General features: G+C 47.4%; 1 long non-coding RNA gene across 3 annotated transcripts; it reads left to right on the top strand.

Moving 5' to 3' along the window:
- The first annotated feature begins 67,487 nt into the window (after window positions 1-67,487).
- LOC147115201 (uncharacterized) lies at window positions 67,488-230,364 on the top strand. 3 transcript variants are annotated; one of them, XR_015079090.1, is made up of 4 exons: window positions 67,488-67,786; window positions 69,907-69,948; window positions 135,543-135,604; window positions 228,261-230,364. It is a non-coding gene; the product is annotated as an uncharacterized LOC147115201 (long non-coding RNA). The 3 variants fall into 3 exon arrangements; XR_015079089.1 differs by lacking the exon at window positions 228,261-230,364 and adding an exon at window positions 173,843-173,988; XR_015079091.1 differs by lacking the exon at window positions 228,261-230,364 and adding an exon at window positions 146,647-146,905.
- The last annotated feature ends 33,341 nt before the right edge of the window (window positions 230,365-263,705 follow it).

Below are 263,705 nucleotides of genomic sequence, written 5' to 3'. Positions count from 1 at the left end.
TCAGTTTGGTCATATTTTTGACCTGCTTCTTACTATCAGAGGGTGTGTGTGCAGGCCACAAGTGATGGCAAGTGGAGATGCATGAAATTTGGGGGCTTATGATTCCAGTTTATAACCCACACCCCCACCCCTCCTCTCTCCTGAAACTACTGAAAGCTGTTGGGGTACCGTTCCATGGTGCCAGGTTAGTGCTCCATCCATGCCATTATTTGCCAGTCAATGAGTTTCGGCAGGCACTGGACTGTTAAGGGCATCACCATCTGAGAGAGTATGGTGGTGGTCTCACAGACAAGCCCGAATCTGTCCTCACCCTACGTTCACATACTGTATATTCATTTTTCAGCATGGGAACTCTGGTAGATTTTCCCTCTTCCTAGCCTGGGGAAACTGCAAGATTTTGGGAACCCATGCACAGTACTCCAGCAAGAGTCAGTACCATCAGGAGAGAGAAATTAATAAAATAAATTTTGTGGAGAACTGTATTTCTGGACCTTTGCTGAGTTTGTGCTGTGCAAGCATTTCCACATTGTAGAAAAATCTGGATTATCATTACAATGTCACAATTAGCAGATGGGAATGCCATTTCATCCTGTGCGCTATATTCCAACGTTTTTGGTGTTGTTGACTGAGGGTGGGATATTGAGCTTCCTGCTCTTCTTCAAATAATGCCATGGACGTTCTATATCCATCTGAGCAGGCAGACAGGGCTGTGGCTTAACATCGCATCTGATTTTAAAAAAAATTAATTCATGGGATGTGGGCGTCGCTGGCAAGGCCAGCATTTATTGCCCATCCCTAATTGCCCTTGAGAAGGTGGTGTTCAGCCACCTTCTTGAACCGTTGCAGTCCGTGTGGTGAAGGTACTCCCACAGTGCTGTTAGGTAGGGAGTTCCAGGATTTTGACCCAGTGATGATGAAGGATCGGCGATATACTTCTAAGTTAGGATGGTGTGTGACTTGGAGGGGAACTTGGAGGTGGTGGTGTTCCCATGCGCCTGCTGCCCTTGTCCTTCTAGGTGGTAGAGGTCGCGGGTTTGGGAGGTGCTGCCGAAGAAGCCTTGGCGAGTTGCTGCAGTGCATCTTGTAGATGGTACACACTGCAGCCACAGTGCGCCGGTGGTGGAGGGAGTGAATGTTTAAGGTGGTGGATGGGGTGCCAATCAAGCGGGCTGCTTTGTCCTGGATGGTGTTGAGCTTCTTGAGTGTTGTTGGAGCGGCACTCATCCAGGCAAGTGGAGAGTATTCCATCACACTCCGGACTTGTGCCTTGTAGATGGTGGAAAGGCTTTGGGTTAAGCAACAACTCCAGCAATACAATAAAAAGGAAAAACCGGGCCCTCGGTGTGGGACAGGTCCTTTTCCTCTTGCGATTGTTGGGCGCACCATACTTAGCTTGAAATGTTTGTTTTATTTTCATTTCTGCTGCATTTGTAGCCTTTTTTCCCCTCTTTATTTCTCATGCTTTTGCTGTACATGGACCTGGCCTGTGTGTTTTCACTCCCCCCTCGCTATATGCATTCAATGAGGGTGAAATCCGATTTTTGCGGGAGTACAAAGCAGGCGATTGTGAACCGGCAGCCTGTTCCACACCCTGCCTGATTTTCACTTCCAGTGATTTCAATAGAAATAAACAATCGGGTGGAGCGTAAAACGAGTTGCTGATTCGCGATCGCCCGTTCTGCACTACTGTCAAAGTCAAATATTACCCCCTATATACAAAAGCAAAATACTGCAGATGCTGGAAATCTGAAATAAAAACAGAAAATGCTGGAAATACTCAGCAGGCCAGGCAGCATCTGTGGAGAGAGAAACTGAGTTAACATAAGAAATAAGAGCAGAAGTCGGCCATTAGGCCCTTCGAGCCTGCTCCACTAACGTTTTAGGTCGATTATTTCACTCAGGATCTTTTATACCACTCAACTGCTTGCTATTTAGCAGTTTGCAGAGCATTGGACACATTAACATCCTCTTTGTGATTGGTGTATCCGTTGGTTCGCTTCCCCTCACTCCCCGCTTTTTCTCTTGATTTTTCTAACCTTACTAAAATGCCTGTTTATCTGTTACAAAGGGTGCACGCCTAAAACGCCCTATCCTGTCCTCTCTCTTGTGTGCCTCCAGCATTTTCTATTTCATCTCCACCAATACAGGACACCATCAATACTGCGCTGAAGTATGAGCCTAAATGATATGCTCCAATCTGTAGGGTGGCGTGAACCCGTAGAACCATACAAGTGCCCAGCACAGAAAGAGGTCATTCGGCACATTGTGTCGGCGCCGGCTCTTTGCTGGGCCGATCCAAAACTAATCCCACTGTCCTGCTCTCCCCATAGCCCAGTATCAGCCTCCGCTTCAAATATTTATCCCATTTTCCTTTAATAGATAAAATAGTGCCAGCTTCAACCAGACCCTGTGGCAAAGCATTCCACAGTGCAGCCGTCCTCTGCACATAAAAACCCACAACATTCTAACTCGGAGGCAAGTGTATTACCAACTGAGCCAAGTTGGCAGTTAATACGATAGCAAAATACTGCGGATGCTGGAAATCCGAAATAAGTACATTAATACATCTGTATCAGTTACTGCCAACAATAACTAAAACTGAACAAAATGGGTAAGTTTATGACAGTCAATGCATTTCTCAGTCTCTGCATTTGGTTGTTCTATCGGGGAATTGCAAAAAGCCAGTATTTTTTTTAACCGAATGAATCAAGTTAAGAGGTAATAATTAATTTGATCTGCCTTTTATAGTAAATTGATCATCAACTGTAATGTCTGTATTTCCAAGATCATCTAGCAGATAGACACACCCAGCCCCAATCTCCCTCTTTGTGGCCCATGGAATATAGTCAACCTGGAAAATTATATGGTAGCAGCATTTCTGTCCACAACTTACAATAAGCTCCAGAATTACAATAATATAATCAAATACTTCCTTTTGATGAGGCTTGCTGGAATCTGATTGATTCCAATGTAATATTATAAAACGGAACTGATGTATGCCAAATTTCATTTTGTGCAAGAACATATGTGTAATCAGATTTTGTTCTATTAGGAGCTTCATCGTGAACATTGCGAGGAACAAAGAATAGTGTCAAATATTAATAAAAAGTATCTTTTGCTCACCATGTTATCTTGCAAAAATTCAAATACACAGTTTCCTTTTTCCAGGCCTTTTTAAAAGTCTAATTTTGAACATTAGATAAATTAACGTGCATTGTCTTCTGGCTGAATTGCTATTATTATTCCACAGACATATTTTCTTTAAATTTAATTTCAGTAATCCGTTTGATGATATCTTGCTTGTAAATCAGAGTTGGCATCTTCAGATTATTGGTCAGAGGGAATTTTTTTTCCTTTCCAATTCTGTGATCCTTATTCCACCTGAATGGCCCCCTTCTGTGCTGTATGATTCTATGATTCTTGCTTAAAAATGGTAGATCTCCTCGGGGCCTCGGTCTAAAGTGGGAGTAAAGGGGGTGGAAAGAGGCCTGGCAGAGCTGGAGAATCGGACAGGATCTGGAAATGCTGAGGTTTCATCCTGAAGAAGCAATGTTGCCACTTCCCACTGGGGATAGATGTAGAAAGGAGGTGGGCTGGTGGGATGGCCTCCACAGCTGGAATTCCTGTGGCTTGCACCTCCTTTGCCCCCGGCAATCAGGACATTGCAAAAAAAATTGACGTTCAGGTCCAGGGAAGAATACAAGTGGGGTCCCCCAGGGTCTCTAGACAAGGGAAGACCCCAATATTGAGCTGATGGGCCTTCAATAACCACAAAACTAGAAGTTACAGACTTAAACAAGTTGGCTTTTAATCACTAAGATCAGAGCTAACATCTCAACATGCCGACTGGTTCACAGGAATGAGTCATACAGATCCTGGGATCTTTATGTAAGAGAAGTCAGGGGCGGAGCCAAGAGCCAAGACCTGGAACCTCCCAGGTTAGTCGGGAAAGAGGAAGTGAAATTATACACAGTGGGGGAGGGTAATATACATGAGTGCAAAACGAATACAGGATCAAGACAAACAGACACGGTGGCATAGTGGTTAGCACTGTTGCCTCACAGCACCAGGGACCCGGGTTCGAATCCGGCCTCGGGCGACTGTCTGTGTGGAGTTTGCACATTCTCCCCATGTTTGCGTGGGTTTCCTCCGGGTGCTCCGGTTTCCTCCCACAGTCCAAAGATGTGCGGGTTAGGTTGATTGGCTATGATAAATTGACCCTTAGTGTTAGGGGGATTAATTATGTGGGGTTACGGGGATAGGGTGGGATATGTGTTGGTGTAGGGGTTACGGGGATCGGGTGGGATATGTGTCGGTGCAGGCTCGATGGGCCGAGATGGCCTTTATCTGCACTGTGGGGTTTCTGTGATTTCTGTGATTACATTCACCCCTTCTATACATTTAGTCCATCGGGGTGATGTTTCTTAAAAGTTGGTATAAGTGAGTCTGTCAGGAGGTTTTGCAGTTCTCAGTGGTTGGCGCAAAGCCGGTTGGGGTGCCTCTAGGGGAGTGGATTCTGGTTCCTCCGCTGTCCGGGCCTCCGCAGTGTCTTCCAGGTTATCTGCAGTGTCCTCCAGGTTAAAGTTGGGTATTGATACCTCTGGGCGCCCTGTCTCTTTGTAGTGTAGGTCTTCATCGGGTAGTCTCCCATCGTTCTCTCCGCTCCCCGAGGGAGCGAGGTCTTTTATGGAAACAGTGTCCTCTCGCCCGTCAGACTATTCAATATAGGCGTACTGAGGGTTTGCATGGAGGAGCTGTACCTTTTCCACAAGGGGGTCCGTTTTATGGCCTCTCACATGCTTCCGCAATAGTACTGTCCCCGGAGACGTCAGCCACGCGGGTAGAGATATGCCCGAGGTGGATTTCTGGGGGAAAACGAACATCTTTTCGTGAGGGGTAGCGTTAGTGGCAGTACATAACAGAGACCTTATGGAGTGGAGCACGTCTGGGAGGACTTCCTGCCAGTGGGAGGTCGGAAGGCCTTTTGACTTTAAGGCTAACGTGACAGCCTTCCAAACAGTAGCATTCTCCCTTTCCACTTGCCCATTACCCCGAGGGTTGTAGCTGGTGGTTCTGCTAGTGGCTATCCCCTTCGAGAGCAAGAACTGGTGCAGCTCGTCACTCATGAATGACGTCCCCCTATCGCTGTGTATGTAGTTCGGCATGCCAAACATGCAGAATAGATTACAGAGACACTTGATGACCGTGGCACTGGTCATGTCTGGGCAGGGAATGGCGAAGGGGAAGCGGGAATATTCATCAATGATATTGAGGAAGTATACGTTACGGTCGGCAGAGGGAAGGGGTCCCTTGAAGTCCAGACTTAGGCGCTCAAATGGCCGTGTGGCTTTGATAAGGTGTGCACGGTCAGGCCTGTAGAAACGAGGCTTGTATTCCGCACAGATGCGGCAGGCTCTGGTCATTGCCCTGACCTCCTCGATGGAGTGGGGCAGATTGCGGGACTTTATAAAATGGTATAGTCGGGTGACCCCTGGGTGACAGAGGTCGTTGTGGAGACCCTGTAATTTGTCCGTATGAATGCTGGCATACATTCCCCGCGATAGGGCGTCTGGGGGTTCATTAAGGGCTCCCGGCCTGTACATAATATCATAGTCGAACGTGGATAGTTCGATCCTCCACCTGAGTATTTTGTCATTCTTGATTTCCCCCCTTTGTTTGTTATTAAACATGAAAGCCACCGACCGCTGGTCAGTGAGCAGGGTGAAACATTTGCCGACTAGGTAGTGTCTCCAGTGCCGCACTGCCTCCACTATAGCCTGTGCCTCCTTCTCGACGGAAGAGTGCCTGATTTCAGGTCCCTGAAGGGTTCGGGAGAAGAAGGCCACAGGTCTCCCAGCCTGACTGAGGGTCGCAGCTAAGGCAAAGTCTGACGCATCGCTTTTGACTTGAAAGGGAATGCATTTGTCCACTGCACACACTGCAGCCCTTTCAATGTCCTGTTTAATACTGGTGAAAGCCTCCCGAGCTTCCGCTGATAGTGGGAAGGACGTCGATTTAATGAGGGGTCGGGCCTTATCAGAGTAATTGGGCACCCATTGGGCATAATACGAAAAAAATCCCAGGCACCTTTTTAAAGCTTTGGGATTGTGTGGCAGGGGCAGTTCCTTTAGGGGGCGTAATCGGTCAGGGTCCGGTCCAATTACCCCATCTTCCACCACACAGCCGAGGATACAGAGACGGGTTGTGTTGAAGACACATTTGTCTTCGTTGTAGGTTAGATTCAGCTTTAGGGCAGTTTTTAAAAATCTCGCAAGATTTAGATCGTGGTCTTGCTGGTTGTGCCCGCAGATAGTGACATTGTCCAGATAGGGGTAGGTAGCTTGTAGTTTATTCTCGTCAACCATGCGGTCCATCTCACGTTGGAAGACCGAGACCCCATTTGTTACCCCGAAGGGCACTCTGAGAAAATGGTAGAGGCGCCCGTTCGCCTCGAAGGCGGTGTATGGGCGGTCCTCCGTTCTAATGGGGAGCTGGTGATACGCGGATTTGAGGTCGATAGTCGCAAAGACTCGGTATTGCGCAATCTGGTTGACCATTTCTGATATGCGGGGTAAAGGGTAGGCGTCCAGCTGGGTATAAATATTAACAGTCTGGCTGTAGTCAATTACCATCCGTTTCTTTGCTATTTTTAACTATGACTACTTGGGCACACCACGGGCTGGTACTGCATTCAATAATGCCTTCCCGCAGGAGTCTGTCCACTTCCGCCTTGATAAAGTGTCTGTCTTCCAGACTGTACCGTCTACTTTTGGTCGCTATGGGCCTACAGTTCGGAGCGAGATTAGCGAATAAAGAGGGCGGGCTGATTTTTAAGGTTGATAGGCCACAGACTGTGAGTGGCGGCTGGGACCCGCCATATGCTAGCGTGACACTTTCGTGGTGGCACTGGAAGTCCAGGCCCAAGATTACATTAACACAGAGTTCTGGCATCACGAGGAGTTTAAAATCCTTGTAGTCCGTGCCTTTTACAGTCAGTGTTACCACACAGTAGCCCAAAATGTCCGAAGTGTGGGGCTTAGCAGCCATAGCAATTCTGCTCCGTGTAGGGGTTACCGTTAATGAGTGCTGCCGTACGAGGCTAGGGTGGATAAAACTCTCGGTACTCCCACAGTCAATTAAACATTTCATTAAATTCCCGTTTACCTGTATGTCCATCATGGATTTTGTCAACGGGTGTGGCCTGGATTGATCCACCGTGATCGAAGCCACTGTTGGGCCCTGGGTGGCCGTTGAGTCGGGAAAAGATGGCGGATCCCAAGATGGCGGCCCGCACGGCACGCACGAGGCAGTGACAGAGTTGGAAATCGGATTCCCCCTGCAGACTTTGCTAAAATGCCCCTTTTTCTTACATTTGAAGCATGTAGCGTCCTTCGCTGGGCATCGTTGTCTGAGGTGCTTGGCCTGGCCACAGAAATAGCATTTCGGGCCTCGAGACATTGCCGCTGTAGTAGGACTCCTGGGTGAACTTCTGTGTGGGGACTCCGGCGGTGTAGAGCTGGTCTGAGACCTGGATGGGGAAGATGGCTGATTCCAAGATGGCGGCCCCCTCGGCGCGCACGAGGCGGTGAGGGCCGCATGGCCGGAAGAATAAGAGTCAGAGTTTTTCTGGGCCACGTCCAGCGATCGCACAGTGGCCACTGCCTTTTTTAAGTCCAGGACCTCCTTCTCCAGCAGTCTCTGCCGGATATAATTCGATTTGAGGCCCGTGATGAAGGAATCGCGGACCAATTCGTCAGAGTACGCGTTGGCCATCACAGCCTTGCAGTTACAGTCCCGGACCAGGTCCTTTAGGCCCTGTAAGAAATCGTCCATTGATTCCTCTGGTCGCTGCCTGCATGTAGCCAGCAGATGTCTGGCGTACACTTCGTTTACCGGCCTCTGGTATTGGGCCTTCAGGATAGTGATGGCCTCCATGTAAGAGGTGGCGTCCCGGATGAACGAATAAATCCGATGACTTACACGAGTAGTCAGTAGACTCAGTTTATCTACCTCGCTAGCGGATGAGGCCCCCGCAAAGAGTTCGAAGCATTTGAGCCAGTGTCCAAATTGATTTGATGCTTCAGCAGAATGTGGATCCAAGTCCAGACGCTCTGGTTTTAGGAGTCGATCCATCCTAGTATTCTTTAGTGATTAAAATTGATGGGCCTTCAATAACCACAAAACTAGAAGTTATAGACTTAAACAAGTTGGCTTTTAATCACTAAGATCAGAGCCAACATCTCAACACACCGACTGGTTCACAGGAATGAGTCATACAGATCCTGGGATCTTTATGCAAGAGAAGTCAGGGGCGGAGCCAAGAGCCAAGACCTGGAACCTCCCAGGTTAGTCGGGAAAGAGAAAGTGAAACTATACACAGTGGGGGAGGGTAATATACATGAGTGCAAAACGAATACAGGATCAAGACAAACAGATTTCATTACATGAGCCGTAACAAATTTTGACATTGTCCCTCTTATAAACAGAATTTGCCTACATTACAACAGTGACCACACTTCCAAATACTTCATTGGTTGTGTAGCTCTTTTGGGATGACCCAAGGGCATGAAAGTTCTTTCTTTCCTTCCCTCCGTCGGACAGGCAGGGTGCTGATCTGACTTTCTGTCAGCCATTCAAGGTGGACAAATCTGTTGCACCTCCACAAGCATGGAATGCCTGCCCCAAAATTTAAAGTGACACCATCCCTGGGATTTGGAATGCCGTCAATGGCTTCTCCAGGAGGCTGATGGAAGTCCCACCCTATCGTGGGACTATCTACCAGTGGCGGAGGGGGGCTTTAGGAAATTCAGCACGTGTCACCAAGCTATTTGATCATGGATGTGGGGGCGGTGGGGGGGGGGTTAAATCATCACAATTTAGCCTAATCCTATCTTCATGCAATATCCGCACATTTGCACTTTCCAGCAGGAGTTAGTAGATTACAATACGGAATGGGAATTGTTGGCCGATTTTCCTTTTCTTGTTGTAAAGGCAGGAATGCGGAGGCTAGTTGTAGTGCGGCCCTGGCTGAGGTCAGCTAACTTGAACCTGGGACCTTCTTGGTCTTGAGTGGCTCTCTACCACAGTATTCGGTTTATAACCCACTAAGCCATCGTGCAACCCAGTGGAGGAAGCCTCATTTGATTGCATTTTTCATTTTATCTAATAAGAAGGTCATTAGAGATGGATATCGAGACTACAAAAGGCAGACAGTGTGAAAACGTTTTAATGTCGTGCCAGTTCTAGTATTACTGCCACAATATCATTAAGCAGTGGGCAGAGGCCATTGCTTGATATGTCGTATTGTTGCCAACTTCAACATTCCAGACAGATATCTAAAATTCCTATCTGAGGTGGAAGTACCACAGCAGGTACTTTAACAGTAAGGGGGTCATTATGTAGAGTAATAGGACAATATTACATGGTGCAGCAAAATTAATATCTAATCATTATGATTATATTTTTACATTTCATTTACTTATGATCAAAGAGTCACTCTGCGTTTCATGTGCCAACATATTTTGGTTTGTCCTTAATAAATCCTTTTACTGTCCTGATTCAGAAAACAGTCTTCCAGCACTGATTATGGGATATTCAGTTAATAAATATGTTAATACACTACATGAATTGGCCATTATATTTAATTAGACAACTATAGAAAAATAACCAACAGTGGTCGTGGATGTATTCACCCAAAAATCTTTAGTAAGGTATTAGTAGAAGCTTTAAGCATTTGGTCCCCAAATCGTGCACTGTCACTGCTTGAGGAGAAGTCCAGTTTGCCTATAGTTTGAAAATGGTTCAATTGGAACTTGGAGCAGTAAAAAGCAAAATACTTGTCCCTTTCAGTTTCAATTCAAAAATAAAAATAAATTGACGTTTTAAATCTCTATAAAATAAAGGGTATAATTCCTCAGTTAAACAATCTTTACCAATCTAGTGACCCTTCCCCTCCATTATATCCTTAATCCTAATTATAATATTGGAAAACAACCCTTCTCCTGCACACATGATTCAGGCCGCACTGAAAATCGCATCAGCCACAACGGAAGTGCTAGTGGTCAGAATGGAAGGTTAATATTCCATCAGCAAGACTCCAATGGGCAAGTTCTCAAAAGGTAAACAACATTAAACTCTACATGTTAGTTTAATGTTTTGGGAGTGTGTTTAAAAATTGCTTGGGAGTATGTTGAAACCTCTGACTTATTTTGGGGGATTTGGAACAAGTGGAAGTTCACTCCCTTAGTTAACGAGAGAGGTCCGACCACATATTTATATGCGAACCATCTATATTTCACTCAGATACACAGGGCTGGATTTTCATTGAGGAGGTGGGTAGGAGGCGGGACTACAACTTTTGGGGTTGTAGACCTGCCTCCATCGAGTTCTAGCCAACCCATGCGATTCAGACTTGATTGACCTTGTTGAGCCCGCCCAGCGGGCCAATTAAGGGCCACCCGGCAACAGGTGACGTCACAGATTGAAATTTCATCTGTCAAGACCTGTTGACAGATGAAATATCAGCGTTTCACAGCTGTTTGAAGCTGTCAAACACTGACAATCTGTACTCTAAGTTAATTCCTTCCTCTCGGGATGATTTAGAGATCTCCCCGGAACAGAAAGTAGAGGCTGCAGATTTTGACAGCTGGCGGCCATTCTGCTTTCTGTGCCGGTGAGATGAGGGACTCCCAAGACCTGAAGGAATGAAGACTGTAAAGGTTAGTAGAACTTCTTTAAACACTTTACACAGACCAAACATGCTTACCTCTGCACTCATGCACCCATCACTCACCTGAACACCGGACATCTCGACCCCTCCAAGCCCTTCATCCCAACGGCCCGCCTCACTAACTTGGCGTGGTTTGGAGCCATCGGGAATCTCACATTTCAACAATGAAAATAGGGCTTAGGCTAAAAACTGCCTGTTAACTACCTGTTAACAGGCAGTTAATTGGCACTAATTCCCTTCCCGCCTCGGGGAGGCGGGTCCCAGTGCAGGGCGGGTCCCCACCTCCTTTGAAACTGGCATGGAGGCAGGTTGGGGGCGCGATGGAGTCGGGACCCCAGATTTTGGGATTTTAAACCCCCACACGCCTCCAATCCCGACTCCACGGCCCAATGAAAATCTTGCCCACAGTGTCCAAAATTCCAGGATCCCTGCTCTACCACTGGAAATACGGAGCGTGTTTCCCGGCTGCCTGTTGAAGGATATTAACCCTGTCCTAAATCCCGTGTATAGGGTGCAATCAACCACCACCTAGACCGAAGGGCGTGTTGATGCGGGATGGAGGACACAAGCACAGCCACAAGATTGGTAAATGAAATACAGCAGTTAGCTGTGTGTTATTTTGAGAAAACGGGGAAAAAGGTTCACGTCTGTCAAAATCCAAAAACATACGACGTTCAAAAAACAAAATGAAACAAAACCATCACCCGCGCTGGGTGGTTAGGAAGGCAGTCCTTAAATCAGTTTTCTCCAAAAAAACAATAAGCCAGGGTTACTTTACCACTGGATCGTTCTCAGCTGGTCCAGGGATCACATCAGGCTCTCAGAACTAAACAATATTCCACCCGGGTTCAACAGCAGACCTCTCTGTGGCAGCTGCAAGCTGGCTTTCAACAGCAGTCTTGGCCTTGTCCTGGCTTTCTCCTCAGGTACTGGCCCTGCCCTGCCCTGCCCTGCCCTGTCCTGTCCTGCCCTGTCCTGGCCCTCTTCTCAGGCACTGGCCCTGAAGGGATGCACTAGTTTGCCTTTTGAGCTCCTGAGCTAATGGGTAGTGTTGTGTATGTACCTTTAAGGGAATAACTGGTCTCAGACTGCAGTACCGGCAGTGACCACCCCTGTATAAAAGGCCCTAGCAGGCTTCTGTAGTTTCAGTTTCCAGGTTGTCTCCATTCAGTAAAGACTTGTTATAATCAACTCCTGCAGTCCGTGTCTCAATTATACACGGACATAATAGGTAGATTTGCCTCAGGTGTGTTGGAGGTGGGTGTGGACTTCACCTGAATTGGCGTGAGAGGGGGACTTTGTCTCCATCTGGTGGCCACATACCATCCATCCACCACAAACTGCCCCCATAGCTCACAAGGGTCATTTTAATAATCGGTGCAGGCAGTCTGTAAACAGACCCACACGCCCTGATGTGTACAAGAAAATCATTAGATTCACCAGAATTATACCAGGGCTAAAAGGGTTAAATTATGAGGCGAGGTTGCATAGACTAGGCTTGTATTCCCTCGAATATAGAAGATTAAGGGGTGATCTAATTGAAGTGTTTAAGATGATTGAACAATTTGATTGGGTAGATAGAGAGAAACAATTTTCTCGGGGGGTGGAGGGGGGTGGGGGGAGTCCAGAATAAAAGGGCATAACCTTAAAATTAGAGCTAGGCCACTCAGGGGTGATGTCAGGAAGCACTTCTTCACACAAAGGGTAGTGGCATCTGGAACTCTCTCCCCAAAAAGCTGTTGAGGCTAGGGGTCAATTGAAAATTTCAATACTGAAATTACTAGATCTTTGTTAGGTAAGGGTATTAAGGGTTATGGAACCAAGGCAGGTAGATGGAGTTAAGATACAGATCAGCCATGATGTAACTGAATGGTGGAACAGGCTCGTGGGGCTAAATGGCCTATCCTGTTCCTATGTTCCTGTGCTCCTCCTATGTCCTGAGAGTGGCACTCTGCTGCTCTGATTGGCAGAGGCAGAGGCCCTTAATAGGCTGAAGAGGTAAAATACAAATTTGTAATGTTTCTCAGGGGAAACCATGGTCTGCTTTGTAAAGCAATTGACCCCCTCTAGGATTAATTTCCTATGCTCCTACAGTTATTTTAGGAGCTTTGGAGGATTCAGTATACAACATACACCTGCTCTCAGTCAGCACAGCTTCAAAAGGGCCGAAGGAAGAAGTCAAAGGTGAAATTCCTGGGGTAGCCCAGGAACACCTCATTCAAGGCTGGTTGCAGAGAAAGGAAGTGGTGGAACAAAGACTCCACTCTCCCCCCCCCCCCCCCGCCACCGTGCTTCCCCCCCCGCCCCCCCACTCAAAATTGGAATTTGGGATATATCACAGCGGCTGTGGATTCCGACCCAAATTCCAGGAATTTCAGTCTCGCTTTGTTTATGGGTCCAATTTTCCTGCTCTTCCTCAGGGTGGGCAGTTCTGTTGGCAAAAATACCTTCCCAATTATTAAAATGAACTTGTATGCTAGATTTGGGATGGGGTCAACGTTTGCAAAGAAAGGTCAGTGCTGCTCCCAGCTTCAACCCCCCGCCCCCACCCCCCCACCCCCACCACCCCCAACCACTGCTCACACCCCCACCTGATACTCCTGCTGTTCTGGAGGCGGGACTTTGCTGTACTCTGTAAGTGGGAATTCTGATTGATTTTGAAAAGTCAACAATTCCCACTCATAGAGTGCAAGAACAGCAATGAGTAGCGGGGGGGGGGGGGGGGGGCGGGGGTGGTGGTGAGGAGGAGAGGGGAAATATAAGTGCCACTGTTCATTGGGAGGGGAGAGGGGAATGGCAACATGAACTGAAGAAAGGGAGAGTGCCAGTGTGAAGTAGGGGAGAGGGGCATGGGCGATAGTGTGAATTATGAGGAAGAGAAGGAGGAGGGGGAGGGAATAGAGAGAGAGGAGTACCTGCGTGAATTGAGAGAAAGGAGAATGTCAGAGTAATCTGCAGAAGGATAAGAGTGTTCGTATGAATGGAGTAGCAGGATGAAGTAGAAGACACAAAAAGCATACCAAAAATAGTGGGAAACCAAGGGGCTAATGAGAGCGAGGAACTTAAAGTAATTAAGATCAGTAGAGAAAAAGTACTTGAGAAACTAATGGGACTAAAAGCCGACAAATCCCCTGAACCTGATGGCCTACATTCTAAAAGAGGTGGCTGCAGAGTTAATAGATGCATTGGTTGTGATCTTCCAAAATTCCCTAGATTCTAGAATGGATTGGAACTTGGAAGGTAGCAAATGTAACCCCGCTATTCAAAAAAGGAAGGAAGAGATAGAACAGGGAACTATAGAGCAGTTAGCCTGACATCAGGCGTCGGGAAAATGCTGGAATCCATTGTTAAGGAAGTGGTATCAGGACACTTAGAAAATCATAATATGATTAGGCAGAGTCAACATGGTTTTATGAAAGGGGAATTGTGTTTAACAAATTTATTAGAGTTTTTTGAGGATGTAACTAACAGGGTGGATAAAGGGGAACCAGTAGATGTAAAATATTTAGATTTCCAAAAGGCATTTGATAAGGTGCCACGTAAAAGGTTGTTACGCAAGATAAGGGCTCATGGAGTTGGGGGTAATATAGTAGCATGGATAGAGGGTTGGTTACTGGACAGAAAACAGAGAGTAGGGGTAAATGGGTCATTTTCAGATTGGCAGGCTGTAACTAGTGGGGTGTCACAAGGATCAGTGCTTGGGCATCAGCTATTTACAATTTATATTAATGACTTAGATGAAGGGACTGAGTGTAATGCATCTGTTTGCTTATGATACAAAGCTAGGTGGGAAAGTAAGCTGTGAGGAGGACATAAAGAGCCTGCAAAGGGATATAGACAGGGCAATAAGGTGGCAGATGGAGTATGTGGTTAGCACTGTTGCCTCACAGCGCCAGGGACCCGGGTTCAAATCCGGCCTCGGGTGACTGTCTCTGTGGAGTTTGCACATTCTCCCCGTGTTTGCGTGGGTTTCCTCCGGGTGCTCCGGTTTCCTCCCACAGTCCAAAGATGTGCAGGTTAGGTTGATTGGCCATGATTAAAAATTGGCCCTTAGTGTTAGGGGGGATTAAATACGTGGGGTTACGGGGTTACGGGGATAGGGCTTGGGTGGGATGGCTGTCGGTGTAGGGACCGGGTGCTAGGGTTTGGATGATCAGCCATGATCTCGTTGAATGGCGGAGCAGGCTCGAAGGGCCGAATGGCCTACTCCTGCTCTATGTTTCTATAATGTTGGGAAATGTGAGGTTATTCGCTTTGGTAGGAAGAATAGAAAAACAGAATATTTTTTTAATGGTGAGAAACTATTAAATATAGATGTTCAGAGAGATTTAGATGCCCTCGTACAGGAAACGCAGAGTTAGCAAGCAGGTACAGCAAGCAATTAGGAAGGCAAATGGCATGTTGGCCCTTATTGCAAGGGGATTGGAGTACAAGAGTAAGGAAGTCTTGCTACAATTGTACAGGGATTTGGTGCGACTACTCCTGGAGTACTGGGCACAGTTTTGGTCTCCTTATCTAAGGAAGATTATACTTGCCTTAGATTTGGTGCAACAAAGGTTCACTAGATTGATTCCTGGGATGAGAGGGCTGTCCTATGAGGAGAGATTGAGTAGATTGGGCCTCTACTCTCTGGAGTTTAGAAGAATGAGAGGTGATCTCATTGAAACATACAAGATTCTGAAGGGGATTGACAGGGTAGATGCTGAGAGGTTGCTCCCTTGGCTGGAGAGTCTAGAACCAGGGGTCACAGTCTCAGGATAAGGGGTCGTCCATTTAAGACTGAAATGAGGAGGAATTTCTTCACTCAGAGGGTTCTGATTCTTGAGTATATTCAAGGCTGAGATCGATAGATTTTTGGACTCTAAGGGAATCAAGGGATACAGGGATTGGGTGAGGAAGTGGAGTTGAGGTCGAAGATCAGCCATGATCTTATTGAATGGCGGAGCAGGCTCGAGGGGCCGAATGGCCTACTCCTGCTCCTAATTCTTATGTTCTTATGAAGAAAGAGTGACAAAGTGAACTGGGAGGAAGAGGGAGAGCAGTACCACCATTACTTGAGGGAAGATGAAGAATGGTGCTCCTGTGAACTAAGGTAGGGGGAGAAGAGTATTATTGTGTCATTGTGATAGCTGGATAAACAACCTTTAATCTGATTTAGCAACAGTGAATACCAACACATATCCACAATAGCTCACAATTTCTCTGCAAGAAATATGAGTAAATCTCCAGTTTTTGCCATAATCTTACTTCATACAAGTGATAGAATGTTGGGATTAAGTTATAACAAGCTTGTGGCCCACTGCCCGCTCATCGTAACAACATATTAGGGCCTACATTTAGAGCAGTTTTTGATTTGCTGGCTTTTTGAGGCTGTGTCTGCCTTTTGAAGTTGTTGGTAGCTTTTGCTAGTTTTCTAAGCTGACAAACATGCATAAAGAGTTGGGGGGAGAGAAAACAACAACAATGTGCATTTATATAGCACCCTTGATGTCAGAAATCATCCCAAGGCGCTTCACAAGAGCGTAATCAGGTAAAAATTGACTCAGAACCAAAGAAGGAGCTGTTAGAATGGGCGATCAAAAGCTTGGTCAAAGGGGCAGGTGTTAAAGGGGGTCTTAAAGCAGGAGAGAGCAGTTGACAGGCAGTCAGGTTTAAGGAGGGAATTGCAGAGCTTAGGGCCTAGATAGCTGAAGGCATGGCCACCAATGGCGGGGCAAAGGGAGTGGGGGTGCACTAGAGGCCAGGATTTGAGGAATGCAGAGTTCTCAGAGGGGTGTAGGGCTGGAGGAGATTACGGCGATAGAGAGTGGCCAGGCTAGGGAAAGATTCGAATATGATGATCAGAATTTTAAAATGAAGGTGTGGATGACCTGGATCCAATGTAGGTCAGCACGCACAGGGGTGATGGGTGAGCAGGACTTGGTGCGAGCTAGGGGAGTTAGAGAAAGAACTTTCATTTATATAGCGCCTTTCAGAACCTCAGGATGTCCCAAATTGCTTTACAGCCAATGAAGTACTTTTGAAGTGTAGTTACTGTTGTAATGAAGGAAACGCAGCAGCCAATTTGCTCACAGCAAGCTCCCACAAACAGCAATGTGATAATGACCAGATAATCCGTTTTAGTGATGTTGATTTGGGGATAAATATTGGCCAAGACACCAGAGAAAACTCCACTGCTCTTCTTCAAAAAAGTGCCATGGGATTATTTACACCTGAGTGGGTTGATGGTGCCTTGGTTTAACATCTCATTCAAAAGACAGCACCTCTGACAGTGCAGCACTAGCAGAGTTTTAGATGAGCTTAAGTTTATGGAAGGAGAAAGATGGGAGGCTGGTAAAGGAGAGCTTTGGAATTGTCGAGTCTGGAGGTAACAAAAGCACGGATGAGGCAGGAACGGAGACGGATGATGTTGTGGAGGTGGAAATAGCTGGTCTTTGTGATGGAGAGGATTTGGGGCCAGAAACTCAGCTCAGGGTCAAGTAAAACGCCGAGGATACGATCAGTCTGATTCAAGCTGAGACAATGACCAGGGAGGGGGTGGACTCTGTGGTGAGGGAATGAACTTGTGGCTGGGGCCAAAGGCAATGGCTTCGGTCTTCCCAATGCTAATTGGAGAAAACGGTGTTTCAGGACTAGCTGTACACAGAGGCAGTGGAGGGGTTGAGAGACGTGGTGGCGAGGTAGAGCTGGGTGTTGTCAGCGTACATGTGGAACCCGACGTCCTGTCTTCGGATGATGTCGCTGAGGGGCAGCATTTAGATGAGAAATAGGAGGAGGCCAATGATAGTTCCTTGGGGGACTCCAGGGGTAACTGTACAGGGATGGGAAGAGAAGCCATTGCAGTAGATTCCCTGGCTACGACTGAATAAGTAAGAGTGAAACCAGGAGAGGGCAGTCCCATTCAGTTGTACAATAGAGGAGAATTGTTGGAGGAGGATGATGTGATCAACCGTGTCAAAGCTGCAGAAAGTTCGAGAAGGATGAGGAGGGATAGTTGCGGGAAAGGTAGGCATGGATTTGGGAGGTGACAACACATTTAAGGAGTTTGAAGAGGAAAAGGAGTTCAATCGAAGCAGTTCAAGGATTTGAAACGGGGAGATGAGGGGGAAATAATGCAGATGAAAATTATTTGGGAGGAACATGCCCTACTCTCCACTGTGGTCAGTAACATCCTTTGGGACTCTGAGCTTTCTCCACTTATAAGAATGGCCATTCCGATTTTCTGCCAGAAATGATGACAATATCTGAAGGTATCCACCCAAATACGGGTGGATGTATTAAATTTATTATTAGATAGCGCCATGATATCAAGTGTCGGATGTCTCGACATTTGTGCCACAGGCCCACCCAATGCTGTGAACCCAAGGGGCATCCAGCGTTGCTAGGCGTAGCTAGCAGGCAGAAGGAACTTTAAAGGGCGACTGAAGCGAAACTTTGAAGTGCTGCAACTTTCTTGGTTTACAATCATTCTGAGTCATTTTTGTTTTGTTATCTCCCTCAATGATCCTGCTTCCCTACTGTGGCCAGTGTGCCTTGGCTCTGGCTGGCTACTGATGAGGGAGAAAGTTGCCCGAATGGTGTCTATCAAATCACTGAAGTCCTGAGAGATGCTTGCCTGTATTCAAGCCCCAGTCGCTTGGAGCCTGGAAGAGACAATTTTCTCACCCAAGGCATCTGCGGCAGGAGTCACCGCTTTCAGCCAAAAGATACAACTGTCCTTAGTTCTTCTGGTCATGGAGGCAGGGAGGGAAAACCTCTGCTACAGATCATTCTGGAGTTGCTCCAGGGTTGACTGTAGTGCTGTACAGACATCCATCATAGTGCCTACAACTGACCCACCATTTGCAGCACACTCTAGGACATCATCTCAGTTATCGTACACATAGTTGATGCTCTGCAAGTATTGCTCTTTTTAAAAGCAGGACCCCCGGATCTAGTTTTGAGGCTCATTGGTCAAGGGCAGCTGTCTCCTGACCTTTTAGACAACAGCGTCAGTTGCCTCATCTTCCATTTCTCAGCTCCTCCCGCCCACTCATATTCTGTGCGTGACCCTGTGAAGCCCTCTCAGACTCACCAACTGCTCCCCTCCCCCACCCCAGGTGGATGTCTCTGGGCTGGTGTTTGGGAGGGAGAGGGCGATTGGTGACAAGGCCTGAAGCAGAGGGGCCTGAATCCTTCTCTTCTTGTTATTTGGCATACCTGGGAGGATTCAAAAAGAGAGATAAGCATGTGTAGATAAGTTGCACATGGGCCATTCCACTTTCAGTACAGGATATAACATGAGGGGTTAATAATGTTTTCTGATGATAGATTGTGTGTGTGCCACAAGAGCTGAAGAGACATGTGCAGATGACCAGCCTGCATTTCCCACCTCCCCTCCTACTTCTGTGTCTCCAGCTCTTTGTCTTGTATGCCTGCCCTACATTACCAGGCCTTCCTTCTTGTATGAGATGAGAGCCTGGAGTTGAGGGGGTGGGGGAGTGGTCACTACCTGTGGCTGCCCTGCTGTTTCCCCAGCTGGCGCGTCTAGAACTAGGGGGTCACAGTCTCAGGATAAGGGGTCGGCCATTTAGAACTGAGATGAGGAGAAATTTCTTCACTCAGAGGTTTGTGAATCATTGGAATTCTCTACCCCAGAAGGCTGTGGATGCTCAGTCATTGAGTATGTTCAAGACAGAGATCAACAGATTTTTGGATACTCAGGGAATCAAGGGATATGGAGATAGGGCGGGAAAGTGGAGTTGATGTCGAAGATCAGCCATGACTTTATTGAATGGCAGAGCAGACTCGAGGGGATGTATGGCCTACTCCTGCTCCTATTTCTTATGCTTTTATGGTTATGGGCCACTTTCTCCTTTAAGAAAAAGTCCCTCTGTTTTGTCATCAAATGAAATGCAACCCAGGTGTGAGTATGCATTCCTTAATGGGAATGATAACAGGTGCAGTGAATGAGCAGCTATATGTCATATGAGGCTTTCACTGAGTCCTTTCATCTTAGGCACACTTGCATGGGAAGGAAAGTGAATGGTAATGTAGTATTTTTTTAAAATTCATTCTCTTGGATGTTGGTGTTGCTGGCAAGGCTGGCATTTATTGACCATCCCTAGTTGCCCTTGAGAAGGTGGTGGTGGGCTGCCTTCTTGAACCACTGCAGTCCGTGTGATCAAATATTTGTAATCAGCACAATGCTTGAACTGGAGATTTAATATAACTGCTACATGTTCTGGATGCTGAAGTACGAGATGAGTTATATGCAATGTACAGTGCACCAATCTGCTTTGACCTTGTGTAAGGTGCTAACAAGGTCTTGGGCATCATAGGGGAAAGGTGCAGGATGGGTAAGAGAACTCCATGATTCATTTGCTTCAGTCCTCCGAAAGCCAGCTCTGGAGTTATGCGCAGATACAACTGAGCATGCTCGACTTGCCACTGAAATAAGCGAGGAGCAGAACTTCCTCCATTTGCTCAGTTCGGTGAAGACCAATGTTTCCCCCAAGGCTGTGTCGACGTGTCCGGAGGCCCTGCGCAGGCTGCTCACCAGCCGTTGGTAAAGAGATCGCGCAGCAAATTTAAAGGGACCACGCGTGGAAAAAAAAAATTAGAGGGTACATTGGTGAGGATGATCCCCCCCCCCCCTATACTTTGAAAGCTTGTTCCTAGCACCATGACTGCATGTGAGTATATCTGGATATCCTTCACCCTTTCTGTTATTTCACTGTTGAGCCCCTGTGCCCATTTTTAATGTGACTATACCCAAAGGACCTCATTTTAGTCCAGTTTTGCCATGTATGACAAGTTAATAAAATCCGATAAGATTCTGAAATTGCCCTATAAAATCTAATCACATTCTAGAATGCACAACACATCCTATAAAAGCTACCTGCTGGGATCCGATGGGAATCATTTTGAAAAACCTATAAGAACATTTTGGCTGCTGTGGAAATTTTGAATGCAATAATCGCAGAATATTTCAGCAAAGCCCCATTCATTTAGTATGTTATATTCTTGTCATGCTTTTGTAAAAAATGAAATGAGATGCATGCATTCAGCCCAGATCATATTGCAGTTTAAACTTGGAAAGGGGAAGTTGGAAATGGATATCAAAAAGCTGAAGTGGTTTTGCCTCGTAATAAATTTCAGCGTACACTTTCCCTTTGCACCAATGTACAATGATTTTACTCTGGAGAAGACATGTTTTAAGCAATGTTTGAACTGGAGATTTAATATAACTGCACATAGTTCCTCCTTGTACTTAAGACGGTCATCATGTTTAAAATCGCAGTTATTCCAAAGCTGCTGCTTGCAATAAATTGTGGAAGGCAACCTGGGAAGGTCTAATATCCTGTGAATCATTAATGTGAATCAGTATATTCTCAAAGGCAAAATAAACCTTTCATTTTCTGCAGACTGCATTTTGTAGAGTAATGGAAGGAAGGAAGGAAGGCAAAGTAGCAATCAATTGAGATGTATCTATTATTGAAGATGCCGACACTGATCATTATGTATAGGGATGCAGTAAACTGTCCTGGGACACAGTTACATTCCTTTGATTGAAGTAACTGTGGCCAAAATTGAAGTAACTGTGGCCAAAGCATGATAGGAGCTGGGCATGCATCTTCTTTCCGGATACATTTTCTTTCTACATAAACTGGTTACTTACAGATGCTATTAAGTTTATCATAGTTATTATTATATCAGTAACTTAATGGGCTGGAGCGAGGCGTCTCCTGGCGTACGCTGTTAGACTATTTTTCTGCACATTTCAGCTCAAAACATTTTTGTGCGAGGACAACAGGGCATCTGGAACTTCAGTGAACAATGGGACCAACAGTGGATCTCCTTAACCAATGAGATTTAAGGATTAAGAAAGAAACAGAGGAATGTCTGAGAAGGAGGGTGAATGGAGTGGGTGAATTGGAGTCAAATCAGGTACAGCAAGAGAGGGAAAGAAAGATTAGATTAAGAGAGAAAAAGAAACAAAGAAAAGTAAGAAAAAAAATTGACATTTAAAAAATCTCCTAAGAACAATTCAGTACCTGAAGAAATGAATCCCCACAGTTTAAATTGTTCCCATTCTAGGGCAGAGACGTTGATTGGCAGTTGTTAACAATGATTACATTGTTAAAAGGGTACTTGTGCTATTAATTACCAGACGATGTTCTGCGGCGAGTTTAACGGGTAATTAACGAGCAAATCCAGCAAGTTCTTAAATATAACAGGAAGGCTAAGGGCGAGATGCCGTGTGTGTGAAGTAAACGACGGAGCGGCGTAAATCGACCAGCAAGTTCTGGAGATTTGCTACTCCCGGCGTATCTCTTCACCCCCTGAGTTTGCTGGCCGATTTCAATTCAATTCAATTCAATTTTATTTGTCATGTGTACTGCACAATGAAATGTTGATTTTTATGAGTCCTCCCAACATTGGAATAAATATGGCATAGCAATGATAAAATACGAATAGAAATACAATAGTAATAAATAAAACAACAGTAATAAATAATAATTTATTCGTTCATGAGTCTTATGGCCTGGGGGTAGAAGCTGTTTCGAAACCTGCTGGTATGAGACCGTATGCTTCGGTATCTCTTACCGGACGGGGGCAGGGATTTGCACATTAATAACTGTGTGTGTCGTTAACACGCCGTTATTTTTCCAGTAAGATCCGGCCATTATCTTTCTTTGGGCCGCCCCAATGTTTCAGCAAGTTTATCCAATGTTAGAAAAGCCATGCAAACCAGGAAGGTAACAGATTTGACCTCCTAAGTCTGTGTTGAGTGAGCTGATCTCAGCCAGTACGACGGTAGCTGGCCATCGTGTCCCTGGGTTAGAGAAGGTAGGTAGCTGGGCTGGGAGTTCCTGATTTCTTCTTTCCATTGTAAAGAAAATCAGAGAGTGTAAAATGGACTGCTGATTCACTATCGCCTATTTTACACTATCGTCCAAGTCAAATTTCAAAACCCTTTCCCCAGATTGGTCAACTATTGCAATGCAGTGATGTGATTTTATGTAAACGGTTACAATGCACTCCTGAGGTGGCTCCGTGAGTAAATGCACCATCTGGTGCGATGCTGTACTGAACAGGGAGGTTCTGGGGCATTGCAATAATTTCAGTATCTCTGGCCTAGGGAGGGGTAAGATCCACCCTATCCTGCTACCGATTGCTCACAAGTGACTCGGCTAACAAGCGTACAGATGTGGCTTTGGGGGCGAGAACAGGAGCGGGCCCAGTTGTTGAGCCTTCCACAGTTCAATAGTCTGCCAGCACTCAATGGGTCGGCTCACGCATGAAGAATGGGAAGAGTGCTGCAGATTTGTTGGCACCTGTGGAACCACAGCTCCGGAAGGGAGTCAGTTCTTTCAAATAACAGGGGAGCACTGTGTCATGTTTGGAATTATGATAAAATAAAGCACACTCTGAATCTGCAATAAAATTAACGTGGGTGTTAGTTAGACATGTGCATGCTTGCGTGGTTTAGACTGGGCACTGCAAATGAGTATGCGATGATGTTAATGGAAATCATGGGAACAGGGCGGTAGGGCGTCTTTTTAAATAATCCACCCATGTTCTTGCCAACAAGAAAAAATAATTTAATAGTGTAGGGCTTTTACTGGAGGTTGGGGAGGAGGAGAGGAATTAGATAAAACATTTTGTTATCTCACTTGCTGGTTGTCCCCAACGACTGTATAACTTTCAATTGTTTTCTGTACTCCCATGGGCGACTTCTGAAATGCAGTAATTGCCATACCATAGGATACTGGGGACATATTATACATGTGGCTTAATGGTAGACCTCTACATAGAAACATAGAAGATAGGAGCAGGAGTAGGCCATTCGGCCCCTCGAGCCTGCACCGCCATTCAATGAGATCGTCCAAACTCAGTACCCTGTCCCTGCCTTCTCCCCATATCCCTTGATCCCTTTAGCCTTAAGAAATATATCTAGCTTCTTCTTTAATATATTTAATGAATTGGCCTCAACTGCCTTCTGTGGTAGAGAATTCCACAGGTTCACCACTCTCTGGGTGAAAAAATTCCTCCTCATCTCTGTCCTAAATGGCTTACCCCTTATCCTTAGACTGTGACCCCTGGTTCTGGACTCCCCCGCCATCGGGAACATCCTTCCTGCATCTAGTCTGTCTAGTCCTGTTAGAATTTTATAAGTTTCAATGAGATCCCCTCTCATTCTTCTAAACTCCAGTGAATATAAGCCCAATCGACCCAATCTCTCCTCATACGTCATTCCTGCCATCCCAGGTATCAGTCTGGTGAATCTCCGCTGCACTCCCTCCATGGCAAGAACATCCTTCCTCAGATAAGGTGACCAAAACTGCACACAATACTCAAGGTGTGGTCTCACCAAGGCCCTGTACAACTGCAGCAAGACATCCTTGTTCCTGTACTCTCACCCTCTCGCTACGAAGGCCAACATACCATTTGCCATCTTAACCACCTGCTGCACCTGCATGCTTACCTTCAGCGACTGGTGCACAAGGACACCTAGGTCTCATTGCACTTTCCCTTCTCCCAATCTATTGCCGTTCAGATAATAATCTGCCTTCCTGTTTTTGCCACCAAAGTGGATAACCTTGCATTTATCCACATTGGGCAGATGCATGGCAGATGCAGTATAATCACCCAACCTGTCCAAATCATACTGGAGTTTCTCGGCATCCTCCTCACAGCACACACGCCCACCCAGCTTTGTGTCATCTGCAAACTTGGAGATATTACATCTAGTTTCCTCGTCTAGATCATTAATATATATTGTGAATAGTTGGGGTCCTGGACCGATCCCTGCGGTACCCCACTAGTCACTGCCTGCCACTCGGAAAAAGACCCGTTTATTCCAACTCTTTGCTTCCTGTCTGCCAACCAGTTCTCTATCCAAGTCAGTACTTGGCCCCCAATCCCATGTGCCTTAACTTTACACGCTAATCTCTTATGCGGGACCTTATCGAAAGCCTTCTGAAAGTCCAAATACACCACACCCACTGGTTCTCCCTTATCTATTTACCAGTTACATCCTCAAAAAATTCCATTAGATTAGTCAAGCACGATTTACCTTTTGTAAATCCATGTTGACTTTGTCCGATCCTGTCACTGTTTTCCAGGTGCTCTGATGTCAGGCTTACCAGTCTATAATTCCCCGTTTTCTCTCTACCACCTTTTTTGAACAGTGGGGTAACATTAGCTACCCTCCAATCCATGGGAACTGTTCCAGAGTCTATAGGATTTTGGAAGATGACCAGCAATGCATCTACTATGTCTAGGGCCACTTCCTTAAGTATCCTAGGATGTAGATTATCAGGCCCTGGGGATTTATCGGCCTTCAATCCCGTCAATTTCCCTAACACCATTTCTCTACAAATACTGATTTTATTTAGTTCCTCCATCTCATTAGACCCTATGTTCCTCAACACCTCTGGGAGGTTATTTGTGTCCTCCTTTGTGAAGACAGAACCAAAGTTTGTATTTAATTGGTCTGCCATTTCTTTGTTCCCCATTATAAATTCTAATATAATTGGGAGGCTGAAATACCATACCTTTGTAGGAGTATTCCAGTGTAATGCACATTTTGAAATAGTTGGGAGTTCTTGCTTGATGGTGATGGAGCAGGAGCACCTCTGAGGAAATTCTGGCCCTTTTTTTCTATAAAATGACCCTATCTTAATCTGAATTGTCCCTGACATTGACATTTTTTCTCTCCCCTTGGCGATAGCGGAGCTAAAAAGGTTAAATTATGAGGACAGGTTGCATAGTCGAGGCTTGTATTCTTTTTGAGTATAGAAGATTAAGGGGTGTTTGTTTAAGATGATTAAATTAATTGATAGGGTAGATGGAGAGAAAGTATTTCCTCTAGTGGGAAAGTCCAGAACAAGGGGCATAACCTTAAAATTAGAGCTAGGCCGTTCAGGGGTGTTGTCAAGAAGCACTTCTTCACACAAAGGGTAGTGGAAATCTGGAACTCTCCCCCCAAAAGCTGTTGAGGCTCGGGGGTCAATTGAAAATGGTTCGAAGTTGTTTCATTTTCAGAGCCTTAGCATTTCCTTGCGTTCAATTCACTTAAGTTGAGGATTAGCTACATAAAGCAGTAAGAAATTGTGAAGGGTGTAGAGGAAGCTATTGTGAAGGGTGTAGAGGAAGCTAGAGTTTCCTTGCACATTTGTGATGTGAAGGATTGGAGTTTGCCTCAAAGAGCCACTTGGAAGGTCGCTTTTCTGGCTTCTGGTTACTGTGTTGGAAATGGTCGTGTTTTTCATGTACAGGAAACTTTCTGGTATCCGGCACTGACGGGACCGAGCTGGTGCCGGTCGATCAACACTGCCGGAGAAACGAGCGCTAATGTTAAAACATACGGAGCTCAGAGCTCCGTCTGAAGCAACAAACCCTGTTGCTTAGCAACAGCTTCAAAACAGTCGGTGCAGCTTGCAGGCGTCTCTGTAGCTAAGCAACAGCTTCAGCTAGACGCTTGCAGAGCCCCAAATGGAGAAAAAAAGCAACTAAAAGTAAAAAAAGTTATCTGAACCGACTCCTGAATTTTGCCGGTGGATAGAGCATTCCGGATATTTAACCTCCGTTTAAACGAAAGTTTCCTGTATTTCCAATGGTTTACAGTCAGAACTAAACAGTGAGTTTGTGCAGACAGTATATAAACCAGGCCTTGATTGACACAATTGTATGCTAATTGACTGTCTAAATACGTATAGGCCTGATTTTCTGCTTGTAACCTCAAAGGTAATCCATTGAAATGAGCGGGCTACCATCTACATTATGATGGGAAAGCCTTAGGCCATTAAGTTGTGTGATCCAGCAGGCATGATATCATTCAATTGAATGTACTTCTGACTCCAGTCCCAACTAGCTTTTTCATGACACTCACTTAAAATCAAATAAATTGATGCTAATGGATAATCCTGGCTTTTCTAGGCCTAAGACCCAATTTTGGATTAGGTCCAGGGAAACGCCTTGAGAGAGAGAGGGAGAGAGTGCAGTGCCTTTGTGTGTTGGCATTAACTGGGCGGTGTTTTCTTTTCCCATGTTCCTAAAATGACTCCTGGTGATTTTTAAATGGGCGTTGCCCCTGAGTTAATTTTTGCTTGTCCAGCGGTAATTTCTTCCAAAGTTATGCTGATGGAGCAGGAGCAGCTCTGAGGAAATTCTGGCCTTTTTTTCTATAAAATGACCCTATCTTAATCTGAATTGTCCCTGACATTGACTTTTTTTTCCCTCCCCTTGGCAATAGCAGAGCTAAAAGGGTTAAATTATGAGGACAGGTTGCATCGATGAGGCTTGTATTCTTTTTGAGTATAGAAGATTAAGGGGTGTTTGTTTAAGAGGATTAAATTAATTGATAGGGTGGATGGAGAGAAAGTATTTCCTCTAGTGGGAAAGTCCAGAACAAGGGGCATAACCTTAAAATTAGAGCTAGGCCGTTCAGGGGTGTTGTCAAGAAAGCACTTCTTCACACAAAGGGTAGTGGAAATCTGGAGCTCTCCCCCCAAAAGCTGTTGAGGCTAGGGGTCAATTGAAAATGGCAAAACTGCTAGGTATTTTTAGGCAAGGGTATTAAGGGTTACAGAAGCAAGGCAGGTAGATGGAGTTAAAATACAGATCAGCCATGATCTAATTGAATAGTGGAACAGGCTCGAGGGGCTGAATGGCCTACCCCTGTTCCAAGAGTGGACATTCTGTGCGCTCATATTGTTATGAACTGTATGTTACCGTCCAAATCTGTTGGGCCCTGCTTCCCATGTCAATTATGAAAACTGAAAATGACTTATAAGCTCTTGAAAGAATCAATAACAAATGTCTGGTTTAACATGCTGGCTAAAAATGATTCTCAAACAGGAATTGCCATTAGAGGAATGGACAGGTTGGATTCAATACTTGTGATATGTCAAGTATACTTAGCCTTCAGACTTGAGATCAATCGGTGTAATTCAGGGAGTTATGAAAACTGCCCAAGGAGTACATTACTTATTAACCACAGCAGGAGCAATACAAATTTGGAGCAAAATATCGATGAGTAGATTAGAATATATGTGGGAGGAAGTCATGCTTGAAACATACAGTGCTCTGTTCAGAGTACCATGTCCAGTTTCTGTCACTGAGATAGGAGAAATATACAAGCCTTCGCTAACGACCATGAGGCTAATCGCTAGCATCCAAAGAATGGAGAATGTGGGCTATTCAGTCTTGAAAGGAGGCAACTGAGAGGGCATCTCATAGATTTATATAAGATAGTAAATGGTTAATCTGGAGCTGTGGCAGAACCACTGTGACTCTGGCTAACTGTATATAATTCTCTTTAACGATGTTCTAACACCAGCCTAGACCTGTACCATTGTGTTAGGCATTACTGTGTTTTGTATATAGAGTTTGCATGTACGGGGCGTGGCCCCTTTAAGAGCGCGGGAAAACGCAGGCAAACGCGATGGCGTCACGTCGCAAACCACGGGACTGCCCAGTCAGTCCTTGTGGCATCTCCTTTCAGTAAAGACCTGTTTGATTGTTCTCTTGTGTCGATCTCCGTTATTCGTAGGAATTCGTTAATTCCTGCATTGGTGACCCCGTTTTTGTGAACGTTTTCCCAAAAGAAGAGCACAACATGGAAGCAAACGCCATTTCGCTAAAGCTACCGCAGTTCTGGGAGCAGCAAGCGCCCTCGTGGTTTATTCAGGTCGAGGCCCAGTTCGCCCTGAGGAACATCGATGCGGATCAGACCAAGTATCTTTACGTGGTCTCCGCACTCGACAGCTCTACCGCCTCTCGGATCGTCAGCCTCCTCGGAAACCCCCCAACAGAGCGCAAGTATGAAACCCTCAAAGCACGGTTACTGCGGGTTTTCGGGCTCACAAAATCGGAGCGCGCCCATCGATTACTCGCTATGCCCGGGCTCGGGGACTCCAAGCCTTCAGAGTTGATGAGCCAAATGCTCACACTCCTGGGCTCAGAACGGGAATGTTTCCTATTCCGCGAGATTTTCCTCAGCCAACTGCCTGAACAGGTACAAGCTGCCCTGGCCAGATCTGAAACTGAAGACTGCGCAACACTCGCTGCGGAGGCTGACAAAATTTTCACTGTAACTCGGTAGTACTGCACCGCCACGAGGCACCCATCCCCCGCAGACACCGCCCCAGCTCGTCCGCCTGCTGGGCTGTGTTTCTACCACGCGCAGTTTGGCGCGAAAGCGAAGCGTTGCCGCCCTCCCTGCAGTTTTCCCCCAAAAAAACAACGACTGACACTGCGACCACCGAGGAACGGGTCTAATAGGCACCCCGCGGCCGCGATGGCGATCGGCAACGTGGGAAAATTGCTGTTCATCACTGATACACTCTCCGGTTGTCGTTTTCTGTGCGACACCGGAGCGCAGTGCAGCATTTTACCCGCGTCCGCCCTCGGTGTGCAGACGGGGAATCACGACCCCGCCCTTGAAGCGGCCAATGGCGGAACATCGGACCTTCGGCAGATGGCGAGTGGAGTTGTGCCTCGGGGGGCAACGTTTTCACTGGGAGTTTGTTACAGCCAAAGTTTCCCAGCCCCTCCTCGGCGCGGATTTCCTGTGCGCCAACAGCCTCCTGGTCGACGTTAGGAACCGGCGGCTGATCAACGCAGCAACTTTTACTTCTCTTCCATGTTACCGCAGTAACACTACGTCACACACCGTCTCCTGTGCGTTCCCGACTTCTGATGAGTTCGCTCGCCTGCTCAGCGAATTCCCCAACCTGACAAGGCCCACGTTCTCCTCCACAGCCATGAAACATGGTGTGGAACACCACATCACCACCAACGGCCCCCCGGTCTACGTGCAGGCCCGGCGCCTAGAACCTGGCAAGCTGGCGGTCACAAAGGCGGAGTTCGCAACCATGGAACGGTTAGGGATTATTTGCCGGTCGAATAGTCCCTGGTCTTCACCCCTCCATATCGTCCCGAAGCCTGGCAGCGGATGGCGGCCATGCGGCGACTATCGACGACTAAACGACGCCACCACTCCTGATCGGTACCCGATTCCCCATATCCAGGGTTTCTCTGCCCATTTGGCAGGGAACACTGTGTTCTCAAAAGTCGACCTCGTCCGGTGCTACCACCAGGCCCCAGTTCATCCACAAGGCGTCCAGAAGACCGCAGTCATCACCCCATTCGGCCTCTTCGAGTTTTTACGGATGCCGTTTGGGTTAAAGAACGCAGCCCAGGCTTTCCAACGCCTGATGGACTCCGTGCTGCGGGACCTCAAGTTCCTCTTCGTCTACCTGGACGATATTCTAATTGCCAGTCCTACTAAGGAAGAACATACCTGTCACCTACGCACCCTTTTTCGACGCCTCAGCCAACCACGGCCTGATTATCAACCCGGCCAAGTGTCAGTTTGGCCTGCACCAAATTGACTTCCTGGGGCATCGCATCACCTCAGAGGGAGCGGTTCCTTTACCTTCGAAGGTAGAGGCGGTGACATCCTTTCCACGCCCGCAGAACGTAAAGGCCCTGCAGGAATTCCTAGGCATGGTAAACTTTTACCACCGTTTCGTGCCTAAGGCGGCACTACTCATGCAGCCCCTGTACGAGGCCCTCAAGGGCAAGACTGGCAAGAGCCCGGTAGACTGGACAGATGACATGGCCCAAGCGTTCGCCGACACCAAAAGCGCCTTAGCCAACATGACTATGCTGGCGCACCTGCTGCCAGGCGCCATCATCGCCCTCACCACCGACGCGTCGGACTACGCAGTCGGTGCCGTGCAACAGCAGTGGGTGAACGGGACATGGCAGCCGTTGGCATTCTTCAGCCGTCAACTGCGGCAGAACGAGAGAGCATACAGCACGTTCGACCGGGAGTTGCTTGCCCTTTTTCTGGCCATCCGCCATTTTCGGTTCCTTCTGGAAGGACGTCCGTTCACCACTTTTGTGGACCATAAGCCGCTGACCTTTGCAATGTCCAAGACCACCGAACCGTGGTCAGCCCGACAGCAGCGTCAACTGACCTACATATCCGAAATCACCACGGATATTCGGCACGTGGCCGGTAAGGACAACCTGGTGGCAGACTGCCTCTCCCGCGCGATCATCAATACGGTTCATTTGGGCTTTGACTACGCCCTCATGGCAGCGGACCAAGCCTCAGACCCGGAAGTCCAAGCTTACCGAATGGCCATCACTGGCCTCCAGTTGGCCGACGTCAAGTTCCATTCAGCAGGTACCACGCTGTTGTGTGACGTCTCCGTACAGGATCCTCGCCCTGTCGTGCCGGTCGTCTGGCGCCGCAAAGTGTTCGACGCCATACATGGGTTGTCACACCCTGGAATGAAGGCCTCTCAGAAACTGATGTCAGCGAAATTTGTATGGCATGGCGTGCATAAAGATGTCAGCGACTGGGCCAACACCTGCGTGGTCTGCCAAAAGGCCAAGGCACAGCGCCACATCAAAGCTCCGTTGGCCGCCTTCACAGTTCCGGAGCGACGTTTTGACCACGTCAACGTGGACCTGGTAAGACCACTCCCACCCTCCCATGGTTTTTCACACATCCTGACCATGGTTGACCGCACCACCAGATGGCCAGAGGCGGCCCCCCTGTCATCCACTACTTCGGCGGACGTGGCCAGGGCGTTCATTTCCTCCTGGATCGCACGTTTCAGAGTACCCGCCGATATTTCGTCAGACAGGGGACCGCAGTTTTCCTCCGAACTCTGGAATGCAGTGGCCCAAGGACTCTGTCAAATTACACCGCACCACAGCCTACCACCCACAGGCGAATGGCCTCTGCGAATGCTTCCACCGGTCAATGAAAGCCGCCCTGAGGGCCAGCCTCCAGGATGCTGGATGGGCAGACAAGCTACTGTGGGTCCTGTTGGGCCTTCGCACGGCCCCCAAAGAAGACCTTCGCTCTTCATCAGCGGAGCTGGTGTATGGTCAGCCGCTGCGGGTCCCAGGGGACTTCCTACCAACATCGACGGAGCAATGGTCTGCGTCTGCCCAGCTTGCTAGTCACCAAGAGGCTGCCAGATGTTTCGCACCGGTGCCCACTTCGCACCACGGGCCGCAGAGGTCACACGTTTCCACGGAGCTTCACAAGGCTGAATATGTTTTTATTCGCCATGATGCACATAGGGATCTGCTCAAGGCCCCGTATACCGGTCCCTTCCGCGTGTTGGAAGCAGGGGACAAAACCTTCATGGTAGATGTCGGTGGTAAACCGGACCACATTTCGGTCGACCGCTTAAAGCCAGTACATTTGGACCTCGACCGCCCCGTCGAGACAGCACAACCGCCGAGACGGGGATGGCCACCCGTCGTCATTACGGCAGACCAAGTGCGACCGCCCGCCAGACCACCAGCCGCCCAGCAGCCTCTGCCTCGAGAGTACAGGAGTCGTTCTGACAGGCTTGTCAGACCCCCTCACCGTTTGACTTTGTCCGTTAGAGCGAATTCTGCGGGGGTGCATGTGGCAGAACCACTGACTCTGGCTAACTGTATATAATTCTCTTTAACGATGTTCTAACACCAGCCTAAACCTGTACCATTGTGTTAGGCATTGCTGTGTTTTGTGTATAGAGTTTGCATGTACGGGGCGTGGCCCCTTTAAGAGCGCGGGCAAACGCGATGACGTCACGTCGCAAACCACGGGACTGCCCAGTCAGTCCTCGTGGCTTCTCCTTTCAGTAAAGACCTGTTTGATTGTTCTCTTGTGTCGATCTCCGTTATTCGTAGGAATTTGTTAATTCCTACAGAGCACTACTTCAAGTCAAACTGACAGTGGAACAACTAGTGAAAGTTCTTCTTTATGCAAACAGCGTTCAATGTTTGGAATAGACCCATGGGTAGAGATGGAGGCAGAAGCCTTCTAAAATACCTTTGAATCATTACCACATGGTCGATAACACTGCGTTAGTCCAGCAGCAGAGACCCAGTTTTTCCTGATCTGCAGCCAGTACTAGGAGCTTTAAGTTCTCCGTTTCCTATCTTCACACTCTTCCCTTGGAGAATAGTGTAGTGAAAGGATTTGCAGGCTGATTAAACAGTCTGACGGCTATTGGGTGGTCTTCAGAAGCACCCTTATCGCAGCATGCCATCTTTAAATAAAGACTTGCATTTATCCAGCACCTACTCATGGCCTTAGGGCACCCCAAAACAATTTACAGCCAATTAGGTATTTTTTGAAGTGTAGTCACTGTGTTAATGTAGGAAACGCTGCAGCCAATTTGCACACAGCAAGTTCCCACAAACAGCAATGTGATAATGACCAGATCATGGGGGGGTGGGGGGGGAGAAATTGGTGATCGCCAGCAACGCAGTTGGTGTCACCGCCAACTGCCGTTAACGGCCGCCCGAAATGACCGCAGCGCTAACCGACCTAAATTGGCGTGGGGGGCATGGAGGTAGGTGGCGCAGCGCAAACTTTAGGTGGAATGCCATCCTGGTGGCATTGCACGAGGGATCCGGGACCAATTTGTAGTCCTGGTGTGGCGTTGCTACTTCCCTGAGCATCTGTGTGCGAGGCTGTGAGGCTCGCAATGCATTGTGGGCAGTGAGGAGCTCTGGAAATTTAAAGGGGCCATGCACATTGAAGCAAGACAAAATAAAATGCACTGATTCAAAACATTTTTCAGCCCTTTCTGTCTTTTTACAAATATTCAATATTTAAAAGAAGTTCCAAATGTGATTATTCAGCTCTTAAAGCTGAATTACCTTCCTCAATTGAACAAATGGGAAAACTGCCTCAACACTAACACAAATGGCTCAGCAAGCTAGGGAAGGGGCACCGAGGGTCTCGCACGTAGCACTCCAGCTTTGTGCAGGGGGTCAACACTGCAAGAGCGGCCCTCTTCCCACAGGGGCCAGGAGGCCCTCCAGAAGGAACGATGTGGGAGTACATCACCGAGGCAGTCACCGCCAGCAATGTCTCCCCCACCACCTGGCCCCAGTGCCCAAAAAGGCTTCATGACCTCCGACCACTGGTCAAGATCAGTGAATGCATCTTCAAAAGCCGTCGCCTACCAACTGCACCACTTACCTCACACACTGCTCAATGCACAACCCCCAATCACTCACCTACCAACAATCTGTACCAATGCCGAGGCACATCTCCTATTCCTAGCCTCACCTCACCCCCTTGGAGGAGATGGTGCAGGCCATTCTTGGCAGGGGCATGGTTGAGTCCATGGTCGGCGGCAGGGCTGAAAGGATACAAGATGCGGGTATCCTCGTACGTTATCCCCCTTCTGGCATGCACCTCTAGGCTTCCCGCTCTCCCGTCAGCACAACTCCACCCTTGTGTCTTCCTCATTTCGCACACCCAAGAAATGCAGCCTGCCCAGCCAGTGGGTCAACAAGAAGAGGCAGCCTGCCCAGCCAGTGGGATTGCAGGTGGATGCTCCCGGCCACAAAGGGGCTGTCTGTGATGCATCCTTCCATCTGCTTCTCCTCTTCGGCTTCCTCCTCTTCTGCGTCTTCCTCTTCCCTCTGCAAGCAGGTGCTGTAAATGGGCAATGACAGCATAAGATGCTGCAACTACCAACTCTCGTGAACTCCACGGATGTAGAGTGACCTGCTGAGTATTCACAGCATGTTCTGTCTTCTCCAAGGCATTCACTTACCATCCGAGCCCTTGTAAGCATCCAGCAGCACTCCCAAAATACTTACAAAAAACTTTTCACATAAATTGCAGCAAGCAAAAAAACCAAGGCCAAACCCTTCCATTCAAACTTAACTGATTGGTGTGTGTGTCCCTTTTACAGCTGCAGATCTTGCCCCTGTCAGCCTGCTGCTTAGGACCCAGCGCTGAATTGAGCGCTAGGGTCGAAGTTCGCGTAGGTGACGTTAAGTCAATGTTGCACGCCGACCGACGTCACCATGCTGCCATTTTTTACAGGGCGTTACCGGCGGTGGAAATTGGTCCATGAATATGGCGGTCGCCGTGGGACCACCTTCAGCGGTCGCCATTTTTTCGAGCATCGCTGCCGCTAACAGGTGGCAGTAAGTATATGAATTTCTCACCCCATCTGTTTTGAGAGAAATTGCCGCAGTATATCATGGCCGGAGGTGCTGGCTGAAAAAATGTTTCTAGTTTTTTTTTAAATTCCCACTTTGACTGAGGCGATTGATTTTTTTTTTCTGTGATCAATTGGCGAGTGAAAGTAGCCATTGAAATTTTAACCTCCCCTCCCCCAGCCCATAGAAATATACTGGCGTTCCTTGCACCTAACATTGCTAGGTAGCAAATGATTCCCTATCGGTATACAACTGCCCTTATTTGGGTGCACCTTTATATGCCCGATGTCTCCTCCCTATGGAAAATCCTGGAAGTGGCGTGAGGTTAACTACTCGGGAAAATTGGCCCCACAGAGTGCTGAGTGTTGAGAGCTGATGCAACAATGAATGGGAATCTATATTTTGTAAAATATATATGATGTGAGCCACCCTGCTCATTTCTGGCAAGGGAAGGGGCAGAGGCTTTTTACCTTGACATTTCGTTGGTTGAAGTTGACCTTTCGTGTTTTAGGAATTTGTCTGGCATACCATCAATTTTAGACTTCACTTTTTGAGGAATAATTAGCGGTGCCGAGTTTTGTCCTGCCTACTGCCCCGCTTTTCAGCGTGGAAGGGGGCGGCCGGCATGTGACTTACTGCTGTCCTCTCGCCCGAGGCCCACTCGATTCGGTTTTCAAGTGGGCCTTGCAATACGCAGCCAGCCCTGCCAACTGAAACAGGTGGGAGCCTCGTTAACATATTTAAAATAAAAGCAGGTGCACGGGAAGACCATCCTGACTTGGGCATGTTTCACCGTTCCTTCATCGTCGCTGGGTCAAAGTCCTGGAACTCGCTAGCTAACTGCGCTGTGGGAGCACCTTCACCACGCGGTCCGCAGCGTTTCAAGAAGGCGGCCCACCACCACCAAGGGAGACTAGGGATGGACGATAAATGCCAGCCATGCCCACATCCCGAGAATGCGAATCAAAAAATTGGGGTCCTGCACCATATGTAATTGGATCTCGCACTGGGCAGAATGCCTGCTTTGTACAGAGCATACGCTTCATGCTTTGAGCACTGAGCGGCCTAAACAATGGTCTGTAAAGAGACCGCTGGAGGCCGCTCCAGAAACATTGCTGGTAAGTTTGATTTTTAAATGACTCTTGTGGGGCCATGCACCCGCCCCATCCCCAGAATCGATTGCCCTCTGACCCTCAAGATTCTGCTGGCTGGGCTCCTGTGCACAAGCCCTTTTGGTGAGCTGACCCCTCAGCGCTCACTTAGTGACGGCAGCTCACCAATTTTATTTTAATGAGGGCCCACCAGGGAAACGGTTTTGAGCGCCCCCCCCCCCCCCCGGGCGAGCTTTGTCCACCCGATCATTGCCGAGAAAGAAAATCGGCCCCTTCGCGCTTCATGGGCCACACCCTAATATTGCACCCAATTTATAGTCCACACAATTTATAGTCCACACAAGGAATCCGACAGGGAGTTGGTCAATAATAGCAGCAGCAATTGTTTGCATAACGTACCAGGAGAAGACAAAGCAAACTTGTCTAAAGCTTCCTCTTGTCATTTCCCCCCCACCCCCACATTCCAGCAAAGGCCGCCATTATTACTTCTCCGGTTATCAGATACAAACTGCAGGTTTAAGCGTACGTCACATGCGTGCTGCATGTATCAGCTTTGAGAGAGTTTTCTTCAGCGGAGGTGTTTAATTCCATACAGTGATCCAGCCAAATAGTGTCATGACATTGAGCTGGGCGTCTGGCAGCTAAAATGTGTCGATGTGTTCAGAAAATAAACTTGAACCAACTGGTGGCTGTTCCACAACGACAGGCCAGGCAATGAGAGTGGATGCGGTAAATCACCGCGAGGACCAGGAATTCATTGCTTTTTATCTGTCTACCATCACCAGTCTGTGTAATGAAGTTTGTACAGCTATGATGAAGTAGCCCCTCTACAGTCTGTTTCCCCCCCCCCGCAACCACTGGACTTAATTTCCTCCCAGCAGTATAGAATGACATTGTGACATTTTCAGCAAGATCTCGGGCATTTTCTGCAGATTAAGAGCCTGAAATTTGCCTCCTTTTCCTCCCCCAGCTTTCTTTGAGTTTCTGCACATGAAATTCCACCTCGCAAATTGAGCCATCGCACAGCCTGTACCTGTTGTTTAAAAAAAAAAGTTAGAATCTCCTCCTTCTCCTGTCGGGTGTTTTCCATTATTTATAATGGCCATCCCTGAAGAGCACTGCAATGTCACTGCAGCCCTCCTGTATTTGCATTATTTCCAGACAATGATGGCACCTAAAGGGGGGCACTGATTCATTTCAGGGCACTTAGCCAGTGAATTTTATTTAATTCCGCTCCAGACAAAGCCGTATTAAAAATTCAAGGTGCTAACGTTCTGTCACCTTGCCTATTATTCATCTGCCACAAACCGTCAGCAATAGTAAAATTAGCATTGTCTGGAAATGTCATTTTACTCTGTACATTCAGTACCTTTTCCTTTGGTCTTCAATTAACTTTCATCGTGGTTTCAGCTTATTTTGTTATGTGCTGAGTGTAGCTCTGATCGATTGGACTGTCTCCTTTTTTAAAATTTAAATGTTTCCCTACATTACAACAGTGAGAGTGCCCTTCAAAAGTCTGAACGTAAGAACAGGAGCAGGCCATTCAGCCCCTCGAGCCTGTTCCACCATTCTATTGGATCATGGCTGATCTATACCACAACCTCCATTTTATCTGCTTTTTCTCCATATTCTTAGATTTTTATTAGATATGGGTATCAATCAGTCTCCGTCTTGAAACTTTCAATTGAACTCGTGCACCCGCAGCCTTTTAGGGGTGGGTGTTCCAGATTTCAACTACCCTTTGTGTGGAAAAAGTGTTTTCACTCCTAACTGGCCTAGCTCTAATTTTAAGATTATGTTGATTTTCCCACCAGTGGAAATAGCTTCTCTGTATCTACCCTATATAATCCTTTTTATCATTTTAAACACCACGATCAGATCAACCCTCAATCTTCTATACTCAACAACACTCAAGAAGCTCGACGCCATCCAGGACAAAGCAGCCCGCTTGATTGGCACCCCATCCTTCTTCTTAAACATTCACTCCCTCCACCACCGGCGCACCGTGGCTGCAGTGTGTACCATCTACAAGATGCACTGCAATAACTCGCCAAGGCTTCTTCGGCAGCACCTCCCAAACCCGCGACCTCTACCACCTAGAAGGACAAGGGCAGCAGGCGCGTGGGAACACGACCACCTCCAAGTTCCCCTCCAAGTCACACATCATCCTGACTTGGAGGTATATCGCCGATCCTTCATCGTCACTGGGTCAAAATCCTGGAACTCCCTCCCTAACAGCACTGTGGGAGTACCTTCACCACACAGACTGCAGCGGTTCAAGAAGACGGCTCACCACCACCTTCTGGAGGGCAATTAGGGATGGGCAATAAATGCTGGCCTTGCCAGCGACGCCCGCATCCCATAAACAAATTTTTAAAACTCAACAACAACAATAGCACCTTTACCATAGTAAAACGTCCCAAGGCACTTCACAGGAGCGATATCAGACAAAATTTGACACCGAGCCACATAAGGAAATATTAGGGCAGAGGTAGGTTTTAAGGAGCGACTTAAAGGAGGCAAGAGAGACTGAGTGGTTAGGGAGGGAATTCCAAAAGTTGGGGCCTAGGCAGATGCGCAAGTGGCCAAAATTGGAGGAACGCTCTCGGAGGGCACGATATAGGAAGGGGTGAGACCATGGACTGATTTGAATGCAAGAAAGATCATTTTAAAATCAAGGCATTGCCAGAGCGGGAGCCAATGTAGGTCAGCGAGCACAGGGGTGATGGGTGAATTGAAATACTGTTGTTTGCCAGGCTAAATATGGATTATTTACTTTTCACATGAAGCCGTAATAAAATATTAATGAGAAATAATAAGCTTTGCTAGCAATCTCCTTAAGGTTTTGATTTTAGCAGTTCTCTATCATTAAAATAAAGTTTTGAGTGACTGTTGTAGTAACAAGAACAACAGCAGGTGATGTAATGATACAATACCAGTAACATTGGGTTGGATTTTCATTGAAGAGTCGGGTAGGAGGCGGGACTACAATTTTTGGGGTTGTAGTCCCGCCTCCATCGAGTTCTAGTCAACCCACGCGATTTTCACTTGATTGACCTTGTTGAGCCCGCCCAGTGGGCTCAGCAGGCCAATTAAGGGCCACCCGGCAACAGGTGATGTCACAGATTGACATTTCATCTGTCAAGACCTTTTGACAGATGAAATATCAGCGTTTCACAGCTGTTTGAAGCTGTCAAACACTGACAATCTGTACTCTAAGTAAATTCCTTCCTCTCAGGATGATTTAGAGATCTCCCCAGAACAGAAAGCTGAATGCTGCAGTTTTTGACAGCTCGCAGCCTTTCTGCTTTCTGTGCCGGTGAGATGAGGGACTCCCGAGACCTGAAGGAAGGAAGGCTGTAAAGGTAAGTAAAGGTATGTAAAACTTCTTAACACTTTACACACACCAAACACACTTACCTTTGCACTCATGCACTCATCACTCACCTGAACACCGGATCTCTCGACCCCTCCAAGCCCTTCATCCTGACGGCCCGCCTCGCTAACTTGGCGTGGTTTGGAGCCGTTGGGAATCCCACATTTCAACAATGAAAATAGGGATTAGGCTAAAAACTGCCTGTTAACTACCTGTTAACAGGCAGTTAATTGGCATTAATTCCCTTCCCGCCTCGGGGAGGCGGGTCCCAGTGCGGGGCGGGTACCCGCTGTCTTTGAAACTGACATGGAGGCGGGATGGGGTCGGGACCCCTTATTTTGGGATTTTAAACCCCCACATGCCTCCAATCCCGACTCCACGGCCCAATGAAAATCCTGCCCAATTTGTGTGTACTCTGTACTGATGTGGATCAGATGATTCAGTGAAAATTGATGTTAGATTTGGAGTCTGTTCACTATAGGGGAGATTTTATGACTGGGCGGAAAATCCTATGGGGTGAGGGGGGCTGTGACCACCCCATAGCTAAGCACCACGGGAATGGTAGCATAGTAATCCAGAGGCCTGGACTAGTAATCCATGAGTTCATGAGTTCAAATCCCAGCGCGGCAGCTGTGGAATTTAAATTCAGTTAATTAAATAAATCTGGAATAAAAAGTTAGAATCAGTAATGGTGACCACGGAACCACCGGATTGTCGTAAAAACCCATCTGGTTCACTAATGTCCTTTAGGGAAGGAAATCTGCCGTCCTTGCACGGTCTGACCTATATGTGACTCCAGACCCTTAACTGCCCTCTGAAATGGCCAAGCAAGCCACTCAGTTGTTCAAGGTCCATTAGGAATGGGCGGGAAATGCCAGCGATGCCCACATCCCGTGAACAAATAAAAAAAATAGACATGCAAAAAGCTGCCCTTGTATATTAAAGCTTAAAGACATTTATTAATAAACTGATACTGCTTCACTTCAAGTACCACGTGCTGGTGACCAGGTTTGATACTCGGAGTATGAGGCATTGAGTTGGAAAATGAAGATGAGCACAGTCAACAAGACAAAATAAAATCAAATGTATGAAAAAACCCTAAGAGGTGGCTAGCAGAGCTTATTCTTTTTCATTAATATTTTATTATGGTTTCATGTGAAAAGTACATAATCCATCCTTAGTGGCAAACAATAGTACACTTGCAATGCAAAGGGATATAATATTTATCTGGTTAGTACCAGCCTCAGTCTGACTACAGGTTAATGCATGTAACTCACTAAGTATAACTTCTTTCTTTCTCCTTTGTTCATTTAACACCGCGCTGGCCTGATTCTGTATTCACCAGTGGGACTGAGCCACAACATCAACTTGCATTTATATAGCGCCATTAACATAGTAAAACGTCCCAAGGCGCTTCACAGGAGCGTTATCACACAAAGTTTGACACCGAGCCACATAAAGAGATATTAGGACAGGTGATCAAAAGCTTGGTCAAAGAGGTGGGTTTTAAGGAGCATCTTAAAGGAGGAGAGAGACTGAGAGGTTTAGGGAGGGAATTCCAGAGCTTAGGGCCCAGGCAGCTGAAGGCACGGCCGCCAATGGTGGAGCGAAGAAAATAGAGGACGCGCAAGAGGCCAGAATTGCAGGAGCGCAGCGATCTCAAAGGGTTGGAGGGCTGGAGGAGGTTACAGAGACAGTGAGAGGCAAGGTCCTGGAGGCATATAAAAACAAGGATGAGAATTTTAAAATCAAGGCATTGCCAGACCAGGGGCCAATGTGGGTCAACGAGCACAAGGGTGATGTGTGAACAGGACCTGGTGAGAGTTAGGGCAACCGAGTTTTAGTTGAGTTGAAGTTTATGGAAGGTACAAGGTGGGAGGCCGGCCAGGAGAGTATTGGAATAGTCAAGTCTAGACGTAATGGATGAGGGTTTCAGCAGCAGATGGACTGCGGCTGGGCGGTGACGGGTGATGTTACAGAGGTGGTAATAGGCGGTCTTGATGATGGAGAGGATATAGGATCAGAAGATCAGATCCGCATCAAATAGGATGCCAAGGTAGCGAATTGTCTGATTCTGCCTCAGACAGGGGCCAGGGAGAGGGATGGAGTTTGTGGCGGGGACCGAAGACAATGGCTTCGGTCTTCTCAATATTCAATTGGAGGAAATTTCTGCTGTCTGAGAAGCAGGGACAGTGGAGGGGGCGAGAGAGATGGTGGTGAGGCAGAGCTGAGTGTCATCAGCGACAAATAGGCCGAAATTTTCTAGATTGGTGGCGGGTTAGGTGGGAAAGTTGTTATTTTTGACAGCGGGTTGGGAACCCGCTGTCATCCCGCCCCCAAGCTCATCTGTCATCGCGGAGCTGACCTGACCAGCAGTGGCGGACGACCCAATTGAAATCATTATCAGGTAGTTTACACACACTTAAGAGCCTTTTTCCCCCTACATTTTAAATTTCCCTACATGGCCACGGAATTCACGCAGCTCGGGAACTACTTCTGTCAACCTGAGGCAGGAGTTCCATTGCCATTGCTCCAGCTGATTACTTGACAGCATCAAATGTACAGTAAAAGCTCCCACCTGACAGATGATCACTTTCCCCAGGCAGAAGCTGTTGCTCAGTCCATTTCCAGCACAGATTTCGCAGGCTGCAAGTCTTTCCAGCAAAGTCTCCATCCAGTCTCACCTCATTGGAAGAACGCTCTCACCATTGACGGAATGCTTCTGTTATCTGTACTTCACCTGCCATCTATTCCATCAACATGGGTGCCATTTATACTGTCTCACCTCGGTCCTCAGAATCCGACCACGATGAGCCGCAACACCAGGCACACCAGCAGCACCAACAACAACACCGGCCTTCTCTCACCTGGTGCTGCACAGGTCAGAGGGCATCAGCACCCGAGCACGTTGCTGCTCGGGAGGCTAGGGATGGCCTCATCATGGCCAGATTTAGTTAACTTTACGCTGTACACCCATATGGCTGCCACATGATGTGCCAGGTTGGCACCACCCCACACCAACGCCATAAAGCATCCCTACAATGACCAAGCCATTCCTTTCACACTCATCGCCATTGCGGGCGGTACCGTTATATCTCGCCATTCTCTGCAACTCACTAAGCCACTTCCAAAGGTGCACACAAATCTGTCCAAGTGTTGAAAATAAAGTTTTTTGTTTGACACCACATTAACAGAAACTTTACATAAACATTGGATAAAACACCCAAGTGGCTACCCTTGTGTGTTGTTAGTTGGTATGATTGCCGTAGGATGAGGGTGAGTGTGAGGGGTGGCTAGTGAGATGGGGAAGTGATAATGTAGATAGAGAGGGGGATGGGTGGAGGTGCAAGGTATGTTGGTGTGAGTAAGGATGTGCAGGAGTCGGGTAGGGAAGGCAGAGTGATGGGGATGTGATGAGAGGCACAGCAGGATGAAGTTGAGTGTGGCTTTGTACTAACGTTTCCTGATCTAATGAGATCATTGAAATGTTTGCGGCACTGCACCCAGGTCCTCCTGACCACATGCCTGCTTTGTTCTTCTCTGCAATCTGCAGCCAGGCTGTTTTGGTCTCCTGGGGAGGTCTCTTCCACCCATCAGAAGGGAAGAGGATCTCTGTGAGTGCTATGTGCTGTGACTCCCTCCATGAGCATATGGAGGGAGTCATCGGAGAACCTGGGTGCAGCCCTCTGCCTCTGTGCAGTCATTGTCAGTGTTTGCAGCACTTCAATGCTGCAGTACACTGACAGCACTATGTTAGATTAAACTTCAAATCTAATGTGGCCACGGTCCCTTTAAATATCCCAGCTGAAAACAAGTCATAAATGACATCACCAGACCTGCTCCATCTAATTGGGCCGGGTAACACGCTGGGTGGGCTTAATAGGCCCCATTAAGGTAAGTTCATTTTCAACAGCGGGATGGAGCCAGCAGTGGGGTGGCGACCCACCGCGGACACCGCCCGCACCAAACCCGCCCAGGTAGGCAAAATTCCAGCCATAGAGTCTAACATCATGTTTTTGGATGATGTCGTCAAGGGGCAACATAGAGATGAGAAATAAGAGGGGGCAAAGGATAGATCCTTGGGGGATTCCAGGGGTAACTGTGCAGGCGAGGGAAGATGAGCCCTTGCAGGTGATGCTCTTGCTCCGACTGGATAGATAAGAATGGGACCAGGCGAGGGCAGTCCCACCCAGCTGCACCATGGAGGAGTGACGTTGGAGGAGGGTGGTGTCAACGGCTGCAGACAGGTCAAGAAGGATGAGGAGGGATAGCAGTGTAATTAGAATAAGTAATTTATGCCATTCTGCAGATAATTGCCGTTTCGATGCTTTGTGGCCGGTTATGAAAATGTTTTTTTTTTTTGTTTAGAATTTCTTCCCCTGCGCCCAACAAAAGCTTCCCCTCTCTGCTCTCCTTCTACAGATGCCGACTCATGCTGGAGTATGGCATATGAGCCTGGCATCCTCCAGCACATCATCCATGTGGGCACCTTTCGTTTGTTAGCCCAATTAATGAACACCAGCAAGCTATTCAATCATCAGGCACCCACTTTTCAGCCCAATCCTTTGCTTGCCACCCTCAACAAGTGTACGTTCCAGCAGAGATTACATGAAAGCAAGAAGCCCTGGCTGTTCTCTTCCCCCCTCAAGGGAATACTGCTGATGAAGTATTTCTTGGATTAACATTACTGTTAAATTAGAAATTAATACCAGTCTTCCACCCCTCAACAGAAATATAATTTGGTAGATTAAACAATCTCAGCCCAATTATTTAAACTCCAGTTACTTTTTAAATATTTTTGCAGAATAAAACAAAAATATGAAGTATTTATAACAACTGAGAAAACTAAAGGACCCCATTGAGTTTTTTGAGCAATATTTAACGATCGTTCTGATAAACCTGAAGGATACTAATGTGAACTTTACAAAGTTAAATATAACGTTCTGACCCTCTCTCCTGAATTTAATATTTGATGTGAAAATTTATGCAATTAAGTGGTCGCTGGGGTCTAAAAATTTGATGACTTCACGTTGAGAAAATATCCTTAGACCGTCAGTTCCACAAAATGTAGAATTTATTTATGACCAGCTAATTCACTGATCAGTGACTTCGCTAGAATTTCACCAGCAATTCCGATCTAGCCGAGTTGTCTCTCCAGATCAAAACCCAACTTTGAGGCGATGTTGTTTGAACTGTTTTGGTACTCCCCATTTTAATTATTTGCCAATCCTTTTTGTGTTTACCAGAGCCACGTGCTGTTTTACAATTTCGAAAGTGAATGGGTGGCCTTCTTTTGGGCCCCTGCTGTGCTGCCCTTCAGTCTGTTGCCATGGTTATGCTGTAGTTCAGAGGTCAAATCAGACCCAGAATCAGAGAATTATTGTAACACCGGGGCGGGTGGGGCAGATGCATCTCCTAAATGCCAAAGGCAGTCACTTGCCATGTCATTTTGGGCCCTAGAACTCGAGCCATGAACTTGCTCCTTGCTTACCCTTATTCTGCTCCATGTTCAGTTTAGGACAGGGCCAAAAAGTGACCACTGTTGTGGGCCTGATTTATGGACTCTTGAATGGATGCTGTGTGATTCTTTGGATTCACACAGACACTGATTCAGACAAATGCTAATACAATAACTTCTTCCACCACCTCCCACCCATTGGAAACTGTTTCCATGTAAACTTTTTTTTAAAGTAGCACATTATTTGTTCATGGGTGCGCAATTTTTAAAATTATAAATGTTCAGTGTAGTGCTATCTCAATGTGAACATCCAATATAATGGGCAACACCAATGATTCACCTGTGTGCGCTCCAGTAATGAGTGTGGGTTATAGCTATAAGTGAAATAATAAAGACAGTTATCCAAAGGCTGCAATATGGGAGTTACCCCAGGTACTAATGTGACTAGTTCAGATTTCCAGCATCCGCAGTATTTTGCTTTTGCACTAGTGTAAATAGTCTTCTGACACCAGCACATCTCGTTGCAGTATATGTAACATGAGATAAACAGAGGTAGGCCGGAATTTTGTTTACCTGTGCGGGCGGTCAACGTGGCGGGTCGGGACCCCATTCCTCATTTCATGCCGCCTCTCAGAGCGACTTTCCCTTAATGGTGCCAATTATGGCAGCCCTGCACATTACCTGGCCCTATTAAATGGTGCGGGTCTGTTGACGTCATCGATCATTCGTTTCCAGCCGAGATATTTAAAGGCACCTTGGCCACATTGCATTTAAAGGTTCATCTAGGAGTGTGCAGGCACTGTACTAGAGCATTTGGGTCTTGCTAAGCTTTGAAAACATGACTGCAGAGCCTCCAGCCTCTGAGGACGCACCGTCACCAGACAGAAGCGCACCCAGCACCAGCGCAGATACGCACACCTCGGTGAGTCCTACGCGAGATAGAGTAGTGTTGTCACCTGGTGTCTCACAAGTTACAAGTGAGCAAGAGCAGATGGTGGAGACAGGGACAGCAGTGGAGACTCCTCGCTGGAGAGCGCAGGGTGTTCCCAGCTCTGCTCAGCTGCATGCAGACGTTGAGCCTCGGGGGCCATACAGAAAGAGGGTGATCCTGGAGGTGCAGCAAGAAGTGCAGGAGGCTTTGACAGGTTTTACGAACGTGATGTCTGCATATGTGCAGAGAATGGAGGAGTCCATCTCCAACGTGAGCACCACCGTGTCACAGGCGATGGTGATTGTAGACTCTTCCATGGAAGGATGGCCACCTGCATGAAGCAGCTAATGAGCCACTCACACGAGCATATGGTATCGATGGAGAATAGATGGCAGAGGCTCATAGACACCCTCTCTAGGAGGGATTTCAACATAGACAGTGGGATAGCCCCACTGCTGTGCAGCAAGGTGCGGGTGGCTCATGAAAGGGATGATGGTGAGAGGGGACATGGAAGTGGGGGCTCCTCTCCAAGCGCTCGCACTTCTCACCCATTGCCTCCCCCTCAGTCAGAGTCCCAGATGCCTCCTGGGATCGCGAGGGCCAAGTCTGTCCCTGCACAGTCGCAGGAGGAGCAGACTTTGGCGGGGCCAGAGGACGTCTGCCAAATGTGTCTATGCAGTCGCAACAGGGAAGTGAGCAGGCTGCCTCTACCTCTGCTGAAGCCATAGGGGTTGCACCACGCAGAAGAGAAAGATGACACACAAGTAGATGCACAAGGGTAAGCACTTGGGTGTTTTAATAACTGTTTGTGTTAAGCTTCCGTTACTCTTATGTTACAGATAAAACTATTTTCACCACTTTCCAATGGCCAATTTTGTCTGCAGCTTAGTGAGTTGAAGTGAATGGTGAAACATAACCTTACCTCCAGCAATGGTGGTCAGTGCGAAAGGAATGGCTTGGTCATTGTAGGGATGTTTTATGGTGTTGCTGTGGGGTGGTGGGAACCTGGCACAGCATGTGGCAGCCATATGGGTGTAATGCCTGATGTTAAGTAAATCTGGCCATGTTGAGCCCATCCCTGGTCTCCCAGGCAGCAACATGCTTGGGTGCTGGTGGGATCTGGACCGCAGTTCCTCCTGCTCCTCCTCCTCCTCTGAAGAGGCTGTGCGCTCAGAGCCTTGCTCCTCATGCAGCGCTAATCTTTGTTGCGCTAATCCTCGCTGCTGCGCTATGTTTAGCGTGCAGCAGACAACGATGATTCTGGAGACTCTGGCTGGTGCATACTGAAGGGCTCTTCCAGGTCTGTCAAGGCATCTGAAGCGCATTTTCAGCATGCCTATTGTCTGCTATATGACACATCTGGTGGAGATGTGGCTTTCATTATATCTCTCCTCGGCCTCAGTACTTTGCCTTCTCAAGGGTGTCATGAGCCACGTCTTCAGTGGATAGCCCCTGACTCCAAGCAGCCAGCTGGAAAGTCTGTTTGGAGGAGTGAAGAGCTGAGGGAGGGTGGACTGGCACAGGATGAAAGAGTCATGGCAGCTGCCAGGGAATTTGGCGCACACATGCAAGATGATCTTCCTATGGTTGCAGATGAGCTGCACACTGAGGGAGTGGAAGCCCTTGTGGTTCACAAACACTCCTGGGTTATGATGGGGTGCCCTGATGGGCACGTGTATGCAGTTGATGGCGCCCTGCACGCATGGGAAGGCAGCCAGAGTGGCAAGGCCAAGTGCCCGCTGAGTAACACTGGTGTCCTCAGTGGCAAAGTTGATATAATTGGCTGACTTGTCAAACAGGGCATTGGTGACCTGTGTGATGCATCTGTGGGCGGCTGGCTGCAAGATGGCACAATTTTCAGCTGCAGATTCCTGGACGGAGCCTGAGGCAAAGACGTTGAGGGCATTGGTGACTTTGACAGCCACTGGTAAGGTGTGTCCACCCAGTCCTCTGGCCTGCAGGTCTTGCTCCAGCAATCTGCAAATGTCTGCGATGACCTGGCGCGCTAGCCGGAGCCTCCTTTGCACTGCTGCTCAGCCATGTTGAGGAAGCTCAGACTCTGCCTGTATACCATGTATTAGGGGTATCGCCTCCAGTGCGGTGCAGCCCTGCGCTGATGCCCTCTTATCTGTGGAGCATCAGGTCGCTGAGGAGAAGGTTGGCGGTGGTGGTGCTGCTGCTGGTGTGCCTGGAGCTGCCGGTGTTGGGGGCTCATCGTGGTCTGATTCTGAGGACCAAGGTGAGACAGTATAAGTGGCACCCATGCTGATGTAACAGATGGCAGGTCAAGTAGAGATGAGAGAAGCAATCTGTCAATGGTGTGATAAGTTGTAGCAATGAGGTGACAGTAGTTTCTGAATTTTCTGGAAACACTTCCAACCTCTAGAAGCCTAAATCTTTGCTGACAATGCACTCTGATAATTGCCGTTTCGATGCTTTGTGTTCCCCCCACCCCACGCTACTATCTCAGCTGCAGCCTCCCTATGTGCTCCTTGGTTGAGGCCTCCTCCAGAGCGTCCCCCGCCCGACACGGAGCCAAGCCTGTCAATCAGGCTGGCTTCCGGGCAGGGAACCTGCTGGAAACAAAAAAAAATATTTCATGCTGTGCAGTCAAAGCTCCACAGCACGCGGGGTTTCCCGAACGCAAGTCCACGCACCACCCGCCACCCTTGCCACCCTGCCGTCGCTCAGAAATCCCACCCCAGACAAGATCGGGCCCCTTGAGTCACCTACATTTTAGCAACTGCATCTTTGATTCAACATAGCTGGAATAGACTAATCGTATTTTGAAATGGAGTTATAATGTACCACATGAGCAGATAGCTTGACTGTGTTAAAGTCTGTGTATTGATCAATGACTAGACCAAGGCTATTTAACAAAAGATAAATTCCTGGTTCATTTTGTGACTAATAGAGCATTATACATGAACTATGACAGTGTCCTATTCTGGTATAAAGTTATCGGAGTATGTAATTAGAGCACATTATTCAAGAGATTATTATTACTAAACATTTAGGGCCTGAAAAATGACATGAGCAGCCATGAATGCCAGTCATGACCTCTAGCACCAAAGTTTGCAGGGTCACGAAGACTACCAACTTGCATTGGCACAGCATCTTTAACAGAGACAAAACATCCCAAGCTGCTTCACAGAGGCACATGGAAATAAATGAATGCCAAGCCAAAGGAGGAGATATTGGGAAGGGTGACCAAAAGCTTCATCATAGGTGGCTTTTAAGGATGGTCTTAAAGAAGGTAAAGGGATTAAAGAGGGAATTTCAGACCATGATTCAGGCCTGGACCACCAGGTGGTCCCCATTTCCACCATTCAGTGTGTAGGTATGCCTGGTCTCGCTCAGTATACCCGCTGCCAATGATCCACTTGTCGTTTGGTATGGCGGGGGCATGGAAACTCCTGGGCTGGGAGTGCCCAGACCTCCCCTACCTCCTCCTTCTATGCAAATGACCTAGTGTAGGGCAGGTCCTGACTTCATTTGCTGCCTGTCTGCACTCGCTCGCTGCAGTTTTCCTTTTATTCGTTCCTGGGACGTGGGCGTCGCTGGCAAGGCCAGCATTTTTTGCAAATCCCTACTTACCCTTGAGAAGGTGGTGGTGAGCTGCCACCTTGAACCGCTGCAGTCCCTGTGGTGAAGGTACTCCCACAGTGCTGTTAGGGAGGGAGTTCCAGGATTTTGACCCAGTGGCGATGAAAGAACGCCGATATTTCCAAGTCAAGATGGTGTGTGACTTGGATGGGAACGTGTTCCCATGCACCTGCTGCCCTTGTCCTTCTAGGTGGTAGAGGTCATGGGTTTGGGAGGTGCTGTCGAAGAAGCTTTGGCGAGTTGCTGCAGTGTATCTTGTAGATGGTACACACTGCAGCCACGGTGCACCGGTGGTGCAAGGAGTGAATGTTTAAGGTGGTGGATGGGGTGCCAATCAAGTGGGCTGCTTTGTCCTGGATGATGTCAAGCTTCTTAAGCGTTGTTGGAGCGGCACTCATCCAGGCAAGTGGAGAGTATTCCATCACACTCCTGACTTATGTCTTGTAGATGGTAGAAAGGCTTTGGAGAGTCAGGAGGTGAGACACTTGCCGCAGAATACCTAGCCTCTGACCTGCTCTTGTTGCCACAGTGGCTGGTCCAGTTAAATTCCTGGTCAATGGTAACCCCCAGGGTGTTGATGGTGGGGGATTCGGCGATGGTAATCCTGTTGAATGTCAAGGGGCGGTGGTTAGACTCTCTCTTGTTGGAGACAGTCATTGCCTGGCACTTGTGTGGCGCGAATGTTACTTGGCACTTTATCAGCCCAAGCCTGAATATCGTCCAGGTCTTGATGCATGCTGACATGGACTGCTTCATTATCTGAGGAGTTGTGAATGGCACTGAACACTGTGCAATCATCATTGAACATCCCCACTTCTGACCTTATGATGGAGGGAACATCATTGATGAAGCAGCTGAAGATGGTTGGGCCTAGAACACTGTCCCGAGAAACTCCTGCAGCAATGTCCTGGGGCTGTGATGATTGCCTTTCAACCACCTTCCTTTGTGTTAGGTATGACTCCAGCCAGTGGAGAGTTTTCTCCCTGATTCCCATTTTACTAGGGCTCCTTGATGCCACACTCAAAAGCTGCCTTGATGTCTAGGGCAGTCACTCTCACCTCACCTCTGGAATTCAGCTCTTTTGTCCATGTTTGGACCAAGGCTGTAATGAGGTCAGGAGCTGAGTTGTCTTAGTGGAACCCAAACTGGGCATCAGTGAGCAGGCTATTGGTGAGTAAGTGCTGCTTGATAGCACTGTCACTGTCACTGTCAATGACACCTTTACTGATGATTGAGAGTAGACTGATGGGGCGGTAATTGACCGGATTGGATTTGTTCTGCTTTTTGTGGACAGGACATACCTGGGCAGTTTTCCACATTGTCGGATAGATGCCAGTGTTGTAGCTGTACTGGAACAGCTTGGCTAGAGGCGCGGCTAGTTCTGGAGCACAAGTCTTCAGCACGACAGCCGGGATGTTGTCGGGGCCCATAGCCTTTGCTGTATCCAGTGTGCTCAGCCATTTCTTGATATCACGTGGAGTGAATCGAATTGGCTGAAGACTGGCTTCTGTTATGGTGGGGACCTCAAGAGGAGGCCGATATGGATCATCCACTCGGCACTTGATGGCTGCACTCATGTAAACCCAGGTAAGGACAGCAGATTAGTGAACCAAAGGGGTTTTTATAACAATCCGGTAGTTTCATGGTCACCATTATTGATCCTAGCTTTTATTCCAGATTTATTTAATTAACTGAATTTAAATTCCCCAGCTGCCATGGTGGGATTGAACTTACTTACTCTGGATTACTAGTCCAGTAACATAACCACGATGCTACCGTTCCCTTTACAGCAGGTGATGGATTTCCATCCCTTTGAGTTGAGCCATCCAGCCCAGTCTGTGCTGAATTAGTTGGAGTGGCAGGTCAGACATGATAATTGGCCTCAGCACTCTGGATTAGGAAGTGGAATATTGGCTTGGGTTTCCTTCCTGATTTGCTATTCTGCAATCCCTCCTGGAAGTACCTGTGTGCAGACTAGATTAATGTTGGCTGTGCTAATCAAATAGCCTGCAAACATTCAGTGTCAAGGCTCAGCCATGAAAACCCACCAGTCGGGTGAAGTACTGCTACTCATTTAAAATTAACCCACCAAGGAATCAAGGCCTTCTCGAGTGGGGGAGAAAATTTGTCAAAGGCAAATGAGCAATGGTACAATCCAGGTTCTCGTGTGAGGGATTGTGGAAATAACCTTGTCCGTTGTGAGGCTGAGTCCCATCCAAGTGACAGGTCAGTGAAGGCTGGATATCTCATCGCAGAACATTTCCCCAAAGAATTGGTCATTCTCCATGTGCAGCGAGGAAAAATTATTTAACAAATCACCTTAGCTTGTGACAAGAGAGGCAGAGAGAGCCAGTGAACAAACCACCCCTCGGCTACCAGATGGAGGGGCAGTAAGCTGAAGGAAGAAGAATTGATATAACACCTTTCACAACCTCAGGACGTCTCAAAGCACTTTCCAGCCAATGAAGCACTTTTGAAGTGTAGTCACTGTTGTAATGTAGAAAACACGGCAGCCAATTTGCACACAGCAAGCTCCCACAAACAGCAATGCGATAATGATCAGATAATCTGTTTTTTTTAGTGATGTTGAGGGATAAATAATTGGTCAGTACACTGGGGCTAGCTCCCCTGCTCGTCTTCGAAATAGTGCCATGGGATCTTTTACGTCCACCTGAGAGCAGACGAGGCCTCGGTTTAACGTCTCATCCGTAAGACGCCACCTCTGACAGTGCAGCACTCCCTCAGTACTGCACTAGAGTGTCAGCCTTGATTTTTGTGCTCAAGTCTCTGGAATGGGACTTGAACCAGCATCCTTCTTTCTCTCTCTTTATCACTGTTCCCTTTTGTGTCTCTGTCTCACCCCTATCTACCTTGGGTGGAGTACATCTAGTTAATTCTGCAGTTTGCCAGCCCAAGATCAAATCAAAATCAAATCAAATCAACTTTTATTGTCATTGTTAGTGCACAAGTGCAGTACAACGAAATGTAGGCTTGCGGCTCCCGAGAGTGTACATTTAGATTAAGACATTTAAACATTCAACATACATTTGGCTTGTAATACATTAACATGAACATAACCATAATAAAGTGCATTGGCAGATGTGCAGGCTTTAGAGTTTATTTGTGGAGTTCAGTAGGATGACAGCCCTGGGAAAGAAGCTGTTCCTAAATCTGGTCGTACGGGTGCGAATGCATCTGTAGCGTCTCCCAGATGGCAGGAGGGCGAACAGACTGTGGCTGGGGTGGGTAGGGTCTTTGATGATGGACCGTGACCTCCGTAAACAGCGTTTCTGGTATATGTGCTCTATGGTCGGTAGCCGGGTGCCGATAATGCGTTGGGCAGTTTTGACTACCCGCTGCAGGGCTTTCCGGCCTATTTTATTTCTTCATGCCACTACTCTTATTCATCAGATGACTAAATGTACCTGATCTTCCACACCCACCCCACTATCCCAACTGCTTCAATCTCAGGACGTCCCAAAGCCCTTTACAGAAAATGAAGCACTTTTTGAAGTGTAGTTACTGCTGTAATGTTGGAAACGCGGCAGCCAATTTGCACACAAGTTCCCACGAACAGCAATGTGATAATAATCCGATAATCTTTTTTTTAGTGATGTTGAGGGATAAATAATTGGTCAGTACACTGGGGAGAACTCCCCTACTCTGCTTCAAAATAGTGCCGTGGGATCTTTTACAACTACCTGAGAGCAGACAGGACCTTGGTTTAACGTGTCAACGTTTCTTCCAATGAATAAAGCAGTTCGCACAACCCCCGCCCCCCCCCTGTCGTTAGTGGTTGTCACGGGAGTCTTTTTTTGTTGGAGGTCTGCTTGCTTCTTTCGTGGCTCAAACCCCAATAAGAGCCACTTTTAAACTACTTTTATATTGGCGTCACGTGGTGGTTTGCGTTGCTGGATGCTGAAGTGTGAGTCTCGTACAAGAGTGTGTCAGTTGACTGAAGATGGATGAGTTTAGTAAAAGGTTAAGGATGCTATGTAACTTTGTGTGGAGAGTAACACCAGGTGGATTCTCCGCTCAGGTCTGAGTTAAAATTACAGTCCGGTCCCAATGATGTCATCAGGCCACAACATGCATATGTAAAGAAGGACCCTGCTGGCTCCGGACACATGTCAGAATTGCAGGTGTTCGGACAAGTAAGATCCAGGGCGATTTTTTAACTCCCCACTCACCAGGTTTCTGCTGAGCGAGTAGGGTTAAAATCGCCCCAATATTTTAAAATTCGGGGGGAGGAGTTGAGGAAGAAATGGTTCCTTGAGAGTGAGGAAAAAACAGTCCAATTCAAATGGGTTAAAAAAGAAAGATTTGCACTTTGCTCAGTTTCTTGCTGGCAGAGTAATTACCAACTGCAATTTTAACGAGTGGGCGGGTTCGGGTCGGATGCTGTTTTTCTTCCCACCCTGAAGCATGGGTCGCGGTCGGCCAGCAGTAAGTGTAAATGTGCCAGGGTCCGGGCGGTCATATCTCTTTATCCTTGTACGAGACTCACACTTCAGCATCCAGCTACGCAAACCGCCACGTGACTTCAATATAAAAGTAGTTTAAAAGTGGCACTAAATGGGGTTTGAGCCACGAAAGTAGCAAGCGGACTTCCAACAAAAGAAGACTTCTGTGACAACCACTAACGGGGTTGGGGAGTGAGGTGAACTGCTTTATTCATTGGAAGAAACAGTATCTTTACAAAAAGGAGCCTCCTGCAGAATCATATGTGGGTCATTAGCAGAAAACAGAAGTCAGAGCACCAGATATACATCCCATAACAAAGGAAAGCTATCAGCTGGACAAAGATTAACACCTTGTCCTCTCAATGCAAGGATTTGGGATGCATGCATATGCGCATCAAGAGCAGCACAGAATATAGGATATGTCCGCATTCGGTGATCAGCCTGTCACCACAATGTCTGATCAAGTCGGAGACGGTAAACCAAAATGCCCGGAAGCAGTCACACATTGACAATAAAATGTTAGTGTAAAACAGACAGACAGAGGGGGGTCCTCTTAAGAGACGCAGCAATTTATCACTGAGACCATTAAGTTTAAAGATTACAGAACATTAATATTGATTTATAAACTTTCATGTGACATTGACTTTCTACCACTGCTGCTTCTACACTATATGGGGGTGAAATTAGTCAATGCCAGTCATCAACTCGCCCGGTTTTTATTTTTCCTTTTGAAGAGAGAATCAGGCGCAGTGTAAACGGCCACAACTAGTTATTAATCTCCTGGCCACTGCTGCGAGCATCCCAGGAGAACAATCCTCGGAGCATTCAAAGAAATTGATTCTCTTTCACTTTCTTTGAACAACGTTATTGTAAAAAATATATATAATGGAGATTGGAAAATGATGTTTGACTGGACAGGGGGGTTGGGGGGTGGGAGGTCATGTGATGAGACCTCCAGGGATAAGCCTAACCAGAGCTGGCAAGCCTACACTGCACTCCATAGTGTGAATAAGCCCACCCCCCGCTGTCGTAACTCAATGGTCGGCAATCTCTTGATTTTAAAATTCTCATCCTTGTTTTCAAATGGCTCCATGTCCTCGCCCCTCCCTATCTCTGTAATCTCCTCCAGCCCTACAACCCTCCGAGATTTCAGCGTTCCTCCAATTCGGGCCTCTTGCGCATCTCCAATTTCATCGCTCCACCATTGGCGGCCGTGCCTTCAGCTGCCTAGATCTGGATTTCCCTCCCTAAACCTCTCCGCCTCTCTTTCCTCCTTTTAAGACACTCCTTAAAACCTACCTCTTTGACCAAACTTTTGGTCACCTGTCTTAATATCTCCTTATGGCAAATTTTGTTTGATAACACTCCTGTGAAGTGCCTTGGGATGTTTTACTATGTTAAAGATGCTATATAAATACAAGTTGTTGTTGTTGTATTGTGGACACAAAAACATGTGGTTTTGAGGTTCTGACATTAGGATAGGGGAGCTGTTTTAGAAATGTAAATGAAGGCAGCCAGCACATGTATGTATGTATGTATGTCACTGCTGTAGCCTTAACAACAGAATCGCCAAATAAAAAGGTGCCTAAAATGTGGCAAGTATTTACAGAATGTTTCTTCTTTGATTTATGACACAGAATTTGTTTTAACATCCACTGCATGGATATATGGCATCCATGAATGGTTTTTGAAGTAAATGTTCCTCTTACTACTCTTCTCAAGCTGATGAATTGCAACTGAGGTACAGCTCCAGCAATACTGGCATTCCTCCAGTAACTTGCATGCGTAGAACCAAAACATTGCATTTATATAGCGCCTGTCACAACCACCAGATGTCCCAAAGTGCTTTACAGCCAATGAAGTGTAGTCACTGTTGTAATGTAGGAAACGCGGCAGCTAATTTGCGCACAGCAAGCTCCCACAAACAACAATGTGATAATGACCAGATAATCTGTTTTAGTGATGTTGATTGAGGGATAAATATTGGCCAGGACACCGGGGATAACTCCCCTGCTCCTCTTCAAAATAGTGCCATGGGATCCTGAGAGAGCGGACGGGGCCTCGGTTTAACGTCTCATCTGTAAGACTGCACCTCGGACAGTGTAGCACTCCCTCAGCACTGCACTGTCAGCCTGGATTATTGTGCTCCAGTCTCTGGCGTGGGACGTGAACCCACAACCTTGTGACTCAGAGGCAAAGGTGCTACCCACTGAGCCACAGCTGACACAAAGTCAAGTACAGCCCTGTGTTGGGGGGTGCAAGCCAGATATGAGACGGCAAAGTTGGCTGAGAGATTCAGTAGCCATGCTTTTAGGCATGCATTAATTTGGAATGGAGACTATAGGACCGATTTTAACCCTGCCTAGCGTAAACTGGCTGGGCAGTTAATATGGCCACAGCTGCTTACTGTCTCCGATCCCACTGCCTTCCTGCACATTTGCAAGTTTAACCTGCAAGAATTTTTTTTTTTTTTGCTTTTTTTTCAGCCAAGTGGGTCATCAGCTGGAAAAGTCAGCAGGGTCTTTCTTTAAATATGGAGATCAGGCTCCGATGATGTCATTGGGCCTGACTGCAATTTTAACCAGAGGTGTGAACGGGGAAGCCGTTGTGACTTCCCCAGCAGGCCAACCTAGCGGCAAGTGAATCTGCGACCAGAAGAAGCCCAGACAGGGGTTTCCTTGTAGGCCAAGAGGAACCGGAAACCTTGGGCCTCTTGTATACCATGCTTCATTCACCCTCCCCACCCCACCACACCACACCCCCATTTATTTGACTTTTACTTTGGGTCCCCGGTGGTGGCCTCCTGCTACCCAAAATCCTGCTCCCACCAGCCAGCTAGTACTTTCCACCGGGTTTGAGTGGGCAACTGACGGGACCCATGCAGATCCAGTCCAGGAGTTAAAATCTCCTGGGCCTCATACTGCGGAGGACCGGATGGTTTCCCGTCCGCCTCGGCATGACTCCCGCCGGCAGTTAAAGTCGGGGATTGTAGGTCTGTTTAATGGCTGGATTCACAAACTGGCTTGAGGTTCGTACCCAGTGTCTGAGGTGGATTGGATCTCGGGTCAACTTGGAATCAAGATCCATTCACTGAATTCAAGATGTGGAGTGTCCCAAATAGACTTTACATTCAGCAATATTACCTTGCAAATCCAAGGTTTGTTTGGAACACTAAACAGTGTTCCTGTCTCAGTTTTGTAAAAGATTGTTTCTAGTGGTCTGACCTTGATATAATGGGTCTGCTCTGTTGCCAGTGCACTGAAGGTGTGCAGCATTGTTGGCGGTGCCATCTTTTGGATGAGATATTAAACCGAAGCCCCTTCTGTCCGTTCAGAGGGATATAAAAGATCCCATAGTTATTTTCAAAGACGAGCAAGGGATTTCTCTGTGTCCTGTCCAACATTTATCCATCAATCAATACCACCAAAAATAGATTAACCTGACATTTTATCTTATTTCTGTTTGTAGGACTTTGCTGCCTGCAAATTGACTACTGCAGTTGCTTACACAATAACAGTCACTTCATTTAAACATAATGAATTAGCTATGATGGGTGTTTGAATGCCCTGAGGACTTGGAATTGCAAGTCTTTTTCAAACTCCTTTATCCTTTTATTTTAATGGAGGCATTAACCCAAAAGGATTAAACCTGCAAGAATAAGTGATACGAGGCTAGGAAGGACCTCTATTGCGAAGCACCTGTACCTTGTTTTATTTGCCTGTCGAACTACCTTCCCCTTTAATGCCCTCTTTATACTACAGCAAGAGCATTTGTGATTTTGGAATATCTGTGCAGCCTTATACGTCACACACGCTGCCAAGTCCACCCTACAGTATAAACAAGGCAGGTTCTGCTCATATTAACGGCATTGATTCAGAAATCTAAAAGTCATATGATGCAATTATTTCTCTGTGTTCATCGCGAGTCCTATTCAACCATTATTTCTACCTCTGCCACTGACAGATTGTTTCCTGTTTCCCCTCGCTGTTGCTTCAAAGCCTTCAGCACCGAAAGTCTGGGAGAAAATTAGTGAAAAACTCAAGACAGCAACAAACCCTAACATTGCTTTTCACCAGGTCGATTTAAGAACAAAACAACTGCGGTTCCTCGCCCTGATTGCTTTCCAGTGACATCTGCTGGAAGTGCACATTTGGGGACGTTCGATGAAGGCTGGTTGGGCGTGGCTGCGATGTCCTTCACGGTCAAATAGCTCCCCACCGCTTACTGCCTAGACTGTAGAGTGGTCACTTGAGCAAGGTATAAAGGGCTGCTGGGGCCTATGGAGGTGTACGCCAGAATTATTAAGTGTCTTCAGGGGAGCAAGTGAGAAGGAAAACTGCAGCTAGATCGCAAATGCTGTGAGGTCGAACAATAGCAGTTAATCTGACTGGGTAGAGAGCTGCAAGCGCAATGGCTTCCTCTTTGTTTAGTGAGCCCTAAGGAGAAAGAGTCTGAATAAAAGGACACAACCAGATCTTAAATGTTTAACTGCAGTTTTCATCAGTTCTGGAATACGACAGAAGCAGCCAGTTGCTATCTGGGCCTGTCCAGAATAGTATATGATTGTTCACTTAAAAGTTACTGAGGAACAGGCCCAGTCAAAGCAAAATGAATTGACCAAGTACTCTTCCAAGTAATTTCCCAGTTCAGTCCTCCTGCTGATCAGTTGACGATCAATCAGTAGGTATTCGCATCAGTACAATGAGAGTCAAGAGCACCCTGCAAATCTGCATTGTCTAGACTGGGTCACTGGCCCAATACAAACACTTTTTGATCAACTCAACTATTTGGGATGAGTGCTTTTAGTCATTCATTTTGAAAGATGCTTAACCTATGAATGAAAGGTGGACCTCTTATTTACTTATGAAAGCTGCTTTTAGACTGGGTTTAGTGAGGTGCTAGGGCTACTCGCTAACAAAGCACGGGTTGTATCCAGCCAGTGGCAACCCCAAAGTAAACTTGTTGGTCTCCGCAAGACCAGCGACTAGAGGACTCACACGAGGGGGAGAGGAGTGGTGTTTGAGGGGAAATTGGTCTTCTCAACCACTACCTTTACAAAAGCCAGCAAATATATTTTGGAAAATCCTGCTTTTGCCAGGCCCTCCCAGCATCAGCTTTAATGGATCCGGCAAGATTATTTTCAGGTTGCCACTGGCTTAATAAGGGCTCGTGGCTCTAGCTACACACAATTTAACAACAGCTAAAGGAACCAAATTCCCGCACCTGTTGCCCTTTGGAATCCAGTTGGGAACTTTCAGCATTGGAAGTAATTTGCATGTTGCCCAGTTAGCAGCCCAATGTACAAATAGTCCTTTTCTTGTCCCTTGCTGGAGTTGGTGAACCAAGTACTGTACAGACCAAGAATCAGACTTGGAATTCGTCAGGTTCTTAGTTTAATAATATACCAGACAAGATTAACTCAGAGTTATGAGAGGAATGAAACCTAATAGCGTTACATTGAGTTATTAGATTACAAATTACTGTCAGTGATGTTCTACAAATGTTTAATAGGTTCCTATCAAATTTCAGTCTCTGCTATTTTAATGGAGATGTAAATTCATTTAAAATTAACAGGCTAATTATTGCTAAGTGGCAAAGGTGGAGAGAGGAAAATGATGAGTTTATAAGCTTCCATTAAATAACAACACTCTCCGAAATCTCCAGCTGTTTCCTGCTTCGGCTGAAAATCTGGTCGCTATGTTGAGGGACCCGGGACCCCCCCCCACCCCTAGAACCAGTGCAATTGGAGGATACTCACATTCGAGAGTTGGGGGCATGGTCAGTTTTGTGGGCGGAGATTTGTTCGGACGGAGGGTTTGATGGACTGACTTATAAGATTGAGGAGACTTGGGCGTATTGTGGTTATGTGCGTAACTCACTTTTATGCCCAAAATTCCACAATCTTTTAAACCACGTTATTGGTTTGTGCCCAGATTATGTGTGTACCTGGCTGCAAATGGGAAGGAAAGTCCAGGCCCCTATTCTTTGCCTATCCTTTTAGTATTTTCATTGTGACTCTCTTTCTTTCTAACTTCATAAACCCTTCTTCCTATTTTGTTGGGTTTTTTTCAATTTTAAAATCATTGACTTTCCTTTTCCATCGGTGAGTCAATGGTCCTCTGATCAATTTTCAGTCAATTAAATGGCAAAATTCTGAAGACTCACCGAGGCCATCTAGCAGATCAGGGTCAGTGACTAAATCTGAAAGAGGATTTTCTGTTGAAAGTGCTCCTCAGTGGCTCTGATGCTGGATGACAGTTGGCTGAGTAAACCTTTCTACAGCACTCGAAGGGTTAAACTTGTGTGGTTTAAAAACACATTTTGTGGCCACTTCCTGTGGCAACCTTGGTCATCTAAGTCTGGTAATTGCTTTTGGATTCTGTGGCACTGCAACTGCTGACCGGGAACCATTCCTTTTTTAGATTTGAAATATCCAAGCAGACCGCTGGAGTTAAACAAAAAAAACAACTAGCATCTGAGGGAGAAAGAAAGGCTAGCTCACTGGGAGTGTCCCTTCATCCGATTTTTCACACGTCGACTGCCAAGTTTCAGGGTATAGATATCTGCCGCCACGTGTGGTATGTTCAGTTACAGACAAATTTCAATCTTGAAATTGTCAAAATAAAATTCTGCAATCTTAAAACAGACTATTGGGCTGATATCACGTTATATGATTATTAGTAACAAGCATACGTTTATATAAAATATAAATATAAAACAAGCAATACGTTTATATAAAATTCCCTTTGTTTGCTCTTTTTATCAAAGGCATTCAACTTTAATTATTCTGTTAACATATCATTACTAATTTTGTATAGAGTGATTTCACCCCATTTTTGTGAGTCAGATTGTTTTATTAATTGGAGAAGCTGAGATAAAAGGTCAGAGCCCATACTGCATGATGCAGCCAAGGTTGAAAAGAGTAGGAGAGAAAGTAATAAAGACTTGCATTTATATAGCGCCTTTCACGACCACCAGACATCTCCAAAGTGCTTTACAGCCAATGAAGTGCTATTTGAAGTGGAGTCACTGTTGTAATGTGGGAACCGCGGCAGCCAATTTGCGCACAGCAAGCTCCCACAAACAGCAATGTGATAATGACCAGATAATCTGTTTTTATTATGTTGGTTGAGGGATAAGTATTGGCCAGGACACTGGGGAGAACTCTCCTGCTCTTCTTCGAAATAGTGCCAAGGGATCTTTTACGCCCACCTGAGAGGCCTTGGTTTAATGTCTCATCCAAAAGACGGCACCTCCGACAGTGCAGCACTCCCTCAGCACTGCACTGGCGTGTCAGCCTAGCTTTATGGGCTCAAGTCCCTGGAGTGGGACCTGGAACCCACAACCTTCTGACTCGGAGGCAAGTGTGCTACCCACTGAGCCACAGCTGACGACAAAAATATCAGCAAAACAAATTAACTGGTGATTTATCTTATTGCTGGTTGTAGGACCTTGCTGTGTGTAAACTGGTTTGCCTTCAAAACAACAGTGTCTACACTTCAGCCTTTAATGTAGTACACCTCCTAAGGTACAATATACGTATAATGCATTCAATCCAAGTAAAACCAAGAATAAGTGAAGCAAAGCTTTGGTCCTACAGTATGTAGAAGGAATGAAATTTTGAGAGAAGTAAAGAGTTCCACAGTTTGGAGGTTCACACAGTCTTCTGGATATAAGAAATCTTCCTGAGTTTCAACATTTTCTTCTGTTGAGAATGTTTTGTATTCCCTACCTGTCTCAATAATGAATAGATTGCTTTAGTGAAAGTTTAGTCAAGCATTCTTTTGATTCGACAATATCAAGTATCCATCAACATTCTGTCCGTCAAATCCACTGAAGCTCATCCTAACAGCTTCCTTGATATAGATCTCTTCCTGGGACTGAGAGATCTTGATGACTGTAAAATTGCACAGTACACATTCTATAATGAAGTTTGTTTGCAGTATCAGTCTGAAATTTCCTTGCAATAACTCTCCAATTCCAGCACATTTGCAAACTGCTGGGCTACATTTTTGGTAAACAGGCAGCACAAGAGCTCCCTCAATGACTCAGCTGGTAGCTAAGTCAGCGAGTAGCTAAGCCACAAAGCCCACATCGACCCTAGTCCCAACTCTTGCTGAGTTGGCTGGTCTCGGCGAAGCTCAGCAGTAGAAGTGGTGCAATTTGCTTCAGTGTCTGCGTTACGGAGGGGGTAAGATCATCCAGGGTTCAAGTTCCTGAGCACAAACCAGTGGGCCTGCTAGAAATGTGGGTGTCAGATGAGGATAGCCGTGATGCTCCCAATATTCTAATATTCTTATAAAGAGCAGGGGTGTTTTTTCCCGATGTCCTGGCCAATATTTATCCCTCAACCAACACCTAAAAACAGATTATCTGGTCATTATTGCATTGCTGTTTGTGGGAGCTTGCTGTGTGCAAATTGTCTGCCACATTTCCTGCATTACAACAGTGACGACACTTCTAAAATCTATTTAATTGGCTGTAAAGTGCTTTGGGATGTTCTGAGGTTGTGAAAGGCACTCTATAAATGCAAGCCATTCTTTTGGCTGTTTAGGCTCGTACATGAAGAGTGGGCAGTTGAGCAAAGTAGCAGAGGGCGGCTGGTGTCTATGGACCTGTTCCACAGTGAGGAGCCGACACCTTCAAATGTTTTTTTTTATTCGCTTATGGGATGTGGGCGTCGCTAGTTGCCCTTGAGAAGATTGTGGTGAGCCGCCTTCTTGAACCGCTACAGTCCGTGTGGTGAAGGTACTTCCACAGTGCTGTTGGGTAGGAAGTTCCAGGATTTTAACCCAGTGAAGATGAAGGATCGGCGATATACTTGGAAAGGAAAGGAAAGGAAGGGGGTGGAAAAAAATAAAAGAATGCAATAAGGGCGGCTTTCACTGAGGCGTAGCCCGAGTGGTAATCTGGGTGAAGAGATCACCTGCCTGTTGTAGGACATGGCCGACTTTTGTTCCAAATAGGCTGGTTCTACAACGGAGGGATAACCCGCTCTGCCAGATCACCGCCCAGGTGGCAAAGTTGAAAATTGCGGGCTTCGGTACTGAGATTTTCTCCGCTGCTGATGATATAATAATAATTGAAACCTTTCCTAACTAACGTCAGCATATCATAAAACATAGCAGAAAACATGGATTTCCATTTTTTTTAAAAAGATAAGAATTTTGGTGTCTGATTACATTTTAGAAATGTTCTGATTGAAACCCGATGAATATTTGTTTGTGGAGGTCTATATTTTGTGTCATTTTCCACCGGGTAGATTTTACTATTTCGCACTCCCAGCACGCAGAGCCTTGTGTGGCGAGAGAGCATATTGATTGGCCGGCCCACGATTTTACCATCAATGAATTGTGGGCCCATGAATGGGGTGTGCGCCCGAATTCCAAATGTCTTTTAAGGAACAGTTCCATGCATAATGACGTGAAATGTTGCAAGTGAGAATCATATTGAATGCCAGCGATGAAGGTGGGAAATGTTGGCCAATTACTAAATTCACATACTGTACTTGATTACTTAGAAAACCTTTTTTTGGGGTTCAAATATTTAGGAATAAGTGACCCAGATTTATGACCCTGCAGTAAGGTCTGAGTGACAGGACAGATGTGAAAGTATCTTCTGTTCCTGTCTTTTTTTGAATAAAAGAAAGAACTTAGAAGAATTTCAAGGAGTTAATTTTAATAAAAGTATAGCAGGATCAGAGGGCTAGAGTTCTAAATTTCTTCTCGAACCCAATTTCTCTCCCCTGAAGACGTCGGCTTATTCTGGAGTACAACTCCACTGGCATCTGTACCCTTTGGTGTCTTGCCCAAGGGCGCCATTCGTCAGCCAGGTAGTGAATGCCAGCAGACTATTGAGCCACAGAGGCCATCACATCTAAGCCTGATGTTGTGCATCCAATGTCGCTTATTGATTTCTGCCTCCCCTTAGCCTTGGGTCACCGATCTGTATGGTTCGGTACCACCGCACGCTGCGTCAAGGGAACTCGTGTATTGTTTTAAACCAGAAGATTGTGTGACTATTCAAAGAGCTAGGGAAAGAAAGGTACTGCAAGTATCCATCTATTACTTGCCGCCTTCCACTCATTTGAAGTTTCTACCTTTGCATGGCTGATTGCCCCAGGAAGGGATGAGCAGAAGTGTCTTGCCGCTTGGCAGTTCGAGGGTTGAAGACCTCGGGGTAGAGTGTCCATTAGTTTTACGCCAGTAATATCCGTGCAATCCGGGCAGAATCAGCGCAAGAGATTGGGGAATTTTAAACCCAAGTGAGTTACGCCCAAAGCCACCTGCGTTCGTGTTTGCCACGATCTTTACCGCTGGTTCAAAATTCAATTCGCCTGAACCGGGCCGCGCCCACAAAACTGGCCATGCCCCCCACGTAGAAATTGTGCAATTGCGCTAGCTCGGGAAGGCTCTTCAAATTGCGTTCATTTTCTTAGGCACACAGACACTAGTCGGCACGTTTTATGGTTTTATCATATCAAAAAATATTCTAATTTACTAGGAAGCTGACTAGTGTTCACCAATGAAACTATTAAATGGTTCCGTATAGTTTTACATAATCAGTGATTTTCAAATCGGGTTAATCACAGGTGGGGAACTGGACATCCTTATTAAAACTGCTTATTTTTTGTGATAAACCCATTTTCAGCTGCATTAATAAAACTGCACCAGGTCACCACTCTTAAATACGTCAAGGAATACATGTTAATGGAAAGAGAAAATAAATAAACAGTTACATTCTATTACGTTGCCCGATTACGCTGGTTTATGGAAGATTTTACGTTTGTGATAACGCAAATGAATTTCAGTGGAAACTTGAACTTTAAACTAACCAGCGCAGTTTCACAATTGCGCCCAAAGCGGAAACTCTGCACTGGGATGTAATGGGCAAAACCACATGAGCAGTTTGTAGAGGGAAATTGGAAACAATGGTATGGAGCAGGAGGAATGTTTGAAACACAAGAGAACAGATTTTGTATCCTTTTTCATTGCAGTTTTATCTGTGATGCAATCTCTTGTTAAGAATGCCACTTGGGAACAGCAGGTCTGGCTACAGGGTAAAGAATTTAGTGTAACAGCTCTGGAATGTGATTGATAAGAGGTTCAAACTAGTATTCTGCAAATATCTGAATGACATTCAAATTGTAATTGTGTTTGCTGTTTCCCAGCCCATGCAGGGAATTCAGGTGAAATAGCTGAAAAATGAGTGAATCATTGCGACAAGGCTTGATAAGTGTTGGTGAGAACGAGGGCGTGAGTTAAAGTAATTTATGTTTAATGCGCCATTTATTCACTAACGTTCCTTCTGTGTCAGCCGTGGCTCTGGGAGAGAAGGTTGTGGGTTCAAGTCCCACTCAAGAGACTTGAGCATAAAATCTAGGCTGACACTCTCTAGTGCAGTACTAAGGGAGTGCTGCACTGTCGGAGGTGCCGTTTTTCAGACGAGACATTAAACTACGGTCCCACCTGCCCTCTCAGGTGAATGGAAAAGATCCCATGGCACTATTTCAAAGTAGAGCAGGGGAGTTCTCCCCGGTGTCCTGGCCAATATTTATCCCTCAATCGATATCACTAAAACAGATTATCATCATAATGGCGGAATCGGGTGATATTACAGAGGTGGAAGTACGTGGTCTTTGTGATGGGGAGGATATGGTGTCGGAAGCTTAGCTCCGGGTTAAATAGGACACCAAAGTTGCAAACGGTCTGATTCAGCCTAAGACAGTGATAAGAGGGTGATGGAATCAATCTCTAGGAAACAGAGTTTGTGGTGGGTGCTAAAGGCAATGGCTTTGGTCTTCCCCAATGGTTAATAGAGGAAATTTTGGCTCACCCAGTACTGGATGTTGGACAAACCGTGTGACAACACAGAGGCAGCGGAGGGGTCAAGAGAGGTGGTGGTGAAATAGAAATGGATGTTGTCAGCGTACTTGAGGAACCTGATGCTGTATTTTCGGATGATACCGCCAAGGGGCAGCATATAGATGAGAAATAGGAGGAGGCCAAGGATAGATCCTTGGGGGACTCCAGAGGTAACAGTGCGAGAGTGGGAAGAGAAGCCATTGCAGGAGATTCTCTGGCTATGACTGGATAGATACGAATGGAACCAGGTGAGGGAAGTTCCATTCAGCTAGACAACGGAGAAAAGGCGTTTGAAGAGGACAGTGTGGCCAACCATGTCAAAGGCTGCACACAGGTCAAGAAGGATGAGGAGGGATAGTGCACCATGGTCACAGCCACATAGGATGTTGTTTGTGACTTTGATTAAGGCTGTTTCAGTGCTGTGATGGGGCAGAAACCTGATTGGAAAGATTGAAACACTGGAGTTGCGGGAAAGATGGCATGAGTTTGGGAGGTGACAACATGTTCAAGGACTTTTGGAGAGGAAAGAGCGGTTGGAGATGGAGCGATATTTTGCAAGGACAAAGGGGAAAGGGTAGGTTTTTTGAGGAGGGGTGTCATGACTGCATACATCAAAGAGAGGGAGACAGTACTAGAGGAGAGAGAACCATTTACATTATAAGCTAGCATGGGGGCCAAGAAGGGAAGTTGGGTGGTCAGTTTAGCGTGAATAGGATTGAGAGAGCAGGAGGTGAGTCTCCTGTACAAGATGAGCTCGGAGAGGGTATGAGGGCAAATAGGAGAGACTAGATAAAGATGCTAGGGGAGGGGGCAACCTTGTCGATGAATAGTTCAGAAAGGCCTTGATATACTTAGGTTGATTGCCTTAGACTGGAATCTGTCTCATAGATCAGTCAAAGAGTTTGATATTGATCAATGGGCCAGGCCATTCCATTCAGTTACCAGCGTCCTCTGGGGCTGTTTACAGTACAGGCTTTGTTTAACTGTTGTAATTGAGTGGGCAAACAGTTTGGAATCCTGTGAATGTTTTGCCATCTAAAGCTAGTTATAGGAAATCCAGTTTTAACGACCTTTGTTCTGATGTATCTTCAAAGGAATTTGGAGCTACACAGTGGCAGTATTCCGTCAGGACAGCGGTCCCTCTGAAGCCAGCAGTGACCGGTTCAGTCCTCTGTGGTCGCGATAGATACTAAAAGATTAAGCGAACATATTTCAGGGTAAGTTTAATGTTGAGGGTTAGCGTAGGGAAGCGTCCTTGTTGTTTTTGACATTTTGATGAGAATAGTTTGTAATTACTGTAAATATATTGTTTATCACCACTGCCTCTTTTCACTTATTTATTTCGCTGTTTAATGTTCGATAGATATGTTGACCACTTTATGGCCTTTTATTTATTTGTTGCATTTTGCAGTATTTCAGAGTCTGCAAAAAACTTTGGGCAATATATTTTTATTTTGTTATAAGAAAGGGACATTGCATCAATTTAATTGGAAATTATTTTTCTTTATACTTTTAAAACTTATTTCCCTCAGTCGGAGCAGATAATCTACAATCGCGAGAAAAGCTTTTAAACTCATTTTATATTATGAAAAAAAATTCTCATGAAATAAATATTTGTAATTACATAGTGCCTTTCATGACCTCGGGGCATGCCAAAACGCTTTACAGCCAATTAAGTACTTTTGAAGTGTAGTCACTGTTGTATTGTAGAAAACACGGCAGGTATTTTGCGCACAGCAAGCTCCCACAAACAGCAATGTGATAATGACCAGATAATCCATTTTTAATGATGTTGATTGAGGGATAAATATTGGCCAAGACCCCGGGCACCCTGCTCTTCTTTGAAATAGTGCCATGGGATCTTTTACATCCACCTGAGCAGGCAGACAGGGCCTCTGACTAATGTCTCGTCTGAAAGTTGGCACCTCCGACAGATAAATAGAGGACTTGAATCATGGGATCATTCCAGCCAGTGTTGTAGGCGGCACACTTAGAATCGTACAAATTGTTCCAAACGGTGTCCCCACCCTAGCTCTACACATCCCCTCAGCCTGGCTCCTCTGGTGCCTGCTCCTCAACCCTGGTCTGGCTCCCACCTCCTGGTGTTGCTGAACAGAACACTACACACTGAGTGGTATTTCCCAGTCTCCTGAGAATTCCTGTGCACTGCGTGTATAGGTGCTTGTATTCCGCAGAATAGCAGCAATGAGAAGTTTGGAGCCGAAAAGGTGCTAAGGGGCAGAGCTGGGAGTCGCGCTGATTTTCAAGGTGAAATATGTGAATGTTGCCCTGGCTGACTGACTATCTGTGTGAAATCCCGGCGGTTAGCATGTGTGTAAACTTGATATAAGTTCAGTAAGTGGCAGCTTGAAGTGTAATTTTATACAACACTGCCACATGTGTTCTATTCTGTGTGATTAAAATCTCTATTCTAACTAACTTGCCACATTCACAGCTAAAACTCCATTATAGTGTGAAGAGCAGGTCAAATTCAGACCTCAAGTAGGTGTCCTGAAGTAACCCAAATGGCCCCAATTCAGACCAGTTTGGAGCAGTGCTTTGGATTTGGGGCTCATCCCGTGGGGTAGACTGAAAACGTGGGCAAAATGACCAATTTCGCTGGGCCTAGCCACTGTGCCTCAAGGGCGCCTGTAAAATGTCCAACGCCATTTTGGCGTCGCTTGATTTTCGGGCGTCTGGGGTGGCCACCTAAAACAGGCACAAGAACCCCTTTCATATCCAACCGAGGATACCACCTGTTTTAGGACCACTCTGTGCAACTGGCCAGGCCTGGGCAGACGCTATGCCTGCTCCGCTCAGGTTTTCCTGGTGTGGATGCGGCTGAGCAACTGGATGCCACCGCACGGATAAATTTAGATTTTAAAAAAAATTCTGTGTCGTCGGGAGGAGCAGGAGTGCTTCCTCTCAGCTCCACAGCACTCTTGCCGGCTGTCATTAATCTCCCCCTCAACACCCCCCGCCTCCCCCCCCCCCCCCCGCCGAGCTATCCTCCCCTCCCCCTGGCACTTATCTGAGGGCCGCTGCCGGTGAGGCACGCGGCCCTACCTTCATCTACTGAAATGTGCGTTCCCTGTGGAGGTAAACTAGGCCCGAGGCCCAATATCAGGCCAGCCTCCCGCGCGCGCTGCCTACGGCCTCGGGCGAATTTCTACCCCAAGTGAGCTTCATTTGTGTTAATGAGACAATGTTTGGCTCAGAAACCGTGGTACACTGTTTCCTGAAATATCTAAGCAGCAATCTGTCGAAAGCAAGTGTGAACCCATTACACAGAGCTTCACAGATTGATAACTTCCTTGTCTGATTTCACAGACTGATAGCTTCCTTGTTTATACCTGAACAGGAAGCACCAGAATATTTGCTCTTATTCACGGTGCTTTAGTTTGTGCTTCTTCCCATGGCAATAAGCCACCTTCATCTGAAGTAACGTGAAAATACCATGAAATATCGTTTTGTATTATTATCTCTCTTTCATCTCATTAAACAGAGATCAGTGGTGAAGCATTTAGTGAATTGAACTATGTTCCCATGGCTCAGTTGGTAGAATATAACTGAGCCCTATTAAATAGAGGCAAGCACCATCTCCCCCAGTGAACTCGTGGGTAACTGGGTTGCAAAGTGATCGAGAAGTTCTGGGTTTTGATCCCTGTGCTGACTTAGGGATCTCTGTCTGTGCAGTAAAAGGTGCTGCAATGTGGCCTCAGTGTTTTGGGCTAGGAAAGGAACAAACCAGCTAAGGTTACCTTCTCCTGATTGCTATCTGGTGACCTCCTGCTGTAAAGGGTGGACGTGCGGACAGGATCGGGCGGTGCCCGCTACCTCCATGCTTGACTGGCCCGCCGATACTCCATCTGCTTAAGCTCACATTTGAAGAAGTGTGTGAATTATTGGAGGCCGATTGGCCCCATGGGACTGAATCCCAGACAGAATCAAACCTTCAGGAGAGGAGGAGGGAACAATTTTTCTCTCCCAGAATTAAACTTTTTGTAAAACAAAGCAAGAAATCAAATTGGGCTAATGCCAAGGAAGTGTCGGCCAGCGGCTCATTGGGTAGCACGCTCACCTCGGAGTCAGAATGTTGTGGGTTCAAGGTCCACTCCAGAGACTTGAGCACTATTTCAAAGAAAAGCAGCGGAGTTCTCCCTGGTATTCTGGCCAATATTTATCCCCCAACCGGATTATCTGGTCCTTATCACATTGCTGTTTGTGGGACCTTGTGGGCAAATTGGCTGCTGCATTTCCTATATTACAACAGTGACTACACTCCAAAAAGTACTTCATTGACTGTGAAGAGCTTTGGGACACCCTAAGGTGGTGAAAGACGCTATATAAATGCAAGTTTTTTTTTCTTTTTCTTTTCCTATCTCCAGGGGCACAGCATGGCGCCAAGGCAAGGATACAAGTAACTACACGTGAGGATCTGTGTGTTTTCCCTCCTGTCATGATATTTCAATTGTACTATTACTGCATTTTGTATTGTGTTCCAATCATTAATGATCTGTAATTCTACACTGTTAATCTTGGTATTAGTTTAACACATTATTATATTACAGTTGTACGGGTGTGTGTAATGCCTGCCAATGTATTGGACACCAAGTATACTCTTTTAAAAAAAAAAAAAAAAAAAAAAAAAAAATAATGCTCTGGATGTGGGTGATGCCGACAAGGTCACAGTCACATTTATTGCCCGCCTCTAGTTTCCCTCCGAAGTTGGTGGGTGGTCTTCATCTTGAACAGTCCTTATGGTGATATTGCTCTCTCAATCCCAGGATTCTGACCCAGTGACTCGTCAGCATTTTGTTTTTTCTTTATGAAAACATTTTTCAGTGGATTTCTGTGCCATCAGAGTGAATGATGAATCCTCTGGGAAATGCAAAACTTTCCAATTTCAGGCACCTGGATTTCTTCCTCCCTCCCCTCCCCCGCCCCCCGCCGCATTCCCCCCACCTCAAAAGAGGCACTGGCTCTTGGGTCAATTTAAATTTTCAAGCCTGAGACTGATACATTTTTACGATAGCAAAATACTGCGGATGCTGGAAATCCGAAATAACAACAGAAAATGCTGGAAAAACTCAGCAGGCCAGGCAACATCCGTGAAGAGAGAAATAGAGTCAACGTTTCGAGTCAAACTCTCTGTCAAGACTGGAAAGGCACAGGAAATGAATAACAGGCTGGGAGAGGTTTTCAAAACGAGACGAGATGGTGATAGGGCTAGTGGAGAGACAAAAGACGGCTCGAGATCAGGTGTGAAATGCGCTGGCAGAATGAGAGACAGCTGCCATGTGGGAGAGAGGAAAAAAAAGAAAGGGGGGTGGGGGAAAGCCAAAACAAAGGTGTGGATAAAAAATATAAGTAAAAATGTAATAGGGGCCGAGGTTATGATCTGAAATTGTTGAACTCGATATTGAGTCCGGAAGACTGTAAAGTGCCTAATCGGAAGATGAGGTGCTGTTCCTCGAGTTTACGTTGAGCTTCCGTGGAACAATGCAAGAGCCCAAGTACAGTGAGGTCTGAGTGGGAATGAGGCGGTGAATTAAAATGACAGGCGACCGGAAGCTCAGGGTCACCCTTACGGACTGAACGGAGGTGTTCCGCAAAGCGGTCACCCAATCTGCGTTTGGTCTCCCCAATGTAGAGGAGACCACATCGTGAGCAGCGAATACAGTATACTAAATTGCAAGAAGTACAAGTAAATCGCTGTTTCACCTGGAAGGGGTGTTTGATACATTTTTGTTGGGTAAAGGTATCAAGGGATGTGGAGCACAGGTGGGTCAAGGGATGTGGAGCACAGGTGGGTCAAGGGATGTGGAGCACAGGTGGGTCAAGGGATGTGGAGCACAGGTGGGTCAAGGGATGTGGAGCACAGGTGGGTCAAGGGATGTGGAGCACAGGTGGGTCAAGGGATGTGGAGCACAGGTGGGTCAAGGGATGTGGAGCACAGGTGGGTCAAGGGATGTGGAGCACAGGTGGGTCAAGGGATGTGGAGCACAGGTGGGTCAAGGGATGTGGAGCACAGGTGGGTCAAGGGATGTGGAGCACAGATCAGCCATAGAAAGAACAAAAGAAAGACTTGCATTTTTATATAGCACCTTTCACCACCTCGGGACATCCCAAATGAAGTATTTTTGAAGTGTAGTCAGTGTTGTAATGTGGGAAACGTGGCACTCAATCTGCGCACAGCAAGCTCCCACAAACAGCAATGTGATAATGACCAGATAATCTGTTTTTAGTGATGTTGATTGAGGGATAAATATTGGTCAGGACACCAGGGATAACTCCCCCGCTCTTCTTTGAAATAGTGCCGTGGGATCTTTTACATCCACCTGACGGGGCCTCGGTTTAACGTCTCTTCTGAAAGACGGATCTAACTGAATGGCAGAACAGGCTCGAGAGGCTGGATGGCTTATTCCCGTTCCATGATCCCATGTTCCTAATGTCAGTATTGAATACTCCCAGGTCATGCCTGGTACAGCTGGATGTAGAGTAAAGTTCCTTCTACTCTGTCCCAACAATAAAGCGAGTACGGGCTCCTGCAACACTAGCTGGGTAAAATTAACCAAGTGATCTGCTGAGCTATACTAACCATGAAACCCTTGAGTTTGATTCCTGGTCGGTGCTTATCTCAGCTGGCACACGAGTCAGCGTCTCACACCCGTGTCACTATCGAACATGGGAGCCCGAGGCTGATATTCTCCCTCCCAGCCCATGCTCCGAGGCTGTAGAGTGGCAAGTTATCCAGGGTTCCCATTTCTAATCACTACTCAGCCACTCCTTCTGGGTGTGTACAAATGTCAGGTGACAACAGGATTGGGCTGTGATGCTCCACATAGTCAACTGGCTGCTGACCTTCAATGTCAAGGGTCATGAGTAAAGATGGACACTTGGCCGTGGCACTGGAGAGCTGCTGACACCCATGAAACCAAATGCCCACACCTGACCTATCAGTAATTTACCTCCCTCGCATGGTATTTCCTGTACATTTATATATCCTTCCCATGATCAGTAAACAGGAGAAGAAATTCTTCAAGCAGGTCATCTTGCTACCTATCTACAAATGGGAGAGTTTATTTTCCCAATTCTAGTTACACCTGGGGCTGAGTCAATTAAAATTTTCAAGACTTTTTTTATTTGTTCACGGGATGTGGGCTTCGCTGGCATTTATTGCCCATCTCTAATTGCCCTTGAGAAGGTGGTGGTGAGCCGCCTTCTTGAACTGCTGCAGTCTGTGTGGTGAAGGTACTCCCACAGTGATGTTAGGGAGGGAGCTCCAGGATTTTGACTCGGCGACGATGAAGGAACGGCGATATATTTCCAAGTCAGGATGGTGTGTGACTTGGAGGTGAACTTGGAGGTGGCGGTGTTCCCATGCGCCTGCTGCCCTTGTCCTTCTGGGCGGTAGACATCGTGGGTTTGGGAGGTGCTGCCGAAGAAGCCTTGGTGAGTTGCTGCAGTGCATCTTGTAGATGGTACACACTGCAGCCATGGCGCCGCTGGTGGTAGAGGGAGTGAATGTTTAAGGTGGTGGATAGGGTGTCGATCAAGCGGGCTGCTTTGCCTGGATGATGTCGAGCTTCTTGAGTGTTGCTGGAGCTGCACTCATCCAGGCAAGTGGAGAGTATTCCATCACACTCCTTACTTGTGCCTTGGAGATAGTGGGAAGGCTTTGGGGAGTCAGGAGGTGAGGCACTCGCTGCAGAATACCCAGCCTCTGACCTGCTCTTGTAGCCACAGTATTTATGTGGCTGGTCCAGTTGAGTTTCTGGTCAATGGTGACCCCTAGGATGTTGATGGTGGGCGATTCGGCAATGGTAATGCCATTGAATGTCAAGGGGTTGTGGTTAGACTCTCGCTTGTTGGAGATAGTCATTGCCTGCCACTTGTGTGGCGCAAATCTTACTCGCCACTTATCAGCCCAAGTCTGAATGCTGTCCAGTTCTTGCTGCATGCGAGCATGGATTGCTTCATTATCTGAGGAGTTGCGAATGGAACTGAACACTGTGCAGTCATCAGCTAACATCCCCCCCTCCGATCCTATGATGGAGGGAAGGTCATTGGTGCAGCAGCTGAAGGTGGTTGGGCCTAGGACACTGCCCTGAAAAACTCCTGCAGCGATGTCCTGGGGCTGTGATGATTAACCTTCAACCACCACAACCATTTTCCTTTAGGTATGACTCCAGCCAGTGGAGAGTTTGCCCCCTGATTCCCATTGACTTCAGTTTTACTAGGGCTCCTTGATGCCACACTCGGTCAAATGCTGCCTTGATGTCAAGGGCAGTCACTTTCACCTTACCTCTGGAATTCAACTCTTTTTTCCATGTTTGGACCAAGGCTGTAATGAGGTCTGGAGTCAAATGGTCCTGGCAAAAACCAAACTGAGCATCAGTGAGCAGGTTATTGGCGAATAAGCGTTGCTTGATCATCTTCTTCTTCTTCTTCTTCTTAGGCAGTCCCTCGGAACCGAGGATGACTTGCTTCCACACTAAAAATGAGTTCTCAGGTGGCTGATGAGTCCAATGCGGGACCTACAGCCTCTGTCACAGGTGGGGCAGACGGTGGTTGAAGGGACGGGTGGGTGGGGTGTTTGGGTTGACGTGCGCTCCTTCCGCTGTTTGCGCTTGGCTTCCGCTTGCCAGCGTTGGGGGGGCTTACGCATTGATGACTGCAGCGCACTGGCTCCGGGCTAGGATGAGCCGTAACGTCATGAGGCATTTGTTTATTCCACAAGGGGAGTCTCTGAGACGTTCAACTACCCCATGGAGGCGGCGTTCTTCTTCAGGTGTGCCTTTCCAGACGAAGGTGTAACCACCGCCTTGCTCCTTGAGCTGGCCTTCCCCTGCCCGCGGGGTCTCGCTTAGGGCGGCGATGTCTATGTCGAACCGTCTGAGCTACCGGGCAACGATAGCAGTACGGCGTTCCGGTCTGTCACTGTTGGGGTTGTCCATGAGGGTCCTGATGTTCCAGGTCCCGAACTTCATTTTAAAGGGTGGAAGATGCCTGTGCGTGAACTCTTTTATCGTGGGGCGGCCGTTGCACACCATAGCACAGTCGACGACACCTTCCATCACTTTGCTGATGATTAAGAGTAGACTGATGGGGCTGTATTTGGCGGGATTGAATTTGTCCTTTTTTTTTGTGGACAGGACATACTTGGGCAGTTTTCCACATTGTCGGATAGATGCCAGTGTTGTAGCTGTACTGGAACAGCTTGGCTAGAGGCGCGGCTAGTTCTGGAGCGTAAGTCTTCAGCACGACAGCCGGGATGTTGTTGGGGCCCATAGCCTTTGCTCTATCCTGTGCGCTCAGCCGTTGCTTGATATCACGTGGAGTGAATCGAATTGGCTGAAGACTGGCTTCTGTGATGGAGGGGACCTCAGGAGGAGGCCGATATGGATCATCCACTCGGCACTTCTGGCTGAAGATGGTTGCAACCATGATGGAGGGTGCCCTCAGTGTGATGGGTCATTGTCTCCACAAGGACTGTGCGGTGGTCACTGCTACCAATGCTGTCATGGACAAATGCATCTGCGACAGGTAGATTGGTGAGGACAAGGTCAAGTAGGTTTTTCCCTCGTGTTGGTTCTCTCACCACCTGTCGCAGGCCCAGACTAGCAGCTATGTCCTTCAGGAGTCGGCCAACTCGGTCAGTAGTGGTGCTACCGATCCACTTTTGGTGATGAACATTGAAGTCACCCACCCAGAGCACATTCTGTGCCCTTGCTACTCTCAGTGCTTCTTCCAAGTGGTGTTTAACATGGCGGAGTACTGATTCATCAGCTGAGGGAGGGCGGTAGGTGGTAATCAGCAGGAGATTTCCTTGTCCATGTTTGACCTGAAGCCATGAGACTTCATGGGGTCCGGAGTCAATGTTGAGGACTCCCAGGGCCACTCCTTCCCGACTGTATCCCACTGTGCCACCACCCCTGGTGGGTCTGTCCTGCCGGTGGAACGGGACATACCCAGGGATGGTGATGGAGGAGTTCGGGACATTGGCTGAAAGGTATGATTCTGTGAGTATGACTATGTCAGGCTGTTGCTTGACTAGTCTGTGTGACAGCTCTCCCAATTTTGACACAAGTCCCCAGATGTCAGTGAAGAGGACTTTGCAGGGTCGACTGGGCTGGGTGTGCCATTGTTGTGTCCAAAGCCGGTGCCGAGGTCGATGCCAGGTGGTCCAGCCGGCTTTATTCTTATTATTGTTTTCTGTAGCGGTTTGTTACAATTGAGTGTGATAGGATTTTTTTGACTCTTAAGGTAATGGGAATCGGGCGGGAGAGTGGAGTTGTGGTAGAAGATCAGCCATGATCTTATTGAATGGTGGAGCTGGCTCGAGGGGCCGTATGGCCTACTCCTGCTCCTAATTCTTATGTTAGGTAAGGTTATCAAAGGATATGGGGAATGCACATTTCCAGCAGGGGTGGCTGGATAGTGAGCAAGAGCTGTAGTGCTGGTTGATTTTCCTTTTCACCCCACTCCCCTCCCTAACCCTGAAGCATTATCAGTTGTAAAGCCCCTCCTGCCACCCTGGCTGCAGTCAGCTCAGATGTGGGTCTGTATGACTCCAGTAACACTGAGCCATTGGTGGGGGGGTGGGGGGGGGGGGGGAGTTGGAAATACTTTGAGTCTTTTCTCATAAAACATACTGCTGCTGCCTATTGACCCATTACTTGAACCCATTTCTCTGTACAATACTTGTTTGAAAGATTGTAAGATCTTCATGAGCACATAGCGTCCTTTCAGAACCTGCAAGATCATAACATATCATGTGTTATCATTGCATAGCAGAAAAATATCCACCAGCGCACCCCGCATGGTTAAAATCCGGTTTGTACAGTATTTCTAGTTACCAGAGCAGCCTCGTCAGTAGTGCAGAAAATTGCATGGGCAGCACTGGAGATCATGTATTTTTGTTTGCGACCCTAAATTTCTTTTTTTGTAATCATTGCAGCTGATGTTTGGATCCAAATTCAATCAGAAGGATTATAAATGAAGTAGTGTTATGAAGCATTGGACTCCAGTATAGCTTCAGAGCAGCGGGTTATCTTCAATCGTCTTTTTCTTTTTCTCTTCTTAGGCAGTCCCTCGGAACCGAGGATGACTTGCTTCCACATTAAACATGAGTTCTCAGGTGACTGATGAGTCCAATGCGGGACCTACAGTCTCTGTCACAGGTGGGGCAGACGGTGGTTGAAGGGGCGGGTGCGTGGAGTGATTGGGTTGACGTGCGCTCCTTGCACTGCCTGCGCTTGGATTCCGCTTGCTCCCGTCGAAGAGACTCTAGGTGTTCGGCGCCTTCCCGGATGCTTCTCCTCCACTTTGTGCGGTCTTGGGCCAGAGATTCCCAGGTGTCAGTGGGGATGTTGCACTTTTTCAAGGAGGCTTTGAGGGTGTCCTTGAAGCGTTTCCTCTGCCCACCTGGGGCTCTCCTGCTGTGTCGGAGCTCCAAGTAGAGCACTTGTTTTGGGAGTCTCATATCAGGCATGCAGACGATGTGACCCGTCCATCGGAGCGTGGTCAAAGCTTCGATGCTGGGGATGTTGGCCTGAGCGAGAACACCGACGTTGATGCGCCTATCCTGCCAATGGATTTGCAGGATCTTGCGGAGGCAGCGTTGGTGGTACCTCTCCAGTGCTTTGAGGTGCCTGCTGTGCATGGTCCATGTCTCTGAGGCATACAGCAGGGTGGATATCACTGCTGCTCTGTGGACCATGAGCCGGGTTTGAGGTCCTGGTTTTCAAACACTCTCTTCCTCAGGCGACCGAAGGCTGCACTTATCTTGAATAAGAGTCTTTTGCTACCTTGGGTTACCAGAATATTCAGGTTTATTTCTAGTTTGATGACTCTTTGGGGTAAAAGTGGGTTGGTTTGCGCCCCTGGGGGGTGCTAACGGGGCAAAAACCTCCTAGTGCCCGAGTGCGGCACCGCTAACGCCTTCTGCAAAATTCAGTGGGAGGTTAGCAGCGGCAGTAGCTGGTAGCGCGCTGCGCCGCCGGCGATGACGTTATTGCCACGCACAGTGCCCTGCTCGTGCCCCGGCCGAAAACTTCCCTTGCACCCCCTGACCTATCGACGGACGATACGTGCGACAGGATCAGGGGGGCGGTTTGGCAGCGGCGGTGACGTAAGTTAAGGGCAGGTGTCGGGCTGCCATTTTGATTTTGGATGGCTGCCAGCACCTGGCCCCTTTCACTTTTGTATGCGGGGTGCCGGCCGCGATCACTCAGCCTGGCACTCCTCTTGAGTGCCGGGCTGTTTTCCTGGCACCCTGCTCCTCGGTGGTCCGGCAGGACCCCAGTGCGCACAGCACTAGGCCCCTCCCCTTTAATCAGGGGAGGGAGGCCTGCAATGACGCGGCGCTACGTGCCGACGCGCGTGGCACTGCTGAACGTAGCGCCGCAAAATTCTGTAGCATCCTACCTCCTGCTTGGGGCACTACTACTGAATTTACAGCGCAGAGGCTCTAACTTTTTCAGGGCGCTAAAATTAGCGCCCCGGTGACGTTAAATGGGCGCCACCCAATTTTTCCCCCTTTGTCTGTTTGTCTCATAATTGGCTCATCATTGGTTGAACTTTGATAAGCCTTCACTTGTTTGGCTGATATTTGTCAGCCCTTTTACCAAACTGCTCGGTCAATCTGATAAGTTCATCAGAATGCTGCATAGCTAAAATGATAGCAAGAAGCGAATTAAAAGATAAATTACATATATTTGCCCTGTAAAAGTTGCGCAGTTTTCCCTCAAAGTCATTGAACCGCTTCCAGCAATGTTTCTATTGCGAAAGTGCTGTATTCATAAAAGTGTCAAGAAAGTGGCATCAACAAATGGCACTAACAGGAACTGGTTTGTTCAGTGAAACTACCTGTGATACTTCATCCATGTGTTCACAGCATAGATAATGGTGAAGTAGTACGGAGCAGGCCAATTTCCAAAGAATATATCACGGTGTCCTTGCCAGCTATGTGCAAACACAGTTATCACAATGACAATTACACTCATGGTCATCATTAACTGAAGGCCTATTAGAAGAGTGAACTAAAAAGACAGAGTTGTATTTATATGGCAAATTTCATGACCTCAGGATGTCCCAAAGCACTTTACAGCAGAATGACGTGTAGTCACTTGTAATGTAGGAAACGCAGTTGCAAATTTGCGCACAGCAAGCTCCCACAAACAGCAATAAAATAAATGGCCAGATATTTTGTTTTATTTGTGATGTTGGTTGAGTGATCAATATTGGGCAGGGAGAACTCCCCTGATCATCATCTTAGAAATATTGCCATGGGATATTTTGCGTCCGTGTGAGCGGGCAGTCACAGCCTTGTTTTAACATCGGAAAGACAGAACCTCTGACAATGCAGCACTCTCTCAGCACTGTTCTGGGAGTGTTAGCCTAGACTTTTGTGCTCAAGTTTCTGGAGTGGGTACTTGAACCCACAACCTGCTGGCTCAGTAGGCAAGAATGTTACCCACTGAGACACTTGGAAACATGGGCTGATTTTCCCTTCCCTACCCCAGGGGCATTGGGAGCAACTATAGCAACCCAATATAACAACAGAAAATGCTGGAAAAACTCAGCAGGCCAGGCAACATCCGTGGAGAGAGAAATAGAGTCAACGTTTCAGGTCGAAACCCTTCGTCAGGACTGAAAAAGCACAGGAAATTAAACCGATTAAAAGGCCAGTTTGGGGGCTGGGAAATGGGGATGAGAGAACAAAAGAGAAGTGAAGAGACATTAAGAGGTATTCAAGATGAGACGAGATGGTGATAGGACTAGTGGAGAGACAAAAGACGGCTCGAGATTAGGTGTGAAATGCGCTGGCAGAATGAGAGATAGCTGCCGTGTGGGAGAGAAGAAAAAGGGGGAAGGACACAAAACAAAGGTGTGGATAAAAAATATATGTAAAAATGTAATAGGGGCCGAGGTTATAATCTGAAATTGTTGAACTAGAGCCGTCTTTTGTCTCTCCACTAGTCCTACCACCATCTCGTCTCGTTTTGAATACCTCTTAATGTCTCTTCACTTCTTTTGTTCTCTCATCCCCATTTCCCAGCCCCCAAACTGGCCTTTTAATCGGTTTCATTTCCTGTGCTTTTTCAGTCCTGACGAAGGGTTTTGACCTGAAACGTTGACTCTATTTCTCTCTCCACGGTTGTTGCCTGGCCTGCTGAGTTTTTCCAGCATTTTCTGTTGTTATTTCAGATTTCCAGCATCCACAGTATTTTGCTATCGTATAGCAACCCAGTCTCTGGAATGGGACTTGAACCCACAACCGAGTCGAGAGTGCGACTACTGAACCACGGCTAACAGTACAGAATGCAAAAGACTGTTCGCTTTCAATGAATCTCTACTTCAAAATCCTTTCCAAATTTACATTATATTTTCATATTTGAAAATGATTGCTACTTTGTGTTTTTTCAGGAACTAAAAAAAGCATCCAAAAGTTATAATGTGAATTATTCTAAACCCCATTTTAGCTTGCGTCATGTCTAATTCAGTTCTTCCCTCCTGTAGCAGAACATCAAGCATCGCTTGTTTCAAAAAGAAATTGAATGAATTTCATGTTCACAAGGTGAAAGATGTTCTGTGGAATGGAACAGTTTTTCCCAATTTTATCACCAAATATCAGAATCAAGCATTCCTAAATCAAGAGACAGGTTGATTGGGCAAGAACATGGCAAATGGAATATACTCAATGTGGGGAAGTGTGAAGTTATCCACTTTGGTAGGAAAAACAAAAAAGTAGAATATTTTTTGAATGGTGAGAGACTGGGAAATGTTTGCATTTCGAGGGACCTGGGTGTCCTTGTACATGAATCACAGAAAGTTAACATGCAGGTACAGCAAGTAATTAGGAAAGCAAATGGTATGTTAGCTTTTGTTACAAAGGGATTAGAGTATAAGAGTAAAGAAGTCTTACTACAATTATACAGGGCATTGGTGAGGCCACACCTGGAGTATTGGGCACAGTTCTGGTCTCCTTACCTAAGGAAAGACATGCCTTAGAGGGAGTGCAATGAAGGTTCGCTAGACTGGTTCCTGGGATGAGGGGATTGCCCTATGAGGAGAGATTGAGTAGACTAGGCCTATATTTCCTAGGCCTAGAAATTCAGTAAGGCCCCGCCAGGTCTTTAGCGCCCGAAATTTAGCGCTCGCCTGGATTCCCGTAGTGCCCGCCTGAAATTCAGTTGCGGTGCCCCAAGACGGAGGCGGGTGCTATTGCAGGGTTTGGCCGCCTCGCTTGGGGCGATGAAAGTCAATTGCAGGCGTCCAGCTGCCGCTGCGGCACCCGATGCGGTGCGGCAGGCTGGGGTACTGCAGGCCTCCTCCTTCTCTTAAGGAGGAGCTGCCTGCAGCCGTGAGATCGCCGCTGGATTCCCCCGGCAAATGAGCCCGGCACCACGGAGAAGTGCCGGGCTCACGGGAGTCAGACACCAATGCCGCGGGGGGGTGGTGCAGGAGTCCGGGGAGGGAGGTGCGGCCAGGCGGCCGCCGGGAAAGCGGCCGACCGCCCGTCCACCTTTATGCGCCAGCCTCTCGGAGCTGCAAGGCACCGTTTTTCAAACGCTGTTTGCGGCTGCCACGGGCGAGGCGGCCGCAACTGAATTTGGCGGTCGGCACGGAATCGCATTGGAGCCGGGGCGCTGCGCACACCGATGACATCATCGGTGCCGGCGCAGCGCTACCGGCTAACGCCGATGTTAGGGACCAACTGAATTTCGGGCGCTAAAAAACTTCCAGCGCAAACCACTCTTTAGCCAATAAGTGGGCGCAAATGCGACTGAATTTCTAGGCCCTAGAGTTTAGAAGAATGAGAGGTGATCTCATTGAAACATACAAAATTCTTAAGGGGCTTGACAGGGTTAATGCTGAGAAAATGTTTCTCCTGTTTGTGGAGTCTAGAACCAGGGATAATAGTCTCAGAATAAGGGGTCGGCCATTTAGGACTGAGATGAGGAGAAATTTATTCACTCAAAGGATTGTGAATCTTTGGAATTCTCTACCCCAGAGACCTGTGGATGCTCAGTAATTGAGTATATTCAAGACAGAGGTTGATAAATCTTTGGGAATTAAGGGATATGGAGATTGTGCGGGAAGGTGGAGTTGTGGTAGAAGATCAGCCATGATCTTGTTGAATGGTGGAGTAGGCTCAAATGGCCTACTCCAGCTCCTAATTCTTATGTTCTTAAGCATAGCAGAGGCCTGGTGTTAGGCTAAGCTCCCTTTATTCTGCCTCAACAATATCCCTCAATTTCTCAAAAGGCCCCCATGCTGATGTTTCCATCAACCACACGAGCCAGTCTTATGAGTGAATTGCAATTTTGAACCAATTACTGTCAGCAAAAAATTTGAACTGAAAGGTGAGGAAAAAGTCTCGCTCTTTTGACCTGCTCCAGCAAAACCTTTGCCAATGGCTCTGCTCAGCTCAAATCTTTTGCCCTGTAACTTGCTGGAAGTGCGAGCTGATAACAGAGCGGAGAGGGCAACAGGGCATCTGGGACCTAGGTGAACGATGGGCGCAACAGTGTATCTCCTTAACCAATGAGATTTAAGTCTAGAGAAAGAAGCAGAGGGACGATGGACAATTCTCATGCTATCATTTTAGCTGTGCAGCAATGTGGTGAATTCGAGTCAAAGAAAAATTGGATTAAGAGAGAGAGACAGAAAGGAAAAGTAAGCTTTTTTTAAAATAAAAATCTCTAAGAACAATTTAATACCTGTAGGAATGAGACTTCACATTTTCAATTGTTCCCGTTCTAGGACGGAGAGGTTGAGTGGCATTGCAGGGACATAAATCTCATGAATAAAAAGGTACTGAGGTTGTTAAGTTCCAGCCCTGACTTTCTACAGTGAGTTTAAATGGCAATTAATGTGCAAATGCAGCAATTTCTTGAAACTCACTGGGAGGTTGAGGGCGAGCTGCCGTTTTCATGAGGCTAACTGAGGAGCGGTGTAAATCATCCAGCAATTCACGGGGTATCTCTTCCTCGCCACAGGTTGCTGGATGATTTACACATTAATAACAGTGAGCGCCATTAAACCCGCCATTATTTTGGGTGTAAATTCTGAGCCATTGTTTAGAAAAATTTGGATTTAATTAGCAAAACAGCGTTGGAGCGAACAAAAAATAGTTTAAATAATAAACACTTGCAAGTATCTTTACAAAGTCTATTGCTAAGAGGACTTGATGCAAGGCATTATCTGCAAGACCACCTACCTCACAGAACATTGTTCAGTGGTCTGTACATGCCACAGGTGACTGAAGATGTGTTGAACATTCTGGGGGCGATTTCCCCCAGATACTTTAGACGCTAAAGAACCTCTGAGGTGGCCAAAATGGGGTCTTAAGCTGAAACAACAGTTTAGCCCACGTTTCGCGCAAGATGGCAGCTTGGTAAAGGAGTTGAAGCTTGCGCTAGGAACGGCCACCCGGAGGATTGTCAAGGGACTGATTGACACTTAAATTACCAGCTAGCGCTCATTAAGGAGGCTGAGTGGCATTTAGGTGGATAGTGCTTGACCTAACGCCATCTCCTAACCGCGACCAGCAGATTGGGAGTAAACTAGTCGTTGCTGAGGATTTTGAGCGCTACTTAAAGGTCTGTCACCTTTTACTGTTCACTTGCTGCTGGAGGTTTGAAGAGGACTTTTGAAACACATCGGGAGACTTTGTGGGACACTTTGTCAAGACGTCACCAACATTGTCAGCATTTCTTCCTGACATTCTCTCAGGACTTCACCTAAAAAGAGTGACTGCTGTGCTACTCTAGCTTATTGGGCATCAGGAGAAAGGGAGTGCTTGGTCATCGGCAGCTTGCTAGGGGTCCCCCTTAGTCTGCAGGAGGAATGGGAGGAGGACGAGGACATGAGGCCAGGCAGAGCAGCACCAGCTGCTGCAGGAGGGCGAGGTGGACTCCTTCCCTCCCCGCTGCAGGTACAGGAGATCCCTCCTCCAGCAGGTCCTCCAGTGCCACGTCCGAGAACCTGTGCACCCTTTCCGTCCGTCCCTGAGCCATCCTGAAACATGCCACTCTGTCAGCCAGAGCACTCCACACTTTCAGTAGCAGTGGGTGCGTCAAGCCCACATATAATGCTCCATGAAAATTGCATCTAACCAGCACTTGAGTGCTAAACCTGCAGGTGTCAGTTTTAGAACCTCCAGACAACTTCAAATTATGGTAATTAGGACCAAAATTGCGTGCTAAAACCAGACTTTCAAACAGGCGCGTGTTATTAGCACAGCACCCATTTAGCGCTTGATTGCACCCTTTCACCAAAATAACCCCACCGGCTTTTAATGGGTTTCACTCCAGTTTTGGAATTCATCTTTCAGTGGGTAGTTACCAGGTTTCATTTGAATTTAACTCAATTCAGAAGGGTAGAAATGAACCCTTTTTAGCCGAGATATGCAAAGTAAACCTGTGGGGAAGGGTTCCGATGAGGAACACAACTACTTCAGGCTTTATTCTCATGGCCTTTGTGTAATCATGTGAAACTCTTGACTGGATTACTATTGTATAATGCATACTGATTGACTGGATTACTATTGTATAATGCATACTGATTGGCTGGATTACTGTTGCAAATTGCATACTGATTGGATTACTATTGTATAATGCATACTGATTGACTGGATTACTGTGGGATAATGCATACTGACTGGATTACTATTGTATAATGTATACTGATTGGCTGGATTACTATTGTATAATGCATACTAATTGACTGGATTACTGTGGGATAATGCATACTGATTGGATTACTTTAGGATAATGAATACTGATTGACTGGATTACTATTGTATAATGCATACTAATTGACTGGATTACTGTAGGATAATGCATACTGATTGACTTGATCACTTTAGGATAATGCATACTGATTGGCTGGATTACTGTAGGATAATGCATACTGATTGACTGGATTACTATTGCATAATGCATACTGATTGACTGGATTACTGTAGGATAATGCATACTGATTGACTGGATTACTTTAGGATAATGAATACTGATTGACTGGATTACTTTAGGATAATGAATACTGATTGACTGGATTACTGTAGTATAATGCATACTGATTGACTGGATTACTGTAGGATAATGCATACTGATTGGCTGGATTACTATTGTATAATGCATACTAATTGACTGGATTGCTGTAGGATAATGCATACTGATTGGATTACTTTAGGATAATGAATACTGATTGACTGGATTACTATTGTATAATGCATACTGATTGACTGGATTACTGTAGGATAATGCATACTGATTGACTGGATTACTGTGGGATGATGCATACTGATTGACTGGATTACTATTGTATAATGCATACTGATTGGCTGGATTACTGTAGGATAATGCATACTGATTGACTGGATTACTATTGTATAATGCATACTGATTGACTGGAGTACTGTAGGATGATGCATACTGATTGACTGGATTACTGTGGGATGATGCATACTGATTGACTGGATTACTATTGTATAATGCATACTGATTGGCTGGATTACTGTAGGATGATGCATACTGATTGACTGGATTACTTTGGGATAATGCATACTGATTGACTGGATTACTATTGTATAATGCATACTGACTGGATTACTTTAGGATAATGAATACTGATTGACTGGATTACTATTGTATAATGCATACTGATTGACTGGATTACTGTGGGATGATGCATACTGATTGACTGGATTACTGTAGGATGATGCATACTGATTGACTGGATTACTGTGGGATGATGCATACTGATTGACTGGATTACTATTGTATAATGCATACTGATTGGCTGGATTACTGTAGGATAATGCATACTGATTGACTGGATTACTATGGTGTAATGCATACTGATTGACTGGATTACTGTAGGATGATGCATACTGATTGACTGGAGTACTGTAGGATGATGCATACTGATTGACTGGATTACTGTGGGATGATGCATACTGATTGACTGGATTACTATTGTATAATGCATACTGATTGGCTGGATTACTGTAGGATGATGCATACTGATTGACTGGAGTACTGTAGGATGATGCATACTGATTGACTGGATTACTGTGGGATGATGCATACTGATTGACTGGATTACTATTGTATAATGCATACTGATTGGCTGGATTACTGTAGGATAATGCATACTGATTGACTGGATTACTATTGTATAATGCATACTGATTGACTGGATTACTGTAGGACAATGCATACTGATTGACTGGATTACTGTAGGATGATGCATACTGATTGACTGGATTACTGTAGGATGATGCATACTGATTGACGGGATTACTATTGTATAATGCATACTGATTGACTGGATTACTATTGTATAATGCATACTGATTGACTGGATTACTTTAGGATAATGAATACTGATTGACTGGATTACTTTAGGATAATGCATACTGATTGACTGGATTAATATTGTATAATGCATACTGATTGACTGGATTACTTTAGGATAATGAATACTGATTGACTGGATTACTATTGTATAATGCATACTGATTGACTTGATTACTTTAGGATAATGCATACTGATTGACTGGATTACTATTGTATAATGCATACTGCTTGACTGGATTACTGTAGAATAATGCATACTGATTGACTGGATTACTGTAGGGTAATGCATACTGATTGACTGGATTACTGTAGGATAATGCATACTGATTGACTGGATTACTGTAGGATAATGCATACTGATTGACTGCATTACTTTAGGATAATGAATACTGATTGACTGGATTACTGTAGTATAATGCACACTGACTGGATTACTTTAGGATAATGAATACTGATTGACTGGATTACTATTGTATAATGCATACTGATTGACTTGATTACTTTAGGATAATGCATACTGACTGGATTACTATTGTATAATGCATACTGATTGACTGGATTACTGTTGTATAATGCATACTGATTGACTGGATTACTGTAGGATAATGCATACTGATTGGCTGGATTACTGTAGGATAATGCATACTGATTGACTGGATTACTTTAGGATAATGCATACTGATTGACTGGATTACTATTGTATAATGCATACTGATTGACTTGATTACTTTAGGATAATGCATACTGATTGACTGGATTACTTTAGGATAATGCATACTGATTGACTGGATTACTATTGTATAATGCATACTGATTGACTTGATTACTTTAGGATAATGAATACTGATTGACTGGATTACTATTGTATAATGCATACTGATTGACTGGAGTACTGTAGGATGATGCATACTGATTGGATTACTGTGGGATAATGCATACTGATTGACTGGATTACTATTGTATAATGGATACTGATTGGCTGGATTACTGTAGGATAATGCATACTGATTGACTGGATTACTATTGTATAATGCATACTGATTGGATTACTGTAGGATAATGCATACTGATCGACTGGATTACTATTGTATAATGCATACTAATTGACTGGATTACTGTAGGATAATGCATACTGATTGACTGGATTACTTTAGGATAATGAATACTGATTGACTGGATTACTGTAGTATAATGCATACTGATTGACTGGATTACTGTAGGATAATGCATACTGATTGGCTGGATTACTATTGTATAATGCATACTGATTGACTGGATTACTGTAGGATAATGCATACTGTGACTGGATTACTTTAGAATAATGAATACTGATTGACTGGATTACTATTGTATAATACATACTGATTGACTTGATTACTTTAGGATAATGCATACTGATTGACTGGATTACTATTGTATAATGCATACTGCTTGACTGGATTACTGTGGGATAGTGCATACTGATTGACTGGATTACTATTGTATAATGCATACTAATTGACTGGAGTACTGTAGGATAATGCATACTGATTGACTGGATTACTTTAGGATAATGAATACTGATTGACTGGATTACTGTAGTATAATGCATACTGATTGACTGGATTACTGTAGGATGATGCATACTTATTGACTGGATTACTGTAGGATGATGCATACTGATTGGCGGGATTACTATTGTATAATGTATACTGTTTGGCTGGATTACTATTGTATAATGCATACTAATTGACTGGATTACTGTAGGATAATGCATACTGATTGACTGGATTACTGTAGGATAATGCATACTGATTGACTGGATTACTTTAGGATAATGAATACTGATTGACTGGCTTACTATTGTATAATGCATACTGATTGGCTGGATTACTTTAGGATAATGAATACTGATTGACTGGATTACTTTAGGATAATGCATACTGATTGACTGGATTACTATTGTATAATGCATACTGATTGACTTGATTACTTTAGGATAATGCATACTGATTGGATTAATATTGTATAATGCATACTGATTGGATTACTTTAGGATAATGAATACTGATTGACTGGATTACTATTGTATAATGCATACTGATTGACTGGATTACTGTAGGATAATGCATACTGATTGGCTGGATTACTATTGTATAATGCATACTAATTGACTGGATTACTGTAGGATAATGCATACTGATTGACTGGATTACTGTAGGATAATGCATACTGATTGACTGGATTACTGTGGGATAATGCATACTGATTGACTGGATTACTGTGGGATAATGCATACTGATTGACTGGATTACTGTGGGATAATGCATACTGATTGACTGGATTACTGTAGGATAATGCATACTGATTGACTGGATTACTGTAGGATAATGCATACTGATTGACTGGATTACTGTAGGATAATGCATACTGATTGACTGGATTACTGTAGGATAATGCATACTGATTGACTGGATTACTGTAGGATAATGCGTACTGATTGACTGGATTACTGTAGGATAATGCATACTGATTGACTGGATTACTGTAGGATAATGCATACTGATCGACTGGATTACTGTAGGATAATGCATACTGATTGACTGGATTACTGTAGGATAATGCGTACTGATTGACTGGATTACTGTAGGATAATGCATACTGATTGACTGGATTACTGTAGGATAATGCATACTGATCGACTGGATTACTGTGGGATAATGCGTACTGATTGGCTGGATTACTGTAGGATAATGCATACTGATTGACTGGATTACTGTAGGATAATGCATACTGATTGACTGGATTACTGTAGGATAATGCATACTGATTGACTGGATTACTTTAGGATAATGAATACTGATTGACTGGATTACTTTAGGATAATGAATACTGATTGACTGGATTACTATTGTATAATTCGTACTGATTGACTTGATTACTTTAGGATAATGCATACTGACTGGATTACTATTGTATAATGCATACTGATTGACTGGATTACTGTAGGATAATGCATACTGATTGGCTGGATTACTGTAGGATAATGCATACTGATTGGCTGGCTTACTATTGTATAATGCATACTAATTGACTGGATTACTGGAGGATAATGCATACTGATTGACTGGATTACTTTAGGATAATGCATACTGATTGACTGGATTACTATTGTATAATGCATACTGGTTGACTTGATTACTATTGTATAATGCATACTGATTGACTGGATTACTATTGTATAATGCATACTGATTGACTTGATTACTTTAGGATAATGCATACCGATTGACTGGATTACTGTAGGATGAGGCATACCGATTGACTGGATTAATGTAGGATGATGCATACTGGTTGACTGGATTACTGTGGGATAATGCATACTGATTGACTGGCTTACTATTGTATAATGCATACTGATTGACTTGATTACTTTAGGATGATGCATACTGATTGACTGGATTACTGTAGGATGATGCATACTGATTGACTGGATTACTGTAGGATAATGCATACGGATTGACTGGATTACTATTGTATAGTGCAGACTGATTGACTGGATTACTTTAGGATAATGCATACGGATTGACTGGATTACTATTGTATAGTGCAGACTGATTGACTGGATTACTTTAGGATAATGAATACTGATTGACTGGATTACTATTGTATAATGCATACTGATTGACTGGATTACTTTAGGATAATGCATACTGATTGACTGGATTACTGTAGGATAATGCATACTGATTGACTGGATTACTGTAGTATAATGCATACTGATTGGATTACTATTGTATAATGCATACTGATTGACTGGATTACTGTAGGCTAATGACTACTGATTGACTGGATTACTATTGTATAATGCATACTGATTGACTGGATTACTTTTGTATAATGCATACGGATTGCCTGGATTACTTTAGGATAATGCATACTGATTGACTGGATTACTGTGGGATAATGCATACTGATTGACTGGATTACTGTGGGATAATGCATACTGATTGACTGGATTACTGTAGGATAATGCATACTGTGACTGGATTACTATTGTATAATGCATACTGAATGACTGGATTACTGTAGGATAATGCATACTGATTGACTGGATTACTGTGGGATAATGCATACTGATTGACTGGATTACTGTAGGATAATGCATACTGATTGACTGGATTACTATTGTATAATGCATACTGATTGACTGGATTACTGTAGGATAATGCATACTGTGACTGGATTACTATTGTATAATGCTTACTGAATGACTGACTGGATTACTGTAGGATAATGCATACTGATTGACTGGATTACTGTGGGATAATGCATACTGATTGACTGGATTACTGTGGGATAATGCATACTGATTGACTGGATTACTATTGTATAATGCATACTGATTGACTGGATTACTGTAGGATAATGCATACTGATTGACTGGATTACTATTGTATAATGCAGACTGATTGACTGGATTTCTTTGGGATAATGGCACTAATTACATGGTGATCATCATAGTTCAGTGACGACACCATCAAAATCCACGGCACCTTTTGCCAGCAGCTAGTCCCTGCCTCCCTGCTGCTGGCAGGAAACAAGGGCCTAATGCAAATTAAAACCACCAAAGGACCTTTCAACGATAGCTAACGTCATGCTCAAATTCCAATATCCACGCACTTGCACTTCCGACAGGGGTTATTGGGTAACAATCAGCCACGAGCACCTTGCCCAGTCGCCTTCCTCTAGTCTGAGGACAGTGAGGCCAATTTAACATCCCCACTGTCACCTTAACAGACATCAGTTAGCTCAGCATGGTAGAGGGATTGAACCTGGAGCCTGTTCGGGTTTGTGCCTCAACACACAATGCATTTATCCAGTGCTGTCATTGGGGAGCTGATGTCATGCTGTTTTGAGGGTTCGGATAATGGTTACTTCATTCCTGCAGTTCATGATGTCATCTGAATGTCTCAGTATAACCACGGCTGTGTCGTCGCTCCCCAGTATTCAATATTCTCGATGGCCCTGACACTGCACTGCAGGAGACGATCCCCACCACTTACAACATAAGAACATAAGAAATAGGAGCAGGAGTAGGCCATACGGCCCCTCGGGCCTGCTCCTCCATTCAATAGGATCATGGCTGATCTGAATCTAGACTCACGTCCACTTCCCTGCCCTCTCCCCGAAACCCCTTATTCCCTTATCTGCTAGGAAACTGTCTATCTCCATTTTAAATTTATTTAATGTTGCAGCTTCCACAGCTCTCTGGGGTAGCAAATTCCATAGATTTACTACCCTCTGAGTGAAGAAGTTTCTCCTCATCTCAGTTTTAAAAGGGCAGCCCCTTATTCTAAGATTATGCCCCCCAGTTCTAGTCTTACCCATCAGTGGAAACATCCTCACCGCATCCACCCGATCAAGCCCCCTCACAATCTTATATGTTTCGATAAGATCGCCTCTCATTCTTCTGAACTCCAATGAGTAGAGTCCCAACTGTTAGATCCGTGTATCTTGTTGTTGTGTCCTTCTTTAATCAGACAAGAGACTGCAGGGAACGACCAACAGGTGTTTACTGAATGAGGGTTACTCTAGAACTAACTGTACAGATCACTACTCAGGGTTTATATACAGGTGTGGTCACTGCCGGTACTACAGTATACAGGAGCTGTAAAAAGTAGTTCTCCCCTTAAAGGTACATACATTACACCAACCTACTCAACCTTTCCTCATACGTCAACCCCCTCATCTCTGGAATCAACCGAGTGAACCTTCTCTGAACCATGCCCGCTTATCCTGGACAGCTGCCTATCTCGGGCAAATGGCGCTAACCATTTGCCATCACCACAGGCATCAATTACAAAGGTGCCACTTAAACCATATTAATCTCGGTGAGTATTTCAAACAGCTGTTCACGCCTTGTTAAAGTGTGATAACTTGTCATTAAGTCCTTTTTTAGGCAGCCTCGTCCCCTTCAGTGACTCCGCCCCGCCCCACCCCTCCCATCCCCTGTGGCCTCTAGAACTCCTGCCATTGCTGCAAGCCCTACTCGCTGAGCTGGACACCTTATGGCTCTGGTTTAAAATTAACAAGACAATTAAGATGATACAGCAGAGCCGGACCACCTACAAACACCTTCGCCCTGATATTTACAGGGAGGGTGTGAGGCCATATACGGCCGAATAACTCGGCAGGGCTGGGGAAGTGGAGGTCCTACTGATCTTAGCGGCAGGACCTCATTAACATCTTGTAGCTCCGCCTCCGCCTGGCCCAAATGGACAGCCTGGCCGGCGGATGAGAGGCAGCACTAGTGGCAGGAGGTTGTTGCCAGGGACCCATGGTGATGGCCCCCGGCAATCAGGAGGCGGTGGGGGGGTGGGAGATCGCTGATCGGGAAGGGGCGGGGGAGGCCTCCAATCGGGAGGGCTGAGGGTGGAGGCCAAAGCTTCCTTGAGAGGCCTGGGGAGAGCACTCCTGCTCCTCCTGGCCCACAAGGCGTGCTAAAAGAGCCACTTCCTGTGTGGAGCCGACAGTTCCCGCGTCCCTTTCACTGCCGAGTTTCCTGACCCCTGGGAAACCCGCGCAGCACCAGTTAACTTCAAATCAGACTCCCAATTTAAATATGCTAATAAGCGTCCCACCTTTCTATGGTGGGACACACGAACACCCTGATATCCACAGCTGTAAAAATGGCGGCGGGCACCATTCACTTTTTAACCCCACACAGACCCTCTCCCACCCGTCGTTAGGGGTGGGGTTAATATTGAGGACCTTCTGTCCGCACCTGTCACAGCCTGGCCGCCTCTTAAATCTCCAACCCAAGTTGCTGAGCAATTGCTGATTGAGTTGTGGAAAGACCAATTTACCGCATGTATCATGTGTGTTTATTGTCAATTAGCGCATTTTCACATCAATAACTAAACATCATCACTAAACACCAGACAGGGGCAGAGCGGGAGGGGAGTGAAGGTGGCATCGTTCTCGAGGAGAATGTAGGGTCTGAGTACACGACGCATTTAAGAATGGCACTGTAAATGTACACAGAATGCAGAGAGACAGAGGATGTAGATTCTCTTTGTACTTGTTGAAAAAAAATCAAATTGAAATGATTTTTTTTTAAATGAAATAATGCTACCACTTTCTACCGGCCATTTCAAAGTATTTTCTATGTTGTTCAGCTGTTGATCAGGACCATGCCATTTGGAATGCACTGAGGGGTACAGCAGAAAGTGGCCCTACATCTCGAGGACCGAGAGTGGATTTGCAGCTGTTAGCACTTATCTTTATTTGCCTAAGATCCTTTATCCATCACTGATGCAATAATGTGCTATAGTTTACCTTATCTCCCAACACAGAATATTCTAGCTGCATTCAGTGTTAAAAATAAGCTGCCAACATCCTGACACGCATAATAAGTTCAAGGCTGTTTAGCACTTTCCTCATTGATGTTGGGTCCTCCTAGAAAATTGCATCCTTTTCCTCTCTGTGCCTTTGTCCAGTGTTGAGCTATTTTAGCTTGGAAGGAAAAAGTGGAAACTGTTGTAATTTAACCAGTGTCATCATTCAAGGGACAATTGGTTCCTTTAAAAAATGACATTTTTTTGTTGCTTCAAAAAACTGTTTTCATTGTTAATTTTTCAACGGGCTGGAAGCAGAGTAAAGCTTCCTCTACACTGCCCCAACAATGAAAGTCCCTTCTCTGGGGCAACAGTGTGGATCCTAGAGGTGTCTTCATATTAATGTTGGGGTGGTAGGACCGTGACATTTACAGAGAGATCTGCATCCTCCCAGTACCACTCTCCCATTATTTGTTCCATCCAGCCAGCCTTGAGTTTGCCCTGTACTATACAACAACAACAACTTGCATTTATACAGCACCTTTACTGTAGTAAAACATCCCACGGTGCTTCGCAGGAGCGTTGGCAAACAAAATTTGACACCGCGCCGCATGAAAAGTTATGAGGATCAGGAAAGAGGTAGGTTTTAAGGAGCATCTTAAAGGAGGAGAGAGAGGCAGAGAGGTTTAGGGAGGGAATTGCAAAGCTTGGGGCCTAGGCTCCACCCTTGCCTCAGCTCATCCGCTGCTGATACCCTCAGCCACGCCTTTGTTACCTCTAGACTTGATTATTTCAACTCCCTCCTGGCTGACCTCCCACAATCTACCCTGCGTAAACTTGAGGTAATCCAAAACTCGGCTGCCTGTGTCCCAACTCGCACCAAGTCCCGTTCACCCATCACCCCCTGTATTGGCTCCCGGTTAAACAACACCTCTACTTTAAAATTCTCGTCCTTGTTTTCAAGTCCTTCCATGTAATCTCCGCCAGCCCCACACCCTCCGAGATATCTGCGCTCCTCTAATTCTGGCCTCTTGAGCTTCCCCAATTTTAATCGCTCAACCATTGGTGGCCATGCCTTCAACTGCCTAGACCCTAAGCTCGGGAATTCCCTCCCTAAACCTCTCCGCCTCCCTATTTCTCTTTCCTCCTTTAAGATGCTCCTTAAAACCTACCTCTTTGACCAAGCTTTTGGTCACCTGCCCTAATATATCCTTATGTGGCTCGTTTGATTATGCTCCTGTGAAGCGCCTTGGGACATTTTATTACGTTAAAGGTGCTATATAAATACAAGTTGTTGTTGTTGCTGTTGGCAGCTGAATGTGATATTACATGCTTAACAAATGTGATGTTTCTAGTTCTTAAAAAAAATACACTCGTCCTTCAGGCTACACTGAGTGAGACAACTATTATAGCAATAATGAAGGCCAAAAGGCAATGTTGTGTTCCCTACACTGAGAATGCATTTTGCTTAAGGCTCTTTCCTACTGATGTTCTGTCTGCTGTAGCGATGTGGTTGCCAGCCTCCATTAGTACTTGCCAATATAAAGGAAGTGAACCGCAGGCTTCCAACGACACCCAGGGCCTGACTTCTTGTGGGCCCAATGAACGGATGACACAAACCCGTAACTGTCTTCCACTAACCTTCCAACAGGGCCCCCAATCACTGGCTGATACAAATTGAAAGAAAGAAGGACTTCCATTTATACACTGTGGGAAGTCCCAAAGCGCTTTACAGCCAATAAGGGAACTTTTGAAGTATAGTGACTGTTGCAATGTAGGAAACGCAGCAGCAAATTTGTTCACAGCAAGGTTCCCCAAGCAGCAATGAGATAAATGACCAGGTCATCTGTTTTATGTGTTGGTTGAGGGATAAATGTTAGCCAGGAGTCCAGCACACTTGGAGAACTCCCCTGCTCTTCTTCGAAATAATGGCGTGGGATCTTTTACGTCCACCCGAGAGGGCAGACGGGGGCCTCTGTTCAATGACCCATCCTTAAGATGGCGAAAACTGTAATCAAACTCCAGCAACCTCAGTTACGCTGACATCAGGTGGCTTTGGGACGTACTGCGCCTAAATTCTTGGGCGTAACTCTACACCAGCGCATTATTTGCCTCGATCAGAGAGCCGGTCTTTTGCACAGAGATGGAGCTATGTAAATGAACAGCTGAGGGTTTTGGCAGACGTTTCTCGGAAGAGGTGCAAACGATCAAGGAAATTCACATATTGTGATATTCTGGCGTAAAACCGGTGTAAATCAGTTACGTGCTAATTTCCTTGCGGGGTGTGGCTGGGGGGAAATGGCACAATTCTGCTCTTGCGCTCCAGTTAACCTGAAACTTTGAAATTCCGGTTTCTTCAAAGTAATTTGTCGCCTGTAAAGTGCGCTGGGGTGTTTCTGCCAGACACAATAAGGAACGACACAAGAACTTTGTTTTTTGTTCTTTAAAGTGCTGCGGTTTAGACTAAAATACCACAATTGCCACTCATATAAAAATACATCGATTTTTATTAGGTAAGGGTTGCTGGGGATACCACGCAATGGCGGGTAAATGGAGTTGAGGTGTAGAACAGCTGTGATCCAACTGAATGGAACGGAGCAGGCCCGAGGGGCTGAATGGCCTACTCCTGTCCCTAAAAGGAAAAAACATGAGCTTTAGAAAGCTAAAGTAAAACGATAAGAGGCTGAATTTTGACCACCTTCATTCGATTGGAGTTTCCAATGGCAGAGTTTCTGTGTTAATATATTCATAGAATCGTAGAATGAAGCAGCACAGAAGGTGGTCATTCGGCCCATCATGCCAGTGCTGGTTTGTATGTTGATTTAAATGAAAAGTTTGCTGTGTGTTATTTCTGGAAATCTGATGGGATGTTACAGATGGGCAGAGGCTGTTGTTGGTAATTGCCCGCTTGAACACAGAAATGCCCAGGCCCAGAGCAGCAATGTACATTCCAAAGACGTAATTTCGTTTAGTTTCTTGATTAAAAATAATGACTGCACGTTACTGGAAAGTACAGCTGTGGAAAATGTAAAGTGTCAAGTGAATCATTCTGCGCGTTTAAGTAGGTTTCTGGAGGGGGAGGGGGGAGGCTCCATATGCAAATGTCTGAACTACATTATAGCTAGAGAGATAACTAATTAGGCATTCAGAAATAATTAAAGCAGAGTGAAAGTTATGAAGCAGTAAGTCACACCACATTATAGTAAAACAAATCGAAACTGCGGTTTACTGTGATGACCACAGCGGTACAAATCTACTAACCCGATAACGTAGCGTTTAGAGATACAGTTGGTTGGCAAGGGAACATCGAAAAGAATGCGGAATGTTGTTTTTTTTGATACAGTTCTCAATGTATCTAGAACTGCAAAGAAATCTGCCTACATGGAATGGCCAGGCATCCTGCAAATTTAGACAGACACTGTCGCCTTCTGATCAACAACAACTTGCATTTATATAGCACCTTTAATGTAGTAAAACGTCCCAAGGCATGTCACAGGACTGTTATCAACCAAAAATTGACACCGAGCCAAAGAAGGAGACATTAGGCCAGATAACCAAGCGTTTGGTCAAAGAGGTAGGTTTTAAGCAGAGCCGGAAAGGGGGGAAGAGAGAAGTGGAGAGGTTTGGGGGAGGGAATCCCAAAGCCTGGGGCCTAGACAGCTGAAGGCACGACCACCGATGGTGGGGGGGAAGGAATTGGGGGATGCTCAAGAAGCCAGAGTTGGAGGAACGCAGAGTTCTCAGAGGGTTGTAGGGCTGGAGGAGGTCAAGAGATAGGGAGGGGGCGAGGCTGTGGAGAGATCTGAAAATCATGATAACTGGGGTGTTTTTAAAAAATTGTAAGCAATATCGTGAAAACATGGGCACAGCAAAGAACTGTAAATATTTTACAAGATGATCTGAGCTACGTGTGTCCCGCCCCCTTCCTGGTTAACATTGACCCTGTATTATGGGCTGCGAATATAGAGCGTTGCTGCAGCACACTATCTCTGCCGTCTACACAGCATGAGTAGGTTTTTGGTTATGAAACCTTCGGCTCAATGCAGCATTGAAAGATGGAGCAGGAAGTGTTATCGCCGTACGTCAGACTTTATCTCCACCTTATGGTTGAATAAACTCACCCACACATACCAGCACCTGTTTCCACCTGCCCTGTGATTGACGGATTTATGCCGTCAACAGAATTTCTAAATTACATGGAGGGTTATGACACACTTAAGCTTGCCTAGTGTGGAAGGATTAGGGTGGAACTCCTTTGACTTTTAGAGAACAGAATTTTTTTGAAAATGGAAAAACAATAGTACTTTTGTAGAACCTATTCTAATAAGTTCATTTTTTTCTCCAAGTTTTTGTGATCAATGATATAAGAGTAGGTTGTAAATCAGGATTGTCCAAGCTTTGTGGCGCACTCAAGTGTCTACCATGGGGCCTTGTAAGCCGCCTATAACTGGTGATTCTGCAAGCGGCCGCTCCCAGTGGGGACCAGTGTTTGCAAAGGAAGCATCTTAGGCAACCACCAGCCTGCAAAGTAACGGATGGGGAAAATCACGGGCTGCGTGGCTGGGGCTTTCTACAGGTGGAATCCCTGGATCGCACAGACACCCCAACAACGTTTAAATCAATGTTCCTATTCATTTGCATTTATCTCAAACTACCAGCAGATCTTGGTGTTCAGATTTATAATGAACAGCCTGACCATTTTCCAACAAGCCAGCAAGTAAGAAATATGAGGATGAATGGAAACTGAGTTGGGCAGTTCATGGCAGCTTGTGGGCTGCATATGGCCAATGCAACGTACTATTGCAATAAGGTTGAACAAGCAAATTCTGAGATCCCACGTGTGTTTAAGTTGTTTCTACATTGGATATAACCAGGTGATTGGACCACCGACTCCCAACACACAGCTCTTGTGTAGCCAGTGAAAATCCCCAAGAAAACTTACCAACTTTGCTACTTAAATGGATGTAAAGCGCTTTGGAAAATCCTACGGTCATGAAAGGCACCATATAAATGCAAGTCTGTCTTTCATTCCTTTTTGGCCAGAAAACTGGATGTGGGGGAGGGGGATGCTGTCGAATTCCCTGAGACGCATGCACCAGGAGTCTGCGGAGTTAGGACCCCAGTAAATCCAAAATAAAAGCAGCTTTAAATGCTTCTGTCCTGCTTTCACTGAATGATTTTTTCCCATTTTAACTGTTATGATACTTTAATATAGAAATGTAGCCAACTACACGTGCAATTCTCACTCTATTAACTGAGTAAACTACTTCCTACCTCCATAAAAAGGCAGGACTCAATTTCTACCATAAGTGTAAAGGAGGCAGTTTTATTTCGATCAGATCTCTTGTGAAGCGAGGTGCACCGATTGCACAGTATAACTTCACCAACAGAAGATCTTTCATTGTTTCTGTTGGATCCTGGTGTTGCACTGTGGTTTACACTGAGGGGGAGAAATTAGCCTCCGACTGCAAACTTGGCTTTTATCACCCTTGGAGGTGATTGGAGCGCTAAATCAGGCGCTTCACATCTGTCTTAAGGCGCAAAGGCCAAGGAGCGAGGCGCTAACTCACAGCGCTGGCGAAGCTCATGTGATGTCAGTCAGCAATGGGAAACAGACACACTGGCACCGGCCAATTCTTAAAGGGGAGTTCTGATGAATGGTCATCGACCTGAAACGTTAACTCTGCTTCTCTCTTCACAGATGCTGCTTGACCTGCTGAGTTTCTCCAGCATTTTCTGTTTTTATCTTAAAGGGGAGGGTTTATCTTGGTCTCCATCTACATCCTGTTCATTGCAGCCTTGAGTCTCGGCCTATAGAGACCTGTACATCAAATCTGCTGGAAAGAACAATGGAGAGACCCAGGGAAAGAGCTCAGAGTGCAGCCCCCGCAGTCTCTTCTAAATAGATACAAGGAAGGGCAAATCAAAATGAACCTGCAAAGTGCTGCTCAGTATGCAAAACTCCTTCACACAGTGTAGAATCTCTCCAGAAGTGTGTCTCTCTCTCTGTCAGAATGCATGGTGCAAAAATGTCACCAACAAAAAAAGGCAGGAAGTGGTCGCCTTTAAATAGCGCTCCCCCAGTCCCTTCCCGACTGCAGAACCTGTCGTTGCTAGCAGCAGGCGGTAAGGCAAGGGGTGCCACTCAATTTCCAGTCTGGGGCACTACCGGGGGTGTTGCGCACTTGACTGACGTCATGATCTGCCGGTGCAGGAGATCGTAGCGGTAGTGTTTAGTGTTAGATCCGTGATTCTTTAAATAGGATGTTTCCCCAAGAACTACACGGATGCTGTAACTTAACAATCAACAGGTATTTACAGGGGTAGAGTAGTGTCAAGACTGAAGTACAGAAGCCTGCTCCGGCTTTATATACAGGTGTGGTCACTGCCGGTACTACAGTATACAGGAGCTGTAAAACAGTTCTCTCTTAAAGGTACATACACAACATTTAGCGCCGCTGCAAAATGTCCGGTCAATTTCGCGAGAGGCGCAGATATCGCCGCGCCCGGGCGCTAGTTGGTTTGCGCCCCACTTAGCGCCCTCTTAAGGTGCTAACGGGTGGCGCTACCAACTGAATTTTTCCCCCTGAGACTTTAGAAATGGTGACTGTCTCCTCATCGTGTTGAGTTTTTGAGCTGGCTTATTAGCTGTGAATGGAAACTACAGCCTGCACAGTAAACTCCCTGCTACATCACTGGACTAGGTGTCGAGGAAAACTTTCAGCTCGGCACAAAGTTGTTCAGTCTTTTTCATTTTGATTTTAATTGAAGAAAACACATAACACACATGTTATTAAAGGTAAATATTTGCCCATAGCTCACCTCCTACTTTTTTCAATTTTAAATTAAAAAATGTTTGCACAGCTCCCCTGCTGGCTTAACTCGGTGGGTAAATGCACTGGGTGAGATGGTTCTGAGGTATTCAGACCCCAAGTGCCGGGTTCAATCCCTTCCTTGCCTGTGCTGTGTGAGGTGATTGCAGTTAGGGTGCTAGAATTGGCTTCAGTTCCCTGGGATAGGGAGGGAAAAATCAGCCAGGCTTCCCTGTCCCACCCCGATTGCTGTTCAGTGATGACTGAATGAAATTGTCTGGGCTGCCATTTTTTCTGATGCCCCCTTTTCTTTCCCCACTTGCCTCTTCGCCACCTTGGAAAGGGGGAGTGGGTGGTTGGATCAGGCTCTTCACAGAAGTGAGATTAAACCAATTCTACGCAATGATTATATTCACTTTGATTGGCAGAAAGCTCTATTGCAATAAGGTTGAACAAGCAAATCAGCTTCTGAGATCCAACGTGTGTTTAATTTGTCAAGTCACCCCTCTCAAAGTGCTTAATCCCTCTTTTTATGCAAGGAATACTGCTGTTCAGGTTAATGCCCTTTTATATGTGGCCGCTTTTCGAGTTGATATATTTGTACTTGTTAGACTCTTATCTTGAATTGTTATTTACGTACGCGAACCCACACAGGAACAGTGTAGCTACCACTGCATCCTTGCATTGCACTCTGCTGAGTCTAAATACAAGCTGGCAGGAGATACGAATAGGCCTTAACGTAGCAAAAACCCAGCGTGACATAGGAAATCTTTTTGAAGAGTTGAATTTGGGTTTCGTTTCATGACCACAAACACAAATTTAAACACACCTCCGTCAGAAGAAGTTGACGATATGCAATGGAAACATTATACGCATGCTCAGGTGATTGAGTAGTACGATCATGTTTTACGGGGTACAGCTACTAATCTCTGTAGATAGGCATGCTTCCTCCTGATATAGCTCACTGTGTAATGATACTGCCATTCTAACTCCTCCACTGATTCCCACACACTGCTCAATAAGAGCATCAAATTCATCAATTTTAGAAAAAAAAATGTACTTGCATTTATACTTCAAGTACTTTTATTAATGATGTAATATAGGGAAACGTGGCAGCTAATTTGTGCACAGCAAGATCCCACATACAGCAATTAGATAAATGACCAGATAATCTGTTTTCAGTGGTGTTGGTTGAGGGAAAAATATTGGCCTGGACACCCAGCGAACTGCCCTGCCCGACCATAGGATCTTTTATGAGCATCTGAACAGGCAGACAGAGCCTCGGTTCAACGTCTCATCCAAAGGACAGCATCTGCAATGATGCAGTATCGGTGTCATTTCAGGTGATCTATTGCCTTGGTTACAAGCTCAGGGGGTTTGATGGTCTCACTGAACAACTGCTTATACAGTGCTCCCAGTAGTTCAGCGAGTTTGACCAGTGAGTGGCTGAGATAAACACCATAAAGGCCCTCGGGTTTGATTAACTGTCTGTTCTCGGGCAATCTCAACAGGGCAACATTCATTGTAGTATAATCAGTCGTAATACCCCTGGTAATTCACCAGGGTTCTTGCTCCTGATCTGTGTGTGTGTGTGTCCGTCCATGGCTATGATGCCCACCATAGTTGAATAACCTGCTGCCACTCACTGCTTCAGCTCAAACATAAAGAAGTGTCACTTGAGCAAAGTACCAGATAGTGCCTGACCTCCATGGAACTGTGCTCTAGCTAAAAGTCAGTGCCCTTGGGAGAGGTGGAGAGGGCAGGGGAGAAAACTGTGAAGAAAACAAGGAAAATAATAAGGAACCTGTGTGCGATCAAGACATTGTAACAAAAGCAAAATGGCCACCTGATTTCACTGTGGTGGCATAATAGAGTCACACTAAAAGCTGCTTTTATATTGGGTTTAGTGGGCTGCAAAGGCCACCAAATCCTGGCATTCAGGTCTCGCACAGCTGGCTTCAACCCGAAAGTAAACTTGCCCGATTTGCTAGGGCCAATGTCTGGGAATAACTTTAACGTTTACTGGCCCATCATGGCAAAAGGCCATGCAAAGTGTTGTTAATACAGGAAGCTCTGCCGGGAGCTCTAACGACAGCAGGGAGCCAACTCAAATGGTCACAGACTCCATTGCTGATCTCGATACAGATTCAAACTCTCCCGCTTTCGTTGAGGGAGTCCTGGCAGTACACAGCATGCCATTAGGCAGTACACTGTGCGTCAGTGGGCTCTCCCTCTCATGGGAAAGGAGAATCTGACAGGACCAATCCCTGCTCACACGATCACACTTCAAGTTGGCCAGTCGTGCAACAAAACCATCTTGAAAGCAAGACAACCTTCCATTATTAGCTGAAGAAAGAAAGACTTGCATTTATATAGCGCCTTTCATGACCTCAGGATGTCCCAAAGCGTTTTACAGACAATGAAGTACTTTTTGAAGTGTAGTCACTGTTGTATTGTAGGAAACAAAGCAGCTAATTTGCACACAGCAAGATCCCACAAAAGGCAATCTGTTTTAGTGATGTTGATTGAGGGATAAATATTGGCCAGGACACTGGGGTTAACACCCCTGCTCTTCTTCAACATAGTGCCATGGGATCTTTTACATCCACTCGGAGAGGGCAGATGGGACCTCAACTAAAGACAGCACCTCTGCTAGTGCAGCATTCCCTCAGTACTGCACAGGAATGTCAACCTAAATTCAAGTCTTTGGAGTGGGCCTTGAACCCATGTCCTTCTGACTCAAAGGCAAGAGTGCAGCCGCTGAGCCATGCTAACACTTCAAGGACGAGGAAAGAAAGACTGACTTGACTTGCATTTATAAAAGTGCTTCATGATATTTTTCAGAAATGTCCAAAAGTGCTTCACATGAAATGAGCTACTCTAAATGTATGATTTATTTGTGGTATTGTCGGCGGGGAGGCAGCAGAAGCAGCGATGGAGGCCACGACTGTTATGTATTTTGTGTTCTCCTCCCACCTGTGGTGGCGCTGTCACAGGAGATAAATGGTTGGGTGTTCTCTGTTAAGTTTAGCTCTCTTTGTTCGGAACTTGCCAGAACTTCCTTTCCTTCCAATAAAGCACTTCATGTTTGAATCTCTGAGTTCTGAGTCCTAAATTGAGTCTAGGTAGAAAGGTACCAACACAACAAGTGGCAACGAGGAGCGGATGAATCTGTGTACGTTACGGGTGCAGTGAGTAAACAGAAATTTTAATTTGAAACGTGAGATGGCTACTATATTAGGAAACATCGGTGATTTTGATGAAAATGTGGAGCAATGGAGCGCATATACGGAACGTTTTGACTATTTTGTATTGGCGAATGCGGTGGCAAATGAAAAGGTCGTGCCTACCTTTTTGAGTGTAATCGGGCCGAAGGCATTCAATTTACTTCGCAGCCTCGTGCAGCCAGATAAGCCAGGAACTAAAACATATAAGCAACTAGTGGAAATTCTTGGAGCACATTTTTCACCAAATCCTCTGGTTATTGCTGAGAGATTTAGATTTCACAAACGGAATCAAGAGGAGGGGGAATCAGTGACGATGTTTATTGCTGCTTTAAAAAGGTTATCAGAGCACTGCGAGTTCAAGGAGGTGCTGAAGGACACCATTAGAGACAGACTCGTGTGTGGTCTGCAAAATGCAGCCACACAGAAGCGCCTTCTTACTGAGGACAACCTTACTCTTGAAAAGGCCATTGAAGTTAGTGCCTCCATGGAGATGGCGGAAAAGGAGGCTCACCAGTTGAGTTCAACAGGGAGAGTTCACAAGGTGTCGTCTGAGCCTAAAGGTGCGCGGAACGGCACATGTTACCATTGTGGGAAAACAGGCCATCACGCTAATGACTGCTGGTGTACGGAGCTGGAATGTCGAAATTGTGGCAAAAAGGGTCACACTGAACGCGCCTGTAGAAGTAAAAAAAAGAACAGACAGAGCTGGGAAGCATGGAAGCAAAATGTCTGTATTTGGACAAGAGAGGAAAAAGAGTGTTCATTCAGTGCAGTATGATGGAACAAGCAAAACAGAGGGGAGCGACACCTCTGAGGAGGAAGAGGTGCACATACTGATGGTTGCAGGTGATTCAAATGGCTACTGGGTGTCACCACTGGTGGAGGGACAATCAGTGCGGATGGAGGTGGACACAGGCGCGGCTGTGTCCCTTGTTTCAGACACTGTCTACAACAAAATGCTAAAGCATCTTGCCCTTCAGCCAACAAACATTGTGCTAAGGACGTATACCGGCGAACCTGTGGCCATGAGAGGCGTCATTGAGGTGACAGTTAAATTGAACGGACAGACTGCAAAACTGCCACTATGTGGTAAAGGGAAATTACCCATCGCTACTGGGACGTGCGTGGCTAGAGAAAATCATGCTGGACTGGCCTGCAGTCCGCATGATGTCAAAAGGGGAGTCAGGTCTGACTGCAGTGTTAAACAAACATGCAGAACTCTTCAATGGGGAACTTGGGAGCATGAAAAAGATCAGGACATTAAACCTGACAGCAAGCCGAAGTTTCACAAAGCCCAACCTGTACCCTACGCAATTAGGCCAAAAGTTGAGGCTAACTTGGAGGCCTTAGTCGAGAATGGAGTCCTGGAGCCTGTGAGCGTGAGCAAATGGGCCACACCCATTGTTCCTGTCCTGAAAAAGGATGGATCTGTTCGAATCTGCGGGGATTTTAAAGTGACTATTAACCCGGTGCTTTCTGCGGAACAGTACCCTCTTCCCCTCATTGATGATCTTTTTACGGGCCTGGCCGGAGGGCAAAAGTTCAGCAAAATAGACTTATGCCAGGCTTATCTACAAATGCATGTCGATGACAAATCAAAGGAGCTGCTGATAATTGTGACACACAAGGGGCTATACAGGTATTGCCGCCTTCCGTTTGGAATTACGTCGGCCCCTGCTCTATTCCAAAGGGCAATGGATCAGATTTTGAGTGGACTGCCAGGAGTCCAGTGCTACGTGGATGACATCCTTGTCACTGGGACAAATGAGGAGGATCATCTTCTGAACTTGGATGCGACACTACAACGACTGAAAGAGTACGGACTCAGAGTTCGTAAAGACAAATGTGAATTCTTTCAGTCTTCAGTTGAGTACCTGGGGCATGTGATTGACGCTACTGGCCTGCATAAGGCGCCGTCAAAGGTCAAGGCGATCGTGGAGGCCCCAGCACCCCAGAATGTGAGCCAGTTACATTCATTTCTGGGGCTACTTAACTACTATGGGAAGTTTATTCCAGACTTAGCAACATTGCTGAAGCCGTTACATCAGTTGCTATGTCAAGGCAAAACATGGAAATGGACTGAACTGTGCAACGAAGCTTTCGCCCAAGCAAAGAAAGCATTGCTGAAATCGGAGGTCCTGACACACTTCGACCCAAAGCTACCCATGCAGCTAGCATGTGATGCATCACCATATGGTGTGGGAGCAGTCATATCCCACATCATGCCTTCGGGTGAAGAGAAACCTATCGCCTTTGCATCACGCACCTTGAACAAGACCGAGAGTAACTGCGCAGATCGAGCGCGAGGCCTTGGGAATCGTTTTTGGAATTCGAAAATTTCATCAGTACCTGTTTGGGAGAAGGTTCACACTCCTGACGGACCACCGTCCATTGACTTCAATCTTCAGGCCCCACACTGGAATTCCGTCTCTCGCTGCAAGCAGGATGCAAAGGTGGGCTTTACTGTTGTCAGGACACACATACGACATCAAATATCGCAAATCAGACTTGCACGGCAACGCAGACGGTCTCTCGAGGCTACCCTTGCCTGTTACTCCCCCAGAGCCTCGTCAGATAGACATCTTCTACTTTAGACAAGTGGAGGGAGCACCTGTCACTGCAGTTCAGGTGCGAAGGTACACCCGCAACGATCCAGTCCTGTCTGAGGTAATGGACGATGTCATTCGAGGGAGAGCTATAGGAGATTCTCCTAGTTTGAAACCTTACGTTTCAAAAAGAAATGAGCTCTCCGTCCAGGCAGGTTGTCTTCTTTGGGGACGCCGTGTCATCATTCCGCCACCTTTGAGGGAACCTATACTGCAACAACTTCATACAGGCCACAGTGGGATGGTTCGGATGAAGGAAATGGCAAGAAGCTACTTCTGGTGGCCAGGTCTCGATGGGAATATTGAGGAGAAAGCCAAAACATGTTCCCCATGTCAAAGGGTCCGGAATGTTCCACAGCTGGCAACCCTACACCCCTGGGATTGGCCTGCAGAAGTGTGGCAGCGAGTACATGTGGACTTCGCCGGTCCTTTCGAAGAGAAGATGTTTATGGTGGTTGTAGACGCTCGTAGCAAGTGGCCGGAGGTCGCTGTGATGAGGTCTACCACGGCAGAGAAAACAGTTGAGAAACTTGGTGAGATGTTCAGCCATTATGGCTCACCGGAACAACTCGTAAGTGACAACGGTCCACAATTTGTATCACAGGAGTTTGCAACCTTCCTGCATGTGAATGGTGTCCAACACATCAGGTCTGCTCCCTATCATCCCTCTACTAACGGCCAGGCAGAAAGGTTTGTGCAAACTTTGAAGCACATCTTGAAGGCATCGCAAGGTCAGGGCTCAATCCACCAGCATCTGAACAGCTTCCTGTTGTCCTACAGGAACGAGCCACATGCCACAACCAAAACTTCCCCCGCTTCGCTCATGATGAAGAGGCAGTTGCGGACAAGTTTTGACTTACTCAAACCTCCAAGGGCAGAGCAGGTTGTCCATCGTCAACAACAAGCTCATGTTGAACAGAGAGAGAAAAGAGCCAAGGAGAGACGGTTTCATCCGAGAGAGCACGTCCTAGCTCGAAACTACAACACTGGACCGAAATGGGTTCCTGCTACGGTGATCGCGCAGACGGGCCCTGTGTCTTACACGGTTGAGACTGCTGAGGACGTCGTCTGGAGAAGACACACAGATCAACTGTTGCTAGGAGCAGAGACAGCCACAGAGGCTCCAACGGCTGGTTGGCCTGAACTGTTTCCAGATAATACTGCAAACCAGCATCCTTTGCCACAGTGCTCTTCTCCAACACAGGAAGTCAAAGAGACTGTTCCACCTGTGCAAACTCCTGACTTTCGACTGACACAGGCACCTTCTCCATCCAGGCCTGTGTCAATACCTACTGCTGTGGAAGCCAGCGATGACCGCTGGTATCCTGTCAGAGAGCGGCGGCCTCCAAGATGCTTGGATCTGTAGGCTTAGTGACTTACCCACAAGACTGGGGCAGAATAAACCCCAGGGTAAAGTCAGGGGTTGAGGCAGTCTACCTCTACCCTAGGTTCGTTGAGTGCATTGAAAGTAACTTACCTGTTGAGGAATAAAGTGGACCTTCCATTTAAGAGGGGAGGAAATGTTATGTATTTTGTGTTCTCCTCCCACCTGTGGTGGCGCTGTCACAGGAGATAAATGGTTGGGTGTTCTCTGTTAAGTTTAGCTCTCTTTGTTCGGAACTTGCCAGAACTTCCTTTCCTTCCAATAAAGCACTTCATGTTTGAATCTCTGAGTTCTGAGTCCTAAATTGAGTCTAGGTAGAAAGGTACCGACACAACAACGACAACCCGCTGTAGCATGGCGGCCGGCAGCTCCTCGGCAGGAGGCTCGGAGGTCGAACCGGTAGGAGGGGAGGCGGCCAGCAGACCGAGGGCGGGAAAAGCAGGCCCTGGAAGGTCAGACACCGCGGGAAGCTCAGACGTCAGACCGGGTGGAAGGAGAGCCAGGGAGAAGCAGGCCCCGGGACGTCGGTACCACGGCGGCTGAAGATTGTTGGGCAGGAGTGCGGGAAAGGCGGAGCGAGGCGAGAGCGGACCCTATTGTGATGGCGCCGATGAAGATGGCTGCCGTCCTTGCAGGCTCAGTGCATACCAGGCAGCTAAGTGTCCTTGCTGCTTGGTGCGCTCGGCTCGTTAAGAAAAAAGCATGTCACTGACTGGATTTCACTTGTTGTATTTGGTTATGTGACAAATAAAATTGAAATTGAAATTGAATTGAAAGAACATAAGAAATAGGAGCAGGAGAAGGCCATACGGCCCTTCGAGCCTGCCATTCAATAAGATCTTGGCTGATCTTTGACACAAACTCCACTTTCCATTTTCCCACCCTATCCCCATATCCCTCGATTCCTCTGGAGTCCCAAAATCTATCTATCTCAGCCTTGAATATACTCAACGACTGAGCATCCACAGCACTTTGGGGCAGAGAATTCCAAAGATTCACAGCCCTCTAAATGAATAAATTCCTCCTCATCTCAGTCTTAAATGGCCGACCCCTTATCCTGAGACTATGCCCCCTAGTTCTAGACTCACCAGACAGGGGAAACAACCTCTCAGCATCTACCCGGTCAATCCCCTTCAGAATCTTACATGTTTCAATGGATCAATGAAAGGTGAAGTGGGGAATCAGAAAGGAAGTACAGCAGGAAAAATATGAAAGAAATATTGTCCCTGCCTTTGTCAAATAATCACATCAAAGAATTAAGTGATTAACTATCACAGATATTAAACCAGTAACTACTGAACGAGCTTTGTCCAACTGTTACGGATCTTGGGACAGTGTTCATGTAACTAAAATTAGAAAAGAAATGACACAAGTTGGCTGTGTTCTTTTAATCTTTCATTGTACTGACTGTTTTCGACAGGCTGCAGTTATATAACTTCACTTTGATACTATCACAATCAACCTCCAAGAACCACAGTAATTGTACAGTAAACTGAGGTATAAACTTCCAAAGCACTATAACTACTAGATTGAAGCATTGCTCGAAACTTCAGTCAATGTACTGTAATCACAGTCGGTGCTTAAAATATATGAGGTCTGACCAGGTCTGAGACGCCACAGAAAGATAATTGGCACTTGTGAGTGTGGGATGTCTGACTGCACATTCTCTGATAGGTTTCACTGTGTGCTTCAGTTTGCTACTGCATGTCCTTCTATTTGGTTTGGCAATGCCCAGCAGCATGATCTGGGGAATTTAAAATAAATCCCACGCAGAAGCTTCATTGCTCTTCATCCAGGTTTTTTAATCCATGTGTCCCCATGGTCTTCAGGACTTTTAATCCATGTGTCCCCATGGTCTTCAGGACTTTTAATCCATGTGTCCCCATGGTCTTCAGGACTTTTAATCCATGTGTCCCCATGGTCTTCAGGACTTTTAATCCATGTGTCCACACCAACAGACATTTGTGCCGTCAATCACATCCATCTGGGCCCCAGCATCTACAGTGTCTTCTGCTGTCTCAATATGCAACCTGAGATCGTTCAGGTAAGGCAATTTCCCCCTTTTTCCTTCCATTTATCAAGATCCACCTCAAGCCCTCTGTGTTGTCACTTTCAACCGTTTACATGCTTCTATAAATTGGGATTTAAAAAAAATCCATTCTCGGGATGTGGGCATCACCAGAAATTATTGCCCATTCCTAGTTCCCTGAGAAGGTGGTGGTGGGCTGCCTTCTTGAACCACTGCAGTCTGTGTGGTTGCAGTTTGATACAACTGAGTGGCTTAGCTGGGCCACTTCAAAGGTCATCCACATTGCTGTGGGACTGGAGTCACATATTAGCCCAGACCAGGTAAAGATGGCAGGTTCACTTCCACTAAAGGACATTAGTGAACGGAGTTGGGTTTTTACAACAATCTGACAGCTTCACTTTTATTGATACCAGCTTTTTGTTTTAAACTGCATTCATAATTCTTAAACTCCCATGTGGGTGTTGAACTCACATTCTAAGCATGTGTAGTCGAGGTCTCAGGATTACTAGTCCAGTAACATTACCACTATGCTACCATTCATGTTTCACTTGAACCTTGCTGGGCACGTTAAGATCTGTGTGTAAGTTATGCTGAATTTGACTAGGATTTCTGCATCAGCTACTTTCCATCAGGGTGTTAAAGATTATATTAAATACTAAAATTTGCTTTATATATTCACGGGATGTGAGCATCGCTGGCAAGGCCAGCATTTATTGCCCATCCCTAATTGTCCTTGAGAAGGTGGTGGTGAGCCGTCTTCTTGAACCGCTGCAGTCCGTGTGGTGAAGGTGCACCCACAGTGCTGTTGGGTCGGGAGTTCCAGGATTTTGACCCAGCGATAAAGAAGGAACGGCGATATATGTCCAAGTCAGGGTGGTGTGTGACTTGGAGGTAAACTTGCAGGCGGTGGTGTTCCCATGCGCCTGCTGCCTTTGCCCTTCTAGGTGGTAGAGGTCGTGGGTTTGGGAGGTGCTGCCGAAGAAGCCTTGGTGAGTTGCTGTACTGCATCTTGTGGATGGTAAACACTGCAAGATGTTTAGGGGTGGAACAAAAATGAATATTACTAGCCAAGTGTGAATAGAGGGACATCCAACCAAGCAGAAGAGTATGGATCAGACCCAATTATTATTTCAAAAACTCTCCAAAAAACAACCCTTGCTGTTGTCGTGCAGAACGGAAGAGTTAATGAAGGATTTTTTTTCCTGTTTTTCAGTGAAGTTGAGAGATGGTATCATGGTTGACAATGATGTGGAGGCTCCCAGAATCAAATCCTAAATTGACAAATTTCAAATACATAAACTAACTCACTGACTGAAACAATATAATTTCATTGGGTGAGATAGTAGTTTAATGTCAATGTGACAGCAGCCTCACATGATTGAATCAAACTGAAACGATGCCTGGTTCTATTTCGTAACGTCACGGGAAGAAACCCCCCGTGTGTAATGAGCCCCCCGTGTGTAATGAGCCCCCCGTGTGTAATGAGCAGCCCGTGTGTAATGAGCCCCCCGTGTGTAATGAGCCCCCCGTGTGTAATGAGCAGCCCGTGTGTAATGAGCAGCCCGTGTGTGATGAGCCCCCCGTGTGTAATGAGCCCCCCGTGTGTAATGAGCCCCCCGTGTGTAATGAGCCCCCCGTGTGTAATGAGCCCCCCGTGTGTGATGAGCCCCCCGTGTGTAATGAGCAGCCCGTGTGTAATGAGCAGCCCGTGTGTGATGAGCCCCCCGTGTGTAATGAGCCCCCCGTGTGTAATGAGCCCCCCGTGTGTAATGAGCCCCCCGTGTGTGATGAGCCCCCCGTGTGTAATGAGCAGCCCGTGTGTAATGAGCAGCCCGTGTGTGATGAGCCCCCCGTGTGTGATGAGCCCCCCGTGTGTGATGAGCCCCCCGTGTGTGATGAGCCCCCCGTGTGTAATGAGCAGCCCGTGTGTAATGAGCAGCCCGTGTGTAATGAGCCCCCCGTGTGTGATGAGCCCCCCGTGTGTGATGAGCCCCCCGTGTGTAATGAGCCCCCCGTGTGTAATGAGCCCCCCGTGTGTAATGAGCAGCCCGTGTGTGATGAGCCCCCCGTGTGTGATGAGCCCCCCGTGTGTAATGAGCAGCCCGTGTGTAATGAGCCCCCCGTGTGTAATGAGCCCCCCGTGTGTAATGAGCCCCCCGTGTGTGATGAGCCCCCCGTGTGTGATGAGCCCCCCGTGTGTGATGAGCAGCCCGTGTGATGAGCCCCCCGTGTGTAATGAGCAGCCCGTGTGTAATGAGCAGCCCGTGTGTAATGAGCCCCCCCCGTGTGTAATGAGCCCCCCGTGTGTGATGAGCCCCCGTGTGTAATGAGCCCCCCGTGTGTAATGAGCAGCCCGTGTGTAATGAGCAGCCCGTGTGTAATGAGCAGCCCGTGTGTGATGAGCCCCCGTGTGTGATGAGCCCCCCGTGTGTAATGAGCAGCCCGTGTGTAATGAGCAGCCCGTGTGTAATGTGCCCCCCCCCGTGTGTAATGAGCCCCCCGTGTGTGATGAGCCCCCCGTGTGTAATGAGCAGCCCGTGTGTAATGAGCCCCCCGTGTGTGATGAGCCCCCCGTGTGTAATGAGCAGCCCGTGTGTAATGAGCAGCCCGTGTGTAATGAGCAGCCCGTGTGTAATGAGCAGCCCGTGTGTAATGAGCAGCCCGTGTGTAATGAGCCCCCTGTGTGTGATGAGCCCCCCGTGTGTAATGAGCAGCCCGTGTGTAATGAGCAGCCCGTGTGTAATGAGCAGCCCGTGTGTGATGAGCCCCCCGTGTGTAATGAGCCCCCCGTGTGTAATGAGCCCCCCGTGTGTAATGAGCAGCCCGTGTGTAATGAGCCCCCCGTGTGTAATGAGCCCCCCGTGTGTAATGAGCAGCCCGTGTGTAATGAGCAGCCCGTGTGTGATGAGCAGCCCGTGTGTAATGAGCAGCCCGTGTGTGATGAGCCCCCCGTGTGTAATGAGCAGCCCGTGTGTAATGAGCCCCCCGTGTGTGATGAGCCCCCCGTGTGTAATGAGCCCCGTGTGTAATGAGCCCCCCGTGTGTAATGAGCAGCCCGTGTGTGATGAGCCCCCCGTGTGTAATGAGCCCCCCGTGTGTAATGAGCCCCCCGTGTGTAATGAGCAGCCCGTGTGTGATGAGCCCCCCGTGTGTAATGAGCAGCCCGTGTGTAATGAGCCCCCCGTGTGTGATGAGCCCCCGTGTGTAATGAGCCCCCCGTGTGTAATGAGCAGCCCGTGTGTAATGAGCAGCCCGTGTGTAATGAGCAGCCCGTGTGTGATGAGCCCCCGTGTGTGATGAGCCCCCCGTGTGTAATGAGCAGCCCGTGTGTAATGAGCAGCCCGTGTGTAATGTGCCCCCCCCCGTGTGTAATGAGCCCCCCGTGTGTGATGAGCCCCCCGTGTGTAATGAGCAGCCCGTGTGTAATGAGCCTCCCGTGTGTGATGAGCCCCCCGTGTGTAATGAGCAGCCCGTGTGTAATGAGCAGCCCGTGTGTAATGAGCAGCCCGTGTGTAATGAGCAGCCCGTGTGTAATGAGCAGCCCGTGTGTAATGAGCAGCCCGTGTGTAATGAGCCCCCTGTGTGTGATGAGCCCCCCGTGTGTAATGAGCAGCCCGTGTGTAATGAGCAGCCCGTGTGTAATGAGCAGCCCGTGTGTGATGAGCCCCCCGTGTGTAATGAGCCCCCCGTGTGTAATGAGCCCCCCGTGTGTAATGAGCAGCCCGTGTGTAATGAGCCCCCCGTGTGTAATGAGCCCCCCGTGTGTAATGAGCAGCCCGTGTGTAATGAGCAGCCCGTGTGTGATGAGCAGCCCGTGTGTAATGAGCAGCCCGTGTGTGATGAGCCCCCCGTGTGTAATGAGCAGCCCGTGTGTAATGAGCCCCCCGTGTGTGATGAGCCCCCCGTGTGTAATGAGCCCCGTGTGTAATGAGCCCCCCGTGTGTAATGAGCAGCCCGTGTGTGATGAGCCCCCCGTGTGTAATGAGCCCCCCGTGTGTAATGAGCCCCCCGTGTGTAATGAGCAGCCCGTGTGTGATGAGCCCCCCGTGTGTAATGAGCAGCCCGTGTGTAATGAGCCCCCCGTGTGTAATGAGCAGCCCGTGTGTAATGAGCAGCCCGTGTGTAATGAGCAGCCCGTGTGTAATGAGCCCCCCGTGTGTAATGAGCCCCCCGTGTGTAATGAGCAGCCCGTGTGTAATGAGCCCCCCGTGTGTAATGAGCAGCCCGTGTGTAATGAGCAGCCCGTGTGTGATGAGCCCCCCGTGTGTAATGAGCCCCCCGTGTGTAATGAGCAGCCCGTGTGTAATGAGCAGCCCGTGTGTAATGAGCAGCCCGTGTGTAATGAGCAGCCCGTGTGTGATGAGCAGCCCGTGTGTGATGAGCAGCCCGTGTGTAATGAGCAGCCCGTGTGTAATGAGCAGCCCATGTGTAATGAGCAGCCCGTGTGTAATGAGCAGCCCGTGTGTAATGAGCAGCCCGTGTGTGATGAGCAGCCCGTGTGTGATGAGCCCCCCGTGTGATGAGCAGCCCGTGTGTGATGAGCCCCCCGTGTGTAATGAGCAGCCCGTGTGTGATGAGCCCCCCGTGTGTAATGAGCAGCCCGTGTGTAATGAGCAGCCCGTGTGTAATGAGCCCCCCGTGTGTAATGAGCAGCCCGTGTGTAATGAGCCCCCCGTGTGTAATGAGCAGCCCGTGTGTAATGAGCCCCCCGTGTGTAATGAGCCCCCCGTGTGTAATGAGCAGCCCGTGTGTAATGAGCAGCCCCGTGTGATGAGCAGTGACGACCATACCCGGAGTATTTCTGAATAAACAGTCATATTGGTGTGATAATGACCAGCTGTTTTTATTTCCAGACCCTCTAGAGTATTCCCTCAAAAAATAGCAACAACAATACACAGACCTTGGAGTGTAATTATTGCAATGTGCTTACTCCCACCAGGGTGCCATCTATTGTTCAGCTAACAATATGCCATATGACGTAATAAAACTCACTACGCACTTGGTTCGAGTATAAAGCAAGCCTTTAATCAACTTGTTTCAAAACATGGAAGTCTAGTTATACTTCACTAGTTCCTGTCTTACAAAATGTCCCCTGAGCAAGCTGGGCCCACGCCCGAGTATTTATACTCCTTGGACGGCGCTACCAGCTGGCCGTCCAGTGTTATTTCATGAGTCGTTTCTTCATGATGATATTTATAACACCATACATATCAGGAAACTTCTTGCCATATCTTTTATAGTGATAGGATGTGGCACAACATGGGAAAAGGGATGAACAGGCACAGGATCAATTCCTTCATGTTGCTGGGTTTATGATTTGAGCCTTGGTGCTGTGGGGGGAGGGGGAGAACTGACCGAGATGGGAAAACAATCAGTATGAGAGTATTCTCAGGTGACTGCTGCATGTCCCACTGGCTCCTGGAGGGCTCTTCTCTTCTTAGGCAGTCCCTCGGAACCAAGGATGACTTGGTTCCACATTAACAATGAGTTCTCAGGTGACTGATGAGTCCAATGCGGGACCTACCGTCTCTGTCACAGGTGGGGCAGACGGTGGTTGAAGGGCGGGTGGGTGGGGTGCTTGGGTTGACGTGTGCTCCTTGCGCTGCTTGCGCTTGGCTTCTGCTTGCTCCCGTCGAAGAGACTTGAGGTGTTCGGCGCCTTCCTGGATGCTTCTTCTCCACTTTGTGCGGTCTTGGGCCAGGGATTCCCAGGTGTCGGTGGGAATGTTTTCCTGGAGGGCTAGGTGTAGATTCACTGATTACTATCTTGGTGGCAAGTTATGTGCGCCCTAGGATGATCATGAAGGATTTTAATAGAGTAAGTAAGTCGATAAACAGAAGGCACAGATTTAAGATGATTGGCAAAAGAATCAATGAAAGAAAGACTTGCATTTATATAGCACCTTTCACAACCACTGGACATCTCGAAGCGCTTTACAGCCAATGAAGTAGAGTCACTATTGTAATGTGGGAAACGCGGCAGCCAATTTGCACACAGCAAGCTCCCACAAACAGCAATGTGAAAATGCCCAGATAATCTGTTTTTGTTATGTTGGTTGAGGGAGAAATATTGGCCAGGACAATGGGGATAACTCCCCTACTCTTCTTCGAAATAGTGCCATGGGATCTTTTACGTCCACCTGAGAGAACAGGCGTGGCCTCGGTTTGACGTCTCATCCGAAAGATGGCACTTCCAACAGTGCAGCACTCCCTCAGCACTGCACTGGAGTGTCAGTCGAGCTTTATGTGCTCAAGTCCCTGGAGTGAGACTTGAACCCACAACCTTCTGACTCAGAGGCAAGTGTGTTACTAACTGAGCCACAGCAATGGGTAGAATGGCTTCCTTTTGTGCTGTACTATTCTATGATTCTAGCAGAGAACCTGCCGATCACATCCCTGCCCATCCCCACCAATACTGGTTTGCATCTGTAAAATCGAAATGAAGCCCAGAATTTGACCTTGGACTTGCCCTCAAATGATAAGTACCAAACTGATATGAAATTATGCAACTAAATTTATGCTGGAGGTGGAATTTTCATCTGATGTGTCACAAATGAGGGAAGCATTCTTCCTACTGTGAGGAGAAAGTACCTGCTGAATTGATGGCCATCTGTCATTGCTTTCTTAGGCTTTGATTGCATTTACATTTATTTAGTAGGGTGGGAGAAATCCCTTGAAATTAAAATTGCGCTGCACAGTACTTGCAGACTTCTGTGAGGTTTTGCATTCAATCAGATGGGTTCATTTAACTGAAGACTACAATTTACTTCAAAGAACATAATTGCCATAGCTTAAATTGTATTAACTGCTGGGTCTCTGTGTTGCTGAACATTGTTGTGCTCCTGTTACCATAAACACAATGGGCTAGATTTTCATTCAGGAGGCGGGACTACAACTTTCAGGGTTGTTGTCCCACCTCCATCGAGATGCGGCCAATCCACGCGATTTTAACTTGATTGACCTTGTTGAGCCCGCCCAGCGGGCTCAGCAGGCAAATTAAGGGCCACCTGGCAACAGGTGACGTCAGACTGAAATGTCATCTGTCAAGACGTTTTGACAGATGAAATATCAGTGTTTCACAGCTGTTTGAAGCTGTCAAACACTGACAGTCTTACTTCTAACATGAGTCCTTCTCCACAGACTCAGTCAGAAATCTCTCCTGCACAGAAAGCTGCAGGCTGTCACTTTTGACAGATCACAGCTGTTGCGTCCATGTATAATAAGACACAGACTGCGGAGAACGGTACAACAGGTGTTTACTCAATGTGGCTCACACTGCAACTGATCTGTACAGATTACTGCTCAGGGCTATATACAGGTGTGGTCACTGCCGGTACTGCAGTATACATGAGCTGTAAAAGATAGTTCCCCACTTAAAGGTATATACATTACAATTCCTCCCCTTTTAGATTAACAGTACCATAACACTCATTTAACAATTAAATATCAAACTAATTACAATTAACACTTTTAACATGCAACATTAGCTGAAAATAGTCTATTTATATATTCAGTCTTTGGGGAGGCTTCCTGATCCTTTCAGGATAGTGCCTTTCCCGAGTGTCTTGCTCTTGGTGCGGAGGCGATTCTGGCCCCCTGTCGTCTGTTGGTTCATCATCTTCCGATGCTACTGTTTCTGGGGTAGATGCGACCTGTACGTCGGGTTCCTCACCAGGTACGTATGGGCGAGGCATGGGGTTGACTTGTTCCTGTGGCTCTAGGATCTGGTCAGCATGGCATCTCACGATGCTCTCCCCAACGTCCACTGTGTACATTAGTGGGCCCTGCTGTGTGCATATCGTTCCTGGCTGCCATTTTTCTGTTCGGTAGTCGCGGGCCAAGACTGGTTGCCCTACATTGAAGCTCCTTGTTGGCTTCTCATGGATGTGCTGGAATTGCTTACTCTCAACATCTCTTCGTACGTTTGTCTGAGCAAATCCAGGCGAGATCTTAACCTTCGGTTAAAGAACATCATGGCTGGGGCCTGGTTGGTGACTGCATGTGTCGCATTCCGGTAGGCGAACAGGAAATTGTCCACCTTGTGCTGCAGCGGAATGTTGTCATTGTACATAGCCTTTATTGCCTTCTTAAAGGTTTGTACGAACCTCTCAGCCAATCCATTTGTGGCTGGATGATACGGGGCGGATGTGTAATGCCTTACCCCATTCTTTTTCAAGAACCTCCGGAACTCTTCGGACACAAACTGTGGTCCGTTGTCGGAGCAAATCTGTTCTGGCAAGCCATTCCTGGCAAAAATGGTCCGTAGGACTGCAATAGTTTTCTCCGTGGTGGTGGAGGACATTTTGATGACCTCAGGCCATTTCGAGTGCGCATCAACGGCTATTAAAAACATTGAGTCCATGAATGGACCAGCAAAATCAATATGCACCCGTTGCCATGGAGATGAGGGCCACTCCCATGGGTGTAGAGGGGCCTGTGGTGGTGCATTTTGGACTTTCTGGCATCCTGAGCAGCTCTTGGTCAGGTCCTCGATTTGTTTATCGATTCCCGACCACCACACATAAGCCCTGGCTAGGCTTTTCATTTTTACCCCTCCCAGATGACCCTCATGAAGCTCATTGAGCACTCTATCCCTTAACTTGGGTGGAATTACCACTCGGGATCCACACATCAAGGTCCCCCGGCACACTGACAGCTGTTCTCTCCTTGTCGAGAATGCTGGCAACAGTGAGTCGCCATGTGCTGGCCATCCCTTCACCGTCAAATCATATACCCGAGACAGTGTCGGGTCATTTTGGGTTTCCTTTTCGATACAAGCGTTAGTTACCGGTAGGTATTCAACTATAGTCGAATGGAATATTTCGACAGGATCCACTGCTGGTGCTTCCTCCGCAGTAGGCAGTGGCAGGCGTGATAGCCCATCAGCATTACCATGCTGTTTCGTGCCCTTATATTCAATTTCATAGTGGTGCGCCCCTAGAAAAAGTGACCATCTTTGCAGTTGTTGCGCAGTCATCACCGGAACGCCCTTCTTCGGAATAAAAATGCAGACAAGAGGCTGGTGATCAGTCAGCAAGGTGAATTTCTGCCCGTGCAGATAGTGATTGAACTTTTTCACTCACCAGACTAGGCGGAGGGCCTCCCTGTCAATCTGGGCGTAGTTACGCTCGGCTGAGGTTAGTGATCGTGACGCAAAGGTTATTGGCCTCTCTGAGCCGTCCGAGAATTTGTGCAACAGCACCGCTCCAATGCCGTAGGGTGACGCATCACATGCCAACCGAATTGGTAATGCTGGGTTGTAATGGGCCAATACCTCTTTCGATGTGATTAGTGTTTTGCTCTTCTGGAAAGCTCGTCTACATTCGTCACTCCACTTCCATGGCACCCCAGTTTGCAGTAGGGTGTTCAGTGGGTGTAGTATTGTAGACAAATTTGGCAAGAACTTATGGTAGTAGTTTACCAGCCCGAGGAATGACCTCAATTGTGACACATTTTCCGGTGCTGGAGCCTTGACTACTGCCTCAATCTTCTCTGGGGACTTATGTAACCCCTCTTTATCGATAATGTGGCCACAATACGAGATCTGTTTTCCAAAAAACTCACATTTGGGGCGGTTAGCTCGGAGCCCATATTCCTGCAATCTAGTGAGCACCTGCTCCAGGTTGGCAAGGTGATCACTGTCATTTTCGCCCGTGACCAGGATGTCGTCCAAATAACACTGGGTCCCTGGGATCCCTTGCAGGACTTGTTCCATTGCCCTCTGCCAAATAGCCGGAGCTGATGCTACCCCGAATACCAGCCGGTTGTATTGGTAGAGACCTTTATGGGTGTTGATTGTGAGGTATTTTTTTGATGCTTCTTCTACCTCCATTTGCAGATACGCCTGGGCCAGATAAATCTTAGTGAAGCGTTTCCCTCCAGATAGCGAGGCGAAAATATCTTCAATCCGCGGAAGTGGATATTGTACGGTGTGAAGGACCGGGTTCACTGTTACCTTAAAGTCCCCACAGATACGAACCTTCCTTGGTTCCCCAGGCGTGCTGCTCAACGACTTTTTCATCACAGGGACGATGGGAGTAGCCCACTCGCTCCAGTCTACCTTGGACAGCACACCTGAACGTTCCAGACTCTCCAGCTCTGCTTCGACGGCTGGGCGGATCGCATAAGGTACCGGTCTGGCCTTAAAACATTTTGGGCTTGCGTTTTCTTCAATTTTAATCGTCGCTGTCATGCCTTTTAGTGTTCCGAGTCTTTGCTGGAACGCTTCTTTCGCGTCAGTTAGGATCTTTGACAGTCGCCCAGGTGTGACGTCGTCATCCTTTTTGTCAGCCACAGTCAGTGCCTGTATGGAATGCCAATCCAGTTGTATTTTCCGGATCCATTCACGTCCCAGTAATGGTGGTCCTCCATCTTGCAATACATACAGGTCTAGTTTTGGTGTTTCCTTACCGTTATATATAACGGTCACCCTTATTTTTCCTTTGGGGTAGACCTTTTGCCCCATGTACGTCTTTAAAATAATTTTTGTGTCTCTCAAGGGTATGTGTGAGAATAGCCGCTCGTAGTCCCGTCGGTTTATGACTGTTAGGGCTGATCCTGTGTCCAATTCCATCTTTACCTGGACTCCTGCTATCTTGAGAGTGACCCAAATGGTTCAGTGATCCTCCGTTGTGATCACATTATGTAGTTTCAGACAACTCAGTTCCCTGCTTTCGGAGTCGTTATCACTCTTTTGCTCGTCTGAACTATTCTCCGTCATCTTATGTACCTTCTTGTACTTTTCTTTGATAGGTTTCTTATTGCTGGTTTTCTTTCCCGACCTGCAGACTCGTGCTATGTGTCCCACTTTTCCACACTGTCTGCACACTTTGTCTTTGAACCAGCAATCATTCTGGTCGTGTGTTGTTCTGCCGCAGCAATAGCACTTCTCTGTTCCATATGACATTTCGTTTGTGCCATATTCTTGCGGTCTCTGTTGTATCTCTGCAGTGCCCCGTGCTGCTGCTTCATATGATACCGCAATGCTGAAAGCCTTTTCCAGCGTAAGGTCCTTTTCAGATAAAAGCCGTTGCTGGGTTCCTTCACTTTGAAGCCCACACACAAACTTGTCCCTTAAGGTATCTGCCAGTCCCGCTCCAAACTGGCAGTGTTTCGATAGTTTGCGCAGTTCTGTTAAATAATCAGCATTGCTTTCATCCTTATGCTGGTTCCGTTTGTGAAACTTGAATCTTTCTGCTATCAGCAGCGGTGTGGGGTTTAAATGTTCCTGTAGTATCGTTACTATGTCTTCAAAACTCTTTTCCATTGGCTTCGTTGGGGTTACTAGATTTCGTAATAAACCATATGTCTTTGCACCCATTAAATTTAACAATATCGACGCTTTCTTGTCACCTGACACCTCATTTGCCTTGCAGTACACCTCTATTCGTTCGACATATGTAGTCCAATCTTCGACTTCATTGTCAAATGCGGTGATACTGCCACTCTTCGGCATTTTGGGTGTGGTTTAAAATGGCGTCTCCCAATTGCTTAAAATGGCGTCTCCCGCGCTTTCCTTCCTCCCCCGCTGCTGCCAACGCCGCTCTCGGCAGTCCTCGTGGCAATGGCGGTGCCTCGCGGGTTTCTGCACGTCTCTGTCTCCCTCTCTCCGACGCTGCTCAGCCCCTGAACACCGGCTGCGCCCTGTGCGCTCTGCCCTCTCTCTCTCTCCCCCGTCGACGCTGCTCGGCCCTTTGCTGTGCCGCTCGGTCGGGCTCTAGCCCGCCGCTGTCCGGGAAGGGTCTGCGCACTACCTGTTGCCAGCCCGTTTCGCTGGACCACCTCGACTGGAAAGCCAAGCCTGGCTTTCGACAGCCTCCCCCGCAATTCTCGAGTCTCTGCTGGATGACTGGGCGGTTGCCCGTGGTCGACGCCCGAGTCTCTGGCCTTGACCTCCAATCCACTGAACTCCAGGAACGAATCCCCGGGAGGTGATGCAGAGTTGCAGGTAGGTTCGAACTTGCCTCGTCGTCAATGTTGCATCCGTGTATAATAAGACACAGACTGCGGAGAACGGTACAACAGGTGTTTACTCAACGCGGCTCACACTGCAACTGATCTGTACAGATTACTACTCAGGGCTATATACAGGTGTGGTCACTGCTGGTACTGCAGTATACATGAGCTGTAAAAGATAGTTCCCCACTTAAAGGTATATACATTACAGCAGCCATTCTGCTTTCTGTGCCGGTGAGATGAGGGACTCCCGGAACCTAAAGGAAAGAAGGCTGAAAAGGTAAGAAAAGGTAATTTACACTTCTTTAATCACTTTAGACACACCAAACACACTTACCTTTGCACTCCTGCACACATCACTCACCTGAACACCGACATCGCAACCCCTCCAAGCCCTTCAACCTGACGGCCCGACTCCTCCAACTTGGCGTGGTTTGGAGCCGTCGGGAATCCCACAGTTCAAGCTTAAAAATAGGGATTAGGGTAAAAACTGCCTGTTAACTACCTGTTAACAGGCAGTTAATTGACACTAATCCCTTCCCGCCTCGGGGAGGCGGGTCCCAGTGCGGGGCGGGTACCCGCCTCCTTTGAAACTGGCATGGAGGCGGGATGGGGTCGGGATGGGGTCGGGACCCCCGATTTCGGGAATTTAACCCCCCGCACGCCTCCAATCCCGACTCCATGGCACACTGAAAATTGAGCCCAATGGATCACAACCATGAATGTGTTGAATTTTACCTGCACTGAACCAGCACTAAGTATGTGGGTGTTACCACTTTACACCCTTGAATCTCACTCATTGAGAAATTGCCTAGCGTTATGCTTCGGGAAAGGGAAGAGATGTTCCCATGGAGTATTTGACTCTATTAACAAAAATGACTACACTTTTGTCCTGAAGCAACTAGCCAATTGTTTGCGGTTCAACCAAAGAGGAATTACAAGCAAGCCTTGCCCGAGAACAAACTACAGCCAGTGGTTGAACTTAACCAAAAAAATGTTTTTATTATATGCTCTACATATTGGTATTGCCTAATTGTTATGAGTTTTGAAAATGCTGGCAGCCCTGGGGCAGAATCATTGTAAACAAATTAGAAGTTTAACTTGAGCTGAGTAAGTAAGGTGGAAATTCCAGATTAATCTGGGTAGCAATGAGTGTGAATCTGGTTCGATGCAACACCTCGCTTGATTTGAACCTGGTCAGGGTAGGTAGAACTGGGCCAAAAGCAGGTGTGGTCTGGGCTTGGATATTCTCAGATTGATTCATGTGCTCAAACTCTTATTTGCTCCCAAATTTTCACCATATCTTCCTCTGCTGAAGAGGTGGAGGCTGATTCCTCTCTCCAACCCCCACCAAGGCTCAAGTCAGGGTGTGCACACATCCTATGAACTGTGATCTCCCTGACATGGCCTGACCTAAATCCACCCGTAGTTGCGGATTCAGGTCATTGAAATCTGCCCAGCATACCCAACTCTCAGGCCTACCCCTTGGCAAGTCTGGCATCGGGAAACACGAACCTTGCCGTGGTAACGGCCACCAGACCTGCCAGCGTCTTCTGGCCACTGTCCAAAAAGAGCAGCTCGAAAGCCTTCAGCCCTGAAGATGGTGTTGGACATCGGCAACAAAATAAAAGGCATATCTTTTTTTCAGTTCCGCCTTCTTGCTACCTGCTCCTTCTTAGATTCTCCAATTTGGGTGGGTCTGGGTTCAGAGACTAATGTCCAGTTGTCCTGGACACTACTCCATTTCTAGCAACTGCCTGGCATACTGAGAGAAAAGTAAGGCAGAAGATCCTCCCACCTCATTTGCATCGGCATCCCTTGCCCTCAGGGAAACCATGGAAATCCCAGGGCAATGCAAAGAGAGGGGAAACCCAGTGTCATGGCTCGACACTCTTTTGTCCACAGCCTTGTGCTTGGGAACTGAGCGTTCCCTTGGTGCCAAAGAGGAAAAAAATCAACCCCATTTAATTACTGAGTCCAATGATGAGGGCTGTTTGTTATGTTCTATACTGTGAAATAAAGCAGCTTATTGATTTATCTGTGATCTCATCTCACTGATTGTTTTCTCGGTCTTCCTTTGGAGAAATTAGAGAAGCGCACGTGCGAAGGACAGGAGAGTCCAGTCCCGATCTCAAGGGAAAGAGGTGGCTATAGAGAGAGTGGATGCATTGGTTGTCATTTTCCAAAATTCTATAGATTCTAGAACGGTTCCCGCGGATTGGAAGGTAGCAAATGTAACCCCACTATTTAAGAAAGGAGGGAGAGAGAAAATGGGGAACTACAGACCAGTTAGCCTGACATCAGTAGTAGGGAAAATGCTAGAATCTATTATTAAGGCGGTGGTAGCAGGGCACTTAGAAAATAATGATAGGATTGGGCAGTCAGCATGGATTTATGAAAGGGAAATCGTGTTTGACAAATCATTTAGAGTTTTTTGAGGTTGTAACTAGCAGAATAGATAAGGGGGAACCAGTAGATGTGGTGTATTTGGATTTTCAGAAGGCATTCGATAAGGTGCCACACAAGAGGTTATTAAACAAAATTAGGGCTCATGGGATTGGGGGTAATATACTAGCATGGATTGAGGATTGGTTAACGGACTGAAAACAGAGAGTAGGAATAAACGGGTCATTTTTGGGTTGGCAGGCTGTATCTAGTGGGGTACCGCAAGGATCAGTGCTTGGGCCTCAGCTATTCACAATCTACATCAATGATTTGGATGAGGGGACCAAATGTAATATATCCAAATTTGCTGATGATAAAAATCTAGGTGGGAATGTAAGTTGTGAGGAGGATGCAAGGAGACTTCAAGGAGATATAGACAGGCTAAGTGAGTGGGCAAGAACATGGCAAATGGAATATAATGTGGAGAAATGTGAAGTTATCCACTTTGGTAGGAAAAATAGAAAAGCAGAGTATTTTTTAAATGGTGAGAGATTGGGAAATGTTGGTGTTCAGAGGGACGTGGGTGTCCTTGCACACGAATCACAGGTACAGCATGCAATTAGGAAAGCAACAACAACAACTTGTATTTATATAGCACCTTTAACTTAGTAAAACGCCCCAAGACTCTGCACAGGAGTATTTTAAGACAACAAATTTAACACCGATCCACATAAGGATCAATTAGGGCAGGTGACCAAAAGCTTGGTCAAAGAGGTAGGCTTTAAGGAGAGTCTTAAAGGAGGTAAGCGAGGTAGAGAGGCGGAGAGGTTTAGGGAGGGAATTCCAGAGCTTAGGGCCTAGGCAACAGAAGGTACGGCCACCAAAGGTTGAGCAATTATAATCAGGGATGCTCAAGAGGACAGAATTAGAGGAGTGCAGCTATCTTGGGGGGCGGGGGGGTTGTGGGGCTGAAGGAGCTTGCAAAGATAGGAAGGGGCGAGGCCATGGAGGGATTTGAAAACAAGGATGAGAATTTTGAAATCGAGGCGCTGCTTAACCGGGAGCAAATGGTATGTTGGCCCTTATTACAAGAGGATTTCAGTATAAGAGTAAAGGGGGGAAAAATTCGGTATCGCCCCATATGGGGTGCCATTATTGGTGGAGCGCAAAGTTTAGCGCCTGGCGCTAATTATCGCCTCCGACAGCAAACTTGGCTTTTATCGCCCCTGGAGGTGATTGGAGCGCTAAATCAGGCGCTACACACCTCTCTTAAGGCGCTAAGGCCGAGGAGTGAGGCGCTACCTCAGAGGGCGGGCGCAGTGCAGGTGTTGTCAGTTAGCGATTGAACACAGACACACTGGCGCCGGTCAGTTCTTAAAGGGGAGGGTCGATCTTGCTCTGCAGCCACACCCTGCTCATTGGAGCCTTGAATCTCGGCCTGGGCAGACCTGTGGCTAAATCTTGCAGCCAAGGACTATAGAGAGGGCCAGGGAGTGAGCACAGCGCTTCAGCGAGTGGGCCTTGGAGGCTCTGGTTGGCGCGGTGGAGCGCAGAAGATCTATTCTGTACCCAGAAAGTGGCAGAAGGCCTATGCCACGCGAGTACAGAAGAGTGTGGAGGGAGGTGGCTCAGAGAATCTCCTCAAGCAGCATGGTGCCTAGGACCCATATCCAATGTAGGAAAAAGTTCAACGACCTCACTCGGGTCGTCCGGGTGAGTGCCTTTTTTTCAAAAACTCTGCATCCCTCCATCTCAACCTCACTTTATGGCCAGAGGGTCTTAAAAGCCCCAATGCCCAACACTCATCCAACACCTATGGCCCTTTCATCAAACACACACGCACATTCCACAATTTGCATAGAGTAAGGGCTATTCAACTATGGCAAGCATTTCAGGCAAGACCATGGCTGCATACAGTAAGGGCTATTCAACTATGGGAGGCATTTCAGGCAAGACCATGGCTGTATATTTACTCAGACGCCATCCTTTCTCTGGCAGGCCAAGCTGTCTCATAATAGGAGACAGCAGCAACGGACCGGTGGAGGGCGACCTCAGCTGCAACCCCTCAGCGGTCTTGAGGAGCGCGTCCACAGGATTGTGGCAAGCCGGGTGATTGGTCCCGTCGTCACTGGAGACGCCGAACCCGTTCTGGACAGCAATGGTAAGGTCATCACCTTTTTGTCCTCTCTCCTTCCACTTGTTCCTCACAACACCAGCCTTTGACACTTTCAATCCAAATCACTCATGCCTCCCTTGCTGCTACCTTGTCCTCACGCTAAAGCAACTCTTGTGCCTCCCTGCTTTCAGATGGTGATTCACCAGGTGAGGAGACGGGCCCCCAAGCTGCCAGTGGGAGTGAAGCTGAAGGCGAGGAGGAAGAGGAAGCCCATGCCCACACTGGGAACACGCCTTCCCTGGAGGGGAGCAGGGGGGAATGGTCTGATGAGGGTGAAGCTCCAGGACCCAGCGGGCTGCAGCAACGCAATGGGGGTAGGGAAGCTCGGGGGCCTTCTCCCCGGAGGGAGAGTATGCCATCGAGTTCTGCTGCACTGGACGCAGAGGAGGAGCGGGTCTTCGCTGAAATGAGCGCCCAGGGGGAGCACAGGCACACTGAGCTCATGGCTGCAGTGGCAAGGGTGCCCGAATCCATTGAATCACTGGCAAGGAGTGTGGAACACTTCGGTGTAGCACAGGCGGCTGCCACGCAAATGCTTAGTGCTGCAATACAGTCAGTGGCTGGTCTCATGCAGAAGCAGATTGAGGCCACGCGAGCACTGACTGCTGCCACCCTCGCTGGATCGGGCACATTTCCCCGGGGCTCTCACTGCACCGCAGCAGGCCAGCAATCTGTGCTCCATCAGATTGCTCCGGATGCTGAAGTGCTGCCCAGTGGGAGTGCCAGTGTGTCAGTCGAGCAGGGAATTGCTGTCCTCTCTCAAGATGACAGCATTCCTGCTGCCACCACTGGCACTTCTCCACTGCAGTTGCCACCACCTGTAGGACAGACTGCTGCCGCCCATGCAGAGTTGGTGCAGTCAGCAGCCGGGCCCTCCAGGCCCAGAGCTGGTCCAGGCCATCCTTCAAGGGCATCTGCAGTCTCAGGTTGTGACAATCAGCAGCCTTCCCCCAGCCTTGCGCCAGCCACTGGGGTCCCATTACGGAGGAGCTGCAGGGTGGGAAGGGGGGAATTTCGCAAGGGAAGGAGATCACCCTCGAAGGGCAAAAAGTAGGAGGTGGAACAAAATGTTTTTCATTGTTTTATTAAAGGCCGAGGTTCGTGGTCAAATTTTTGTAACTGTTTTGGACATTGTCTCCAGGTTGTGAGAGCCAGTTATGTTAATAACTTTTTTTTTGTGTTTCTTTCTATTAGTTTGTCATGCAGAAATGAGACACAGAGAGTTTGTCAAATAAAGAAGTGTCTGTATTCAAAATGTACATGCTTGGTCTTTGCAATCATTGTTGCCTTGACCAGCTTAGGGGTTGCGGGATGGTTTCATTCAGGTTGTTTGAATGGCAGAAGCCATTTCCTCAGAGGGGGCCTAGAAGCGACTTGCTATGAGCCTTTAATAAGAAGTAGGAGCAGGAGTAGGCCATACGGCCCCTCGGGCCTGCTCCGCCATTCAATAGGATCATGGCTGATCTGAACCTAGACTCACGTCAATTTCCCTGCCCGCTCCCCGTAACCCCTAATTCCCTTATCAGCTAGGAAACTGTTTATCTCCGTTTTAAATTTATTTAATGTCACAGCTTCCACAGCTCTCTGAGGTAGCAAGTTCCATAGATTTACTACCCTCTGAGTGAAGAAGTTTCTCCTCATCTCAGTTTTGAAAGGGCAGCCCCTTATTCTAAGATTATGCCCCCTAGTTCTAGTCTCACCCATCAGTGGAAACATCCTCACTGCATCCACCCGATCAAGCCCCCTCACAATCTTATATATTTCGATAAGATCGCCTCTCATTCTACTGAATTCCAATGAGTAGAGGCCCAACCTACTCAACCTTTCCTCATACGTCAACCCCCTCATCTCCGGAATCAACCGAGTGAACCTTCTCTGAACTGCCTCGAGAGCAAGTATATCTTTTCTTAAATATGGAAACCAAAACTGCACGCAGTATTCCAGGTGTGGCCGCACCAGTACCCTGTATAACTGAAGCAAGACTTCCCTGCTTTTATACTCCATCCCCCTTGCAATAAAAGCCAAGATTCCATTGGCCTTCCTGATCACCTGCTGTACCTGCATACTAACCTTCTGTGTTTCATGCACCAGGACCCCCAGATCCCTTTGCACTGTAGCACTTTGCAGTTTCTCTCCATTTAGATAATAACTTGCTCTTTGATTTTTTCTGCCAAAGTGCATAACCTCACACTTTCCAACATTATATTCCATCTGCCAAATTTCTGCCCACTCACTTAGCCTGTCTATGTCCTTTTGCAGTTTTTTATGTCCTCCTCACTCACTGCTTTCCCTCCCATCTTTGTATCGCCGGCAAACTTGGATATGTTGCACTTGGTCCCTTCCTCCAAATCGTTAATATAGATTGTAAAGAGTTGGGGTCCCAACACTGACCCCTGGTCTATAGTTTCCAGCCTTTTGTCTACCTCCCTTTTCAAATAAGTTAGATAGCCAATCTTCCACACTACTAGTTACTGATTGCCAACCCGAGAATGAACCATTTATCCCAACTCTCTGTTTTCTGTTAGATAGCCAATCTTCCACCCATGCCAGGATATTATCCCAATCCCGTGATTTTTTATCTTGTGCAATAATCTTTTGTGTGGCACCTTGTCAAATGCCTTTTGGAAATCCAAATACACCACATCCACTGGTTCCCCTTTATCCACCCTGTTTGTTACTTCCTGGAAGAATTCGAGCAAATTTGTCAAACATGACTTCCCCTTCATAAAACCATGCTGACTCTGTCCTATTAAATTATGTTTATCCAAATGTCCTGTTACTGCTTCCTTAATAATGGACTCCAACATTTTACCAACCACAGATGTTAGGCTAACTGGTCTATAGTTTCCAGCCTTTTGTCTACCTCCCTTTTTAAATAAGGGCGTTACATTATCAGTTTTCCAATCTGCTGGGACCTTTCCTGAATCCAGGGAGTTTTGGAAAATTACCACCAATGCATCCACAATCCCTACCGCTACTTCTCTCAAGACCCTAGGATGTAAGCCATCAGGTCCAGGGGATTTATCCACCTTTAGTCCCATTATTTTACCGAGTACCACCTCCTTAGTGATTTTAATCGTGTTTAGCTCCTCCCCCCCTATAGCCCCCTGTTTGTCTAGTGTTGGGATATTTTTAATGTCCTCTACTGTAAAGACTGATACAAAATATTTGTTCAGCGTTTTTGCCATCTCCATGTTCCCCACCATTAATTTCCTGGTCTCGTCCTCTAAGGGGCCAACATTTACTTTAGCCACCCTTTTTCTTTTTACATAACTGTAGAAACTCTTGCTATCTGTTTTTATATTTTTTGCTAGTTTACTTTCATAATCTATCTTTCCTTTCTTAATTAATCTTTTAGTTATTCTTTGCTGGCTTTTAAATGCTTCCCAATCTTCTATCCTCCCACTAGATTTGGCTACTTTATATGTCCTTGTTTTCAGTCGGATACTATCCTTTATTACTTTACTTAGCCACTGATGGCTGTCTTTTCTTTTACGCCCCTTTTTCCTCAGTGGAATATATTTTTCTTGAAAGTTGACGGACGGCCCTTCCACTTTGTACATTGTGTGCCTCCCTCCCGCCTTGGTGCTGCTGATGATCATCCTCCTCATCTTCCTCCTCCTCCTCTGCTGGTGCTCCAATGCCTGGTGGCATTGGCTGGGTCTTGAGGATTGCAAGGTTGTGCAGCATGCAGCACACAACAACGAAGTGGGAGACTCGCTCAGGCGAGTACTGAAGGGCTCCTCCAGAATGGTCCAGACAGCGGAACCGTTGCTTGAGCATGTCGATTGTGTGCTCAACGATGTTCCTGGTAGCTTGATGGCTCTCATTGTATCGCAGCTCAGCAGGGGTGCTGGGCGTACGGAGCGGTGTCATCAGCCAGGTGCACAGAGGATATCCCTTGTCCCCGAGAAGCCAACCTCCTGGGTGATGCAGTGCCTGGAAAAGGTCTGCCACAGAAGTCTGGCGCAGGATGAAGGCATCGTGGCTGCTGCCAGGAAAGTGGGCATTGACAGCGAGTATCAGCTGTCTGTGGTCACAGACCAACTAGACATTTAAGGAATGGAAGCCCTTTCGGTTGCGGAAATCCTCGGCATTCTCTTGCGGGGCACGCAAAGCCACATGCGTGCAGTCAATGGCGCCCTGCACCATGGGGAAGCCCGCTATCATCGCAAAGCCTGTTGCGCATTCTTGCTGCTTGTCCGGGGTCATGGGGAAAGAGATGTACTCTCGTCTCCTTTTAAAGAGGGCATTTGTGACCTGACGGATGCAGCAATGCACCACGAACTGGGAGATATTGGCGAGGTCCCCAGTAGCTGATTGAAATGAGCCGGTGGCATAAAGGTTGAGAGCCACTGTTATCCTCACTGCCACCGACAGAGACGTCCTGCTCCTCAGTTGAGGCTGCAGATCTGGCTGAAGCAGGTGGCAGAGCTCAGTGACCACCTCCTTGCTGAAGCACGGCCATCGCAAACACTGCTCCTCAGACATAATAATGTAGGAGAACTGTTGGCGAAAAATCCTGGGAGGGTAAGGTCTCCTGTACAGAGGCCTGTTGGCCCTCCTCCGTCTGGCCATGATTGCCACTCTCTCTCTGTGTCTCTGTGCCCTCCGAATGTGATGGAGAAGGACGACGTTCCCATCCATTGCAGCCCCCATTGTATCTAGGCAATCAAAGATATGAAGGTCAAAAACCAAAGTACCTGCAAAGTTATGGCCAGAAGCCAAAACTACCTCAGACAGCGTTGACTCAATGCAGAAGTCTCTCTTTCTCTCTGTCTCTCTGAAAATCTCTCTCTCTCTCTCTCAGAACGAGTGGTGCAAAAATGGCTACCACACAAAAGCCAGGAAGAGGCCCCCTTTAAATAGCGCCCCCCCCCCCAGCCCCACAGTGACTGGGAAGCATTCCAGTCAACCTGTCGTTGGTTGCGCCAGGCGGAAAGGAGGGGGGCGCCACTCAATTTCCGTTCCGGGGCGTCACAAGGGTGTTGCACTCTCGAATGACGTCAAGATCTGCGTGCGCAGGAGATCGGGCGGTATTGTTTAGCGCCACCGCTAAATGTCCAGTCAATTTCGCTAGAGGTGCAGATATCGCCGCGCCCGGGCGCTAGTTGCTTTGCGCCCCACATAGCGCCCTCTTAAGGCGCTAACGGGAGGCACAACCAACTGAATTTATCCCCCAAGACGTCTTACTGCAATTATATAGGGCCCCGATGAGACCACACCTGGACTATTGTTTACAGTTTTGGTCTCCTTACCAAAGTAAGGACATACTTGCCATAGAGGGAGTGCAACGAAGGTTCACCAGACTGGTTCCTAGGATGGGGGGATTGTCCTATGAGGAGAGATTGAGTAGACTAAGCCTATATTCTCTAGAGTTTAGAAGAATGAGGGGTGATCTCATTGAAACATACAAAATTCTTACAGGGCTTGACAGAGTAGATGCAGGGAAGATGTTTCCCCTGACTGGGGAGTCTAGAACCAGGGGTCACAGTCTCAGAATAAGGGGTCGGCCATTTAGGACTGAGATGAGGAGAAATTTCTTCACTCAGAGGGTGGTGAATCTTTGGAATTCTCTACCCCAGAGGGCTGTGGAGACTCAGGCGTTGAGTATATTCAAGACAGAGATCGATAGATTTTTGAATATAGAGTCGTAGGGGGAAAAATTTGGTTGCTTTGCGCCTCCCATTAGCGCCCTAAGAGGGCGCAAATGGGGCGCAAAATAACTAGCGCCCGCGCACGGTGATGTTTGCGGCACTCGCGAAATTGACCAGACATTTTGCGACGGTGCTAAACACTACCGCCACGATCTCCTGCGCCCGCAGATCATGATGTCAGTTGAGCATGTAGCACCCCGGACCAGATATTGAGTGGCGCCCCCTGCCTTTCCACCTGCCACTAGCAACGACAGGTTGAGGGGAGCGTTTTGCAGTCGGGAAGGGACTGGGGGAGCACTATTTAAAGGTGGCCACTTCCTGCCTTTTTTAGTCGGCAACATTTTTGCACCACACATTCTGAGAGAGAGACTTCTGGAGAGATTCAACGCTGTGTGAAGGAGTTTTGGGTACTGAGCAGCACTTTGCAGGTTCATTTTGATTTGCCCTTCCTTGCATCGATTTAGAAGAGACTATGGGGGCTCTACTCTGAGCTCCTTCCTTGGGCCTCTCCATTGTTCTTTCCAGCAGAATTGATGTACAGGTCTCTCCAGACCGAGATTCAAGGCTGCAATGAGCAGGGTGTGGATGGAGAGCACGATCGACCCTCCCCTTTAAGAACTGGCCGGCGCCAGTGTGTCTGTGTTCCATTGCTGACTGACATCACATGAGCTTCGCCAGCGCTCTGAGGTAGCGCCTCGCTCCTTGGCGTTAGCGCCTTAAGAGAGGTGTGTAGCACCTGATTTAGCGCTCCAATCACCTCCAGGGGCAATATAAGCCAAGTTTGCAGTCGGAGGCGATAATTAGCGCCTGGAACAAAACTTTGCGCCCGGCCGATAATTGCGCCCCAAACGGGGCGATACCGAATTTCTCCCCCATCGATTCATAATGGCACAGAAGGAGGCCATTCGGCCCATCGAGTCCATGCCAGCTCTCTGTAGAGCAATCCAGTCAGTCCCATTCCCCCGCTCTATCCCCGTAGCCCTGCAAGTTTATTTTCCTCAAGTGCCTATCCAGTCTCCCCTTGAAAACATTGAGTGTCTCCACTTCCACCACTTCCGTCGGCAACGAGTTCCAGGTCCTCACCACTCGCTGCGTAAAAAAGTTTTTCCTCAAATCCCCCCTGCATCTTTTGCCTAAAACCTTAAATCTGTGTCCCCTAGTCCTTGTACCATCAACTAGTGGGAACAGCCTTTCCCCATCTAGCCTATCGAAACCCATCATAACCTAGTACACCTCTATCAAATCACCCCTCAACCTCCTTTGCTCTAATGAAAATAAATCCAGCTTCTCCAACCTGTCCTTGTAGCTAAGATCTCACATCCCCGGAACCATTTTGGTAAATCTCCTCTGCACCATTTCAAGTGGCTTCACATTCTTGCTAAAGTGTGGCGACCAGAACTGGACGCCATACTCCAGTTGTGGCCTAACCAGTGCTTTATTATGGTTCAGCATAACTTCTCAACTTTTGTACTCAATACCTCTATTTATGAAGCCCAAGATCCCATATGCTTTGCTAACCACTCTCTCAATATGTCCCCCCACCTTCAGGGACCTATACACATTAAATCCCAGGTCCTTCTGTCCCTGTACACTCTTTAAAACTGTGCCATTAAGTGTATATTGCCTCTCCCTGTTCCTTCTGCCAAAATGCATCACCTCATGCTTCTCTGTATTAAATTCCATCTGCCACTTGTCTGCCCATTCTGCTAGCCTTTCTATGTCCTGTTGCAGTTGATTGGTATCATCCTCACTGTTTGCCACACCCCCAAGTTTGGTGTCATCGGCAAATTTAGAAATTCTAATCTGTATTCCAATATCCAGGTCATTTATATATCAAAAAAAGCAGTGGCCCCAGCACTGTCTACCATCCTCCAGTCTGAAAAGCAGCCATTTACCACAACTCGCTGTTTTCTGTCCTTAAGCCAATTCCTTATCCAAGCTGCCACTGACCACCTATTCCATGAGCCTCAATTTTGTTAACCAGCATTCTATGTGGTACTTTGTCAAACGCCTTCCTAAAATTCATGTAGACAACATCCATTGCATTCCCTTCATCAATCCTCCCTGTTACTTCATCAAAAAATTCAATTAGATTAGTCAAACACGATCTGCCTTTTACAAATCCATGTTGGCTTTCCTTAATTAGCTTAAACCTCTCCAAGTGCCCGTTAATTTTTTCCTTGATTATTGTTTCTAAAACTTTACCCACCACTGATGTTAAACTGACCGGCCTGTAATTACTAGGATTGTCCTTACATCCTTTCTTGAACAATGGTGTCACATTTGCCATTTTCCAATCCGCAGGCACCTCCCCCACATCTAGGGAAGATTGGAAAATTATGGCAAGCCCTTCTTCTATCTCCTCCCCCAATTTCCTTAGCAACCTGGGATGCAAGCCATCTGGACCAGGCAACTTATCCATTCTAAGCATACCCAGCCTTTCTAGTACATCCTGTCTATCAATTTTCACCCCTTCCATTGCTTCTACCTTTTCCACTGCTACCGATATTTTGTAAGCATCCACTTCCTTCTCATTGAGTATTCTAGCCTTGCCCTGCGCCTCTAAGCATGTATCACCTTTTTTGTCCCTAATAGGCCCCACCCCGCCTCTTACTACCCGCTTACTGTTTACATGCTGGTAGAAGTTTTACAGAGGCAGTTTTAGATTGAATAATGTGTTCAAGGATCCACAGGACAGCAATGATCCATCAGAGTGTCAAAGATGTCTGAGGTTAATGCAGTTTTGATGTACTGTCACTAGGTGTCACTAGCACATTAAATGCACAATGTCACATCACTCCACCAAGGACAGGGCTCATCACTATACCAAGGACCTCCAGGGGCAGGTCACATCACTGCAGTGAGGTATTCTCTACTTGATTCCTTGAGCCCAACATAAACTGTGAACAGGCTGAATCAGAATCTAACATACACTGGAAGCTCAGTTATACTCTCAGGATAACAGAGAAAGGCTCCACCTCATGAACTGTACCTTAACCTAAGAAGTCTTGCCAGAACCAGAACAGCCTGCCAGCAAAGCTGGCACCACCCACTCTGAGGAACACATTGCACTGCACAAGGTGTAACCAGAACATTGCTCTCTAAACTATAATTTCAGCTTGGTCGCTACCACACTCTGTGTGCTGGTCTCTTGATCTGTCATCTTCCACCACTCATACGCACTGGTTAATGAACAGGGCAATTGTTTCACAAAAGCAATACACCTTTCATAGTGAAAGCCGAAGCAAAGTGGTGGGTCATGCCTATTGCACCCTGGTCCCAGCGACACCATTCCTCACCTCAACAAATCCTTCCCACAGCAAAACAAAGGGAATCAAGGGATATGGGGATAGTGCAGGAAAGTGGAGTTGAGGTTGTAGATCAGCCATGATCTTATTGAATGGCAGAGCAGGCTCGAGGGGCCAAATGTCCTACTCCTGCTCCTATTTCTTATGTTCTTATGGAAGCTATTATTACATCCCAGGGTTACGCTATTATACAAGTAGATAGAGGGCTGGGTGAGTCAACTCCTCTCGGAGCAAGGTGATCAGATTGCTTATGGGAGTGACTGACACCACAGCTACAGCAGACCTGAATTTGTAACGGAGGCTTCGAAACTGGGCCAAGAAGGACTCCGCTCCAGATGTCCCTGGGGAGGCCACGTCCTCCATGGTAGTCTGCAGTTTGGTCAGGATGGTCATGTTGCACCACACAGATATGTGACCACCTCAGTGGCTGCCCCAAGCAGTACAGTCTGCCTGGCACACACTCACACTGCACGAGCTGCCATTGCTGATCCAGCAAACACGCATTTGTTGGCAGGGCCTGTGAGGTCCGAATCCCTGGGCTCAAGCAGCTGAAGAAGCCCTGAGCTGCCGCTCCGTCCAGCACGCTGGGGGGAATTTTAATCCCCCTCCACCCCGAGGGGAGGGGGGGTTAAAAATTTAAAAATGGGAAATCCGACCCCAACCCACCTCCAAAGTACCGGTTTTCACGGAGGCGGAATGGGGGGCGTGCGATTAACCTGTTCTCCGGAGCCGGGTCCGGAATTTAAATATTTGAATCAGGCAGCGTGTTTCACATTTTTTCTCTGTTTTTAGCTTTTATGGTGGCTGGCCGGACTCGACTATAGAAGGGAGGTGCGAATGACTGGATGTAACAGGTAAGTGCCTTTCCAGCACTACTTGTGTGCCAGGAGGAGCAGGAATGCTACCTAACCCCCGCCTGCCCCACCAAGCTTACCCTCTGAGATCTGACCCACCGCCCCCCAGTGATTGGACGACCGATGTCCAACTCGTCTCCATCTGATGCCTGACTGCCTCTCCAATCTCCCCGATGGCCAATTCCCAATCCCCACCCCATGGGCAACTCACCTTCGCTCCGCTCCCTGTCTGCCTACCCACCTGACAGCCAGCCAACCAGTCAATCTGGCTGGTGGCAGCCGGGAAACCCATTCAAAGATTTTAATCGGGTCCCGCCGTTAAATTCGGCAGGACCTCCGGGAAACCCATACTGTCGGGGCCATTGTGTCTCCTCCATTTCCACTGACACTTGCTCCTACTCACTTGTATTCTGTGTTTCACCGCGAGTTTCCTCCTGTAAGTCAGTAACTGAACCCCGCCCCCCGCCCCATCTCCACAAAGCGCACATGCCTGTGCTGGTGCTTGCCATTGTAGGAGTGCATGATGCAGGGTGGCATAAAGAGCTTGGTTGAGGTCAGTCATTGGGCACAGCATCTCCTCTCATAGGCCCCTAGAGGAACAGAAGTAGAACACATCTTTAGAGTATAGCAGTGGCTCAGTGAAATGGAGCTTTACATGATAAGGCACTGTAGTGTGTTGGGCTGCAGTGTATGTGAAGGAATGAATGGGCGAGCAAGTGAAAAAGGAACGAAAGCAAAGAAGGATACGAGCCATGAATTTGGGGCAGCCTCTGATCTTCCTCTCTTCCACTCCTTCGATGGTCTCCATGCTTAGAACCTCCAGTGCCCTCTCTTTGTAGGAGTCAAAGGTCACATCTTAGGTAAACGTCCATGTTCCTATCTGCAGCCAGTGGCCTTCGACAAGCAGATGGAAAAGCGTTTAATGTTGGAAGATGGAATATGAGAAGTCTGCGACAAGTGCCCAAACACGTAGCCACTTTACGTGAGTGTGTCCGCATGCAGTGTGCAGGGACCTTGGGTGGGCAGCGGATCTGTGCTTGTTGTTTGTCGCACTTCATGGGGCACAGGGCAAGTACATCTTGATGGCAGCATTGGCGAGTACCCTGCTAAAACATGGGTATGCACGTGCATTTGGGAAGTATACAAACCGTTCCTGGAGCATGGATTGTCTCTCTTGTGATGTTGCATCAAGCTTGCAGAGAAGTGCTATTTCAATACCTGGTTAGACAACATCGATACACTATGCAAAGCGCGAGCACATTTATCTTGGCAACCTTCTGTCATCCAACACATTTCCTCTTCACTTGCTGCCAGGTTTGGGCTCCAGGAAACAAAATTGGAAACTATGTTAACTCTCTCTGCAACCTCAATCCAGGCTCCTGTCATGGTATTCTTGACTAGAAAGTGCCCCTCCAATCCAAAAAGCCAGCCCTTCCCTGAAGCAACTCCAGCAGAAGCACCGCCAAAGTAATATCCTGGAGTGATAGTCTTCTTGCTCGGGATCCTCATTCAACATTTTAAAACTTTACCCTATTGTGTCCAATTTTGGCCATCCTACTTTAGGAAGGATGTCAAGGCCATGAGAGAGAACAGAAGAGATTTACTAAAATGGTACCCGGGGCTGAAAGGCTTTAGTTAAGAGAGGGGACCAGAGAAGCAGGGGCTCTTGTCGCTAGAACAGAAAAGCTAAGAGGAGATTCTCGATAGAGGTGTTTAAATTATGAGGGGTTTAAAATATTTTTGCATGAAATCCGACGCTTCAATGAGGCTTGCGCATGAATTAGGCGCAAGCACTTTAGCTCATTAAAAATAGATCAGTGCAGAATTGCAGGCCAAAAACAAATTGATGCAAACTTTGCTTTCTCAATTCAGCGCTCCTGATACACCAGCTGTGTACCTGCCTTCCTGACACACGGGACAGCAGAATCGGCCCTCGCGTCCCGGTGTGAGTCACTGGAGCAGATTATAACTTTGTGCAATAGTGTAAAACAGGAGATGGTGAATCGGCAGCCCATTTTACATTTCTCCCCGTCTTTATTTCCATTGAAGTTGTTGCAAATAAAACATCTGTAGAGATGTAAAACGGGCTGCCGATTCACTGTCGCCCATTTTCAACTATCGCACACAGTCACAATCCGTTTCTAGGAGAGAAGGAGGAAACAATTGCGCTGCTGGTCTATATGGTGAGCTGAGAGCTCTGCCAAAGTAACATGGCATTGCTGTTAACAAGTGCCAACAGCTGAGCCTATTTACGTTTGCCAACAGCAGATCTTTACTCCTGGATGCAAGAAATGAAAGTACCAGAAGTTATGTGCCTCTGGAACACTACCCCAGTTATATTAAAGACTGACTGTTGCTATAGGCAGCAATGCATTATAAATGGGGTAGCAATGTGTGTCAGTCGTGGCTCAGTGGGTAGCATTCTTGGCTCTCAGAATGAAAGACTTGAATTTATATAGCACCTTTCACGGTCACCGGACGTCCCAAAGCACTTTACAGCCAATGAAGTACTTTTTGAAGTGTAGTCACTGTTGTAATGTGGGAAACGCGGCAGCTAATTTGCTCTCACAAACAGCAATGTGATAATGACGATATAATCCTTGGAGTGGGACTTCAACCCCACAAGCTTCTGTTAACCAAGAGCTGTGGCTCAGTTGGTAGCAGTCTTGCCTCTGAGTCAGAGGGTTGTGGGTTCAGGTCTAGAAAAGCTAGGCTGACACTCCAGTGCAGTACTGAGGGGGTGCTGCACTGTCGGAGGTGCCGTCTTTCAGATGAGATGTTAAACCGAGGCCCCGTCTGCTCTCTCAGGTGGCTGTAAAAGATCCCCTGGCACTATTTTGAAGAAGAGCAGGGGAGTTCTCCCCGGTGTCTTGGCCAAAATTGATCTCTCCACCAACATCACTAAAACAGATTATCTGGTCATTGCTGTTTGTGGGAGCTTGCTGTGCGCAGATTGGCTGCATTTCAACAGTGACTACGCTTCAAAAGTGGCTGTAAAGCACTTTAGGGATAAAAACAGTTCAGAAGCAAAGCATTGGTTGTAAAGCACTCTATAGTGTCCTGAGGATGTTGAAGGTGCTATATAAATGCAAGTTTTCCTTTTTAAAAACAATTTGCACTCCATATTGTAGAGAGTGCTAAACACTGGGCAAAAAGGCACTTCTGATCATTAAGCATGGTGGTAATTTTCACTTTGGGTGCAGGGGGAAACTGACATTGGGGGATCTCTCTCCCCCTCCCCCCCACCACTCCCCATAAAGTCAATGGGAAAAATATGGGGCCGGGTGTATAATGGGTGGACAAACCACAACCACCAGCGTTCCGCCCACATCCAAATTAAGAGTTGCCCCCAGCACGACAAATTACAGCCTGGAGATGTATTTATTTTTTAAGAGCGACATCAATTACAATAGGTTGCAGTGTTAATCCAACTGAGTGAGACACCCTCTCCTTGGTTTCAAGACTTCCCACCCCAGAATCCCACACTTGCTTAGCACATATATTGCTTCATCTTTAATAAATGAATAGCTTTGTACAGTTCTGCAGGACATGACTTGCTGCAGTGAATCACTTCAGGAATACAGGTTAAGATATGACACTGACTGCACGGAGCCCGTGGGAACAAAGCTATATCCTTCCATTCTATGGCACAGTGCAAGACTGCTTTAACACACTGTCAGGCAGGTTACATGTGATATTTTAAACCTCTTTTTATATATCTTTATTCCAGTGGTTGCACTCCACTGATGATCTCATGCTTCAAGAATCAGCATTCATTTAATGCCCAGGGGCAGATAACCATTTAACTGGCTGCCGAGCTCCCCAGCCAGTCCACAATCGAACAGCATGGCTCCAGCTGATGGCAAGACCTGTTCTGTTTATATTGATATCGGGAGTAGCACTGCCTGCGCAGGCCCCGGTGGAAATGATCTCTTTCTATATTTGTTCTCAGGATATGAGCGACACTGGTAAAGCCTCATTTACTGCCCATCTCTGGTTGTCCTCATAAGGTGCTGGTGGGCCTCCTCCTTGAACAGCTGCAGTCCTTGTTCTGATGATGGGAGGATTTTGTCCCAATGTTGATGAAGGAATGGCCAATACATAAAACTAAAGACTCGCATGTCACAGTGAGGATGGTGTGTGACTTGGAGGGGAACTTGGGAGCGATGGTGTTCCCATGATCTTGCTTCTCTTGTCCTTCTTGATGGTTGAGTTATCCTGGTTTCCTGTCTAGCATGCCTTCCTTAACCAACGCCACAAAAAGCACATTATTTGGTCGTTCCTCCATTTGCTGCTTGTGGGATCTTGCTGTGTGCAGTATTGGCTGCTGCGATGGCCTACGCAATAACAGTGGCTGCACTTCAGACGCAATCCATTGCTTGTAAAGCACGGACCCAATGATGATGAAGGAGCAATCGATAACATGTCCAAGTCAGGATTGTATGTCATGTACCCCTGTCCTTTAGAGATTCAAATAAATGCTGGATTCAAACAATACTTTTTCTATTTGCCACATTATTGAAATCTCAAGTTAAATTCAACAAGCCATTTTGCAGTAGGGTTGCACATGGGTGCAAAGCATGCTAATTTTTTCCCCATCTTTTTTACTGGCAAATCTGAAGGAAAATAATCAAATGTGAGGCACAACACCTCATTGAAGCTGCTTTCTTTCAGTGTGCAATCAGTTGTGCAACAGCTCTCCTTTTATCTGCGTGGGATAATAGGAGTGAAAATGACTGTGGTCAGGATAAGGGCGTGTCCAATGAAATGCCTGTACAATTAATAAATCATTGGCTTTTGTTTCACATAAAATGGATTCACAGGAATGTAAAACCTGTTCGGTACTTGTATTCATGAATTGATTCATTGCAGCATGTTATGTCCTGTATAACTACACCAAGTTATTCGCCCATTAAGAATTAAGTAATAAGGGGTGCGCAGATGTAGATTGCTGGCTATGACCAGACACAGATTTTAGAAACTAGGGGTGTGAGTTTGGATAGGAGCTCCTTTACTGGGACCAGTGCAATCCTGTCATTAAAATCAATGCAAAATCTAGATTTCTGGGTAGCGATCAGCATTAACAAACTTTGGCCTAACATGATTCTTGGTTGTTGTGATATCGAATTGCATAGAATTTTACAGCTCGTAAACAACCCATTCAGCCCAACTGCATGTTTATGCTCCGCATGAGCCTCCACCCAGTCCACTTACTATATCTCACTCTACTGACATATCCTTCTATTCCTTTCTCCCAAATGTACTTATCTAGCATCCCCTTAAATGCATCTATGCTATTCACCTCAACCACTCCATGTGGTAGCAAGCTCCACATTCTAACCATTCTCTGAAAAAAGAACTCAGGCCAATATGAAAGGGCCAGCGTCAAAACCAAGCTCCACTGTGTTACTTATTAGAATTACTATGGGCCCTAAGTTGGATAGCGCCCAAACTTAATTCGTCCTCTGGCCTCGTTGGGATAAAGCTGGTGAGCTGCAGGTGCCAATCGGGCGTCCCAACGCAGCTCGCTGGTCCAAGCTCTTCAAATTTCGGTTGGCTCAGATGCCAAGCCGGCCTTCGGTAAATCGGTTGTTGGGGTGGGGGGGATTAAGCTGGAGGGGGGTTAGCGAGTGCGGGCTGCAGTATTAATGCTCCTCCTGGCTCCATGCAATGCAAGCTCCGTCTCGTTTTAATAAATCTCCCCGAAATGGGTGCAGGACCCTCATTTCACTATTGAAATGTGGCCTGCACTCATAAAGTCATTGGGGGAAAAATTCAGTTGGTAGCGCCACCCGTTAGCGCCTTAAGAGGGCGCTAAGTGGGGCGCAAAGCAACTAGCGCCCGGGCGCGGCGATATCTGCGCCTCTCGCGAAATTGACCGGATATTTTGCAGCGGCGCTAAATACCACCCGATCTCCTGCGCACGCAGATCTTGACGTCATTCGAGAGTGCAACGCCCTTGGGGCGCCCCGGACTGGAAATTGAGTGGTGCCCCCCTCTTTTCCACCTGGCGCAACCAACGACAGGTTGACTGGAATGCTTCCCAGTCACTGTGGGGCTGGGGGGGGGCGCCATTTAAAGGGGGCCTCTTCCTGGCTTTTGTGTGGTAGCCATTTTTGCACCACTCGTTCTGAGAGAGAGAGAGAGATTTTGAGAGAGACAAAGAGAGAAAGAGAGACTTCTGCATTGAGTCAACGCTGTCTGAGGTAGTTTTGGCTTCTGACCATAACTTTGCAGGTACTTTGGTTTTTGACCTTCATAACTTTGATTGCCTAGATACTATGGGGGCTGCAATGGATGGGAACGTAGTCCTTCTCAATCACATTCGGAGAGCACAGAGACGCAGAGAGTGAGTGGCAATCATGGCCAGACGGAAGAGGGCCAGCAGGCCTCGGCACAGGAGATCTTACCCTCCCAGGGTTTTTCGCCAACAGTTCTCCTACATTAATATGTCTGAGGAGCACTGTTTGCGAAGGCTGCACTTCAGCAAGGAGGTGGTCACTGAGCTCTGCCACCTGCTTCAGCCAGATCTGCAGCCTCAACTGAGGAGCAGGACGTCTCTGTCGGTGGCAGTGAAGATAACAGTGGCTCTCAACTTTTATGCCACCGGCTCATTTCAATCAGCTACTGGGGACATCGCCAATATCTCCCAGTTCGCGGTGCATTGCTGCAAAGTCAGGTAACAAATGCCCTCTTTAAAAGGAGACGAGAGTACATCTCTTTCCCCATGACCCCGGACAAGCAGCAAGAACGCGCAACGGGCTTTGCGATGATAGCGGGCTTCCCCGTGGTGCAGGGCGCCATTGACTGCACGCATGTGGCTTTGCGTGCGCCGCAAGAGAATGCCGAGGATTTCCGCAACCGAAAGGGCTTCCATTCCTTAAACGTCTAGTTGGTCTGTGACCACAGACAGCTGATACTCGCTGTCAATGCCCACTTTCCTGGCAGCAGCCACGATGCCTTCATCCTGCGCCAGACTTCTGTGGCAGACCTTTTCCAGGCACCGCATCACCCAGGAGGTTGGCTTCTCGGTGACAAGGAATATCCTCTGTGCACCTGGCTGATGACACCGCTCCGTTCGCCCAGCACCCCTGCTGAGCTAGCATACAACGAGAGCCATCAAGCTACCAGGAACATCGTTGAGCACACAATCGGCGTGCTCAAGCAACGGTTCCGCTGTCTGGACCATTCTGGAGGAGCCCTGCAGTACTCGCTTGAGCGAGTCTCCCACTTCGTTGTTGTGTGCTGCATGCTGCATAACCTTGCAATCCTCAGGACCCAGCTAATGCCACCAGCAGAGGAGGAGGAGGAAGAGGAGGAGGAAGATGAGGAGGATGATCATCAGCAGCACCAAGGCGGGAGGGAGGCACAAAGTGGAAGGGCCATCCATCAAATGCTCAAAGCAAGTCGCTTCTAGGCCCCCTCTGAGGAAATGGCTTCTGCCATTCAAACAACCTGAATGAAACCATCCCGCAACCCCTAAGCCGGTCAAGGCAACAATGAGTGCAAAGACCAAACATGTACATTTTGAATACAGACACTTCTTTATTTCACAAACTCTGTGCGTCTCATTTCCGCATAACAAAGTAATAGAAAGAAACACAAAAAAAAGCAGTCATTCGCATAACTGGCTCTCACAACCTGGAGACAATGTCCAAAACAGTTACAAAAATTTGACCACGAACCTCGGCCTTCAATAAAACAATGAAAAACATTTTGTCACACCTCCTACTTTTTGCCCTTCGAGGGTGGTCAGCTTCCCTTGCGAAATTCCCCCCTTCCCACCCTGCAGCTCCTCCGTAATGGGACCCCAGTGGCTGGAGCAAGGCTGGGGGAAAGCTGCTGATTGTCATAAACTGAGACTGCAGAGGTCCTTAAAGGACGGCTTGGACCAGCTCTGGGCCTGGAGGGCCCGGCTGCTGACTGCACCAACTCTGCATGGGCGGCAGCAGACTGTCCTACAGGTGGTGGCAACTGCAGTGGAGAAGTGCCAGTGGTGGCAGCAGGAATGCTGTCATCTTGAGAGAGGACAGTAATTCCCTGCTCGACCGACACACTGGCACTCCCACGGGGCAGCACTTCAGCATCCGGAGCAATCTGATGGAGCACAGCTTGCTGGCCTGCTGCGGCGCGGTGAGAGCCCCGGGGAAATGTGTCCGATCCAGCGAGGGTGGCAGCACTCAGTGCTCGCGTGGCCTCAATCTGCATCTGCATGAGACCAGCCACTGACTGCATTGCAGCACTAAGCATTTGCGTGGCAGCCGCCTGTGCTACAGCGAAGTGCTCCACACTCCTTGCCAGTGATTCAATGGATTCGGGCAACCTTGCCACTGCAGCCATGAGCTCAGTGTGCCTGTGCTCCGCCTGGACACTCATTTCAGCGAGGACCCACTCCTCCTCGGCGTCCAATGCAGCAGGACTCGAAGCCACACTCTCCCTCTGGGGTAAGGCCCCCGAGCTTCCCTACCCCCTTCGCGTTGCTGCAGCCCGCTGGGTCCTGGAGCTTCACCCTCATCAGACCATTCACCCCTGCTCCCCTCCAGGGAAGGCGTGTTCCCAGTGTGGGCATGGGCTGCCTCGGTAAAGGGTGGCGCTGATGCTCCGGCTTCCTCTTCCTCCTCGCCTTCAGCTTCACTCCCACTGGCAGCTTGAGGGCCCGTCTCCTCACCTGGTGAATCACCATCTGAAAGCAGGGAGGCACAAGAGTGGCTTTAGCGTGAGGACAGGGTGGCAGCAAGGGAGGCATGAGTGCACCGATTTAGTGATTTGGATTGTAATTTTCAAAGGCTGGTGTTGTGAGGAACAAGTGGAAGGAGAGAGGACAAAAAAGTGATGACCTTACCATTGCTGTCCAGAACGGGGTCGGCGTCTCCAGTGGCGATGGGACCAATCAAACGGCTTGCCACAATCCTGTGGACGCGCTCCTCAAGATCGCTGAGGGGTTGCAGCTGAGGCCGCCCTTCACCGGTCCATTGCTGCTGTCTCCTATTATGAGACAGCTTGGCCTGCAAGAAAAAGGACGGTGTCTGAGTAAATATGCAGCCATGGTCTTGCCTGAAATGCCTCCCATGGTTGAATAGCCCTTACTGTATGCAGCCATGGTCTTGCCTGAAATGCCTCCCATGGTTGAATAGCCGTTACTGTATGCAAACTGTGGAATGTGCGTGTGTGTTTGATGAAAGGGCCATAGGTGTTGGATGAGTGTTGGGCATTGGGGCTTTCAAGACCCTCTGGCCATAAAGTGAGGTTGAGATGGAGGGATGGAGAGGTTTTGAAAAAAAGGCACTCACCCTGATGACCCGAGTGAGCTCGTTGAACTTTTTCCTACATTGCACATGGGTCCTAGGCACCATGCTGCTTGAGGACACTCTCTGAGCCACCTCCCTCCACACTCTTCTGTATTCGCGTGGCAAAGGCCTCCTGCCACTCTCTGGGTAAAGAATGGATCTTCTGCGTTCCACCCTGCGAACCAGAGCCTCCAAAGCCCGCTCGCAGAAGCGCTGTGTTCGCTATCTGGCCCTCTCCATAGTGTTTGGCTGCTAGATTTAGCCACAGGTCTGCCCAGGCCGAGATTCAAGGCTCCAATGAGCAGAGTGTGGCTGCAGAGCAAGATCGACCCTCCCCTTTAAGAACTGACCGGCGCCAGTGTGTCTGTGTTCAATCGCTAACTGACAGCACCTGTGGTGCGCCCGCCCTCTGAGGTAACGCCTCGCTCCTCGGCCTTAGCGCCTTAAGAGAGGTGTGTAGCACCTGATTTAGCGCTCCAATCACCTCCAGGGGTGATAAAAGCCAAGTTACCTGTCGGAGGCGATAATTAGTGCCAGGCGCTAAACTTTGCGCACCGCCAGTAATGGCGTCCCATATGGGGCGATAGCGAATTTTTCCCCCATTGTCATTATGGCACAGAAGGAGGCCATTTGGCCTATCCAGTCCGTGCCGGCTCTCTGTAGAGCAATCTAGTCAGTCCCATTCCCTGCTCTATCCCCGTAGCCCTGCAAGTTTATTCCCCTCAAATGCCTATCCAATTTCCTTTTGAAATCATCGATCCTTTTCGCTTCCACCACCCTCGTTGGCAGCGAGTTCCAGGTTCTCAACACTCGCTGCGTAAAAAAGTTCTTCCTCACATCCCCCCTGTATCTCTTGTCCAGAACCTTAAATTTGTGTCCCCTAGTCCTTGTACCATCAACTAATGGGAACAGCCTTCCTCTGACTACCTTATACAAACCCGTCATAATCTTGTACACCTCCCCTCAATCTCCTTTGCTCCAAGGAGAACAATCCAAGAAAATAACACTCATTTCAGGCGAGTACCAGAGCCTCCTGATTAAAGGCGCTGACATATGTAGCAGCATCCCAAACTGTTTAGTGGGCAGTTGCCCTGTTAAATTTGTCAGCGTTGCGCCTATTTTATGCACGTAAAACGGGAGCAACGACATTGGATTTATGCCCCAATGTGTTCTTGTTATTATCGTAATTCTGAAGGTTTTCCAAATTTGCTAGATTAAGTAAATAAATTCTGGTGGCAGTGTACATTTTATAAGTTTCATTGTAATTGGAGGTGATGGCTGCATGGGGGGCCTTTTTATTGTCAATGTTCTGACTCTTCTGAAGGCAATGGCTCTTTCTCAGGGACACTTTGACAGATGCCAGGCACCCTCTGTGACTATGACCAAGTCGCCATTCTTCATGCATGACCCTAGACAGGGAGTGCAGGGTTTTCCACTGGAGTTGCGCCAGCTTCTTCCAGGCTCCCCCTCACTTCTGGGTAGGGTAGCCAATTCTGGTTGGACGTATATCCCTGAAGGTTTCATCACAAGACCTCCCGCCTCCCCCCCAGGGACCCGCCATTGGCCGTCCGCCACACCCATCCTCGCGGCGCAATGAGGCCAATTGGGAAGCGAGCAAACTCTTCATTACCCGATTGGAAGATTCTTGACTGTCAGTCTTTTTTCCCATCTCCAATAGTTTTAGAACTATTAAATTATTCAAAGAAAATGAAAAAGGAACAGTATTTTTTTAATACCTTAATGATCTTTCTCCAGCGTTGCTTGCAGCAGAGTCCTGGAGATTAATCTTGAGTTCCTGGAGACCCCATGACAATCCTGGAGGAATGGCAACTCTACTTCTGGTATTTTCCACTGGAAGTGACAGAAATGGTAGAAATACTAATTGTATAGATTAAGGTGGTAATTACAAAAACAATGATCAAAACCGAACAACTTTGGGTCCAGAAGCCACAGGGGCCCTCGGCCGTGCTATTCTGCAGCAGGCATCTGAGGCCTGTTGTGGCCATTTTCCAACTCCCGCCTCCCTTCCCCTCCCCCACTCGGACCAGCCTGATCCTGTCCTCATAGGCATACACACATACACACTTTTCAGTTGCAGCAGAATGATCCTGACTTTCCCCACCTATTGTTAACCCAGGGATATTAGGCCCATTTTTCTTGCTCATACTGCTGTCCCGGCCGAGCTCGGTTTAGTGAGCACAGACTGGGAATCTAACCTTGGTCCTTCTTGCCTCCGTGCTACACATTACACACCAACAGGGAGGGGGTTGCCCTTGCATATGGGGCTATAAGCATTGTGTACACCTGATTTACCAGAAGCAAAATTGAAATTATGAAGTAAAAGATATAAATAGTATAGCATATGCAATATGAATGGGCTGGAAGGGTTATCAGGATTCTTACCACAGGCCCATTTGGTTGAAAGGCACGGGCCCCGATTGTAAAGGGGGTGCAGGTATGGTGCGTGCGAGTTCAGAGTGGGTGGAGAACATGGGGAGTCCATTGGTGTGGAGGCCAGGCCGATATTAACGGCCTGCCGTCATTTCCATAAATTCTCTCCGTCTCCCGCCCGAACCCACCCGCATACACGACCTGGCTGGCAGGCAGGGGCGGGAATTCGACAGCAGGAGGCCGCAGCCGGGGAACCATGGGAACGATCCCCGCAGTCGCTTAAGACGCTCCTTAAAACCTACCTCTTTAACCAAGCTTTTGGTTATCTGTCCTAATAACTCCTTATGTGACTCAGTGTCAAATTTTGTTTGATAACGCTCCTGAGAAGGGTAGGCGTGAGAAAGGGTCTGATATGTTGTGGAAGTTATCCCGTTGAAATTTCACCCACACACAGGAAGATGTGCTCAGCCATTAAGTGGTATTGAAAATCATTATGTGACAATGGTATCTGCTGGATTCAGGTGCAGCATTTGCCAGGGAGGTCAAAAGGAGGTACTCTCCATTCTGACGCACCTGGCAGATAAAGAGGTTGGCTTTGGAACTAAATATGGACCTGGGAAATATTTTGGCTACCAATTTTGATTGATCAGAACTTGTGAGATTATAATTCAAAAGCACAGCAAGAGCAAACCAATCAGAAGAAATCATCACCGTTGGCTGCCAGGAGATTTGGAAACATGCCCTCCCTGTCAGACTGTCACAGAATTCAAACGCATACCATAGAGGTGTTTAAAATCATGAAGGGTTTAGATAGAGTAAATAAAGAGAAACTGTTTCCAATGGCTGAAGGGTCGATAACGAGAGGACACAGACTTAAGGTGACTGGCAAAAGAACCAGAGGCGACATGAGGAAAAACTTTTTACACAACGAGTGGTTAGGATTTGGAATGCTCTGCCTGATAGGGTGGTGGAGGCAGATTCAATAGTAGCTTTCAAAAGGGAATTGGATAAATACTTGAAAGGGAAAAAAATGCAGCAATATGGGGAAAGAGTGCGGTGGGGAGCGGGGGAGTGGGACTATCTGGATTGCTCTGCGAAAGAGCCGGCGCAGACTGGATGGGCCGAATGGCCTCCTTCTGTGCTGTACTATTCTATGATTCTCCATTAGCCCTCCAAGACACAACAGAAGACAGATGAGGAAAATCAATTGGAGAGAAAAAAAAATAAACTGGCTGACAAAATGTAGCAGTTTTAGTGCCTTTTCTAAGCCTCCTCAGTTTGACTCATGGTTGGCTTTGGTTCCACAGGCACCAACCAGCAGCCCCCTTCTGTCCTGTCCAACTCTCTAGTCTTCGTGTTTGAACCTGAGCAGTTGGCAAATTCTGAAGAAAAGTTGTACCCAAACATTACCCAATCTTTTCCCTTCAGGTGCTGATTGTCTCGCTGTGCGTTTCCAACATTTTCTGCTTTTACTTTAGAATTCCAGTAAAGAGGGTTTCATTTTTGCCAAGACGCTGATTGTCAGCAGGTTGTTCAGTTGTGTTGGGGGTGGGGGAGAAGGGTGTGGCGGGGGGGGGGGGCGGGGGGGAGCGAGGGCATCACAGTCACGTTGAAGTCTGATCTTACCCAAGGACTATACGTGCATATTTTCAGCAGGGAACATTGCATTTCACTCTGGTGTAGAAAACTGCTTGAGGGATATTAAAACTCTCAGGACCAGCTTGGCTACAATCTGCTGGATTAGAACACACCACAGACGCATTATCAAGGCAACCTCATACAATTTTGCTTCTGCCGCCCACAATCCTATTTCTTTAATATAGCCTCCTTTTTAAATGTACATTGTTGCCACTTCTTTCTACATCGCCCAGGCAATCCCTCCAAGCGATGGAAAAGTGAGCCTTGAATAGCAACTCATTTAGGCCTCTTTTCTGCTTTCCATAATCTGGACAACATACTGTGCACTGAGGAGTACTGCAGACAACCACCTCACAAGAATCAATACCTGTATTAAGACGCAGACCATGTACTCTAATAGTAAGTACATTCCAACTCAGTGAAGTATTTAAACATTTGGTAATAAACATGGCTCACAACAGAGTAGCAGTCTGCTGGGATAAACAATCTCATGAGTCAGGCCTTTAAAGTACAGGGTGGAAGAATTGGGTGGCGCATTTGGTTAGAACAGTGTGCTTTCACCTCTGGGATGTGGGTTTGAATTCGGTCCAGACCGATGGCAATGAAAGGTTCCTCTATCTGCTGCTTGTTAGCATGTTAAGTGAAGTGAGTTTGGCCAGACTCAACCCAGTTTCTAGTAAGCACAACTCACTTACCATAATTTGACATTAAACTGGCAGCCCCATTCAGTGAGGCCTCCACGATGGCTGGTGGGAGAAATGAAAAATGCGTCTGAAGGGTGGGGAGAAGGCCACATTGTTGGGGTCGCGCCGAAGGAGTTGCGGTCTCTGTTGAGCCCATGGTGCACCTGATAATGGAGTGCTTGATGAAGACAATGGGTAGCATATATCTCAACTGCTCATACGACAGCAAAATACTGCGGATGCTGGAAATCCGAAATAACAACAGAAAACGCTGGAGAAACTCAGCAGGCCCGGCAACATCCGTGGAGAGAGAAACAGAGTTAACGTTTCAGAGGTCTTCGACCTGAAACGTTAACTCTGTTTCTCCCTCCACCGATGTTGCCTGGCCTGCTGAGTTTTTCCAGCATTTTCTGTTGTTATTTCTCAACTGCTCATGTTGTCAAAGGGTGGAATTCGGATCCATGACTGGGGCTACAGTCCAGTTTGTTTTGTAGAACTGGCAAATCAGTTGAATTTCTTGCTGTGGGAGTCCTGAATGCCACCACTGCTTTGCTTAATGATTCCGTTTATCGTCTGGCCGTTTGAGTAAAAATGAACGAATTGACTAAGAGAAGAAAGAAGTACTTGCATTTATAAAGCGCCTTTCATGACCTCAGGACGTCCCAAAGCATTTACAGCAAATAAAGTACCTTTAGTGTTGTAATGTGGGAAACGCGCCACTCATTTTGCGCACAGCAAGCTCCCACAAACAGCAATGAGATAAATGAGCAGATAATCTGTTTTAGTGATGTTGATTGAGTGATAAATATTGGCCAGGACACCGGGGAGAACTCCCCTGCTCTTTTTTGAAATAGTGCCGTGGGATCTTTTACGTCCACTAAAGAGGGCAGACGGGGCCTCAGTTTAATGTCTCATCTGAAAGATGGCACCTCCGACAGTGCAGCACTCCCTCAGCGCCGCACTGAATCGTCAGCCTAAATTATGTGTTCATCTCTCTAGGTTTTTCGATCGGCATTATTTTAACACCGGCATGAACCCAGTTAAAATAAACGGATTAACCCATGAAAATAATACTGACAGGAAAATCCAGACAGGATGGGGGTGTTACAAAATGTGGGAACATGTTCAGTGTCCCAGTACTGACATCCTTCATCTTGATGAGCATAAAATTCATCAAAAAGGAGTATAACAAAAAAGAAAGCTGGCCAAATGTTGCTCAGAGCAGCCCAGTTCTTTCTTATGGTCCTGGGCAACTATAATTGTGAAGAGACCACAATATATTTGCGGTGTGTCTAATTTTTTTATTGGGATAGGTTATACTGACACGCTGTTGTTTCACAACAGTATGTTCAAATTGTTGCTAAATCATAATTGGTTGCAGTGATGATGCACGATGCAGATCAGTGGCGAATGTATTTCAGAGTTCTGTAGATGAAGTATCGTCCCTGATTGTAATGTTCTTCTGTTTCACAGCCCTTCCACTGGGAATGGAGATTGACTCATTACAAAATATTTTTAGGGTCATGTAAACGTAGCGTTCTAATCAGCTTGAAAGAATGACTGGCACTACACTGGCAGGCGCTCGTATAACTAACCTCAGCCCAGCCTCTTGTCACATAGGAGGCCTCCTTCATGTTAGCCAATAAATTCCTGAGGTTGGTCTGGAAATATTTAGGTCATTGGGTTATTACACAAAACCAGTCAACCATTGGACCTTATTCAAACTGTAACATCGAATAGCAAGTTAATGATATTTTCTTTGGCAGCTCTGTACCCTTGATTTTAACTGCTGGGTTAATTTTTTGTTATTCATTCACAGGGTGTGGGCGTCACTGGCAAGGCCAGCATTTATTGCCCATCCCTAATTGCCCTCGAGAAGGTGGTGGTGAGCTGCCGCCTTGAATACAACTGAGTGGCTTGCTAGGCCATTCAGAGGGCAATTAAGAGTCAACCACACTGCTGTGGGTCTGGAGTCACATATAAGGACAGCTGATTTCCTTCCCTAAAGGGCATTTGGTGAACCAGATGGATTTTTACGACAATCCAATAGTTACATGCTTTGTATTTCCAGATTTATTTAACTGAATTTAAATTCCCCAGCTGCTGTGGTGGGATTTGAACTCATGTCGCCAGATCATTAGTCCAGGCCTCTGGATTATGAATCCAGTAACATAACCACAATGCTACCGTACCTCATAACTTTCTCCTCAGCGAAAGTTAATGATTTGCTTCTTAGCTGCTTGGTTAATGCTAACTTTCTCCTTTAGCGGGTGCTGGTTGGCTCTGCTGGCAGTGCAATCATTGTTTTGATAGTTGGTTAACTTATTAGGTTAATTCTTTGGCAGCTCCGTCCCTCTGATTTTAATTCTGAGGGGCTGCTTGGTCAGCTGAAGACGATTGGCGTTGTGAAGCAAAGGTTAAACCGGCCAATCAAGCAGAGAGAAAGGAATTTAGGAGAGTTTTTTTCTCAAAGGGTCTTTGATGCCATGTATTGAAAGAGATCATTGCATTTGTTGCCAATTAACCAGACTCCGCCTTTAATATCTCAGTAATCTTCGTGTACTTTAGTTTGATTCATTGTGGGTTCAAGAGACTCTCACTCCAGAGACTTGAGCACATAATCCAGGCGGACACCCCTAGTGTGGTACTGAGGGAATGCTTGGCTCTGCTGGTAATGCAGTCATTGTTTCTTTACTTGTCCCATTACCACCCCCCTTTTCACCTTGCACCATCACCCCTTTTGTCATTTAATCTCTCCTGCCCTCCACTCCATCACAGACCTTTCCCTTTTGTTCTTTCCTCCTCTCCCCACTTTCCCGGTCTCTGCACTTGCTTAAAATCTGTTACATCTCTAACTTCTAGCAGTTCCAACGACAGGTCATCGACCTGAAACATTAACTCTGTTTCTCGCTCCACAGATGCTGCCTGACCCGCTGAGTATTCCCAGCATTTTCTGTTCTTATTTCAGATTTCCAGCATCCGCAGTGTTTTTTGTTTTAACCTGTTTTAGTGATGTTGGTTGAGGGATAAATGTTAGCCAGGACACCGAGGAGATCACCCCTGCTCCTCTTTGAATAAGGCAATGGGATCTTTTACATCCACCTGAGGGGGACGACAGAGCCTCGGTTTAATGCCTCCTCCGACAGTGCAGCACTCCCTCAGTACCGCACTGGGAGTGTCAGCCTGGATTATGTGCTCAAGTCTCTGGAGTGAGAGTCTCTTGAACCCACAACCTGCTGACTCAGAGGTGAGAGTGCAACCAACTGAGCCACGACTGACAACGTTAAATAGACTGTCAACATTCACGTTCTCGGCTCACGTTAGGTAATGGAGCCCAGCAGAGCGGAGGGATGTCATAAGTCAGTGCCTTCAGGCGAGGAGAGGGGATGATTTTTAATAGTGAAAATCTGCAGGTAAAATTGTGCACTGATCAACATGACATCCTATCTTCCCGCCACCATCATTACAAATTCCTTTCAGTTACATTTAACAGCTGTCAGGCCACTATGCCTCAGCAGTTTTGCAAAGCCTCAGTAGTAACAGCAATTAAAAGGAAAACAAATCCCTCATTAGAATAGCAGTGCCCTTTCACTGATTATGTTCCTTGCACCGCAGGAATGAAGAACACTCGCCTGTTCTTTTTCCAAATTGTTTGGTTATTTTCTTTCCTCTCCTCCTGCCCCGAAGGCGTCCACTTCTTGGCAGAGCACAGTTCTAATTGGCATCTGTTAAACCCCCCTCCCCAGTACCTTTATTAATGTGTGAGCCTTAACAGTAAACACTGGCAGACCAGTCAACCATGAAAGTATACAGTGGTGTTCCCCAGGAGTCAGTGTTAGGACCATTGCTCTTTCTGATATATATTAATGACCTGGACTTGGGTATACTGGGCACAATTTCAAAGTTTACAATGATACGAAACTCGGAAATGTGAGGAAGATGGTAACAGACTTCAGGAGGACATAGACTGACTGGTGAAATGGGCAGACACATGGCAGACAAAATTTAGCGCAGTGTGAAGAGATACATTTTGATAGGAAGAATGAGGAGAGGCAATAAGAATTAAATCGTACAATTTTAAAGGGGGTGCAGGAACAGAGAGACCTGGGGGTGTATGTGCACAGATCTATGAAGGTGGCAGGACAAGTTGAGAAGGCTGTTAAAAATGCATACAGGATCCTTGACTTTATTAATAGAGGCATAGGCCTCGATTTTCATTGAGCTGTGGAGGCGGGCTTGGAGGCGTGCGGGGGGTTAAAATCGCAAAAACTGGCGGGTGGTGACCCCCCCGCCTGGTTCCCGACTCCGAGCAATTTTAACTCAGGCGTGTCTGATGCTCCCGACTCCGTCCCGCATCCAACAGGCGGGACTGGTCGTTAAGGCCCTTAACAACCACTAAATGGCCTCTATAATCCTATTTTGAAAGGCCCTTGCGACTTTAACCCTTTTCCCACGTGAAACACGCCCGGTGGGAAACACAAATGTGAAACCTGGCGAGAGCACTATTGGATTGCTGACTATCAACTGCAGGTCAACCATTAAAGAGGAGATTTGATCAGCCATGATTTGCAGGTGGCAGGACTTAGTGGTCTCAGGTCTGGGGCAACTTTTAGAAGGCTTAACCACACCTGTGGAAGGTTGGAGCCTCACACCCATCTCCAGTGTGACCTCCTGGGAAACCCCTCTTGCCACCTTCACTCAGCGCTTCCTCAACGGAGGCATATACCAGAAGCATGGGAGCCATTTATTTCCTTCCCATCTGGGCATTAGAGGAGCTCGAGCACCAGCCGCGGCAGCAGCAGAACCAGGAACAACAGCAGCACCAGCAACAGCAGCAGCAGCAGGAGCGCCAGGCTGCTGCTCACCCACCTGAGGCTGCACAGGCCAGAAGGGGCCAGCGCCTAGAAGCCCGTCGGCGCAGGAGATACCCCCCAAACAGGGTCTACAGACGCAGGGTCAGCTACTTCAACATGCCTGAGCAGCAGTGCCAAAGGCGGCTCCGACTTTCGCGAGAGGTAGCGACTGACATCTGCGCAATGCTACAGCAAGACCTGCTGCCCAGAGGACCAGGTGGACAAGCATTACCAGTGGCCGTCAAAGTCACCACCGCACTAAACTTTTTTGCCTCAGGGTCATTCCAGGGATCAGCAGCAGACATCAGCGGCATCTCCCAGGCGGCCGCACACACTTGCATCATGCAGGTAACCGATGCCCTCTTTGCCCTCGCGCACAATCACATCCATTTCACCAAGGACCGCGCAAGTGTCATGGCGCGAGTGGTTGGATTAGCTAATCTGGCAGGCTTTTCAATGGTGCAGGGCGTCGTTGACTGCACACATGTGGCCCTTAAGGCACCCCATCGCAATCCAGGTATTTTTGTCAACCGCAAGGGCTTCCACTCCCTCAACGTTCAGCTGGTGTGTGACCACAAGAAGGTGATTTTGCATGTTTGTGCCATGTACCCTGGCAGTTGCCATGACTCCTTCATACTGCGCCAGTCTAGTGTGCCTCCGCTACTCAGTCCACCAGACCAACTTAACGGATGGCTACTTGGAGACAAGGGCTCTCCCCTGAGGACGTGGCTAATGATGCCGGTGAGGAGGCCAGCCAACGAAGCTAAGGAGTGCTACAACTCCAGCCACATGTCCACCAGATCCATAATCAAGCAAACCATCGGTTTGCTGAAGATGCGCTTCAGATGCCTGGATAGATCAGGTGGAGCCCTGCAGTACTCAGCAGCCAGGGTCTCCAGAATCATCGTGTTTGCTGTGCACTTCACAACATGGCACAGCGTCGTGGCTTGCAGATTCCTGAGGACCAAGTGGCTCCTCACATATCCTCCTCAGATGAGGAGGAGGAGGAGGAGGAGGGCGAAAATGAACATCCTGCAGAGGCCCATCAACCAGCGGCAGCATTACATGAGAACATTGCTGCCCGGGATGCAAGGAACGCACTCATCCTGGCCAGATTTGCTTAGCCTAGTCAATCAAACACTTTTGCTCGCTGCTTCTTACCAGAGCTTTGACAATGGCCAAGAACCAGAGGATTCCTAGCACTCTGACCACCATACTGACAGTTGCAAGTATTCCTAAGGCCTCAATGTGGAAGTCCCAATAGCGAAGTGACAGATGCCACAACTGCAACATTTGCCATCAGAATTTTTATGTTCAATAACGACGTGATGGCATTTTTACAATAAACACAAAATTGCACCCAAGTGACTACCCTTGTGACTATTTGTGCAGAATTTTCCTCTTATGCGTGCTCCTACGTGGTGCCTCCCCTGTGGCTTCAGCAGATGTGGAGGCCCCTTGCTCACTTTCCTGCTGCTCCTGTCTCGACACCTTTGGCGGGCGTCCTCTGGGGTTGCAAGCCTGTGAGGGCTCGTCAACAGTCTGCTGCTCCTGCGGCTGTGCAGGAGTTGAAATGTCTATCTCACTTGGGTGTGGACTCTGGTGGGGCTCTGACCGAGGGCTCTGCAGTGGCATGGAAGCGTGAGCGCTTGGAGAGGAGCCCCCACTTCCTTGAGGTCTGCCACCAACCTCCCCCTCATGGGTCAGGTCCCCCTCAGCACCTGCAAGTGGCTGGAGAGCACCTTGCTGCACATCAGGGGGGCCGTGGGGACCTGTATCTGCAATGGCAGTCCTACTCAGAAGGACTTCCATGAAGGTCTGGTTTCTCTGTTCAATAGATGCCCATCGCTCCTCAAGAGATGTCATTCTATTCTGAACAATGACCATTTTTTCCATACCCTGGCGACTAAGCTCCTCCATGGCCGTAGCTATCCTCTCCTCTACCATAGCCATGCTCTCGTGTATGGTAGCCAGCCTTACCACGGAGGTAGCCATCCTTTCCGTGGTGATGCATTCATGCACCAATGACTCCAGAAAGGCTCTGCTCATGTTCGCTATGGACTCCTCCATTCGCTCCACACTCGCAGCAACCCTAGAGACAAACCTGCCAGAGACTCCTGCATCTGTGCTTGGAGTTCCATCGCCTCTGATCTTATGGATGGACCCAGATGCAGAGGGTCGACATGCTGCTGAGCCGAGCTGGCAGAGTCCTGCGCCCTCCGACTAGGACTCTTCACTGCTGTCCCTGTCTCCACAATCTACTGATGCTCATTTGTGAGCTCTGATACACCAGGTGACAACACTACTCTATGTCCCAAAAGTCCCACCGAGGTGTGAGTGTCTGCGCTGGTGCTGGGTGCGCTGAATTCTGCTGACGCTGCGCCCTCAGAGGTTGCAGCTTCCTCTGAGGAGTCTGGTTGCTCAGTCTCTTCTTCCTGGCTAGGGGGGACGGATGCTTGTGATGGTCCTGTGGGGGAGTAAAGGAAAGAGTCAGAGATGTGATGCAAAGGCTACATGCACATAGCTTTTTGCAGATGCTCATAAGTCCATCTGTTACAGCTTCACAATCATTATCAGCGACTCATGCAATGTCTAAGAGAGAGTTGGGAAACGTTTCTGCCACCAGCTTGCTGTGTTACACCCGCCTGTCCGTCCCCCACGCGCGAATCATCCTCTATTCCCATCATTTCCAGGACGGCCTTCTCCCAGGGGGTCAGGTGGGCTTTTGAGGCTGTCCCTCCTCCTGTCCTGGCTCGCTCTCTTTTGTTGTGAGCTCTCTTTTCCTGCAATGAGGGAGACAAGTGGAGGTTGAGTGAGAATGAAGGAGTGAGTGTAGAGATTGCATAGCATAGATACTTAGAAGGAGACAAAGATGGAGTGAGGTGGCAAGACCAAGGGCCCTCCCTGTGTGTTGTCAGTTGTGTTCAAAGCATCAGAGTGATAGGGAGTGTGAGGGCTGCATGGTGGAATAGTTATGTGAATGTGAGCATAGAGAGAAAGGGAATGGGTAAGGGTGCATGGATGTCAGTGTCAAGTGGGATGTGGAGGAAGAGATTGCTAAAGCTGAGTGCTGGTGAGGAAAGGCAATGGGGATCAGATTGAGGGTGATGGGAAATTCATACTCACTTTTCCAGTGCGCTGAAGGTCATGAAATATTTTCCTGCACTGTATCCAGGTTCTGCGGGTGACTCCCAAGGAGTTGACCTCCTCAGCCACCTGCATCCACACTGCCTTGGTCTGAGTGGGAGGCCTCTTCCTCGCTGATGAAGGGAAGCGTACCTCCCTGTTGGCCCTAGCCCCATCCACTAATGTCTGCAGTGCCACCTCGTCAAAGCGAGGAGCTGATCTGGCCCTCCCACTTGTCATATTTGCTGCAGCTCCCTCACACTGCACAGTCAAGATGCTTGGCAGTCTGCAGAAGAAGCAAGGCTTGCTGTGGACCTTAAATACAGCAGCAATGATGACGTCATCGGAGGGGACATTCAGTCATGAAAAACCCATTTGCAAAGGCTTCCCACACGTTGGAAATCAATTGGCCAATTAAGTTAAAATTGCATCAATCTCCCACATCCATTTAGATTTGTGTGGGAAACACGAAATTTGGATAACACGACACCATCCCGCACCTGAATTAAAATCCCCCCCCATAGAGTACAAAAGCAAGGAAGTTATGCTAAACCTTTATAAAACACTGATTAGGCCTCAGCCAGAGTATTGTGTCCAATTCTGGGCACCACACTTTAGGAAGGATGTCAAGGCCTTGGAGAGGGTGCAGAAGAGATTTACTAGAATGCTACCAGGGATAAAAGACTTCAGTTATGTGGCGAGAGTGGAGAAGCTGGGATTGTTTTCCTTAGAGCAGGGGAGGTTAAGAGGAGATTAGATAGAGGTGTTCAAAATCATGAATGGTTTTGATAGAGTAAATAAGGAGAAACTGTTTCCAGTGGGAGAACGGTCGGTGACCAATGCCAACAGATTTAAGGTGATTGGCAAAAGAACATGAGGAAACAATTTTTTATGCAGCGAGTTGTGATCAGGAATGCACAGCCTGAAAGGGTGGTGGAAGCAGATTCAATAGCAACATTCAAAAGAGAATTGGATAAATACTTGAAGGGAAAAAATGTACAGGACTATGGGGAAAGAGCAGGGAAGTGGGACTAATTGGATAGCTCTTTCATAGAGCCGGCACAGGCACGATGGGCCGAATGGCCTCCGTCTGTGCTGTATCATTCTAGGATCCTGCCCTCAACCAACATGTGCTTCCAGTAGGGATTGCTCGATAGCTATCAGGAGTCAGTTTTCTTCTCTCTAACCTAAGGTTGTTGAGGTCAATCATAGCATTCCTTCCTGACCTCCAGCCCAGGTCAGCTACCTCAGCACGGGCCAGGGAAATTAACCTGACACCTTCCTGACCTTCACAGTTCAGCTACTCAGTGGAGAAGCTCGCTGGGCCAGCAGAGGAGCTCATCTAGGTTTTTAAAATCACACGTGCTTTAAACTGATAGGCTCGCTTTGTCCCAGAGAAGCTGGCAAAGAGGAGGTCGGTGTCTGATTTATACCATCTCAAAACCCGGAGGAGATTCGTGTGGCGATGCTACAATAACTATATTAAAGGTATAATTATATCTCATATAAAAATGATTACTTCATCAGGAACGTAAAGGAGAATAAGAGCAGCAGTATTTCAGCACATGCACAGGTGATTTGGTAATCCTTGCCTCTTGCATGTAATTCAGCAAAAATGACTGTTCCTATTCTCTCCCACTTTATTGTGGTCAGACACACAATGACTATTACTAATTAGTTAAACAGATATTTTCAGCTGCAGTAATCTGTGATTTATCAGATCCCTTCGGAGTTTATAACCAACTGGCCAGTCATTCAGGTTTAGCCTGGACGGTGCAGAGCTAGAATTATCCTGCGTAAAATAATCCAACTGCACACTTACTGCTTGTAGCAGTACATTAATAGCACGCAGCGCAGGTACGCACACCAGATGCTGAAGGTATGTGTGCGGGTGTGTGTGTGTGTTGGCTGTGTGTGTGTTTGATGGGTGGGTGGGTGGGTGTGTGTGATTGTGGTGGGTGTTTATGCGTTTATGTGCTAAACCATAAATGTATTTTGATGCTTTGGCAACATAAGATGTAACTTATCATGCCAATAAAGCGATGTGAATTGTGAATTGTGGGTGTGTGTGATGGGTGGGTGTGATGGGTGTGATGGGTGGGTGGGTGTGTGTGATTGTGGTGGGTGGGTGTGATGGGTGGGTGGATGTGATTGGTGGATGGTTGATGTGTGGGTGTGATGGGTGGGTGGGTGTGATGGGTGGGTGGGTGGGTGTGATGGGTGGGTGGGGGTGGGTGGGTGTGATGGGGTGGGTGTGATGGGTGGGTGTGATGGGTGGGTGGGTGTGATAGGTGGGTGGTTGATGTGTGGGTGTGATGGGTGGGTGGGTGTGATGGGTGGGTGGGTGTAATGGGTGGGTGTGATGGGTGGGTGGGTGTGATGGGTGGGTGGTTGATGTGTGGGTGTGATGGGTGGGTGGGTGTGATGGGTGGGTGGGTGTGATGGGTGGGTGGGTGTGATGGGTGGGTGAGTGTGATGGGTGGATGGGTGGGTGCTTGATGTGTGGGTGTGATGGGTGGGTGGGTGTGATGGGTGGGTGTGATGGGTGGGTGCTTGATGTGTGGGTGTGATGGGTGGGTGGGTGTGATGGGTGGGTGGGTGTGATAGTTATGATGGGTGGGCGGGTGTGTGTGATGGGTGTGATGGGTGGGTGTGTGATGGGTGGGTGGGTGTAATGGGTGGGTGGGTGTGATGGGTGGGTGTAATGGGTGGGTGGGTGTGATGGGTGGGTGTGATGGGTGGGTGGGTGTGATGGGTGGGTGGGTGTGATGGGTGGGTGTGATGGGTGGGTGGGTGTGATAGTTATGATGGCTGGGTGGGTATGTGATGGGTGGGTGGGTGCGTGTGATGGGTGGGTGTGTGTGTGATGGGTGGGTGGGTGGTGGGTGTGATGGGTGCGTGTGATGGGTGGGTGTGTGTGTGATGGGTGGGTGTGTGTGTGATGGGTGTGTGTGTGTGTGATGGGTGGGTGGGTGTGTGTGTGATGGGTGGGTGGGTGCGTGTGATGGGTGGGTGGGTGTGAGCGTGTGATGGGTGGGTGGGTATGATGGGTGCGTGTGATGGGTGGGTGTGTGTGTGATGGGTGGGTGGTGGGTGTGTGTGTGATGGGTGGGTGGGTGGGTGTGTGTAGTCATGGGCCTTTACACCAGGTGCTGTGAGCATTGTCACACAGTGCAGCATTTGTAGTGTTGGGGAAGATCTTGTTGCTGGGGTAGCTCTCCCTGTTTCTGAGAAAGTGTCTCTATTCTTGTAGAAAATTCCGAGTTGGGTAAAGTTCTCTCTCTTGTGTCTATCTCCATCTCTGGGCAGTTTCTTTTTTCTCCCCCTTCTTCAGCAACAGTTATCTGCTTCTCCAGACAAAGTTCAATACACTGTTGCAAAAGATATTGTGGGGTCACTCATCAAGTATTTGACTTCTATTTGACCTAAGACCTGCACACCTGTTTAAGGTCTAACAGGGTTGGAAGAAACAGTGTTGCATTGCTTGACATAACAGTACATGAAAGGTATCACTGTGGCATTAGCTCGTTACATTGCTAGGCCCCATGCTCTTATGTAGTCATCATGTTTTCAAGAAGCTTATGGGGGTACTAAATACCTGACAAAGACTCAACAAAAAGGGTAAAAATGGTTTTGCCAAAGTTGCAGTTCTGTATCGTTCAACTGCACCTTTTATAGTTTGAGAAGGCCTGCGTTTTGTATTACTTAATTGTAAATAAACCTAATTGAAAACGAAAAGAAAGATTTGCATCTATATAGTGCCCTATACAACCTCAGAACATCCCAAAGTGCTTTACAGCCAATGAACATTTTTTGAAGTGTAATCACTGTTGTAACGTATTTGGATAGTTCACCTGTCTAACATTTGCATTGCTTATAATATGTCCGCCCACCCAAGGTGCATTTGATTCAATGCACCTGTAAAAGTCTGTCGTTAGATGTGGGCCGACACTAACCTTTAACAAATGCCTTCCAGATCTTGGATATATGCACCTCACTCAAGGGAAGATGGGTACAGTCCAGAAAGGTTTCAAAAGCATGCCCAGTTTGTTTTCGCTGTCAGTTGAATGAAGTAGATGGTCAGAGAGAGACTTGCATTTATACAGCGCCTTTCACAACCTCAGGACGTCTCACAGCAGGCAATGAAGTACCTTTGAAGTGCAGTCACTGTTGTAGTGTAGGAAACACAACAACCAATTTGTGCACAGCAAGGTCCCATAAGCAGCAATGTGATAATGACTAGATAATCTGTTTATAATGAAATAACAACAGAAAATGCTGGAAATACTCAGCAGGCCAGGCAGCATCCGTGGAGAGAGAAACAGAGTTAACGTTTCAGGTCTGGGACCCTTCATCAGAACTGGAAAAAGCTGGAGATGTAACAGATATTAAGCAGGTGCAGAGACAGGGGGTGGGGGGTTAGGAGGGGAGGAAGGAATTGAAAGAACATACTGTACTTTTGTAAGAGGCAGGAAAGATAAAAATGTTGCAAATGGGAGTGGCAAAAATCATACAGCATGAAAAATAGGGGCAGGGATAATTATCTGGAATTGTTGAACTCAATGTTGAGTCCGGCAGGCTGTAAAATGCCTGTTTTTAGTGATGTTGAGTGAGGGATAAATATTGGCCAGGACACCGGGGATAACTCCCCTGCTCGTCTTCGAAATAGCGCACTAGACTCTTTTATAGCCACCTGAGAGAGCAGACGGGGCCTCGGTTTAACGTCTACATCCGAAAGACAGCACCCCTGACAGTGCAGCACTCCCTCAGCACTGCACTGTTGTGTTAGCCTAGATTTTGTGCTCAAATCTCTGGAGTGGGACTTGAACCCACAACCTTCTGACTCAGAGGCGAGGGTATTACCCACTGACCACAGCTGACACTGCCTGACGGAACGGAGTAGATAAAGTGGATAGTGCAAGGTGGTTCTGGCAATTAGCACGGGGTGACAGGGAGTGGAAAGGAGAATGCACCTATTTGAGTGGGGTTTAAGATGAAGGTACAGCTTGCTAACTTCGAAAAGAAAAATGAGATTCAGCCAAAAAAAGAACCTCCCTTCAGCGTTAAGAGACCTGAATTTGTATGTTAAGGGAATCAACATCTCCAGGAGAAGAGGTAAGGGGGAGGAAAAAGGAGAAGAAGTGAGCATTTTAATACTTGTATACATAAGTGTGCTAATAATTAAAATCATATTGGTTAAATATGAACTACCCAATTAGCCTTCATTGAAGCAGAAATACTAAGTCAGGAGAACCCTTCTGTGGTTGGTGGTTGTGTGGGTGGGGAACAGAAAATGGTATGTCCGAGAGTTTGATGAGTCCCTGGTCTGAAGACGCCCCACGTAGATTTCCGGCTGGTGTTTCCTTGTGCTCTATATTGTTCTCAACCAGAATGTGTAGGCATTTGATTACGCGTGCTTACTGCATGGCAAAGTTGTGTGAGAGCTTTGTACGTGTATGTGTGTGTATGTGTGTGTCAAGTCAAAGAGGAAACATTTTGTAACATGCATACTTTGTCCATCTATTTGGTGCATCTATTGGGTACACTCACTTTGGCATCTATTTCAGGTCTGTAACTCCTTCCTCATTTCATCCCATGTCCTCAGGCTATCACACTGCTGTCTCGAGGCGAGGGTGTCCTTGGCTGCCAGACAGGGCGACCATCCCGTTACCTGATTCCTGCTCGATACCCAGCCCACATATTCAGTTTTGTGCCTAACTAGCGCCTTCTACTGTACAATGGCAACTTCACCTTAAATGGCCACTTCCCTCTTAGGTTCCTGTGCTGGGAAGGGGTTTGTACACCATTAGCCACACCCCAGTGAGTTTTGGCAGAATTACCATTTGGAAAGAGTTGAACAGTTGGCCTGCTGCTGCCTCAGGAGTGAGGTATCAGAAAATACAGCCCCCACCCCGCCATATTCATCCCCCCACCCTTGGATAATACTCATCAGAGGAAATCTAAGTCAAAATGGTTAAAACTCAGCCCCTCCTTTCCCAATGGTAAAGGCAATGATTAACTGGACCATAAAAGTCCAGAGGTCCCAAATTCAATTTCCAATCTGTGCTGAGTTAATTGAATTAGTCGAGGAGGTAGTCATGGTGACTCAGTTGGCCTTACTTGAGTTAGATTTCCTGCCCCTGCTGGGAAATGTACATGTGTAAATGTTGTGTGAGGACAGAATTGGGCTTGGCTTTGAGGCCCTACATGGTCGAATAGCCTAGACTCAAGTATGAAGAATGGTCATTTGGGAGAGTTGCGGCTTATAAATAAATGCTACTCAGTTACTGGATATCAATTTCCTAGTGCTCTCCTTTTGGTTTATGTAGTTCCTTCTTTATGTGAATGTACTTGTTAGCAGGGCGTAGCAATTACTACAATTTGTATCCACAATATTGCACCAATAATTATAAATTGGTTTCATAATTAATTTTTACACCCAATATTTTATCACCAAACTCTCAAACATTGTCCTATGTGCCAGAACTTGTCAGTAGAACAATACCAAATATTTGTTCTTATTGTCATCAGCAGTAATTTATGTCTCCTTAGCCACGCTTCCCTTTATTTCCTTGTTCTCTTCAGTGAGACGCTTTACTTTAAGATTGTTTTCCTTCCTGCCTCGGAAACGTGTCCTATGTGTGCCGTCCTCCACCACCCCCACCCCCCCAATTTATATTTTTTACTCCAGTGCTCTCCTGGCCCACCTCCCTTCCCCCACGCTCTGTAAACTTCAGCTCATCCAAACCTCTGCTGCCTGTACTTTATGCTGCATCAAGTCCCACTCGCCCATCGCCCCATGTCCTCGCTGAACTAATATTAACTATTAGTCCCCCAACACCTCAAATTTACAATTCTCGCCCTTGTGTTTAAATCTGTCATGGCCTCACCCCTACCGCCTCCAGCCCAACAACCCTCTCCCTCCCACCCCGTACGCTCTGCTCCTCTGACTCTGGCCTTGTCCATTCACCCCTCTGCCTCTCAACCTCCTTCTCGTCCTTTAAGACCCTCCTAAAAACCCACCACCTTGAACAAGATTTTGATCACCCCTCCTAATATCTCTTGCTTTCAAATCCCTCCATGGCCTCATGCCTCCCTATCTCTGTAACCTCCTCCAGCCCTACAATCTCTGCAGCCCTCCAATTCTGGTCTCTTGCCCATCTCCAATTTTAATCGCTCCACCATTGGCGGCCGTGCCATCAGCTGCCTAGGCCCTAAGCTCTGGAATTCCCTCCCTAAACCTCTCTGCCTCTCTCTCCTCCTTTAAGACGCTCCTTCAAACCTACCTCTTTGACCAAGCTTCGGGTCACCTGTCTAATATCTCCTTATGTGGCTTGGCATCAAATTTTGTTTCACAATCACTTCCGTGAAACACCTTGGGTCATTTCACTATGTTAAAGGCGCTATGTAAATGCAAGTTGTTGTTGTTTGTCAGCTACTGGTCTTCGCAGGGCTACTGGGCTCAAATGTGAAAAATGTAAATCAGGTTACAATTCAGGCCATCGCCCAACACTTTTTACTAAGGTTCCCAGCAAAAGGTAGCTTCCAAAAGCAAGCCTGTGCCTCTTAGGAAACGACACTTCAACTTATGCATGTAGTAAATGGGTTGGCATTGTGGCGTTACCCTTTCACTGCTGTGTTAGACCAGGAATAGCACAAGATGAGTAGATAGGTAGAAATATTTCAGGCTAAACTACAAATGATTTATTATGAGAAAGAAATATACAGAGAAGCAAGTTGACTCCGTAAATAAAGTATTAATACAGTACGTAACTCCCCAAAGAACTTTTAACTGCCAGTTTTTAATCAATTAAATCTGTTTTACAAACCAAAAGTTCTTTTTTTGATGGTCTAGCCATGAGGAGTAACAGCTGTGTCTGAAAGCTCACAGTCTTGGACTCCTGCCAGGAATCTGCAAACTGGAGGATCTGTAACTTGGTTAACAAAGTTCATTAAACAGCTGGGGTCCCAAACTATACAACAACAATAACAACTTACATTTATATAGCACCTAACATAGTAAAACGTCCCAAGGTGCTTCGTAGGAGTGTTATCAAACAAAATTTGACACCGAGCCACATAAGGAGATATTAGGGCAGGTCTTGGTCAAAGAGCTAGGTTTTAAGGAGTGTCTTAAAGGAGGAAAAAGAGGTAGAGAGGCAGAGAGGTTTAGGGAGAAGAATTCCAGGGCCTGAACAGTCGTGGACCTTTGATCCCGTTGTAAGTGCTGGGATCCGTCTGCTGAGGACCTCAACTCTTCACTCCACCATTGTATCTGGGGTCGGAGGTGGTTCCCTTATCTACATGTTTATGGTTGGAGTTTCCACCATATGGGCACACCTTGGGTGCCAGAGCGGGGGAGAAGGTTACACAGCACATGGCAGCCCCATGGTTTGCCAGCCCCAGCCCGCGCAAAGATATCCAGAGGTTCTAACGAGGCGATTCCTGCCTTATGCTGCCGGAGTTCTTCAGGGGTGGATCCGATTTCTGCTGGCCAGGAGACCTCTTACCGCTTGGTGAACTAGCTGCCGGGCAGATCCCACGCAGAAGTCTGGGAGTTCCCTTCTCCCAACCATGCCCCTTCTGACAGGAGGGACCATGTTTGTGCTGAGCAGATGTTCTGCTTGCACACGGTCCCCAGGAACTGATGTCGAAGTTTGGACCCAGCCCAATTCTCAGGCCTTCTGCCGCACTACTGCCCAATTTAGGGCCGCTGTGTGGTGGAATGCCTGTGAATTTTCGGGCCCATGTCTATATTCAGTACATGTCTGCACACACACACATACACGCACGCGCACACACACATACGCACAAAAAGAAAATCCCTTCCAGAAAGCAGTTAACAGAAACTAGTTTGAATTTGCCACTCATGGCACGGCCAATTTTGTGCTTCACAGCATGAGCGCACTGACATACTGAACTAGATCAGTGTATTTAATGGGCCAGGAGCGATGACTCTTAATGTACTAGCGGATCACTAGACCCAGAGAAATCTTGATGATGTTGGAGCAACGGAAGCTAGGCCTTTACATTACCAAGTGCCATCAATGGTTGGAGTGCCATGATTCTGCTGCTGATGGTTGGAATACAATGCTCCTGCCATCAATGATTGGAGTAGCATTATTCTACCATTGATGGTGAGGGTATAATGATTCTACCATTGATGGTGAGGGTATAATGATTCTACCATTGATGGTGAGGGTATAATGATTCTACCATTGATGGTGAGGGTATAATGATTCTACCATTGATGGTGAGGGTATAATGATTTTACCATTGATGGTGAGGGTATAATGATTTTACCATTGATGGTGAGGGTATAATGATTTTACCATTGATGGTGAGGGTATAATGATTTTACCATTGATGGTGAGGGTATAATGATTCTCCCATTGATGGTGAGGGTATAATGATTCTGCCATTGATGATTGAAGAGATAGGAAGGGATCACATGCTTTCTGCAGAATTTACTTAGACATCGTTGGCACCACAATCAAATGGGCAAGAAACCCCCAGGCAGATGGAAGAAAGGCCATGCGTGGGATTCTACCGTGGCTCCGTGAATTACACAGTGAATATCAAAGCCATACAGGGCAGAAAAGTTCCATGTCTGATCGCTGGTCTCTACTGCGTTTGCTGCTTGGGGGCTGCAATTCTCCTCAGCACCAATGGGTTAGGGAAGCGAAGACCAACCAGAGATCCCGGCTCTTGATAACTAGTCAGTGACCTATCCTGAAAGTCTGCACATATGGCTATTGGTGAGGTCAGATTTGGTCCCAACTATAGTCTCCTGACGCTCACTATTAAGCTTCAGACATGAATAATGGCTGGGTGCTATCAAAAGATGACCGGCGCCTTTGGAACTGTACCACAGCAAGAAAACAAAGAGCGGAGAGAAAGTTGGCGCTGTTTATAAAAAAAAAAAAAAAAAATCATGCCTGTGTGATACTGGCATGATGGGTATTATGATGCCACATTTGTTCTGATGTGGAGATTATGCAATGCAACCTTAGACTGGATAATACAAGCACTGCAGTTCCTGTTGCGAGTGCTTGAATGCCTCAAACTAACCCTACTGTCCAAGACTGGTTAGATCACTGCCCAGACTACATCATTAAAACACTTGTACGCATTAGACTGATAATATGACACAAACCATATGTGAACTGGTCATTTGTGAGTAATGAGGAACTTATTACTGATGGACACTGACCTGACATTTACTTCAATCTGCAGGATATCCTTCCGGACATTTGTGCCCTTGTTGTCCGTGACTCATGTAATTGCCGTGAACGCAACATGAATCATATTATTGTGTTGGATGTAAATAGCTTTAATTCTACAGTACTGGCCAAAAATAGATGGCCCTTTTTATTTATTTTAATCAATAGATCCCACTGGGAGACTCTATTGCACAACGTAGGGAAGCTATTTTTCCTTTGCGGATAGAATTTTAACATACTTCACACAGAATCACCTGGTGAGTCAGACATTAACCCCCTTCATAGATAGATACACATTACAAATAACACTCAGGGTGTCAATCCAAGTGTGGAGTGCGCCAATTTGGGTGCTCATAGAGGGTACCAGGAAATCCTGAGGAGCCTGCCTCACAGATAAGGCCCTACAGCTCATTGCAATGACATGAAGAAATACCAAGACACCCTCTACAGGGCAGAAGGGCACCTACTACAAAACAGGAAGTCCAGCAGGACATGGGTTGCAATCCATGGGAGAAAACGCAGCCCCTCCAACCGGCCGCACTTAGAAGGATTTGTGAAAGAAGTTATCAAATAAAATTTGGCAGCAAGCCACACAGAGAGATATTAGGACAGGTGATAAAACTCTTGGTCAAAGAGGTAGGTCTTAAAGGAGGATAGAGAGATAATGAGGTTTAGGGAGGGAATTCCAGAACTTAGGACTTAGGTGATTGAAGGCATGGCCACCAATAGTGGGGTGATGGGAATTGGAGGAGTGTAGAGATCTCGGAGGGTTGTAGGGCTGGAGGAGGTTACAGAAATATGGAGGGGCGAGGGCTATGGAGGGATTTGAACACTCACATTGATGATACAGTCCAAGTTTTGATAAAAGCTGAATTTCAGGCACTTGAAAACACACTCGGAACCATCAAACCATAACCTTACAGACAACATAGAATGCAGCAGAGATCAGTGGCCACTGTCAAGACTCTGCCTCCAGTAGCTGCATGCTTCCAGGCGCATAAGAAGAAATAGGTGGCTAGCAAGTCACAGCCAATTCCTTGCCAACACAGGACAGCACAAGCTACTCCAATCACACAGGAAGGACTATCTGAATCAGCAACACACGGAAGTAGGGGGCCAGTGGAATCACAGGTGGGTTCTCAGAAGATACCTTGGGTCCAGCACAGCAGTGTATCCTTTTAGACTGATTGGACCAAAAAACCCACGGTGCCAACGTCCCAGTGTAAATGCCAGGATGTGCCTGCCCAGGACCTCTGACACTGACCATGCCAAGGTTCAATGGGCCAGAGGGAGGTCCTTTAATATAAATAACCTGGTCAGGTGCCCATTCCACAAGGAGCATATTTCAGGTGCCTACCTGCCCAAGGAACCCAGAAATCCCAGTGGAACCAGATCCGGGGGATGCCAGGGCCTCTAGATAGAAAGAAAGAGCCTCATCGTCTTCGCCCACCGCCTTCCTTATAAAGGAGGCCGGAAATGTTTCGACCCAGGCACCACTGAAGCAGCAGGTACACCTGCGTCCACTTGGCGTACCGGCTGCCAATGCTCTACTGGCCAGCTCTCAAGCCAGGGACATGGGAACCCCTGTCCTGGGAATCCCTGCCCCTTGCAATGGCCCCTCCTATGCCATTGGTCTTGTTTGGGATGGGCAGAGACCCTGCCCTTAGAAGACCCGATGCAAGTCCTGCAGGAAGGATGCGACCTGGTGTCCTTGGGTCCTGACCTAATCTGTGGGCCTTCTATGGGTGAGCTTATACCCCCATTGTATACCGGCACTCTTACATTATTAAAAGGAAATGCTAATCACCGTAAAGATCGCAGCCGTTGGTTTTATAGCTTAAAAATATAAGAATGCGAAAGAAAGCACTCCGTTCGTGTTTTAAAAGCTGGGACAACATTTAGTTCAAATGCATTTACAAAACTCTGTACTACTTGTAGAAAGGGTTGTGTGCAGGTCTCAAGGCAAAAAGCCATTAATGAGTGTGCTTTTGGTACCGGCTGTTGTGCTCTATGGGGAGGGGGAGTGGGGAGTCATGTTCTCCCTCATCCTCTTCCTGGGGCTTGGCTTGTTGCAGTTCCTCTTTACCAACCATGCATGATCCCTCTTTCAATAGCAATATTATACAACATGCAACACACTATTCTTTCAGCGCCCCCTGAGCTATACCCCAGTGTGTAACCAGAGCCATCCAGGTATCAGAAGTATTGCTTAATTATATTTCTGAGAAAGAAATGTTACTGGGATTTCTAGTGTATTCTGGGAGGTCCCACAGTGGGGTCATCAGCCACATTCTGAGTGAGTAACCCATACCTCCCAGGACCTATCTTTTGTTTGTTTTTCTCTTTGAAAGTTGGAGAACCCCTGATTTACTCCAGCTGCCTAGGTCGTAAACTCTGGAATTCCCTCCCTTTACCTCTCCGCCTCTCTCCTGCTCCCTCCTCCTTAAAACCTACCTCTTTGACCAAGCTTTTGTTCACCTATCCTAATGTCTCCTTCTTTTGCCCGGTATCAATTTATGTCTGATAGCGCTCCTGTGAAGTGCCTTGGGATGTTTTACTATGTTAAAGGCGCTATATAAATGCAAGTTACTGTTCTGGTGTGCATCATGAGATTTCCATGGAAAAGTAACGTCAACTTGGGAAATTGTTTTTGCCAGTACCAAATATAGCATCAGATCAGTGAGGGGGACAGCAACCATTCCATTGATAAAAACGCAGGCACTCCCAACAGGTACATGAATGGCAATGTGAATGCAATCATTGGCGCCTCATGCTCGGGGAATACCTGAGTTTGATCTGCCTCGCCATCCAGTGCCACATGCCAGTGTTGAACTTGAAATGCACTGCCCTGGGTAGTTAGAGTGATGAAGTGGTGAACTGCACACCAGACAATGAGTGGATGTCTGCTGCTGGCACCTGGAAGGACTCCGTGGAGTCGAAGTGCAATGTCTGCTTTCACTTCCACTGAGGATACAGACCAGAGGCCGGTCCCTGTCCTCGGGCCCCTCCCTGTCCTCGGGCCCCTCCCTGTCCAGGGGCCGCTCCCTGTCCTCAGGCCGCTCCCTGTCCTCAGGCCCCTCCCTGTCCAGGGGCCGCTCCCTGTCCTCAGGCCGCTCCCTGTCCAGAGGCCGCTCCCTGCCCTCAGGCCGCTCCCTGTCCAGAGGCCGCTCCCTGCCCTCAGGCCGCTCCCTGTCCAGAGGCCCCTCCCTGTCCAGGGGCCGCTCCCTCTCCTCAGGCCGCTCCCTGTCCAGGGGCCGCTCCCTCTCCTCAGGCCGCTCCCTGTCCAGAGGCCGCTCCCTGTCCTCAGGCCCCTCCCTGTCCAGAGGCCGCTCCCTGTCCAGGGGCCGCTCCCTGTCCTCAGGCCCCTCCCTGTCCAGAGGCCGCTCCCTGTCCAGAGGCTGCTCCCTGTCCAGAGGCCGCTCCCTGTCCTCAGGCCGCTCCCTGTCCAGAGGCCCCTCCCTGTCCAGAGGCCGCTCCCTGTCCTCAGGCCCCTCCCTGTCCAGAGGCCGCTCCCTGTCCTCAGGCCGCTCCCTGTCCAGAGGCCGCTCCCTGTCCTCAGGCCGCTCCCTGTCCAGAGGCCCCTCCCTGTCCAGAGGCCGCTCCCTGTCCTCAGGCCCCTCCCTGTCCAGAGGCCGCTCCCTGTCCTCAGGCCGCTCCCTGTCCAGAGGCCGCTCCCTGTCCAGAGGCCGCTCCCTGTCCAGAGGCCGCTCCCTGTCCAGAGGCCGCTCCCTGTCCAGAGGCCGCTCCCTGTCCTCAGGCCGCTCCCTGTCCTCAGGCCGCTCCCTGTCCAGAGGCCGCTCCCTGTCCAGAGGCCCCTCCCTGTCCTCAGGCCGGTCCCTGTCCAGAGGCCGGTCCCTGTCCAGAGGCCGGTCCCTGTCCAGAGGCCCCTCCCTGTCCTCAGGCCGGTCCCTGTCCAGAGGCCGGTCCCTGTCCTCAGGCCGCTCCCTGTCCAGAGGCCCCTCCCTGTCCTCAGGCCGGTCCCTGTCCAGAGGCCGGCCCGTCCAGAGGCCGGTCCCTGTCCAGAGGCCCCTCCCTGTCCAGGGGCCGGTCCCTGTCCAGAGGCCGGTCCCTGTCCAGAGGCCGGTCCCTGTCCAGAGGCCGGTCCCTGTCCAGAGGCCGGTCCCTGTCCAGAGGCCGCTCCCTGTCCAGAGGCCGCTCCCTGTCCTCAGGCCGCTCCCTGTCCTCAGGCCGCTCCCTGTCCAGAGGCCGCTCCCTGTCCAGAGGCCCCTCCCTGTCCTCAGGCCGGTCCCTGTCCAGAGGCCGGTCCCTGTCCAGAGGCCGGTCCCTGTCCAGAGGCCCCTCCCTGTCCTCAGGCCGGTCCCTGTCCAGAGGCCGGTCCCTGTCCTCAGGCTGCTCCCTGTCCAGAGGCCCCTCCCTGTCCTCAGGCCGGTCCCTGTCCAGAGGCCGGCCCGTCCAGAGGCCGGTCCCTGTCCAGAGGCCCCTCCCTGTCCAGGGGCCGGTCCCTGTCCAGAGGCCGGTCCCTGTCCAGAGGCCCCTCCCTGTCCAGAGGCCGGTCCCTGTCCAGAGGCCGGTCCCTGTCCAGAGGCCGGTCCCTGTCCAGAGGCCCCTCCCTGTCCTCAGGCCGGTCCCTGTCCAGAGGCCGGTCCCTGTCCAGAGGCCGGTCCCTGTCCAGAGGCCGGTCCCTGTCCTCAGGCCGGTCCCTGTCCAGAGGCCCCTCCCTGTCCAGGGGCCCCTCCCTGTCCAGGGGCCGCTCCCTGTCCAGGGGCCGCTCCCTGTCCTCAGGCCGCTCCCTGTCCAGAGGCCCCTCCCTGTCCTCAGGCCGCTCCCTGTCCAGAGGCCGCTCCCTGTCCTCAGGCCGCTCCCTGTCCTCAGGCCGCTCCCTGTCCAGAGGCCGCTCCCTGTCCAGAGGCCCCTCCCTGTCCTCAGGCCGGTCCCTGTCCAGAGGCCGGTCCCTGTCCAGAGGCCGGTCCCTGTCCAGAGGCCCCTCCCTGTCCTCAGGCCGGTCCCTGTCCAGAGGCCGGTCCCTGTCCTCAGGCCGCTCCCTGTCCAGAGGCCCCTCCCTGTCCTCAGGCCGGTCCCTGTCCAGAGGCCGGCCCCTGTCCAGAGGCCCCTCCCTGTCCAGGGGCCGGTCCCTGTCCAGAGGCCGGTCCCTGTCCAGAGGCCCCTCCCTGTCCTCAGGCCGGTCCCTGTCCAGAGGCCGGTCCCTGTCCAGAGGCCGGTCCCTGTCCTCAGGCCGGTCCCTGTCCAGAGGCCCCTCCCTGTCCAGGGGCCGCTCCCTGTCCAGGGGCCGCTCCCTGTCCTCAGGCCGCTCCCTGTCCAGAGGCCCCTCCCTGTCCTCAGGCCGCTCCCTGTCCGGAGGCCGGTCCCTGTCCGGAGGCCCCTCCCTGTCCGGAGGCCCCTCCCTGTCCGGAGGCCGCTCCCTGTCCGGAGGCCCCTCCCTGTCCGGAGGCCGCTCCCTGTCCGGAGGCCCCTCCCTGTCCAGAGGCCGCTCCCTGTCCAGAAGTTGGTTCCAGCGGCTGCCACAGGTCTGAAGTCACGTCCTTGCCTGGCGCTGAGCAAGAAGAGACCTGATGCTACACCCGTGCGGCTATGTTACCCATCAGATTCCTTTATGACCAGTTCCATGATCTATCTCTGCCTCTGTTCACCCACTTGAACTCTGCCTGCTCCTCTGGTGCTCTTGCACCAAGGTCAGCTGTGAAAAATGAGTGTGATGTATCAAATCAATTCAATCCTGAATAAATCTGCATGTTTCCTGTTAATTGTTGCCTAATAAGCTCTTGAAGGAGCCAAAAAAATCAATGGTGTTAGCTCAGTGCATTTGATTGGAGCTGTAATTTTAGGAGTGTAGGCAAAAGTTAGCACTCTATTAGTTTTTTTTATTAATGCTACATAGAAAAATGATTACATCTTAATGCACAATTAGTGTAGACAGTCGTCTAATGCTCAGCGCAACTTAAACGCATGAACTGGATTAATAGGAAAATAATGAAGGAGCTCGTATATATTGAGAGCAATGCTACAGCTACTGTTCAATGATAATGTTTATCACACTGAATCCCCCCTTGGATTTTAGTCTCCGAACATAAAGTAACTGGAATGTGTGGAGATCCTAACGACAGCAGTTCACTACGAACACCACTTCTGTTTACTGAATAAGGATCACACTGCTACCATGAGCAAAGTTGTACTGGAGAGAACAATAAAAGCATTGTAAACTACTGTAAACTGTTGACCTGCCTGTGATTCATGTTACTGTAATTCACTGAATGTACTGATAAAGGGGCTTTCGTAACCAAGTTGAATGCATTAGCATTGCAATCGGCCCTCACACCAAGTTAGTGTGTGTGAACGTTCTTCAGCTGAGTCAGTGCTGGTCAGACATCAGCATTCCCATACATCTTATAACATTTTTATATTATCCTTTGCGCAACACTTGAGCAGAGAACTTTCACCGAGTTGTCAGCTGTGGCTCAGTCAGCAGCACTCTAGCCTCTGAGTCAGAAGGTTGTGGTTTCAACACCCACTCCAAAGACTCGAGCACATAATCCAGGCTGGCATTTTAGTGCCGTGCTGAGGGAGTGCTGCACTGTCGGAGGTGCCGTCTTTCGGATGAGACGCTAAACCGAGGCCCCATCTGCACTCTCAGGTGGACGTAAAAGATCCCACAGCCTTATTTCAAAGAAGAGCAGGAGAGTTATCCCGGGTGTCCTTGCCAATATTTATCCTTTAACCAACATCACCAAAACAGACCTTGCTGTGCTCAATTGGCTGCCGTGTTTCCTACATTACAACAGTCACACTTCAAAAGTACTTCATTGGCAGTAAAATGCTTTGGGACGTCCTGAGGTCGTGAAAGGTGCTATTTAAATGCAAATCTTTCTTTCTTTACAAGAACCACTCTGCAGATACTGGTGACCCACAAGAGCCGTTGTTCCAGGTTATTTTTGCCAATGTCTTTTTTTATTTGTAAGAAGTCACACAACACCAGGTTATAGTCCAACAGCTTTATTTGAAATCACAAGCTTTCGGAGCGCTGCTCCTTCTTCATTTGTTCATGGGATGTGAGCATCGCTGGCAAGGCCAGCATTTATTTCCCATCCCTAACTGAAAAGATGGTGGCGAGCCACCTTCTTGAACCGCTGCAGTCCGTGTGGTGAAGGTACTCCCACAGTGCACGGAAACCCTGTTGGGCCAACTGGAAGAGCACGTTTTGTGCTGCTACAATGGGTACACTTCGGGACCCTTCAAATGCTGGGTCCTGGTCACCATTGCCGACATAACGTTTGCCTCCGATATATTGTCGGTTGCTGTTGGCAGCACGAGTGCCACTGTTACAAATCTGGGTCTGCTGTAGATGCCTTCTCAAGTTCGGTGATGTCAGTTGTTCCCTTAAGCGGTCAGAGTAACTGACTTTCATGGGTGTGGACTCTACCTCTATCTACTTGTACGATAGCGTAAAGCAGGGATGTAACAATAGCATCCCTTTGGAATCTGGACTGGACTTCGTGTCTTTCACGTGGATTTCTTCAATCTCTCCGCAGGTGGACACTTGATGAGGTGAGACTTGACACTAATGGATGGACTGCTTTGTTTCCCATCAGGAAAACTTGCAGGACGACGCTTGTGATTGGATCCACTTATTTTTCATCGACGCAACCTGTCTTTGTGAAATAGGTCGTCTTGCTTGACTGAACACGAATTTTTCCAACTCCTCTCACCAACCTTTCGAGAGCCTCCACAGATGCTGACTGACCTGCTCATTGGCTCCGCTGCTCGCTGCCTTAACCAGATGAGCCGACAGGAAGCTTCAGTGATTGGGATCCACTCAATCTGAAGCATGAAAGCTGAGCCTGGAGTGGTGCCAGTGAGAGACCGTCACCAGAGAACCACTTCACTCAAGCCGCTTTTACAACGGCATTTTAGTTCCGATTCCAGCATCTAAGAGCCGCTCCCAATGTTTACACAACTAAATCCGGCTCCTTTATGTCAATGGCAGGCTCATAAACCTAGTCTTACATAAGTCTACAAGCCTGCCGCCAGGATAGGGAGTCAGATTTAATAGATTTAACACTGGGAGCCAGCTCATGCACGCTGGGCTCTCGCAATCCAAACTAAAAGAAAGGACCTGTATTTATATAGCACCTTTCATGTCCTCAGGACATTCCAAAGCGCTTTGCAGCCAATTCAATACTTTTTGAAGTGTAGTCACTGCAGCAATGTAGGAAACACGGCTGTCAATTCGTGCACAGCAAGCAGCAATGTGATAATGACCAGATAATCAGTTTTAGTGATGTTGGTTGACAGCAATAGTGTAAAAATGTTTTAAGATGTTGAATTTTCTTTACCTTATTGCTCTCCCCTTTCTCCCCTCATGAATCTAGCTGGGGCTTGGTTCAAATGGTACCAGCAGCTCCCCTGTACCTCAGTCAAGCATCCATTCTTCACGCGTGTACCTGGCAGTGAGTATGAATGCTCCGTTTGACTTTGAGGGAACATGTAGGGGGTGGGGGATTCAGAGCCTAAGCTGTATCCTGTGCTTCACTGACATCTGTACATGTGAGCCCCCATGGTTCACTGGACAGTGATCAGCAGGCAGATCCCAGCAGGCTTTTCTCCTCTCTAGTCTGAGGCCACTGGATTTGGACCTCAGGTGCAGCATTTACACCTCCTCTGGACCCAACTTATGTTTCTTTACTGGTCCCATTACCATCTCCTTTTGCCTCGCACCATCATCCCTTTTGTCATTTAATCTCTCCTGCCTTCCACCCTATCACAGCCCGTCCCTTTTGATCTTTCCTCCCCTCCCCCCTTTCCCTGCCCCTGCTTAAAACCTGTTACATCTCTAACTTTTTCAGTTCTGACGAAGGGTCACAGACCTGAAACGTTAACTCGGTTTCTCTCTCCACGGATGCTACCTGACCTGCTGAGTGTTTCCAGCATTTTCTGTTTATGTTTCATATTTCCAGCAGTATTTGGCCTTTGTATTAACATTTATATTATTGTGTGGTCCTCGTTGACCCACATATTCAGTTTTAGTTGGATCCGGTTCAGATGTAGAGTCGCTCATGCCTATAGGGACAGAAGGTAGGGTGAAGAAAGCAAATACATATAAAGAACATTTTGTACTGGTACAGCACAAAGAATGATTGGTTTTACAACGGTCTTTAACCAATTATCTCACTGGCCTCTGGGGTTGTCATTTGAACCTTGGCAGAAGTGTGAGCCAGCCTATTCACTTTACTGTGCTGCTGCTACAGCAGCCCTGGCTTGGTTGTTAACTTTCTCCACTTTCTGTCTCCCTGTCCCTCAGACTCCTGGTGGAGTACAGTTCCATTGGTTTAGCAGCCACCTTGCCCAAGGGGCCATTCTTCACGTGCAGGCCCAGATCGTGAGCGTCGGCAGGCCATGCAACCAAGGGATGGGTCAGCGCCAGATCTGATCCTGTTCCCACCCAATGTCAACTCGCAACACACTTCCCAGAAGGAGTCAGTGGATCGTGATTGACAGTGGGAATCCTGTCCGATTTACTTCCCCTCCCTAGGCCACGCGGGGGCATTAAGGTCAATTGTAACATCCCATAGATACATAGAAGATAGGAGCAGGAGTAGGCCATTCAGCCCCTCGAGCCTGCTCCGCCATTCGATGAGATCATGGCTGATCATCCAAACTCAGTACCCCGTACCTGCCTTCTCTCCATATCCCTTGATACCTTTAGCTCTAAGAAATATATCTAACTCGAAACCGTGATCAGCTAACTTAGCACAGACCTAGACCAGGATTTTCATTGGGCTGTGGAGGCGTGAATGGAGGTGTGTGGGGGGTTAAAATAGCGAAAACTGGCGGTCAGGACCCCCCCCCGCCTGGTTCCTGACTCCGAGCAACTTTAACTCGGTTGTGTCTAATGGTCCCGACTCCGTCCCGCCTCCAACAGGCGGGATAGGTTGTTAAGGCCCTTAACAAGCACTACATAGCCTCTATAATACTATTTTGAAAGGACCTTGCGAATTTAACCCTTTTCCCACGTGAAACACGCCTGTTCTGAAACACGATGGTGAAACCTGGCGGGAGCACTATTGGATTGCTGACTATCAGCTGCAGCTCAACCATTAAAGAGGAGATTTGATCAGCCATCATTTGCAGGTGGCAGGACTTTGTTGTCTCAGGTCTGGGGGAACTTTTAGCAGGCATAACCATAGCTGTGGAAGTTTGGAGCCTGACACCCATCTCCAGTGTGACCTCCTGGGAAACCCCTCTCGCCACCCTCACTGAGCGCTTCCTCAACTGAGGCATATACCAGAAGCATGGGAGCCATTTATTTCCTTCCCTTCTGGGCATTAGATGAGCTCGAGCACCAGCCGCAGCGCCAGCAGAACCAGGAACAACAGCAGCAACAGCAGCAGCAACAGGAGCACCAGGTTGCTGCTCACCCACCTGAAGCGGCACAGGCCAGAAGGGGCCAGCGCTTGGAAGCCCGTTGGCGCAGGAGATACCCCCCAAACAGGGTCTACAGACACAGGGTCAGCTACCTCAACATGTCCGAGCAGCGGTGCCAAAGGCAGCTCCGACTTTCGTGAGAGGTAGTGAGTGACATCTGCGCAGTGCTGCAACAAAGCGAGAATGAAGGAGTGAGTGTAGAGATTCCATGCATCGATACTTAGAAGGAGACAAAGATGGAGTGAGGTGGAACGACCAAGGGCCCTCCCTGTGTGTTGTCAGTTGTTTCCAAAGCATCAGAGTGATAGGGAGTGTGAGGGCTGCATAGTTGAATAGTTATGTGACTGTGACCATAGAGGGAAAGGGAATGGGTAAGGGTGCATGGATGTCAGTGTCAAGTGGGATATTGAGGAAGAGATTGCTGAAGCTGAGTGCTGGTGAGGAAAGGCAATGGGGATCAGATTGAGGGTGATGGGAAATTCATACTCACTTTTCCAGTGCGGCGAAGGTCATGAAATCTCTTGCGGCACTGAATCCAAGTTCTGCGGGTGACTCCTAAGGAGTTGACCTCCTCAGCCACCTGCATCCACACTGCCTTGGTCTGCTTGGGAGGCCTCTTCCTCCCTGTAGAAGGGAAGAGCACCTCCATGTTGGCTGCAGCCCCATCTACTAATGCCTGCAAGGCCACCTCGTCAAAACGAGGAGCTGATCTGGGTCTCCCGCTGCTCATGGTGCCTCCAGGTCCCTCTCACTCCACAGTCAAAAAGCTTGGCAGTCTGCAGAAGAAGCAAGGCTTGCTGTAGACCTTAAATGCAGCAGCAATGATGACATCATCGGAGGCAACTTTCAGTCAGGAAAAACCCATTTGCCAAGGGTTCCCGCACGTTGGAAATCAATTGGACAATTAAGTTAAAATTGCATCAATCTCCCACATCCATTTAGATTCGGGTGGATAACACGAAATGCGGATTACACGACACCAGGCCGCACCTGAATGAAAATCCAGCCCCAAGAGTCAAACCTGGGGCCTACTAGCCTGCCTGGCTTAGTAACACACTGGACAGTGTCTTGCAGTGATCTGCACCAGCTTCTTTGAAATAGGTCTCATCAGAGGAGCTGACAGCAGCTCTTTAAAGGTGACCTTGTGTCTTGTTGATGAGCAAATCTTTGGGGAAGACTGATGTTATTGACCGGAAAAAAACCCCAAAGATTTCTCCCGTCCAGGTCACAGCTTCCTAATAATCTGTGCAGTGCCGCTCACTAAAATTTTATTCAAGTAGATGAGGACTTAGTTAGTAGTTCTCTTGTAATTCCAAACACAGGACACACAGCCTGAATGAGCTGGCACGCTTGACTGTTAAGGAAAAGGAAATATCCCCCTAACTTGGGAGGGATTGTTCACTGAACACTCGGTCATACCTTGGCTGCTGTTCAAGCCTTTAGGGCCAGCATTGTGTGTACAGAGGGCCGCCTTTGATGACTTGGCAGTTGTGGTTGTATGGGAAAATGCACTTCCTTTCAGAAGCTGGAGCGGGAGATTTTTCTGAATGAATCTGCGGGTCATAAATAACCGTTGGCTTTTCTGAATCATAAGCTTTTGCTGGATTATTTAAAATATGAGTCGGAGGCACCATCTGTTGTTTAAAATGCCATTGTTTCAAAATTAAAGAGCACACATAACCATCTGGAGAAGGGAAAAGGATCAGGACCCATATCCAGGAATATTTTAATATTGGTGAACCTAAAAAAAAAGGCAAGTGCCCTTTATTAATGTGGGCTCGAGTTCCCAAACTCTCACGGTTGGTAATGTTTCTCTTCCGGTTATTTTTTCTGAGTGCCCTTGCATTTATTCCCTGTGTTAGTGGAGATAAATAAATACATGTAATAGCAACAGGGATGTAAAGAAACTCTTTTGATAGTAACGCTTAATTCGGTACAGGATTGCAGGATTAGGAAGAAAAAAAAGGAAATCTTACTTTTATAAAGCGCCTTTCACAACCTTAGGATGCGCTTTACAGCTAACAAAGCACTTTTTGAAGCGTAGTCACTGTTGCAAAGAAGGAAACGCGGCAGCCAATTTGCGCACAGCAAGCTCCCACAAACAGCAAGCTCCCACAAACAGTAATGTGATAATGACCAGATAAGTTTAGAACACCATTTACACTGCAAAGTTCATTCCAGGATGAATCCAGCCTGAATTTAACTCCACAACAAACTGAGCGTGGACCACTCAAATCAGTACACGATCGGCCTCTGGCTCTAGATGTTCATGTCATAACAGTACAACTTCACCACTCAGAAATGTAAACACATACTGGCCAAGCCTGGCCCTTTGACCCCTGCTGTGTCTCACTTGGCAACAGTGAAAGCGTTGGCATGGTGATGAAATGTTGCTGCACTCTGGCCTGCCCTATCTTGTGTGCAGCTGATTTTGAATTTCAAGTTTTTCCCAAATTTCCCATCTAATTTACTCTCCCGTTGCCCTTGAGGGTCTAATTCCTGCTGGGACCCAGCTCCATGGGCAGCGGTGGATCTCGGTTATCTCCCTCCCCGCCAAAAGGACATTCAGTCTTCATTCGTTGTGAGCCTTGACCGTGAGTGTCGGCAGATGATTCATCCTCAACAACAGCACCTTTAATGTCATAAAACATCACAAGGCGTTTCACAGGAGGGTTATCAAACAAAATTACACTGAGCCTAGGATTCTAGGACCGGTTGGTTGGACTCTCGGACCGGTCAGTGTCACTCTAGGATTGGTCAGTGTAACTCTCGAACCGGTCAGTGTGACTCCAGACTGGTCAGTGTGACTCCAGGACCGGTCAGTGTAACTCTCGAACCGGTCAGTGCGACTCCAGGACTGGTCAATGTGATTCCAGGACCGGTCAGTGTCACTCTAGGATTGGTCAGTGTAACTCTCGAACCAGTCAGTGCGACTCCAGGACTGGTCAGTGTGACTCCAGGACTGGTCAGTGTGACTCTCGGACCGGTCAGTGTAACACTAGGATTGGTCAGTGTGACTCCAGGACCGGTCAGTGCGACTCCAGGACCGGTCAGTGTGAATCTGGGATTGGTCAGTGTGACTCTCGAACCAGTCAGTGCGAATCCAGGACTGGTCAGTGTGACTCCAGGACCGGTCAGTGTGACTCTCGGACTGGTCAGTGTGACCCCAGGACCGGTCAGTGTGACTCCAGGACCGGTCAGTGTGACACTAGGACCGGTCAGTGTGACTCTAGGACTGGTCAGTGTGACTCTAGGACCAGTCAGTGTGACTCTAGAACCGGTCAGTGTGACTCTAGGACCGGTCAGTGTGACTCCAGGACTGGTCAGTGTGACTTCAGGACTGGTCAGTGTGACTCTAGGACTGGGCAGTGTGACTCTAGGACTGGGCAGTGTGACTCTAGGACCGGTCAATGTGACTCCAGGACTGGGCAGTGTGACTCCAGGACCGGGCAGTGTGACTCTAGGACCAGGCAGTGTGACTCTAGGACCGGGCAGTGTGGCTCTAGGACCGGGCAGTGTGGCTCTAGGACCGGTCAGTGTGACTCTAGGACCGGGCAGTGTGACTGCAGGACCGGTCAGTGTGACTCTAGGACCGGTCAGTGTGACTCTCGGACCAGTCAGTATGACTCTCGGGCCGGTCAGTGTGATGCTAGGACCGGTCAGTGTGACTCCAGGACCGGTCAGTGCGACTCCAGGACTGGTCAGTGCGACTCTAGGACCGGTCAGTGTGACTCTAGGATCAGTCAGTGCGACTCTAGGACCAGTCAGTGTGACTCCAGGACCAGTCAGTGTGACTCCAGAACCAGTCAGTGTGACTCTAGGACTGGTCAGTGTGACTCTAGGACCGGTCAGTGTGACTCTAGGACCGCTCAGTGTGACTCTAGGACCGGTCAGTGTGACTCCAGGACCGGTCAGTGTGACTCCAGGACCGGTCAGTGTGACTCCAGGACTGGTCAGTGTGACTCCAGGACTGGTCAGTGTGATTCTAGGATCGGTCAGTGTGACTCTCGGACCGGTCAGTGTGACTCTCGGACTGGTCAGTGTGACTCTAGGACTGGTCAGTGTGACTCCAGGACCGGTCAGTGTGACTGCAGGACCGGTCAGTGTGACTCTAGGACCGGTCAGTGTGACTTTAGGACCGGTCAGTGTGACTCTCGGGCCGGTCAGTGTGATGCTAGGACCGGTCAGTGTGACTCCAGGACCGGTCAGTGTGACTCTAGGATCAGTCAGTGTGACTCTAGGACCGGTCAGTGTGACTCCAGGACCGGTCAGTGTGACTCCAGCACCGGTCAGTGCGGCTCTAGGACCGGTCAGTGTGACTCTAGGACCGGTCAGTGTGGCTCTAGGACCGGTCACTGTGACTCTAGGACCGGTCAGTGTGACTCTAGGACCGGTCAGTGTGTCTCCAGGACCGGTCAGTGTGACTCCAGGACCGGTCAGTGTGACTCCAGGACCGGTCAGTGGGACTCCAGGACCGGTCAGTGCGACTCCAGGACCGGTCAGTGCGACTCCAGGACCGGTCAGTGCGACTCCAGGACCGGTCAGTGCGACTCCAGGACCGGTCAGTGTGACTCAAGGACCGGTCAGTGTGACTTTAGGGCCGGTCAGTGTGACTCTAGGACCACTCAGTGTGACTCTAGGACTGGTCAGTGTGACTCTAGGACTGGTCAGTGTGACTCTAGGACTGCTCAGTGTGACTCTAGGACCGGTCAGTGTGACTCTAGGACCGGTCAGTGTGACTCTAGTACTGGTCAGTGTGACTCTAGGACCGGTCATTGTGACTCTAGTACTGGTCAGTGTGACTCTAGTACTGGTCAGTGTGACTCTAGGACTGCTCAGTGTGACTCTAGGACCGGTCAGTGTGACTCTAGTACTAGTCAGTTTGACTCTAGGACCAGTTAGTATGACCCTAACCCTCCTATATTCTGAACAAGGCTTAAAGCAAGGACGACAATGGGGGTTTTCCTCTTTTCGAATCGGATCACCCATCCCTCTGTCGTTCAATGTTCCCATATGTGGGGGGTGGAGGAGGGACTTGAAGAGAGGGATGAGTGCTGAACATAATTAAACATCTAAAGAGTCTGCATTTGTCCATTTCAGGTTTAGCTGCATATATCCAAATGTGCCCAATTCAGATCTCTTCAATTTTGACTTTCCCTTTTCAATAACTAACCGTTTGTGGGGAGTGCCAGTATATCACCAAGTGATTTAGGGGGAAAAATTCGGTTGCTTTGCACCTCCCTTTAGCGCCCTCTTTAGATGTTTGCGCCGCTCACGAAATTAACTAGACATTTTGCGGCAGCGCTAAACACTACCGCCACGATCTCCTGCGCCCGCAGATCATGATGTCAGTTGAGCGTGCAACGCCCCCGTAGCGCCCCGGATCGGATATTGAGTGGCACCCCCTGCCTTTCCACCTGCCGCTAGTAACGACAGGTAGAAGGGAACGTTTTGCAGTCGGGAAGGGACTGGGGGAGCGCTATTTAAAGGTGGCCACTTCCTGCCTTTTTTTGTCACCGACATTTTTGCACCACGGATTCTGAGCGAGAGAGACTTCTGGAGAGATTCAACGCTGTGTGAAGGAGTTTTGGGTACTGAGCTGCACTTTGCAGGTTCATTTTGATTTGACCTTCCTTGCATTGATTTAGAAGAGACTATGGGGGCTGCACTCTGAGCTCTTTCCCTGGGTCTCTCCATTGTTCTTTCCAGCAGATTTGATGTACAGGTTTCTCCAGGCCCAGATTCAAGGCTGCAATGAGCAGGATGTGGATGGAGAACAAGATCGACCCTCCCCTTTAAGAACTGGCCGGCGCCAGTGTGTCTGTGTTCCGTTGCTAACTGACATCACATGAGCTTTGCCAGTACTCTGAGTTAGCGCCTCGCTCCTCAGCGTTAGCGCCTTAAGAGAGGTGTGTAGTGCCTGATTTAGTGCTCCAATCACCTCCAGGGGCATTAGAAGCCAAGTTTGCAGTTGGAGGCAATAATTAGCGCCAGCCGCTAAACTTTGCGCTCGGCTGATAATTGCACCCCAAATGGGGCAATACCGAATTTCTCCCCCTTAATTTTTTGAAAAGGTGACTAAAGTAGTGGACTGCGGAATGTCTATGGATGTTATTTATAGGGACTGCCAGAAGGCATTTGATAAAGTCCCACATAAGAGACTGTAACTACGTTAGATGCCCACGGAATTGAGGGCAAATTATTGACCTGGTTAGGAAATTGGCTGAGTGGCAGGAGACCGGCAGTAGGGAAAATGGGTAGGTACACAAATTGGCAGGAGGTGACTAGTTGTGTCCCACAGGGATCTGTGTTGGGGCCTCAACTATTCATTAACAACTTAGATGATGGCATAGAAAGTCATATATCCAAATTTGCCGATGACACAAAGATAGGTGGAATTGTAGGCAGTGTAGATGGAAGCATAAAATTACAAAAGGATATCGACGGATTAAGTGAATGGGCAAAACTGTGGCAAATGGATTTCAATGTAGGCAAATGTGAGGTCATCCACTTTGGAACTATAAAGAATAGAACAGTGTATTTTGTAAATGGTGAAAGGCTAAAAATAGTGAAGGTCCAAAGAGACTTGGGGGTCCAGGTACATAGATCATTAAAATGTCATGAACAGGTACAGAATATAATCAAAAAGGCTAATGGGATGCTGACCTTTATATCTAGAGGACTAGAATACAAGGGGGTAGAAGTTATGCTGCAGCTATACAAAACCCTGGTTAGACCACACCTGTGAGCAGTTCTGGGCATCACATCTTAGGAAGGATATATTGGCCTTGGAGGGAGTGCAGTGTAGGTTTACCAGAATGATACCCGGACTTCAAGGGTTAAGTTACGAGGAGAGATTACACAAATTAAGGTTGTATTCCCTAGAATTTAGAAGGTTAAGGGCTGATCAGATCGAAGTTTTCAAGCTATTAAGGGGAACAGATAGGGTAGATAGAGAGAAACTATTTCCACTGGTTGGACAGACCCACCAGAGTTGGCAGCACAGTGGTATACAGTCGGGAGGGAGTGGCCCTGGGAGTCCTCAACATTGACGCCAGACTCCATGACGTCTCATGGCATCAGGTTAAACGTGGGCAAGGAAACCATCTCCCGCCCTCCCTTAGCTGATGAATCAATACTCCTCCATGTTGAATACCACTTGGAAGAAGCACTGAGGGTAGCAAGGGCACAGAATATACTCTGAGTGGGGGACTTCAATGTCCATCACCAAGAGTGGCTCTTTGCACCACTACTGACTGAGCTGGCCGAGTCCTGAAGGACATAGCTGCCAGACTGGGCCTGCGACAGGTGGTGAGAGAACCAACACGAGGCAAAAACCTACTTGACCTCGTCCTCCCCAATCTACCTGTCGCAGATGCAGCTGTCCATGACAGTATTGGTAGCAGTGACCACCGTACAGTCCTTGTGGAGACAAAGTCCCGTCTTCACACTGAGGGCGCCCTCCATCGTGTTGTGTCATCAGCAGCAGCAGAATTGTATTCCACCACAATCTGTAACCTCATGGCCCGGCATATTCCTCACTCTACCATTACCATCAAGCCAGGGGACCAACCCTGGTTCAATGAGGAGTGTAGAAGAGCTTGCCAGGAGCAGCACCAGGCATACCTAAAAATGAGGTGCCAACCTGGGGAAGCTGCAACACAGGCCTTCATGCATGCTAAAAAGCAGAAACAGCATGCTATAGACCGGGCTAAGTGATCCCACAATCAACGGATCAGATCAAAGCTCTGCAGTCCTGCCACATCCAGTCATGAATGGTGGTGGACCATTAAACAACTAACGGGAGGAGGAGGCTCCATGAATATCCCCATCCTCAATGATGGCGGAGCCCAGCACGTGAGTGCAAAAAACAAAGCTGAAGCGTTTGCAACCATCGTCAGCCAGAAGTGCCGAGTGAATGATCAATCTCGGCCTCCTCCTGAGGTCCCCACCATCACAGAAGCCAGTCTTCAGCCAATTTGATTCACTCCACATGATATCAAGAAATGGCTGAGCAAAGGCTATGGGCCCTGACAACATCCCAGCTGTTGTTCTGAAGACTTGTGCTCCAGAACTAGCTGCACCTCTAGCCAAGCTGTTCCAGTACAGCTACAACACTGGCATCTATCCGACAATGTGGAAAACTGCTCAGGTATGTCCTGTCCACAAAAAGCAGGACAAATCCAATCTGGCCAATTACCACCCCATCAGTCTACTCTCAATCATCAGCAAAATGATGGAAGGTGTCATCGACAGTGCTATCAAGCGGCAGTTACTCACCAATAACCTGCTCACTGATGCCTAGTTTGGGTTCCGCCAAGACCACTTGACTCCCGACCTCATTACAGCCTTGGTCCAAGCATAGACAAAAGAGCTGAATTCCAGAGTGTGAGTGAGAGTGGCTGCCCTGGACATCAAGGCAGCATTCGACCGAGTGTGGCATCAAGGAGCCCTAGTAAAACTGAAGTCAATGGGAATTGGGGGGAAACTCTCCACTGGCTGGAGTCATACCTAGCACAAAGGAAGATGGTTGTGGTTGTAAGAGCCATAAAAGCGCCACTACAGTGGTGATTAAATGTCAATCATCACAGCCCCAGGACATCACTGCAGGAGTTCCTCAGGGCAGTGTACTAGGCCCAGCCATCTTCAGCTGCTTCATCAATGACCTTCCCTCCAACATAATGTCAGAAATGGGGATGTTCGCTGATGACTGCACAGTGTTCAGTGCCATTCACAACTCCTCAGATAATGAAACAGTCCATGCCCGCATGCAACAGAACCTGGACGACGTTCAAGTTTGGGCTGATAAGTGGCAGGTAGCATTCGCACCACAGAAGTGCCAGGCAATGACTATCTCCAACAAGCGAGAGTCTAACCACCGCCCCTTGACATTCAACTGCATTATGATCACCGAATCCCCCACTATCAACATCCTGGGGGTTACCATTAACCAGAAACTTAACTGAACCAGCCACATGGTCCCTGAAGGTGGCAGGACATATTGAGAGAGTGGTTAGCAAAGCATTTGGGATCTTGGGCTTCATAAATAGAGGTATTGAGAACAAAAGTAGAGAAGTTATGCTGAACCTTTATAAAGCGCTGGTTAGGCCACAACTGGAGTATTGCGCCAGTTCTGGTCACCACACTTTAGCAAGGATGTGAAGGCCCTTGAGATGGTGCAGAGGAGATTTACCAGAATGGTTCCGGGGATGGGGGATCTTAGCTACAAGGACAGGTTGGAGAAGCTGGATTTGTTTTCATTCGAGCAAAGGAGATTGAGGGGTGATTTGATAGAGGTGTACAGGATTATGATGGGTTTGGATATTCTAGATGGGGAAAGGCTGTTCCCACTAGTTGATGGTACAAGGACTAGGAGACACAGATTTAAGGTTTTGGGCAAGAGATACAGAGGAAAAACTTTTTAACGCAGTGAGTGGTGAGGACCTGGCACTTGCTGCTGACGGAAGTGGTGGAAACGGAGACACTCAAAGTTTTCAAGGGGAGACTGGATAGGCACTTGAGGGAAATAAACTTGTAGGGCGACAGGGATAGAGCGGGGGAACGGGACTGATTGGATTGCTCTACAGAGAGCCGGCACGGACTCGATGGGCCGACGGCCTCCTTCTGTGCTGTTATGACTCTATGACTCTATGACATAAATACTATGGCAACAAGAGCAGGTCAGAGGCTAGGTATTCTGCGGCGAGTGTCTCACCTCCTGACTCCCCAAAGCTTTTCCGCCATCTACAAGGCACAAGTAAGGCGTGTGATGGAATACTCTCCATTTGCCTGGATGAGTGCAACTCCAGCAATACTCAAGCAGCTTGACACCATCCAAGACAAAGCAGTCCGCTTGATTAGCACCCCATCCACCACCTTAAACATTTACTCCCTCCACCACCGGCGTACTGTGGCTGCTGTGTGTACCATCTACAAGATGCACTGCAGCAACTCGCCAAGGCTTCTTTGGCAGCACCTCCCAAACCCGCGACCTCTTCCACCTAGAAGGACAAGGGCAGCAGGTGCATGGAAACACAACCACCTCCAAATTCCCCTCCAAGTCACACACCATTCTGACTTAGAAGTATATCACCAATCCTTCATCATCGCTGGGTCAAAATCCTGGAACTCCCTCCCTAACAGCACTGTAGGAGTACCTTCACCACATGGACTGCAGCGGTTCAAGGCGGTGACTCACCACCACCTTCTCAAGAGCAATTAGGGATGGGCCATAAATGCTGGCCTTGTCAGCGATGCTCACATCCCAGGAACGAATAAAAAAAATGTGATAATGACCAGAAACTCAGTTTTAGGGATGTTGGTTGTGGGATCATTATTGACCAGGACACCGAGGAGAACTGCCCTGCTCTTCTTCGAATACTGCCATGGGATCTTTTACTTCCACCTGAGGGGGCAGTGCCGCACTCCCCTGTAGTGTCAGCCTAGATTTTGTGCTCAAGTCTCTGGAGTGGGATTTGATCCACACAACCTTCATGACTCAGCTGGTCAGAGTGCTACCCACTGAGCCATGGCTGACATCATAATGAAACTTGTGGTGAGTATGACTTCCGACTATGCAGTCACTTTACCAACTAGATGATCTGCACTGGCTTCTTTGAAGTAGATCTCTGGCCCCATCTCCAAATTCAAGCTGTCTTCCCCTTCTTTGAAAACACTGACTAATTTGCGTGTCCAAACATAACAGCATCCTTCAGACATTGGGGGTCATTTTGACTTTGTGCGGTATTATAAACCGGGTGAAATCGGTTCAGCTGCCCGTTATACATCTCTTCTCGATTTCCCTTTCTGTTGACTTCAATGGAAATGGGGAGAGATGGGGCGGCTGACTCAATATCACCCGGTTTACACTGTCGCACAAAGTCAAAGTGACCCTTAATGAGTGTAAATTAAAAGCACCCACATCTCACTTTTCTTTTCCGCAGTAGCATTAGGCAGTCAGGACACAGACTGCGTCAAAAGACTCTGTCTCATGAGCTCTTGCATTTCCTTTTCCCAGATTCTGCTGTAATTTATTATGGTCCCTTATACTTTGGGAGGTTATTTGCAACTTTTCTATCCATGGACACTCCTGCTAAACAATTGTTTTGTCGATTTATGAAACTGACCTATCATTGACTTTGTCGAATCAGGAAATTCATCAACATTAATCTGTATACATTTCATTTTCCTGTGGAGATAGCCCGCAGAGAGCTGAAGAAATCTTCCTGTTGGGACATACGGTATATCCATAGTAAAGCGCTCTCCTTTTCAGAGCTGCCGAACCCTTCCTGTACCGACATACAGCCTTGACTCGGTGGGTAGCACTCTCACCTCTGAGTCAGGAGGTCGTGGGTTCAATACCCACTCCAGAGACTTGAGCACAGAAATCTAGGCTGACCCTCCAGTGCAGTGCTGAGGGAGTGCTGCACTGTCGGAAGTGCCGTCTTTCAAAAAAGACGTTGAACCATCTGCCCTTTCAGGTGGATGCAAAAGATCCCACGGCACTATTTCGAACAAGTGTTCTCCCCGGTGTCCTGACCAATATCAATCCCTCAGCCAACATCACTAAAACAGATTATCTGGTCAATACCTCATTGCTGTCTGTGGGACCTTGCTGTGTGCAAATTGGCTGCTGCGTTTCATTGCATTAAAACAGTGACTACACTTCAAAAAGTACTTAATTGTTGTGAAATGCTTTGAGACGTCCCGAGGTTGTGAAAGTGCTATATAAATGCAAGTTCTTTATTTCATACAAGGATGTTGGTATCAGTTATATTTGTATAAAGCCCACGGCCTCACACTGGGTATGTGTAGCAGTAGAATACTGAATCGGGAGTTTAAATATTTATGCTCAAATGATTTTTGCAAATCTACTTCCCTGTTGTCCTGAAGGCTTTGAGTCGTGCTGAGATATGGTTGTATGTGGTTGGCAGCCCTGTGGTACTTAGCATCAATGGATATTCTTCAAGCATCAATTCAGATAGTGTAGCGCTGGCAGGCTATTCAACCATGCGGAGACACCACACCTAAGCTGCATCCTACCCTCCCTCACCTGGCATCTACTAATGCACATTTCCCAGAAGGTGCTGGGGATGGGGGAGGGGGAAGAGGAGGCGGGATAGGGTCACTGAATACTGATGAGGACTGGTTACCTCGGCTGATTTTCCCCTCACTAGCCCACGGTCACTGAGATCAATTCAGCTTCCGACTGCTGCCTCGGCTCCCATCTACTGACTGAGCACCGATTGTGAATCAAGCCTGAGGCCTGCTGTATGGCCTCGCGCTCGATAGGCTGGTGTGATTATCGACTGAGGCATTGGGACAGCTCACTAGAGTATACTCCTTTCAGAGTAAAGTTTGTTGAAAATAACTTTATTGTACAGAAAAAAGGAATAATAGCGTGTTAATTCTGTCTGAAAGTTAAAAATATCATTCAACGGTAAAAGATTAAATCAACAAAAATTGGCATAGAATCTGCAGCACAGAAACAGGCCATTTGGTCCAACTGGTCTCTACTAGTGTTTATAGAAAGAAAGACTTGCATTTATATAGTGCCTTTCATGACCACCGGACGTCTCAAAGCGCTTTACAGCCAATGAAGTACTTTGGAAGCATAGTCACTGTTGTAATGTAGGAAACGCAGCAGCCAATTTGCGCAGAGCAAGCAATGTGATAATGACCAGATAATCTGTTTTTGTTATGTTGGTTGAGGGATAAATATTGGCCAAGAATAACTCCTCTGCTCTTCTTTGAAATAGTGCCATGGGATCTTTTACATCCACCTGAGAGAGCAGACAGGGCTTCGGTTTAATGTCTCATCTGAAAGACAGCACCTCCGACAATGCAGCACTCCCTCAGCACTGCACTGGAGTGTCAGCCTAGCTTTATGTCCTCAAGTCCCTGAAGTGGGGCTTGAACCCACAACCTTCTGACTCAGAGGCAAGGGTGCTACCAACTGAGCCACAGCTGACACACAAGCCTCCTCTTAATCTAATGACCTCCTCCCACCATACCCCCCCCCAACCCCCTATCCCTCTATTCTCTTATCTCTCGTATATGCATCAAGCTTCCCCTTAAATACATCAATTCTTTTTGTTTCAACCACTCCATGTGGCAGCGAGTTGCTTAAATAACAAAGTAAAAACATTTAATACATTTAGACACACTCATTTAGGCATGGTTGTGCCATTTCTGCTTATCTTCTGCTCCTCATACCTTTCCATACTTCACCTTCTAAGGTGAGAGACAAAGACAGACATCTCCAAAGTCTCTGGTGATAGCACTCTCCATCTTGCAGATAGGGAATGCGAAGTACGACCCTCCTTACCTATCTCCCTCTTGCCTCCCTGTTCAATCCTGTGGTTGATTAACTTGGCATACAGCAGCCTCAGGGAGTCATCCATGGTACTTTAGCAGGAGTTTTTATTTTCGTTCAGCAACAGCATCCAAACTGATTTTGTACATCATCGCATTCCAGCTCGGCAGACCAGACATTGTCCTAGAGTTTGAACTAGAACAGCAGCCTCTAATTGCTTACAAAAACCCAGGAGGTAAACTGCACAATCAGCACTTTGCAAATTATTAATCCTTTTGGAGACAAAACGTCTGAACGGCGGTTCACAATAAGCATCACCTTTATTTGAATGGACAACTTGCAACGAGACTGGCGACCGTGTTTTATTTTCAGGATTTAGAAAGACAATGGTTGAGCTCTAATAACAACACAGGAAGCCAATGCCTGCTGGACCAGCCCTGCTTGTGAACAAGACAAGCTCATATCTTCTATGGTAGGAAACCAGCCTGCTTTCCAGATCTTTCTCCAGTTAAAGAGGTTTCCCAAATTGCACTCCCCAAAGTCATTCTGCAACAACAACAACTTGCATTTATATAGTGCCTTAAACATAGTAAAACATCCTAAGGCACTGCACAGGAGCGTTATCAAACAAAATTTGACACCGAGCCACATAAGGACAGGTGACCAAAGGTTTGGTCAAAGAGGTAGGTTTTAAGGAGCACCTTAGTGGTAGAGAGGTGGAGAGGTTTAGGGAGGGAATTCCAGAGCTTACCTCCTAGGCAGCTGAGGGCACAGCCGCCAATAATGGAGTGATAAAAATCAGGAGTGCACAAGAGGCCAGAACTGGAGGAGCGCAGAGATCGCCGAGGGTTGTGGGGCTGAAGGAGGTTACAAAGATAGGGAGGGGCGAGGCCATGGAGGGATTTGAAAACAAGGATAAGAATTTTAAAATTGAGGCGTTGCTTAACCGGGAGTCAACGCAGGTCAGTGGAAAATCTAGCCAGGAGAGTCCCAAGTTCAATTTTTGATCTTTTCTGATCTCAGTCAGTGAGGTGGTAGATTTGCTACAATTGGCTTCCGCACCCCTTGGGCGAAGGAGGGGAAACCCAGTCAAGGTTTGCAGTCCTGATCGCTATCCAGTGACTTGTACTGGAACGTGAGCCGTGAACTTATGGGGACATCAGGCGAGGACATAAATGGGCGTGGCCGTGAGGTCACCCACATTTGGATAGCATAGACACTCACTGTCTGGGCTCACATAAGAAAAGTGGCTATTTGGGTTTTGTAGCGGAGAGCTATCAATATTCATGACATTCTATCTCAACATGAATCAGTGCCTTCAGCAGAGGAGAGAGAGAAAACACAATTGGTGTATTGATGGAATTTAGAGTTTAATCTTCAAGCTATCCATACTGGAGACTTTTATCGGACATGTCTAATGACCTTGTTAAATGTGTCACAGGAGGGTCAGGAACATTGCATGGCTTTTGATGAGATGCTAGAGTCTTGTCAATTGCTAGCTTCCCCCCGCCCCCTTTGCATTCTGCAAACTGCTGTGTCTTCAGTTAGTGACTAATTGACAGGCTAATGTGAACTGTTCAGTCAGGAAGTGACGGCTGGCGATGGGACTTGAGCCGCAGCTAATGACAGCCATTAAATCTCAGGGCAAAGGCAGCGCATTCATCTCTCAGCATAGAGCGTGTGTTTCCCCAGGACAGCCGTCACAAACTGAATTGGGAATGGGAGAGGAAATGACGCCCACATTTAGACAACTGCTTTGCGTAAACAGGCACGTGTAGCGTGAACGAAACATTTTTTGAAGGAAGCGTTCATACGTTTTACAAAAGAAACAATAACTGAAGTTAAACAAAGATGCTACTCGTGCCAACTTGCTTGCAAGCAATAAATTGTGGTTTTTTTAAACAAGTTTGCTGCTTTGAAGCATCATTGGTGATGATGAAAGTGTACTCTGTTGTAATCGTTGCAGTATTGATGTTTTTAGAGGACTGTAAAAATATATTAGGGGGCCTCTGTTTAAACTCTCCAAACACACTGTTCTGGTGAAGGTTCCAGTGGCTTTAGGTGATTTCTGCCATCATCCTCAATTAGACCAGGCTGTGGTATTTAGCTGAAATTAAGTCACCCAGTAGCCCCAGGCTATCAAAGATTAAACCATTTCAACCTTGGTGCCTGACAGGCGACTAATTCACTGTGAGATCACCGAGTGTTAAAAATGTGCTGAAATGGGCTTCCTTCTTCCGAGAGACATGGCATAACTTACAGTCTCACAGATCTCCACAGGGTAAAACCATATTGCCGTAGTTTAAATGTTTGCCAGGATTGTGTTACAGGTATTACTGTCTTTCAAAGAATCGGCGCCTGAAACAGAAGGACAGAATGGAGTCACAAAATGGACACTGTATGTATCTCATTTTAATTCAATCAGTGATGATTGCCTGAGTAGCTACCATTAAAAAGAATGATTTTTGAACCCTGGTTATTGCAACAGTTTTAATAGGCCCGCGGTATAGGCACGGCAGTCTGCAAAATGGCAGATAGCCCTCACCACACTCCTGGACATTCAAAAGGTTACCATTTCTTTTAGTCAAGTCCCTGAAACAAGGCAAGTCTTCTTCTTTCGTATGGCAGTAGCAAAGCAAATCAGATGTCAATATCTAACTCAGGTATCCAGACCAAAACTTCCGGTGTAACAGTGTGGATATCTTGTAGGCTGCCTGCGAATTTCCTCTCAGAGCAGTGCTCAATGATGTGCTCCAGGGTCTGATTAGGAGCTCCACAGTCGCAAGGCAAGTCACACTCTACAAGGCAAATAATATCAACCTGCACATTCCCACCATCCAGTTCTACTTCATGGATGTTCCTTTATGTTAAAAGGGCAATATTTCAGCAAACTATCCAGATAAATAGCGATTCCGCTCGGGGCAACGCGATCGGGTTTGCTGTTGGGGACATTTTGATGATGCACAGTGGGGAAGAGTTTCCTGGCAACAGGAGTCTAGTGTTACGAGGCCTGGGTTTCTTTACATGTTACCACTTGTACAATAACCTAAATGTGGGCAGAAAGTAGTTGCTGAATCAATGATCAACAAGTGGATTTGTCCACCTCTGAAAGAAAGAAAGGAATTTGCATTTATATAGCGCCTTTCATGACCTCAGGACGTCCCAAAGCACTTTACAGCCACTTTACAACTTTACACTTTTGGAGTGTAGTCACTTGTAATGTAGGAACTGTGACAGCCAATGTACACACAGCAAGCTCCCACAAACAGAAGTGTGATAATGGGCAGATAATCTGTTTTAGTGATGTTGGTTGAGAGATCAATATTGGCCAGGACACCGGGAAGAACTCCCCTACTCTTCTTCAAAATAGTGTCATGGGATCTTTTACATCCACCTGAGAGAGCACACAGTTGAACGTCTCATCTGAAAGCAGCACCTCCAACAGTCAGCACTCCCTCAGCACTGCACTGGAGTGTCAGCCTTGATTATGTGCTCAAGTCTCTGGAGTGGAACTTTGAACGCACAACCTTCTGACTCAGAGGCGAGAATGCTACCCACTGAGCCACAGGCGACACTGTACTGAGAGAGGGGCTGCAGGAGGCAGTACCCTTTGAGGTTGAGCCATGCACTCTGATATACAAATACAGTCAATTCCTTCCACAACCAGGAACAGCAGAGAAGCAAATGAGACAAAGGTCCTCTACCAACCTGCCCCCGCCACACAGTACTGCCCCCCAATTATCAAAATCCACGACAAGGCCTTGGACAACGTGGACCACTTTCCATACCTCGGGAGCCTACTGTCAACAAGGGCAGACATCGACGACGAAGTCCAACACCGCCTTCAGTGTGCCAGTGCAGCCTTCGGTCGCCTGAGGAAGAGAGTGTTTGAAGACCAGGACCTCAAACCCGGCACTAAGCTCATGGTCTACAGGGCAGCAGTGATACCCGCCCTGCTGTATGCCTCAGAGACATGGACCATGTACAGCAGGTACCTCAAAGCACTGGAGAGTTACCACCAACGCTGCCTCCGCAAGATCCTGCAAATCCATTGGCAGGATAGACACACCAACGTCAGTGTTCTTGCTCAGGCCAACATCCCCAGCATTGAAGCTTTGACAGAGGAAACGCTTCAAGGACACCCTCAAAGCCTCCTTGAAAAAGTGTAACATCCCCACCGACACCTGGGAATCCCTGGCCCAAGACCGCACAAAGAGGAGAAGCATCCGGGAAGGCGCCGAACACCTCGAGTCTCTTTGCCAGGAGCAAGCGGAAGCCAAGCACAGGCAGCGCAAGGAGCGCACGTCAACCCAAGCACCCCACCCACCCGCCCCTTCAACCACTGCCTGCCCCACCTGTGACAGAGATTGTAGGTCCCGCATTGGACTAATCAGTCACCTGCGAACTCATTTTTAATGTGGAAGCAAGTCATCCTCGATTCCGAGGGACTGCCTAAGAAGAAGAAGAAATGAGATGGTAGGAATTGAAAGAAAAAATGCTTTCTATCCGCAACCATTCTGTATTCTTTTTAATTGGATTTGCTTGTAAATTCTTTATAAGTTGAATATTACTTTACCAGATTTTGAATGTTAGTACTTAAAACGAGAGTTCCATCCAAAAAAATCAACTAAAAATAAATTTAAATCTTTTTTCAATCTTTTCATGTCTTTTATCCCCGCACGTCCAATTCTTTCCTAAAATCACTTATTTCTACCGGGGTACATTTCCACAGCTGCCTTTCACCACCTTACCCAGATTACCATCCTTCATGTGTGTGACTAGTTGGTGAGTGTCAGCAGACTATTCAACCTTGGAAGGCACCACATCTGAGCCAGTTCCTGTTCTCTCCCACCATTGAGACGCACACATTTTCCAGCATGGGTCACTGGCTAGCAATCAGGAAGGACAACTATGGGTAACTTTTTTGTTCCTCCCTTATTCCAAGTTGGGGGGTGGGGGGGAGGGGGTGGAGTTGCTGACGCCAATTGTAGCGTTCCTACGTTGTTCTGGCTGAGATAGATGAATCAACACAGGTCGGGAATCGATCCCGGGCGCGTTCTCAGTTTGCACGGCTCAATTACACACTTCTCTCCTTAACACAGCCACCGGGGGAGCTGGTAACCTTTGTTTTGGAAGTTGACATCATTGAGGGAATTATCTTAGAGGAGTTACTGTTTGCCAGCATAGTGGAGATAAATGACCTTAAATAGAGATACACTCGTTAATCCAGAGTACTTCAGTAGTGATGTCATTTCAGCTGTGTGTTGATTCACCTCAATCACACGTAATTGGGTAACCCTCCAAACTAGTTCCACCAATGAGTCGGTCAGTGCTCAACCTGCAGTAAGTAAAGCCAACTAATATCATTTGTACAATGTTCGATTACGTTCATAAGTTTAACAGCCAGAAATAATCCTGTTGGCTTTTATGAATGACTCAGGCATTATTCCGTTCACAATGGAATGTAGGATGACTCTCCCAGCACACAACGCTGCTTTTGGGAGGTGGAGCTAGACCAACTCATTTGGGAAGTTTTGAACCAGACACAGGATCAAAACTGGGATCCCAGGATCAAAATGCCCTTCTCTCACACCAGCTGAGCATCGTGCTGTTTAGTTCACAAGATGAATACAAATGAGGGAGGCCATTTGGGCCAAATTAGTTCATCCATCCAGGAAGACCCCATGGTCCATGCCTTGCAACATCTGATCTGTTCATCAATGATTCCAGGGTTTTCGCCTGCACTGCTCTATCCAGGAATCCATTCTATGTGTGAAGAAAAATGTCCTCACATCAGTCCTAAATTTACCATTTACTAGTTTGAATCAATGTCCCCTTGTCCTACTCAACAACAACAACAGATTGCATTTATATAACGCCTTTAACATAGTAAAACAACCCAAACAAAACAAAATTTGACTCTCACAGTTTTGTTTTCCAGAATTAACATTTCCATACCATTTACTAACTGCTGCACCTCTTCTCAGTCACCTCCTTTCACAGCTGAAATTCTCAACTTTCTCCAATCTCTCCTCATACAGCAGACTTCTGACTTTAGGCATCAGCCTCGTGGCTCTTCTCCGCAGTGCCTTCAGCGCTGGTATGCCACCTTTGTGTCTTGCTGAGCAGAACTAGGCACAGTACTCAAGGTGTGGTCTGACCTGTGCAGGAGATAATTTTGAGCATGACTTCCTCTGACATGCTCTACTGTTTTGGATATATCATTCAGCATTTATGTGCTTTGTTAATTGCTGCTCTGCCATGATTGAACGTGTTAAGTGTCGAGCCTGCTACAATCCCAGAACTCTTTCAACTTTTATCATTAACTATTTCAACGTCATTCTTGTGTCGCCCATTCTTTCTTCCTATATTCATCGCTTTACATTTGTCCATATCAACGTTTATCAGCCATTGTTCTACCCACTTACATATTTGGTATTTCCTGAGCTCCGCCTTCAGAATCAAATGCCCTTCCTAGTTTGGTATCATTGGCAAACCGTGACTGATTTGCATTGAGTTAAAAACTGCTCAAAATCCTTTTCCAAGAAAGATGCAGAGGTGAGCTTGCTCCTCTCTTTTTTTTTGGCTCTACTTCAGTCTGACACTCCTGATCGTTGGCCAACCGAGTGCGGAGGCGGGCAGCTGGGCAGGTCGGAGGACCTCTTCGTGGATCTGATGCTGGATCTGGCCATGGTGGCCATCCATAGGTCCAAGATGGACGCGGCCTATGGTTGGGGGCGGGGCTCTCTCTGGCTGCCTGCCTCTCCTCTGTGGTCTTGCCCGCGTCCGGGTGACCCCGAAGAGGGAGCATGCTACTCCCGCTCCTACCTTCTATGTTTCTATGCGTTGTCCACTGGCATGCTTGAGGTCTTCTGCGACCGTTGGGAACCGCAGGGACTGGAGTGTCTTATGGACACCAGAAACAATATTATAATTTAGTTTTATAAGATTCCTTTTGTTTTGTTGACTTTATGGTTAAGTTCTTTTATTAGTTGTGCCCCTTTAACAAAAATGGTGGGAGGGAGCATTTAAAATTGGGTTTTGTTGATGACCCGGGGCCTGGGGGCAACTCAGTGTATCCTTATGGGTTGTTAAAAATGGCAGAGGAGTACCTGAGTCATCTGAATAACATAAAAAGAGTTGTTCGGAAGAAGATCGGTCACAGTAGTGGACTGTAACACGGTGGGAAAGAGGAGCCAGCAGGCTCTTAAACAAATTTTATAGCCTGCAGAAAATAAGGCAATTTGAGGGAGAAAATTATCTTCAGTGAATCATCAATTGGCAGGCAATGAACTTGAATCATCTTCGAAGGGACCTGCATATTTTAAACCTGACGAGCACACACATAACCATAATTTGCTTGTATAAATTTGTGACACAAAGCTCTTGGACCATCCAGGTAATTAAAGAACGCAATGCGTGCACATGCCTATTTTTAGTGCCTCTCGTGCAACAGACAGCAGGATAGAGGTAGAACGGCTACGACTGGCCTCAGTACCTCTAGGCCACGGTGCGGAAAAATCAGCCTGGATGCTCAGTCTTGATCGCCAGTCCAGTGAGTTGGAGGAATGGGGGTGGGGGCTGTGTGACGTATGACTGGAGAAAATCCTTCAGATAGGACGGAGCAAAGCCATGTATGGATTTGAAAATGAGTTGAAGAACTCTGATATAGATTTACTGAAGCACAGGGAGCTATTGGAAGCAGAAGCAGGAATGACTAAGTGGATGAGCCCAACTTTGGGAACAATAAAATCCATGAACTCCTCACCTATCAGACATGAGGATGGAGGTTACAGGGGACGGAGGTGATACAAGGTGGGTTTGTGGCGGAGAAGAGGAGTTTGGAGCTATACTTGCTCTCCAGAATAAACCCGGTGTCTTAAGAGGACTTGGCTGCAGAGGTGGAGTGTACCGCTTGAGGAGGTCAAGCCAAATCTGACAGGTTGGTCAAACGTCACATGCGCTGCGGTCTGTGGCCCACAGAATTGAGTCCACGGAGGTGGCTGTTGTTTGCCTGGGAGACTGTCCATTGACAGGCATGAGAGGTTGAAATGCCATGCTGGGGTAGTAAGATCATGCTCCTTAAAATTAGGTTTGGCATACATCTGGATTACAAACAAAAGAGAATTCCACATGAAACGCCTTAACTGGGAGCACTTGGTGCAATTAGTAGAAAACGGTCTATCTCTGGTACTGACATTTTTCATTTTGATAAGCACAACAGTTACCTCAATTTATTTACTTTTTAAGTCCTTACTAAAGGATATACTTAAGCTCATTCATCCCGGCCCATCTAAAACCACCCAGAATTCCCATCCCACTCATGACGCAATACAATAAATTCTCATAATAAAGGGTTATTAATATAACAATATATCTTGACCCTACCTTTGCGGAATGTGTAGTATTTGAACATTTAAGGAATGTTAAGTGTCGCCGATCCTACAGATTTTCGCAGCATCAAAGAAACAGATGTTATTCACATCGCATACTGTTTTGCGAGCATGTAATGCTATTACAGAACAGTGCAGAGAACGTACAGAATGCAAGCCCTTATTGTACATACAAAACTGAATGTCTTAATCTCCCACTGCTTGGGATAAAGGAGCTATATTATTACAGTGTGCAGGCGACCGATGGGCCAGGAATAATCTGAGCATGAGGTAAAGTTAAGCACTGGGATGCCTCTTAATATGACACAGTGAAGTCGTGCTTTCGAATGCCAGTGTGCTGCGCCATGGGTGCAGGGTGACCATGCCTTCTGTGCCATCAGGGATCAGGTGCATCTCAGGTGAAAGATCAGCATTTGTGTCACCCAGGCTGCCTTCTCACAGGCCAAGGGGGCATAGGCATAGCTAGAGACTTATGAAGATGATGTCTGGTATTGTCTCCCCATTCTCTTGATAGACAAGTGGTGCGGGGACGTATAAAGTAGGCAACAAAGAGAAAGTACAATATTACTTCTAATAAAGTCCTGACTCTGTTTGTCTTCAGTTAATGGTGCTTTCAGTGTTACCATTTTCTTTTTATATTGGCTGGAACCATTAAGGTTTGATATAGGAAGAATAAATCAACTGCAAGTTTCGTCATTGGATGCTTTTAAGCAGCCTGTAATAGTACAGTGTATTTAATTTAAAGAACGCTAACAAACTTCCTGAATCTCAGTGAACCTATTCAGTGAGTGGCCGAGCCACACAAACCAGGAAGATCCCACAGTTCGATCCCCAGACTACGCTGAGTTAGTTTAGCTCAGCAGTGACGTCAATAGGGAGCTACAATTGGATTCAGTGCCAATTAGTTAGGGAGGGGTGAATCAGTCCAGCTTCCTGCTCCTGATGCCATCCTGCAGGTTGAATGTGTGTGGATACTGGATGAGGACAGGGCCAGGATTGCCTGTGATGCCCCCCTCCCCTAGTTAAATAGCTTGCCTCGATTTTAAAAATTCTCATCCTTGTTTTCAAATCCCTCCATGGCTTCGCCCCTCCCTATCTCTGTAACCTCCTCCAGCCGCACAACCCTCTGAGATATCTGTGCTCCTCCAGTTCTGGCCTCTTGAGTATCCCTGATTTTAATCGCTCTACCATTGGTGGCCGTGCCTTCAGCTGCCTGGGCCCTAAGCTCTGGAATTCCCTGCCTAAACCTCTCCGCCTCTCTACCTCTCTTTCCTCCTTTAAGACACTCCTTAAAACTTAGCTCTTTGACCAAGCTTTTGGTCATCTGCCCTAATAGCTGTTTAGGTGGCTCGGTGTCAAATTTTTGTTTGGTAATGCTCCTGTGAAGCGCCTTGGGGCATTTTACTACGTTAAAGATGCTATATAAATCTAAGTTGTTGTTGTTGTTGCTTTTGCTGAGGCTAACACATGAATAATGGCTAATTGGGTGAGGTATCCGTAGCATGCCCACCACCCGCTTGACTGTGGCCCAGCAACGAGTCAATGCCTTAGGGAGAGAAGGAGAGGGGGAAAAAAATAACGACCACGAAAGGAAAGCTTCAAAAGTAACTTTGAACCCAATTTAAAGCAAGCTGCTTGACACACATAAACAATGCACACTTTTCAAAGCCTGAAGGAGGCATTTTGTTTCAATCACGATAACAGGAAGTCAATAGCGTGGGCAGAAATCTGGGGCTGATAAAAAAGGTACCAACCAGTTAAAAGGCACAAAGGCCTCCACAGGAAGAGGGAGTGAGTGGGTACAACGAAACAAATTGGTCAGTGGGAAAGAGAATTGGGTTTTTTCTTTTATCAACATGTGCAAGCTGCCCTCATTTCCATTCTGTATTGACATTATATTTGATATAAACAGTGCTCATCTGGCAACTTCTGCAGTACAGGACGCCTACATCATCACAGCACCAGAGAGCTCAATGAGCAGGAGGTACCGTCCCCTCAGAGTGTGGCTGACCTTGTGATGCTGTGTTTACTGGAATGCTTTAAATTCTAGTACACACCCACCCACCATTTCTCTCTTCCACACCGTAGCTGGGTTCCAGTGAAGGCAACGGGTAGCTGTTATCGATGAGTCGAGCTTGCTGCCACTGCGATAAGTCACGTGAATGCGCGGCTTTCATCCGCAATGACTGAATTCATGTTCTGACTTTGAATATCGGCGCAGAAGCGAGACAGCCTCTTAGCCGTTGGGAAGACCCACGCAACGAGTAAAGCACGAGTTCAGTAGAAAGGGGAACCAAACTGCCCCCAACAAGGGATTCGCTTTGATTAGCATTAATCACATTAGTAGTGGATGTCGGAAATGTTTTCTGCTCCAATAATAGCCCAGCAGGAACACGTTAAAGTGCTTCAAATTATAAATTTAAATAGCAAATGAATAAGTAACAAAAGCTGTAAATCATTAAAATAAATATACCACCGCCCGGGGAGATTATGATCTCGCCTGTGAGACTAAAGGAGGGTGTCAAATAGGAGAAGGCATTATTTCATTGAGGAAAGGAATAGTGAGTGATTAGTGACACTGAGGAGCTCCAGAGTGCTGCCTAGTGGTCGGTTCAGGAAGGCAATCGCAGAAGCCCCAGAGCAGGCTGCCAACTGGTCCTCTTGGCTGAGGAGGTGGAGTACAGAGCCTCAATAACCCCGGGGAGGCAGTGATTTGGGGCAGAACCTGGTTATATTAGTATTCTATCCCATTTACTGTGGCACTTTAAAATCTGGTGTTGGTGGGTGGTGGGTGGGGGGGGGGTGATGGGGTGGTGTGGGTCATGGGTGAATCTTCTGGCAGTCCCTCCCACATCAAGGGGGACATGAGGGACATCCCGGACTTCCCTGGCAATTCTGCCCATTACACCCCTGGTAGGCTGAGAGCTGACTTGCGTCCCATTGAGGCCTTTCAGAAATCTTTACTAGACTAAGGTAATCGATCCTGGAATGTTCTTCTGAAGAGTAGTCACTGCTGTAATGTGATAAAACACAGCAGCCAATTAGTGCACAGCAAGCTCCCACAACGATGTAATGTGATAATGACCAGATAATCTGTTTCAGTGATGTTGGTTGAGGAATAAATATTGGCCAGGACATCGGGAGAACTCCCCTGCTGGGATCTTTTATGCCCACCTGAGAGGGCCTCGGTTTAACATCACATCTGAAAGACCGGCACTGCTGACACTCCCAGAGTGACAGCTTCGATGTTGTGCTCAAGTCTCTAGACAGAGCCATGTGAAGGAACCAGAAAGCAAGAGAAACAGTGGTAAATGAAAACTCTGTCTGGTGCCTACTACAAATAATAACTGCTACCTGTATGTGATTGTAATGCAGTAATTCACTTTTGTGGTTAATGGTATCCTTTGAACCATTTGATTGGACTACTTCCTTAATACGACTATCCATTATCGTCTCGTCTGTGGATGTGCACACCAGGGAGTGTTTCTGTCATCACTGTCTTTGTGTAAAAAATGTAGTTTGCAAAGCTTTTTGGGGGAAGGGAATTAAGAGACAGGAATTATTATCTCAACAATCTTAGTGCTGCAGTTCAAAAAGACACCTTATGTCATTGCGGTTTTAGTGGAAACCCTTTTAATATTTCGTCAAAAATGTTTTGGCAGAAACAAAACAAGTATTTATTAGCCTCATCACTGGGCCCACTAGTTTATGGTGCCTGAAGAAGTCAAATTCTTTTCTTATTGTATGAGATTCCAGGGCACGGTGGCATAGTGGTTAGCACTGTTGCCTCACAACGCCAGGGACCTGGGTTCAAATCTGGCCTCGGGCGACTGTCTGTGTGGAGTTTGCACATTCTCCCTGTGTCTGCGTGGGTTTCCTCCGGGTGCTCTGGTTTCCTCCCACAGTCCAAAGATGTGCAGGTTAGGTTGATTTGGCTATGATAAATTGACCCTTAGTGTTAGGGGATTAAATACGTGGGGTGACGGGGATAGGGTGGGATATGTGTCGGTGCAGGCTTGATGGGCCGAAATGGCCTCTATCTGCACTGTAGATTCTGTGATATTTTAACGGTGTTTTGGGGATTGCATTCTGCAGTTACGTCCATTTTTTCATGAACACCACTAATTGTGACCTCGCTCATCACCAGTGGGAAATTGGGAAAGTGGGATATGAATACCACCAAGTTACTCTAATTGGTACCAGTCTCACCTCTGCTTGGCAGTAGCTCTACGTTGCTGGTATTGGACAAGCAAAGTAACATCATGGGTCTGGCAGCATCGTTTTAATAACCACCAGGAGCAGGTGACACATGAGGGGAGATATCCCCCCGGCCAATATTTCTATTGAAATCACACGGCATTGTTTTAGAACAAGTTCATAATTTCATTGGAAAGGAAAGGACTTGCATTTCTATAGCGCCTTTCACAACCTCAGGATGTCCCAAAGTACTTTACAGCCAATGAAGTACAATGAAGTGTAGTCATTGTTGTAATGTGGGAAACACGGCAGTCATTTTGCAGACAGCAAGCTCCCGTAAACAGCAATGGGATAATGACCAGATAATCAGTTTTAGTGATGTTGGTTGAGGGATAAATATTGGCCGGGACACCGGGGAGAACTTCCTTGCTCTTCTTCGAATAGTGCCACGGGATCTCTTACGTCCACTCGAGAGGGCGGACGGGGCCTCGGTTTAACATCTCATCTGAAAGACGTCACCTCCGACAGTGCAGCACTCCCTCAGTACTGTGCTCCAGTCTCTGGAGGGGACTTGAACCCATGACCATTCTGGCTTAAGAGGTAAGAGCGCTACCAACTGAACCAAGGCCGACACCTAGAAATAGCCAACATGGGAAATCATCTTGCTATGCTTACGATGTCAATTACTCAAGGGGGTAAATTTCAACATAGGCGGTAAACTGGTGGAGCAGATCGCCCGCCCGTTATAGAACCCGCCTTATTTTCACTCCCATTGATTTCAATGGGATGAAAACCGTGTAGGTTCTACAATTAGTGGGCAATTTGCTCCGACAGTTTACCGCCCAAGCAGTGAAGGAATAAATTACCCCCATAGTGACCAGTGAAAGTTAGCAACATGGGAACATAAGAATATAGGAACAGGAGTAGGTCATGCAGCCCCTCGAGCCTGTTCTGGCATTTAATCAGATCATGGCTGATCTGTATCTTAACTCCTTTGGCCCGCCTTGGTTCTGTAACCTTCAATACCCTTGCCTAACAAAAACCAATCAAGCTCAGTTTTGGAATCTTCAATTGACCTAGCACCAACAGTCTTTTGGGGGAGAGATCTCCAGATTTCCACTACCCTTTGTGTGAAGAAGTGCTTCCTGACATCACCCTTGAGCTGCCTAGCTCTAATTTTAAGGTTATGCCCCCTTGTTCTGGACACTCCACCATTAGTTATTCCCCGTCATGGCTTCATTTTACAGGCAGCATCGAATACTAGAGTTTGCTGCTTATGTTATTACTCCACTAGCCGTTATAGAGTGATATTTTAATTAGCAGGTGTGAGATATCAGGAGCTGATGTGGTCTCAATGTATTTCCCTCTTTTGTCCCAAATGTTCTTCCAAGATCCCCTCCCACCACCTCTGTGCCTCTGTATCTCCAGGCTTCTCCGCTCTCTATATCGCCATGTCTCCCAAATGCAGTCACCATCTCTGTACCCCTGAAATTCCCCTGCCCACTCTGCCTCCCTAAGATCCCTAACGCTGTGCCTCGGATATTTTCTACACTTTCTCCATCTCTCAGATCCCACCACCTTTCACGTGTTCCTGAGATCCCCGTTGTTTCTGAGATTACGCTACACGCTCCATGATTGCGACTTCCCTTCTTCATTCCATGTGTCTTTCCATCCAATCCCCATCCCCATGTGTCTGTTTTTCTCCCATTCTCTGCCGCAATCCACAATGGCAAATTCCCAGGTTTCTTTATGTATCTGCTTCAGATCCCTCCCTATGTATCTGCATCAGGTCACCGATATATCTACCCTACACCCGCTATATGTGTCTGCATTAGATTCTCTTCACCACGGAATATCTGCATCAGATTTCCCTAACCCTAACATATATCAGCTTCAGTCTTCCTCCCAAATCCACGTGTCTTCAATTCCTTCATGCCCATTTGTCTGCCTTCCATTCCTTCTAACCAAATCTATATACCTCTGTTCCCAGTTTATAAGTTGTGAAAGGCGCTAAATAAATGTCCTTCCTTCCTCCCTCCCTCCTTCCCTCCTTCCCTTCCTCCCTTCCACCCTCCCTTCCTCCCTCCCTCCCTCCTTCCTTCCCTCCCTCCCTTTCCCTTTCCCTCCCTCCAAGGTTCTCAATCCTAATGACTATCCAAGGATGCCCAGTATTGGTGTGACGATTGTGTCAGGACGGGATTGTGCTTGGCTGAAACGCCCTCCGTGGTTGAATAGCATGCATGAAGAATGCCTATTTGAGTCAGATCCCTGAAAGCTTCCAAGCCCATGGAGCTGAGTCTTTGTCTTCGGGTGAGGGGGCGATGGATTACTGCAACCAATAGAATTAGCAATTGTGGTTTTAACTGTTCCTTCCAGCCTTACAATGACAACAACAACAACAATGTATTTATATAGCACCTTTAATGTAGTAAAACGTCCCCAGGTGCTTTCCAGGAGCCTTATCAGACAAAATTTGACACCGAGCTACGCAAGGAGATCTTGGGGCAGGTGACCAAAAGCTTGGTCAAAGAGGTAGGTTTTAAGGTGCGTCTTAAAGGAGGAGAGAGGTAGCGAGGCGGAGAGGTTTAGGGAGGGAGTTCCCAGAGCTTAGGGCTGAAGGCACGGCCGCCAATGGTGTAGCGATTAAAATCAGGGATGCCTTATCATTAAATCCCAAACAAAACAAAATAGTTTTTTTAACATTTGAATTTGCTTTCTGCAGTTTATGTTTAACAGTGCTCCTTCCCCCCCATCCCCCCAACCTCCTGTGGTACAGGTTGATGGTGGATCTATAAGGCTGCGCTGTTGATCAGTGTGGAAAGGGGGAGTGGGGGATGCCACAGGGTTACCACTCTCTTGAGTGCTCATTCTGAGACAGCTGTTAGCAATAACAACACTGCCCCCTGTGGGAGAGGCTCTGGTCCTCAGGCTAGGTGGCTTGGAAAAGCACTTCAAAGGCTACTGTTGAACTCCCCTGTTAGTTCTGGGTCATTCGCCGGGGCCGTTAGCTGAGAGTTCACACTGTGAGTCCAGCTGGGAAAGGTAACACCATTCTGATCATCCGGCAGCTGGTTTCCATGGCACTTTTGCGGTCATTATGCAACGAGGATATAAGCAAAAGCTGCTTCATCCAGCTTAAAAAGCTATTTAGAACGGAGAGAAGATAATTAATGCAGAAGTGACCATAAAATATGAGTTCTCGGGCTAGTCTTTATAGGCAGGTGGCATTTCCTTGAGCACTGGTTCTCCCAGTGTGTGGATTGGGTGGGCATTATGGGCTTTGATAATAGCACAGGAAGTGGACCAGGCTATGTCACTAGTACCAATGATTCTTTTCAATTAGCCTACCTTGAAAAAATAGCTGGGGTTTATATTTAAGTCTTAATTCGATTGAGTTCAGGTGATTTGGGGCCACATGGTGCGGTAATGAGCCAGTAAGAGCCCAGGTTTAACCTTTAGTCTGTGCTGCGATCAGAGAGGCTGGTGCTACTACCACCAGCTCCAGAGCGGTACAGGCACTGGATGTACCTGAGCACAAAATGGACGGACCTCCCCTTATTCACTGGTGCTCTGGGCATATCTCCTATGGGCGTTACGGCTGCATTGCAGGGTGGCATTGTAGAGTGGCAGAAGCCAATGAAGAGCTGCCGGCTGCCTGCTAGTGCGCTGGGCTCTTCCCAACTTGAGGGGGTGGAGTAGTATTGAGTATTGGTGCCAAGGGGCAGAGGTGCTGGGGGAGGCATTAGGGCAGGAGTGGCCAAATTTTGCCCCCCTTTCATTTTTCGCAACAGCCTCCCCTTCAGCCTAGGACAAGGGGACATGACCTTAAAATCAGAGCCAGGCCATTCAGGAGAGAAGTTAGGAAACACTTCTTCATGCAAAGGATGGTAGAAGTGGGGAACTCGCTCCTGCAAAAAGCAGTAGCTGCTAACTCAATTAATAATTTTAAATCAGAGATTGATAGATTTTTGCTAGTTCAGGGTGTAAAAGGATGTGGAACCAAGGCAGGTGGTGGGAGTTAAGATACAGATCAGCCATGATATAATTAAATGGCGGGACAGACTCGAGGGGCTAAATGGCCTACTCCTGTTCCTATGCTCCTATGTTCAACAGCCATTTCGAATGGGTATCGTACACCTGGACCACTGCTCAGGTGCCCCAGCACACTGTGAGGTAGGCATCACATTTAAATAGATACAAGGGGGGTATAATAATCCAAGGCTCCCAGTCCCCTTCGCGATTACTGTCCCATTGGGGCACACTAAATGGCTCAGGTACATTGTAGGTTATAATTGGCCTCCTGATCCCAGCCAGTGTGATAGTGGACATAAATTTGAGCTTATCCAAAACTCTGCTGCCCGTATCCTAATTTGCACCAAATTCCGTTGACCCATAACCCATGGCTCCTGACCTACAGTGGCTCCCAGTCCAGCAATGCCTCGATTTTAAAATTCACATCTTTGTGTTCAAATCCCTCCATGGCCTCACCCCTCCCTATCTCTGTAACCTCCTCCAGCCCTACAACCCTCCGAGATCTCTGTGTTCCTCCAATTCTGGCTTCTTGTGCAACTCCCACCATTGGCGGCCGTGCCTTCAGTCATTTAAGCTCTAAGCTCTGGAATTCCCTCCCTAAACCTCTCCGCCTCTCCACCTCTCTCTCCTCCTTTAAGACGCTCCTTAATACCTACCTCCTTGACCAAGTGTTTGGTCACCTGTCCTAATGTCTATTCTTTCAACTCCCTCTGAGTTGTACTGCAGTATATAACTAGAGCCATCCAAGTATCAGAAGTATTGCTGAATTATATTTCGGATATCTGTTACCATAGGGCCCTTCCAGTGTATTCAGGGAGGTCCCACACTGGTGTCATCAGCCACGTTCTGAGTGAATAATCCATGCCCCCCAGGACCAGGCCTTAGTTTGTTTTTCTATTTGAAAGTTGGAGAACCTTTGATTTACTCTCTAAACCTCTCCAACGTTCCACCTCTCTCTCTTTAGTGTGTCAGCCATGGCTCAGTTGGTAGCACCCTCGCCTCTGACGCCTCTGAGTCAGAAGGTTGTTCAAGTCCCACTCCAGGGACTTGAGTACCAAAATCTAGGCTGACACTCCAGTGCAGTACTGAGGGAGCGCTGCACTGTCGGAGGTGCCGTCTTTCAGATGAGACGTTAAACCGAGGCCCCATTTGCTTTCTCAAGTGGATGTAAAAGATCCCATGACAATATTTTGAAGAAGAGCTGGGGAGTAATACCCGGTGTCCTGGCTGATATTTATCTCTCAATCAACATCACTAAAACAGATTACAGTATCTGGTCATTATCATATTGCTGTGGGAGCTTGCTGTGCACAAATTGGCTGCTGCATTTCCTACATTACAACAGTGATTACACTTCAAAAACGTACTTCATTGGTTGTAAAGTGCTTTGGGGTGTCTGGTGGTCGTGAAAGGCGCTATATAAATGCAAGTTTTTCTTTCTCTCCTCCTGTACGACCCTCCTTAAAAACTACTTCTTTGACTAAGCGTTTGGTCACCTGTCCTAATATCTCCTTCTTTGGCTCGGTGTCAAATTTTGTTTGATAACGCTCCTGTGAAGCACCTTGGGCCGTTTTATGACATTAAATGCCCTAAATAAATACAAGTTGTTGTTGTTCTTGGAACACTGGAATTGAAACAGAGTTCAGGAAGAACTTCTTTATTCAGTGAGTGATCAATGTTTGCAATAATCTACCCACAGTGGGGTAGAGACAGCAACACTAGGATCATTCAGAATGCAGTTGGATTCTGCTGAGGAAGATTTAGGGTAATAAAGAAGTAGAAAGGCATTCTTCTCGTCTTGTGTTTTTAATTGACCTCAACTATTTTTTTTGAATCTACCATAGTTTTCATTCTTGATTTCTATCCAGACATTCCTGTTTGGAGTGTCCATGTGTGAGAAGAGACTTGGGCTTGGATGTGATGCTGCTTAAAGTCAAATAGCTGATTGCTTCTCACTGTCCACGTTCATGCCTGAAGAACGACCACACATCTAAAGCTTACTTGAGGCATGAAGGATTCTGAATTAGACAAATGGTGTCTGGATTCAGAGCCAGCAGGCCTGATTATCCTTCAGTTTCACCAATAATTTGCTGAATGAACAGGAACAATGTGATAGGACCACTGGAGTTCTGCAGAGAAAAGGCGCAGTAGTAAAATTAAACTCTGTAGTAAAGCTTAGTGCTCGAAAATAAGCTCTTGTCAGTCACTTTATTTGAATGAACAACAGGGGAAGATTACCTCTGCCCAGGAAGCCCCGAACAACAACAACAACAACTTGTATTTATATAGCGCCTTTAACGTAGCAAAACGTCCCAAGGCGCTTCAAAGGAGCGTTATCAGACTAAATTTGACACTGAGCCACATAAGGAGATATTAGGGCAGGTGACCAAACGCTTGGTCCAAGAGGTAGGTTTTAAGGAGCGTTTTAAAGGAGGAAAGAGAGGTAGAGAGATGGAGAGGTTTAGGGAGGCAATTCCAGAGTTCAGGACCTTGGCAGCTGAAGGCACCAATGATGGAGCAACTAAATTCAGGGATGTTCAAAATGCCAGAATTGGAGACATCTCAGGGGGGTTGTGGGGCTGGAGGAGATTACAGAGATAGGGAGGGGTGAGGCCATGGAGGGATTTGAAAATCTGCTCTATGAAAATGGGATTATGATTTTGTTACAGGAAATCACCCACCAGTATCAGGGAAGGGGCCCTAAAACAAGAAATGGCAAATTCATTTTGTTAAGATCCTGAAGTGGTGACTTTATTCTTCATGTTTATTTACTACCTGGAAACTGTAAGGGAAGTGACCTAAAGGTGCCTACAAGGTGTTCCTAAAAATGGCATTTGTAGCGGTCCTGCTGAACTCTGGGAAAACAGAATGACTTAATACTAAGAATCGTGGGTACTTCCATACAGCAACTTGGGGAGAAGGGATTAGCAATAGTGGCTGACCAGAACAGTACGCAGTACTGTAGCTGTGGCCTAACTAGTGTTTTATACAGTTCACAACTCCGTTCCCGAGCCACTGACTCCATCCCTCCTTAAAATCTGTCTGAGGTTGAACCACAGTGTTCGCAACCTTGGTGTCATATTTGACCCTGAAATGAGCTTCCGACCACATATCCACAGCACAACAAAGACCACTTATTTCCACCTCCGTAACATCACCCATCTCCGCTCTTGCCTCAGCTCTTCCACTGCTGAAACCCTAATCCATGCCTTTGTTACCTCTAGACTTGACTATTCCAACACACTCCTGGCTGGCTTCCCACATTCCACCCTACATAAACTTGAGGTCATCCAAAACTCGGCTGCCCGTGTCCTAACTCGCACCAAGTCCCGTTCACCCATCACCTCTCTGCTCGCTGACCTACAATGGCTCCCGGTTAAGCAATGCCTCGACTTCAAAATTCTCATCCTTGTTTTCAAATCCCTTCCTATCTCTGTAATCTCCTTCAGCCCCACAACCCCCCGAAATATCTGCGCTCCTCTAATTCTGCCCTCTTGAGCATCCCTGATTATAATCGCTCAACCATTGGTGGCCGTGCCTTCTGTTGCCTAGGCCCTAAGCTCTGAAATTTCCTGCCGAAACCTCTCGGCCTCACTACCTCTCTTACCTCCTTTAAGACGCTCCTTAAAATCTACCTCTTTGACCAAGCTTTTGGTCACCTGCCCTAATTTATCCTTATGTGGCTCGGTGTCAAATTCTTTGGGGGAGAAATTGGGTGAGTAGCGCCACCTGTTCGCGCCTAAAGAGGCAGTCAGTGGCTGTAGCGCCACTGGCTGCGCCTCCCGCGATATTCAGCAGGGGCGCTAATGGTGGCGTTAGCCTGTTGCGCTGCGCCACCACCGATGATGTCATTGGTGTGCACAGCGCCCCGATCGCGATATTTGGTAGCGAACGGCTACCCGCGCCCGGTTCACGGGGCCTTACTGCGCCGGCAGAGGCGCAAGTTAAGGTGGAGGTGCGGGGCGGCCGTTTTTTTTCGGCAGCCGCCTGCCAGCACCTCCGTCCCCGGCCTCCAGATCCCCCCCCCCCCCCGCGGCATTGCCGGCTGTTTCCCGAGAGCCCGGCACTTCTCCACGGTGCCGGGCTCTTTTGCCGGCACTCGCGATCGGGGTTCACGCTGCTGCAGGCCCCTCCCCCTTAACAATGGGAGGAAGGCCTGCAGTACCGCAGCGTGCCGTGCCGCAGCGTGTGGTGCTGCGGCACGTTGCGCTACGAAATTCACTTTCAGCGCCCTAAGAGGGACGCGGAGCGCCTCGAGCCGCACCCCGTCTCCCTCTAGGGGCACTGAGGCTGAATATCTGACGATCGCTACTGCTCCGAACGCTGCACAAAAATCTGCGCCCAGGCGAACTTGGCGCCAGTTTGACGCCTCACCCCAATTTCTAGGCCTTTGTCTTAAAATACTCCTGTGCAGCGCCTTGGAACGTTTTACTACATTAAAGGGTGCTATATAAATACAAGTTGGTGTTGTTGTTGCAATTACTCGGTCTATCCCTTTCTCCCTTTTTAAACAACAGTACAAATTTAGCAGTCCTCTGGCACCACACCTGCAGCCAGAGAGGTTTGGAAAATGATGGTCAGAGCCTCTGCTATTTCCTCTCTTGTTTCCCTTAACAGCCTGGGATACATTTCATCCAGGCCTGGTGAGTTATCTACTTTCAAAGATGCTAAACCCCTTAATATTTCCTCTCTCACTATGTTTATCTCCTCTAATATTTCACAAGCCTCATCCCTAATTACAGTGTCTGCATCGTCCCTCTCTTTTGTGAATGTCTTCCGCCTCCGCACATACAGGTTACCTTTGTGGTCTCCAATAGGCCCTACTCTTTCTTTAGTTATCCTCTAGCTCTTTATGTATTTATAAAACCTCTTTGGCATGATACTATAACATTTAGTGTGCCAGTGCAGCCTTTGGTCGCCTGAGGAAGAAAGTGTTTGAAGACCAGGACCTCAAAACTGGTACTAAGCTCATGGTCTACAGAGCAGCAGTGATACCTGTTAGATTCGTGGTTCAGTGGATAAAGAATTACACGGATGCTGTACATAAACAAACAACAGGTCTTTACTGGAGGAGGGTCATCTCTAGACTGGAGTACAGAGGCATGCGCACAGCTTATATACCGGTGTGGTTACTGCCGGTACTACAGTATACAGGAGCTGTAAAAAGTAGTTCTGACTTAAAGCACATACACTACAATTCCTCCCTTTTTAGATTAATAATACCCCCTTAATATTCAAATAACAATTACATTTTTACATGTACATTCAATAACAAAAAGTCCATTTATAGATTCAGTCTTTGGGGCGGCTTCCTGACCCTTTCGGGATAGCGCCTTTCCAGAGGTTCTTGTTCTTGGTGCAGAGGCGATTCTGACCCCTTTCCATCGGGTAGTTCATCGGGTTCCACTGCTACTGGGTCTGAAGTAGATGCTACCGGTATGTCGGGTTCATCCCCAGATACTCGAGACATGGGGTTGACGCCTTCCTGTGACGCTAAGATCTGATCGACGTGGCGTCTCACAATGTTCTCCCCGACATCCACTGTGTACATTAATGGCCCCTGCCTTGTACATATCATTCCGGGTTGCCACTTCTCTGTTCGATAGTCACGGGCCAAGACTGGTTGCCCTACATTGAAGCTTCTTGTCGGCTTCTCGTTGATGTGCTGGAATTGTTTGTCCTCAACATTTCTTCGCACATTTGGTCTGAGCAAATCCAGACGAGACCTCAACCTTCTGTTAAAGAACATCATGGCCGGGGTCTGGTTGGTAACTGCATGTGTCGCGTTTCGGTAGGCTAATAAGAAATTGTCCATCTTATGCTGTAGTGGAATTTCCTCGTCGCACATGGCCTTTATCGCCTTCTTAAAGGTTTGTACGAACCTCTCAGCCAATCCATTGGTGGCTGGATGATACGGGGCGGATGTGTAATGCCTTACCCCATTCCTTTTCATGAATTTTTGGAACTCGTCGGACACAAACTGTGGTCCATTATCAGAGCAGATCTGCTCTGGCAAACCGTTTCTGGCAAATATGGTCCATAGGACTGCAATCGTTTTCTCTGTAGTGGTTGAAGACATCTTTATCACCTCAGGCCACTTTGAATGAGCATCCACTGCTATTAAGAACATTGAGTCCATGAATGGACCAGCAAAATCAATGTGCACTCGTTGCCATGGAGAGGAGGGCCACTCCCATGGGTGTAGAGGGGCATGTGGTGGTGCATTTTGGACCTTCTGGCATCCTAAGCAGCTCTTAGTTAGGTCTTCGATTTGTTGATCGATTCCCGGCCACCACACATAAGCCCTAGCAAGGCTTTTCATTTTCACTCCCCCCAGATGACCTTCATGTAGCTCCTTTAGCACTCTCTCCCTTAACTTGGGTGGAATCACCACTCTGGATCCACACATCACTGCCCCCTGGCATACTGACAGCTGTTCTCTTCTGGATGAGAATGCTGGCAACAGTGAGTCGCCATGTGTTGGCCATCCCCTCACCGTCAATTCATATACCCGTGACAGCGTCAGATCATTGCGGGTCTCCTTCTCTATATCCGCGTTTGTTACTGGCAATCGTTCAATTATCGACGAATAAAATATCTCGATAGGGTCCACTGCTGGTGCTTCCTCCACCATAGGCAGTGGCAGGCGCGATAGCCCATCAGCGTTCCCATGCTGTTTCATGCCTTTCTATTTCATATTGATTCGCCCCTAGAAACAGGGACCATCTTTGTAACCGTTGTGCAGTCATTACTGGCACGCCCTTCTTAGGATTAAAGATGGAGACAAGTGGTTGGTGGTCAGTCAGCAAGGTGAACTTCTGCCCATGCAGATAATGGTTGAATTTTTTTACTCCCCATACTAGGCTTAGGGCCTCCCTGTCAATCTGGGCGTAGTTGCGCTCGGCTGAGGTTAGCGACCGAGACGCAAAGGCCACTGGCCTCTCCAACCCGTCTGGGAATTTGTGCGACAGCACCGCTCCAATGCCGTAGGGTGATGCATCACATGCGAAACGAATTGGTAGTGCTGCGTTGAAATGGGCCAACACCTCTTTTGATGTGATCAATTCTTTACACTTCTGGAAAGCTCGTCTACGCTCGTCATTCCACTTCCATGGTACCCCTGTTTGCAGTAGGGTGTTCAGCGGGTGTAGTACCATAGACAAATTTGGTAAGAACTTGTGGTAATAGTTTACCAGCCTGAGGAACGACCTCAGTTGTGACACATTTTCCGGTGCTGGAGCCTTGACTACTGCCTCAATCTTGTCAGGGGACTTATGTAACCCCTCTTCATCGATGACGTGGCCACAATACGAGATCTGTTTCTGGAAAAACTCGCACTTGTGGCAATTAGCTCGTAGCCCATATTCCTTTAATCTGGCGAGCACCTTCTCCAAGTTAGCGAGGTGATCACCGTCATTTTCGCCCGTGACCAAGATGTCGTCCAAATAACACTGGGTCCCTGGAATCCCTTGCAGGACTTGATCCATCGCCCTTTGCCAGATAGCCGGAGCCGAGGCTACTCCAAACACCAGCTGGTTGTATTGATAGAGACCTTTATGCGTGTTGATCGTAAGGTAATGTTTCGAAGCTTCTTCTACCTCCATTTGCAAGTACGCCTGGGCTAGATCAATTTTGGTGAAGCGTTTACCACCAGATAGCGAGGTGAAAATATCCTCAATTTGTGGAAGCGGATATTGCACCGTGTGAAGGACTGGGTTCACTGTCACCTTAAAATCCCCACAGATGCGGATCTTCTTTGGTTCCCCAGGCGTATTACGCAACGACCTCCTCATTACAGGGACGATGGGTGTAGCCCACTCGCTCCAGTCCACTTTGGACAGTACTCCTGACCGTTCCAACCCTTCCAGCTCTGCTTCAACCGCTGGTCTGATCGCATAAGGCACTGGTCTGGCCTTCAGAAACTTTGGGCTTGCATTATCCTCTATTTTAATTGTTGCTGTTATTCCTTTTAGTGTTCCTAATCCCTCCTGGAACAGTTCTTTTGCATCAGTTAACATTTTTGACAGTCGTCCAGGTGCGACGTCGTCATCCTTTTTGGCCTCCACCTTCAACGCCTGTATGGAATGCCAATCTAAATGTATCTTCCAGATCCACTCACGTCCTAGCAGTGGTGGTCCTCCATTTGGCAATACATATATATCCATTTTAGGTATTTCCTGACCTTTATGTGTCACTTTCACCCTTATTTTTCCTTTGGGGTAGACTTTTTGCCCCATATACGTCTTCAAGACAATCTCTGTAGCTTTCAAGGGTATGTGTGAAAATAGCCGCTTGTAGTCTCTTTGATTTATGACTGTTAGAGCTGACCCTGTGTCCAATTCCATTTCCACTTGGACTCCGTCTATCTTGAGTGTAACCCAGATAGTCTGGTGATCCTCTATTTCGGTTACATTATGTAATTTCAGACAACCCAGCTCCTTGCTTCTGGAGTCTGTGTCACTTTTCTGTTCATCTGAACCACTGTCCATCACCTGGTGTACCTTTTTGTACTTCTCCTGTGGAGATTTCTTACTGTTGGTTTTCTTCCCAGACCTGCAGACTCTTGCTATGTGTCCTGCTTTCCCACACTGTCTGCACACTTGGTCCTTGAACCAACAATCTTTCTGGTCATGTGTTGTTCTGCCACAGCGATAGCACTTCCCTGTTCCATAGGTCATTTCGTTGGTGCCGTATTCTTGCGGTCTCCGTTGTATCTCTGCAGTGCCCCTTGCGGCTGCTTCGTGTGATACTGCCATATTGAAAGCTTTGTCCAGCGTAAGGTCCTTTTCTGATAGAAGCCGTTTCTGGGTTCCTTCACTTTGTAGCCCACACAAACTTGTCCCTTAACGTGTCTGCCGCTCCAAACTGGCAGTATTTCGATAGCTTGCGCAGTTCCGTTAGGTACTCAGCATTGCTTTCGTCTTTGTGTTGGTTCCTTTTATGGAACTTAAATCGTTCTGCTATCAGCAGCGGTGTGGGGCTTAAGTGGTCCTGTAGGATTTCTACTATGCTTCCAAAATCCTTGTTTACCGGCTTCTCTGGGGTTATTAGATTTCGCAGTAACCCATAAGTTTTTGCACCCATGGAATTTAACAGAACCAGTGCTTTATTAGCATCTGGCACTTCATTCGCCCTGCAGTACACCTCAATACGTTCCACATATGTCGCCGAATCTTCGACTTCATTGTCGAACGTAGAGATACTGCTACTCTTCGGCATCCTTAGTTGTGCGTTAACTATCCCCAATGGCGCCTCCCGCGCTTCCCCTTCTTCTCCGCTGGCACAAAATGGCGTCTCCCGCGCTTTCCTTCCTTCCCGCGCTCGCCCGTCTTCTCCGCTGCGGCTTCGCAAAATGGCGTCTCCCGCGCTCTTCCTTCTTCTCCGCGGCTCAATGGCGCCTCCCGCGCTCTCCCTGCTTCTCCGCGGCTCAATGGCGTCTCCCCTTGCTTCGCCCCGCGGACCCTGATCAGCCCGTGATCCCTGGCTGTGCTCTGCGCGTTCTTCTCTTAATATTTGTCGACGCCGCTCAGTCTAGAACCCGGCTGTTTCTTACCCTCTCTCTCTCCGGTTTGCAGTATTTTCCCTCGATGCCACTCGGTGATCAATCCCCGGCTGCGCCCTGCTCTCTTCACCCTCTTTCTTACCCCGTCGACGCTGCCCGGCTCTCTCTCTCTGCTGTCGGTCGGCTCCAGCTGCCGCTGCTCGGGAAGGGTCTGCTCAGGACCTGTCGTCGGTCTCTTACTGCTCGTTGTGGCTGGGGAACCAAGCCCGGCTCTCCACAGCCTCCCCAGCGAAGTTGGATCTCTGCCTGACTGCTGGGCGGTTGCTCGCGGTCGACGCCCGTGTTCCTGGACTCGACTATTTTTTTTTTTGTTTTTGTTTAATGTTGCAGGTAAATTCGCATCAACACTCGTCGCCATTGTTAGATCCATGGTTCAGTGGATAAAGAATTACACGGATGCTGTACATAAACAAACAACAGGTCTTTACTGGAGGAGGGTCATCTCTAGACTGGAGTACAGAGGCATGCGCACAGCTTATATACCGGTGTGGTTACTGCCAGTACTACAGTATACAGGACCTGTAAAAAGTAGTTCTGACTTAAAGCACATACACTACAATACCCGCCCTGCTGTACGCCTCAGAGACATGGACCATGTACAGCAGGCACCTCAAAGCACTGGAGAGGTACCACCAACGCTGCCTCCGCAAGATCCTGCAAATCCATTGGCAGGATAGGCGCACCAACATCAGTGTTCTTGCTCAGGCCAACAGCCCCAGCATCGAAGCTTTGACCACGCTCAATCAGCTCCGATGGATGGATCACATTGTCCGCATGCCCGATACGAGACTCCCAAAACAAGTGCTCTACTCGGAGCTCCGATACGGCAAGTGAGCCCCATGTGGGCAGAGGAAACGCTTCAAGGACATCCTCAAAGCCTCCTTGAAAAAGTGTAACATCCCCATCAACACCTGGGAATCCCTGGCCCAAGACCGCACAAAGTGGAGGAGAAGCATCCGGGAAGGCGTCGAACACCTCGAGTCTCTTCACCGGGAGCAAGCGGAAGCCAAGCGCAAACAGCGGAAGGAGCGCACGTCAACCCAAGCACCCCACCCACCCGCCCCTTCAACCACCGTCTGCCCCACCTGTGACAGAGACTGTAGGTCCCGCATTGGACTCATCAGTCACCTGCGAGCTCATTTTTAATGTGGAAGCAAGTCATCCTCGGTTCCGAGGGACTGCCTAAGAAGAAGATAACATTTAGTATTTTATACATGACGTTTGTTGGAGCACAGTGTCACTTGTAAGAATTGTAAAGTCTGTGGGTTGTACGGTTAATAACGACACAGACTTCAGGAGTAACAAACAAACAGGTCTTTACTATTCGAAGGTCAGGGCGAATCTGCCCCAGCAATCCTGCCACAACACTTATATACTGGTGTGGTCACTATCGGTATTACAGTATACAGAAGCCAACAAGTAGTGCCACCCCTAAAGTAGTTCTCTTAAAGGTGAACGGTTACATACAATAGTTTCCTTAAAGGTAGACGGGTACATACACTACAATCCTCCCTTTTTAGCTTTCAACATACTAAGTCCATAGTGAACATACATTCTAACATATATACAGGTTTATGTAAGACAGTTCATAGATTCAGTCTTTCTGGGGGTTTCCGGATTCTGTCCGGATAACGCCGCAGTGGTGTCGTCATTTCAGGCGGGCTAGGAGGTGCTTCTGGCAAGTTTGATTCGGCTTGAAAAGCCGTGTCAGGTTCAGCTGACTCCAGTATCACTAGATCGGAAGTAGGTGTTCTGGGTATCTCAGTCTCAACCTTACCCGGAGAAAGTGGTGAAGTCGGTTGCCCATTTGTGGCGGACCCTATGATTTGGTCAACATGACGCCTTATTATATTGTCTCCAGTGTCCACGGTGTACATCAACGGCCCCAGCCTTTTCCCAATAGTTCCAGGCTGCCATTTCTCAGTACGGTAGTCCCGGGCCAAAACTCGTTGACCGATCTGGAAAGATCTAGTGACCCTGTCGTTCATGCCCTGGAATTGCCGGTTCTCTACGTCTCTTCTGACGTTTGGTTTTAGTAAATCCAGCCGGCATCTTAGGCGTCTATTACAAAACATCATTGCGGGAGTTTGATTTGTGACCGCATGTGTTGCATTTCGGTATGCCAACAAAAAGCTATCCACCTTATGTTGTAGACTTATGTTTTCATTACTCATGGCCTTTACAGCCTTCTTGAAGGTCTGGACAAACCTTTCAGCCAATCCATTGGAGGCGGGATGGTATGGGGCTGACGTGTAATGTTTAACCCCATTGCTCTTTAAGAACTTCTTGAATTCTTCGGACACAAATTGTGGTCCATTATCAGAACAGATCTGTTCCGGCAGGCCATTCCGAGCAAACATAGTCCTTAACACTGTGATGGTTTTTTCCGTCGTGGTGGTGGTCATCTTAATTACTTCCGGCCACTTGGAGTGGGCATCCACCGCTATTAGAAACATCGAGTCCATAAATGGACCAGCAAAGTCGATGTGTACTCTTTGCCAAGGCGATGAGGGCCACTCCCATGGATGCAGAGGAGCCTGGGGTGGCGCGTTCTGAACCCTCTGACATCCTAGGCAGTTCTTCGTGATCTCCTCTATGTCTCCATCAATGCCTGGCCACCACATAAACGCTCTTGCTAGATTCTTCATCTTTACTCCACCCAGATGTCCTTCGTGCAGCTCCTTTAGCACTTTCTTTTGGAGTTTGGGTGGAATCACCACTCTAGATCCACACATCAGGGTTCCTCGACACACTGACAGTTGTTCTTTCCTCTGTGCAAATGCTTGCAGTGTTGGTTCGCTCTGTGCTGGCCATCCCTCCACCGTTACATCATAGACTCGTGAAAGAGTCGGGTCATTCCTTGTCTCATTCTCAATCATTGAGTTTGTTATCGGTAGACACTCCACTATGGATGAGTGGAACAACTCTACTGGGTCCACTATACTCGCTTCTTCTACCATCGGCAATGGCAAGCGGGACAACCCATCAGCATTTCCATGCTGTTTAGACCTTTTGTACTCAATTTCGTATTGGTGTGCCCCAAGTAACACGGACCACCTTTGTAACCTTTGTGCTGTCATGGTGGAAACGGCCTTATTTGGGTTGAATATGGACACCAACGGCTGGTGGTCTGTCAGCAATGTGAACTTTTTACATTGTAGGTAATGGTTGAATTTCTTCACGCCCCACACAAGACTAAGGGCCTCCCTATCTATTTGGGCATAATTTCGCTCTGCGGGTGTCAATGATCGGGACGCGAAAGCCACTGGCCTTTCCGAGCCATTTGGTAGCCTGTGCGAGAGTACTGCCCCAATTCCGTACGGGGAAGCATCGCAAGCTAGACGAAAGGGTAATGCTGGGTTGAAATGAGCCAACACTTCTTCAGAGGTAATCAACTCCTTGCTTCTGCGAAAAGCCTTTTTGCATTCTTCACTCCACTTCCATGGTGTTTCTTTCCGCAACAGGTCATTCAGCGGATGCAGCACCGTGGATAAATTTGGCAGAAACTTGTGATAGTAATTAATCAACCCCAAGAATGATCTTAACTGTGATACGTTTCCTGGAGCGGGGGCCTTCACGACCGCTTCTATCTTTTCAGGTGACTTATGCAGCCCCTCTCGGTCAATGACATGACCGCAGTATGAGATCCGTTTTTGGAAGAACTCACACTTCTTGCGATTAACCCGAAGGCCATACTCCTTCAACCTGGTGAGTACCAGTTTCAAATTCGTGAGGTGTTCTTCCTCATCTTTTCCCGTGATTAAAATGTCATCTAAGTAGCACTGCGTGCTTGGAATTCCTTGTAACACCTGTTCCATGGCCCTCTGCCAAATTGCTGGCGCCGAAGCTACCCCAAAGACCAGTCTATTGTAGCGATACAAGCCTCTGTGAGTGTTGATGGTGAGGTACTGGCGTGACTCTTCCTCGACTTCCATCTGTAGATATGCTTGAGCCAGATCTATTTTCGTGAAATGCTTCCCTCCCCCCAACGAAGCAAAGATATCTTCAATCCGCGGAAGCGGGTATTGTACCGTGTGAAGCACCGGATTCACAGTGATCTTGAAATCTCCGCAGATACGGACCTTCCCCGGTCCCCCTGGCTTATTACTTGGTGAGGACTTCATGACGGGAACAATGGGCGTGGCCCACTCACTCCAGTCCACTTTTGACAGAACCCCTGATCGTTCAAGTTCTTCCAGTTCTGCCTCCACAGCTGGTCGTATTGCGTAAGGTACCGATCTGGCCTTAAAAAACTTTGGGCTTGCATTTTCTGCAATCTTAACCTTTGCTTTAATTCCTCGCAGTGTTCCCAGTCCTTGCTGGAATACCTCCTTAGCTTCGTCCAATATTCTGGACAACCGTTCAGGTTTGACATCCTCTTTTCCGGAATCCACCGTCATGGTGTTTAGTGACTGCCAGTCCAACTTTATTTTTCGGATCCACTCCCGTCCCAGAAGTGGTGGTCCTCCCTCAGGCAATACATACAGGTCCAACCGGTGATGATCTTTATCCTTGTATCTCACCTTGACTTCTATCTTTCCGATGGGGAATACTTTGTGCCCCGTGTATGTCTGTAGTACTAGTTCCGTATCCCGTAGTGGAATATGCTTGAAATTTTTTTTATAGTCATGCTTATTCATGACCGTCAACGCCGATCCGGTGTCCACTTCCATTTTTACTTGGACCTTTGCAATCTGTAGCGTTGTCCAGATAGTTTGTCGGTCAGCTTCATTGCTCACGTTGTGAATTCTCAGACTGTCCAGTCCTTTGCATTTGGAGTGTGAGACCGACATCTGTTCCCTCAGACTCTTCTTAGTCACCTCTTGCACCTTCCCGTACCATTTTTGTGGTGACTCCTTATTGTTGTGTGTTGCTCCTGACCGGCATACCTTAGCTATGTGCCCGATCTTGCCACATTTCCTACACTCTTGGTTTTTAAACCAGCATTGATTCTGGTCGTGTGTTGTCTTCCCACAACGGTAGCATTTTATTGTGCTCGAAGTAATTTGGTCCACCCCTAGTGCCGCCGCCTTTAGCTGCATTTCCGCCGTTCCTTTCGCTGCGGCTTCGTGCGATGCAGCTATGAGAACAGCCCTGTCCAGTGTGAGGTCATTTTCTTCCAGTAGTCGCTTCTGCGTTCCTTCTTTGGACAATCCGCATACGAACTTGTCACGCAGTGCCTCTGTCAGATTCCCTCCGAACTGGCAGTATTTCGCTAGCCTACGCAGTTCGACCAAGTATTCCGCATTGCTTTCGTCTTTCCTCTGCGTTCTTGCGTAGAATTTGAATCGTTCAGCCAGCATCAACGGTGTGGGGTTCAAGTGATCCTTCAGCACTGCTACCATATCATCGAAAGTCTGATCTGCCGGTTTAGCTGGTGAGAGAAGATGCTTCAACAACCCGAATGTTTTCGCACCCATCATGTTAAGTAAGGTTAAAGCTTTTTCATCCTTAGCTATTTTGTTAGCCTTACAATGTATCTCAATACGTTCTACGTACGTGGCCCAGTCTTCTATCTCCGAATTGAACTCGTTGATGTCCGCCCGCTTAGGCATCTTCCTTTCCTTGGGTACAACACAAGTATTTCTTTAAGTATTCTTATTTATTTGTTTATTTCTAAGATGGCGGTTTTCCCGCGAAATCGGCGGTTTCCCGCTCTTTCCTTCTCTCCCCGCCCACTTCAATGGCGGTATGTCAGTTAAGATGGCGGTTTTCCTGCGAAAATGGCGGTTTCCCGCTCTTCCTTTCTCTCCCCGCCCACTTCAATGGCGGTTTCCCGCTTCTGTCGTCTCCTCCGCCTAATGGCGGCTTCCCGCGTTTCTTCCTGGTGGAAGGGGTACGCTTTCCCCACAGCGGACAGGTTCAGCCGCTGGGCTGGCTCTCGCACAGCTCCCCTTACTCGGCTCTGTCTTTTCCTCCCGCCCGCACGGCTCTACTGGCGCTGGGTACACCCCGTTAACGGAGGACAGTTCAGCCGCTGGACTGGCTCTCGCGCAGTCTCTCTCTCCGTACCCGGCTCTGTCGCTCTCTCTCCCGCACGTTCGGTTCTACCGGCTCTGGGTATCCCGTTGGTGGAGAACAGCTCAGCCGCTGGACTGGCTCTCGCGCAGTCTCTCTCCCCTTGCTCGGCTCTGTCTCTCTCTCCCACCCGCACGGTTCCTGTTCGCCTCCCAGCCCTCTCGCAGACCGGTGTTTCCCTCCCCGGCTGCAGCTGGGTTTCTCTTCCCGCGCCTACTCCCAGTCTCAGCGCTTCGTGGCTGCGATTGCTGCCCGGCTTTTCCCGCCGATCGAGGTCCGACTGTCTCACGACGCCGTTGGACCCGACTTTCTGACCGGCTCCGTTCCCCCTCGACCGTGGTCGAGTGCACAGCCCTTATCCTCCGGATATTCTCTACACCTTCCCCTACTCACAGTCTCCGCGGCCGCCTTGTTTCCAGCTGATCGGCTCACTCCGCACCGTGGTAGAAGGGTAGTCAGTGCCTGTTGCAGATGGAAGCTTTTGTTGCTAAAGTCTTCCTCCTTCCTCCTGCTGCAGCCTCGTGTTTTCTTTCAGCAGCACGATGAGGGCGGTTGCCTCTCTTCGACGCTCTTCGTTGCTTTGGTAGTCTTGCCGCAGGGTACAATCGGACTCGTCGCCACTGTAAAGTCTGTGGGTTGTACGGTTAATAACGACACAGACTTCAGGAGTAACAAACAAACAGGTCTTTACTATTCGAAGGTCAGGGCGAATCTGCCCCAGCAATCCTGCCACAACACTTATATACTGGTGTGGTCACTATCGGTATTACAGTATACAGAAGCCAACAAGTAGTGCCACCCCTAAAGTAGTTCTCTTAAAGGTGAACGGTTACATACAATAGTTTCCTTAAAGGTAGACGGGTACATACACTACAAGAATGACTGTTTGGGAACCAGAAATGCTCCAATTCCATTCCAGTCTTGAGTTAAGTTAGCTGAGCTCAGCAAAGTGGCGCAATTTACTCCACCGCCTCTTGGTCACCCATTGTGCTCCCTGGCCTACATTGGCTCTCGGTCGAGCAACGCCTCAAACTTAAAATTCTCAACCTTGTGTTCAAATCCCTCCATGGTCTTGCCCCTCTGTAATCTCCTCCAGCCCTACAACCCTTTAAAAACTCTGCACTCCTCCATTTCTGGCCACCTTGATTTCCTTCGGCCTCTCCAGTGCTGGCCGTGCCCTCAGCTGCCTGGGCCCTGAGCTCTGGAGTTCCCTCTCTAAATCTCTCCGCCTCTCTCTCCTCCTTTAAGCTGCTCCTTAAAATCTACCTCTTTGACCCAGCTTTTGTGACTTGTCCTAATATTATGTCTGATAAGGTGCCTGTGAAGCACATTGAGACGTTTACTACGTTAAAGGTGCTATATAAATGCAAGTTGTTGTTTGTGTTGTTAGTTAAAGAGGGGAAATTAACCTCCGCTCCCCTCTCGAGATTGCTATCCAACAATCCCTGCTGGAAGTCTACAGGTGTGGATGTTAGCTCAGGGTACACCCAGGCTCAGCCATGATGGCAATTGTGGTCAATAGCCTGGCGACACTCACTCGCAAATGAAAAACGACTACTTGGCCAAGGGTGAGAGTACTTGTAGAGTTATATAATGGCATGAGTTCACGCCTTCAGGAAAGGAGAGGTGGGTTAGAGGAGAAAATTGGAGCAACAAAAGTGAAATCCAGCACCCAGCATAATTTGTAATACTTGTTTTAGCTGGTTTTGTTTCAGCCTTATTGAGTAAACTGTGAAGCTATCCTAGCAAGGGTCAACATCTTCAGGGGAGGAAGGGAGAGAAAATTGGCAAAAAAATTAAATAAAATGGAGATCAATAAAAATTATTTCGCCTCAAAAAAATGGGATCAGCTGTAATCTTCTGATTCTGTCCGTGCTAAAGCAAAATTGAAACGGTCTCTCCAGCACCTTCTTAAACGGGTGAATATCTCTAACCAGTCTCAAGAATGCAGAATTCTTTCTGTTGTGCACAGACAGTGAGTGTGGGGGGCAGGGGGCGGCGGGCGGGGGGGATCGGAGAGGAAAAATGGACAATCAAACTGAGAGATGATTCATGATGATAACAGCAACAATGATCTCATCTGTTAATGTTACTAAGTAAACATAAGTTATCGAGTTCAACAATTTCAGATCATAACCTCGGCCCCTATTACATTTTTACATATATTTTTTATCCACACCTTTGTTTTGTGTCCTTCCCCCTTTTTTTTCTCTCCCACACGGCAGCTGTCTCTCATTCTGCCAGCGCATTTCACACCTAATCTAGGGCCGTCTTTTGTCTCCACTAGTTCTATCACCATCTCGTCTCGTTTTGAATACCTCTTAATGTCTCTTCACTTCTCTTTTGTTGTCTCATCCCCATTTCCCAGCCCCCAAACTGGCCTTTTAATCTGTTTCATTTCCTGTGCTTTTTCAGTCCTGACGAAGGGTTTCGACCTGAAACGTTGACTCTATTTCTCTCTCCACGGATGTTGCCTGGCCTGCTGAGTTTTTCCAGCATTTTCTGTTGTTATTTCGGATTTCCAGCATCCGCAGTATTTTGCTATCTTACTAAGTAAACAGTTGCAAGCTGTGTAGGATGATGCCAGCCTCACTGTTAATGTGACCGGTGTGGCAGCTGATTTAAATGACCTGCGCATTTCATTCCACATTTCTTGAATTCACAAAAATGAAGAAGAAGCAACCGAATGGCCCGATAAAGCAGCAACGAATTTGCTTCAAAATCTCGAGGCCGCCGCAGGGTGGATATTCCAGCCAGGAAGAATCGGCGTGCAAGGGCTGGGGAATCAAGGTGGGAATCCATCTCACCGAGCTCCAGCGTAACGTTGTGATGCAAGCTTTTTGCAGCCAGTCTCATAGGCTGCTCTAAAGTGCACTCAAATGGAATTTATTCAGTTCTATGTAAATGGTGTATCAATTACCTTTTAACATGCTTTCCTGTTCTTTACGATGATCGCACATAAAAGGTGGGCAGTTGGGAAGCCAGTTGTGCAAAGGAGCTCTTAAAGGACCAAAGGTTTTTTTGTTGGATTATGTAAAAAATGTTGTCTGTTGCTTTTTGGTGCTTTTTTTTTGTGTGTGTACGTGTTTTCTATTTCTTTTGGTGAGGTCAAAGAATGTTTATGTTAATACAAAAACAGCTGAATATTGTCTGCACAGCTCACTGTAAATGACTCATTGCAAGGATTTAGTAGTACAGGAAGCTCATTAAATAAAAACAGAGATATGAAAAGGAGTTCTTCTAAACTTTCATTTCAGTTTAGGAAATGGCAAGACATCTAACGGCAAGCTAGAGTGTCTTGTGCCAGGTCGCAGGCCATTTTAAAATTAATCACAGTGGTTGCTTTTGAAACAACAACAACAACTTGCATTTACATAGTGTCTTTAACGTAGTAAAACGTCCCAAGGTGCTTCACCGGAGCGTTGTCAGACAAAATTCGGCACCGAGCCACATAAGGAACTATTACGACAGGTGACCAAAAGCTTCGTCAAAGAGGCAGGTTTTTAAGAAGCGATCTCAAAGAGCAGAGAGAGGTAGAGAGCAATGGTCCCTTTAAGCTATGTGGCTACCCGGCAGCGCTCCACAGCTCCCGCGCAGCCAGTTCACTGGTTTCTAAAGAGGAAAAAACTCACGTGCACGGTATTTTGAATGGGCCGCGCACCCAAAAACAAATTGAAGGGAACATTGGTGGAGAGGAGGTTTATAATGTTGAAAGAGGCACAAGATGGCAGAAGATATGCCAGAGGTAACAGTTAGCATCAGCGCCAGGCTGCCCACAGCCTGCTATTATGACATTAACTGTACTGGGCAATGACAGAGGGCAACTGCCTCTGCAGGCTACAGGTGAACAAGAAGGCATTTGCAGAGGTGTGCCATTTATTGCAACCAATCAGCAATATTGGGACGACACTGGCAGTGGAAATCTGGCTTCTGTCAGGTTGGCATAGGAATGTCATCTGCAGTGTCACCAATTTGCTCCACACAGGCGTATGAAACAAGTGACTGATGCATTGGTCACCATAACCAACACTTTCATTTTGTTTTTTATCGCTTCACCTTTGGTGGCCGTGCCTTCAGCTGCCAAGGCTCTAAGCTCTGGAATTCCCTCCCTAAACCTCTCCAATGTAATGGATTTGAGGTGCAGATCAGCCATGATCTTATTGAATGGCGGAGCAGGCTGGAGGGGCTGAATGGCCTCCTCCTGCTCCTATATTCCTATGTTCCATTGTTCTTATATTCAAGGATGTCCAGAGGGGCCTCCTCAAAGGGAGTCAAAGACTTGTAATTACAGGGCCTTCTTCCAGTTTGGAGTCTGTTGTCTTATATTATGTGGCACCTATGTTCACGGTAGGGGTGGGCACAAAGTCCACTGGCAGCTTTTACCCTGGAAGGGTTCTGACCATGGAAAATTACACCTAGCATTGTAAAAATTGTAACTTTTTAAAATTCTCCTGTGCTGCTCCATGCCTCAACTGTAAGGATAATTTTCAAAAGGAAAATGTTCACCTTTTTCCATTTCTCCTCTTCTTGTCCTCCACAGGTGCTGATCACCTTCTGGTAGTTGCTCAAATGGACACATTTCATAGCAGTTGACAGGCAATTTGACCGTACGAAGTATCACAGACAAGACCAATCTTCTTGTCATCCAACAGCAACAACAATTTGCATTTATATTGCGCCTTTAACATAGTAAAACATCCCAAGGTGCTTCACAGGAGTATTACCAAACAAGGACCCACAGCCAGATAAGGAGATATTAGGACAGGTGACTAAAAGCTTGGTCAGAGAGGTAGGCTTTAAGAAGCATCTTAAAGGAGGGGAGAGAGGCAGTGAAATTTAGGGAGGGAATTCCAGAGCTTAGGGGCCTAGGCAGCTGAAGGCATGGCCACCAATGGTGGAGCGATTAAAATTGGGGATGTGCAAGAGGTCAGAATTGGAGGAGCGCAGAGATCTCGGGGGGGGGGGTGTAGGGTGAGAGGAGGTTACAGAGATAAGGAGGGACGAGGCTATGGAGGGATTTGAAAACAATGATGAGAATTTTAAAATTGAGACATTGCCGGACCGGAAGCCAATGTAAGTCAGCAAGTGCAGGAGTGATGGGCGAACCGGACTTGGTGCGAGTTAGGACACGAGCAGCAGAGTTTTGGATGAGCTCAAGGTAACCTGCGGTCCTTCCACGGTTTGGCTTCACTCCACTTCCACAGCAATGTGGTTGACTCTTAACTGCCCTCTGAAGTGGCCTGGCAAACCATTCAGTTAAATCAAACTCAGGGCAGCTAGGGATGGGTAATAAATGCATTAACACTGTAGGATTCTCAAAATTCCCACATTTCCCAAGTTATTAATAAGGGACCCTGAAGGACAAGTTATCGATAAGAGAACCCTGAAGAGAATGGCTTTTGGACTTTATGGCAAAAACTGCAAGGTTAAAGTCGGACCCTGCAGACAGGAGGTCAGGTTCAAAAAACTCAAAACTTGACATGCCTGGGCCTGTGGGAGACAGCTTTGATTTGTTATTTCGGAACCAGACAACTGGAGGAGACAGAACACGCATTCTTCACTTTAAACAAATCAACCCAGGAAAAGACTTAATCTTGCACAAACCTAAAGCCCATCAAAACTATGCATAAATAATCGCTCACAGTTCGAACTAGCTACCAAGCCAGGAAGACACCGATTAACATTATACATAACAAACTCCCAGGACATTAAAAGCCATTTAGCAACGAGACAACCACCCAAAAATCAGTTAAGGTGAATGGCTATAATCACCTTAACGAGCCCACCAAAAATCGGACAAAGAACTAACCCTGATTTGGTGCGCAGATAGCAAACTCAAAAATGGTATAACTATAGGCCCACCGATAACCAAGGGTGCATCTTCATTCAGAAGCCACCAGGAAGGCTCACGCAACATCACGGCGAGGGGGCACGGTGGGGCAGGCTCGACCGAAGACAACAAGGCCGCAACCGCAGCCCTACACGAGGACCGACCATGAGCACCGCGGTAACAAAAGGGGCTGGGTAAACCATACCTTCAGATCATTACTACTACAGAGGTAATGATCTAGGCCACCGCGACCGAGCCAACACCGAAGACCGCCAACCAAACCCCAACCGCAACAAAACTCGACGACCAGACCACCACCGGAAGAACAAAACCCGAAGTTTTCCACTCTACAAGCTAAAGTACCCAACAAAAACTTTATTCTCCCTATTTCTAACTGAGAAAAGTGGGTACTCACCAGACAAATCCACAACCGCGCCCAAACCGCATCAGCGGACTCCACCAAACTGAAGAACCTCCGCAGATTCTAAGACTAGCACCACATGGAGACGGCAGGCCCCAAAGGACACAAAGAGCGAACCCTAAAAACGCAACCGGCTTAACTGACAGGATTCGAACTGTCAAGAAACCCCTGTTGGTAAGCATGATCCCTGACCCCTTTTAGCACAATTTAGTTAGATAGTGGGGGTGGGACAAGGGCAGGGGGATTATTAATGTGATTTTTCCCTCGTTGTGCCGTGTGCTCCCCATTCCTAATCAAGTGTACTCTTGAATGTCTGTAACTACTCCAGTAATCTAAGTGTAATTTTTCAATGTTATAATTTTATTGTGACGCTAATAAACACAGTTTTCTTGCACCAAACCAGTTGTCTACTCCAATTTTGTATCGCAGCCTGTACTTAAGTCCAGAGTCCAGAATCAAAGGGTGTGGGAGCGATTCGAACTGCTCAAAACAGTCAGAGGCAAAGCTGACTCAAAACACCACCCCCTACAACACCCACATCCCGAGAATTAATAAAAAATAGAGTTTTCAATAGAATATAATCCCATGTACTGAATTTAATATACTGAATATTTTTATTGAACAAATCACAAAGGAGACCATTTTCTCTTTGTACATATTTGTGCAGGTGTATATTAGTGTAGGTTTGTGTTTATATACACAAATCTAGGTGTATGGGCTGATAAGTGGCAGGTAACATTCGCGCCACAGAAGTGCCAGGCAATGACTATCTCCAACAAGCGAGAGTCTAACCACCTCCCCTTGACATTCATTAGCATTACCATCGCTGAATCCCCCACCATCAACATCCTGGGGGTCACCATTAACCAGAAACTTAACTGGACCAGCCACATAAATACTGTGGCAACAAGAGCACGTCAGAGGCTAGGTATTCTGCGGCGAGTGCCTCACCTCCTAACTCCCCAAAGCCTTTCCACCATCTACAAGGCACAAGTAAGGAGTGTGATGGAATACTCTCCACTTGCCTGGATGAGTGCAGCTCCAACAACACTCAAGAAGCTCGACACCATCCAGGACAGCAGCCCGTTTGATTGGCACCCCATCCACCACCTTAAACATTCACTCCCTGCACCACCGGCGTACCGTGGCTGCAGTGTGTACCATCTACAAGATACATTGCAGCAACTCGCCAAGGCAGCAGACGCATGGGAACACCACCACCTCCAAGTTCCCCTCCAAGTCACACACCATCCTGACTTAGAAGTATATCGCCGATCCTTCATCGTCGCTGGGTCAAAATCCTGGAACTCCCGACCGAACAGCACTCTGGGAGTACCATCACCACACGGACTGCAGCGGTTCAAGAAGGCAGCTCACCACCACCTTCTCAAGGGCAACTAGGGATGTGCAATAAATGCTGGCATTGCCAGCGATGGCCACATCCCATAAGCGAATAATCAATTTTTTTTTTTAAATGTATGTTTATGAATATGTAGCTGAATTTATGTTGCATGTGTATGCCTATTATACAGCCTTTCTGCCACACTCCCATTGGAGTTACGGTGAAAAATAATAATAATAATAATAATAATAATTCAACTTTATTGTCATTGTACAATGCACAAGTACATGAACAACGAAATGTGATCTTGCAAGCTCCCGTGAGTCCAGTACAAATAACATTAACATTAAACGTAAATAGCACCGTCCTGGGAGGAGCAAAGCCGTTGCGTCTGTGCGCGCCGCCATTCCATTTCCACCATTCCTCCTGTCTGACAATCTTCAGCCCAACGCCCGGGCCTGCTCACCAGCCGCCCCTCCCGGGACTCCTTCCGTGACCTTCTCACCAACCGCCCCTCCTCGGGGCTCCTTCCGTGACCTTCTGCACCTGGTCTTCCCTGATGGTCACCCCTCCAGGTACTAACCAGGCCTGGCTCTGCTTAGCTTCCAAGCCTTGACCAGAACTTGCTATGTATTCTCAGCTTTAAAAATGATATGAGATTTAAAAAATTAAGCACATAAGTTAAGAAACATCTAAATCGTTTTCACAGAATAATAGGCAGTGTTGTGGAATTCAAGTCCCAAAGGACTCTGTGTTGATTTCTTTTTGGGTTCAATAAAGACTCATTTATTGAAAGAGAAAGTTGTTTTAATCTAAAGTCTATTCAACTCTTTTTAGCAGCCTTTTTACAGAACACTCTATCTGTGATGCAGCTAGAAATCAAAGTGAAAGTAAAACTCTCTGCCTTGCTTCTCTCGGTCACATGACCTCTGCTGGTCAGGCATAAGTAATCAATACCTGCAATCATGCTATTAAGACATCATAATCGAACAGGCAAATAACATCACTATTTGCTGATATCATTACATCTCCCTTTCTTAAAACAAAAGTATTTTACTTTTAACTAACAACATGTTTTCTTTGTATTAATCTGCATTTTAACTGTAACACTTAATGAACTTACATTATCATTATCATGATCAAGGTTTTTTACCCTTGCTTTGTGTGTTCACATGAAATATGTCAATACACTAGAACTAGAAGAAAGAATAAGATAACATTACTTCCTTCTTTAACAATAGTCCTTAAATTTGCTCAATGAGTCTCTCAGGAGGCTTCACGTGTCTTGAGGATTTTCTGATTGATTGTCCTTGAATCTGAGTTGTTGCCTCAGATGATTGGTTCTCAGCTGTGTGAGCAGGTTGTTCACCAGTATCAGTCTCTTGACCTGCTGTGGCTGGTCCCATGAGAAGATCTCGACGATTTCTTCTCAGAACAGCACCCTCATCTGTCTGGTGTATGATCTTGGTTGAACTTCACTCAGGACAGTTCCCTTCTGAGTCCATGTGTTTGTTTTGTCTTTCAACCTTACTTGGTCACCAGTGTGGAGTTCAGGTAGGTTTTGTGTTCCTCTGTCATAGTAGTACTTTTGCTTTTCTTTCTGTTGCTCTTTGAACTTCCTCACTTTCTCCCCCTCTTTTGTTTTCAGGAGGTTCTCCGGGATGGGTAGGTTTGACCTTAGCCGACGTCCCATCAGGAGTTGGGCTGGTGACATACCACACTCGAGCGGCGTTGTGCGGTATACAAGCATGCTCTGGTCGAAGTCAGTTCCACTGTCTTTTGCCTTGTACTTCAGTCTTTTCACTGTGTTTGCGGGCTCTCCTAGGTCAACAGCTCTGGACAACGTGTCTGCTGTATACATGAGCTTACCCGGTGTGTACGCAACATTCAGTGCATCATAGGCTGTCTCTCTTTCACTTTCCACAACGAGGACTCTCTTTACCAGGTTCAGTCTCTCACAGGCTTTTAACCCTAGTATGGCTTGCGCATCCTTTGGCACCACGATTAATGCTAGCGTGTGCTCTCTGTCCTTGTGTGTTACTTTGACAATGCATCTTCCTTTCACTGGTATATCAGTACCTGAGTATCCGGTCACTTTGACTTGTATTCCATGTAACTTTGGTCTGGGTCTAATTCTCTTAAAATCGGTCTCTGATATCACGTTAACTTGTGCTCCAGTATCCAATTTAAATGGAATGTGTATATCGTTCACTTTTAGTGTCAACATCCAGTCTCTTTCTTCTCTTTTGTGTTCAGACACAACATCTACATGGAATTCCTCTATGTCGCTTTCATTTTCGTTTGCTGGCCACGTCTCTTTTTTCACATTGGCGCTCTCTTTGTTAAACGGTTTGTATCCGTTCTTTCTCACTGCATCCACGTTGCAGCTACTGTCACTGAACAGCTCCTTTGCCTGCAACTTCACAGTCTCTGTAACCCTACACAGTGCTATGGCTTTTCCCAGGTCTAGATCTTGCTCTCTTAGCAGCCTTTCCCTTAGACCATTATCTCGAATACCACACACCAGTCTGTCTTTTATCAGCGAGTCTGAGAGTCCCCCAAATTCACACGATTTGCTCCGGTTTCTCAGTTCAGTCACATACTGATCAATAGTCTCGCCGATTTTCTGTACACATGTGAAAATTTTGTGCCTCTCAAACGTAACGTTGCGTTTAGGTATGCAGTAGGCCTCAAACTGTTCCATTATTTTATCTAGCTTCATTTTGTCTCCATCTACAGCAAATGTGAAGTTATTATATACCTCCAGCGCTTCATCACCCACGACATGTAAGAACAGTGACGCTTTTACATTATCACTTTTCTCTTCAGCTCCGATTGCTGATAAATACAACTCTAAATGTTGTTTGAACCTTCTCCAATTTTCAGCCACATTACCTGACAATTGAAGCGTCGCCGGTGGGTGTAAACCTTCCATTTTTTCACTTCGTTAGCTATTCTCTAATGGTAAGCAACAATGTTCTCTTCTGGCTTGCTAATCTATGGAGAGCTGATTTCGCTTACTTGCCACAACTGCTTGCACTGTCCCATCAAGTTGCTAACTTCAGATTTTCTTTTTTTTTCTTTCAGCCACTTCTGACATCATGTGTTGATTTCTTTTTGGGTTCAATAAAGACTCATTTATTGAAAGAGAAAGTTGTTTTAATCTAAAGTCTATTCAACTCTTTTTAGCAGCCTTTTTACAGAACACTCTATCTGTGATGCAGCTAGAAATCAAAGTGAAAGTAAAACTCTCTGCCTTGCTTCTCTCGGTCACATGACCTCTGCTGGTCAGGCATAAGTAATCAATACCTGCAATCATGCTATTAAGACATCATAATCGAACAGGCAAATAACATCACTATTTGCTGATATCATTACAGACTCCAGCAACCCCACTGTAGTATGGACCAACTCCAGGTCCCTCACCCTAGTTCTGCCAAACCCCAAGACCATTCTCCAATACTACCGAAGCCCAAGATCCAAACCCCAAATCTGCCATAGCACAGGTCTGCCCCTGAGTGCAACGAAACCCCATCCCAGTAAAAACCACAGACTATCACTTAACGGAATTTAACATTCAGTCACTGAACGTCAGTGCCTGATGTTATCCGTCAGGTAGCATAAACATCCCTATTGCTATAAAACAGTGAAACCTCGGACTCACTGTGCACAGCACCACAGGAGATCTACTAGAGTGTAACTAGCTTTCAAATATTTTACTTGTGTTTATGCAAATAGAAAGTCATTTAAAAAATGTCTGTGGTTAAATCTTTGGGCTCGAATGTTTAATATGCTATTTTTACACAGGCGTTTAGCCTCTGAAAATAAATGGGTCCACAGGAGTATGAGAGGGCTGCTCAATTCCACCTGCTAGCTTTCCGATATGACAGGTGCTGATTGTTGGCATCTATATGGCCATCTGGGGACCTCAGCATAATACGGTGGCCCACGCCAACTAAATTCACTACCCCTTTGATGTTATTGCACCTAATGGGGTCCAGGGTGGCATCCTCAAGTAGAGTCAAAGGCTTGTGGTGCCTGGCATCTCCCAGTCTTACTTTCCTCAACTCCTTGTTGATGCAGTGTAGTATTTATGGCTAGTTAAAATCACTTCCTATACATCTATTACCACACGGACTGCAGCGGTTCAAGAAGGCGGCTCACCACCATCTTCTCAAGGGCAATTAGGGATGGGCACTAAATGCAGGCCTTGTCAGCGACGCCCACATCCCAAAAACGAATTAAAAAAATTATATATACAGGTAGACTATCCTTTATCCGAACTTCCGAAAACCGAAAACCTCTGAAAACCGAAAGTTTTTTCGTTCAGCGTAAGTCGTGCGCACGACATGACCCGAGTGGCGCAAAACATGACAGGAGTGGTCCTCCGGGGCCCAGAACAAGAATTCCTGCAGATTGTCGACACGCCGGCCTTCGCTCTCGATGTTAAGTGTGACTGAGGGAGCTCTGCCTTTCCCTGTGAGCAGGGCAGAGGGTCACAGAGTTCCCTCCTGGGTAGGAGATTGCAGGCCGAGCCGGGCAGTGTGAAGGAGGTACCGGGAGAGTGAACCCAACAATACAACGGCCCGTCCGATAGCTGCAGCGGCCCGTCCGATATTCTTTTCTCCCCCCCCGACCTGATTTGCGGGCCAGCTTAGCGTAGGAGTCAGCCGATATCCGGCTTTCCCACAACTGGCGGCGGCAGTCGAGCCCCAGACCCCCGCTAAGTCAAGGAATTCAGAGAAGCAGGAAGGGGAATGAGACCCGGAGCAGGGGGAGCTGTAAACAGAGAGAGCAGCAGCACAGAGAAGCAGGAAGGGGAATGAGACACGGAACAGTCGCAAGAGGTAGCCTGAACTTTTAAAATTTATATTAAATACAAATACTAATTACCAAATTAATTTAATGTTCAGAGTTTCCCAGTCTGAAATAATACCTTCTGAAATCCAAAAATTTCCGAAAACCGAAACACAGCTGGTCCCAAGGTTTTCAGATAAAGGATAGTCAACCTGTATATCCGTAATGACAGGGATACACTATAGGCAATTCCTGATTGAATCCCAATAATGAATAATCGTGTGACAGGATTGAGCATTAGCTGAACATTTGTTGAGAAACACAAAATGTTGGTAAACACAGGCCCTAGCCCTTCTTTCACCATTCCTGTAGTATAAAGTCTTTTGAGACACACCATTATTTATTTTCATTGCCCTGTCTTTTGAAGGTTGTGCCTCAAATGTTTCTTTCTGGAATGCCCCCTTCTACTCCCATTTTTATTTACTACTTTTTTCAGCAGTCAATATGAACGTCCATGGCATTGTAAATGAACTTATGATACAAATGGGCAGTCCTTGTTTGTAACAGGTCCAACGAGGCTCATTTTTTGATCTCATTCTCTGGAACAATGCACATTGCTTATGTCTCCATCACCAACAAGTAACCTATACAAAACACCCTCTTTAATGTACATTCCTTTCTTTGAAAGTTTCCCAAAGATAACATTGCTGAAGATCTCTAATCTACCAGACTGGGATGCTGCCTAAATTAAACCCTATTCACACAACAGTTATAAATTTGGATTAACTCTGATGTTTATAGCTGTTCCAAATTGAACTGTACCCTGAATATTTAGTTTAATATTGCATGTGTGGTCTGGGAACTGTGGAGATATTTTTCATAGATCTAAAAACATAAATCAGTATAAAAATAATGTTATACTTAGGACTGCACAGCACTGTCTGCGGGACAACTCAGAGGTCATAACAGACAATTATCAAAGACTAGAAGGCTTGCTTAAAATATTGAGGTTTTTTATAGAAGGAAATATTTTAATTTTTGTCCCACTGCTGGATATTTGTCTGCAGCCGCTACACCAGTTCCTCCAGGTCAGGTTGATGGTGAGGTTAGTTCTGAGTGTGCAGAAGGACCTCCTACCCAAGATATACAATTAAAGGTAGTGATTAAATGGGTAGTCAAGATAGACAAACCTGTGTCAGCCCTGTATAATGAAGCCAAATAGCTCAGTGGTAGCACTCATGGGTTAAAGTCCCACTCCAGAGACTTACATAGGGCGCGACCTTGCCAGCCCTGGGGAGGCGGGTTTGGAGGTGGGACTGCCGGGAAAATGGCAGAATCTGGGGGCGGATACCCATCCCGCCCCCAACCCGCCTCCGTGCCATCTTCCCGGGAGGCGGGTAGCCGACCCACGCCGGGTCCCATCTCCTGGAGGCGGGAAGGGGATTACAGCAAAAGTGTGGGCTGACCGAAGGCTGCGAACCCCGCCAGGGTCAGCGAGGCGAGCAGTGGGTCTGCGGGGTGCAAAAGTGCGCTGCGAAGGTAAGTGATGGGTGCAAGTGTGGAGAGGTAAGTGTGTGAGGTGAGTGGAAAGTGTTAGAAAAAGTTTACTTACCTTTGTTTCTTCCTGCAGGCTTGAAACGTTGGGGATGCGGAGAGTCTCGCATCTCACTGGCAGAGATGACAGATGGCTGCTGCATTCTCCAATGCAACAACCATCTACTTTCTGCTCACAAAAGAGGTTTGTTGAGTCTTTGAATACAAGAACTCATCAAACAACATAGAATGTCAGTGTTTGACAACTTCACAGAGCTGTCAAATGATGACAATTCATCTGTCAAAAAGTTTTCACAGATGAAACGTCATATGCTGACATTCTCTGTAACTGGCTTCTCCTTAATTGGTCTGCTAAGCCCGCTGGGCGGGCTTAACAAAGTTAATCAAGGGAAAATAGCATGGGTTGGTGAGAAGTCGATGGAGGCGGGACTAAAACTCGACAAGTGGGAGACCCGCCTCCAAAAGCTCCCCATTGGCAAAATCCAGCCCATAGTGTTTGCAGCACAGAAACAGGCCAATGAACCCAACTGATCTATGCCAGTGTTTTTGCTACACACGAGCCTCCTCCTACCTCTCTTTATCTCACCCAATCAGCATATCCTTCTATTCATTTCTCTCTCATGTACTTATCTAGTTTCCCTTTAAATGCGTCTACGCTATTTGCCTCAACTATTCCTTGTGGTAGCGAGTTCCACATTCTCACCACTCTTTGAGTAAAGAAGTTTCTCCTGAATTCCCGATTGGATTTATTAGTATTTATGACCGCTAGTTTTAGAAACATAGAAACATAGAAGATAGGAGCAGGAATAGGCCATTCGGCCCCTCGAGCCTGCTCCGCCATTCAATGAGATCATGGCTGATCATCCAAATTCAGTGCCCTGTCCCTGCCTTCTCCCCATATCCCTTGATCCCTTTAGCCTTAAGTCTCCCCCACAAGTCAAAACATTTTCTCTTTGCCTACCCTATCAAACCCTTACATAATCTTGAAGACCACTATCAGATCACCCCTCAGTCTTCTCTTTTGTAGAGAAAAGAGCCCCAGCCTGTTCAGCCTTTCCAGATAAGTATATCCTCTCAGTTCTGGTATCATCCTTGTGAGCCTTTTTTGCACCTTCTCCAGTGCCTCTATATCCTTTTTATAATTCGGAGACCAGAACTGTGCGCAGTACTCCAAGTGTGGTCTAGCCAAGGTTTAACATCACTTCTCTGCTTTTCAATTTTATCCTTCTAGAAATGAACCCCAGTGCTTGGTTTGCTTTCTTTATGGCCTTGTTAGCCCACGACACTACTTTTAGTGATTTCTGAATGTGTACCCCGGATCCCTTTGCTCCTCTACCCCATTTAGACTCTTAGGCCTAGAAATTTGGTGGGCTGTGCAACCAGTTAGCGCTCAAAGAGGGCACTTAGTGGCTTTAGCGCCACTGGCCACGCCCCCCGTGAAATTTAGCGGGGCGCTAATGGCGGCGTTAGCCTGTAGTGCTGCGCCGCCACCGATGATGTCATCGGTGTGCGCAGCGCCCCGCTACCGCCCCGATTGTGATATAGAAACATAGAAACATAGAAGATAGGAGCAGGAATAGGCCATTCGGCCCTTCGAGCCTGCTCCGCCATTCAATGAGATCATGGCTGATCATCCAAATTCAGTGCCCTGTCCCTGCCTTCTCCCCATATCCCTTGATCCCTTTAGCCTTAAGTCTCCCCCACAAGTCAAAACATTTTCTCTTTGCCTACCCTATCAAACCCTTACATAATCTTGAAGACCACTATCAGATCACCCCTCAGTCTTCTCTTTTGTAGAGAAAAGAGCCCCAGCCTGTTCAGCCTTTCCAGATAAGTATATCCTCTCAGTTCTGGTATCATCCTTGTGAGCCTTTTTTGCACCTTCTCCAGTGCCTCTATATCCTTTTTATAATTCGGAGACCAGAACTGTGCGCAGTACTCCAAGTGTGGTCTAACCCAGGTTTAACATCACTTCTCTGCTTTTCAATTTTATCCTTCTAGAAATGAACCCCAGTGCTTGGTTTGCTTTCTTTATGGCCTTGTTAGCCCACGACACTACTTTTAGTGATTTCTGAATGTGTACCCCGGATCCCTTTGCTCCTCTACCCCATTTAGACTCTTAGGCCTAGAAATTCGGTGGGCTGTGCAACCAGTTAGCGCTCAAAGAGGGCACTTAGTGGCTTTAGCGCCACTGGCCACGCACCCCGTGAAATTTAGCGGGGCGCTAATGGCGGCGTTAGCCTGTAGTGCTGCGCCGCCACCGATGATGTCATCGGTGTGCGCAGCGCCCCGCTACCGCCCCGATTGTGATATAGAAACATAGAAACATAGAAGATAGGAGCAGGAGTAGGCCATTCGGCCCTTCGAGCCTGCTCCGCCATTCAATGAGATCATGGCTGATCATCCAAACCCTAGCACCCGGTCCCTACACCGACAGCCATCCCACCCAAGCCCTATCCCCGTAACCCCGTAACCCCACGTATTTAATCCCCCCTAACACTAAGGGTCAATTTTTTTATCATGGCCAATCAACCTAACCTGCACATCTTTGGACTGTGGGAGGAAACCGGAGCACCCGGAGGAAACCCACGCAAACACGGGGAGAATGTGCAAACTCCACACAGACAGTCACCCGAGGCCGGATTTGAACCCGGGTCCCTGGCGCTGTGAGGCAACAGTGCTAACCACTATGCCACCGTGCTGCCCGCTGTAATGCTGGTCGCAATCTGCGACCGGTTCAGGGAGGCCGACCTGTGGCGGTAGTGGCGTTAATTAAAGGGGAGGTACGGGGCGGCCATTTTTTTGCTGGCCGCCTGCCAGCACCTCCTCGTGCCGCCGTCTCCAGCCTCCTGAGCGCCCCCCCGCCGGGCAGTGCCAGCTGTGTCCCAAGAGCCCGGCACCTCTCCTCGGTGCCGGGCTCTTTTGCCGGCACTCGCGATCTCTGATCGCGCTGGTGCAGGCCCCTCCCCTTTAAGAAGGGGAGGAAGGCCTGCAGTACCGCAGCGTGCCGTGCCGCAGCGTGTGGCGCTGCAGCACGTTGCGCTGCGATATTCAGTTGCAGCGCCCCAAGAGGGACGCGGGGCACCTCGAGCAGCGCCCCGCTTCCATTTGGGGCGCTGAAACTGAATATCGCGCTGGCGCAAGCAGCTCCGTCCGGAGCGGAAATTCCGTCCATATGTTACTTTAGCACAAAATCCAGGCTGGCACTCCAGTGCAGTGCTGAGGGAGTGCTGCACTGTCGGAGGCGCCATCTTTCAGATGAGACGTTAAACCGATGCCCTGTCTGCTCTCTCAGGCAGACGTAAAAGAGCCCATGGCACTATTTCGCAGAAGAGCTGGGGAGTTATCCCTGGTGCCCTGGCTCCAGGATCACTGTATTGGTTGTATCGCTCAACCAACATCATTAAAACAGATTATCTGGTCATTATCTCATTGCTGTTTGTGGGGCCTTGCTGTGCGCAAATTGGCTGCCACATTTCCTACATTAAAACAGTGACTACACTTCAAAAAGTACTTGAGTGGCTGTAAAGCACTTTGGAACATCCTGATGCAGTGAAAATTGCTACATAAATCCAAGTTCCTTCTTTAACCGAACAGGTTTGGACAAGTCAAATGATAACTCCCATAAGATTGGAGCAGCTATTTAGGATTTGGCCATAAACCCATGTCACTGGTGCCATGTTCACAACACAGGAGAATGTTTGACTTCTCTCCAGTTTTCTTCCCTGCTCTCTTCTCTTAAGATTTTACTCTGTTGCACAAAGGCATAAGCTAATGCAGCTGGACATAGTACTCAATAGAAATATCATTTTTTCCTGCCATTTCTTCCCTCCCCATCTCTTCTAGAACTGTTGACTCATTGCTGAGGTATGGTTCCAAAGCCATTGGTTGCCCCTCCTGTGTGTCACGCCAATGGCCACCATTCCCGTGCAAGCCTTGATTATGAGTATCAGCTGGCTAATTGACTGTAAGAGGCCCCACAGCCAAGCCAGGTCCTGTTCTTACCTGATGTTCACACACTTGCTCTTCTAAAATTCTGTCGGGAGGTCACCGACCTGAAACGTTAACCCTGTTTCTCTCTCCACAGATGCTGCCTGACCTGCTGAGTATTCCCAGCATTTTCTGTTTTTATCTAAAATGGCCCACTGTGATAATGATTAGGAGCAAGTACCACGGCCAATTTTCACCTTTCTAACCCAGAGTACTGAGGTGAATTGCAGCAACCTTAATGCTGTCAAAGTAAGATCAGTTCACTTAGCACATTGAACTTGTGCAACTACTGAACCACTGGGGGAAGCCTAGAAATATTATTTTAAGCATGTTTTATCTGTACTCCATAAGTACAAGATAATAATTGTTATTAATTATGATGTAAACCAAAAGTTCCTATGTTGTTATTTCTGATATTTTCCAGTGATTAGAGCTTTATCATGGCGTGAGAACTAGTGTAAAAGTTGGGCATCTAGTTCACGTTAATAACATCAACAACTTGTATTTATATAGTGCCTTTAATGTAGTAAAACGTTCCAAGGCGCTTCACAAAAGCGTTATCAAACAAAATTTGACACAAAGCCACATAAGAAGTGTTGAGTCTGTGTTTACAAGTGCAGTTATACTGAATAACAGGACACAGACTACAGAAGTAAGTAAACAGGTCTTTAGTGATTGAGGGTCAGGGCGGAACTGAGGTACACTTTGCTCCGCAGGGTTTATATACCGGTGTGGTCACCACCGGTACTACAATGTACAGGAGCCATTAAAAAGTAGTCCATCACCTTAAGGTATCCTCTTAAGGTAGTACAGGTTACATACACTACAATTCCTCCCCTTTTAGCTTAACAGTGGACACCCCCAATTAATACACTACATGGATAACATATATACAATTTACACACAAGAACTGTTCAAAGATTCAGTCTCTGAGGAGGCCTCCTGATCCGGCCCGGATAACGCCTTTCAGGGATCTCTGGTTCCCGTTGCTGGGGTGTCTCGTCCACTTGATCTCCTATGGATTCAACATCATCCAATACGTTCGAGTCTGAGGTAGATGCTACAGGCTCAATAAGTTCTTCAACTGGTGTCTCTGCCGTAGACATGGGGTCGACCCTTGTTCTCGATTCCACAAGTTGGTCAGCATGACGTCGTATTACGTTCTCTCCAACGTCTACCGTGTACATCAAGGGTCCCTGTCGTGCACGAATTGTCACAGGTTGCCATTTATCATCCCTATAGTCCCTGGCCAACACTGGTTGTCCTATTTCAAAACTACGAGTGGCCTTTTTATTTACATGCTGGAATTGCTTGTTTTCGACTTCCCGTCGCACATTGGGTTTTAACAAATCCAACCGGGACCGCAACCTTCTGTTATAGAACATTATGGCAGGGCTTTGATTTGTCACTGCATGCGTGGCGTTTCGATACGCCATCAGGAAATTGTCCACCTTGTGTTGTAGTGGAATATGATCTTCACTCATGGCCTTTACCGCCTTTTTGAACGTTTGTACAAATCTCTCAGCCAACCCATTTGTGGCCGGATGATATGGGGCAGATGTATAGTGTTTCACCCCATTCTTTTTCATGAATTTCTGGAATTCTTCTGACACGAACTGTGGTCCGTTGTCTGAACATATTTGCTCCCGCAATCCATTCCTTGTAAATATGGTTCTTAGAACTGCAATCATCCTCTCAGAGGTAGTGGTCAACATCTTAATCACTTCTGGCCATTTAGAATGTGCGTCTACTGCTATCAAAAACATGGAATCCATGAATGGACCTGCAAAGTCGATATGCACACGTTGCCATGGGGCTGAAGGCCATTCCCACGGATGCAGCGGTGCAATTGGAGGTGCGTTCTGAACTTTTTGGCACCCTGAGCAGCTTTTAGTCAGATCCTCTATTTGTTTGTCGATACCTGGCCACCACACATAAGCCCTAGCAAGGCTTTTCATCTTGACTCCCCCCAGATGACCTTCGTGCAATTCTTTTAGAACTCTCTCCCTTAATTTAGGAGGAATAATCACCCTTGTTCCATACATCAATGTTCCTTGACATACGGACAGCTGTTCTCGTCTGGCTGAGAATGCTGGTAACAGTGGGTCGCCATGTGCTGACCAACCCTTCACTGTCAAGTCGTAGACCCGAGACAGTGTCGGGTCATTTCGGGTCTCTCTCTCAATACCCGCATTGGTGACTGGTAAGCATTCGATGATGGTCGAGTGAAATATCTCGACAGGGTCAACTGCCGGTGCCTCTTCCGCTGTAGGTAGTGGCAGGCGCGACAGCCCATCAGCATTGCCATGTTGCTTTGTACCTTTGAATTCAATATCATATTGATGTGCCCCTAGGAAAAGGGACCATCTCTGAAGCCTCTGCGCCGTCATTACCGGAACACCCTTCTTAGGGTTGAAAATGGAAACCAACGGCTGGTGATCTGTCAGCAGCGTAAACTTTTGGCCTTGCAGGTAATGGTTAAATTTCTTAACTCCCCACACGAGGCTGAGAGCCTTCCTATCTATCTGAGCATAGTTGTGCTCAGCGGAGGTCAATGATCTGGATGCGAAAGCGACTGGCCTTTCCGAGCCATCTGGAAACTTATGTGAGAGCACTGCCCCGATACCATATGGAGAAGCATCACAAGCTAAGCGAATAGGCAGCGTTGGGTTAAAGTGAGCCAACACTTCCTTAGAGGTGATCAGTGCCTTGCTCTTTTGAAAAGCCCGCTTACAATCATCGCTCCACTTCCATGGTATTCCCGTTTGCAAAAGAGTGTTCAGCGGGTGTAACACCGTGGATAAATTTGGAAGAAACTTGTGGTAATAGTTAACCAACCCGAGGAACGACCTCAACTGGGATACATTTTCTGGTGCTGGAGCTTTGACAACAGCTTCGATCTTGTCAGGTGACTTATGGAGCCCCTCCTGGTCAATGACGTGGCCGCAGTACGAGATTCGCTTTTGAAAGAACTCGCATTTCTGGCGATTAGCTCTTAGCCCATATTCTTTCAATCTGATGAGCACCCGCTCCAAATTCACGAGGTGATCATTATCGTTATCTCCTGTAATCAGGATGTCATCCAGGTAGCATTGTGTGCCTGGGATTCCCTGCAATACCTGCTCCATGGCCCTTTGCCAAATCGCTGGAGCCGATGCCACTCCAAAAACCAGCCTATTATACCGATATAAGCCCTTATGTGTGTTGATCGTGAGATACTGTCGTGACGCTTCATCAACTTCCATCTGTAGGTACGCCTGCGCCAGGTCTATCTTGGTGAAGTGCTTCCCGCCAGACAGCGAAGCGAAGATATCTTCAATCCGCAGAAGCGGATATTGCACCGTGTGAAGAACTGGATTAACAGTGATCTTGAAATCGCCACAGATACGAACCTTCCCAGGTTCCCCCGGCTTGTTGCTCAGCGAACACTTCATGACAGGAACAATGGGTGTAGCCCATTCGCTCCAGTCCACCTTGGACAGTACCCCTGAACGTTCTAGCCCTTCCAGCTCTGCTTCCACAGTAGGTCGTATCGCATAAGGCACCAGTCTGGCTTTGAAAATTTTTGGGTTTGCATGTTCTTCAACCTTGATGGTTGCCGTAATTCCTTTCAGTGTTCCAAGTCCCTGTTGGAACACCTCCTTAGCATCGTCTAAGATTTTGGACAGTCATTTAGGTTTGACGTTGTCCTCCTTACAGGCATCCACAGTCAGTGCTTGTATGGAATGCCAGTCCAAATTTATTCTCCGGATCCATTCCCGTCCCAGTAGTGGCGGACCTCCATCAGGTAACACATACAAGTCCATTTTCTGACTTTCTTTACCATTGTTGACCACGTTTACTTTTATCTTTCCTTTGGGGTATACTATTCGCCCCGTGTATGTTTTCAATACAATCTCCGTATCCCTCAGGGGAATGTACGAGAATAACCTTTTGTAATCTTGCTTATTCATGACCGTTAATGCCGACCCTGTGTCCAATTCCATCTTCACTTGAACTCCTGCTATCCGGAGCATGACCCAGATAGTTTGGTGGTCTGCTGTGTTACCCACATTATGTATTTTCAGACAACCCAGTTCCTTACTGCTGGAGTCTGAATCCGTCTTCTGTTCATCCGAACTGTTCTCTGTCACCTTGTGTACATTTTTGTACTTCTCCTGCGGTGACTTTTTGCTGCTGGTCTTCTTTCCTGACCGACATACTCTCGCTATGTGACCAAGTTTGCCACATTGCCTGCATTCTTTGTCTTTGAACCAGCACTGGTTCTGGTCATGCGTTGTCCTTCCGCAACGATAGCACTTTACTGCGTCCAATGCCATTTCATTGGTGCTGAATTCCAGTGGCCTTTGCTGTATCTCTGCAGCGCCCCGTGCTGCTGCCTCGTGGGATGCTGCAATGCTGAAAGCTTTGTCCAGCGTAAGATCCTTTTCCTCTAGCAGTCGCTTCTGGGTTCCTTCCCTTAGGAGCCCACACACAAACTTATCTCTCAGTGCGTCTGCTAGTCCTGTTCCGAACTGGCAGTACTTTGATAACTTGCGCAGTTCTGTTAGGAATTCAGCGTTGCTTTCTTCTTTAAGTTGAATTCTTTTGTAGAATTTAAATCGTTCCGCTATCAGCAGCAGTGTGGGGTTTAAATGCTCTTGCAGGATAGTAACAATATCCGCGAAACTCTTCCCTACCGGTTTGTCTGGGGTTACCAGGTTCCTTAATAACCCGTACGTCTTCGCACCCATCGAGTTTAATAGGGTTAGTGCTTTCTTATCATCCGGTACATCATTCGTTGTACAGTAAACTTCGATGCGTTCCACATAAGTGGCCCAATCTTCCACATCATTATCAAAAGCAGTGATGTTACCCGTTTTTGGCATCCTTGCTGAGTTTCTCCTTTCCCTTCGGATATTATTTAATATGATGACTTTAAAATTGTTTTTATTTAAGATGGCGGCTTTTCCCGCGCTTGTCTTCTTCCCCCGCCGACTCAAGATGGCGATTCCCACGCTGTTGCCGCCAACGCCTCCCAGCGGTCCTTCCTGCCTTTATTCCTCGCTGCTCCCGCGGTCCTTGTGGCAATAAAACGCTTTTCTGGCTGCTGCGCGTCTCTGCCCCGATTGCAGTCCAGCCCCTGACACCGGCTGCGGTCGTGTTCTCCGCCCTTTTCTTCATTTTCCCTCCCCTTCTCCCACTGACAACTCGGCCGACTTCCCCCCCGTGCCGCTCGATCGGGCTTACCCGCCGCTGTCGTAGAAGGGATGATCACCGCCTGTTGCTGATGTTGGACTTCGTGGCCAGAAAACCAACCCGGGTTCCCGATGGCCTCCCGGGCGATGCAGTGCTCAGCAGGATGTTGAGGGTGGATGCCCTTTTTTGACGCCCGTTCCTGAGGACGAAGCTTCCTTGGATGCAAAACTGCCGCTAGGTACGATCAGACTCGTCGCCACTGTTGAGTCTGTGTTTACAAGTGCAGTTATACTGAATAACAGGACACAGACTACAGAAGTAAGTAAACAGGTCTTTAGTGATTGAGGGTCAGGGCGGAACTGAGGTACACTTTGCTCCGCAGGGTTTATATACCGGTGTGGTCACCACTGGTACTACAATGTACAGGAGCCATTAAAAAGTAGTCCATCACCTTAAGGTATCCTCTTAAGGTAGTACAGGTTACATACACTACAAGAAGATATTAGGACAGATTACCAAAAGCTTGGTCAAAGAGGTAGGTTTTAAGGATCGCCTTAAAGGAAGAGAGGTAGAAAGCCAGAGAGGTTTAGGAAGGGAATTCCAGAGTATAGGGCCCAGGCAACTGAAAGCATGGCCGCCAATGGTGGAGCAATGAAATCAGAGATGCACAATAGGCCAGAATTGGAGGAGCGCAGAGATCTCGAAGGCTTGTAGGGCTGGAGGAGGTTGATCTACAGACTAGCAATAAATCAATAGCAAGAGGAAGTCTTGAAGAATCCTCTTTGCTTTGTAGACAATCCAAGGAGATTATACTGCTATTTGTGAACTGGATCATAGCAGAAGAGCTCCCCAATGACCAACTAGCTAAAGGCCTTGCCCAATGTAAAGTGATACAGAACACCAAGTCCCAGGTTCAATTTCCAGTCTCCGTTGAGTCAGCTGAACTCAGCCAAGGCTGCAGGTGGGGCTCTAAAGTAACCGGAGGGTGAAGAAAAATCATCCAGTGACCTGTCAGGCGAGGACAGGGTTGGGTATGGCTGTGATGCCCTCCACAGTTGAATAGCTGGGTGGCACTCACTATTCAGGTTCACACATAAAGAATTGTCAGGTAGCTGAGGTAACAAAGGTCTATTGGTTGGCCAGCGGAATTGTGCCCCAGCAAGAGCTGGCATCTTTAGGAGAAGAGAGAAAAAAGGGGGAAGAAAAGTGGGGAAAATATCATTCCAATAATGGTTTGAAATGGGATAGGAGTCCTGAAGATAGATAGCTAAATGTCCCAAAATTTGAAGATGTCTTTAATGTTTATGATGTATACAATATGCACATAGGTTCCACTAGAAGTTTTATAAAGTTCCCGTGATGACTCATGAAGCATATCCAGTGAGGAGCTGAGTCCACAGTCCAGGAAGGTTCCAAGTTCAAGTGGGTGAGCTATCTCAGCTGGAGTGACAGTGAGATACAAGTGGCCTCAGTCCCCTTGAATTTGGGAGGGGGGAAAATTGGTCGTGGTTCCTACACGATTGTTATCATAGAATGATACAGCACAGAAGGAGGCCATTCGGCCCATCATGCCATTTATCCAGCAACCCCTGCTGGATGTGCACGTGTGAAATAAGCCAGTGGCTTCTGACTTGGAAGGTCTACTCACTGGATAAACTTGCTGCGCCATCAGAGGAGCCCGCAGAGGTATCTGAGACGCTGCCTGATGGAAATAATTAGCACATTGTCTTATGGTTTTCACCTATGGAACTTTGGCTTGAATCCAGTGCAAGCTAACAGGATGAAAGTCTCATTCTCTCTGCTGGCTGTGAGGGTGCGAACTACATGGAATGAGCTTCAGCAGCTTGTAGTGGTGGGCAGGAATGGATAACGCTTTGAACTAAAGTTGTACGGAATATTAGTGCGGGGCAGAAATGTACAGAAAAAGAATAAAGGAACATGGAAATAATTAAGTGAAAGAGCCAGTTCTTCCCCTTTACCTTACTGGCTAAATGGACACAGCACATGTTCTGCATTACTCCCTGGTGTTACTTAATGCATACTGCATGAGGCTATTTGTGTGATGCTTTCTAGGAAAGAGTGCCTTAGTTCCTGTTACACTCCGATTTATTACCCAGTGGTGCCCAGATAATGGATTAATGCGAAACAGACACGTGATAATTAGCTGATAAAAGTACAGCACAGCCATTGATGTTGAACGCTGTTACTGCATCTTAACATTCAGATAGAAAAAAGCTTTTCAGTTTGATTCCCTGTTAGTTAAATCACGCTGATGCTTTGTTCCTCCTTTGATTTGCATTATGACTTTCATTTAGATTCATCAGCATAATTGTCAGAAGGATCTTCTTTACCGAAATCCATGAAGTTATTTTGGAACAATGTTCCTTTAGATAACTTGTAGTCCTTACCAGTAAAATAACGTACATATCTATGAAGTGAAAACAAATCTGGTCTGGAAAACCAAGACAATAATGTTGTGTTTACTCTGCCTGTCAGTGTGGAAAGAACAGCTCTATATATGGGAGCCGCTCTATAAGAACATAAGAACATAAGCAATAGGAGCAGGAGTAGGCCATTCGGCCCCTCGAGCCTGCTGTGCCATTCAATAAGATCATGGCTGATCATCTACCACATCTCCACTTTCCTGCATTATCCCCATATCCCTTGGTACCCTTAATATTCAAAAATCTATCGACCTCTGTCTTGAATATACTCAACGACTGAGCCTCCACAGCCCTCTGGGATAGAGAATTCCAAAGATTCACCACCCTCTTGAGTGAAGAAATTTCTCCTCATCTCAGTCCTAAATGGCTGACCCATTATACTGAGACTGTGACCCCTGGTTCTAGACTCCCCAGCCAGGGGAAACATCCTCCCTGCATCTACCCTGTCAAGTCCTGTAAGAATTTATATTTATATTTATATTAGTGTACTTTATGTATATTTATACTACAAGTGGTAGCCATACCATTAAATGTTCTTCCCTCCTCTTATTATGGAAAAACTTTTAAATGAAATTTAATGCAACAGGTTAGATTTCCTTTGGCCGATGACTAGGGGCAGTGTTAACACCAGTTGTACTTTGATTTTGTGCTTGGCCATAGCAGTGAAATGGGCTTCCACCAATCTTCACCTTTTCTTCCTCCTTTGAGTGCCAGTGAAAGGGAAGTGGCAGCCTGAGCTTGGAAAGGAGAAAGGGAGGCACCACAAGAGAACTGTTATTCCACACTGTAGACATCTCCACCACTGACTTCACAGCAATTCCACGCCAAGGCGAACCAGCTTGAGGCTACATTCAGACCGGAGTGGGAGAGTTAATGTCAGCCTCCCCAACAACTAAAGTGGTATGTCTCATTGCAGTGTGGCGCTCCATCTCGCAGCCCGGCACATGTGACAGTGAGGGGCAGCGGGCTATTCAACCACAGAGGCATCGCAGCCAAACCAGATTCTGTAATCCGCTGGAGAAATTGCGCACAAAATGCGCTTGAAATTGCGCTGGTTAGGCTAGGCTTCAAGTTCAGGGCTAAAATTCATTTACATAATCGCAAATGTAAAATCTTCCATGAGCAAGCGCAATCGGGCAGCGTAACAGAACGTCATCATTTCCTTTCTTTGGTCTTTCTATTAAACAATATTCCTTGATGTATTTAAGAGTGGTAACCTGACGCAGTTTTAATAATACAGCTCAAAATGGGATAATCACCAAAAATAAGCAGTTTTAATAAGGATGTCCAGTCCTCCACCTGTGAGTAACCCGATTTAAAAATCACTGAAAGTTATGTAAAACTATATGGGACCATTTAATAGTTTCATTGATGAACACTAGTCAGTTTCTTAGTAAATTAAATATTTTTTGGTATGAAAGGACTTTTCAAAGGTGCCTACTAGTGCCTGTGTGCCTAGGAAAATTAACGTAATTTAAAGAGCCTTCCCGAGCCAGTGCAATGATCGGAATCTCGCAATGTTGACCTGGGGGCGAGGCCTGTTCTGTGGGCAGGGCCTGATCCAGGACTTTTATGCAAAGTATAAAGTCTTGATGAGGAATCTCTCTCAACCTGATGATTTGAAGGGAAAGTGTGCTGAACTACTTCATTTCTATGACAACACCAATACAGATTGGCAGCTGGGGAAAACAAAGGTAAATCGGGTTGGAGACATCTTTTTTCCCTGTGAATTATATTCTGCCATCCAGTGAACAGCAGTAAGAGTGACATTTAGCTTTCATTTTTATTTCGATATTCAGGAAAGATAGGCAAAAAGGAAAGGGAGGTGGGGTAGCATTACTGGTTAAAGAAGGGAGTAACACAATTGTAAGGAAGGATATTAGCTCTGATGATGTGGAATCTGTATGGGTAGAACTGAGAAATACCAAGGGGCAGAAAACATTACTGGGAGTGGTATATAGACCTCCAAACAGTAATGCGGAGGTTGGGGATGGCATTAAAAGGGAAATTAGAGAAGCGTGCAATAAGGGCACAGCAGTCATCATGGGTGACTTTAATCTACATATAGATTGGGCTAACCAAATTAGTAACAATACTGTGGAGGAGGAATTCCTGGAGTGTTTACGGGATGGTTTCCTGGACCAATATGTCGAGGAACCAACCAGAGATCAGGCCATCTTAGACTGGGTATTATGTAATGAGAAAGGATTAATTAGCAATCTTGTTGTACGAGGCCCCTTGGGTCGGAGCGATCATAATATGATTGAATTCTTCATTAAGATGGAGAATGAAGTAGTTGACTCAGAGACTAGGGTCCTAAATTTAAATAAAGGAAACTATGATGGTCTGAGGAGTGAGTTGGGTAGGATTGATTGGGGAATGTCACTCAAAGGGTTATGGTGGATAGGCAATGGCAAACATTCAAAGACCGCATGGATGAACTACTGAATTTGTTCATCCCAGTTTGGCATAAAAATAAAACAAAAAAGGTGACTCAACCGTGGCTAACAAGAGAAATTAGGGATAGCATAAGATCCAAGGAGAGGCCATATACATTGGCCAGAAAAAGCAATAATCCTGAGGATTGGGAGCAGTTTAGGATTCAACAAAGGAGGACAAAGGGATTAATTAAGAAGGGGAAAATAGAACATGAGATTAAGCTTGCAGGGAACATAAAAACTGACTGTAAAAGCTTTTATAGATATGTGAAGAGAAAAAGATTGGTGAAGTCAAGCGTAGGTCCCTTGCAGTCAGAATCAGGGGAATTTATAATGGGGAACAAAGAAATGGTGAACCAACTAAATACATATTTTGGTTCTGTCTTAACATAGAAACATAGAAGATAGGAGCAGGAGTAGGGCATTCGGCCCTTCGAGCCTGCTCCGCCATTCAATGAGATCATGGCTGATCATCCAAATTCAGTACCCTGTCCCTGCCTTCTCCCCATATCCCTTGATCCCTTTAGCCTTAAGAAATATATCCAACTCTTTCTTGAATATATTTAATGAACTGGCCTCCATCGCCCTCTGTGGCAGAGAATTCCACAGGTTCACCACTCTCTGGGTGAAGAAATTCCTCCTCATTTCAGTCCTAAATGGCTTACCCCTTATCCTTAGACTATGACCCCTGGTTCTGGACTCCCCGACCATCAGAAACATCCTTCCTGCATCTAGTCTGTCCAGGCCTGACAGAATTTTATAGGTTTCAATCAGATCCCCTCTCAATCTTCTAAACTCCAGTGAGTATAAGCCCAATCGACACAATCTCTCCTCATACGTCATTCCTGCCATCCCAGGTATCAGCCTGGTGAATCTTCACTGCACTCCCTCCATGGCAAGAACGTCCTTCCTCAGGTAAGGCGACCAAAACTGCACACAATACTCAAGTTGTGGTCTCACCAAGGCCTTGTACAACTGTAGCAAGACATCCTTGTTCCTGTACTCGAACCCTCTTGCTACGAAGGCCAACATACCATTTGCCTTCTTAACCGCCTGCTGCATCTGCATGCTTACCTTCAGCGACTGGTGCACAAGAACACCCAGGTCTCTTTGCACTTCCCCTTCTCCCAATCTATTGCCATTCAAATAATAATCTGCCTTCCTGTTTTTGCCACCAAAGTGGATAACCTCACATTTATCCACATTATAGTGCATTTGCCATGTTTCTGTCCAATCACCCAACCTGTCCAAATCGTACTGGAGTTTCACGACATCCTCCTCACAGCTTACCCTCCCACCCAGCTTTGTGTCGTCTGCAAATTTGGAGATATTACATCCAATTCCCTCGTCCAGATCATTAATATATATTGTGAACAGCTGGGGTCCTAGGACCGATCCTTGCGGTACCCCACTAGTCACTGCCTGCCACTCGGAAAACGACCAGTTTATTCCAACTCTTTGCTTTCTGTCCGCCAACCAGTTCTCTATCCAAGGCAATACCTTGCCCCCAATCCCATGTGCCTTAATTTTGCACGCTAATCTCTTATGTGGGACCTTATCAAAAGCCTTCTGAAAGTCCAAATACACCACATCCATTGGTTCTCCCTTATCTATTTTACCAGTTACATCCTCAAAAAACTCCAGTAGATTAGTCAAGAATGATTTACCTTTAGTAAATCCATGTTGACTTTGTCCGATCCTGTCACTGCTTTCCAAGTGCTCTGCTATTACATCTTTTATAATAGACTCTAGCATTTTCCCCACTACCGATGTCAGGCTTACCGGTCTATAATTCCCCGCTTTTTCTCTACCACCTTTTTTGAATAGTGGGGTAACATTAGCTACCCTCCAATCCATGGGTACTGTTCCAGAGTCTATCGAGTTCTGGAAGATGACCAGCAATGCATCTACTATTTCTAGGGCCACTTCCTTAAGTACCCTGGGATGTAGATTATCAGGCCCTGGGGATTTTTCGGCCTTCAGTCCCATCAATTTTCCTAACACCATTTCCCTACAAATACTGATTTCTTTCAGTTCCACCCTTTCATCAGACCCTATGTTCCCTGACATCTCTGGGAGGTTATTTGTGTCCTCCTTTGTGAAGACAGAACCAAAGTATGAATTTAGTTGGTCTGCCATTTCTTTGTTTCCCATTATAAATTCCCCTGATTCTGACTGCAAGGGACCTATGCCTGACTTCACCAATCTTTTTCTCTTCACATATCTATAAAAGCTTTTACAGTCAGTTTTCATGTTCCCTGCAAGCTTACTCTCGTATTCTATTTGCCCTTTCTTAATTAATCCCTTTGTTCTCCTTTGTTGAATCCTAAACTCCTCCCAATCCTTAGGATTATTGCTTTTTATGGCCAATTTATATGCCTCTCCTTGGATCTTATGCTATCCCTAATTTCCCTTGTTAGCCACGGTTGAGTCACCTTTTTTGTTTTATTTATATGCCAAACTGGGATGAACAAATTCTGTAGCTCATCCATTCGGTCTTTGAATGTTTGCCATTGCCTATCCACCGTCAACCCTTTGAGTGCCATTCCCCAATGAATCCTACCCAACTCGCTCCTCAGACCATCGTAGTTTCCTTTATTTAAATTGAGGACCCTAGTCTCTGAGTCAACTACTTCATTCTCCATCTTCACAAAGGAGGACACAAATAACCTCCCAGAGATGCCGGGGAACATAGGGTCTGATGAAAGGGTAGAACTGAAAGAAATCAGTATTTGTAGGGAAATGGTGTTAGGGAAATTGATGGGATTGAAGGCCGATAAATCCCCAGGGCCTGATAATCTACATCCTAGGGTACTTAAGGAAGTGGCCCTAGAAATAGTAGCTGCATTGCTGATCATCTTCCAACATTTGATGGAATCTGGAACAGTACCCATGGATTGGAGGGTAGCTAATGTTACCCCACTATACAAAAAAGGTGGTAGAGAGAAAACGGGGAATTACAGACCGGTAAGCCTGACATCGGTAGTGGGGAAAATGCTAGAGTCCATTATAAATGATGTAATAGCAGAGCACTTGGAAAATAGTGACAGGATCGGACAAAGTCAACATGGATTCACAAAAGGTAAATCATGCTTGACTAATCTACTGGAATTTTTTGAGGATGTAACTGGTAATATAGATAAGGGAGAACCAGTGGATGTGGTGTATCTGGACTTTCAGAAGGCCTCCGATAAGGTCCCGTATAAGAGATTAGCGTGTAAAGTTAAGGCACTTGGGATTGGGGGCAAGGTATTGACTTGGATAGAGAACTCGTTGGCAGACAGAAAGCAAAGAGTTGGAATAAATGGGTCTTTTTCCAAATGGCAGGCAGTGACTAGTGGGGTACCGCAGGGATCGGTCCTTGGACCCCAGCTATTCACAATATATATAAATGATCTGGACAAAGGAACTAGATGTAATATCTCCAAATTTGCAGACGACACAGCTGGGTGGGCGTGTGTGCTGTGAGGAGGATGTTGAGAAACTCCAGGATGATTTGGACATGTTGGGTGATTGGGCAGAAACCTGGCAGGTGCAATATAATGTGGATAAATGTGAGGTTATCCACTTTGGTGGCAAAAACAGGAAGGCAGATTATTATCTAAATGGCAATAGATTGGGAGAAGGGGAAGTGCAACGAGACCTGGGTGTCCTTGTGCACCAGTCGCTGAAGGTAAGCATGCAGATGCAGCAGGCAGTTAAAAAGGCAAATGGTATGTTGGCCTTCGTAGCGAGAGGGTTTGAGTACAGGAACAAGCATGTCTTGCTGCAGTTGTACAGGGCCTTGGTGAGACCACATCTTGAGTATTGTGTGCAGTTTTGGTCGCCTTATCTGAGGAAGGATGTTCTTGCCATGGAAGGAGTTCAGCGAAGATTCACCAGGCTGATACCTGGGATGGCAGGAATGATGTATGAGGAGAGATTGGGTCTGTTGTGTCTGTGTATAATAAGACACAGACTGCAGGAGAAACGGTACAACAGGTGTTTACTGAATGAGGGTTACTCTAGAACTAACTGTACAGATCACTACTCAGGGTTTACATACATTACAGAGTCGATTGGGCTTGTACTCGCTGGAGTTTTGAAGAATGAGAGGTGATCCCATTGAAACTTATAAAATTCTGACAGGACTGGACAGACTAGATGCAGGAAGGATGTTCCCAATGGTCAGGGAGTCCAGAACCAGGGGTCACAGTCTAAGGATAAAGGGTAGTCCATTTAGGACAGAAATGAGGAGGAATTTCTTCACCCAGAGAGTGGTGAACCTGTGGAACTCTCTACCACAGAGGGCGGTGGAGGCCAGTGCAATAAATATATTCAAGAAGGAGTTTGATATATTTCTTAAGGCTAAAGGGATCAAGGGATATGGGGAGAAAGCAGGGACAGGGTACTGAACTTGGATGTTCAGCCATGATCGCATTGAATGGCGGAGCAGGTTCGAGGGGCCGAATGGCCTACTCCTGCTCCTATCTTCTATGTTTCTATGCTTCTATTATCCGGTGAATTGAATGTTGAACCAGCGGAAAATATCGCGGAAAACACGAGCGTAGGTGATTTTGGGCGTAACTCAGCTACGGGGGATTGTCCTATGAGGAGAGATTGAGTAGACTAGACCTATATTCTCTAGAGTTTAGAAGAATGAGAGGGGGTCTCATTGAAACATACAAAATTCTTACAGGGCTTGACAGGGTAGATGCAGGGAGGAGGTTTCCCCTGGCTGGGGTGTCTAGAACCGGGGCATCACAGTCTCAGAATAAGGGATCGGCCATTTAGGACTGAGATGAGGAGAAATTTCTTCACTCAGAGGGTGGTGAATCTTTGGAATTCTCTACCCCAGAGGGCTGGGGAGGCTCAGTCGTTGAGTATATTCAAGACAGAGGCCGATAGATTTTTGGATATTAAGGGGATCAAGGGATATGGGGATGGTGCAGGAAAGTGGAGATGAGGTAGAAGATCAGCCATGATCTTATTGAATGGCGGCGCAGGCTCGAGGGGCCAAATGGCCTACTCCTGCTCCTATTTTTTATGTTCTTATATTCTTATGTTTTAAATTGCCTGACTTTTTGCGCTGGTTTGGCCGATTCTGCCCAGATTGGGCTGGAAGCCAGCAGGCCAGAAAGATCTTACATTCCATTCTTAGCCCCTCCTTGCTTAGTTGGTCTTGGCGGGTTGCGATTGGCTGCAATTCACCTCAGCACCCTTGTGTTGGGAGGGACAAATTCATGCCTGGCTCCCATTGCTGACTGCTCTCCAGGACTCCTGGCAAGTTGCACGCGTGGACATCAAGTGAAGACAGGATCCTCGCGGTTTCTGCCATCAAACTGACTGGTGTGGAGCAGCACAGCACACCCAACACTCTGGAAAAGTTTAATATTTTTTGCTGTGTGGCAAACTAGTTCTCCATACTTGTGGAGAAATGAATGAACCTGTCACCCGCCTGGAACTGTCCATCTATCACTTCCTGCATATAGTCTGATATGATGATCAATATCTCTGTACTTTCTTACCAGTGCCTGGAAAGATCTCAAAGAAAAAGCTACTAATTAATGTTGCTGTTACTTTTCAGCCACAGAGGGGTTAGAATCACGGAGGCATCCTTACATCGGGAAGCTAACATTTAGCCTACATCTGTCAGTACCTCCCTGATTAATCTGAACCTCTTTCCATCCTGCTTTTCAGATAATGCCAAATTATAAATCCTTGGCCCGTACCACTTTTCCAATTAATATGACCTTTTTCTTAATTCCTTCCTCTGTGCTCACATCTCCCACTCTTCCTCTTCCTCCTCCTCCTCCTCCTCCTCGAGAACAATAGCTGCTGCTATAGCACGGAAAGACATTTTCTGAATGATTGGAAACTGCCTTTGGTCCATTGGTGGCAATAAAACCTAGTTTGATTCGGACTTATTGACCTAGTAGTATAAGGGCTTTAAAATAGTGGGAATTGATTGACTGAAGTTCATTCAATTCGCCTCTATTAACTGCCTGAATTGGTGTTTTTTAGTTTGCTGGAGGTGAATGTTAACTGCCAGATTGAACCAATATCTGAATAAAGTGGCAATAGCTTTAGAAGTGCAGTTACTGCCAAGGCCTTGGCACGAGAAAATGATCTCAAATTGTCATTTCCTTCATAAAAGAATATCCCAAGTTGCAGCAGAAAACATTGCAGAACCCAAACGTACAATGTGTTGAGTTGATGGTCTCATTCAGGCTTTAAGTATCACACAGCTGGTGGCATCATTTCCCAGTTTGGGTAGTAAATGCATTGAGGCACCTCTGAGTTGGAAAAAAAACACAAATGAAAGGAGGAAATAGGCAATCCTTTCCACACCACTACCTCAGTTCCTGCAGTCATGTCCCCAAAAACTGCCTCTGTATTTACAAACATCAATCCCTTTTGTGCTCAGGGACAGGAAGGTGAAAAGGTTAAGTACCATGGCCCAAGAGGCTTTGAAGTAACTCAAGTTTCCATTTGTTTCATTTGCTGAAATGAAGATTTCCTAAGAAGGGTTTTAAAATGTCTTGAATGAGGGAGCTGATCAATAGCAGTCAACTTCCAGATAGTCCCATAGGTCCAGTCTCTCTCATTTACAAAGTACTTAGTATTCTTGGTTTCTCTAGCCATCATTATTCAGCATATCATTTTGAACTCAGTTATGCACAGGTCTGTCGTCCATAATTCTTTTGAGCACTATTATAAAACAAACTTCAACTTATGTTGCACCTTATCAAGTCTCTCAGAAATCGCACAATGCACTACACATATACTTTGAAGTGCAGTCACTGCTACATAGGTGAACACAGCAAAATGCCACAAACGCCAATGAACAGTTAATCTATTTTTGGCAATGTTCGCTGAAGGAGTGTGTCATCCATGGAGGGCTGCACAACTGGAACCAGACCTGACCTGACCCTATGGTCATTGGGGTTACTGAATAACAAGCACAGTGGGAATCCCAGTTCATCTATCCATGGTCTAAGCCAAGATTACTGAGGCCAATTATAAGGCTGTATGACTTGACACAACATTGGGGATGCTAGATCTTTTTATCCTAAATTTTAAATCTGAAGTGTGCGGTGTGTATGTCCTGCCCGGAAGATTTTGGGTTCACGTCCCACTCCAGAGACTTGAGCACATAAATCAAGGCTGACACTCCAGTGCAGTGCTGAGGGAGCGCTGCACTGTCGGAGGTGCCGTCTTTCGGATGAGACATTAAACCGAGGTCCCGTCTGCTCTCTCGGGTGGACGTAAAAGATCCCATGGCACTATTTCAAAGAAGAACAGGGGAGTTATCCCCAGTGTCTTGGGCAATATTTATCCCTCAATCAACATCACTAAAACAGATTAGCTGGTCATCACCACATTGATGCTTGTGGAAGATTGCTGTAAAGTGCAAATTGGCTGCCACGTTTCCTACATTACAACAATGACTACACTTCAAAATTACTTCATTGGCTGTAAAACGCTTTGGGACGTCCCGAGGTTGTGAAGGCGCTATAGAAATGCAAGTTCTTTCTTTGCTCCAGGGTATGGTAGCCTTGTGCTTATGGTAATGGCTAGCAGCCCAGAGCTTGTGAGTTAAAATCTGACTGTGACAAGTTGTGTAATTAAATTCAATAGATCTGGTCATTCGTAGGACCAGCAGCAGAAAAAAAATGACCATGTAAGCTGTCAGATTATTGTTACAACCCAACTGGTCTACTATTGTTGTTCGGGGAAGGGAACATGCTCTCCCTCCAGGATTGTCCAGGAATCTCCAGGGATTGAAGATTAATCTCCAGGACACCGCTGCGAGGAACCCGGGAGAAACATCATAGGGGCGTTAAACAAAATTGTGTTTTTTTTCTTCATTTTCTTCAAATGAGTTTATTTATTATTCATAAAAACACCGGAGATGGCAACACAAATGCTGTTTCACTCTCAGCCAAGATTAATCCATTTGGGTAACAAAGAGTTGTCGCTTTCCAATTGGCAGTGGGACGGCAGAGTGCCTGGAGGATGGACCAATGGCGGGAGTGTGGGGCGGGGTCATGTGATAAAACCTCCAGGAATACACCCAACCAGAGCTGGCAACCCTATCTACACATGAAGATTGGGCAATTGAGCATGGTGGCATCTGTGGCCGTCATTTCGCCTACCGAGGTGGGCTAAGTGCAGCCGAGGTAGGTGGTGGACTGAGACCCCGCTCCCGGTTCCATCGCACTCTGTTGAAGTGATTTTGCCCTGATTGGGCTTGTTAAGCCTGCTTGCGAGGTTCCCAGCCAATTAAAAGGAAGTGGGTCTGATGACGTCATTTGATGATGCGTCATCAGCCGGTTTCCTTAAAGGGACCATGTACATATTCATTTTGACAGTTGTGCTGTCAGTGTTCTACAGCTGCAAACACTGACAAGCACTGCACAAAGGTGCACGGCTGCACCCAGGCTCTCCCATGACTCCCTCCACATGCTTATGGAGGGCGTCACAGCCCGCAGGGAGGTTCTCTTCTCTTCCAATGGGCAGATGAGACCTCCCCAGGACACCAATACAGCCTGGTTGCACATTGCACAGGAGGACACAAGCAGGGATGTCGTCAGGAGGACCAGGATGCAGTGGCGCAAACCTTTCAATGATCTCAGTAGATCATGACACGTTACTGCAGAGCCACACTCAACATCATCCTGCTGTGTCACTCATCACATCCCCATCACTCTGCCTTCCCTACCCTACTTCTGCACATCCTTATTCACACCAACTTACCTTGCACCTCCACCCATCCCTCTCTATCTACATTATCACTTCCCCATCTCACTAGCCACCCCTCACACTCATCCTCATCCTAGTCCAATCATACCAACTAACAACACACAAGGGTAGGCACTTGGGTCTTTTAGCCAATGTTCATGTAGAGTTTCTGCTAATGTGATGTCAAACATTGACATTTTTATTTTGAACACTTTGGCCTAGAAATTCATTGACGCCACTTTTGGGGCGCTAAAGTGGGGCGTCCGCTAAAGTTTGCGGCCGCCGCCAAATCGATGCCACTTCTCCGATATTCATTAGCTTCGCCCTATGAGCTCGGGCGAGCGCTAAAACTGCTGCTGGACGCCTCTCTTTGGGTGCTAAGCCGGAGGTGGTGATCGATAGCGCCGAGGCCGGGCGCAGCGCAGGTGCGGCCATCTCGTGATTGACAGCAGACACCCTGGCGCCGGCCAGCTCTTAAGGGGGAAGGGTCGACTGTGTCTCCTGCCACGCCCTGGATAGTGGAGCCCTCCAGCTAGGCCTGAACACTGCTGCTGGACCCAAATAGCGCCTGAAGACATGGAGAAGGCCCGTGAACGTGCGCAGCGCTTCTCAGAGCGTGATCTGAGTGTGCTGCTTGCTGCTGTGGAGAAGAGGCGCCATGTTTTGTACCCGGACAATGGCAAGAAGGCAACGGTCCGCGTCTACAGGAGAGCCTGGAGGCATGTCGCCAGCAAGCTGTCAGCCAACAGCGACGTCCCCAGGACCGGTGCCCAATGCCGCAAAAAGTTAAATGACCTCACACGCATTGTCAGGGTGAGTGCCCTTTCCAATGACCTCCTCATCCTTGCATGTGCACCTCACATTATGGGCAAAGGGACCTGAAAGCTCTAATGGCCAGCCTTCATCCAGCAGCTATGGGACAGGCATGAGCATCAATTGCACATTCTGCACTTAACACACTGGCCAAGCTATTCCACCATGGGAGGCATTGCACACCAGATCATGGCGACACACTGGCCAGGCTATTCCACCATGGGAGGCAGTGCACACTAGATCATGGTGACACACTGGCCAGGCTATTCCACCATGGGAGGCAGTGCACACCAGATCATGGCGACACACTGGCCAGGCTATTCCACCATGGGTGGCAGTGCACAGCAGATCATGGCGACACACTGGCCAGGCTATTCCACCATGGGAGGCATTGCACACTAGATCATGGCGACACACTGGCCAGGCTATTCCACCATGGGAGGCAGTGCACACCAGATCATGGCAACACACTGGCCAGGCTATTCCACCATGGGAGGCAGTGCACACCAGATCATGGTGACACACTGGCCAGGCTATTCCACCATGGGTGGCAGTGCACACCAGATCATGGCGACACACTGGCCAGGCTATTCCACCATGGGAGGCAGTGCACACCAGATCACGGCGACACACTGTACTTAGAGGCCGTCCTTTCTCTTGCAGGCCAAGCTGGCGAATAATCGCAAGAGCCGGACTGCGACCGGGGGAGGCCGACCCCATATCCAGCCACTCACCGACCTGCAACATCGCGTGGAGCGCCTCATGGGTGGCCGGGTGATTGGGCCCATTGCATGTGGAGATGCCGACCCTGTTCTGGGCAGCAATGGTAAGGACATCACCTTTTGCACCTCTCTCGTCCCACTTGCGCATCAGATCTACATCCTTTGCCACTGTCCGACCAATGCGCTGAATGCCACCACTCATGCATCCCGCACTGATGCCCTCTCCTCACTCTAAAGCTACTCTTGTGCCTTCCTGCTTTCAGATGGTCAAGAGGAGGTCCCTCAACTTGCCAGTGACAGACCCTCCGAGGAGGAGCAGGAGGAGGAGCAAGAGGAAGGCGGCCCATCAGGGGAACCCTCAGCCGCGGCCACCCAGGCCAATGTAGGGGACACGTCTTCCCTGGAGGGCAGCGTGGCGGAAGTGTCGAAGGGGAGGGGAGCTCCTGGGACCTGCGTGCTGCAGAAAGGCGGGAGGGGGGTGGAAGCTCGGCGGCCTTCTCCCCAGAGGGGGGATGCGTCGGAGGGGAGTCCAATTGCTGGGCCCAGTGGCCTCCAGCAACGCAGGAAGGGTCGGCCAGCTCGGCGGCCTTCTCCCCAGAGGGAGAGTCCGGCCTCCAGTCAGGGGATGCTCTTCGCCGAGGAGATGGAACGCCTCGAAGACTTGTCCGCGGACTCGGAGCGCCGGCACACGGAGCTCATGGCGGCAGTGGCACGGTTGCCTGAGTCCATCGATTCCCTCTCTCGGAGTGTGGCCGAGTTCGGGCCCTCAGAGGCCACCAGTCGGGCGGAATACCGGGCAGATCTGTCAGCGACTGGCCAGGTGATCAGTGGTGCCGTCCAGTCACTGGCTGCTCTGATGCGGTCAGTGAACAGGTCAACACGGGCACTCACTGCTGCCACACTCGCTGTGTCAGCCAGGCATCGCCAGGGCACCCGGCGCGCTGCAGCAGGACAGCGGTCTGTCCCTCGGCAGATTGGTGCGCATGCTGCAGTGCTGGCCCGGGCGAGTGCCAGTGTCTCAGGAGACCAGCGAGCGCCTGCCATCCGCCAGCTTGCCGCCATTCCTCCAGCCGCCACTGCCACTCCCCCAGTGGAGCTGCCAGGAGCTGCTGCAGCGACTGATGCTGGCCAGCCACAGCTGCGGCAATCAACAGCCGCCCGCTCGATGGCCAGACCTCGACTAGGCCGACCCCCAAGGGTATCTGCCGTCACGACATGTGCCCCTCAGGAGCCTGCCCCCAGCCTTGCAGCAGCCAATGGCCTTACTTTGAGGCGGAGCAGCAGGGCGGGCAGGGGCCACCCAAAGATGGCCAAGGCATCGCCCTAGCGGGCCAAATAGTCGAATGTGTGGCCATTTGTGTTTGTTTCTTGAGGCTGAGAATTGGATGTTTGTTTTTTGAAGGCCGATGATGTGATGTTTGTTTTGGACGAAGGCCGAGAATGATGGCCATTTTAGTTGCCCTATTTTGTTAATCCTCTCCAGGTTGTGGGAGCGAGTAATGTGTTTGAGTGTTTTTTGGGGGTTTCGTCTGTTTTTGGTTTTCATGTGGGAAGGGCCCAGAGTTTGTACAATAAAGCATTTTATTTATTCACATTGTCCATGTTTGATCTTTGAAGTGTTTGTTGCCTTAACCGGCTGAGGGCTTGCGGAGCGGCTGCAATCATGTTCTATCATTGGCACAAGCCATTCCCTGACAGGGGGCCTAGAAGTGGCGTTCAATAAGCCGCCGAC

Source organism: Somniosus microcephalus, chromosome 7 (assembly GCF_052327205.1).
Source record: "Somniosus microcephalus isolate GS21.2 chromosome 7, FLI_Smic_1.0, whole genome shotgun sequence".
In the NCBI taxonomy this organism is placed as follows: domain Eukaryota; kingdom Metazoa; phylum Chordata; class Chondrichthyes; order Squaliformes; family Somniosidae; genus Somniosus; species Somniosus microcephalus.
This window is presented reverse-complemented; position numbering and strand designations above follow the sequence as displayed.